Source organism: Microcaecilia unicolor, chromosome 3 (assembly GCF_901765095.1).
Source record: "Microcaecilia unicolor chromosome 3, aMicUni1.1, whole genome shotgun sequence".
NCBI classification, from domain to species: Eukaryota; Metazoa; Chordata; class Amphibia; order Gymnophiona; family Siphonopidae; genus Microcaecilia; species Microcaecilia unicolor.
Window position 1 is genome coordinate 234,506,504 of NC_044033.1, and position 270,094 is coordinate 234,776,597.

The window sequence follows — 270,094 nt, forward strand, 5'->3', positions numbered from 1 at the left end:
TGGGCCCAGGGTGCAAGGAAGGGAGATACTGAGAGTGATGTGGGCAGTGGGAGAGAAGAAGGAGGGAAGAGAGGTTGTACATGGGGATGGATGAGAGGGAGGGATAGATATACACTAGAGGGGAAAGAGAAAAAGAGGGAGATTGTGGATCCAGGGACAGAAGGGAGTGAGGGAGAAATGCTGGACAAATGGAAGGAGGGAAGAGAGAGAGGAAGAAATGCTGGACCACAGGGAAGGGGGGGCTGGAAGATGCTGGGGTGTGTGTGTGTGGAAGGGACAGGGAGATATTAGGCTAAAGGGTGGGGAGGGGAGAAAGGGAGCAGGCATGCTGGGCTAGAAGGTTGGAGGGAAGAAGATGCTGTAAATGGTGGAACTATTTGGGAGAGGCCAAAGGAGAGGGTAGTAGTAGTAGTAGGTGGGAAGGAAACAAATGAGAGGATGATAGTGATGGGAGGGGGGCAGAAATGTGGTAATGGAGAGTTGATTAAAGATGAAAGGAAATGGAAGGTTGGAGGAAGGACTGAGAAGAGGAATGGGGCAGCTAGTGGGTGAGAGAAGGAAATGGAATTTGATAGCTGAAAACTAAAAAGGAGAAGGATGAGGACGAGGGTGAAATTTAAGTGAACAGAGAGGCAGTAAAGAAACAAAACAGAGGAAAGAGCTAAAATAGAAATAATGTGTCAAAGGTAGGTGAAGTGAAGGAATGGAATAAGACAGGAGAGAAAAGACAAATGGACAGCAAGCAGTTGAAGGAGAATTAGCAGAAAGGCAGGAAAAGAGGAAACTGGAACCAGCATGATGGAACAGTAAAATGACCAGACAACAAAGGTACAAAAAAGTATTTTATTTTGAATCTATTAAATGGAATATCAAATGGAAAGAAGACACTGGGACCAAAGCGAATAGAAAAACTAAATGATCAGAAAACAAAGGTAGAAAAAAGTATTTTATTCAGAATTTATTAATTGGAATATGTCAGCTTTTTGAAATGTGCATCTGTAAAATTTTGCATGTAAGTTTCAGTTTTTCTGGTATTGCTGCATGCTGAGTCTGACTTATTGAGTTAACTTTCCAGTTCAGTATTTTGCCTTCATATTTTTTGCTTTCTAGTTCCTTGTGTCATGTCTGTTGTGTCATGTGTTTTTCACGAGGTAGTGTATTGGTGTTTTAGAGCCTGGTGTAATTACAGTTCTGCCTTTTCACGCATAAGGTTGCAGCTCGTCCTGTCCTTGGAATTAGTGCTGTTATGGTTTAGTAAGGTTATGAGTGTGTTTTTGCACAAGTTTGTGTATAGTGTATTGCAGTGGAGAGATTGTGTGTTGGCTTTACTGAGGTGGCACCAAAACATCAGAAAGGGTGTAGAGCCTAAATCATGACACACTACCTCTTGAAGGATCTACATATAGAGCTTATGCATTTCTAAGGTCAACACTGGCATGGTATGGGAAAGGGGGTGGGGAAATACTACTGGAGAGGAAGAGGGAGTGCTGGGTAAGGAGGAAAGAAAGAAGGGAGAAAGAGCTGGCTTGATATCTCATACATATTCATTATGGTTATTCCCAAAAAAAGCCAGCTCTTTTTCCCTTCTTTCCTTCCTTCCTCCATATTAGCATATTCATTTGCATATATATATATATATATATATATATATATATATATATATATATATATATATATATATATATGCAAATGGTATGCTAATATGCTCTGCCCCATCCTTTGCACCCCCAAATGAAACAGTCAAACTATGCCTATGCACTGTTGGATTGTTGGAAAGTTGGAAGGAGAGGAACAACATAAAATTAAAGAAACAGCATGGTGAGAAACAAGACGCTTATGACTTTGGTACTGAAAATTGGGTTGTTTCAGTTCTTCCTACCATCTTGAACGAGTTTGCACCTCGTGACATTTTCAATGCTGATGAAAACGGTCACTACTGGCGAGCGATTCCTGATGGAACACTTGCATTCAAACATGCCAAAACTACTGGAGGTAAAACGTCGAAGGACCGACTGACGATCCTCCTTTGCTGCAATATGGATGGGAGTGAGAAGTTGGAACCCCTCGTCATTGGAAACAGCAAACAGCCCCGTTGCTTCAAGAAAGTTAAGCGACTTCCTGTGTCATACGAGGCTAACGCAAATTCATGGATGACTGGGGAAATTTGGAAGCAGTGGCTAAAGAAGTTAGACACTAGAATGCGGGCACAAAAGCGTCATATTTTGTTGCTTTGTGATAATTGTGCTGCACACAGGGATGATGTCAGGCTGTCTAACGTCAAGGTGGTCTTCCTGCCACCAAACACTACCTCTCTGATCCAACCTATGGATCAGGGCATAATAGTCAATTTCAAACAACATTATCGGGCTCTTGAGCTACATCATCTGATGAGCATTATGGATGACCAGACTGGCAAGGATAAAAGTGCTGTTGAACTGGCTCGTAATCTATCACTGTTGGATTCCCTACATATGCAGAAAGAAGCCTGGAATTGTGTTACATAGGCAACATTGTGAACTGCTACAAGTGGGCAAGCTTTGTTAAGGATGTGGAGAGGGACGAAACAGATGCAGCTGTTGCAAATGCGTCAGATGAACAGGCTATTGACATCCCAGCCGGTGTTACTGAAGAGGAGTTTCATCGCTACGTAGCTGTTGATTACGATCTACAAACAGCTGACGATAGCACTAATGTCGAGATATGCGCCTACACGCAGGCAACAACGGCTGATGATGAAACAGATGATGAAATGAACAGCGAGGCACATGCTGATGAAATTCAACAACCTCCTCCTGTCACTTTTGCAAGAGCGCTGGAGAGACTCAACACCGTGCGGGCCTATCTGGAGGCCACTGGATGTCAGTGCTATGACAGTTTTTACCATCTGGCTGATGTAGTCTATGGAACTCACAGACCCAATAGTGTACAGAGGACTATAATTGATTACTTCTCTTCTTTGGGTCACAACGGTTAAGTGCATGCTCCGGTTAACTGCATGTATTTCTTTGGTCCCAGACCCTTGCACTTAAGCGGATTGCACTTTATTTACTCCTAATTCTATAAATTTGAGCACACAAATTTTTCGACTAGCACACAAAATTGCACGTACAAGTTAATAATAATAATACAATTTTATATCTAACCCACTGTATCTAGGACAGTCTAAGCAGAGTACAAAATTACAAACTTAATAAAATAATACAATACAACAATAAAAAACAAAAGAAACATTACAAAATCATTCAGCACAATATATAATACAAATTAACGTAAAACTACAACAACAGCAGGGCTTTGCATCTCATATAGCTAAAAATCAATCACTTAATTTAATTGTTTAAGTGGGTGCTAATTGACTTTAACTGCCAATAATGACACTTAAGTGGCACCAATTTGCAGTTACGTGCTTAACTGTGCTTAGGTGCTGTTATAAACTTAGGACCTCATATTCAAAGTGATTTAATCAGGCAGGAGAGACTCCTGCCTGGTTAAACCATTCCTGGCTGTCTCAGTGAAGATATTAAGTGGCACATAACCAGACAGTAAGTATCAGTATAGACTGTCCTGGTGCTGTGCTGGGGAGGTCCGTGGGTGAAACTTGGGTGGAGCGTGTGAGAAGCCGGGACCTAACCAGTTAACAGCCATATTCAGACCACTAAGTGGTTAGGTAAATGACCAAGGTTAGGACAACAAAAAGGCTATCTTAACTTTAACCACAAAGCTAAGGAGGCACTGGTATGAATATTGATCAGTGTCCAATTAGCTTCCAGATTCTGGCAGCTAGCTGTATCACTAGAGGTCGTGGCAGCCATTTTATACTGGCTGCCATGATGGGCATGAATAAGATATATACAGGTAGGCCCAGGGAGGGTTCTATATGGGTGGAGAATGGGCAGGGGGCCTCAGGCTGCCCTAAGATATGTGTGGGGTGGGAGAGAAGGAAATTGGGGGCACAGGGAGGGAGGAGATTTGGAGGAACAAAGAGCACCTTATGCGGATCCTGGCTGATATTCAGCTGGGACCTGCATAAGATCCAGTGTAGCTAAATCTGCCTGCAGCAGTCAGCATTTTAAAAACTCTGACCACCGGGGGCTGAATGTTGGCTAGCTAGTGCCTAAATTTAATAGCGTGTAACTGCAAAGGGGATGTTAATATGGGAGGGGCCAGGGGTGTGTCAGAGGCATGTCAGGCACTTACATATAAAGTTTATAGAGTACCGTCAGTTATGCGCACAACTGACAGTATTTAGGTGGGAGAATTTACACCAGCCTTTGGCAAGGCGTAAATGCTTGCACCTAAAGCTAGGCGTGCAAATATCAACTTACGCTAATATTTTATAATGGCTTCCGTGTCCACCTTTGCCATTCTAGAATATTTGCTTAATGCTCAATTATTTTCACTTTTGGTGCCCTTTCTTGAATCTACCTCTTAACGTGTGGTTAGCGCATGGTAACAGGCTACTGCACAAACATGCTAAGGGGTTGTGTGATAGTTTGCCTGTTCCAACATATTAAACTGCATATTATTGTATTTTTCTGAATTTTTGTCTGGGAAGGCTTGGTAAAGGCAGTGAGTGGACATGGCAGTTGGCCAGCTAGTGTGTTATACTTAGAGCCCACCAACTGGTTAATGCTGAGTTAACACTGGAGCACAGGAAGCACTAAGTGGTCCTGCGTTAATGTCCTGCAGGTATCACACATTAATGGTTACATTAAAACATGACCTGTAGTCAAAAATCAAGAGAACACCCCCAAGAGTTGCTGTGTTAAATCTGGCCTTAGCATGAGGTAAACTCTTGCATTACAATGTGTTAAGCCCCAATTTTAGTGCACTTTAGTAAAAAGGGCCCTTAGGCTCTCAAACATATCCACATCTACACTGTGTAAAAGTATGCACTGTCTTGCCACTGCCATGTTAGGAGTCACTGACCAGGAAAAGGATCTAGGAGTCATCGTTGATGATACGTTAAAACCATCTGGTCAGTGTGCTGCGGCAGCAAATAAAGCAAATAGAATGTTAGGCATTATTAGGAAAGGAATGGAAAATAAAAACAAGGATGATATAATGCCTTTGTATCGCTCCATGGTTCGACCGCACCTTGAATACTGTGTGCAATTCTGGTCACCGCATCTCAAAAAAGATACTGTGGAATTAGAAAAGGTACAGAGAAGGGGACTGAAAATTATAAAGGGGATGGGATGACTTCCCTATGAGGAAAAGCTGAAATGGCTTGGGCTCTTCAGATTGGAGAAAAGATAGCTGAGGGGCAATACGATAGAGGTATATAAAATACTGAGTGAAGTGGAACAGGTAGACATGAATCACATGTTTACTGTTTCCAAAAATACTAGGTCTAGGGGGCACGCAATGAAGCTACAAAGTAGTAAATTTAAAACGAATCGGAAAATATATTTCTTCACTCAACATGTAATTAAACTCGAGAATTCGTTGCCAGATAATGTGGTAAAAGTAGTTAACGAGGTTTAAAAAAAGGTTTGGATAGCTTCCTAAAAGAAAAGTCCATAAGCCATTATTAAAATGAACTTGGGGAAATCCACTGTTTATTTCTGGGATAAGCAGTGCAAAATGTATTGTACAATTTTGGGATCTTGCCAGGTACTTGTGACCTGGATTGGCCACTGTTAAAAACAGGATACTGTGCTTGATAGACCTTCAGTCTGTCCCAGTATGGCATCACTTATGTACTTTACATGTGGACTCATTTTATAAGATAGTCTTTTGCAAGCAAAAATTCTATCTTAAAAAATTACTCTTTTTGAAGCTGACTGTCACTGTTGGAGAGGGTGGTTGATGCCTGGAACGCCTTCCTGAGGGAGGTGGTGGAGAAAAAAAACAGTGACAGAATTCAAAAAGACATGGGATGAACACAGAAGATCTCTAATTAGAAAATGAATGGTATAAAAACCCAAAACCTAAATGGTTGCATGTGTGTATGCATGTTAAGTGATGCTTAGGTGATGACAGCGGCTGAGAAGAACCATGGCTGGTGCTGGGCAAGCTTATATGGTCTGCACTGCAGACAGATTTGGATAGGCTGGAGTGGGCTTTGACGACAACTTGAGGAATTGGAACCTAAGGACCAGGTCGGGCAAACGTCTACGGTCTATGTCCCAGAAATGTCAAAGAGAGACAATGATCAAGTATTTTATATCACATTCATTGTTGGTTTAATGATGACTTGATAATGAGTGTGACTGTTGAGTAGACTGGTTGAACCGTTCAGGTCTTTATCTGCCATCATCTACTATGTTGCAATATACATATAGCCACCAGTGGTGAATGCATTTCACACATATTCAATGTCAGTGCATATTTGTATATCCAGACGACATTCAGCACGATTTAACTGGCCAGGCGCCGTTCCTGGCCAGTTAAATAGCACTTAACCAGCTAAGCGCTAATATTCAGTGCAAGATAGTCGGTTTATCTCCGCTGAATTTGGTTTAACTCCTGACACCTAAATTAAGTACATATCGTGTATATTCTATAACAATGCGCATAGATTTTAGGCATGCACATGACATGCCTATTCCACACCCATGGTCATGCTCCCTTTTCAACTATGTGCCTTAGAATTTACATGCATTACATTACAGAATATAGTAAGGGGCCCTTTTGCTAAGCTGCATGGAGGGCCATAATCGAACGGGGCTGGCCATCTATATGGGCGGCCATCTCTAAGGCCGGCCCCGTAAAGAGGTGTCCAGACCGTATTATTGAAACAAGATGGCCGGCCATCTTTTGTTTCGATAATACGGTTGGGGCCGGCCAAATCTCAACATTTGGCCGGATTTGAGATGGCCAGCCTCAGTTTTCTCCGATAATGGAAACCGAAGCCAGCCATCTCAAACCCGGCCAAATGCAAGCTATTTGGTCATGGGAGGAGCCAGAATTTGTAGTGCACTGGTCCCCCTGACATGCCAGGACACCAACCAGGCACCATAGGGGGCACTGCAGAGGACTTCAGAAATTGCTCCCAGGTACATAGCTCCCTTCCCTTGGGTGGTGAGCCCCCCAAATCCCCCCCCCAAATCCACTCCCCACAACTGTACACCACTACCATAGCCCTTATGGGTGTAGAGGGGCACCTACATGTGAGTACAGTGGGTTTCGGGTGGGTGTTGGAGGGCTTCCATTTACCACCACAAGTGTAACAGGTGGGGGGGGATGGGCCTACTACTACTACTACTATTTAGCATTTCTATAGTGCTACAAAGCGTACACAGCGCTGCACAAACATAGAAGAAAGACAGTCCCTGCTGAAAGAGCTTACAATCTAATAGACAAAAAATAAAGCAAGCAAATCAATTAATGTGTAGAGGAAAGAGGAGAGGAGGGTAGGTGGGAGCGAATGGTTACAAGTCAAAAGCAATGTTAAAGAGGTGGGCTTTCAATCTAGATTTAAAAATGGTCAAGGATGGGGCAAGACGTAGGGGCTCAGGAAGTCTATTCCAGGTTTAGGGTGCAGCGAGACAGAAGGAGCGAAGTCTGGAGTTGGCAGTAGTGGAGAAGGGAACAGATAAGAAGGATTTATCCATGGAACGGAGTGCACGGGAAGGGGTGTAGGGAAGGACGAGTGTGGAGAGATACTGGGGAGCAGCAGAGTGAGTACATTTATAGGTTAGTAGAAGAAGTTTGAACAGGATGCAAAAACGGATAGGGAGCCAGTGAAGCGACTTGAGGAGAGGGGTAGTATGAGTAGAGCGACCATGGCGGAAGATGAGACGAGCAGCAGAGTTTTGAACCGACTGGAGAGGGAAGAGGTGACTAAGTGGGAGGCCAGCAAGAAGCAGATTGCAGTAGTTCAATGAGAAGTGACAAGGGTGTGGATGAGGGTTTTGGTAGAGTACTCGGAAAGAAAGGGGTGGATTTTACGGATGTTGTAAAGAAAGAAACGACAGGTCTTGGCAATCTGCTGGATCTGAGTAGAGAAGGAGAGAGAATAGTCAAAGATGACCCCAAGGTTTCGAGCTGAGGAGAAAGGGAGAATGAGAGAGCAATCAACAGAAATAGAAAACGGGGGGAGCGGGGAGGTGGGTTTGGGAGGAAAAATGAGAAGCTCGGTTTTGGTCATATTTAATTTCAGGTGGCGTTGAGACATCCAGACAGCAATGTCAGACAAGCACGCTGAAACTTTGGTCTGGATGCAAGGTGAGATATCAGGGGTAGAAAGGTAGATTTGGGAGTCATCAGCATAGAGATGGTAGAAAAAGCCATGGGATGAGATTAATGAACCAAGGGAAGAAGTGTAGATAGAAAAGAGGAGGAGACCAAGAACAGAACCCTGAGGTACGCTGACAGGCAGAGGGATAGAAGTAGAAGAGGATTCACCAGAGTGAATACTGAAGGTGCGGAGGGAGAGGTAGGAAGAGAACCAGGAAAGGACAGAGCTCGGGAATCCAAGTGAGGACAGGGTATCGAGGAGTATGCTGTGATCGACAGTGTCAAAAGCAGCGGAAAGATCAAGAAGAATGAGGATGGAATAGAGACCTCTGGATTTAGCCAGTAATAGGTCATTGGAGACTTTAGTAAGCGCAGTTTCGGTTAAGTGGAGAGGGCGAAAACCAGATTGTAGTGGGTCAACAATAGCATGTGAGGAGAGAAAATCAAGGCAGCGGTGGTGGACAGCACGCTCAAGTAATTTGGAGAGAAAAGGGAGGAGGGAGATGGGTCGGTAATTAGAGGGACAAGTAGGGTCAAGTGAAGGCTTCTTAAGGAGAGGTGTGACCACAGCATGTTTAAAGGCAGTAGGGACAGTCGCAGTGGAAAGTGAGAGGTTGAGAATGTAACAGATAAAAGGAATAAGAGCAGGAGAGATGGCATTAAGAAGGTGGGTGGGAATGGGATCAGAGGAACAGGTGGTACATTTTGAGGAAGAAAGGAGAAGTGTAGTTTCCTCAATAGTAACTTCAGGAAAGGAGGAAAGGGAATGAGGGGAAGGAGAGAGAGGGGAACGGACTAGTGGAGGGAGAGGTGGCGAGGTAGAGAATGCAAGGTTTATCTTTTGAACCTTGTCGTGAAAGAATTCAGCAAGGGTCTGAGGAGATAATGAAGGGGGAGTTGGGGGAGGGGGCACCTTGAGGAGAGAGTTCAATGTGGTGAAGAAGAGTTGAGAGTTAGAGCCAAGAGAGTTAGTCAGTTGGATATAATAATCCTGTTTGGCGCGTGAAAGAGCAGATTGGAAAGAGGTCAGCATGAACTTAAAGTGTAAGAAATCAGCAAGGGCCCGAGATTTCCGCCAGAGGCGTTCGGCGGAGCGGGTACAGGAACGTAGGTAGCGGATATTAGAAGTCAGCCAAGGTTTGGGTTTTGTACGCCTTATAGGGCGGGTCATCAAAGGTGCAAGAGTGTCTAAGGCAGAGGATAGAATATTGTTGTAAGAGGAAACAGCCTCGTTGACAGACGTGGATGGTGCCACAGTAGAGAGGAGGTTTGAAACATGGGAGGATAGAGATGAAGGGTCAATATCATGAAGATTCCTAGCTAGATTAGATATGGTCGGACGGGACTGGGAGGGAGGAGATTTAAGTGTGAAAGTTATAAGGTGGTGATCAGAGAGGCCTGGGACCGCTTGCCTGAAGTGCACTGCAGTACCCCCTAAAACTGCTCCAGGGACCTGCATACTGCTGTCAGGGAGCTGGATATGGCTGGCAAAAAATGTTTAAAAAATTTTTTGTTAGGGTGGGAGGGGGTTGGTGACCACTGGGGGAGTATGGGGAGGTCATCCCTGATTCCCACCAGTGGTCATCTGGTGAGTTAGGACACTTTTTCGAGACTTGGACCTAAAAATAAATGGACCAAGTAAAGTCGGTCAAATGCTCGTCAGGGCTGCGACGGACTGCAGTTGAGGGCGGCCAAAATCTGCTTTCAATTATGCCGATTTTGCCGGACTTCAGAGATGGCCGGCCATCTCCCGATTTGTGTCGGAAGATGGCCGGCCTTCTCTTTTGAAAATAAGCAGGATAGGCACCTATGCGCACCCACTGCACGTCAATTTGGCGTTACCACCCGGCTACCGCGTGGCCCTTGCGGTAATTTCATTTTTTACGTGCGTCTGCTATGTGTGCCAGAAAACAATTTTTATTGTCTGGCGCACGGCAGAAACCAGATGGTAATCATCATTCTATGTGCGTAGTCGATTACCGCATGGTTAACGCATGAGACCTTACTGCTAAGTCAATGGCTAGCGGTAAGGTTTCAGATCCAAAATTGACACGTGCTAGTTTTTATTTTGCCACATATCCATTTTTGGCAAAAAATTTTAAAAGGCCTTTTTTACAGGTGCGCTGAAAAATGGATCTGCACATGGCCAAAACAAGCGCCTACACTAGCGCAGCCCATTTTTTGATATCTATATATATAAAAGGCAAGACCAACGTTCTATGAAGCCTCCAGCCGGAAGTGTGAAGCGCCAGAGATATCCGGTTTCCCCATGAGTGAAGGAAAACAGCACAGCACGAAATCCCTCTCTCTGTAACAGTGAAGGACTCAGAGGGGGGAGGGGAGAGAGATGCCCTCACTCTCTCTGTAACACAAACACAGAACAGCAGGAAACTTAACACTGAAGGACTGGACTCCAAGGGGGGAGGGGGAGGGAGAGAGAGAGAGAGGGCAGAGGGCAGGGACACACACTCCCACATGCACACTCTGAAGAAAACCTTGCTAGCCCCCCGTTTCATTTGCATCAGAAACGGGGCTTTTTTACTAGTACCTTAATAAAAGAGCCCCTTAGTCAACTGTGTATGTAAACTCTAATTAATGTCAATTAGTGTCAATAATTGCTTGTAAAGTAGCAATTATTAGCGCTGATTGACTTGTTAATTAATTAAATTGCATACGCAAATCTGGAATACGACTGAATTTGCGTGTACAACTTAAGTCTTGCTATATAGAATCCGGGGATACTGGCTAACCAGCTATATCACACAATATAACCGGCTAACCATGAATATTCAGCGCTTCGCCGGCTAAGGTTAATGGCCAAAGTGTATCACCTAAATAACAGTCCTGTCTTTGGCTACTATAAGCTTAATTGGCCAGTGCTGGATATTAACTTGACCGGTTAAGTTTAAACCAGCCAAAAGAATGAATATGCCCTGCCAGTCACCGGAAAGAGTCCGGCATTGAATACCCGGGTTCAGCGCCAATTGCGGGACTTAGCCAGCCTGCCTCCTGCAGGCTGAATATTGGCCAGGTGTTTTTTAAAATACTGTAACTGGTGTTTCAAATAATGTGATCACTGCTGGCTGTAAACATTCACAATATTCCTGCTGCTTGCACTGGGAAAAGAACGTGTGTCTCTGTAGCTGCTCTAAAAGAGAGCTGGCAGATATTAGGCAGGCAAGGAAGTCATTGCTTTGCCTAATATTCCAAAGGCAATTTTTGAATGGTTCTAAAGTTTTATTTAGCCACTGTGGTAGAACCAGCCAACATCAGGCAAATATTTTCTGGCAAGATTATGTGAATTTACTGTCAAAACCTGCCTCAAAGTAACCAGGTGGAATTACTGAGGCAATTAACATGAAGGAAATTCTGAGGGGGGAGGGGGCAGGCAAGGAACAAACTGGGGCAATAACCAGAGGTATAGGACAATTCCGGAGAAATATGCAGAACGGGAAAAGCAAGATCTGTTTGTTTAATTCATAATAAACAAATCTAAAGCAGGGAAACACAGTGGAATTCAGGGTGACCCTGAAAAGCTAAAATTAAAGTTGCTGAATAGTCAGCATGAAACTCCAGCCTGCATATTGTCAAAAGGATTATTTTTACTGCAAATCAATAATAATTGATAAAGGGTATAATCAGTATGCTGTGTAATTAAAGCAAAGTCCAGAGAGTGAGAACTAATTAATAACTTTTTTTCTGCCTGAGCACACCTGATGTTTTGTTTTGTTTTCCCTTTTCTTCCCCCCCCCCCCCCCCCTCTGTGACTTGTTCTCTGCAGCTCCAGGTGACAATCACTTGGCCAGGGGTCAATCGCTCTCTTTGTTGCTTGTCTACTAGTTTCCATCTGCGGCATTACACATGTGACACACCCTCACATACAGAGCCTATGTGGTGACTGTTATCTAAGGAATATTCAAGTTGCAGTTAGGTGAAGACAAAAGACAATTTTCAACATCATTAACCAAGATACACAGGCCTCCTTGAAAACTGACCCTATTGACAGCCCGATGCTAGAGGTCATTAGCGCCAGACTAGTGTCCCCATTAACCAGTGCACAGTGCTCTAAGGCCCTAGCATGGGAAACAATGAGTTTGGTAAAGATCAGAGCAAATAGCATACTAATATAGTCAAAAGGATGTAAATAAGAAGGTTAGGGATCTTCAGCTGGCGTTAGGGTGTCTAAAGAGGCGTAGAAGAATTTTAAGGCTTGAACCAGTTTTAAAATCCACAACACAGCTTCATTTTTAAACTTGTTCTTGTATTTTATTCCCTCCCTCCCCAAATTCCACCTCTTCACCGCTCCGTTACCCAATTAAGGGGTCCTTTTACTAAGGTGTGCTGAAAAGTGACCTGTGCTAGTGTAGGTAGTGTTTTGGATGTGCGCAGATCCATTTTTCAACGCACCTGTAAAAAAAGCCCTTTTCGAGGGGGGGGGGGGGGGAAATGGACGTGCGGCAAAATGAAAATTGGAGTGCGTCCATTTTGGGTCTGAGACCTTACTACTACTACTACTACTACTACTATTTAGCATTTCTATAGCGCTACAAGGCGTACGCAGCGCTGCACAAACATAGAAGAAAGACAATCCCTGCTCAAAGAGCTTACAATCTAATAGTAAAAAAATAAATAAAGTAAGCAAATCAAATCAATTAATGTGAACGGGAAGGAAGAGAGGAGGGTAGGTGGAGGCGAGTGGTTACAAGTGGTTAAGAGTCAAAAGCAATGTTAAAGAGGTGGGCTTTCAGTCTAGAGTTAAAGGTGGCCAAGGATGGGGCAAGACGTAGGGGCTCAGGAAGTTTATTCCAGGCGTAGGGTGCAGCGAGACAGAAGGCGCGAAGTCTGGAGTTGGCAGTAGTGGAGAAGGGAACAGATAAGAAGGATTTATCCATGGAGCGGAGTGCACGGGAAGGGGTGTAGGGAAGGACGAGTGTGGAGAGATACTGGGGAGCAGCAGAGTGAGTACATTTATAGGTTAGTAGAAGAAGTTTGAACAGGATGCGAAAACGGATAGGGAGCCAGTGAAGGGTCTTGAGGAGAGGGGTAGTATGAGTAAAGCGACCCTGGCGAGACGAGACCGCTACCCATTTACTTAGCACTGAAGTCTCGCACGTTAACTGGGCAGGAATGGTCAATGTGTATTCAAATGCCAATTACCACCCACACGCCAGAAAATAAAATTATTTTCCAGCGCGCGCAGTGGATACATGTAAAAAATGAAATTACCGCCCAGGTCATGCGGTAGCCTGGTGGCATTTCCAAATTGACGTGCGTTGGCCATACGTAGGTGCCTAAACAGCTTAGTAAAAGGGCCCCTAAGATAACGCAAAGTAATTTTTTTTGATAATTCTTAAATTGGGTTTTTCATCAAATAATGCTGAGCTTCTTGTACAAACCAGTGGCATAGCTACGTGGGGCCTGGGGGGCCTGGACCCCCGTAGATTTGGCCCTGGACCCCCCTGCTGACGACCCTCTCGACCCCCCTCCCACCGCCAACCCGCCGTTGCCTACCTTTGCTGGCGGGGACCCCAACCCCCGCCAGCCGAGGTCCTCTTCTTCCCGCTGATCTGCAAGGCTTCATTCTATGAGTCTGACATCCTGCATGTACAATGTGCAGGATGTCAGAAACAGAAGGAAGCCTTTGCGGGAAGAAGGGGACCTCGGCTGGTGGGGGTTGGGATCCCCCGCCAGCAAAGGCAGGTGACGGCGGGTTGGCAGCAGGAGGGGGGTCAAGAGGGTCGTCGGCAGGGAGGGGGCAAAGTTGTTGGTGGTGGCAGTGGCGGGGTCGGCAATGGCGGGGGGGGGGGGGCTAAAATGTGCCCCCTCACCGAGGGCTCTGGACCCCCCTCCCACCGAAGTCTGGCTACGTCCCTGGTACAAACGTCTGCTGTACTGCCTCTTCCCCCTGACCATTCAGGGCTCCCTGCTCCACAGTTTGATTGTGCATGAGAGTCGGTTCAAAACTCTGCTGCCCGTCTCATCTTCCGCCAGGGTCGCTTTACTCATACTACCCCTCTCCTCAAGACCCTTCACTGGCTCCCTATCCGTTTTCGCATCCTGTTCAAACTTCTTCTACTAACCTATAAATGTACTCACTCTGCTGCTCCCCAGTATCTCTCCACACTCGTCCTTCCCTACACCCCTTCCCGTGCACTCCGCTCCATGGATAAATCCTTCTTATCTGTTCCCTTCTCCACTACTGCCAACTCCAGACTTCGCGCCTTCTGTCTCGCTGCACCCTACGCCTGGAATAAACTTCTTGAGCCCCTACGTCTTGCCCCATCCTTGGCCACCTTTAAATCTAGACTGAAAGCCCACCTCTTTAACATTGCTTTTGACTCGTAACCACTTGTAACCACTCGCCTCCACCTACCCTCTTCCTTCCCGTTCACATTAATTGATTTGATTTGCTTACTTTATTTATTTTTTGTCTATTAGATTGTAAGCTCTTTGAGCAGGGACTGTCTTTCTTCTATGTTTGTGCAGCGCTGCGTATGCCTTGTAGCGCTATAGAAATGCTAAATAGTAGTAGTAGTAGTGTGCAGCTCTTGTGCACATACCCAGGCCCGGCACCCCGACAAAATAGCCCTGACAAAATATCTCCGATATAACAGCCTTGTAACAAAGTAGCCTTTAACAAATCAGCCCCTAACAAAATATCCCTTGACAAAATGGCCTCTCCCACAAAATAACCCTTGACAAAATAGCCCCCTAGAAAAATAACAAATCACTGAAAAAGATGATAAACTACAAGTGAAATCTTCACTGATAAAGTATTAGTTAAGAGTTCTAACATAGTCTGTTTATCTTAACAAAGGCATTTACCCAAAAAGACTGTGTTGGAACTCTCAACCTAAAACTAGTCTTATCATTATTACCTATAAAATTAGTATTAAAAACTTGAGCTCAAAGACTTCAGCAGACTTCCTCTATTCGAGAAAGACTTATCACCAGCCAAACCCAAAACTTTTATCTACTGCTACTTTCTGTTACCGCATGGGCAGGGTGTGGCAGAGACAAGCCTGACACAAGATATCTGGGGTTGACTGATGATCAGTTTTCCTCGAATACGGGGATCCTTTACAAGTAAATTTGGGCAGATCCTCTTGCAGTGTGCTGCAAGGTAAGTTCTCGCCATCTGGTACTGTTCAGGTTACTTTGTCAGAGGCCATATTCTGGGCAGCCTGATAGGGCCCTTTTGTCGGGGGGGGGGGGGCTAATTTGTCAGGGGCTATATTGTGGGCAGGCTGTTTTGACAGTGGCCATTTTGTCAGGGGCTATTATGTTGGGAGCTTTTTTGTTGGGGCTATTTTGTGTGGGGGCTTTTTTATTGGAACAATTTTGTTGAGGCTAATTTGACAGGATACCCCAAAGCACAATCCTCCCCTTTAACTTCCTAATGATCAACACTAAGGCCCTCATAATCAAAAGCCCTGTACTGTTCCAAACAGCGCTCTAAAAATAACTCCCTTACAAGGTCTGTAGCCCTGCCCAGCGCATCCCAGGATGCAATGGGCAGGGCTGGGCGCCGCCATTTTGCGGCGGCGTCGACTGGAAGAGGAGGGAGGCAGGCTGCGTCCCTCCTCCAACTAAAGATAGGGGGGACGGGAGGGGGGTTGTCACTACTACTATTAGTACTACTTCTACTTATCCTCACGGACCACCAGGGATTGGAAGGACAACGCTGGGGGGGGGGGGAGTTGGGGACCTCCAGCCCCCCCCCCCCCGGTCGCTGGGTGGGAGACTGGGAGAGGGTTTGGCCAGCGGCGGCCAGTTGACATTTTCTGGGGGTTGGGGGAGCTGGAGACCCACCGGATCTCCAGCCCTCCCTGAACATGGGGGGGTGGGATCGTCAGGGGGACAGGAGGTCCACCGGACCTCCAGCCCCCTGTTTGCGTTTGCTTTGGGGGGAACGGGGGCCTGCCAGCATGCAACTGCATGCTGGACAGGGCTTACCATTCCTCCCCAATGATCGGCAAACTCTAACGCCAGCTCGGAGCTGGTGTTGACTTTGCTGCGGCCAGCGACCCAATCTTTGGCGCGCTGGATGCTGATCATTGGGGATGAATGCGTTAAGCGCTGATTAGCATGCATTTGCAAGCTACTTGCGCTAAGAGCCCTGTTTAGCATGCATTTGCATGCTACTTGCGCTATGAGCCCTCGAGTGCGTTGTTTCACGCGCTCGAGGGCTCTGATCATGGGTCGGCAGCAAACTCCGGAGCTAGTATGGCATTAACAGCCTCTAGCGCCAGAGTTTGCTTTTGATCATGAGGGCCTAACAATGCATAGATGGTTTGCATACTATTAGTGCTGAGCATTAGGAAGTTTTTTTCAGCGCTGTTCTGGTGCTATTTTCTGTTGCTATTCTGTACTATGCCAGAGTTTTGATCATCGGGCCTTGAATGAGGCTAAAAAGGTATGAAACACAAACTTTTAAACAAATTGAGGGGACGTGTTCTCAGAGAAGGAGGGAGGCTTAGACTTGCCACATAATTCAGCTCAGCCCCGGCAAGCTGAGAAGCTGACACTCAAAGTTATGCACTGAAGTCGTGCTCAGATGGGTCCACAACAGAACAGTAACACAAAAGGTAAAATTATGTATCATACCTGATAATTTTCTTTCCATTAATCATAGCTGATCAATCCATAGACTGGTGGGTTGTGTCCATCTACCTGCAGGTGGAGATAGAGAGCAAACTTTTGCCTCCCTATATGTGGTCATGTGCTGCCGGAAACTCCTCAGTATGTCGATATCAAAGCTCCATCCGCAGGACTCAGCACTTAGAGAATTACACCCACGAAGGGACACTCTGCCCAGCTCACCACCGCCGAAACGGGGGAGGGGAATTAACCCAGCTCATCCCCACACAAGTGGGGGAGGGGAATCCGTCCAGCTCATCCCCGCGGAGCGGGGGAGGGACACCACCCCGCCGATGTGGGGGGATCTGGCTTATCCTGCAACCGCAACCGCGGGAGGAGCTGACTGACCCGAACACCGCCGAAGCGGGAGGGGTACAAAGCTGCCCTACAGCCGCACGAAGCGGGAGGGAGTGCCGGCAGAAATTTAAGTCTCAATCCAGCCCCGTAAAACGGAGGGGAGAGGAATGCAGCAGCTCACTGTAACACAAACTCGTCTCAACTCTTGAAGAATCCAAGTGAAAAAACTTGAACACGAAGTCTTCCTGAAGTAACTGAAGACTAAACTTGAACCTGAAATGCAACCAGAATATAAACAGTACAGATATCTGGGAGGGGCTATGGATTGATCAGCTATGATTAATGGAAAGAAAATTATCAGGTATGATACATAATTTTACCTTCCATATCATCATGCTGATCAATCCATAGACTGGTGGGATGTACCGAAGCAGTACTCACCCAGGGCGGGACATTGAAATCCCTGACCTCAACACTTAAGCTCCAAACCGGGCCTCCGCCCGTGCCGCCACAGTCAAGCGGTAATGCTTGGAGAATGTATGGGCCGATGCCCAAGTTGCCGCCTTGCATATCTCTTCCAAGGAGACGGACCCGGCCTCTGCCATCGAGGCCGCCTGAGCTCTAGTGGAGTGAGCCTTCAGCTGTATAGGCGGCACCTTCCCCGCGGCCACATAAGCCGCTGCAATGGCTTCCTTGACCCATCTTGCCACTGTAGGCTTAGCAGCCTGCAGACCCTTACGAGGACCTGCAAACAGGACAAACAGATGATCCGATTTCCGGAAATCATTGGTCACTTCCAAGTATCTGATGATGACTCGTCTCACATCCAGATATTTAAGAGCAGAGTACTCCTCTGGGTAGTCCTCCCTACGAAAGGAAGGGAGACAGAGCTGCTGATTCACATGGAAGCGAGAAACAATCTTGGGCAGGAAGGAAGGCACTGTGCGAATAGACACTCCTGCCTCAGTGAACTGCAGAAAGGGCTCTCGACATGAGAGTGCCTGGAGCTCGGAAACTCTTCTGGCTAAAGTGATAGCCACCAAAAAGACTGCTTTCAACGTCAGGTCTTTCAGAGATGCCCTCGACAAGGGTTCAAAAGGCGGCTTCTGTAATGCCCTTAGCACCAGGTTGAGATTCCACGCAGGCACCACTGAGTGCAGAGGAGGGCGCAGGTGATTAACTCCCTTGAGAAAACGCACCACATCTGGCTGCGAAGCCAGGGAAGCACCCTTCAGATGGCCCCTGAAGCAAGCCAGGGCCGCAACCTGGACTTTAAGGGAACTGAGCGACAGGCCTTTCTCCAGACCTTCTTGCAGGAATGCCAACACTGAAGAATTTGGAGCAGTGAATGGAGAAACTGAGCCTGCTTCACACCACGCTGCAAAGGTACGCCAAACCCTGGCGTAAGCAGTAGAAGTAGAGCGCTTCCTCGCTCTCAGCATAGTGGCGATGACCTTGTCTGAGAAGCCCTTCTTCCTCAGACGCTGCCGCTCAATAGCCAGGCCGTAAGACCAAAGGGGGAGGGATCCTCCATCACCACGGGACCCTGATGCAACAGGCCCTGCTCCACTGGCAGCCGCAGAGGATGGTCCACTGAGAGCCTGATCAAGTCCGCATACCAGGGACGTCTGGGCCAGTCTGGACCCACCAGGATTATCCGGCCCGGATGCTTTGCCACCCGGTCTAGCACCCTGCCCAACATGGGCCAGGGCGGGAACACATAGAGAAGCTCTTGTGTCGGCCACTGTTGGAGAAGAGCATCTACTCCCAGGGATCGAGGGTCCCGTCCTCTGCTGAAAAAGCGCGGCACTTGGCAATTGGCCGATGACGCCATCAGATCTAGGCTCGGCTGGCCCCAGCGCTTCGTGATGCCCAAGAACGCCTGAGCAGAGAGCTGCCACTCTCCGGGCTCCAAGGTATGGCGACTGAGAAAGTCCGCCTTGACATTCATGACTCCGGCAATGTGGGCCGCTGACAGCTGTTCCAGGTTCGCTTCCGCCCACTGGCAGAGATTCATGGCCTCCTTGGCTAGAGGGGCGCTCTTGGTACCTCCCTGGCGGTTGACATAGGCCACAGCCATGGCATTGTCCGACAGGACCCGTACTGGCTTCAACGCCAGTACCGGGATGAACTCCAACAGCGCCAACCGAATGGCTCTGAGTTCCAGGAGGTTGATAGACCACTTTGCCTCTGCAGGAGACCAGAGCCCCTGCGCTGTCCTTCCCAAGCAGTGAGCTCCCCAGCCCGTCAAAGAGGCGTCTGTCGTGACGACAATCTACTCCGGGGTCACCAGAGGCATTCCTGCAGACAACTTGTCTGTCTGCGTCCACCAGCTCAGCGCCTTGCGCACTGCTGGGTCCAAGGGAAGGCGCACAGCATAATCCTCCGACACCGGAGTCCAGCGCTGCAGCAGAGAGTGTTGTAGTGGTCTCATATGAGCCCTGGCCCAGGGCACTACTTCCATCGTGGCCGTCATAGAGCCCAACAGCTGCACATAGTCCCAAGCCTGAAGAGGAGAGGCTACTAGAAACTGGTCCACCTGAGCCTGAAGCTTGACAATCCGATTGTCTGGCAGGAACACTCTGCCCACTTGGGTGTCGAATCGAACTCCCAGATACTCCAGGGACTGAGTCGGGCGCAGCTGGCTTTTCTCCCAGTTGATGATCCATCCCAGGGAGCTCAAAAGAGCAACCACCCGGTTCACAGCTTTGCCGCACTCTGCATAAGAGGGGGCTCGGATCAACCAGTCGTCCAGATAAGGATGGACTTGTACTCCTTCCTTCCTCAGGAAGGCCGCGATGACCACCATTACTTTGGAGAAGGTCTGCGGAGCAGTAGCCAACCCGAACGGGAGGGCTCTGAACTGGAAGTGTCGGCCCAGGACTGCAAAACGCAGATAGCGTTGATGAGGAGGCCAGATGGGAATATGCAAGTACGCTTCCTTGATGTCCAAGGATGCCAGGAACTCTCCTGCCTTCACTGCCGCTATAACAGAGCGGAGGGTCTCCATGCGAAAGTGCCGAACTTTCAAGGCCCGATTGACCCCTTTGAGGTTGAGGATAGGCCGTACAGAACCTCCTTTCTTTGGTACCACAAAGTAAAAGGAGTAACGTCCCTTGCCAAGCTGATTTTCTGGCACCGGAACGACCGCCCCCAGGCGGATCAGATTTTCCAAGGTCTGCTGCACTGCCACAGCTTTGACCGGAGACTTGCAGGGAGAGAGTACAAACCCGTCTTTTAAGGGTCGGCAGAACTCTAGCTTGTAGCCGTCTCTGATGACTTCCAGCACCCAAGCGTCTGAATTTATTGTGGTCCACTCGCCCAGAAACGAGGACAGCCGCCCTCCAATCTGCACTGGGGCGTGGACCAAGGTCCCGTCATTGGGTACGAGACCCTGGGGGAGGACCGGAGGGAGCACCTCCGGGACGGCGGTCTCTGCTTGGGGGAGAAGTTCCTCTTGAAGGAAGAGGGGGCAGAGGAGCCCGACCTGCCCGGGCGGTACCGACGGGCTTCCTGAAACCGTCCTCTGGAGGTACCAGGGCGAGTACTAGCCCGAGCCCTGACCTCTGGTAACTTCTTAGACGTGCCGAGATCGGTCACGATTATGTCCAGCTCGACCCCAAAAAGCAGCTTGCCTTTAAAAGGCAATCTAGCCAGGCGGGATTTAGAGGCGTGGTCAGCAGACCAATGCTTCAGCCAAAGCCACCGCCGCGCAGAGACTGTCTGAGCCATGCCTTTAGCTGAGGCCCTCAATACATCATACAGCAAGTCTGCCAAATAGGCTAAGCCCGATTCCAGGGCCGGCCAATCAGCCCTCAAGGAATGATCCGAGGGGGAAGCCCGCTGCACCATAGTCAGGCACGCCCTGGCCACATAGGAGCCGCAAACTGAGGCCTGTAAACTTAAAGCAGCCTCCTCAAAGGACGACCTTAAGGCCGCCTCCAATCTTCTGTCTTGGGCGTTCTTTAGGGCCGTGCCACCTTCCACTGGCAACGCCGTTTTCTTAGTCACCGCAGTAATTAAAGAATCCACGGTAGGCCACAGAAAGGCCTCACGTTCACTTTCAGGCAAAGGATAGAGGCGGGACATAGCCCTAGCCACTTTAAGGCTCGCTTCCGGGACATCCCATTGAGCCGAAATTAAGGTGTGCATGGCATCATGCACGTGGAAGGTTCTAGGCGGGCGTTTCGTCCCCAGCATAATGGCAGAGCCAACAGGGGCTGAGGGAGAGACGTCCTCTGGAGAGGAAATCTTCAAAATGCCCATGGCCTGCACTAACAGGTTGGGCAAATCCTCTGAGCTAAAGAGCCGCGCTGCAGAGGGGTCATCCGCTCCATCCGAGCGGGGATCTGTCTCCTCCACGGAATCCGCAAAGGACCGTTGGGAGAACTCAGATACGCTGCCCTCATCTACATCGGAGGAGACAAAGTCCTCCAAGGCCTGGGAATCAACCCGAGGGCGTTTACCTCTGGGAACCTCAACCTCTTTACCAGACGAGGGAGCAGGGGCAGCGTTTTGCATAAGGAAGGCCTGATGCAGCAGCAAAACAAACTCGGGGGAGAAACCCCCCAGACTGTGCACTTCCGCAGCCTGGGCAACAGCCCTAGACGCACCCTCAACCGGCACTCGCAAGAGCGGGGGAGAGACATGCTGCGCATCCAAAATGGCGTCCGGCGCGACACTCCGCGAAGGAGCCACGCGGGAAGAGCGGCGCTTAACTTTAGCCGCTTTGGTGCCGTCGCCCAAATTAAGGGCGTTCATGGCATTAATGTCTCCAACCTCAAGGGCGGCCCAAGAAGAAGCCGTCTGAGCCGCGTGGCCGGCCAAGATGGTGGAGGCGAGGAGCGGGGGATGGGCGTTTATGGCGGGAAAAACCGCCACGCCGGATGAAGGACCGGGACATTCATCGGTCACGAAACTGTCACCCAACAAGGGCGAATCAGGCTTTAAGACCCCCGCATCCCCTCTAGAAGCGCTCAAGCGATCCGGGGAGCGACTCTTTGCGCCCTCGCCCTCCGACGCCATAAACCACATGGAGAAACAATCGGGGAACCCCCTGCCCGCTATAAAAAGGTAAAAATTACCTGCTTTCCGCTCCGAGCTGTAACGACCTGGTGTCCCAGTGAGTAGCTGCAATAAACGTTTAAATAAACGTCGAAATAAACGCCTTTAAGGACGTTCAAAATTTTTTTTTTTTTTAACGGAGCCAGCGGGAGGGGGGAGAAAAGGAGGGACCTGGCGCCACCAGGTTTGCACTTGCTCAAAAGAGCCCTCAACCCCAGGCACTCAACAAAACCTAAGAATTAGGCTTGGAGGCCTAGCCAGAGCTGCTGCTGTGTGTGACCACCACCTGCTGAGATAGAGAACATACTGAGGAGTTTCCGGCAGCACATGACCACATATAGGGAGGCAAAAGTTTGCTCTCTATCTCCACCTGCTGGTAGATGGACACAACCCACCAGTCTATGGATTGATCAGCATGATGATATGGAACATCATTTCAGCGATGATCAAAGTGATGATTTTAAATGTTATGAGTGGTTAAGTGGCGCTATTACACAGGAAGTGGAGAGAGGAATGGGCTTGACACATACGCACAAAGGTTTTGCAGTAAGCGCAACTGTTGTGTGCATGCCCAGACAAAAACAGAAGTAGCAGCACATTTGGGAGCTTTTTCTTCAGCACCCAAGTATGAGCCTCACAAATATTACTAGAACATGGAATTTTTGCAAGGCTCGTATTTAGGCGGATGCGTACTTTTACTTTTGGTTCTGCTCTGACACATGCACATGTTTGTTCCTTCCTGTCTGGCTTTTAAAAAAAGCAGGAGCCTCCTTCCGCTTGTAAAAGAAGACAGAACCTGCAGTTCAATGTGAAAAATTGGCAAGAAATCCTCTCCTAAGAACCATCTATTCTGACCGTGACCTGGCAATACATTTGCAGCGTTATGGGCCATCATTTCTTTCTGTGCATTGCAGTGCTTTCATCTGTTCATTGCAAAGGAATACTAATTGACCTCATTACCATCCATTTTTAATACATTTCGATACAATTTGCAGCCATCTTTACTGCGTAAGTTAACACCAACACACAAACCCTCCAAGCATTTGGCACACAATGACGGGTGTGCAAAACCAGGTGTTAACTGCATGTTAATGCTGGTGGTAGTTTTGAGCATTGGCCCCTGAGTCAGTCCTGGTTATGTCTCATTGCATAGATAGACTGGCATTCCTAGTTTTCTTAGAGAAACTGCAATTGCATGCCTGGGCATAGGAGCCGACTCTGTGGGTGCTGAGCACCCCCAATATTGAGAAACTTGCCTGTATGTGTCCAGGGAGGGGTTATTTCCATTTGGCTTAGCACCCCCAATAATTTTGAAAAGTTGGCTCCTACATGCCTGGGAATCCAAGAGAAGCAGAACTTGCTTCAGCTTCTGTCAAAGTAACGTTGAGTCAGACAACACATCTTAGCAGATGTGGTTAAGTGGCTCTTTGGGACAACCTGGACAGTCAGATCTTCAGGATAACTGCAATAGAGTAGGCATGAGATATATTTGTGGGGTCATCCTTGGCAGGAGATTTGGAGAAGAGGGGTTGGGGTTAATCAGAACTGCTCTCATCCTTTAAAATTTTGCCCAATTACAAACAAATCTCAAGCTCTGCACCATCTTTCATACACTCACTGAAACTCTGGAGCATCTTGCTTGTATATTTTTCCTTCATCCATTTCTTGAACTCTTCAGTCATTTGAGTATTTCTCCTATTTCTAAATTCTCTTGGCTTTCACCATGATCTCCTTCCCCATGTGACTTTTCTCCTTATTAGTCTTAATTTAGTGTAAATTTTAAGGGGTTTTGACATTAGTGTCAGAACTTTTAGTACAAGAACAGTGCTGGGCAAACTTCTATGGTCAGTGCCCTGAGAATGGCAAGGACAAATCAAACTTGGTAAAGCATCACATATCATGTAAATTGAGTTTATCTTGTTGGGCAGACTGGATGGACCATACAGGTCTTTATCTGCCGTCATTTACTATGTTACTTTTGGGCTCATTTTCAAAAGAGGACGTCCATCTTTCGACATAGATCGGAAGATGGACGTCCTTCTCCCAGGGACGTCCAAATCGGTATAATCAAAACCCGATTTAGGACGTCTCCAACTGCACTCCATCGCAAGGATAGCCAAAGTTCAAGGGGGCGTGTCGGAGGCATAGCAAAGGCAGGACTTGGGTGTGCCTAACACTTGGACGTCTTTGACCCATAATAGAAAAAAACAAGGACATCCCTAATGAACACTTGGACGTTTTCACCCAAACCTGTTTTTCTTATGACTAAGGCTTTTTCTCTCATGTCGCGCATGCTCAGTTTCAAAACCCATCATGTGCGGCATGAGGTGAAAAGCAGCCGCTATATATATATATATATAGAGAGAGAGAGAGAGAGAGAGAGAGGCTGGTAAGTAATGAGGTCAATGCGAAAAAGGTTATAAGAAAGATGTCAAATCTATCTCAGTATTCAGACCATTGAGTACAAGAGTGTTTAAGGTATATATCAAACGTTGCTCCTCACACAAGAGTTTGATATCAATATTGCCACCAAGCCATGTTAGTTGTATTTTCGTTATTACAAAAACCTTTATGTCATCAACTTGTCACTAAAGGTGACACTGAGGGACATAATCGAACGTGGCGCCCAAGTTTTCCTGGGGCTGTCCTCGCAGGACAGCTCCGTAAAGGGGCAGGGAAACCCATATTATCGAAACAAGAGGGGCGTCCATCTTTCGTTTCAATAACACGGTCGGGGATGGCCAAATCTCAAAATATTCTTGTTTTCTTCATTCATTTTTTATCAACATGAAAAAACACACGTAACCACAAATTGACACAAGTTGTGAAACTCTGGTTTTGAAAGGCCGGCAAACAAATGGGGTTAGTATCTTAAAATAGTAATAAACTTAGGTATATGCATTGTAAGATATATACATGTAATGTAAGTCATACTTTCGGTTATGTGTGTGATATCACATATATAACTAACGTTATGCATAATGAAATATATAGATACTCAGTAAGTGTTTTGACCATTTATTGTCAGACAGCATCTTCTACAGTGTGCCAAAAAATACTATGATTTTCTAAAACTGGCTTGCAAAAGTCACACATGTAACCAGAGAATGCGCCAGACATATATAAGGCAATTTATATTGATATTTAGGTCGACCTTAGAGATGGTCGTTCTTAGGTTTGTAAGCTCTTTGAGCAGGGACTGTCTTTCTTCTATGTTTGTGCAGTGCTGCGTACGCCTTGTAGCGCTATAGAAATGCTAAATAGTAGTAGCAGTAGTAGGTTGTCCTTAGAGATGATCATGCCCGGTTTTCGGCGATAATGGAAACTGAGGACGCCCATCTCAGAAATGACCAAATCCAAGCCATTTGGTCATGGGAGGAGCCATCATTCGTAGTGCACTGGTCCCCCTCACATGCCAGGACACCAACCAGGCATCCCCTAGGGGGTACTGCAGTGGACTTCAGAAATTGCTCCCAGGTGCATAGCTCCCTTACCTTGTGTGCTGAGCCCCCCAACCCCCCCCAAATAAAAAAAACCCACTCCTCACAACTGTACACCACTTCCATAGCCCTAAGGGGTGAAGGGGGCACCTAAATGTGGGTACAGGGGTTTCTGATGGGTTTTGAAGGGCTCACATTTACCACCACAAGTGTAACAAGTGGGGGGGGGGGATGGGCCTGGGTCCACCTGCCTGAAGTGCACTGCACCCACTAAAACTGCTCCAGGGACCTGCATACTGCTGTCATGGAGTTGGGTATGACATTTGAGGCTGGCAAAAAAAAAAAGTTAAGTTTTTTTTAGGGTGGGAGGGGGCTAGTGACCACTGGGGGAGTAAGGGGAGGTCATCCCCGATTCCCTCCGGTGGCCATCTGGTCAGTTCGGGCACCTTTTGAGGCTTGGTTGCAAGAAAAAATGGACCAAGTCGGCCAAGTGCTCGTCAGGGACGCCCTTCTTTTTTCCATTATCGGCCGAGGATGTCCATCTCCTAAGCACGCCCCAGTTCTGCCTTTGCTACATTGCTGACATGCCCCCATGAACTGTGGTCGTCCCCACGACGGAAAGCAGTTGAGGGTGCCCAAAATCGGCTTTCGATTAATGCCGATTTGGGCGACCCTGAGAGGACGCCCATCTCCCGATTCGTGTCGGAAGATGGGCGCCTTTCTCTTTTGAAAATAAGCCTGACTCTGTATCTTTCTCCCTTTCCAAATTCTGTGCTCAATTATTCCAGTTTTTATTGCCCTTTTTGTTTTGCCCACAAAGATCAGCTTACTTGGGCAAGTAATGATGTTTAAAGCTATTACAGACATTTATAATAATATGTCATCATTTTTGTCTGCCACAGAAAAGTTTTTTTCAGAAGGTGAAGTTATACATCTTATGAAATTTTCTTGAGGCTGTTTTAGTGTGGTTCACATATTTGATGATCTCTTTATGAGGCTATAACAGCAATTTATAACAAGATGTTTTTACTTTCTGTTTCCATTATTGTAAAATTTCTGTTTTATAAAAAGGTATTGTGTGATAAGTATGAGACTGTCCTATACGGGGTAGGCCACTAGAGGGCGCTAGTAGGAGAATAGGTGGAGGTCGCTAGGACCGGGGAGAGCCCTGGGGTGGCTACAGGTGCAGGTGGTTATGGGCTGGGTCCCGTTTAGCTATTAACCACTTTATACCCCACCTGAGTGTGAAAGGAAGAGAAGTGAGCTGGCAGCAGGAGAAGAGAGATCCCCCTGGAAGATACTGGTTAACCCTATGGACTTGTGGAGGACTGTGTGTCCAAAGGAGATCAGCAGGCTGAAAATCCTGGGGTAAGAAGTCTCTAAAGCATTAGTGTTTGACTGTGTGTCCTCAGTACTTATAGGAACTGTGTGTTCAGTGAAAGGACTGTGTGCCCAAAGAAGAAAGGACTGTGTGTCCAGAACTGTGTGTTCAAAGAGGGGACTGTGTGTCCAAAGAAGAAAGGACTGTGTGTACAGAACTGTGTGTTCAAAGGGAGGACTGTGTGTCCAAAGTACTGAAAGAAGCAGGCTGCAAAGCCTGGGGTTAAAAGTCCCCAAAGTATTGAAGGTAGTACTGAGCCCATGTATCTGTGTGGGGAGGCTCAGTGTGAAGATCTATGAAAGCATAAAGTATTAAGCTAGAAGAAGTGTGCCCAGGGGCTGGAATAAAGAGTTGCCTGAGAAATATGCCGTTGGTGAGACCTGTTTAATTTGCTTAGTGGGAACCAGGTCACCCTGAGCGAGAAGGGGTAGCACACTAATTTGCATATGATTTGAATATTGAGAACCAGGTTACCCTGAGTGAGAAGGGGGATATCACAAATGTTACATATTTGATTATAGGTCTTATTTTTATGTGACCTTTTTGTGTCTCTTAAATAATAGGCCTTTTAAAACCTAAATCTTATATTTTTATACCTGGTTTTGTATTGTCAATAGGAGACTTTCTCTGATGATCTTTCTCAAAATATGTATGATATGACTAAATTTTAGGTAGCAACCTCCCCCCCCCCTTTTTATTTTACATATTTTATCTTTATGTATGTTTTAAATGTTCTATATTGTGTGTATATATATATATATATATATATAAATATATATGTTTGTTTTTTATTTGGATGCATTTTTTGTATTTTGCAGGCCAGTGGAGCTCAAACATGGGTCGTGTCGGGTCTCCTATGTTGTTCTTGAAGATTACTGAAATAAAAGAATTTTTTGGACACCATCTGTGAGAGGTTTTCCTTCTTTCCTGTACTGTTTTATTTTTTTTTTGCCTCGTTCATCCCATTCGTGGAAGTTTCTTCCTTCTGTTTGTGCTTGGGATCTCTGCCAGCTCAGGTATTCATTGAACTTTGGGGTCATGGGGAGGGGTACGGATCATGCGTGAACACATTTTTTTATTGTTCCACTTTAATACAATTGCCTTATATATGTCTGGCGCATTCTCTAGTTACATGTGTGACTTTTGCAAGCCAGTTTTAGAAAATCATAGTATTTTTTGGCACACTGTAGAAGATGCTGTCTGCAATAAACGGTCAAAACACTTACTGAGTATCTATATATTTCATTATGCATAACGTTAGTTATATATGTGATATCACACACATAACCGAAAGTTACGTGTATGACTTACATTACATGTATATATCTTACAATGCATATACCTAAGTTTATTACTATTTTAAGATACTAACCCCATTTGTTTGCCGGTCTTTCAAAACCAGAGTTTCAGAACTTGTGTCAATTTGTGGTTACGTGTGTTTTTTCATGTTGATAAAAAGTGAATGAAGAAAACAAGATATTAAAAAGCTTTAAAATAGTAATAATTTTATACATGTTTACTTGTTGTACCATGTTGTGATCATAACGTTTCAGGAGCTGTGACACATTTTTGAACCTCAGACTAGTGGGAGAATTGGGAAACAGAAATGACAGCAATCTATGCAACGTCAGTTTTTTAAACAACAGAACCACTTTGTGGAGAATGTGCCTCCTAATGAAGTTTGCACAGTTTAATTGGTGTTTGATACATATTTTATATCTAATTTAATAAAATGTTGTCATTGACTCAGGGAGGGAGAGCCCTTGGGATGTGCAGGCAATTTTCCAGGGCCTGATACAGTACTGGGCAAAGAGTCAGGCAAACAAGGCACAGACAAGAGTCAAGGCAGGCGAGGCTGGAACCGGAGGCTGAACCTAATAACCTAACGGTCTTTTTCAAGACCCATTTCTATTCTAATTTCCTAGTTTTATGTTTTGGAGATTGTTATATGAAAAAGTCCTGAGGCAGGCCTGTGGCCAAAACACAGTACTGTGTCGAGTTTTCTGTCAATAAACAGTATATAAACATCTGAAGAGTCCTCGTTTATCTCTGGACTGCTAGGTCTACTTCTCCACTCCTTGATTTTTTCTATGCAAAAGGATGAGGCAGGGCATGGGGCGCCCCTAATGAAGGAGCCAACGCTGGCCCTTAGGAAGCAGCAGCATCCAGGGAACCCCCACGAGCAGCGAATGACCACAGAAGGACTGAGGGAGAGAATCAGATGCCCACTGCCTGCCATAGGTGGGTCAAGTCATGGCAGGTCATGACCACAGTCATTACCAATGAATTCTCTGCAACTATTTTGCTGATCCTTCTTTCTGCAGGTTGGCAGACAATGATAAACTTGGGCCCAGCCCCACCCACTTTAGCCTCCCAAACAGTTGAGCCATCTCCGATCACCTATGCATTTAATGAAAGCAGATGGGGATTCCAGCAGTCAGTCCCTCTCATACCTTTGACTTTATGGACTCTCCTGGGCTGCTTCATAACTTTCTGGTTGGTTGTTAGTGAATGGCTGGTATCTGATTAGCTGTGAGGGATCTGGGTTTTAATTTCTTGCTAAGTGGGAGAAGAACTTATCTTAATGTGATACTGGATGTCAATCTCTAAATCTGGTTATTGATATCTTGGGTTTCAGAGCTGACTTGAATATATCTGAATGGGGAGAAGAAAAAGACTTATGGCCCTGTTTACTAAGGTGCGTTAGTGTTTTTAGAACACATAAACTTAGCGCACACATTAACCATGTAGGCGCCTAAAGGGATATTATAGACACGTTCGTGGTTAACATGTATTCATGGTTAATGAGCATTAAAAACGTTAATGTGCCTATAACGCTGCTTAGTAAACAGGGTCCTTAGTCCCAGCAGGTCTGATTCCTCACCCAAGGCTCCTGATTTTTGGAGATTAAGGTCAGACACATGGGATAACCTTTAAGTACTGAGGAACAGGTGAGGTTTAGAAGTTAGTGAGGAGGATAGGGATATAACCAGTAAGGCTGCAGCTCTGCAGCTCTTGGTCCGACCTTAATCTAAGGCTGTGTGGTTTCTATGCTTGCCTCCCTCTATCTGTACAGATCTAGTGGACAAGAAAACATTCCTAGGCAAAAAAAGAAAGCTACTGTAACCAGGGGTTATTTTTTTTTAATTTTTACCTTGGGGTGGGGGTTTCCCCAGTAGATAGATGAAGCCTCGATGGTGTGGTGGCATTTTGGGGCATCAGGTCTGGTTTGTGAGCCACAGCATCTTGTTTTCATGGAGGGCTGCAGCAGGAAAGGCCCCGACATTGCCTGGGGCTGGTCTGGGAGTCTGTCATGCATTATGCGTGATATCATTGCACATATGTGGTGGAGATGTCATGCGGCAATGCAGACACAGCCCATGCAAACAGGTGATGGACTGTGTCAGTATTACCACACTGCAAGCCGCTAATGTGGCTTAGTAAACAGCTTTTTTTCTTTAAATCAAACTCCTTACTCTAGGTTTTAGATTAACTTGGGTAACATCTCTCTCTTGGAGTCCAGCAAATTTTTCTATATAATATAAGCCAGCAATTAAATTGCCGATTTCTCCAACTCTGAGTCCTTCTCCTGCAATTCTTCCTCCTCTTCAGTTTACTTCTGTCCCTGTCCCTAATTTAACATGCTATCTTATATTTCTGGGGCTCCTTTCTCCATCTCTACCTCAGCTATTATCATTTATTGGTTTTATATACAGCTTCTAGTTGCCAAGAAATTCAAAGCAGTTTACAGTTCAAGTAAAATCCTTAAAATTAGAAAAGGAACTCCATAAAAATGATAGGAAAGAGATCACACACCCAAAACAGAAACCTTTTCTGTTGCTGCCTCCAAATGCTGTGGGAGTCATTTCATGTCATTAAACTGCAGCTTTTCTTTTGGAAGAATTATCATATTTAGAACGTTTAAATGGTTTATGTCCCATGTGACAATTACACAACAAGATGATGAAATGTCCCCCAAAAAACCTAGGAATAAACACACACAAACTGGAGTGAGGAATACCTTAATTATTACCCTACTTTGAACATATACAAATCAAATACATACGCACCCAAATCAAAGCACTTTATCTATGGCAGTGGAGGAAAAAGATCTCAGTAGTGATATAAACCCTGAATATCACTAGCCTAACACACCTTACAGCCCTGTGGAAGTTCCAAATTGCCATGTGGTAGGCTTGCCGCACTGTAGTTAGAGGGCCCCTTTATGCATTTGCAAATGGACTTTTTGAAAGAATGTAGCTGGGCTTCACTTCTGAAACATCCATCACATTTAGAACAGCAAATGATTTATTGTATGAGTAATTTCATGCCATTTCAGCTCAATGTTGCTTTTAAAATATTAATGGCACGAAAGAACATTTAAAATGTTTCTCTTTTCTATGATTCATTATATGCTCTTCTATGATTCATTATATACCATTTGCATCTCGGCCTTGCTTTTGAAACATTTATCACAAGAGTTTCTCTTCCGTATGAGTCGTTTTGTGCTTTTTTCAAATAGGCCTTGCTTTTGATACATTTATCACAGTTTGAAAAGTTAAATGTTTTTTTCCTGTATGAATTCTTGCATGCTGTGTTAAAGCCGACCTTCTGAAACATTTATCACATTCTGAGCATTTAAATGGTTTCTCTATGTGAATCCTTTTGTGCTTTTTCATCTCAACCTTCTAGAACACATTGCATTCTAAACACTTAAAGGGTTTCTCTCCTGTAAGAGTGTTTTGATGAAGACTTAGCTGAGCCTTCTTTCTGAAACATCTTTCACATTCTGAACATTTAAATGGGTTGCCTCCGGTATGAATCCTTTCATGAAATTTCAGATTTGATGTGCTTCTGAATATTTATTTCTCACCTGTATGGGTCATTCGATGAAGTTTAAGGTTGATTTTCCTTCTAAAACAATTATCACGTTCTGAACAATAATGGTTTTGCTCATGTATGAATAGTTTTGTGCTTTTTCAGCCTAACCTTCCTGCTGAAACATTTATCACATTCTGAACATTTAAATGGTTTCTCTCCTGTATGTGTCCTTTCATGTTGTGTCAGATCATGCTTGGCTCTGAAAAATCTATCACATTCTGAACATTTAAATGGTTTCTCTTTTGTATGAGTCAATTGGTGAAAATCAAGGGTGTGCTTCCTTCTGAAACATTTATCACATTCTGAACATTTAAATGGTTTCTCTCCAGTATGAGTCCATCGGTGAAGATCAAGGTTGTACTTCCTTCTGAAACATTTATCACATTCTGAACATTTAAATGGCTTCTCTCCTGTATGAGAGCTTCTATGGATTTTCAGGTTGGACTTGCTTATAAAACATTTATCACATTCTGAACATTTAAACAGTTTCTCTCCTGTGTGAGTTGTGTCGTGAATTTTCAGATATGCCTTGCTTCTAAAATGTTTATCACATTTTGAGCATTTAAATGGTTTCTCTCCTGTATGAATCATTTCATGCCTTGTCAATTTACCCTTCATTATGAAACATTTATCACATTCTGAACATTTAAACGGTTTCTCTCCTGTATGAGTTGTTTTGTGAAATTTGAGACCATTTTTGCTTCTGAAATATTTATCACATTCTGAGCATTTAAACGGTTTCTCTCCTGTATGAGTTGTTTTGTGAAATTTGAGACCATTTTTGCTTCTGAAATATTTATCACATTCTGAGCATTTAAATGGTTTCCCTTCTGTATGAATCTTTTCATGCTTTTTCAGATTACTGAATCCAGTGAAACATTTCTCACATTCTGAACATTTATATGGTTTCTCTCCTGTATGAATTCTTTGGTGAAGTTCTAGGTGGTCCCTCCTCCTGAAACATTTATCACATTCTGAACATTTAAATGGTTTCTCTCCTGTATCAATCCTTTCGTGCTGTGTCAGATTACCGTTCCTTGCGAAACATTTATCACATTCTGAACAGTTAAATGGTTTATGTCCTGTGTGACCTATTTTATGCCTTTGAAGGCTCTTTTTTTGACTGAAACTTTTATCACAATTAGAATATTTAAATGTTTTCTTTTTTGTGGGAGTGATTTCATGCAATTGCAGATAGCCTCTGTTTTTGAAACATTTATCACATTCAGAACTTTTAGTTTTGAGTATACCTTGACAATTATGAACGTCAGTCCTTAGCCTGCTTATGTGGTGATCAAAAGAATTTGAGTCGGTGGTAAATGCTTCACAAATATCTGCACTTTTAAAATCTCCCTCACCTTTCAGTCTTCCAGATTGTACAAGTTTGGGGCAATAACTGCAGTTTCTCTTTGGTCTGTCTAATCTTTCTCCTTTCTGGGCTACTGCTTTCACACTGTTTGATGTTATGCTACTGATACCTTCCTCAGAGTCAGCTGAAGGATCTGCGCTGTCTCTGGAGAAGCCGTTGTTTTTCCATTTCTCTTTCTGCTGCTCATCGCACATTCTCATTCTTTCACTATCATTCTTAAATCCATCATCTGTTGATAAACATAAGAGTAAGATCCTTAATTTTACAGCCATGGAAAATGACATACTTAAGGCAGGAAGCCGAAAGGGGTAGGAGGAAGGAGGCTGCACTCTTACCTCAGAAAACCCAACGTGGCATCTGGGATAGAGGTAGAACTGGCAAGGGTGGGGGGGGGGGACAAAGAAAGGAGGGGCTTGGGGGATGGGCTTAAATGAAAAAAAAAAAGTTATGCGGGTACCAGCCCAGTATTCAGTAGTTCATATCCTCTGTGAGCCAGCTGGCAATCGCATAACCCTGGGCTCCTCCCAAATGCCCCCTGTACCGCCTCTGCGCTGCCCTCTTTTTCTGTGAACCGTGAGAGGCAATATTCAGGGGTATAGCCTGCTTTAGTGTCAATGAATATTGGGGGTTGGGTGGCCCCAGGGGATTTAAGTGGGCAGAATTCTCCCCTGCCTGCTTAAATTGCTTTGAATATCAAACCTTAGGTATTCACAGTTACAAACTCACACCCCACATAAATGTTTTGAATGAGATATCCTGAAATATGTGTGTAAATTCTGCCTATACAATATTGTGAAACTATCCTCTTAACTTACATAGGGAGAAATTTGGTCTTCCCTCATTTTTAAAATTGTTATACAGTCATATATTTTATTGTTATACTATACTACTTTATTCTAATGCTATGTATTTGATGTTATCATAACTCTTGTAAGCCACATAGAAAACACTAGCCTCAAATTGAGCCTATAAATGCCCTGTGCAGATTCCCTTTAAGCCAATATCTGAATAACAAAAGTTAGATGAGTGGCCCCTCAAGCCTTCCATCATATTCCTCAGATTCAAGTCACCAAGAATAAAAACAGTTCGTGTCACTTTTTTTTCCACAAACTTTCCAGGTCATTTTTGATTTCTGCTGCCAACCTGCATGTGCCCAGTAGACCATTTTCTGTAATAAAATCACTGTGTACAGAGCAAACAACCTTGGGTTGGTTCCGAACTGCTCTGGAGGAACTAAAAAAGAAAAGAAACCTAGGATCACATGCCTCCTTCATTAGCATTCAGTGGCAAGTACCATAGCAATGACCTTCACAAGGGTGGGACAGCCATACCCACGATCCACACTCTATCCAATACAGCATCCTATCTTGCCTGCAAATCCAAACTACAATGCCTCAAAAAAAACATATAACAAAGCCCAGACAAATGCCTTACAAATATCTAGAGGTTCCACTAGACCACTTTCTGTACAGGCAGTTATATATTCTGAGTGATACCTTTATTTTAAGTTATATACTTGGGTAGTATGTAGTTATTTGATATGATAAGAGATAAGGTTTTCTCCATTTTTATGGTTTCACTTAAGTACACTGATCTATATCATATAAGGTAGACCAAGTATTATTATATTGTGTGTCACTTTCATTATGTTGTAACACTGTATTCTGTATGTAACTCCCACTCCTTAATTTACAATATACATTTCTCCAAACTTGAGTGATTTCTTCTACTAATTTAGTGACCTCAGCTGTGCACATTGCCAGTTAACTATCATAGCAATGAACTTGCACACACTTCGTCATCGGCTCACTATAATGCCTAATTCTTTCATATATGTTTTTTAAGACTTTCAATACTTTTCTATTAACTTTATATTTAGATACTCATCTTCTTTTTACATATATCGGACCCAGGGGTTGTTGTTACTGTCCGCCATGCATGTTTCGCCCATCCCTAGGGCGGTCTCAAGGACTGACCCCTTTTGCCATCTTAGCGTCAGCTCTGCTTAGATAATTGCTGTCCCTCCGAGTTCCAGGGTCCCTCCCACTCTGTGTTCCACAGGATCCCTTCCCCTCCCACAGGGTCCCGCCTTCCGAGTTCCACAGGGTCCCCCACCCTCCCAGTTCCAAGGTCCCCCTCCCTCCCAGTTCCAGAGGGTCCCCTCTCCCTCCCTCCCTTCCCCCCTCCCAGTTCCAGGGTCGTCATCCCTCCCTTCCTTCCTTCCTTCGAGTTCCAGGCCCCCTCCCTCTGAATTTTAAAAGTCATCTCTTGATTTACCTCATCGGGGACGGGTTACGGCGCCCGGCAGCAGTGATGAAATGCGTGCAGGCTCGGCCCTTCTCTCTCTCTCTCTCAGCTCTGGTTCTGCCCTTGCGGAAACAGGAAATGAAGGCAGGACCAGAGCTGAGGGAGAAGGGCCGAGCCTGCATGCATTTCATCGCTGCTGCCAGCCGCCGTAACCTGCCCCCTTCGAGGTAAGTCAAGAGATGACTTTTAAAATTCGGAGGGAGGGAGGGGGCCTGGAACTTGAAGGAAGGGAGGGAGGGACGACGACCCTGGAACTCGGAGGGAGGGAACGAACTACTTCCGGTGGGTGGAATATTGGAGTTGCTCAAGCACCCACAGCACCCACGGAGTTGGCGCCTATGTCAGGTGGACCAGTGCACTAGAAATGCTGGCTCCTCCCACGTCCAAATGGCTTACATTTGGACGTTTTTGACTTGGACGTCTTTGGTTTCAAAAATCACCGAAACTCAAGGACGTCCAAATCTAGGGACGTCCTTAGTATTTTCAAAACGAAAGATGGGCGTCCATCTTTTTTCGAAAATATGCTTTTCCCTGCCTCCGGATTTGGACATTTTACAAAGATGTCCAAATCCCAACTTAGACGTTTCTTTCAAAAATGCCCCTCAATGTCACTCATTTACTAAGCTTAGATGCCTGACTGTAGTCTAGCATATTTATCGCGATTAAGTCAATGTACTGTTGTTTGATTAGCTAGTGTATCAAGCTGCTCAGCTCCTTCTTAGAACTGAACTCCTTGAAGGGAAATTATAGGAGCAAAACAAGTAATATGAAGCAAAATGTACAGCATTGTATGTTTCTATATGGCAAAATATATAGGATATATGATACATTGTACCATTTAGCATCAACAACCTGACTTTAATATGCAGACCCAGGGGTAGATGCACTAAACTTAATGAGCCAACAATGTGGTTTTCAAACTGGTTCTAGCCAATTCAACGAGCAAGTAGTAAACTGTGACATGCACAAAAGGGTTCTCTGAGCCATTTTCCTATCACGGTAGCAACTAACGAAAACGGAATGCAAATGAGCTAACTACTATAGTAATGTGGACGCGTTGCAATGCACTACCGTTTCCGACGCATGCACAAAAGCAATACAAACCCTTTACCGCGATATATTGAACGAGTGCTGAGGCTGCTGGTAAGTCCAGAGCTGTCATAAGCATGTCATAACACGTCCATGTAGTGCATGCATAAGCCTCCGACGTGCTATATAGGCGTGAGTACGCGCGTATGCACATTTGTCGGAGAAGTCATGGCTGCACGTGGGAGAAAGCCCAACTTCTCCGACATGGATGTGCTGTGGCTGGCACAGCTTTTTGTAACAAACGAGAAGCGTTTATTCCCCCGACCGGGAAAGAGGCGAGACATTAACAGAATGGATAAGGGATGGGAAGTGCTGCAACGTCTGTTTAACAGGCGTTCTTCCTACCATAAATCTGTAAGTATTACCAACATATTATACAAGGACGTTCATAATGTGCATGTAAAAAAAGGTATTTGACTAATGACCATTAGCAGAATTGGGGGTGCGTACTCGCCCTCAATTTTTCCTATAGAGCAAGTGTACTGCCAGCATATATGAACGGTCGTAATGTGCATGTAAAAAAAAAGGTATTTTCTAGAAGGTGGGTTGGAGCTAATGAGCATTAGTGGAATTGGGGGTGCGTGTAAAAAAAAAAAAAAAAAGACAGTACATCATTGCTTTTTTTATACATATTTCTTTTGACCTGATATGACACCCCTTCTTCTTGTTTTGCAGGTGGAAGAGCTGAAGAAACGTGCACGCGCGTTGAAGAAGGACCACATGGAATGGCTGTTAGAGGCCTCTGTTTGGCATTCTGTTAGGCGCTGATAGCAAATTGTTGTGTTCCTGCAGGGGATGCCGGATATGGATCTAAAACATGGCTACTGATCCCGCTCACAATGCCCCGGTCGGAGGCAGAGAAGTGCTACGAGTCATACATCTCGACTAGATGTACTATTGAGCGGACTTTCGGGGTACTAAAGAGCCGGTTTCGATGCTTGCACATTTCCTGTGGATCCCAGCAATATTCCCCTGATAAGGTGGTGGATATAGTGACTGTGTGCTGCATGCTGCATAACATCGCACTGAAGCATCACCTAGAGATCGAGATAGTAGTGCCTCCAGAAGTGGACATAACCCCCTTGGACAGTGTATCCGATGTAACCAGGGGAAATGCCGTGCACCAGCAGCTGATCCGGGAGTACTTTTCCAGAGTTCCACAGCCTGTGTAGTCAGCTACCACTTGTGCATTACTGTATCATATATATGAGTTACCGAGGTAGAAACAAGAAGGCATATATGCATAGCGTTCTTTAAACCACAGCTAATATTTAATTCATTAGACAAGACCATCTGTACGAATACTTGAAATGTTCATTTATTAATATCACACAAATAAAAAATTGTTAGGAAACCCTTCTGAGGAGTACAATTATGTACAAAAAATGCATTAATAAACAGACAGGTGTTTCACTTGCACCATCACACAGGATCTTGCTGCTTCACTGCGCCTTTAAAACAGAAAAAAATAACTTGTAAATTCTGAACGCATGTATCAGTGCATGTTGTTAGGGGGTGGGGTGGGGGCTGTGTCATACCACAGCTGGTAACTGGGGCTACGAGGAAACAAAATAAAAACAACTTTTACTAGTGTACTAGTGACACAAGGGAGGGAGTGAGGAGACCGCGAACCCAGCAAATAGGAGGGAAAATAAGGGATACAAATGTAACAAACAAATAAATAAATAAGTACATTTGCCAACAATACTTTCTATTGAGAGAGGGGCTGCCACACAGGGGGAGAGACAGGAGGGTGTCCTGTGGTCCTGCCTGTGATTAAAAATACAAAGAAAGGGTGAAATTTCAAAAAGTGTGCATGAAAAAATATCAACTATCAAGAGAGGTGCTGGGACACAATTACGTGAGATACTTACTCGGAAGAGCACGGACGGAAGACCAGGAAAAGAAAGTGGGGGGTTGGCTTGTCGTCCAGGCTGTAAGAAAAAAAAATGTGAGGTTTCAGTACATCTGGAGGGATAGTGACGAGGCCGTACACCCTGCCTGTGAGGATTGAAAAACAAGTCTGAACACAATAAGCACCTGAGATACTATACTTACTTGGAAGAGCAGGGCTGGGAGTCCATGAAGAGACAGAGGTGGGTTGGCTTGTTATCCAGGCTGTAAGGAAAAAAAAAAAGGTTAAAAGTGCACACATATGTGTGTGTTTGGTGGCTAGGAAACTATATGGTAGCCACGGGAGATACTTACAGAGAGAAGTGCTGGGACACGAGAGTAGGGGAAGAAAAGAACACATGCATTAGACGAACACATAATGACAAAAGGGATAGAGAATATGTGTTTTTAGATACATATACGGAATAGATAAAGAGAATATACCATTTACAGTGCGGGAACTGACGGCGGGGTCATCCCACGGTACCTCACGCCTCAGCTCCCTGATCTCCTGCTGGAGATCCAGAAAGTACATCCTCATCTGCTGTTGCTCTGCGAAATGCCTTTCGGCTTGCTGCTGTAGTTCGTGGGAATTCCTTTTCAGTATCTCACACAGGTCGCTCAAATGGCTGTTGGTCTTCTTCAACTCACGCATCAATGCATTGCCCACCAAATTCAGCTGCTTGCACTGTGCATCAGACATAAGGCGCACCTGCTCATATATGGCATCTGTTGAATGCTGGACACGCCCAGCCACTTCTTTAAGCAGTGTGTTGATACCCTCATTCCACTTGGCCTGCATCTCCCACAGCTGGCGCCGATCTTCATGTTCCTCTGTAGGGGGTGCAGGAGGACAGTCATTGCATGACTCAACAGCAGAAGATACAGGGGTGAAATCGACATCGCGGCGGGGGACATCTACGAGCTGGAGGGTCACGGTTTCTTCGGGCTCCCCATCCTCTCCTCCCTGTGTAGGCGTTAGTAAGCATAGACCTTAAAATAGAAAGACTACAAATTATACACACACACACACACACAAACACCGCCAATGTCCTATTGTAACTTCATGACACCTCAGTACTCACGTGCTTCTTGTTCATCTTGACTGCAACATGGTGCTGCAGGCTCTGGCACCCCTGTGGAAGTGCCCGCAACTGGATGGCCACCTACCAAAGAAAAAAAAAAAAAAAAGAGACCAGCCGGTTAACAAACAGTTGCTGAGCCCACTGCTACTGGTCCCTTCCAGCACCCCCACAGCACATCACATTACTCACCACCTTCTCTGTCCTCAGTTGTGGGACCTGGGGTCGCACCTGGCAATCTGGTGTCATATTCCAGATGTTCACCTACAAAGACAAACACAAACGAGTTTGACCCAAACCCGCCCTTGACCAAACTTCTTACCGCCACCCCATTGTCTGCAATACGCTAAACAAACTTACCTTCCATATCACCAATGGCCTTCTCCGACATGTTGACACCACCACACAGGCCGACTACCTGCTCACGGCCAAGGGTGGGCAACACAGCCTTCTCCAGGGGAGTCAGCTCCAAGGCACATCGAGGGCCACCCCCTGTACCCTTTCCATGCTTCCACTTCTTCCGTGCCTTGGCTTTGACGAGACCCCTGAAATCTTGCCAACGATGCTTACACTGCTCCACAGTGCGCCTCTGCACACCAACAGCACTCACATCCTCCGCAATCTTCCTCCATATTTGTTTTTTTTGGCCAAGCGAGAACCTGGACTTTTTAAAAACCTGATCAAACTCTTCGCATACACGATGCACCAAAACTTCAAGCTCGTCGTCTGTGAATTCTGGTGCATGCTTGCGCTTACCATTGACATCATGGCCCACACTTTCAAGCACTTTTTCCTCATCCTCCTCCCGTCGGGGCACATTATCTTCCATTGCTTCCAGAAAAATAAAATGGAGATCTTAACATCTGGAAAATGCACACTTATCACCCTGCCATAAGCTCATCTCTCTGCATGAAACATCTCACTTACAAATGAAAACTTGAAAGCACAAAGGAAAAAACAACGTGGCACACACCACACACCTTAAATAAAATAAAATGGAGAAGTTAACATCAGGAAAATGCAAGAAGAAGCACAATTACCACCCATTCATAAGCTCATCTCTCTGCATGAAACGACTCACTTACCTATGAACACGCGCAAGCACCTAACGGAAAATCGAGCCCGGAGTCAAGCAATGAGGCAGACACCACACGCCAGTAGCAGTTGTGGTCATAAACTCACTCATACGCCTATAAGCTCCGCTTACGAGTCACGTGTATTTTACACGCCCCGGACGCACGTCTATGATGTGCGACATGCGTACAACAGCTACAGTGATACCGTGTGTTTAGCGAATGACTATTGTGCGCATGCGTTTCCTACACCGCTAGTGGGGATTTCACCAGATTAGCGATACTTTCATGCATCCACCTTTTTAATACCGCGCCGAACATTTGCAAGTTGTTTTTTTAGTGCATCCATCGTTTTTTATAAATCGGTAAGTTTACTACGTGACTTTTACTTTTTTGGTTCTTCTACGTTTTGTTGATGCATCTGCCCCCCAGACTTTTCATCTCTAAGGTATGCTATTTGATGAAGCCTGACCTTGCATACAGACAAAGACTGCTGACAATGTACTAGAATAACAAAGTTGTTAAGAGAATCAACGTCATGGCTAGAACAGCTAAGACTCTTGAAATTACCCTTGCAGCCAGAGAGATGCTGTGGCTGGCAAAACCCTGGCCCTTTGTCAAGGTTCCCCCCTTAATGTGGTGTCAGTAAGGCAATCATGTGACCCCTGAAGTCACAACAATGGGGATAACAATATTATCAGGCTTATTTTCGAAAGAGAAGGGCGCCCATCTTTCGACACAAATCGGGAGATGGGCATCCTTCTCCCAGGGTCGCCCAAATCGGCATAATCAAAAGCCGATTTTGGGCGCCCTCAACTGCTATTCATCGCAGGGACGACCAAAGTTCCTGGGGGTGTGTTGGAAGCATAGCGAAGGCGGCACTGGGGCGTGCTTAACACATAGGCATCCTCGGCCGATAATGGAAAAAAGAAGGGCGTCCCTGACGAACACTTGGCCGACTTTACTTGGTCCATTTTTTCTTGCGACCAAGCCTCAAAAAGGTGCCCAAACTGACCAGATGACCACCGGAGGGAATGTCACTAACCCCCTCCCACCCTAAAAAAAAAAAAAAAACTTTAAAAATATTTTTTGCAGCCTCTATGCCAGCCTCAAATGTCATACCCAACTCCATGACAGTAGTATGCAGGTCCCTGGAGCAGTTTTAGTGGGTGCAGTGCACTTCAGGCAGGCGGGCCCAGGCCCATCCCCCCCCCTACACTTGTGGTAGTAAATGTGAGCCCTTCAAAACCCACTGTACCCACATGTAGGTGCTCCCCTTCACCCCTTAGGGCTATGGTACTGCTGTACAGTTGTGGGGAGTGGGTTTTTTTTGGGGGGGGTTGGGGGGCTCAGCACAAGGTAAGGGAGCTATGCACCTAGAAGCAATTTCTGAAGTCCACTGCAGTGCCCCCTAGGGTGCCAGGTTGGAGTCCTGGCATGTCAGGGGGACCAGTGCACTACGAATGCTGACTCCTCCCACGACCAAAGAGCTTGCATTTGGCCGTTTCTGAGATGGGCGTCCTCAGTTTCCATTATCGCCGAAAACCGGGGACGGCCATCTCTAAGGTCGACCTAAATGTTGAGATTTGGGCGTCCCCGACCGTATTATCGAAATGAAAGATGGACGCCCATCTTGCTTCAATAATATGGGTTTCCCCGCCCCTTTGCCCAGACGTCCTGCGAGGACGTCCTCAGGAAAACTTGGGAACCCTGTTCGATTATGCCCCTTCTATGTGTGCGTCACCCTCAAGGCCAGAGTGTGTGTCATTAGTACACCTGTAACCTGTGATTTCTGTAAACAAAAAAAAAAAGGGGGTTTTATCAGAGACAAGGACTGCTATGTTGGTATTCCATCTGAGGAGCAGACTCTGTGTTGGACCTGACTTATCATCTGAGGACCACTCTGCCATCTAGAGGTCTGCATCAGATTATATATTTGCCATATATCTTTGCATGCATGTTGGGGGTTCAGAGTGACACTTTTACTTTGGAGTCTAGCTAGGGATTTATGTGTGTTTACTCTGAGCTATTTTGTGAAAAGACCTACACCCCAAAAGAGTGCTATCTGTATTCTGCCTACAGATTTACTAACCCGACTTGGTGACATCGGGTCAAAGTGGGAGACCAGCTGCTGGAGGAGGAAGGAGGTGGCGGTTGTAGTCTTTGGCAAAATGCTAACATTGGATTTTTATTGGTGACATGCTCTGGATTGCCAATATTGGCAGTAGTGGATATTTACTTGTTTGTGAATGTGTCTGTATGTAAGGGGGTAGGAAAAGACATGAATGAGAACAGTTGGATGAATGCTGAGGGGAGTTTATAGTGTAATTGAAAGTATGGGGTGTGTAAGCTGGGGTGATATTAGTGCCAAGGCAGCCTTGTTGTACTCATGGGAAGTCAAGTAAGAGGAGTACGAGGGTATGGTTGAGATGGGGGATAAGGGTGATGGGGGGAAAGAGGGGAATTTCAATACTTGGAGGGAAGGGGAGGAGACGGTGATTCGTAGGAGGAGCTGTGTTGAGGAAGAAGGATAGACAGCGGGCACTCCTGCATTTCTGGGAATATTCTCAATATGCATAGGTGGGGGCAGTTTGCATTAGTTCATAGGGCTTTAAATGAGTATTAAAATAGCCACTCTCAATATTAAAAGTTTGAATTCCCCCCCCCCCCCCGCCCAAATGGCAATTGTTGGTAAAAGAAATGAATCTACTTAAAAGTACAGAAATGTTTTATGCAGGAAACACATTTTATGAAAACACATGAATAACTGCTAATTACTAAAGAATTCTTGGGAATTTGTATGCATCCAAAAGGTTTGAAAAGAGAAAAAAAAAAGGGGGGGGGGGCTGGCTATTATTTTTTTACCTCAGGAGTCTCAGCGATTATGGGGAAAGAATACTAGGATGAGAGGAGTATGTGGGTAATTTGGGTGGGCACAATTCATGGAGTTCAAATGACACTGGTGACTGTTTATGCACTAAATTTAGGGCAAGAAACGTTTTTGGAAGTATTGCTGGAGAAGATACTAAAAGTTAGGGAGGGGATCCTATTAATTGGAGGGGATTTTAATTTAGTAAACAACCCAACCTGGGATAGATCGGGAGGTAGGAGAGATGGTCACAAAAAGGATAGAAGAATTTTGCAGAAATATTTCACCACTCAAGGCTTAGTGGATATCTGGAGGGTGTGCCATGGGGAAGAATAAAACATGGGCTTATTTGCAACCTCTGAGACATATGAATAAGTTTGTACCTGGGTGTGACAACAGCTTGTTTCAAAGATGGGAAAGATATGGTCTTCTCTATTTTGGTCAATTTATAGAAGATGGCCAAATTCTACATTTTGGAATGCTACAAGACTGCTACCAACTGGCAGCTAGAGACGTATTCCTTTACCTTCAAGTTAAACATTTCACTCAGGTAGAACAACTAATAGCAGGGGGTGGAAGCCTTAAGTTGGCTTTTGATATTTTAGTGGGTCAACAAGTTTTGTTTATGGGCTTCTCAGCACCTTAGATAAATGGAAGGCTGTCTACAGGGGGGGGGGGGCATGGAAGAGGGAGCTAAATAGAGAGTTTTCTGAGGAGTAATGGAAAAATATCTCATTGCAATCTTATAAATCATCATATGCACCTCTGATTATTGATAACGGTCTAAAGATACTGGTGAGATGGCATTACTCTCCATCTAGATTGCAGGCCATTATGAGGAAAGAGGATGGTATATGTTGGAGAGGGCCAGAAAGGAACATATACTCACATTTATTTATTTATTTATTTATTTTATTGCATTTGTATCCCACATTTTCCCACCTATTTGCGGGCTCAGTGTGGCTTACAATACGTTGTGAAAGTAGAAATACAATTGGTCATAATATGATTATGGGTGCGTTGTGAAGAGTTGTGTGAAGATAAGGTCAAAGTCAAAATATCATCTAAGAATAAAGCAATGGAATGTGACAATGGGAAAATGATAGGGCGATGGGACAATAACGAAAGGACTTTAGGGTGTAACAGTTTTGTCTGTGAGTGTGGTTTTGAGTGTGGTGACAGTATGGGGAAGAGAATTCAGAAGAGAGTGAATTGGTGTTTTTCTATAGTGTGTGAGAATTCATTTGTTTTGGTCCTTGCAAAGAGATGAGTCTTCAATAGTTTGCGGAAGTCGGTTAGTTCGTAGGTCGTCTTCAGGCTGCGTGGTAGTGTGTTCCAGAACTGCGTGCTCATATGGGAGAAGGTTGATGCATGCAGTGCTTTGTATTTTATGCCTTTGCACTTAGGGAAGTGGAGGTTGAGGAAGGTTCTGGATGATCTTTTGGCGTTTCTAGGTGGCAGGTCTATTAAGTCAGACATGTATGTAGGGGCTTCACCATGAATGATTTTGTGGACTAATGTGCATACTTTAAAGGTGATACGTTCCTTGAGTGGGAACCAGTGAAGTTTCTTGCGTAAGGGTTTTGCACTTTCGTATTTTGGTTTTCCGAAAATGAGTCTGGCTGCTGTGTTCTGGGCTGTTTGAAGTTTTCTCAGTATTTGTTCTTTGCATCCTGCGTATAGTGAGTTGCAGTAATCCAGATGACTGAGTACAAGTGATTGCACTAGGCTGCGGAAGACATCTGGTGGGAATGTCCTGAGGTCTAGAAATTATGGAAGGAGATATCTGTATATGGGCAACAGTTACTCAAGACTCATATACCGTGAAAGAAGTCAAGAGACAGATACGTCTGGTGAAAGCGCAAGCGGAAGAACAAATGGCTAGAAAAGTAAGGAGGGGTGACAAAAATTTCTTCAGGTATATTAGTGAAAGGAGGAAGACTAAAAAGGGAATTGTGAGACTGAAAGATTCTGCGAACCGCTATGTAGATAATGATGAAGAAAAAGCAAATTTGCTAGATACTTTTGTTCTGTTTTCACAGAAGAAAATCCTGGAGAAGGACCACGATTGACTGGCAAAAGTACATATGAGAATGGAGTGGATATAGCACCGTTCACAGAAGAGAGTGTGCACGAACAACTTGAAAATCTAAAGGTGGACAAAGCCATGGGACCATACGGGATCCACCCCAGGATACTGAGCGAGCTCAGAGAGGTTCTGGTGGGTCCTCTTAAAGATGGGAAAATTAGGTTCTTACCTTGGTAATTTTCTTTCCTTTAGTCATAGCAGATGAAGCCATTACGTATGGGTTATGTCCATCAACCAGCAGGGGAGATAGAGAGCACTCAAACTCTCACAGTGCCCTCTTGGCCAGCTAGCTCCACTGCCTCTTCAGTACTTGAAGCTTCCAAAGCAGTATGGCAAACCGCAATGGGAATCACAAGAGCTTTCCTCACAGCGAATGATGGCCCATCACAAGGGCATGAACTCATAAAGGAGGGAATGCACATCCTCCTAGAGGGAATAAACTCATCCTCCTTATTGTATAAGTGGAGGGGAACACCCGCGCCTCCTGGAGGGAATCACACATCCTCCCAACACACTGGAGGTAATAAACTCATCCTCCTATTTATAGAACTGGAGGGGAACACACGCGCCTCCTGGAGAGAATCAACACATCCTCCAAAAAAAAACATGCTGGAGGGAATGAACACATTCTCCTAAATTTAAACTGAACATGAATCCTGAAGATTGTTTTCCAACTTTCTCCCAAGGAAGGAACTTCAGGAAATTAGGAACAGAACCTGAAAAACAGATTCACAGCATACAGACAATCATACAGGGAGGGCTCATGGCTTCATCTGCTATGACTAAAGGAAAGAAAATTACCAAGGTAAGAACCTAATTTTCCCTTCCTTGTCATCAAGCAGATGAAGCCATTACGTATGGGATGTAACAAAGCAATCCCTAGATAGGGTGGGAACAAGCCACACCACGCGCTAGCACTTGTGCACCAAAACGCGCATCCCTCCTGGCAGCCACATCCAGCCTGTAATGTCGGGCAAAGGAGAACTTAGAGCCCATGTTGCTGCACTGCATATCTCTTGAAGAGAGAGTGCTCCAGTTTCAGCCCAAGAGGAAGAAATCGCTCTAGTAGAATGCGCCTTAAAGGCTACAGGCGGAACCCTGCCGGCCAGCAGATAAGCTGAAAAGATAGTTTCTTTGAGCCAGCGGGCAATAGTGGCTTTAGACGCTGGAGACCCTCTGCGAGAACCGGATAGCAAAACAAACAGATGATCAGAAGTCCTGAAAGAGTTAGTAACTCGCAGATACTGCAGCAGAGTCCTGCGCACATCCAAAAGGTGCAGCTGCCCAAAAGATTCTGGAAACTCTTCCTCTGAAAAAGAGGGCAAGAAAATAGGCTGGTTTAGGTGAAAGGCTGACACCACCTTAGGCATAAAGGAAGGCACGGTCCGAACCGTGACTCCGGACTCTGAAAATTGCAGAAATGGGTCTCTACAGGACAGCGCCTGGAGCTCTGACACCCGTCTCGCCGAGGTAATGGCCACCAGAAAAACGGCCTTCAGTGTCAAATCTTTCTCCGATGCTCGCTGAAGCGGCTCAAAAGGAGATGCCTGCAGGGTTTTCAAAACTAGCCCCAGGTTCCAAGCTGGACAGGGTGCTCGCACTGGAGGTCGGAGCCGAAGCACCCCTCTAAGAAACCGTGCCACATCTGGGTGAGCAGCCAAAGACACGCCTTCCACCTTACCACGAAGGGAGGCCAACGCTGCCACCTGCACCCGCAGGGAATTATAGGCCAAGCCTTTTTGTACACCTTCCTGCAAAAAGTCCAGAATCGGCGAGACAGGAGCCCGCATTGGCGCAATGGCTCTGGAAGCACACCAAGACTCAAACAGGCACCAAATCCTGGCATAAGCCACGGAAGTGGACCGCTTGCGGGCTTGCAGGAGAGTGGAAATAACTTTATTGGAATAACCTTTATCCCTCAATTGCGCCCTCTCAATAGCCATGCCGTAAGACCAAAGCGGCTGGCGTCCTCCATGGCTACCGGTCCCTGAGTCAACAGGTTCGGTACCAGAGGTAACGGCAGAGGAGCCTCCAGGAGCATCTGTCGGAGGTCTGCATACCAAGGTCTCCTTGGCCAATCCGGGGCGATGAGGACCACTTCTCCTGGGTGCAGCCGAATCCGCAAGAGCAGGCGCCCTATCAAGGGCCATGGGGGAAACACATAAAGTAGACCCGGAGGCCAGGGTTGAGCCGAGGCATCCAACCCCGCCGAGCGAGGATCTCTCCGTCTGCTGAAGAAGCATGGGACTTTGGTATTGGCACTTGTCGCCATTAGATCCATTACGGGCTTGCCCCATTTGGCACAGATCTGCAGGAAAACTTCGTCTGCCAGATTCCATTCTGCTGGATCGATCTGATGCCTGCTCAGATAATCGGCCTGCACATTGCTCTGATCTGCAATATGAGCTACCGACAGACACTGAAGATGCAGCTCGGCCCAGTGGCAAATCAGTTCGGCCTGCGCGGCTAGTGCTCTGCACCTTGTTCCGCCTTGTCGATTTATATAGGCCACCGTTGTCGTGTTGTCTGACATCACTCTGACAGCCAATCCTTCCAGGGTCACTTGAAAGGCCAAAAGCGCCTGAAACACCGCTTTCAACTCTAGGCGGTTGATGGACCACTCCGACTCCTCGGGTGTCCATAGACCCTGGGCATGCTTCCCCTGGCAGTGTGCGCCCCAGCCCTTCAGGCTGGCATCTGTTACCACCAGGCACCAAACGGGGAGCGTCAGCGGCATTCCTCGCCGCAGCATGCTGTCCGAGAGCCACCACTCCATGCTGAGTCGGGCCGCAGGGAGCCAAGTAAGTCTGCATTGGTAATCCTGAGAAAAAGGAGACCATCTCCGGAGTAGGGAATACTGTAGAGGTCTCAGGTGCGCTCTTGCCCAGGGTACCACTTCCATCGTGGCTGTCATCGATCCCAGCAGCTGGACAATGTCCCAAGCTCGCGGGCGGGGCATCCTCAGGAGCAGACGGACCTGATTCTGAAGCTTGCACCGCCTTAGCTCGGGTAGGAACACATAGCCTGAGACTGTGTCGAACCTGGCCCCCCAAAAACTCTAGAGATTGTGAAGGGGACAGGTGACTTTTGGCCATATTGACGACCCAGCCTAGAGACCACTCTGGCTGTAGCTTGTAAGCTCTCTGTTGCAGAGTCTGCTCTGATGAGCCAGTCGTCTAGGTACGGGTGAACCCTGATACCTTCTCGCCTGAGAAAAGCAGCTACTACCACCATTACCTTCGAAAAGGTTCGGGGAGCTGTGGCAAAGCCAAAAGGCAAGGCCCTGAACTGGAAATGTTTTACCAACACCGCAAACCTCAGAAACTTCTGGTGCGGGGGCCAAATCGGTATGTGCAAGTAAGCTTCTTTCAGGTCCAGAGACGTGAGAAACTCTCCTGGCTGAACCGCCGCAATGACGGAGCGCAGGGATTCCATGTGGAAATGCCGCACTCTCAGGGACTTGTTCACTTCTTTTAAGTCCAGAATAGGGCGAAAGGACCCACCTTTTCGCGGCACCACAAAGTAGATGGAGTATCGGCCGCAGCCGTGCTCGGCGGGAGGCACCGGGGTCACTGCCCCTAACTGAATCAGACCTTGTAAAGTCTCCTCCACCGCCGCCCGTTTGACGGCAGAACCGTATTGGGACTCCACAAACACGTCTCTTACTGGGGCGTTGAATTCTATTCTGTATCCATCTCTGATCAGGTCCAGAACTCACTGATCTGAGGAAATCTTGGCCCACTCCTCGACAAAGAGGGAAAGCCGTCCTCCGATGACAGGCATCGAGGAGAGGGCCGGCGCACCATCATTGAGAGGGTCGCCCCTGAACTCCTGGTCTTGAGCCACCGGCTGCGGGACGCTTGTCCGAGCGAAAGGAGTTCCTCTGCTGACCACGGGCACGTGAAGTGAACCCAGCAGAACGCCCCGGGCGGTACCTTCTAGCTTCACGGAAGCGAGGTCTGTACGAGGAGTGGACCGCCTGGCCCTTAGAGGAAGGCCTCTGCCTATCTTCGGGCAAGCGCTGGGGTTTTGGATCACCCAGGCCTTTCACAATTTTTTCCAACTCCTCACCAAATAGGAGAAGTCCTTGAAAAGGCAACTTCACCAACCTTTGCTTAGAGGCCATGTCCGCTGCCCAGTGTCGTAGCCACAGACGACAGCGAGCCGCCACTGCTACTGCCATTTGTTTAGCCGAAGCTCTGACAAGGTCATAAAGGGCATCAGCCAGAAAGGACAAGGCCACCTCCATCCGCGGAGCCACATCCAAGAAGGGCTCCGCTCCATCTCCGGGCTAAGCCACTGCCTGTTGCAGCCAAGCTAGGCAGGCTCTAACAGCATAACAGCTGCATGCAGACGCCCGAACAGTGAGACCTGCAATTTCAAAGGACCGTTTCAATGCTGTTTCCAGCCTACGGTCTTGAGCATCCTTCAGGGCAACACCTCCTTCAACAGGGAGGGTAGTTCTCTTTGTCACAGCAGTGACTAGGGGATCCACTGTAGGCATCTGAAAACGAGCCATATGTCCCTCACGCAGAGGGTATAACTGCCCCATAGCCCTGGAAACTCTCAAAGGTCCCTCGGGATCAGCCCACTGAGCCGAAACAAGCTCTAGGATGGAGTCATGCAAAGGGAAGGCCCGAGCAGCTTTCTTGGTACTAGCCATCCTGGGATTACCCGAGGAGGCCATGCCACTGTCAGGATCTTCAATCGAGAGGGCCTGCAGGGTATCTGAAATAAGCGCTGGCAGCTCATCACGGTGGAAAATCCTCACCACGGAGGGATCATCCAGATCCTGTGGTAAATCCGCACATGACTCTGGTTCCTCAGACCAAGAACGTCTGTCAGAGTTCTCCGAATCCTCACACCCCGACCACGGGGGGGAAAAAGGTGCACCACAATCTGAAGGGGAATTAACCCTTCTACGCTTATCTTTAGGCCAAGCATCCGGGAAAAAAGCCTCACTGGGCAGTCCCAGGCCAGAATCCATCGGGGGGGGGGGGGGGGGGGGGCAATCAGAGGAGCCTCAGGCGACCCTTGAGGAAGGGCTCTTTTCATCATGTATGCTTTATGCAGCAAAAGCACAAAATCCGGGGAGAAAATCTCACCCTGGGCACCCAAATCCTGGCCGGTGCTAGCCACTCCTGAAATAACCTCATCTCGAGGTGCCCCACCCAGCTCAGGTCTCTCCGTGTCCACGGAGGCCGCGCCATGTGGTGTAAGCAAAATGGCGCCCGCTGCCAGCTCAGAGCGGGAAGAAACATCGCTCGCCATGCTCGGGCTGGCTCCTACGCCAGTACAGCACAATTTACAGAGCCCTGCTGCTGATTTGCGCTTGCCACAAGTGGAACAGCGCTTTACATTGTCCGCAGCCATCGCCGAAAAACGGCGGTAAAATCCAAGATGGCGGTTTCGCGCCAAAATCGCCCCGATCGCGGGCCCACCCCGGAGGAGTTGGAAAATACTCTTACCTCAAAGGATCTAGTGTACAACTACGATCCTGCTGAAAATCAGGTCAAAAACCTCTGTTCCAGCGTCTCTGCGTTTAAAAACGCGATGCGACTTTTTTTTTTTTTTTAAGCTGTGAGGAAAGCAGAGGTATTGAAGACTCCGGAGGCTCAGATGAGTGGGAAAGGCAGGGAAAGGGCGAACCTATATGCCTGCATCTACTGTTGGTGGGTAAGGACAGGGAAAGCAAGGCAATATGTCCACATCCACAGAGGTATGGGTAAGGCAGGGAAAGGGCTAACCTATGTGCCTTTAAAGTGAGGCTGCTATAGCCTCCAACACCCTGGTTAACAACTGGCAAGCCAGGAACCACCTCCCGGCAGATTTTTCTGGAGCTCGAACAAGCTGCAACCACCCTGCTAGGGGAGATAGAGAATACTGAAGAGGCAGTGGAGCTAGCTGGCCAAGAGGGCACTGTGAGAGTTTGAGTGCTCCTATCTCCCCTGCTGGTTGATGGACATAACCCATACGTAATGGCTTCATCTGCTTGATGACAAGGAATTGTTTAATAAATCCTTGGAGACGGGAGAGGTTCCGTGGGACTGGAGAACAGCGGACGTGGTCCCTCTTCACAAAAGTGGTGATAGGGAAGAAGCTGGAAACTACAGGCTGGTAAGCCTCACTTCGGTTATTGGAAAAGTAATGGAAGCGATGCTGAAAGAAAGAATAGTGAATTTCCTGGAAGCGAATAAGCTGCAAGATCCGAGACAATATGGATTTACCAAAGGTAAATCGTGCCAAACGAATCTCATTGAATTCTTTGACTGGGTGACCGGAGAATTGAATCATGGATGTGCTATAGATGTAATCTACTTAGATTTCAGCAAAGCTTTTGACACGGTTCCCCACAGGAGGCTCTTGAATAAACTTGACAGGCTGAAGATAGGTCCCGATGTGGTGAACTGGATTAGGAACTGGTTGACGGACAGATGCCAGAGGGTGGTGGTAAATGGAATTTGCTCGGATGAAGGAAAGGTGAGCAGTGGAGTGCATCAGGGATCGGTGCTCTGGGGCCGATTCTGTTCAATATATTTGTGAGTGACATTGCCGAAGGGTTAGAAGGTAATGTTTGCCTTTTTGCGGATGATACTAAGATTTGTAACAGAGTGGACACCCAGAAGGGAGTGGAAAACATGAAAAAGGATCTGCTAGAAGAATGGTCTAAGTTTTGCAATTAAAATTCAATGCGAAGAAATGCAAAGTGATGCACTTAGGGAGTACAAATCCACAGGAGACGTATGTGTTAGGCGGTGAGAGTCTGATATGTACAGACGGGGAGAGGGATCATGGGGTGATAGTATCTGAGGATCTGAAGTAGAGAGCTGCACGGCTTCCGTCCCCGCGGGAATCCCGCGGAACCCGTGGGATTCCCGCAGGGACGGAGGCTGTTCCTGCGGGGTTCCCGCGGGGATGGAAGCAGTTCTGCGGGGTTCCCGCGGGGATGGAGGCAGTTCCTGCGGGCTTCCTGTGGAAGTGTAAGCTGCACCTGCACCAGCCTCTCATCTACCGAATACCAATTTATTTGAGTGCTGTCTCCTCCTCCTCTTCTTCCTTGCTTTAACAGCATAAATGTGGAAAGTCTTCCATTAAGGAGGTGGTAGAGTCACAAATGATGACGGAATTCAAAAAGGCGTGGGATGAACACAGAGGATCTCTAATTAGAAAATGGAAGTTATATAAAAGCTAACCTTAAATGGCTGCATGTGTGTGGATATGTCAAGTGACACTTAGATGGCGACTCTGGCTGTGATGAACTAGAGCTGATACCTGGCAGACTTGTATGTTCTGTGTCTCTCATACATGGCAATCTGGTGTAGGATGGGCTGGAAAGGGCTTAGACAGCAACTTCAGTGGCTGGAACATGAGGACAGTGCTGGACAGACTTTTACGGTCTGTGTCCCACAAATGAGAACATGAATAGGCTGGAGTGGGCTTCGATGGCAACTCCAGCAGTTGGAACATAAGGATGGGGCCAGATAGACTTCTGTGGTCTTTGTTCCAGAAACACGAAAGAAAGACCATAATCAAGTATATAATATCACACTCGTTGATTTAATGATGAATTGATCATGAGTGTGACTATTGGGCAGAGTGGATGGACCGTTCAGGTCTATTTGCTGTCACTTACTATGTTACTATTAATCCTCTTTGCTCCCAGGCTGGTGCACAGACCTCAGCTCTGACACAGGCACGAGAATCAGATGTCACCTGACCTACTGGCGCGTGCATGTGGCGGCCTCTCAGCACACACTGCCAGTGAATCAGAGACAAATCTTACATGTGCGCACCAGAGTGTTCCAAGTTCCAACTTCCGGTCCGTCCTTGCCTACAGTGCTGTGGCTCAAATCCGGAAAGGGAGCTGACTGGAACTTTCTTTTATGTACTATTAAATTCTTACGGGGATGGGTGGGGATGGGTTAGATTCTTGCGGGGACGGGTGGGGACGGATTGGGATGGTTTAAATTTTTGCGGGGATGGGTGGGGACGGGTAAGATTCCAGCGGGGATGGGTGGGGACGGGTAAGATTCCAGCAGGGACGGGCGGGGATGGGTAGGATTTCTGTCCTCGTGCAACTCTCTAATCTGAAGGCAACGAAACAGTGTGACAAGGCGGTGGCCGTAGCTAGAAAGTTGCTAGGCTGTATAGAGAGAGGTGTGACCAGCAGAAGAAAGGAAGTGTTGATGCCCCTGTATAAGTTGTTGGTGAGGCTCCACCTGGAGTATTGTGTTCAGTTTTGGAGGCCGTATCTTGCTAAGGATGTAAAAAGAATTGAAGCGGTGCAAAGAAAAGCTACAAAAATGGTATGGGATTTGCATTACAAGAAGTATGAGGAGAGACTTGCTGACCTGAACATGTATACCCTCGAGGAAAGGAGAAACATGAGTGATATGATACAGATGTTCAAATATTTGAAAGGTATTAATCCGCAAACGAACCTTTTCCGGAGATGGGAAGACGGTAGAACTAGAGGACATGAAATGAGATTGAAGGGGGGCAGACTCAAGAAAAATGTCAGAAAGTATTTTTTCACGGACAGTGTGGTGGAGATGAAAATGGTAACGGAATTCAAAAATGCGTGGGAAAAACATAAAGGAATCCTGTTCAGAAGTAATGGATCCTCAGAAGCTTAGCGGAGATTGGGTGGCAGAGCCGGTGGTGGGAGACGAGGATAGTGGTTGGGAGGCGGGGCTTGTACTGGGCAGACTTCTATGGTCTGTGCCCTGAAAATGGCAGATACAAATCAAGGTCAGGTATACACATAAAGTAGCACATATGAGTTTATCTTGTTGGGCAGACTGGATGGACCGTACAGGTCTTTCTCTGCCGTCATCTACTATGTGTACTAGAGAAAATGCCCTACTAAGTGGGAGAGTGGAAGGGATAACGGGAGCTATGGATAAATTAATGCTTTTGGTTTTTACAGCAGGCAGACTGCTGATTACCTCACATTGGCATACACGGGACATGCCAACTATAGGGATGGTTAAAAAGAGATTATGTATTATATGTAAACAATATAGACTGACTGCCTTAAAATGTAGTAAATGGAAATATTATCAAGAAAAGTTGGGAAGATTTCTTCAGCTGGAAGGACATTCTGTGAGTTTTTGGAGGGAACTGGGGGGAAGGGCGAAAGGGATGGAGAGGTCTATTTTTAGTTTTTCATTATTGGGGGTGGTAATTCATTATCTAACAAAATGTACACTTGTTCTTGTTTCTTTTAACTGATGCTGTCCTACACTTTCATAGTACTGTTAATAATTTGCTTGAAAATTAATATAAAGTTACAAAAAAAGAAAACGGTGAGACTGCCTCAGGAGGCTGCAACCACCATTTTGGAATTGGGAATGGCATCATTATGATAAACTGCATTATGTACTGTGATCTGCATTAATCTATCAGCAATACAAAAGGTCCATGACTAAGTCAAACTGCACCATGTTCATCAGTCATGTTCCTCCACAACAGTGCAGAAGCCTCTCCACCTCCAGCATCCCTTTCAACAGTACAGATTTCTCAACCCCAACACACTCTAGGGTGAAGGGTTTTGAAGACCAGATCCCACCTCTGGGATACCCACCTCTATCACTGCCTCCTTCATCATAATGGCCAATTTAATCTGTCCAAAGTAGGGAAATTGACAGTGGGAGGCGAAGAGAAGATGACAGCCTTTTATCCTACCTGCACTGAATTCCTGAATGGTCCCAGCTGACTTTAGTAAAAATGTGCAGGAGGATAAGAATATAAGAATAGCCATACTGGGTCAGACCAATGCCAATTCCAGCAGTAGCCAATCCAGGTCCCAAGTACCTGGCAGAAACCCAATTAGTAGAACCATTCGATGCTACCAATTCCAGGGCAAGCAGTGGCTTTCCCCATATCCTTCTCAATAACAGGCTATGGACATTTCTTTCAGATACTTGTCCAAACCTTTGTAAAACCCAGATACACTAACTGCCGTTACCACATCTTCCAGCAATGAGTTTCAGAGCTTTGAGCGAAAAAGTATTTCCTATTAGTTTTAAAAGTATTTTCATGCAATTTCATTGAGTGTCCCTTGGTCTTTGTACTTTTTGAATAAGTGAAAAAATCAATTCACCTTCACCCACTCCACATCACTCAGGATTTCGTAGACCTTAATCATATCTCCCCTCAGTAGTCTGTCTCTTTTCCAAGCTGAAGAGTCCTAACCTCTTTAGCCTTTCCTCGTATGGGAGCAGTTCCATCTCCTCTACCATTTTGGTTGCTCTTCTTTGAACCTTCTAACTCCACTATATCTTTTTTGAGATATGGTGACCAGAACTGAACAGAATACTCAAGGTGAGATCACTCCATGGACCAATACAGAGGCATTTTAATACTTTTGGTCTTAATTTTGCATCCCTCTCCTAATAATTACTAGCATCCTATTTGCATTTTTTCAGAAGATTTCAGTGTATTGTCTACAATGACACCTAGGTTTTATTCTTGAGTGCTGACTCCTAAAGTGGATCCTAGCATCAGATAACTATGATTCGGATTCTTCTTCCCAATACGCATCACTTTGCATTTGTCTACATTGAATTTCATCTGTGCAGTCTTCTAGTTTCCTAAGGTCTTCCTGCAATTTTTCACAAGCCACAAGTGTTTTGACAACTTTGAATAGTTTCCTATCATCTGCATATTTAATCACCTCACTTACTTGTTACAGAAGGGTGAGTGTGTTCAGACATCTCTGACTCAGGATGATCCATGAAGTGGAGATCTTCCTCTTGTTTAATGCTCAGTGAGAACACAGATGTTACAACTGGAAGGCCTGCGAGGAGAAAACACATTTACAAGGATCCACCAAGGATCTGATAATACTAAATTAGGAAACTGATTTGAAGTGTCCAAATGTTTGATGCTAATGACTCGACTCCTGTAATCTAAAAATGCAAAGCTGATTAAATCCAAAACATTTACTTACTGTTGGTGGAGTCATTTGAGTTTTCTTTTCCCTCCCACTCAGATTTTTGAGTGAAATATTTCTCATCTTCATTTTTAATCTTGAATATAACATTAGGATTAACTATTGAATAACCTGTCAATAAGAAGTGGAAAAAGTACATTTAAATTGTATTTGTAGATTCCCTCAGGAGGTTCCATCTGCTTCATGTTTTGATGTGTGCATGGAGGTCTATATATATGTGTGTGTATTAATCTTGAGGTTTGTGTATTTGTCTGACAATGCTTAGAGAGAAGATTATATCATCAAGGTTTTCTGGTACAGATAATTCTCTTCGTAGCCACCCCAGGTGGAGACATTGCAGGTGCCAATCTTCTGGTTACCATTTGGAGAGGGTATGTGTTATACAATATAGTTGACTAGTGTGCAGCTGATACGTCATGACCTTATGCAGAAGTCTCAGAAGAACTCTGAGAGGTAAATCCTCTCTCCGGTCTTCTGTATAGAAATGGGAGAGAGAATTCAGCTGGTGTTGTGTGAAGCCTTTAGTTTAAGGTATCATTTTATCTTAAAACAGAGAGCAGCATCTTTGGCAGATCCTGTAGCAGTGGTGTCTTCACAGGCTCCTACTGAATCTGGTTTGGCATCAGAAGCCAGGGTCTAAATTTCAGGTGTCCATGGCATCTAGTTCCTGTGATTTTTACACCACTGATTCCATAATATGTTTCTCTATCATCTACCACATAAGCACATTTACCTCGTGAGATGAGGATGTCATGAATCTCCTTGATGACCTTCTTGTACAGCTCCTTCTGCCCTTCTCCCAGAATGTCCCAGTCCACTTCCAAGAAATAAGCAGCAACATCCTTGAATGTGATCAATGCCTAGAACAGCAAACAGGACACCCTACATCATTATTTTTTAAATTTAATTTTATGAAATATACACCCACCTATCAACATACTTCTAGACGGTTTACAATAAACATATGTAATAGTTCACATAAATAGAAAAAATTAAAAAGCGGGTACCAAAAACATAGGAGAGTGTAGGAGGGAAGTCCTGGAAGCCAAATTTAGGCTCTTAGATAGAAAACTGAAAACTAAAAGAACCAGAGTAACACTATCAGAAATACTCCTTGTTTGACGTCCAGCAACCAAGAGATTTCCAGAGCTCCAGAGTTTGGGTGAGACAATGATACAGGGAAAAAGGGTGTAGATTTGTTAGGAACTGGACAATATTCTGGGGAAGGGGAAGCATGTTCCAAAGAGATGTGCTGAACCTTAACCAGGGCAGAATCAAATGTTTAAAAGGAGATACAACAACTTTTAAACTACAACTTGGGGGAAAGATGACAGTCGCTCAGGGATTGGGATTAGGTATCTTTAAAGGATACTATCAGATCAGGGAAGTAAGGGCATCCTGATAGGGAAGTTGCAACAAAGGCAGAAGTAGGTCAGATGCCTTCAAGAGAAGAACAGATGGAGCGAAGAGACTGCTAACTATCCCTGTCAACTACTAAGGGGAAGGGAAAGGGAAATGGGACTTGATATACCACCTTTCTGAGGTTTTTGCAACTACATTCAAAGCGGTTTACATATATTCAGGTACTTATTTTGTACTGGGACAATGGAGGGTTAAGTGACTTGCCCAGAGTCACAAGGAACTGCACTGGGAATCAAACTCAGTTCCCCAGGATCAAAGTCCACTGCACTAACCACTAGGCTACTATCCAGTACAGACAAAAACCACACTTTGAAATGTCTGTACACAAATCCTAGAAGCTTGAAAAATAAGATGGGAGAGAGAGAGAGAAAGTATACTGCACTTAGGGGTCCTTTTATTATGCCTCAGTAGGCTACTGTGTGCCATTTCCGGGTGGAGTGGCAGGGGCACACCCAGCGGTAATTGGGAAGCGCCTTGCACTGCCTGGTTACCTTGGTAAAAGGCTCCCTAAATGAAAAAGTATTTATAATGGCAATCTCAGAGATCTGTGGAAGGAAGATAACCAAATGGAACACTGTGATATCAAGGTACAAATTATATCACCATGACAGGGTGGATTAAACTGGAGGGTGGTAGCACAATATGTTAAAGAGGATTGCAAAGTGGATAGAGAGAGGTCAGAAAGAGCGAGAGATACAGGGAAAATGATAAAACGTGATAAAAGATGAGCGACAGTAGATGTTAAAGAAGATAAAGGGAAGAGAAAGAACGACATGGGATAATGGTGGGGAAGAAAAGAAAATGAACTGACAATGAAAAGAGAAAGGTAAAAATATTTAAAAAGATAGAACAAACACATTATCTACACAACAAAGATTAGAGGTTGTGATTATAAAACCTCATTCTCACTATCCCCTGTCCAGAGATCTTTCTTATAGGAAAAGTTTGCATTACCTCATTACTAGCTTTAATCGAAGCTTCTTCACATGCTTCAGGCAGTTCCTCACACGTGCCTGTGGTGGTCAGATTTCCTCTTTCCTTACATTCCTGAGGCTCGGTCCTGAATCCAACTTGCTCAAACCGGATTAAAATGTCAGGTTTGACACTGTAGAAGCCTATTATAAGAAAAAGAAAGCATTATAAGATTTTTTTTAAGTTACCACAGAGCCAATAAGTGCTCAGAATTTTGCTGTTTTCATAGGCACCTCCACTGGTACAGAACCAAAAAAAGAGGGGTACTGCTGTACTGATCATCATCAGAAATACCCTGATATTTTCATACTGTGACAGAGCAACAGCTCTGTTGTAGATATCTGTCATCAGGAGGGGTTTTTGGTTTTGTTTTTGACACAGGCTGTTCTCCATCTAGTTTCTGTAGATCAGAAATCAGATTCTGCTGAACACCAACAATTGGAAAACTGTTAAATCATTATAGGGTAGAAATTTAACTTGAGGCAGTCTGCGGTTTTTTGCTGCTTATAACTACGGGCTGAATTAACCCCCAATAGTCAAGTCCAGGCTATGTCCAGACATCAGTTGTGAATATACAGGTAAGTGTGTTACACAGAAGTTAATAGGCCACCGGCCAATATTCAGTCCAGCGCCCAGTAATCTCAGAAGATAAAGTTAGAACAGCCTTTTTGTTATCCCTATCAGTGGCCGCTTAGTGAACTATCAGTGTTAACCAGTGAAGTGCTGGATCTGCCCAAGCTCCACCCTCATACTCTCCGGTTAATACACTGTCAGTCAGAGGGATATTCAGTGATCAACACTACAGGAATAAGGTGCAGTGTGGCTAGTGTACTAATAAGGTAACAAAATGTATTTTTTAAAAGGAGAAAAATCCCTCAGAAACCTATCAGACCGAAACTCCTAGGTTTACAACGGATATGATGAAAGCTGTTGTCTAGTTTCTATCACGGGGATTTGTGTCTCTCCTTATTTTTTATATTAAATTTTAAGTGTTCAATGCTGTGGCTCAAAATAATTGGCATTTACATAGCGACCTGAATCTTGGTAAACAGGCTTGTCAAAAGCGCCAGTAGAAATAAAGCAACACTTAAGCCCAATGGTTTGTAAGTAGTAGTTGTTATTGAAGACAAAAAATTTTTCTTTAATAGCTAGTCTGGCTAATTTCATCAAGAACTCTGTTGGAATAAAATGTGGTCTTTCTCTAGAATCTAGGACTCCTCTAATTACTCTCAGTGCATATTCTTGTGGGATTGAGGTATACAATGAATTGACATCCAATGTAACCAGAATATATTTGTTTTCTTCCCAATCGATGTTGTCAAGTTTATTAAGAAAATGAGTGGTGTCTTTGATATATGAAAATCCTTTCTGAACTTCCGGTCTCAGAAAAGTTAAAGAGGATTGCAATGAACATAGATAATGGTTCTAATACTGATTGTCTTGATGAAAGGATAGGTCTTCCAGGTGGTTTTTCTATGTTCTTGTGTATTTTGGGGAGAAAATATATCATTGGAGTGACTGGATTGTATCTGTCTAAAAATGTTTTATCCTTTGTTGTGATGTACCCTTCTTGTAATCCCTTATTGGTAATAGACCTAATTTGTGATTGGAGGCGTTTGGTAGGATTAAGAGATAATTTTCTATATGAGTCTTTATTGTCAAGTTGTCTTAATCCTTTTTTTTTTTTTTTGTTACATTTGTACCCCGCGCTTTCCCACTCATGGCAGGCTTGTATGTAATCTTCCACATTCTGTATGACTATTGCACCGCCCTTGTCTGCCTTTTTGATGACAATATTAGGGTCTTTTTTAAAATTCTGTAACAACTCATATTCAGACTTGCTTAAATTATATTATTGTCTTTGAGTCTGAAACTTTTCCTTCATAGTTTCAATGTCTTTCAGAAGGATGTCTCTAAACGTGCTTAATGCAGGATCCAATTGGCCAGCCGGTTTCCATGTAGATTTAGGTCTGAATATAGTTCTATCATATGATGCAGTTCCTGGGCCAAAAAACATGCGCAGTTGTAATTTTCTTATGAATTTTTCTACGTCCACATTAAATTGGAAATCATCAAAGATTAGAGAGGGAACATATGAGAGCCCTTTAGACAGTAGTTTCTCTTCTTCAATGGTAATATGCTTTTGAGATAGACTGACTACCACTGATTGGGTGTTCTTTGAGACCTCGTCCAAGGTCTGTTCCATTGGGCATTTCTTCCTCTTCTGTTCCCCCTTCCTCTGTTTCTTGTGCCTAAAAAACGTTTGTTTTTTCTGTTGTCCGATGAATCTCCGCTACTGCTTGAGGAGGATGAATCACTCGCACTGGCAATTGGGTTTGGCATTTGTTGGTCACTAATATCTTTCTGATCCATCCAAAAATACACTTTGTTGCTTGAATAATCTCTCTCATCTCTTGCAAACTTCTTCATCTTTGATTTTTTTGATTGATTCCTTGAATTTGTCAATGTTTTCTTTCAATTCTTGATGTTTTTTATTGAATTCCTCGAGTGTACTGCTTCTTTGAATGACCATAATGTTATTGTCCAGTTCTTCAAGTGTTAGCTAATATTTTGCTTTTTTCTATAATGAGTAACATGAGGTCAAAGGAACATTTGTTCAAAATTTTGTTCCATTTCTCAATGAAAATGTCGTCATCTAGGAAATTTTGTGGTGCTTTGTTGATGCGCAGCCCTCTTGGAATTCTTTCTTTCTTGCAGTATTCAATGAGAATACCGCTGTTCAATTCAATTTTGGCAATATTTTTGTTTTTGATGAAGATATTAGACCAATCATTGGTTTCAGTAGGTCCATGCGATTCTATTTCGAACTCAGAGGGGGTATTTAGAAACTCATTTGCTTGTTGTAAGGAAAAACTGAACATAGTGTTCCAGCTACTGCTTGCCATACTGCAAAAAATGTGATCAACACTACAGGAGTAAGGTGCAGTGTGGCTAGTGTGCCAAATTTCTAAAATTACTATGGAAACCAAAAAGTTCATAGATGTATTGAACAAACAGGAATTTTCTTTAACCCATTTTCCAACTGTAGATCTGACCACATGGTTTATGTCATCCAGTGTCCATGCCATAAATTGTATGTTGGCATGACAACAAGAGCATTTAAAACAAGAATGTTAGAGCATAGATCTAACATTGCCAGACAAAACATTAAAGAACCAATGGTGGAACATTGTATCATTTTCAAGCATAAATTTGAAGAACTCAGATGTTGCATTATTGATAGGATACATGGGAATTTAAGAGGGGGCAACAGAAAAATAATGTTACAAAGCAGAGAAGCCAAATGGACTCATAAATTAAAATCATTAGAACCATTAGGTCTAAACAATAAAATTGATTGGCATGCGTTTTACTAAATTATCAGCCAATTTCAAGTACTATGCCTTTATTTGCAACCATTTTTTGATCAGCTGATTAAAATGAACTATTTATAGAACAAACTCAGCGTGTGACGTGTCAGTGCCACTTTTTCTTGAGAAATGCAACTTGAACGTATGTGCACCAGCACTTTGAAATTCATCCAGTTTCAATTGTATTTATTTTATGCTGACTGAATCTTACTTATCTCTTCCCAGAAAATTGCATGTAGACACCAGTCCCTGAGGAAGCCACGTCAAGGTGAAACGGTGGCGCCGTTGGACTTATGCTGCTTTATTTCTACTAGCGCTTTTGACAAGCCTGTTTACCAAGATTCAGGTCGCTATGTAAATGCTAATTATTTTGAGCCACAGCATTGAGCACTTAAAATTTAATATAAAAAATAAGGAGACACACAAATCCCCATGATAGAAACTAGACAACAGCTTTCTATTTTTGAGGCCCTTAAGTTATGGAACGATCTCCCAGGATATATTTCTCATCAGGAGTTTAAACTTTTACTCAACTTATTTTGGCACCTGATTTGAGTCGGGTGGCTTGTTCTGGTGCCTGATATTATCTAGTTTGCAGTCCGATAGTTGCTTGGCATGAAAAGGTTCTTTCCTGTTAAAAATGTTGGCGTTCTTTTCTATATTAATTATTTTATTTGTAAACCGCTTTCATCACAAGTACCTGGCAGAAACCAAGTTAGTAGCACCATTCCATGCTACCAATCCCAGGGCAAGCAGTGGCTTCCCCCATGTCCATCTCAATAACAGGCTATGGACGTTTCCTCCAGAAACTTGTCCAAACCTTTTTTTTAAACCAGATATGCTAACCGCCATCAACACATCCTCCAGCAATGAGTTTCAGAGCTTAATTATTCTTTGAATGAAAAAGTGTTTCCTCCTATTAGTTTTAAAAGTATTTCCATGCAATTTCATTGAGTGTCCCCTGGTCTTTGTACTTCTTGAATGAATGAGAAATCAATTCACCTTCACCTGCTCCACAACACTCAGGATTTTGTAGACTTTAATCATATGATAGACCCGGCATAGCAACATTGTTCTTAAGACCTGTTGCAAGTTTTAGCCCTCTGCACCTTTCCATCAAGCTCCCCTCAGGAATAAGAGCATAACCATGCCCTGGTCTGACATACAAATTGACTGGGTAGGACTGGTAGTTTGGTCCTCCTGTGGAAATTAATACATGCTTACTGTCATGTCTACATTCACTAAGTGGCTTGAGAGTTTACCTGCTCCCAACTGCACCACTGAAACAACAGCTACTCTTCTCATCAACCATGTGTTTAGTTGATGAGGTCTACCAATGCACGTAGACTCCAATCACTGGTAAGGTAATTCAGCACATGTGGAAAGTTCTAGGTGTTGGAAATAGGTATCATATTGCTTATCATCTTCAGTCTTCAGGTAAGGTGGAAAGATTAAGCAAAACCGTTATAAGCATACTCAAAAAATATGTTTCCACCTCTGGTACAGACTAGGATATGAAGGGAAAATTAGGTTCTTACCTTGATAATTTTCTTTCCTTTAGTCACAGCAGATGAATCCATTAACTGATGGGTTGTATCCGCCTACCAGCAGGTGGAGATAGAGAACACTGAAAGCAAATGGTGTTCCTGGACGCCCAACCCCCACTGCCTCCAGTATATGAAATTTCCAATGCAGAGTGAATAAGAAAGGCAAAATAACATAAACTTTCCTCACAAAGAACAAACGCCCCAGAACAGGAGCAATAACCAAACAAAGGAGGGACGTTATCAACCTCCTGCAATAAAAAAAAGCATGCAGAAACTCTGATAGCTTGTCTTCAAGTACTCCTGATGAGGCACAATGTCTGTATGCAACACCTGTACAAAAACTAAAGTCAGACAGGGAGGGATCATGGATTCATCTGCTGTGACTAGAGGAAAGAAAATTATCAAGGTAAGAACCTAATTTTCCCTTCCTTGTCATCAACAGCAGATGAATACATTAACTGATGGGATGTATCAAAGCATTCTCTAAGTAGGGTGGGAACAGGCAACTCCACGAGCAAGCACTTGCGCTCCAAAATGCGCATCCTGCCGCGCTGCCACATCCAGCCTGTAATGCCGCACAAAAGAGAGCTGAGAAGCCCAGGTAGCCGCATGACAGATCTCTTGAAGAGAAAAAACACTCGTTCAACCCACGAAGAGGACATTGCTCTTGTAGAGTGTGCTTTAAACGCTTCAGGTGGCAACCGCCCTGAAAACAGATAAGCAGAAAAAATGAGTTCCTTAAGCCAGCGGGCTATATTGGCCTTAGAAGCCGGAGACCCCCGTCGGGGACCTGCCAACAGAACAAATAAATGATCAGAATTTCTAAATTCATTTGACATCTGCAGATGCTGCCACAGAGCCCTGCGGACATCCAAAAGGCGCAATTGCCCAAAGGAGTCCAGAAACTCTTCCTTACAAAAGGAAGGAAGAAAAATGGGCTGGTTCAGGTGAAAAGCTGAAACCATCTTAGGCAGAAAGAAAGGCACTGTACGAACAGTTACCCCGGATTCCGAGAACTGTAGAAAAGGATCCCGACAGGAAAGAGCCTGAAGCTCAGACACTCTTCTTGCCGATGTCATTGCCACTAAAACAACTGTCTTGAGAGTCAGATCCTTCTGAGAAGCCCGTTTAAGAGGCTCAATCGGAGATCGCTGGAGCGCCTTCAACACGAGCCCCGAGTTCCAAGCCGGACAGGGCGACCGCAAAGGAGGACAGAGACAAAGTGCTCCTCTGAGAAATCGGACAATATCCGGATGAGCAGCAAGGGACAAGCCAGAGACTTTCCCCCAGAAGCAGGCCAACGCTGCCACTTGAATTCAAAGGGAATTGTAGGACAGGCCGTTTTGTAGCCCGTCCTGCAAAAAGTCCAGCAAAAGCGAGACTGTCGCCAGAGTCGGCGTGATAGACTTTGGAGTACACCACGCCTCAAAAGTGTGCCAGATCCGAGCATAAGTCACAGAGGTAGACCGCGAGCAAGCCTGCATGAGCGTGGCAATAACCTTATTAGAATAGCCCTTGTCCCTCAACTGCGCCCTCTCAAGAGCCAGGCCATAAGACCAAAGCGGCAAGGATCTTCCATAGTCACCGGACCCTGAACTAACAAGTTCGGAACCCGAGGCAAAGGAAGAGGCGCATCCAACAGCATCCGCTGGAGATCCGCGTACCACGGACGCCTTGGCCAATCTGGGGCGATGAGAATCACCGATCCTCGGTGCAGGCGAATCCGAAGTAGTACTTGCCCTATCAAGGGCCAAGGAGGGAACACATACAGGAGGCCCGAGGGCCAAGGTTGAGCCAGGGCATCCAACCCCGCCGAGCGAGGATCTCTCCTTCTGCTGAAAAAGCGAGGGACTTTGGCGTTTACGCTTGACGCCATGAGGTCCAAGCCTGGAGTCCCCCATTTGGCACAAATCTGAAGAAAAACTTCTTCTGCCAGTTCCCATTCCGCCGGATAGATTTGATGTCTGCTGAGGAAATCGGCTTGTACGTTGCTCTGACCGGCTATGTGAGCCATGGACAGAAGCTCTAGGTGGCACTCAGCCCAGTTGCAGATCTGAGACGCCTCCGCAGCAAGGGCCCTGCACTGAGTGCCGCCCTGATGATTGATGTAGGCCCCTGCTGGCGTATTGTCCGACAGAACTCGGTCAGGAAGACCCTTCAGCGTCCTGCGGAAGGCCAGAAGAGCCTGGAATATCGCTCTCAGTTTCAAGTGATTGATGGATCATCCTGCTTCCGCGGTGGACCACAGACCCTGAGCATAGCGTCCCCAGCAATGAGCTCCCCAGTCCGAAAGGCTGGCATCCGTTATCACCAGACACCAAAAAGGAAGAGTCAGTGACATCCCCTGCCGCAGCACGCTGTCGGAAAGCCACCAATCCATACTGCACTGGGCCACAGGAAGCCACCCTAGTTTGCGTTGGTATTCTTGGGAAATCAGAGGCCATTGCTGAAGCAGAGCAAGCTGCAGCAGTCTCATGTGAGCTCTCACCCAGGGAACCACCTCTATGGTGGCCGTCATCGATCCCAGGAGCTGAACAAAGTCCCAAGTTCGAGGGCGAGGCATCCGCAGGCGGACCTGATTCTGAAGCTTGAGACGCCTGTTGTCAGGAAGAAAACTGAACCCCGAAGCCGTGTTGAACCGGACCCCCAAATACTCGAGAGACTGAGAGGGAGGTCAGGTGACTTTTGGGCATATTGACTACCCAGCCCAGAGTCTAAAGAACTGAAACAACTCTGGTTGTGGCAAGTCGGCTTTCGTCTGCCGAATCCGCTCTGATGAGCCAGTCATCGAGATAAGGGTGAACTCTGATACCCTCTCACCGGAGAAAGGCAGCCACCACTACCATCACCTTGGAAAAAGTCCAAGGGACCGTTGCCAGGCCAAATGGCAAGACGCGAAACTGGAAATGTTGGCTCAATACTGCAAACAGGAGAAACTGCTGATGCGGCGGCCAGATGGGAATATGCAAATACGCTTCCTTGGGGTCCAGAGACGTGAGAAACTCTCCTGGCTGTACCGCCACAATGACAGAGCGCAGGGTTTCCATGCGGAAGTGTTGCACTCCTAAGGCCTCGTTGACTCTGCGTAAGTCAGGATAGTTCTGAATGGCCTGCCTTTTCGAGGCACCACAAAATAGATGGAGTAGCGACCGCAGACGCATTCGGCGGGAGGAACCGGAACCACTGCTCCGAGCTTCAGCAACACTTGCAAGGTCTCGCTTACCACCGCCCACTTGACGGCAGTGACGCATCGGGACTCCAAAAACGCGTCTCCCACCGGGCCAGCGAATTCTAGTCGGTAACCTTCTCTGATCAGGTCCAGGACCCACTGATCCGAAGTAATCTTGGTCCACTCCTCGAGAAAGAAGGAGAGACGACCCTTTACTGCGGGAACCGACGAGTGGACCGGCACCCCATCATTGTGGAGGATGCCCCTGAACTCCTGGACGTTGCCCAGACGCCGCAGTGTGTTTGTCCGAACAAAAGGAGTTCCTCTGCTGGAAACAGGTACGTTGAACAAGCCCCGCAGAGCGCCCCGGGTGATACCTGCGAGCCTCGCGAAAACGTGGCCTGGAAGAGGAGGGAAAAGAAGGTCTTTTGGAAGAAGGCCTCGGCCTATCCTCAGGCAACCGTTGGGACTTAGAGTCCTCTAGGTCCTTAACAATCTTCTCCAAATCCTCCCCAAATAAAAGAAGACCCTGAAAGGGTAACCTCGCAAGCCTTTGTTTAGAGGCCATGTCAGCCGCCCAATGCCGGAGCCAAAGAAGGTGGCGGGCTGTAACTGCCACCGACATCTGCTTAGCCGAAGCTCTGACCAGATCATAAAGGGCATCAGCCAAAAAAGACAGGGCAGATTCCTATGCAACCAGGAAAGGCAGGCCCGGGTTGCATAGGAACTGCAAATAGCCGCCCGTAAGGAAAGGTCTGAGATATCAAAGGACCGCTTCAGTGCGGATTCTAGCCGCCGGTCCTGCATATCTTTCAAAGCGACCCCTCCCTCCACCGGGAGAGTAGTCTTTTTAGTCACAGCCGTGACTAATGCATCCACTTTAGGCATCCCAAAGAGTGCCAACTGATTTTCACTCAGAGGGTAAAGGTGACACATGGCCCTGGCCACCTTCAAGAGACCATCAGGGTCAGATCATTGAGCTGAAATAAGCTCTTGGATGGAAGCATGCACGGGAAAAGCCCGAGACGGCTTCTTAGTACTAGCCATCCTAGGATTAATAGAAGCGGCAGCGCCCTCGTCAGGATCTTCAATTCAAAGAGCCTGTAAGGCATCAGAAATGAGAGCTGGCAGTTCGTCACGGTGGAAAATCCGAACTACTTTAGGGTCATCCAAATCCTGTGGCAAGCAGCCACCCTCGTCTGGATCATCAGTCCATGAGGACCTGCCAGACCCCTAAGACTCCCCGAAACTAGAACATGGGGGAGAACAGGGTAAAAAGTCCCCCTCAGACGGGGCATTCACTCGTCTACGCTTAGCGTCAGCCAAAAGCTCGGGGGAAGAAATAAAGGAATTGTCAGGAGCCTCAGGCAGTGCTCTATTTAACATAAAATTCTTATGCATCAGCAGCACAAATTCAGGGGAGAAAAATTCACCCTGTACATCCGCCCCCACATTGGGGGAAGTGGAGGCAATAGCTCCTCTAGAAACCTCGAAACAATGTGTCCCCCTGTGCTCAGACTACTCCGCAACCGCGAGGGTCGAATCACGAGGTGCCTCCAAGATGGCGCCCGCTGCCAACTCTGTTGGGCGGGAAGAATCACCACCCGCCATGCTCGTGCCAGCATTAGTATCTAGGCAGCATGTGCTGCAAAGCCCCGCTGCTGATCTGCGTTTCCCACAGTGGGAGCAGCGCTTAACCCCTTCAGCAGCCATCAAATATAGAAAACAAAATGGCGCATTCGCGCCAAAACTTACCCCGCACGGAGCGCTGTCTGCGGGAACCTCCCCGGAGGAGCTGGGCACAACTCTCACCTCAGAAGACCAAGTCAAACGAGCTTCGGTCAAGCTGCACCGAACCAGGAGCTCTGGAGAAAGCCTCTCTCTCTTTTTTTTTTTTTTACTGTGAGGAAAGTTAGAGGCAGGCAACCACAGAGGAACTATGGGGGGAGGGGGAATGGGGTAAGGCAGGGACATGGAAAACCAAGTATGCCTTTAAAGTGGGCACCACCAGCCACAACACCCCTGCTCTACTGGCAAAGCACAGGAGCCACCCCAGGCAGAAATCCAGGAGCTGAGAAAGCGACCACACCTGCTGGGAGATAGAGATATACTGAAGGCAGTGGGGGTTGGGCATCCAGGAACACCATGTGCTTTCACTGTTCTCTATCTCCATCTGCTGGTAGGCGGATACAACCCATTAGTTAATGGATTCATCTGCTGTTGGTGACAAGGAAGCTACCATTGGTGTTAGTGGCTATCAGGTCCACACCTCACCGTTTCACAGGACTGTCACAGTTTGAAATGATAACAGGTAAGGAAATGACCCTGCCTATCCACTTACTGTACTGAACATAGGATGTCAATCTTACCAGCGCCACCACTGTGTATGAATATATCAATCATTTACACCAACACGTGGCCATCTGCTGAATGCCTGCATCAGGTCATATAAATACCATGTATTAATGCTTCATACGCAAGTAACACAACTAATCACCCACTAAGTTCAAAAATGAGTGTACGTGAAAACTCTTATGTGAACACTCTATATGTCTTCTTATAAAGAAGGAAAAGCCTCAAGGAGCTCCAGACCATAAAGGCGATCAAAATAATCGCCAGTAGCCGCTAGACCTTTATGGTCAGGGGCTCCTTGAGGCTTTTCCTTCAAGACATATAGAGTGTTCACATAAGAGTTTTCACGTACACTCATTTTTGAATTTAGTGGGTGATTAGTTGTGTTACTTGAGTTTGAGTTTTGTGATTCCACTTCCATTTTTTTGGGTTATAAAGTTGATGCTTTATACGTGCTGTGAGGGTTAGAGCAGCTGACTGAATTATAAGTCTATCCAGGGTGATGTGCATTTACTCTGAGCTTTTTCTATGATAAGACTTTCATTGCCTTTATTCTTGCAATGTTCATATTATCTCTGCTGCTGTTGTAAATAAATAAGCACTCTATTTTCATAATACTTGGTTTTGGAGTTAGTTCTTTTATTATTAGGGCATTGTGGGCTTGGATCTAGTGCTGGAACGTGGTAGAGTCCCATTCTTCTGCAACTTCTACTAAGTGTTAGGTTTCCCAATAATACCCCAAAATGTTATCTGTATATGCTCTACAACTGGGCTAGGAAAATGTATGCATGGAGGTATGTCCTGACAAAGACAGTGCTGATGACATGAGGGAACATCAGGTACAGCAGAGGGGGCTTAATTGTTTGTTGTGTCACAGGGAACTTTACAGTATCAAAGAGGGGAAAATAGAAGCAAGTAGGCAGAGTGGCAGTACAGCTGAAGCTGGATTCCCAGAAAGTTGAGGTAACCTGCACAAAGGGGTCCTAGGTACAGCCTAACAGACCAGATATGACTGTATCAGACTTTCAAGAATGCTGGAGTCGTCCGTACAGAGTTTCCCTGATTGTAACACTGACTTAACAAGAACAAAAGATCCAAACAGGAAGACAAGAAGATTTGAAATAACCTGCCAGAGAGGGTGACAGAGAGGAAAAGAATATGGGACAGATACAGAGAGTGGTGAAAGAAGAAGGCTGAGGGGTTAGATTAAGGACATTGAGGTAGTCTGCACTGGTCTGCATTTTATGTGATCACCTACCCAAAATGGTAGAGAACTGATGCAGAAGACAACAAGGCCTTGTAGAAGGCATCTTATAATTTCTATTCTCCTCCTGCTCTACAATTAGCCCCTTCCCACAATAAATGTTAACTCCCTAATAGGGACTCTCTCTTACATATCTGTGGACAGCGCTGTGTACGTCTAGTTCTGCTGTAGAAATGTTAAGCAGTAGTAATAGCAGTAGTAGCGCTGCTGATCAATCACACACCCCAACAATATCTGTTTTACAGAGAGGATAACAGTTTATCATCTCACCAGCTCTGAATTCCTAAATAATCCCAGCTGAATTTATTAAGATGTGCAGGAGAAGAGAAGTTTTATACTAACTTGTTACAGGAGGGTGAGTCTGTTCAGACACCTCTGATTTGGGACAATCCATCAAGGAGAGATCTTCCTCTTGTTTAACACTCAGTGAGAACACAGACGTTACAATCGGAAGGCCTGTTAAGAGAAAACACATCTAGAAGGATTTAACCAAGAATTTTAAGTCTCCAAATGTCTGGAGACATTGATCTGACAATTCAGAGCCCTTAAACCCAAAACATCTACTTACTCTTCAAGGGATCATTTGGGTTTTCTTTTCCATCCCACTCAAAATGTTGAGTGAAATATTTCACATCTTCCTTTTTTATCGTAAATATAGCACCAGGATTAACAATTGAATAACCTATAAGTAAGTAGAAAAATGGCATTTAAATATATATGTAGAACCCCTGGGAAATTTCCATCTGTTTCCTGTTCTGAACAAGCAGCGTTTTGTGCCGGGATCCATGCCTAATTTTAGGTGTGAATATTTACACCTACTGAAACCTAGTCTAAATTAGGCATGGATCTCTGTTATTCTGTAACACTGTGTACAAAAATGTAATATATGGTAACATATATTAAATGTTTTTTTTCCTGGGGCTCTGGGGGGGCTTTTCCAGGGTTTAGGTGAATGTTGCTAGCTGGAAAAGGTTTAAAGTTTAGTTTGGGAATTTTTAATGGCGTTAGCTGAAGAAAGTGTGAGATGTTTCTTAAATATGATTTTATTTTTCAAGAAATAAACCATGATTAGGTGGGGATTGTACTTTACAATGTTCCTTTCTGTTTTGGGTACAAGTCAGGTTAAAATTGACTTTGAAATTCTCTGTATAGGAAGTTTTGCATTTACGTCTATGGGGGAGGGAGATTCTAAACAGATCAGAAGAAAAAAAAAACAGTCTTTAGCTGACAAGCTGATTGGTTGAGTGATGTCAGGTGTTCCTCTAGTGGGGGGGGGGGGGGGGTGAGTTGCCAGGGAGACTAGGTGAGGAGAAAAGAAAAGCTGGCTGAACATGGAGAGTGAGACAGAGAAACGTATGCTGAGTGTATGAAAAGTAAGAATTAAGGCATGGATTTTATGAGTTTAAAGTGAAATGTGACTTGGAAAAGGGTACTTGGATAGTAAAAGTGAGTGAAAATGAGATGATTTGAGCTGAGAAGTGAGTACTTAAATGAACCAGACTGCCTTTTCCATGGTTTTGTTTCTGAATACATGTGAGGTAAACTGATGTTCTGGGTGAGAAAGCAGTACTAATGAGGCAGTCTGAACAAAGAAATTATATTAATTGTTAATTTGGTGTTTAAATTCTATTTCAACTTTTCAGTCCTGTAAAGTAATGGAGGAATGTCATCTGGTTTAGATTACTTAGAAATCTAGCGTTTGCTGGGCTAAAGGTTAGAAAGGTTAGAGAGAGAAACTTTCTTTGACCCCTTGTGAGTGATGGAGGTTAAGGCTAGTTCATAGATATTATTTTACCACATATGGATACCATTATGAGCCAGACATACTGTAGTTTAAAAAGATTAGTTTAATGCTAGTTAGAAGGAAATAATTCTAGATATAGATATTCCTGATGTTTAGATTTGTCTTATAAGGAATACTGATTTCTGCTTATTCTAAAATATGTTTTATTCTGTGTAATTAATAAGTTCTCTTTCTCTATGTAGAATACCTTTTTAAATCCAGTGTTACATATTTGCCTGACTGTTTAAAGTGAGCCTTTGTCTGCTGTTTAAAGAGGTCAACGTCTGGTTTGAATTATCTACGGTCCTAGCTAGTTTTGTGAAGAAAGCTAATAGGTGAAAGAGGTCAGGACTAGTCAACTCTCTTCTCCTTGATTAATTATAGGTAAATATAGGACTGGTTCTGAAAGTAATAACTGATATGTATGCCATTAAGCAAGACTGGCCCTTGACCCCTTAATGAATGCCAGAACCCAGTTAGTATGAAGTTAGCTGGAAATCTGGGAATTTAATCATAATAAAATGCAAGAGTTCTGGTGCCCCATTGTCTAATGTGAGGGGCCCCAGGTCATAGGTCAGTTTGAGGAATATCAAACCTATGCAACTGATATTTTTAAAGTAATGTATAGAGATGATTGGTTGAGACAGGGTAATCAATCTATTCTTTACCATCTGGAGAGTAAGGGGGGCTAGAGGGGGATAGAACTGTATATAACTGGGAGCAGAGGCAGCTTACGTTGGAAAAGACAGAAGAAGGAGAGAGAGGACAGACAAGAGATGCAGGATCCAGAGAGAGCTGAAGAAGAGACTTAGTGCTGATGTCCTACTTTGTTTGCTGGCAAATAAAGAAGATTTCTCCCTCATTCTAGTGTGTGCTGTTTGACTCCTGAAGTACCACAGATTCTGCTAACAATAGTGGTAATTCCTGCAACAATTCTTGGTGGCAGCGGTGGGATCCCGGACCCTGCATCAATTTCTGGCACCCAACTGACTGAGGAACATTAGCCGGGTATGTATTCTGTATTCTGTATTGTAATCCTAGCTAGGAAACTGTAAACCAGCCCCTCAAAAATTGAGGGAAGGGGAGTCTGATCAACTCTCAGCGAAGGCCTTAGTAGCTTCTAGTCTAGTGGAGATTAGTAGCGAAACCGCCAGAGCTTATCTGTATCTGAGAAATCTGAAATTGTTGGGTGGGATTTTTTGTGCAGAATGTGTGTGATGCCTGGATGTTAAATGAGTGTGGACTTCTTATAGCTGCGTTTCCAGTTAACGATACTATGATCATGATAAATGCAAAAAAAGTAAAAAATATAAAAAGTGAACAATATCGGCATCTATAAACATGACGCTGTGCCAAAAGAGATGATGACGTCACTACCCTCGGTATGAATAAAAGGCGAGGCGGATTTAAAATTGAACAAGATGCAAAAATATATATATATTAGAACTGTGGGGACAATTGAGGATATGTGGGTATAAGACATACTATGAGCTATTACTACCGGAGTTATTTACATCATATGTCCCTGTGACTTACTCTATGTAGGGAAAACTAAGAGAGCCATAAAAACAAGAATTATAGAACATAGGAGTTGCCTCACAAGGCAGGTACACAGCGCCCCCCTTGTTACACAACAGCGTCATGTTTATAGATGCCGATATTGTTCACTTTTTATATTTTTTACTTTTTTTGCATTTATCATGATCATAGTATCGTTTAATGTAACTCATAAGTTTATATGCATCAGCACCTCCGTCAGCATGCTGTTCGGTTTATCATTCAACCGCACATCTGCAAGGGTCTATATATATGGCATATAGGTGATTTCCCTTATATCACGTTGTGTTCTTATTGTAGTTTAATGTGTGACTTTATAGGTCCTTTTCAGTATACGCCACACTTTTTTCATTTTAATTTGATTTTGATTGTCATCTCTATATTTCATCACTACTTTTAGTGTCATTTTTAAAGTAATATTAGGCATTTTTTCTGGGTTTGTTTTTTGTTTTGTTTTATCAATGTTTATTTGTCAGGCATTTATACAGCCTCCGGCATTCGCCGTATTGCAATTTTTTGGCGGATTGCCACAGTCCTGCCTTATTCCTATTCTCATTTTTCAAAACATTTTCTATTTTTGATTTTTCATTCTTACAAGCATGTGTTCACCATCATTATGTTTTATTGTTTATCATTTCATGCATTAATTTGTTTTGAGATCCCTGTCCATACTTCTGTTCCCTGCTCTCATTATTATTATTCTATTTTTTGTATTCTGTCATACATGATTGAATGGACAGTATGTATTTATTCATTTCATTGCTTTACATATTTATTATAGATATCGTTTTTAGCAATTTTAGTGCTATTTCTTTATTTGACCTACGAGGCACTTTTCTCTACAGATATACTAGGTATGTTCTTTATTTTGATATTATATAATGCTGTGTATTGTATTTTATTTCCTGTCCTCATTATCTCTGCGTGGATAAGTTTATCCTCTTACCGATTTTCTCATGGATTTATATTTATATTTCCATATTCCTTTTAGAATTCACTTTTCATTCTGATGTTTTAATGGTTAAAATACATAAATTAGTTTATGTGCATGTTTATGTTTTTATTTATGTTTTCAAGTATATTTGTATTTTTATGCATTTCTATGTATATTATTTTATAGACCCCTGACGCAGGCCGCACGGCCGAAACACGTCACGTGTCGGGTCAATTCTGCTACTGTTAATAAAGACCTTGTTCAGGAAGACACTCATTGTGAGAGGACTTTTTTGGATCCACTGTGTGTTTTGCCAAGTGTAGTTTTTCTCCTGCATTACCGCTTTCCCTGGCAGTTTGATCCCTAGAGGGCGCCCTGTTCTCCTAGCTGGGCTGAATGAACGGGGATGATGCCGGCTGAAAGACCCACTATCCCCTTTCCCTCACACCAGCCCTCCAGAGTGCTCACACTGTAGAATAGGCTGATCCTCCACACACCGCCAAAGACACTAAGGTCCTCTCAAGGACCACACTCTCTCCAAAAGACATTACAGAATGTGATACCCGCAAGCGAGCCTTCTCCGGAATAGCCCCCACACTCTGGAATGCATTGCCTGAAAGGCTCCACTTAACACAAGACTACTTCTACTTCAGGAAGCAGATGAAAGCTTGGCTCTTCAACCAATCCTTTAATGGAAGAACTAACTTGTTAGTCTCACTCACACACACAAGGAGTGACTCGGACTGCACATACTGTAGCAGGACATGTTTATCCACTTCTACCCTAGCTGAGATAATATTTAACCAGCTCTCTGACCTCATTGTGCAACTTTCTTTAAATCAGTCGCCTTACTTTCTAACTCTTCCTAGTTTCTTACCTATCTATATGTTCCATCTTTGCTTTACCCTTCACTATCAATTAAAATGTTCTATTACATATTGTGTTGACATTATAAGAACTATACTATGCCATATTTGAATATTTTTACTGCTGTAATTGTCTATTTCTCATGTTTGATATATTCTTACTGTACACCGCCTTGAGTGAATTCCTTCAAAATGGCGGTAAATAAATCCTAATAAATAAATAAATAAAAATGATAGAGAAGGCATATTTACCTTTTAATGGGAGGATGTCATGAATCTCCTTGACGACCTTCTTATACAGCTCCTTCTGCCATTCTACCAGAATGTCCCAGTCTGCTTCCAAGAAATAAGCAGCAACATCCTTGAATGCGACCAATGCCTGGAACAGCGGACAAGACACAGTCAGTCACAGTTTCATTATCATGTTTGTGTATATTTTATTTGTTATATGATCTCTGTCAGGAAGATCAGATCCCCAGCACAATATATTATGAAGTATATAGTACAAGTTCTGTCCCCTTAACTCTCCAATATTCTGAACTTCCTGGTCCTGAAAGAAACACTGGAAATCTCTATCTGTGCTGTGTTCCTCCTTCTTAACTTACTAAAATTACCTGCAGTTCCAGTCAGTGACCTGCGGGGTCACTGTAGAGTGGGGGAGGCCAAGCTGGCGATGTCATCAGCACTGAGCACCAGTGTTGCCAGGTGGGCGGTTTTACCGGCCAAATGGGCGGTTTTCCGCGACCCGCCGCGGGAAATTTTTGCCCGCGGCGGGTTGCGGTTTTTTGGGCTGTTTTTGGGCTTCAGGGCGGTTTTTTCGGCCGCGGGGGGGGGGGGGGGGGGGGGGCGGGGTTAGTGATGTTTTTGGGCGGGGTTAGTGACGTTTTGGGCGGGGTTAGTGACGTGGGAGGCGGGGCCGGTGATGGCGGGGGCGGGGCCGGTGACGGCGGGGTTGATGACGGCGGGGGCGGGGGGTGATGACGCGGGGGTGGGGGTGTCAGGGGCGGGGTTTGTGTTTGGGCGGGTTTTGGGCTGTTTTTTGGGCTGGATTGGGCTGGCAAAAAATTTTCCACCTGGCAACCCTGCTGAGCACTTCTTAAACTGGCTTCTGCTTGTGCTCAGTGTTCTGGCAATTTTCCTTGATGGGGCCCAGGCCTGCCTGGACTCTGCTAGGTCCTACTACTGTTTCTTTGCTAGGCCGTGGCCTGAAGCTTTGCCTACAGCTTTCTCCTTAAGCTGTGTTCCAGTGGAAGTCTACCTCTAAGCCTGGTAGTCCTGAGAGGTAAAGCTTTGCTCCAGCTTTCACCTTATGCTGTGTTCCTGTGAAGCCTGCTTTCAAACTTGGTAGTCCTGAGGAGCTCTGCCTTCAGCTTTCACGTTTGCTTGGGTCCAGTGAAGCCTGCGGCCAAGCCTGTGAGTCCACAGCCTCCCGTGCCTCTGCTGAAATTCCAGTCGCCCACCGTGAGTCCTTGGTCGTTGTATGCAGCGAGTGGCTTTGTGCTGTGCTTGGGACTGTGTGGGCTGGATGACGGGGAGTGCTGCAGGTGCAGCGGCTGAGGCCACTTCTCGAGGTATCTCTGGACGAGGGAGTGGTGCCTGAAGTGTGGAGGGGTCCACGTGGGCTTATCCTGGCCCTTGGGTGCTGTACAGGGCCGTTGAGTCTTCTGCCTTGGGAGCATCGGCTCAGGTTTGGCTTCTTCACCTGGCTTGCCTTGGGAGCGTCGACTCGGGCTTTCTTGCTTGCCTTGGGAGCATTCTGCTCGGGTGCCTCAGTGACTGTTTGCTTGTCTTAGGTAACTGTAAGACAAATCCCTTCTTCATGCATATGATCTCCTTGAACGGAGGAAAAAGCCTCAACAGACTCCTTAATTCAGCTATCCAGCTTTCAAATTCATGGAGTTCTCACTGTCATCATCGGCAAAAAAACCCTCTTTTTATAGTGTGTTACTCTGTCTAACTTCCGTAATTATATAAACCAGCACTTATCTTGTTCTGTTGCTGTGTTCATATTGCTGCCACTTCGTGTTGTTTCTCCACGGCACACCCTTGGCAGCACACTGTATCACAGAGGGGCACGATTTTGAAGATCTCCGTTGTGTTGTGTTACAACAGGTAGAATTCAACACCAGAGGTGGAGATAGAAAACGGGTGGGTTAAACAAGAGGATAGAATGGGTTCATTTTTTCTGAACTAACGAGATGACATCAGATAGGCACGTATAAAAGAAGAACAGGAAGTAAGCAGTTACTTCCAGAGAGGAGACCAGACTGCAGTGAAGTGAGGATTGTGGATCCTATCAGACGCTCAAACAGGGGAAGTAGGTGCTTGTCTTAGGTGACATCCCCAGTCTTCTTTGAGCGGAGTGACCCACTGTTGCCTCTACCTGTGGTGCAGGTCCTTATGAGAGTCTTTCTTTTCCCTTTGTTTTGCTTCTACTCCACTCTGGTTTTGAGTGAGCTTGCCACGGTTGTTCAGCAGCTCCTCTGAGTTTGCTGGCAGAATGAACCCTTTCCTTAACCACTAGCGGTGTTACCTCTGTCAGCCAAGTATTGCCTGTTAGTCTTTGACCCGCTAGGGTGGGCCTTTTGCCTAGTGTATTGCTTTTGCTAGTGTGTTGTGTTGTGTTCTACTGTATGCCATATGTTTGCATTGCTCTGCTAGTATTGAGAGGTGCAGCTAGGCTGCTTGTGTTTGATTTCCCCATACAGCTAGGCTGTTCTACTTTACCTTATTTTATGCTTTATGTTTGCCTTGCTTCAGCTTGGTTAGACTTCCTTTCTGTGTCATTTGACTACCTTTTTAGTCTTGTGTTTTTGCTACTAATAAAGCTGCCTCAGTTCAACTCCACTTGTGGTCCAGTCCAGTTCTTGGGAGTACTCTGAACTCTGAGAGGACTCAGTCTACCCAGAGGTGGTTGAGTGATTCTGACGTGGCCACCTCTGGGCCAAGGGCTCACAAACGTCACAGGTGGGAGGTAAAGAGGCTGGTGGGTTAGTGCAGGGAGGTTGGAGAAAGAACAGGAGACGGCATGACATCACAAGCGCTGAAGCTGGCTTCTCCCAGCAGCCGCCATATTGTACACACAAAACAAAGCAAAAATGCTATAAGCTGCTGTATTCATGTTGTCGTTGTTCATTATTATTTTATCTCAGTTGTATTTAGAAACATGCCGGCTTGTGCAGTAAACAGATGTCACAATGGAATGACTTTTCATTGCTTAGAGTAGTAATTTGTCCTAAATTGCTATCATTGTGTCATTTGGAGGGGCTGTATAGGGACACCCTAGCAGGCATTGTATTGGTGCAGAGATTTTTTCACCTAGTAAAGGGCCACTAAAACAGACATCATGTTATGAGAATCAGATGCTCAACATTCAGAGTTTCTTACTTTTTAAGTACTAAGGTGAAACCTGAGAGCATTTATCATCTTCTTTCCTATCTTTAGAACAAAAGAGAAAGATGTTACGTGGGAACTTGCTCCTTTTGTTTTGTGGAATGCAGTGGCATATTATAAAAATGTACCTCATTTTTTTTATTACTACTGTTTAAAAGAGAGGTATTAAATAATGAGGGAAGAGCTTAATGCAGAAGTTCTGATTGGATTTATTTTTTTAAATCTTTATCTCCAGCTGTGTTTTAGTATATACTACTACAACTACTATTTTTCATTTCTATAGCACTACAAGGCATACGCAGCGCTGTACACCATACACAAAAAGACAGTCCCTGCTCAAAGAGCTTACAATCTAGATAGATGTGTCCTAGGAATAAGCAGCAATAGAAGAGTTGGAGCTGAATGACATTTATATTTTGCAGAAGGTAATGCATAGCTTGATAGGATGCCCTTGTTGTCACAACAAAGTAAATCATTTCTTAGCTATTTTGGCGGGTGGAAATAGTTGGGTGGCCTTATAGAAAGGGAGGGGAGAGTGAAAGGGAAAGAGTTCTTGGGGTATGTTTCTCTGTAAAGGTTTATATTGTACCATGCTGGATGGTTCTCTGGTTTTTCTTGTTCTGTATGAGGCTTATTTACCAATAATCATCAAAGAATATAGAGAATGAGAGAGGCCCAATGCTTTTCAAATACACTTTCAATATAGACGCTAGTACTTATGAATCTCCCAATACACGGAACTCAGGGAAATGTCAAACTACGAGAGGAAAAAGCCTCAGGACCCCTATCACCTGCTTGTTATTATTTCTGAGAGTGGTGGGAATTTACAGGGTTCTTTAGTCATGTGGATACCATAACGTGACATATAAATGCGAAAGGACTTACTACTACTACTATTTAGCATTTCTATAGCGCTACAAGGCATACGCAGCGCTGCACAAACATAGAAGAAAGACAGTCCCTGCTCAAAGAGCTTACAATCTAATAGACAAAAAATAAATAAAGTAAGCAAATCAAATCAATTAATGTGAATGGGAAGGAAGAGAGGAGGGTAGGTGGAGGCGAGTGGTTACGAGTCAAAAGCAATGTTAAAGAGGTGGGCTTTCAGTCTAGATTTAAAGGTGGCCAAGGATGGTGCAAGACGTAGGGGCTCAGGAAGTTTATTCCAGGCGTAGGGTGCAGCGAGACAGAAGGCGCGAAGTCTGGAGTTGGCAGTAGTGGAGAAGGGAACAGATAAGAAGGATTTATCCATGGAGCGGAGTGCACGGGAAGGGGTGTAGGGATGGACGAGTGTGGAGAGATACTGGGGAGCAGCAGAGTGAGTACATTTATAGGTTAACTTTCAATCCAGTGTGCGGTTAAGAAACATACAGCTGCAAGGGCGCTTTTCCTCAAAGCACTTCCTTGGGCTGTGCCTTTCACTCTCCCTGTCCAGTCCACTGACACTGTTCTCCCCCCCCCCCCCCCCCAGTGGCTCTGGAGTTCTACTGCAGTCTAGTAATGGGACGGTGTAAAAGCCAGATCTGCGGGATCCTCGGGATCCTCCGGATCTAAGTACTACCTTAAAGCGCTCCTGCGCTCCTTTGTTTTGACGGCGGTTATTTGTTTTGACGGCCGCACCGATCACCAGCGGAAATACGAGTTGGATCCGGTTTTTACACCGTCCCCCTTTGGATCCGGTTTTGGATCCGGTTTTTACAACGGACTCCGCACCGATCACCAGCGGAAATACGAGTTGGATCCGGTTTTTACACCGTCCCCCTTTGGATCCGGTTTTGGATCCGGTTTTTACAACGGACTGAGCACAGTCTTCCTTGGACTTACGTTGTGCTAATTTTTATTCATTGTTCTATATCATACAGATGGCAGATTTCAGTGAGAATATTCTTTTTCCTGATCGGTTCATCTTAAGTGGCTGTAATCTGCCTTGTAAAGCCTGGTGTTCATAAAGACGATGGAATATATAGACATTAAATTGAAGTAGAATTAAACTCTCCTTTTAATGAGTTTCATCTGTTTTGTAGAAGTTTGCCTTTTACATACACAAATGGATTATTATGTTTTGGAACATGTTTCAGGAGCAAGTGGTTTTATAACTCCAAATAAAAATAAATTTTTTGTTTCATGCAGATCTTTTTCATTTAAACATAACTAAATGGGCAAATAGCCCTAAATGCAGTCCACTGCTTTCCTTATATTTTCTTCTTGTGATGTCTTATACTGTGCCAAAATTAAAAACTGTTATCTCCTTGAGGTTACATGAGGGGACATGAGATAAGTATATCTGGTCCACAGGAGACAGTATGACTATAAAATTGAAGCCAGTCCCCCAACAGCAGCCATCTCCGTTTGTCAAAAACTATAGCAAATTAGATTTGCAGTTATTTGTGCCTTCCTATCCAAGATGACCAGGATCTGGCAGTATGCGGGCTTGCCAATCAAAAATACACCAAGATCTTGATGCATGCCAGCCCTCTGAACCCAAGTACACCAAGATCATGGTGTATTTCGCCCTCCTGGGCGAAATAAACCGGGATCCTGGTCCCTGTGGCCCCTGACATTGCAAAATACACCAGGATCTAGCCCTGTGCGGCCCTGCACATTAAAAATACACCAGGATCTAGAGTAATGCTGTCCATCTGAACCCAAATACACCCAGATCCCGGTCTTTTTCGCCCTCCTGGGCGAAATAAACCTGGATCCTGGTCCCTGTGGCCCCTGACATTGCAAAATACACCATGATCTGGCCCTGTGCGGCCCTGCACATTAAAAATACACCAGGATCTAGAGGTAAGCTGTCCATCTGAACCCAAATACACCCAGATCCCGGTCTTTTTCGCCCTCCTGGGCGAAATAAACCTGGATCCTGGTCCCTGTGGCCCCTGACATTGCAAAATACACCATGATCTGGCCCTGTGCGGCCCTGCACATTAAAAATACACCAGGATCTAGAGGTAAGCTGTCCATCTGAACCCAAATACACCCAGATCCCGGTCTTTTTCGCCCTCCTGGGCGAAATAAATCGGGATCCTGGTCCCTGTGGCCCCTGACATTGCAAAATACACCAGGATCTGGCCCTGTGCGGCCCTGCACATTAAAAATACACCAGGATCTAGAGTAATGCTGTCCATCTGAACCCAAATACACCCAGATCCCGGTCTTTTTCGCCCTCCTGGGCGAAATAAACCAGGATCCTGGTCCCTGTGGCCCCTGACATTGCAAAATACACCATGATCTGGCCCTGTGCGGCCCTGCACATTAAAAATACACCAGGATCTAGAGTAATGCTGTCCATCTGAACCCAAATACACCCAGATCCCGGTCTTTTTCGCCCTCCTGGGCGAAATAAACCGGGATCCTGGTCCCTGTGGCCCCTGACATTGCAAAATACACCATGATCTGGCCCTGTGCAGCCCTGCACATTAAAAATACACCAGGATCTAGAGTAATGCAGTCCATCTGAACCCAAATACACCCAGATCCCGGTCTTTTTCGCCCTCCTGGGCGAAATAAACCTGGATCCTGGTCCCTGTGGCCCCTGACATTGCAAAATACACCAGGATCTAGCCCTGTGCGGCCCTGCACATTAAAAATACACCAGGATCTAGAGTAATGCTGTCCATCTGAACCCAAATACACCCAGATCCCGGTCTTTTTCGCCCTCCTGGGCGAAATAAACCGGGATCCTGGTCCCTGTGGCCCCTGACATTGCAAAATACACCATGATCTGGCCCTGTGCGGCCCTGCACATTAAAAATACACCAGGATCTAGAGTAATGCTGTCCATCTGAACCCAAATACACCCAGATCCCGGTCTTTTTCGCCCTCCTGGGCGAAATAAACCGGGATCCTGGTCCCTGTGGCCCCTGACATTGCAAAATACACCATGATCTGGCCCTGTGCAGCCCTGCACATTAAAAATACACCAGGATCTAGAGTAATGCTGTCCATCTGAACTCAAATACACCCAGATCCCGGTCTTTTTCGCCCTCCTGGGCGAAATAAACCTGGATCCTGGTCCCTGTGGCCCCTGACATTGCAAAATACACCAGGATCTAGCCCTGTGCGGCCCTGCACATTAAAAATACACCAGGATCTAGAGTAATGCTGTCCATCTGAACCCAAATACACCCAGATCCCGGTCTTTTTCGCCCTCCTGGGCGAAATAAACCTGGATCCTGGTCCCTGTGGCCCCTGACATTGCAAAATACACCATGATCTGGCCCTGTGCGGCCCTGCACATTAAAAATACACCAGGATCTAGAGTAATGCTGTCCATCTGAACCCAAATACACCCAGATCCCGGTCTTTTTCGCCCTCCTGGGCGAAATAAACCTGGATCCTGGTCCCTGTGGCCCCTGACATTGCAAAATACACCATGATCTGGCCCTGTGCGGCCCTGCACATTAAAAATACACCAGGATCTAGAGGTAAGCTGTCCATCTGAACCCAAATACACCCAGATCCCGGTCTTTTTCGCCCTCCTGGGCGAAATAAACCTGGATCCTGGTCCCTGTGGCCCCTGACATTGCAAAATACACCATGATCTGGCCCTGTGCGGCCCTGCACATTAAAAATACACCAGGATCTAGAGTAATGCTGTCCATCTGAACCCAAATACACCCAGATCCCGGTCTTTTTCGCCCTCCTGGGCGAAATAAACCGGGATCCTGGTCCCTGTGGCCCCTGACATTGCAAAATACACCATGATCTGGCCCTGTGCGGCCCTGCACATTAAAAATACACCAGGATCTAGAGGTAAGCTGTCCATCTGAACCCAAATACACCCAGATCCCGGTCTTTTTCGCCCTCCTGGGCGAAATAAACCTGGATCCTGGTCCCTGTGGCCCCTGACATTGCAAAATACACCATGATCTGGCCCTGTGCGGCCCTGCACATTAAAAATACACCAGGATCTAGAGTAATGCTGTCCATCTGAACCCAAATACACCCAGATCCCGGTCTTTTTCGCCCTCCTGGGCGAAATAAACCGGGATCCTGGTGCCTGTGGCCCCTGACATTGCAAAATACACCATGATCTGGCCCTGTGCAGCCCTGCACATTAAAAATACACCAGGATCTAGAGTAATGCTGTCCATCTGAACCCAAATACACCCAGATCCCGGTCTTTTTCGCCCTCCTGGGCGAAATAAACCTGGATCCTGGTCCCTGTGGCCCCTGACATTGCAAAATACACCAGGATCTAGCCCTGTGCGGCCCTGCACATTAAAAATACACCAGGATCTTGATGCATGCCGGCCCTCTGAACCCAAGTACACCAAGATCATGGTGTATTTCGGCCTCCTGCGCGAAATAAACAAGGATTCTGATAATATTCATTATTGTGTTAAATTAGAAGCTGCTTAACATCTTATTTTTAAAATTATAGGGGTCTTAGTCTGCAAAGGGAACCTTGTGGTCTTAAATGTTAATATATCATTGCTTTTTGATAATTTTAAAGTTGGGTCCATTAAGTCATATCACAAGCTGTTTTCTTCACGCCCTTTGGCTGTTACAGTTGTACTCTAAATAAGATATTTGCAAACATGAATTTGAGCATGTATTGAGGTTTTCAAAATTTGGGGGGTCATTTTACTAAGGCGTGGCAAAAAGTGGGCACCGCCGGCACAGGCAGTTCCTTGTGACTCTGGGCAAGTCACTTAATCCTCCATTGCCCCGGGTACAAATAAGTACCTGTATATAATATGTAAGCCGAATTGAGCCTGCCATGAGTGGGAAAGCGCGGGGTCTAAATGTAATAAAAAAAATAATTTGTGATCAGAAGCAGTGGCGTAGCTACGTGGGGCCTGAGGGGGCCCGGGCCCCCGCAGATTCGCCTCTGGCCCCCTGGCGACGACCCCCCTCCCACCACCAAGCCTCCCCCACCATCGCCGCCAGCCCCGCTACCGCATGATTTACCTTGATTGCTGGCGGGGATGCCCAAACCCCGCCAGCCAAGAGTGTTGTTCAGCGCTGGAGTTAGTAAACTCCGGCACCTTCATTCAAGAAAGTTCGTCTGAAGGATCAGCTGGTTTTGACACCTTACGTCCTGCACCGTGCATGTAGCCCCGTGCAGGACGTAAATGCGTCAAAACCAGCTGATCCTTCAGACGAACTTCCTTGAATGAAGGCGCCGGAGTTTACTAACTCCAGCGCTGAAGAACACTCTTGGCTGGCGGGGTTTGGGCAGCCCCGCCAGCAAACAAGGTACTTCATGGGGCGGACGGCAGCCGAGGGTTGGTAGCGGGAGGGGGGGGGGGAGTTTAAGAGTGTCGGCGCGATCGAGCGGGGGAAGGGGGGGTTGCCGGAGGGGTGGAGGCGGCTTAACAGTGACCCCCCATCTCGGGCTCTGGCCCCCCCTCCTGGCAAGGTCTGGCTACGCCCCTGATCAGAAGGGCTAAATTACAATGGATAACTATAAGCATTGGTTTCATGCAAGTACCTCTCACCCTTCCCTACTTCCTCTGGCCAGGTAATTGAATGAGTCATACCATGCACTGTTTATAATTAGTGTGTTCAAGGAACCTATGTGGAGATTAGCAGGCTGCATCACTAATTACTATGTGAAGGGGGGCATGCAGGGTAACTGACAGGAGAGGGGCAAGATCCAGTGGTCAGGAAATGCAAGACAAATAAGAAACAGATATTGTGATAAAAAAGAAAACCTTACATATTTGTGTTTTAAACATTGATATATTCAATATAGATGACACTGAAGTATGAAAATGTAAACATTGAATAATAACAAATTATGAAGAAACAAATTATAGTGCTCATGGTGGAAAACATGATGGGGTTTTTGAAAATACATGAAAGGAAAAAAAAGAGGTTCTTTCAGTTCTGTGACACAAAGCTCACACCAGTACTGATTAAATCTGGTGCCGGCTTATCTCCAATGCCTTTCCCATCAGGCCAAGTTTCAGAATGGGGGTTTGAATTTTACTGATTTAAAAGGGTGCACTAGTGCTTCAGAAATCTGTCTGTAGAGGACTTTGTAGGATAGAGATACTATTGCATTGCACATGTTTAATAGGTTCACTAAACTACATTGATTTATTTGAACATTTATTGGAAGTTGTTCAAATCGCTTGTACTTTGCAGGACCCCAACTACATCCATTGTGAACACTGCAAACAGTTTGGTAATTGATTTTAGCAGTTTCTTCAGAAAGGTAAGTTATTCCACATTACTATTAGATATGCATATCTGACCTGTGGTTCTGTGTTCTGAATCCATTTACCAGCCATTAGAAATTTAATCAACATGATATTAATATTGTTTTATGACTTTTCCAATATGGCACATGTTTGTTTATCACCATTACAGCTCTGCCGGCAGAGTGGAAAACATTGTAAATAAAATATATCTAACCTTTTTTTCTCAGAGCATTAGTACTTTAAAGATTACACTGCTTGCTTTGTGATTTTAAGGATGGGTGCAATGATAATAATCACTAATATGAACTGGGATGAAAGTGTAACCTATTTTACATTTTAATGCAATGCATTTTAAATTGTTGAAGATAGAAGAAGATTTCAGTCTATCAATCAATTTTCTTTCTTGTTGTGGAAGGTGACAGGTTTTCACATTTTATTCTTGTGGTTGTGAAAAATTAATTCCTACACATAATTCATGCTGCACATACAGAACAACATGTTACAACTGTTAAAAACAAATTTTAAAAAATGTATGCATACTTTAGCATTATTATACAATACTACACATTGTAGCAGTAACCAACCCAACTCCTCCACACCTCCATACAATCTTTTTGTGTAAGGATTCTATTCGGGATCACCTGCATGTTTCTTTCTTGTGAGAAATCTAATTGGTGCTTGGATTGTTTCTTTCTTTCTTTTTATTTCTTGAACACAGATTACTCCATGTAGAAGATTTAGGATAACATTTTAACAATTTCATTATGGAATGATGAATTACTCTTTTAAGCTGTTGTTCTGTACTGTGAGACATTTCTTTTATTAGATACTTCTGTAAAAGAATTATTTTCCTGTGGAGTAGGGATATATAAATTGTGTTTCATTAGCACACAAACATGAAATTAATGTTATGTATGTTGTATTGCTTGTGTACAGAAAATACTTTTTTTTCCCTAAAGCATTGTATGTTTTTTATGTAATAATTCTGCTAGTGCTAAAGCACAAATGAATTTAATACCATTGTTATATTGGAGAAGCAGTATTGAACCATCACTGTCTATTCTATGGTTTTTATCTGTCTTCATGTGACAAGGTAAAATTATGTATAATCATACCTGATAATTTTCTTTCCATTAATCATAGCTGATCAATCCATAGACTGGTGGGTTGTGTCCATCTACCAGCAGGTGGAGATAGAGAGCAAACTTTTGCCTCCCTATATGTGGTCATGTGCTGCCGGAAACTCCTCAGTATGTCGATATCAAAGCTCCATCCGCAGGACTCAGCACTTAGAGAATTACACCCACGAAGGGACACTCTGCCCAGCTCACCACCGCCGAAACGGGGGAGGGGAATTAACCCAGCTCATCCCCACACAAGTGGGGGAGGGGAATCCGTCCAGCTCATCCCCGCGGAGCGGGGGAGGGACACCACACCCGCCGATGCGGGGGGATCTGGCTTATCCTGCAACCGCAACCGCGGGAGGAGCTGACTGACCCTAACACCGCCGAAGCGGGAGGGGTACAAAGCTGCCCTACAGCCGCACGAAGCGGGAGGGAGTGCCGGCAGAATTTATGTCTCAATCCAGCCCCGTAAAACGGAGGGGAGAGGAATGCAGCAGCTCACTGTAACACAAACTCGTCTCAACTCTTGAAGAATCCAAGTGAAAGAACTTGAACACGAAGTCTTTCTGAAATAACTGAAGACTAAACTTGAACCTGAAATGCAACCAGAATAAAAACAGAACAGATATCTGGGAGGGGCTATGGATTGATCAGCTATGATTAATGGAAAGAAAATTATCAGGTATGATTATACATAATTTTACCTTCCATATCATCAAGCTGATCAATCCATAGACTGGTGGGATGTACCGAAGCAGTACTCACCCAGGGCGGGACATTGAAATCCCTGACCTCAACACTGAAGCTCCAAACCGGGCCTCCGCCCGTGCAGCCACAGTCAAACGGTAATGCTTGGAGAATGTATGAGCCGAAGCCCAAGTTGCCGCCTTGCATATCTCTTCCAAGGAGACGGAACCGGCCTCTGCCATCGAGGCCGCCTGAGCTCTTGTAGAGTGAGCCTTCAGCTGGATAGGCGGCACCTTCCCCGCGGCCACATAAGCCGCTGCAATGGCTTCCTTGACCCATCTTGCCACTGTAGGCTTAGCAGCCTGCAGACCCCTACGAGGACCTGAATACAGGACAAACAGATGATCCGATTTCCGGAAATCATTGGTCACTTCCAAGTATCTGATGATGACTCGTCTCACATCCAGATATTTAAGAGCAGAGTACTCCTCTGGGTAGTCCTCCCTACGAAAGGAAGGGAGACATAGCTGCTGATTCACATGGAAGCGAGAAACAATCTTGGGCAGGAAGGAAGGCACTGTGCGAATAGTCACTCCTGCCTCAGTGAACTGTAGAAAAGGCTCTCGACATGAGAGCGCCTGGAGCTCGGAAACTCTTCTGGCTGAAGTGATAGCCACCAAAAAGACTGCTTTCAACGTCAGGTCTTTCAGAGATGCCCTCGACAAGGGTTCAAAAGGCGGCTTCTGCAATGCTCTTAGTACCAGGTTGAGATTCCACGCAGGCACCACTGAGTGCAGAGGAGGGCGCAGGTGATTAACTCCCTTGAGAAAGCGCACCACATCTGGCTGCGAAGCCAGGGAAGCACCCTTCAGGCGGCCCCTGAAGCAAGCCAGAGCCGCTACCTGGACTTTAAGGGAACTGAGCGACAGGCCTTTCTCCAGACCTTCTTGCAGGAACGCCAACACTGAAGAAATTGAAGCAGTGAAGGGAGAAAGAGAGCCTGCTTCACACCACGCTGCAAAGATACGCCAAACCCTGGCGTAAGCAGTAGAAGTAGAGCGTTTCCTCGCTCTCAGCATAGTGGCGATGACCTTGTCTGAGAAGCCCTTCTTCCTCAGACGCTGCCGCTCAATAGCCAGGCCGTAAGACCAAAGGGGGAGGGATCCTCCATCACCACGGGACCCTGATGTAACAGGCCCTGCTCCACTGGCAGCCGCAGAGGATCGTCGACTGAGAGCCTGATCAAGTCCGCATACCAGGGACGCCTGGGCCAATCCGGACCCACCAGGATTATCCGGCCGGGATGCTTTGCCACCCGGTCTAGTACCCTGCCCAACATGGGCCAGGGCGGGAACACATAGAGAAGCTCTTGTGTCGGCCATTGTTGGAGAAGAGCATCTACTCCCAGGGATCGAGGGTCCCGTCCTCTGCTGAAGAAGCGCGGCACTTGGCAATTGGCCGATGACGCCATCAGATCTAGGCTCGGCTGGCCCCAGCGCTTCGTGATGTCCAAGAACGCCTGAGCAGATAGCTGCCACTCTCCGGGCTCCAAGGTATGGCGACTGAGAAAGTCCGCCTTGACATTCATGACTCCGGCAATGTGGGCCGCTGACAGCTGTTCCAGGTTCGCTTCCGCCCACTGGCATAGACTCATAGCCTCCTTGGCTAGAGGGGCGCTCTTGGTACCTCCCTGGCGGTTGACATAGGCCACAGCCGTGGCATTGTCCGACAGGACCCGTACAGGCTTCAACACCAGTACCGGGATGAACTCCAAAAGCGCCAACCGAATGGCTCTGAGTTCCAGGAGGTTGATAGACCACTTTACCTCTGCAGGAGACCAGAGCCCCTGCGCTGTCCTTCCCAAGCAGTGGGCTCCCCAGCCCGATAACGAGGCGTCCGTCGTGACGACAATCCACTCTGGGGACACCAGAGGCATTCCCGCAGACAACTTGTCTGTCTGCATCCACCAGCTCAGCGCCTTGCGCACTGCTGGATCCAAGGGAAGACGCACCGCATAATCCTCCGACATCGGAGTCCAGCGCTGCAGCAGAGAGTGTTGTAGTGGTCTCATATGAGCCCTGGCCCAGGGCACTACTTCCATCGTGGCCGTCATAGAGCCCAACAGCTGCACATAGTCCCAAGCCCGAAGAGGAGAGGCTACTAGGAACTGGTCCACCTGAGCCTGAAGCTTGACAATCCGATTGTCTGGCAGGAACACTCTGCCCACTTGGGTGTCGAATCGAACTCCCAGATACTCCAGGGACTGAGTCGGGCGCAGCTGGCTCTTCTCCCAGTTGATGATCCATCCCAGGGAGCTCAAAAGAGCAACTACCCGGTCCACAGCTCTGCCGCACTCTGCATAAGAGGGGGCTCGGATCAACCAGTCGTCCAGATAAGGATGGACCTGTACTCCTTCCTTTCGCAGGAAGGCCGCTATGACCACCATTACCTTGGAAAAGGTCCGCGGAGCAGTAGCCAACCCGAACGGGAGGGCTCTGAACTGGAAGTGTCGGCCCAGGACTGCAAAACGCAGAAAGCGTTGATGAGGAGGCCAGATGGGAATATGCAGGTACGCTTCCTTGATGTCCAAGGATGCCAGGTACTCCCCTGCCTTCACTGCCGCTATAACAGAGCGGAGAGTCTCCATGCGAAAGTGCCGCACTTTCAAGGCCCGATTGACCCCTTTGAGGTCGAGGATAGGCCGGACAGAACCTCCTTTCTTTGGTACCACAAAGTAAATGGAGTAACGCCCCTTGCCAAGCTGACTTTCTGGCACCGGAACGACCGCACCCAGGCGGATCAGATTGTCCAAAGTCTGCTGCACTGCCACAGCTTTGACCGGAGACTTGCAGGGAGAGAGTACAAACCCGTCTCTTAAGGGTCGGCAGAACTCTAGCTTGTAGCCGTCTCTGATGACTTCCAGCACCCAAGCGTCTGAAGTTATTGTGGTCCACTCGCCCAGAAACGAGGACAGCCGTCCTCCAATCTGCACTGGGGCGTGGACCAATACCCCGTCATTGGGTACGAGACCCTGGGGGAGGACCGGAGGGAGCACCTCCGGGACGGCGGTCTCTGCGAAAGGAATGCTGCTTGGGGGAGAACTTCCTCTTAAAGGAAGAAGGGGCAGAAGCACCCGACCTGCCCGGGCGGTACCGACGGGCTTCCTGAAACCGTCCTCTGGAGGTACCGGGACGAGCACTAGCCCGAGCCCTGACCTCCGGTAACTTCTTGCCCTTAGACGTGCCGAGATCAGTCACGATTTTGTCCAGCTCGACCCCAAAGAGCAGCTTGCCTTTAAAAGGCAATCTAGCCAGGCGGGATTTTGAGGCGTGGTCAGCAGACCAATGTTTCAGCCAAAGCCACCGCCGCGCAGAGACAGTCTGAGCCATGCCTTTAGCTGAGGCTCTCAAGACATCATACAGCAAGTCTGCCAAATAGGCCAGGCCCGATTCCAGGGCTGGCCAATCATCCCTCAAGGAATGATCCGAGGGGAAAGCCCGCTGCACCATAGTCAGGCACGCCCTGGCCACATAGGAGCCGCAAACTGAGGCCTGCAAACTTAAAGCAGCCGCCTCAAAGGACGACCTTAAGGCCGCCTCCAATCTCCTGTCTTGGGCGTCCTTTAGGGCCGTGCCACCTTCCACCGGCAATGCCGTTTTCTTAGTCACCGCAGTGATTAAAGAATCCACGGTAGGCCACAGAAAGGCCTCACGTTCACTCACAGCCAAAGGATAGAGGCGGGACATAGCCCTAGCCACTTTAAGGCTCGCTTCTGGGACATCCCATTGAGCCGAAATTAAGGTGTGCATGGCATCATGCACGTGGAAGGTTCTAGGCGGGCGCTTCGTCCCCAGCATAATGGCAGAGCCAACAGGGGCTGAGGGAAAGACGTCCTCCGGAGAGGATATCTTCAAAGTGTCCATGGCCTGTAACAACAGGTTGGGCAAATCCTCCGGGTGAAAAAGCCGCGCTGCAGAGGGGTCATCCGCTCCATCCGAGCGGGGATCCGTCTCCTCCAAGGAATCCGCAAAGGACCGTTGGGAGACCCCAGACACGCTGCCCTCATCTACATCGGAGGAGACAAATTCCTCCAAGGCCTGGGAATCAACCCGAGGGCGTTTACCTCTGGGAACCTCAACCTCTTTACCAGAGGAGGGAGCGGGGGCAGCGTTGTGCATGAGGAAGGCCCGATGCAGCAGCAAAACAAATTCGGGGGAGAAACCCCCCAGACTGTGCACTTCCGCAGCCTGGGCAACAGCCCTAGGCGCTCTCTCAACCGGCGCTCGCAACAGCGGGGGAGAGACATGCTGCGCATCCAAAATGGCGTCCGGCGCGAAACTCCGTGAAGGAGCCGCGCGGGAAGAACGGCTCTTAACTTTAGCCGCTTCTGTGCCGTCGCCCAAATTAAGGGCGTTCATGGCATTAATGTCTCCAACCTCAAGGGCGGCCCAAGAAGAAGCCGTCCGAGCCGCGTGGCCGGCCAAGATGGCGGAGGCGAGGAGCGGGGGATGGGCGTTTATGGCGGGAAAAACCGCCACGCCGGAGGAAGGACCGGGACATGCATCGGTCGCGAAACTGTCACCCACCAAGGGCGAATCCGGCTTGAAGACCCCCGCATCCCCTCTAGAAGCGCTCGAGCGACCCGGGGAGCGACCCTTTGCGCCCTCGCCCTCCGACGCCATGTGCCACGAGGAGAAGAATCGGGGAACCCCCGCCCGCTATAAAAAGGTAAAATTACCTGCTGTCCGCTCCGAGTCGTAACGACCTGGTGTCTCAGTGAGTAGCTGCAATAGACGCTTAAATAAACGTCGAAATAAACGCCTTTAAGGCCGTTCAAAATTTTTTTTTTTTTTTTTTTTTTAACGGAGCCAGCGGGAGGGGGGAGAAAAGGAGGGACCTGGCACCACCAGGTTTGCACTTGCTCAAAAGAGCCCTCAACCCCAGGCACTCAACAAAACCTAAAAATTAGGCTTGGAGGCCTAGCCAGAGCTGCTGCTGATGTGTGACCACCACCTGCTGAGATAGAGAACATACTGAGGAGTTTCCGGCAGCACATGACCACATATAGGGAGGCAAAAGTTTGCTCTCTATCTCCACCTGCTGGTAGATGGACACAACCCACCAGTCTATGGATTGATCAGCTTGATGATATGGAACCACAATTTCTTAGTAGGACATAGTATTGTTCTATTCCTTCACACTAATCTCTCTGCAGTGATATAGGGTGTGCATCAGTGCAATGATGTTATTAAAACTGTCCCTGTGAAACAGCTAACATTGTTCATATTTCTCTCATTTCCAATTCTGTCTCTGTTCTCCACCAATAAGGTCTGTACTCCCCGTGAACTCTGTTTGCAGGGTAAATATCTCCTGTCGTCCACCTTCTCCTCCACTGCAAACTCCAGGCTCCGTTCCTTCCATCTCGCTGCTCCCTATGCGTGGAATACACTCCCTGAGCTGGTATGTCAGGCTCAGTCTCTGGCTGTCTTCAAATCTGGGCTTAAAGCCCATCTCTTTGCTACTGCTTTCCACTCCTAACCATGACTCTCTTACTCAGTATCCTCACTTATCACCACCCCCAGTACTGCAATTTCCCTTTTCCCCACCTCTGGCTGTATGTTCATCTGTCCAATTTAGATTGTAAGCTCTGTTGAGCAGGCACTGTCTTTCTTCAATGTTTGTGCAGCGCTGCGTACACTTTGTAGCACTATATAAATGCTAAATAGTATTAGTAGTAGTAGTAATTATGTGCTACATTGCCTTTGTCCTGTTTGTGGTTTTAATTGTTTGTTGTCTTTTTTTTTTGGTTGATTTCTGTGTCTACTTATCAATGTTTGAATGCTTCTTATGGTGTCTTCCTTATTTGTTTGAAGCACTACACTGCCCCAAGGTTTAATATTAGCAAGAGAAATGCTTCCTTATAGCTCTGGTAATGTTTCTACACTTACTGCAAGATATTGTTCTAACTGTGTACAAAATTAAAACATTATTTTTGCATCAGCAAACGGATGTGCATGTTGCAATAAGGGGTTGGATTTTGTAAGTGTGCTATTGTATTAATGCACATAGGTAATAAAATAGCTCCCAGCATGTTAATTATTCATAATATGCGGTAATGTGTTATCATATTTTCATAAATCTACTGCTTGTTTTCAAAAATTCCATCTTTCCTAGGTGTAAATGTTTAACCTTTGTATTATTCAGCTGCTATGATTCATGAATGCAGAAGTTCAGAGTGACTTGTTAGTATTTTCAAATGTATTTTTTTAATGATTGTATAAAAGTAAAGAGGTAGAAGGAAACAATTATCTTGAGTACTGTTTTAATAATAATGGTTTTTAATTTATAAATTTATAGCACTTTACAATGATACATCTAACCAACATGTCACAAACAGGGACAGATAACAGGTTCAGGTTTCACTATTTTGATAACAGTGCAGTAGTTCTTCACAACAGAAAGGAGGTAGACTTCCTGCTCCAGCACATTCTCATTACCCTGTTAATGTTCATTATCAAGCAAACATTTTTCTGTAAAGGGATAGAACCACCTTGCAACGTTTTTTTTTTTTCTCAGAAGGGCTGCAGTATTGATAGCCTTTACAATACAGTCTTTGGCCTGTCTCCCACCGTGTTTCTCTTTACAAGGGTTGCAATCATCTGTATCCATCATTCCTCCCCCCCCCCCCCAGAAGGTTCCTGTGCCCCTGTATCCAGCACTTACCCACCCCATAGACGGCTACTATCCCCCTGGATGCAGCACTGGTTTCCCCACAGAACAGTTGCATCTATCTTGATCCAGCACTGTTTTCTCTCAATAGGGCTGAAACCACCTTGAGAATGCAATATTGTGTTCCTTAGTGTGCATATCCCCTGTAACCAGTACAGTTGTCACATAGAAGTTATGTTCCAACAGTGTTTTTCCCCCTCACCACCCCATCTTTGTTCAACCCATATTCCACCCCCACTGCAGGACAGATTTATTCCCTTTGATCAAGTTCTTGTTTCCCCCAGGGGAGCTCCATGCACCTGGATCCAGAATTGTTTTATTCCAGGAGGATTAAGCCCTTCTGGGTGTAATGAATGCTGCATGCACGTGGCTGCAGCACTTCTAAAGAGAATCAGTGCTGTGAGGATGCAGTCCTTCTAAAGGGAATCGTTACCTGATCCCGCAGTTAGCAGCTATTAAAAAAACATTTTTTGGTGCTGCATTCAGGTGCGTTCATCCCTTCTGAGAGAAAACAGTTCAGTTCCTAGGTGGTTCCATATCTTTTCAGAACAATGTTTGGTGGATACATTACTTTACAGGTTTAAGAGAATGAGTGCTGGACTTGCCAGTGAATGTACTAAAGGAGGTTGGCTTTGCGGGGTTTAAAAAGTGACAGGACGGCTTCTTAGAGGAAAAGTCCTTAGACCATTATTACGATTACTTTGGAACATCCACTGCTTTTTTCTGTGATAAGCAGCATAAAATGTGTTTAGCTTTTTTAGGATCTTGCAAGGTATTTTTTACCTGAATTGGCAACTGTTGGAAACAGGTAGCAAGGCTTTATGGATCTTTGGTGAGTCCCAGTGTTGTAATACTTATGTACTTATGGCTCCCTCCCTTCTTTCTTTCAAAAAGTACATGCCAGTGCCGGTTTCAGGCACACTGTGGCAAAAAGCATAAAGTAAGGAGGGGTCTCCTCCACCCCCAATCTCAACCGCCACCACTGCTCAGACATAAGAAAACTTTAATGATTTATTCACACACAAATCACATATATGCTTTCCTCAAATGCAGAACATGGGATCTGAAATTACAAATATGAGAAACAAAATCCAAACACGGCAAGTCCCGCAACACTGAAGAAATAAAAACATTTATGCACTTCCTTTTTGTACTGTACACAAATCGCAGCATCATAAGGGGGGGGGGCTGTGTTTCCACCAATTTCTGCTCTGATCCCCCAAAATACAGACATAACCCTTGCTGTGTGGCTTTCAAGGATCCCCAAGCCGTGCCAGCTGAAGACCACCTCCTATGATCTGGCAACTAGAGCCTTACAAGTTCTGCAGCTTTGGACTGTGTCCTCCAGCTGCTGCTGCCGCCATTCATGTCACCCCTGTGCATGCTAAATTAACTGTCTGTTACACTGGAGCCCTGAGTGGGAGAAGTCAAGCATGGAAGGCATGAGTACATCTCACACAAGAGGATGATCTTGTGTAGGTGTGGGAAGGAGCTGAGGACCTCCATATACAAAGGAAGGACAGTGCTGTAAGATTTCTTATAGCACAAAACATTAAGAACATTCACCACCCTCTGCAACTGACCCATGGGCGTGGATTGGGGGGCGAGGGGGCATTGCCCCCCCAAACGCTGGGCTGGCGGAATGCTGCAGGCAGCTGCATAGGCGTAGTTTGACTGTTTCATTTGGGGGGGGCAAAGGATGGGGCGGAGCATAGTAGCATAGGCCCTGCCCCATTAGCATAGGCCCCGCCCCATATGCTAATGTGGAGGAAGGAAGGGAAAAAGAGCTTGCTTTTTTGGGGAATAACCATAATGAATATGTATGAGATATCAAGCCAGCTCTTTCTCCCTTCCTTCCTTCTTTCATCCTTACCCAGCACTCCCTCTTCATCTCCAGTAGTATTTCCCCACTCCCTTTCCCATACCATACCAGTGTTGACCTTAGAAATGCATAGGCTCTATATGTAGATCCTTCAAGAGGTAGTGTGTCATGATTTAGGCTCTACACCCTTTCTGATGTTTTGGTGCCATCTCAATAAGGCCAACACACAATCTCTCCACTGCAAAATGCTATACACAAACTTGTGCAAAAACACACTCATATCATTACTAAACCATAACAGCACTAATTCCAAGGACAGGACGAGCTACAACCTTATGCGTGAAAAGGCAGAACTGTAATTACAACAGGCAGGCTCTAAAACACCAATACACTACCTCTTGAAAAAAAGCAAAACAAAAAGGGCTGCAAATACTACACGCTAGCAGAATATTGCACCTTGATCGCACATGAAAAACACATGACACAAGGAACTAGAAATCAAAAAATATGAAGGCAAAATACTGCAAAGTTAACTCAAGACGTCAGACTCAGCATGCAGCAATACCATAAAAATTTAAATTTACATACAAAATATCACAGATGCACATTTCAAAAAGCTGACATATTCCAATTAATAAATTGTGAATAAAATACTTTTTTCTACCTTTGTTGTCTGATTGTTTAGTTTTTCTATTTGCTTTGGTCACAGTGTCTTCTGTTTTATGCAGTGTCTTCTTTCCAGTAGGCTTCCCTCTGCTCCCCACCCCTCCCAGTCCCATCCATCTTCTGCTCCTTCCCTCTGCTCCCCACCCCTCCCAGTCCCATCCATCTCCTGCTCCTTTCCTCTGCTCACCATCCCTCCGTCCCATCCACCTCCTGCTCCTTCCCTCTGCAGCCCTCCACGAGGTCCAGGATCGTGACTCTCTCTGTTTGCCCCCTCTCTTCCTCCCTCCCTCCCTCCAGCGCAGCAGTCTTCAGCCTTGTTTCTGTGCATAGGCGCATAGGCGGGAACAGGAACTTGAAGAGAAGGCTTCGGGGCACAGCCGAAGGCAGTGTGTATACATCGCTACCGCTGTTAGGAGGCGCACAGAAAGGCTGAAAAAGACTGCTGCTGCCTGCACCGGAGGGAGGGAGGAAGAGAGGGGGCAAACAGACACGCTGGTTTCCATCCGTTTTTGCTTCCCTGCCCTCTTTGTCTGCGTCCCGCCTTCCTCTGATGTCATTTCCTTTCGGGCCATTGGGTCATTGTCGTGCTGGAAGACCCAGCCACGACCCATTTTTAAGGCCCTGGCGGAGGGAAGGAGGTTGTCACTCAGAATTGTACGGTACATGGCCCCATCCATTCTCCCATTGATGCGGTGAAGTAGTCCTGTGCCCTTAGCAGAGAAACACCCCCAAAACATAACATTTCCACCTCCATGCTTGACAGTGGGGACGGTGTTCTTTGGGTCATAGGCAGCATTTCTCTTCCTCCAAACACGGCGAGTTGAGTTCATGCCAAAGAGCTCAATTTTTGTCTCATCTGACCACAGCACCTTCTCCCAATCACTCTCGGCATCATCCAGGTGTTCACTGGCAAACTTCAGACGGGCCGTCACATGTGCCTTCCGGAGCAGGGGGACCTTGCGGGCACTGCAGGATTGCAATCCGTTATGTCGTAATGTGTTACCAATGGTTTTCGTGGTGACAGTGGTCCCAGCTGCCTTGAGATCATTGACAAGTTTCCCCCTTGTAGTTGTAGGCTGATTTCTAACCTTCCTCATGATCAAGGATACCCCACGAGGTGAGATTTTGCGTGGAGCCCCAGATCTTTGTCGATTGACAGTCATTTTGTACTTCTTCCATTTTCTTACTATGGCACCAACAGTTGTCTCCTTCTCGCCCAGCGTCTTACTGATGGTTTTGTAGCCCATTCCAGCCTTGTGCAGGTGTATGATCTTGTCCCTGACATCCTTAGACAGCTCCTTGCTCTTGGCCATTTTGTAGAGGTTAGAGTCTGACTGATTCACTGAGTCTGTGGACAGGTGTCTTTCATACAGGTGACCATTGCCGACAGCTGTCTGTCATGCAGGTAACGAGTTGATTTGGAGCATCTACCTGGTCTGTAGGGGCCAGATCTCTTACTGGTTGGTGGGGGATCAAATACTTATTTCCCTCTGCAGAATGCAAATAAATTCATATACTTTCCACAATGTGATTTTCCGGATTTAATTTGTGATGTGCTATCTCTCACTGTTACCAATAACCTACCCTTCAATTATGGGCTGCTCATGTCTTTGTCAGTGGGCAAACTTACAAAATCAGCAAGGGATCAAATACTTATTTCCCCCACTGTATATATTACAGTGCGCTGCACTGTGGAGCACCGATATACCAACTATTGGGAAACTGGTACAAACTGCACTGTTACACATTCCTACACAGACAGTACATGCTACCATAATCCTTCACCTCAGTCACACATGCAGAACATGGACAGACCCTCATATATATAAACATAAGAGTTTCCATACTGTGTCAGACCAATGGGCCATGTAGCCCAGTATCCTGTTGCCAACAGTGGCCAATGCAGGTCAGAATCACCTTGCAGAAACCGAAATTTTGACCACATTCCACTCTACCAATCTAATACAGAATAGGGAGCCACAACCAAAAAAAAATTAATGAAATACAGGCCACCCACCCCCACCACTCAGTCCAAGGCACCCAGACTGTACGAACAGTGCAAGACTGGTAAAAAAAAAGAGACAGAAATGCTTTTTCTCCTGTAAGTTTTAGAAAGCAGGTACATCTGAATCTTTACAAAGTATTAAATAAAAATTTCTACCTTTGTTGTCTGGGAATTTGGCTGGTCCCATTTTTTTTTTTTTTTACATGTCCCATGAGTCAGTCTTACAAATTCTTTCCCAGGTTGGCCTTTCCATTTCTTCTTGTCTTCTTCATTTCATTCTCTAAATCTGTTTGGCACATATCTTGCATTTTACGTCCAGAGTATTAAATAGCTGTGTATAGAGCTGCCATGCGTCCCAGTTCCAGAAGGGAGATTTTTCAACCAGTCCTACAGTAAACTTGCATCCCAAATCCATATGTGATTTGCAGTCCCTGATTCTACCCATCAAAATCTGGGCTGCAGTACATCCAAAATGACTTAACAAAATGCACGCGGACCCCTCTACTGTTGTTTGAACAATGTATTTTCTCATGTGCTTTGGTCCCAATGTTTCTTTTCTGTTTCTTCTGCCTTTACAGGGTCTTTTGCCCATCTGACATTTCTTTTGTGTCCAAGTGCACTATCCGTCTTTCCTCTGCACGAATATTGGTCCTGTCCAGCATCTACCTTCTGTGTCCCTTGTCTGTATCCTACCTCCAAGTTCAGCATCTGCCATTTCTGTGTACCCATCCACCCACCCCTTTTGAGCACAAGCCTACCTGGTCTCCTCATCTCCCCCTTATCTAGCATCTGCCATCCTGTTGTCCCCTTTTATAGCATTGCCCTTTCTCCCCATCTTCCCCCTTTTTCCAACACTACCACAGTATTACTCCCTTTTTCAAGCATTAACTTTTTGTCCCCATCTCACCCCTTGTTCACCATTGTCCCCATATCTCCATTCCCCCTTTCAGTCATGCCCCTCTGTGTGCCTATCTCCTCCTCCCCTTTTCAGTATTGCCCCTCTGTGTCCCTATCCCCCTCCTTTTCAGTAGAGCCCATATCTCACTGGGATCTGCAGCTCAATAGCATGTGTCAAATGTCTTAATCCTTGTTTTTGTGATTATATGTTATCATTGACCACAACAACCTCCTCCTGCCTTGGATATAGATTTTAAAATCCCTTTTATGTTTGGTTTTCATTATATTTTCTTTATGAATGTCATGCAATCTCACATGTCATTCCACATTTGCGAAGCAACTAGCAGTTCCGTTCACTTCATACCTACTGTTGTTTACTTATCTGTACAAGGTGCGCAGGTCCCAACAAGAAGTTGTTTCACTGTCACTTTCTCAGGGGACTCGAGCAAGGAACATTTGTAAACGTTTCTGTGATACTGTGCTGTAGATTTGTTCTAACACTAGATTAAGTCCCCTGAAAAAGTGAATGACATGTAAAATTTAATGACATTCATACACATATTTGAGACATGCTATTTAGTAGCATATCCCAGTGATTTATTAGACCGCTTATCCTCCTATTTCGATAAAGACATTTACGCACAAGAGTACAGTTACAAACAGTATATTGTCACACTTACTCTGTTTGATGCACATGGACTCCAACAGACTTTTGTGACATGCACATTACATGACAGACAAAAGAAATGAATGTGAAGTCCCACTGTGTAGTTACGGTAACATCAGATGTATTACATGACTATGAAACATATAAATTGCGAGTGACCATACTCACCCGCAAATGCGCACTACAGACTTCACTCTCTGTCCCGCCCCTGTGTCAATACGTGATGACAGGGGTGTAACAGAGAGGGAAACTGCGCGAAGTGGAGGGAGGGAACCGCCGAGGTCGCTACCGCTCGCCCCTGAGGTTGCCGCTACCGCTCCCACCACCCTCAGTCGCTGACCCCCCTCCATCCGGCACAGGCCCTCTCTTCGCTATTGAACTTATAGTGCCGAAAACGCAGCAGGCAGATCAGCTGAGCTCCCATCGGTCTTCCTTCCCTGCCTGTGTCCCGCCCTCGCCGACGTTACGTCACACGAGGGCGGGACACAGGCAGAGAAGGAAGGCCGACGGGAGCTCAGCTGATCTGCTTGCTGCAGTTTTGGCGCTGTAAGTTCAGTGGTGAACAGAGGGCCCGGGTGGAGGGGGGGGGGAACTGGTAGCGGTGACCTGGGGGGGAGGGAGGGGAGGGCAGGAGAAATGCTGGACATGAGAGATATGAGGAAGGGGCCTTGGAGCTGGGAGGGAATGGGGCCTTGTAGCTGGGAGGGAGGGCAGGGGGCCTTGGAGCTGGCAGGGAAGGAGGGAGGGCAGGGAGCCTTGTAGCAACGAGGGTAGGGGGAGGGTGCCTTGCAGCGGCGAGGGGAGGAGGGCCTTGGAAAACCCACATAACAATACTCACCCATTTTAATGGGCTTAACGGCTAGTTAAACATAGTGCAGCAGAAGTAGAAGTTTTAGAACATAATGTGGTGTACATGAACGTTACTAAAATAAACATAAATGCATTCTAATTTACAGGGAGCATACACCTTAAACACTGTTCTGTTTTCATACAGGAAGGGTTCTAACTCCTGAATTGAGATGGCAGTGTATGCTAACAAGAACACTATGTACTCAATAGAAGAAGCCATCCATCTACTGAAGAATGCAAACATAAGAAAGGCTGTTAGAAAAGCAGCAACAAATGCAAAAGCAGGAGAGGCATTTCTTTTCACATATTCTGGCGAAGAGGAAAAAAAGGATGATTGGCGGGCCGACGGCTATGCGTGGTTCCATGGTGGTCTCCGTCGTTGGCCTAAAAAAGACCCAGTGCTGAGAAAAACATATCACAGAATCAGAACAGGGAACGGTAATTTCCATCGATACAGTTACCAGCTTCTCGACCCTGGAAGTACAGAGATACTCGTCCATTACCTTGGAGAACAACCAACGGAAAAATCCATGAGTCATGGAAACAGAGTGAGGAACATGGACAGAGAGCATATAAGATCAGCACCGTCACTTCTCAAAAGAATAAGAAAGGAGACAGGTAAACCCATGTCTGTGTACCGTAGGATATGTAACGAAGGCACCATGGAAGACATTGTAGGTACACTTCCAAGAGATGTGGAACAAGTTAAAAACCAGCAAAACAATAAACGAAGAAAAGCACGTCTTACACAAGATGACATGTACAGTGTTTTCGAATACTGTGATCTTCTTGGACAGTTTGTCTGGTCCTACACTGTTCATCCCGATGTCTTACTAATGATGGGTGACAGGAAAATGGCCACACTGTTTCAGGACCTAACACGATCTGTGAAAGACAAACCAATACTCCTGTCATACGACACAACGTTTAATCTTGGTGATTACTACCTTTCTTCCATTGTGTTCCAACATGAAATGTTTCAGGAATCTCCAGTAATACCATTGTGCTTCATGTTACACAGCAATAAAAAATTCCTTACCCACTGGGCATTTCTGAACGGTTTCAGAATAATTTGTCATAGAATTCAAAAAGAGAACGTAATATTTGTATCTGACAGGGAGACCGCCATACAAAAAGCTATTGATCATGTATTTCCTACATTTAAAAGAGTCATTTGTTGGAACCACATACGCCAGGATGTAAAAGTATGGACAAAAAAGCACTGCAGAACAAATTTAGAAATAAAGTTCTACGTAGATGAGATCATGGAACTCCTGAAGTGCAATTCTAAAGAGATCTTCTATGAGAAACTGAGCTTAAAACGTAGGAATTGGAGTACATCATTCGTACAATACTTTGAGCAAGAATTGCATCACAGTATAATCTGTCATGCGGTGTCCTGGATATTGAAAGAAAACGGTATTGTAGACTATGTGAAAGGGATAACGACTAATATTTCAGAAAGTTTCAACTCTATATTGAAACGCGTAGTGGAACAACAAGAGATACAGATGGAGTGCATGGTAATGTTTTTGTACCATCTACAAAACTTCTATATACGAGAAATCATTCGTGGGCAGTGCCACCTGGGAAATTATCATCTAAAAGACATTTATAGGTCACATAGTAAAGATAAAGAACAAGTTAAACTCCCGAAAGAATACTGTACCCCTGAGGATGTAGAAAAATTTATCAGTTTGCATTCAGATTCCAACACATCAAAATCGAAGATGGAACCAACACCATCTGCTTGCAATATTGCAGAGGGACGAGCATTAATTAAACGGCAGAGCATTGTTCTTGTACCCTCTTTGGGAATATTTGTTGTACAGGGACACGGTGGGGATTACTACAATGTAAGGCTATTCCCAGAACAGAAGTGCTCTTGCAACTCCACTAGAACATGCCTTCACATTCTAGGTGCAAGGGAAGCAGTTGGTATGCTTCCTCCAAAGGTAGGCACTAAAACTATCAACCTTACAACACTGGCTAGAAACAAAAGGGGAAAGGCTCGTTCTGGAAGAAAATTCCCACGTAAAAAAGATACCTATACAATCATCCAGCAAAATGATTCTATAGTTCCCTCCAAAGATTTTTTACATGAATATGAAGAAGAGGAATATATTTTGGACCCCTGTGTTGGTAAAACGAATATAACGGCAACCAGAGAAGTAAATAAAAAAGAAGACTTTCTGGAAAATGAAACCAATATTCTCCATGAAGGTAAGAAAAAATCTATGAACATTGAAGACTTAACAACACACAGGAATCTGGAGTACAATGAATCTGTTCCCACGATGACGCACACGGAACAGCAGACAGAAATAGAGCCTCTGATCACCCCAAAGCCGTGGATGAACATAAATGAAACTTTTCCACACTTGGACTCCAAGGCAAAAATACGTATAGGTGGATACATAATTGACCACAGAGATTTAACATCGTTGAAAGACAGTAATTGGCTAACAGACACTGTAATTGACGGCTTTATTACAACAAGAGCAATAAAAATAAGCGAATTTGAAGTAAATGCAAGCATTTATACATTCAGTACCCATTTTATGTTGTACCTAAAGCACCAAAAATATAGAGAAAGATTCATTGAAAAGCAGTTGAACAAATATAAAGTGCTTGAGCATGACATGTGGCTTATGCCAGTTAATATTGACCGTAACCACTGGGTGCTTGTGCTGGTTATCTTTAAGCATAAGAACATACTGTATCTAGATTCGATGCACAATGTGAAGGAAGATACTGTTAGTGATATCATGGCATTTATTATGTCACTTTATAAAATGTCAGGCAGGAAAACACCAAACATAGATGAATGGAATTGCTATGCACCCATGGATATACCAAGGCAGGACAACGGTTTTGACTGTGGTGTTTTTGTTTGTGTCCTCGCACACATAATCATTATAGGAGAACAATTTGACTTCTGTCAGAATGATATGAAATCAGTACGTACATGGATATTAAATGAATTACAAAATTTCAATGGACAATCCCTTATGGGTGATCATAAAAAGTATACACCAGGAACGAAGGCGGAGGACAAGAATGAAAAGCCATGTATCCCACATTTGAAAATAACACGACGTCACCCTCCACAAAGTACAAGCACCTTGACATACTGCAGTGTACTGGTGAAAACACTGATAGAAGGAACCAACGAAAACTGCTATGCAAAAGATGCATGCATCAGACCAGTAGCTGACAATATGGTGTTATGTGAAGGTGATTGCCTCGACTGGTATCACTACAGTTGTGTGGGAATACAAGAAGAGATTCGAGATGCAATATACCTATGTCCAAAGTGTCGGGGTTGATTTAGAACCATATAGCAATATTCCTGTCATCATTTAATCATTGAAGTCCGTATTGATAAAGCCATAGAATTCTAATTTGGAAATTGCAGCCTCTTCAGCTTTCCTGCATCAGAGTCCAGTGTGGGAGAGCCCTGTGTCATAGCCTGGTGAGTTGCACTTTGATTGAATGTCCCAGAGGGGCGATGGATAGAAGCAGGGTCTTTGCCGGGTCTCGGTAAGCGAGGCAGGTCGCTCATCCTTGATTCCCTCCTGTTGCAGCCTCTTCATCTTTCCTGCGTCACAGTCCATCGTGGGAGAGACCAGTGTTCCTGCAGCGGAGTTTCCAGTATTCCTGCAGTATATCGTCCAAGGCCTCAAGAGCCCGGTGAGTACTGTTGTTGGAGGGGGTGGAGGGGGGGGGGGCGGGAGAGGCTGAGTGTGGGTAACCCGACTGACCATCGGGTGAGGCAGAAATCGTTTTATGCCCTCCTGTTTCCTTTTCAGTCCAAGTTCCTGTGCCTGGCTGCGTGGAACGGGTCAGAGAGGGTGCCTTTGCCTGTCCGTGTGAAACGAGTCAGGGGGGGTTCCTATGCCTGGCTGCGTCAATCGAGTCAGAAGGGGTTCTTGCGCCTTGCCACGCCACTCAGTGTTCCCGTTACACCTGGCTGTGTCATAGCCTGGTGAGTTGCACTTTGATTGAATGTCCCAGAGGGGCGATGGATAGAAGCAGGGTCTTTGCCGGGTCTCGGTAAGCGAGGCAGGTCGCTCATCCTTGATTCCCTCCTGTTGCAGCCTCTTCATCTTTCCTGCGTCACAGTCCATCGTGGGAGAGACCAGTGTTCCTGCAGCGGAGTTTCCAGTATTCCTGCAGTATATCGTCCAAGGCCTCAAGAGCCCGGTGAGTACTGTTGTTGGAGGGGGTGGGGGGGGGGGGGGGCGGGAGAGGCTGGGTGTGGGTAACCCGACTGACCATCGGGTGAGGCAGAAATCGTTTTATGCCCTCCTGTTTCCTTTTCAGTCCAAGTTCCTGTGCCTGGCTGCGTGGAACGGGTCAGAGAGGGTGCCTTTGCCTGTCCGTGTGAAACGAGTCAGGGGGGGTTCCTATGCCTGGCTGCGTCAATCGAGTCAGAAGGGGTTCTTGCGCCTTGCCACGCCACTCAGTGTTCCCGTTACACCTGGCTGTGTCATAGCCTGGTGAGTTGCACTTTGATTGAATGTCCCAGAGGGGCGATGGATAGAAGCAGGGTCTTTGCCGGGTCTCGGTAAGCGAGGCAGGTCGCTCATCCTTGATTCCCTCCTGTTGCAGCCTCTTCATCTTTCCTGCGTCACAGTCCATCGTGGGAGAGCCCAGTGTTCCTGCAGCGGAGTTTCCAGTATTCCTGCAGTATATCGTCCAAGGCCTCAAGAGCCCGGTGAGTACTGTTGTTGGAGGGGGTGGAGGGGGGGGGGCGGGAGAGGCTGGGTGTGGGTAACCCGACTGACCATCGGGTGAGGCAGAAATCGTTTTATGCCCTCCTGTTTCCTTTTCAGTCCAAGTTCCTGTGCCTGGCTGCGTGGAACGGGTCAGAGAGGGTGCCTTTGCCTGTCCGTGTGAAACGAGTCAGGGGGGGTTCCTATGCCTGGCTGCGTCAATCGAGTCAGAAGGGGTTCTTGCGCCTTGCCACGCCACTCAGTGTTCCCGTTACACCTGGCTGTGTCATAGCCTGGTGAGTTGCACTTTGATTGAATGTCCCAGAGGGGCGATGGATAGAAGCAGGGTCTTTGCCGGGTCTCGGTAAGCGAGGCAGGTCGCTCATCCTTGATTCCCTCCTGTTGCAGCCTCTTCATCTTTCCTGCGTCACAGTCCATCGTGGGAGAGACCAGTGTTCCTGCAGCGGAGTTTCCAGTATTCCTGCAGTATATCGTCCAAGGCCTCAAGAGCCCGGTGAGTACTGTTGTTGGAGGGGGTGGGGGGGGGGGGGCGGGAGAGGCTGGGTGTGGGTAACCCGACTGACCATCGGGTGAGGCAGAAATCGTTTTATGCCCTCCTGTTTCCTTTTCAGTCCAAGTTCCTGTGCCTGGCTGCGTGGAACGGGTCAGAGAGGGTGCCTTTGCCTGTCCGTGTGAAACGAGTCAGGGGGGGTTCCTATGCCTGGCTGCATCAATCGAGTCAGAAGGGGTTCTTGCGCCTTGCCACGCCACTCAGTGTTCCCGTTACACCTGGCTGTGTCATAGCCTGGTGAGTTGCACTTTGCTTGAATGTCCCAGAGGGGCGATGGATAGAAGCAGGGTCTTTGCCGGGTCTCTGTAAGCGAGGCAGGTCGCTCATCCTTTGATTCCCTCCTGTTGCAGCCTCTTCATCTTTCCTGCGTCACAGTCCATCGTGGGAGAGACCAGTGTTCCTGCAGCATATCGTCCAAGGCCTCAAGAGCCCGGTGAGTACTGTTGTTGGAGGGGGTGGAGGGGGGGGGGGGAGGCTGGGTGTGGGTAACCCGACTGACCATTGGGTGAGGCAGAAATCCTTTTATTCTCTCTTGTTTCTTTTTCAGTCCGAGTTCCTGTGCCTAGCTGCCTGTGCTTCGGTGTTCAGTGTTCCTGTGCCTGCCTCGGGACGGGAGTTCAGCATTCCTGTCTGTCCAAATTCCATTTTCATCTGTTTCAGTGTTCTTGTAACTGTTCTGAGGCAGCCTGGACAAAGAAATCATATTTCTTAATTCTGTTTAAAGTTTGCTTCAGTCCTGTAAAGTGGAAGAATGCCATCTGGTTTAGATTGCTCAAAAGTCTAGCTTTTGCTAGACTAGAGGTTAGAAAGGTTAGAGAGAAATGAAACTTTCTTTTTCCTGTTTTGAGTGATGGATTGTTCATAGGTATTATTTACCACACATTCTCAGTAAGGCATACTGCAGTTTTAAAAGAGTAGGCTGAATGCTGTTTAGATATTCTAGGTGATTTAGATTTTGTCTTATAAGGAATTCTGATTTCTGCTTATTCTAAAATATGTTTTATTCTGTTTAATTAATAAGTTCTATTTCTATGTAGAATATCTTTTAAATCCAGTATCTGATTTTCAAGTGAGCTTTGTCTGCAGTTTAAGAGGTCATCATCTGGTTTGAATTATCCACAGTCCTAGCTAGGTGAAAGAGGTCAGGGAAACTCCTTGATGAATAGCTAAGTGTAGGACTGGTCTTCTGAAAGTAATAACAAACCATGTCTGTGTGCCATTAAGTAAGATTGGCCACTCAATGAACCTAAGTTATGAAGTTGACTGGGAATATGAGAATTTAATAAAATGCAAGAGATAGGTGCCACATTGTCTAGTTTGAGAGGCCCCAGGTCATAGGTCAGTTTAGGAAATATCTCAAACCTATGTAACTGATATTTTGGAGTAAATGTATAGAGATAATTAGTTCAAGACAGGGTAATCAATCTATTCTTTACCATCTGGTGAGAAAGGGGGGCCAGAAGGGCTTAGGACCCTATATAAAGGAGAGCAGAAGCAGCTTACGTTAGAGAAGAGAAGGAGCTGAGACGAGAGAGACAAGACACAGAGAGCTGAAGAACAGAGCTAGAGCTGATGTTCTACTTTGTTTGCTGGCAAATACAGAAGATTTTTCTCTCATTCTGGTGTGTGGTGTTTGACTCCTGAAGTACCACAGATTCTGCTAACAATAGTGGTAATTCCTGCAACAGTTCCATCCTAATCTTTTTCTCTTTCACTTTTAGTGTTTCTGTGCCTGTTCCTGCCTTGGTGACGGTGATCCTCTTCTTGTCCCTGGGCCTGCCTTGGTGTTCCTGTTCCTGTTTCTGTTCCTATTCCTGGGCAGGAGCAGTTACACTGGGGCAGTTCCAGGAACAGGAACACTGGGGCAGACCTCTGTGTGTACCCTGTTCCTGGGCCTTCCTCAGTGTTCTGTTCCTGGCCTGGGCCTACCTCAGTCAGCATTGCAGCTTCTGTTTTCAGGTGCTCTGCTTCTGTTTTCAGAGGCTCTGCTTCTGTTTTTTTTCAGGTGCTCTGTTCCTGCCTCAGTCGGCATCCTGTTCCTGTTGCCTCAGCATTTCCTGTCAGGATCTTGATACTTTAGCTAAGTTCTTCCTTAAATTAATTTTAAAATCTACTCAAATAAAAATGTTATTTGAAAATTATATACATATACTATATATTCTCAAACCAATCAAGCATAAGCATTTTCAAAATACCACTCATAGTTTTACACAAAGTATTTAGAATACTTTGACCTAGTTACTGCGACAGAATCTGCAGGCATCCATTTATGCTAATGAAAAGTTGGTGTAAATCCTTGCATGTACATTTATGCGCAGTGGTCCTTATTATATAACTATGTACATACATTTGGTAAAGGCCATAAACATACCACTTTTTCCCTGTGTGCATACATTTTGCTTGTGTACCTTAAAATTTTGGCTCAGTACATTACAGAATACACTTCCCAATCTCACTCATACATTGTAATTTTTCACAAGTGCTAATTATTGATTATTAGGAGCTGTTAGCAATGCTGATTGGTTTTTAAAGCCAATACAGTTTTGCGCACTGTTATAAAATACGCCTAGTTTTATGCATGTAAACACACATTCATCTATGCGCAGTACATACTGTATAATCTGGGGGATAACATAAACATGGCCCTAAGACCTGTACCTCTGTGTCTCTGCAACTGCAGGATATGAAACACATGTATAACAACAGTACAAAGGAATAAATTGTGAAATTCAAATGCAACATGTTATTTTGCAAATAGTATAAATAGTACATTTGTGGAACAATTTGGTATAAACTGTGTTGTTTGTTTTTCCTTGTTTTAGACTGCTTTGGGTCCTGCTGGTTTGTACATCTACTGTGTGGAATTTTGGAAGATGGAAATAAGAAAATAAAAATGTAATTTTTAATGTACTCTGTGGAAGTTGTTAACTTTTTCAATGTGATGGATGCCTGTTCTGGTGTCTGCACACAATAAACTTTGAATAACTGCCTATACTTATGGCTATGATTTCTGAACATGTGGTATGATTAAAGGATAAACTTTTAAATGCACAGCTCGGTATATATGCTAATCTCAACTTTATTAAATATTACAGACATATCCATCTATTTGCTCCCATTATTCTATCTCACTCTATTCTCAAATATAACACACATTGAAACTGAGTTTGCTTGGTAAAATGTGAGATCAAATATAAAAACATAAAAAAAAACCAAAACAAACACTTTATCCTGCACCTTTTAAGGCACTGCCTATCCACCTGGATGGTGATGGCACAATTGAAAACAAGTTTGGTCACATCCAGCTGGTTGGTGATGGCACAATTGAAAACAATTTTGAAGACTAACTCAAAAACCTGTTTCTTAGCTGAGCCCTAGTATTAACACTTTGAAAATGCAATCATACCTTGTCTCTATGGTTATGTTCCACTAATTTGTTAAACGATGAACTGGCTATCTTGAAAGGATTATACAACCTTTGGATGCGTGACTAGGGACACAAACATACACTTATTTATTCAATATCACAATTCCTCCTGTACAGCCACATAACAACCTTTTAGGGTGGATAGTGTTCACAATTATCGAACAGATAGAAATAAGAGATTTCTGTTTTGGCACACTATAAGTCATAACAAGAACAAAACATAAGAAAAACGATGGCCTGCATTAGGGGATTCTAGCCTAGAAATAGAATGATCCATTTGTATATCTAAAATGTCAACGTCTACATGACAGATTAGATGAAGATGTGATTCCATGTGCCCCAATTAATGGAGAGTTTTTTTAATAGAAATGCTAAATAGTAGTAGTAGTAGTATTCCATCTTTATAACACCAGGCTTCCCAAGGCAGATTACAATAACAGTTGAACCAATCAGGAAACAGGATCACAATTACATTTTACCATCTGTATCCAACTGGATTAGATTTACAGATGGACCACGCATAACCAGTCCGTTATTTCTACAAATCTTTTCCTACTGTTGTCAATTGCTCAGTAGCAATTGCTCAGTCTATTGCAAACAAGCTCCGCCTACTGGCTTTAGTGGTCTACGAACCCGTGTCCTGTTTTAACCTCCGAGAAAAAAGATCCTGCTAGGTCACGCCCTCTAGTCAGGCCCACTGCGATGTGACGTATGGGGGCTCGGCCCTTTTGCCATGCCCCCTATGACGTCACGTTACCGTCCTCCGGCGAGGAACCAGTCACATTTACGATAGTACGGGGGCTCGCCCCGCCCCTTTTAAGGTGGACGAGATTGTGCGCAAATGGGAGGGTCAGGGAGAATAATGATTAATGTCCTGAGTGAAATACCATACAGAGAGAAAACAAAAAAAAACATTAGGAGGTTACATGTAAAATGTTCATATCTATACGACTACCAAAAGAAAAATGACGTTTTAAAATGTTGGCGATCGAATCCGGGAAGATCCTGAGGATCCCGCTGTATCCGGCTTTTACACCGTCCCGTCTAGTAATCCCCAATATAATGGAGGAACACACTAGAGGTAGTGCAGAATATACATTTCTAATAAAAATAAAATCTTATATTGGAGTTATTTTCTAATTTTCTGTGTGTTTTAAGTTTACTGTAAACTTCTTTGATCTTAAGCGAAAGTGGACCTACTGCTTCATTCCAACACAGACAAATAAGGAGAGAGAGATGAGAAAGCTGGAAGGGCTGCACTTTTGTTTAGCTGAGCAGTATATTAACTCCCCTGTTTACTAAAGCTTAGCTAAAGTTATCTGCAGCAGGGCTTATTTTATTCCTATGGGCCCTACTGCAGATAACTCCAGCTAAGCTTTAGTAAACAACCCCCTAAATGTTTTAATAAACATAAACTAGACCTACTGCTTCTTTCCAACACAGACAAACAAGGAGAGAGAAGAGAGCTGGAAAAGCTGTGCACAGAAATGTTTTCCTTTTAGTGTTGGAGCCAATCCTGTGTACAAAAGGAGAAAGAATTTCTTACCTGATCAGAAACCAGGGCAGACATTTTCCTACTGTTTTTGCTGCTACTAGGGTGGATTCAGGCTGGAGATTTCCCTTTTTCTGGACAGATGAATAAAACAGGAAGAGATTGAGCTGAACCCAGGTCTCCGGGAAAAAGTCTCTTCTCTCTCCCTCTGCAGATCTGAGATTGGGTCTTGTAGGGATTTCCAGACCCCAAAAACAGAAAGTTTCTGCTTTTGTCCTGAGTCTTTTCCCTGAGTCTTTTCCCTCTTTGCACAAGCTCCCTTACAGACACTAGACAAAGAAAAGCAGCAAAGCATTCTCACAGAGCTCCAGCTCCTCCCTGGCTCCCTTCCCCTTCCTCTGAGCTCCTAGTCCCCACTCCTCCCCCTTCCCTCTTCTCCCTTTGCTGAGGTCATTATGAGATTTCCCACCTACTTAAGGTGGAATTGTGTAAAAAGCAGATAACAGATCAGAGGAATGATTTAGTCCTCTGGCATCTCTGACCTTGTGATTCTTGAGACCTGAATCTTTCTGAAAATTCTGGACTTCTTACTAGTATTACATTTAGTGTTTATTTGGGCACTTCAGTGATTTTTTTTTTGTGTGTATGTGCAAAGTGCTTCATGAAATTGCAGTAAGACAGCAAATGCAGTGCAGTGATTGGAAGGTAAATGACCTCAGCTTCTGGATCTGTGTTTAACTCCTGGTTGTAAGGAGGGTTAAAATAGTGTTGCCAGATCTACTACTACTACAAATCATTTCTATAGCGCTACCAGTCGTAATACATAGGGTTACCGTATGTCCGGATTTACCTGGACATGTCCTCTTTTTGAAGACATGGCTGAGCATCTGGACGAGTTTTGCCAGCCAACCTGTGTCTGGATTTGCGGATGAACAAGCAGGCTGGCGGGTGAGTGGACGGTTAGGCGGACCACAGGGTGTCCTCCCCTCCCCTATCTTAGTGTGGTGTCCTGGTGGTCTAGTGACCTCTTTGGGGCAGGACAGAGACCCCTCTTTCCTGCCCAGCACTGCTTTAGACCTCTGTTGCTCCCAGTGCCGATTCAAAATGGCTGCTGACAGTTCAAGCGACGGCCAAACCAGAGACCCTGGCCGGAAGCCCTGCTGTATCTGCTCCTCCCAGCCTCCAAGGGAGGCCCAGTGCTGGAGTTTTCTCTCTTCTTCTGTCGGGACGCGATCACCCAGGTTCCATCAGGAGTAGGAGAGAGAGAGAGAGACCCTGGCACCGGACCCCAAAATTTGCCCCCCCCGCCCCCCTCTTGGCAGCCATGGTCTACAGCCGCGCCAGGCAGGAAAGAAGGGCCTGAAGTTCTGGAAGGAGCCCAAGCCCAAAGTGTGTGTGTGTGTGTGGGGGGGGGGGGGGGGGACAGGCCCCCAAGGCCCCCTGTGGCTACACCCTTGGAGCAAATATGATGGAAAAATAAAATGTCTGGACAACAAACGGTAGAAAAAGTGTTTCATTTTAAATTTATTAACTAGAATATGTTAACATCGCAAATTGTTATGCTGTTAACAAAATTCTAAGTTTTATGTTAAACTGTACCTGCTGTACATTGCCTTGGGTGAATCTCTTCATAAAGATGGCTAATAAATCCCAATCAATCAATCAATAAATATTTTGTGTGTGTTCGGTGATATAGCCAGACAGCTATTTTTGGGGGGGGAGGGGCCTAGAGCCCAAAGAGTGTTGTCACCTCCACCTTCCTCCCAGTGTACCCCCACACAAATGCAAAATATTAATACCTAAGCTTGCGGGGATCCCAGTCTAGCAGCCAGCCACCCCTCCCCCCCCCCCCCCCCCCCCCCCCCACACACACATGCTCGATTTTCATGCATGCATGAGTATGGGCTGAGAAGAGGGGGCAACAGCTTAGGAATACTGCTGCTAGCTGCAGAGTTTGGAGAGTTCTTAGGATGTAGGGGTTGCCAGATAGGCCAGAAGGTAGCCTGCTTGAAATGCCTGGGCTTTATCTCCTGGGCTTGATGCCACATTCAGTTCCAACCATAGTGCCCTTCCTCCCAAGCCGAGCAGCAGTAGTTCACCGCTGCTGAAACTGTCAGCGTCACGACAAGGAAGTGTAGTAGATGCTGTTCTGTGTGATGCTCCAATTCATCCAGCAGCTGCGATGGAGGTGGCGGTTGTAACATCTTTAACCCCTCCAGGAGAGATGGTGCCAGCATCAACTTCTATGGGGGAGGATTCAAGAACCACTCGAGAAATGACCGAGTGAGTTTCTTAAGTTTTATTTATTTATTTATTGCATTTGTATCCCACATTTTCCCACCTCTTTGCAGGCTCAATGTGGCTTACAATACATCATGAATAGTGACAACATGAGAAAACATACAATTAGTAATACAGAAGGATCTTTGGTAACATGATAATAAAACACGATAGTAGATTAACAAGCAAATAATGTAAGACTGTTCTGCTATATATATATATAGGAGATCATATTTATTGATCTTTGTGGTATGCCTTATTAAAGAGATGGGTCTTCAGTATTTTGTGGAAGTTATTTAGTTCAAAGGTCGTTTTTAGGTTACACGGCAACGCGTTCCAGAACTGTGTGCTCAGGTAGGAAAAGGTTGATGCATTCGTTAGTTTGTATTTTAGGCCTTTACAGTTAGGGAAGTGAAGGTTGAGGAATGTGCGGGCTGATTTTTTAGCGTTCCTGGGTGGTAAGTCTATCAGGTCTGACATGTAGGCTGGGGCGTCTCCGTGAATGATGTTGTGAACTAGGGTGCATATTTTGAACGTGATGCGTTCTTTAAGTGGGAGCCAGTGTAGCTTTTCTCGTAGGGGTCTAGCACTTTCATATTTTGTTTTGACGAATATAAGTCTAGCTGCAGTGTTCTGGGCTGTTTGAAGTTTCTTGATTATTTGCTCTTTGCAGCCAGCATAGAGTGCGTTGCAGTAATCTAGATGGCTAAGTACCAGTGATTGTACCAGGCCACGGGACAGTCCTGGGAAACAAAGGTCTTATTCTTTTTAGTTTCCATATTGAGTGGAGCATCTTCTTGGTTGTGTTTTTCGCATGGTTTTCAAATGTTAGGTGTCTGTCAATGGTAACTCCAATAATTTTTAGGGTGTCTGAGATTGGAAGTTTCAGTTTTGGTGTGTTAATGGTGGTGAATTTGTTCGTGTTATGTGGAGAGGTGAGTATTAGGCATTGGGTTTTTTCTGCATTGAGTTTCAGCTGAAATGCATCTGCCCATGAGTGCATGATATGTAGACTTTGGTTGATGTCAATGGAGATTTCCTTTATATTTTGTTTAAATGGGATGTAGATCGTTACGTCGTCTGCGTATATGTATGGATTAAGATTTTGGTTCGATAGTAGTTTGGCCAAGGGCATCATCATTAAGTTGAATAGGGTCGGTGAGAGGGTGGAGCCCTGTGGAACTCCGCATTCAGGTGTCCATGTGGCTGATGTAGTCGAATTAGATGTCACTTGGTATGATTGTGTGGTTAGGAATCCCTTGAACCAATTGAGGAAGTTGCCTCCAATTCCGAAGTACTCGAGGATGTGTGTTAGTATTCCATGATTCACCATATCAAAGGCACTGGACATGTCAAATTGTAGAAGTAGTATGTTCTTGCCAGTTGCGATCGTTTGTTTGAATTTTGTCATTAGAGTAACTAGTACTGTTTCAGTACTGTGGTTAAATTGAAATCCTGACTGGGAATCGTGTAGTATTGAGAATTTGTTTAAATAGTTTGTAAGTTGTTTGGTTACCATCCCTTCTGTTATTTTGGTTATTAAGGGAATGGATGCTACTGGCCTATAGTTGGTTAGTTCACTAGCACTTTTCTTTGCGTCTTTGGGTATGGGGGTGAGTAGGATGTTTCCTTTCTCCTTCAGGAAGAGTCGATTTTGTAACATATAATTCAAGTGGTTCGTAAGATCTGTTGTGAATTGTTGAGGGGCAGATGCCATTAAGTTGTTTGGGCATATATCTAATTTGCAATGAGATTTGGCAAATCTTTTGAGCGTTTGGGAGATGTGGTCCTCCTGTAATATCTCGAAGTTGGTCCAGGTTCTGTCTGCTGGGTATATACCAGGGTCTGAGTCTAGACAGTCGAGGAGTTTGGCGTAGTCGATGGAACTGACAGGTATTTTAAGTCGTAATTGTACGATTTTCTCATTGAAATATTTCGCGAGATTGTCTGCTCCTGGTGCATCTTTGTTATTGGTTGTGACTGGCGTGATGTCTAATAGCTTGTTCACGAGTTGGAAGAGTTTATGTGAGTCCTTGTAGTTTGGTCCAATTTCAGTTTTGTAATATAATCTTTTGATTTATCTTATGGTATATTTATATTTTCTTTGAAGTTGTTTCTAGGCGTTAAGTGTAGGGTCGTCTTTCTTTTTATTCCACGCTCGTTCTAGTCTCCTAATTTGTGTTTTTAGTTTTTTCAGTTCTTCATTGAACCATGGTGTTGAGCTCTTTCTGTGTGAGGTTCTGGTTTGAATTGGGGCAATATTATCTAATATTGATCTTCATCTATCGTCCCATTCAAGGAGGAATTGGTTTGTGTCTGCCTTTATTGTCCATCCGTTGTGGTATATCTGTTGCCAGAATGTTATCGGGTCTATTTTTCCTCTTGTGAAGTAGGTTCTACGTTCTTGTTTGTTATTTGAGTCTTTCGTTCGCCATTGGAGGGAGATGTATGCTTTATAGTGGTCTGACCACGGTGCTGGTGTCCATTTTGTAACTATTAGTATAAGGTTGGAGTTGGGATCGAATTTGTGTGAGATAATGTCTAGTGTGTGTCCTTTAATGTGAGTTGGTTGCTTGTTGTGTCCATGTAGATCCCATAGTTGTAGGAACTCTTTACATTCTTGGGTGTTTGTTGAGGTAAGATCTTCAAGGTGTAAATTGATATCTCCGATTATGATTAGGTTTGAGGTGGAGACACAAGTGTTTGAAATGAAGTCCATGAAGTGTGTTTGGGCATCTTGCCAGTTGCCTGGCGGTCTGTAGAGTATGATTGCATTGAGGTGTTCTTGCAGATTTGGGTGATTGATTCTAACCGAGGCGATTTCGAGTTGTGGCAGAATGGATTCAGCTGTGGTTGTGATGGTGAACTCGGATTTGTATATTATGGCTATTCCTCTTCCTCTTTTCCTGTTTCTTCTCCAGTGGGTTATCTTGTACCCTGGTGGGCATAGATCTAAGATTATGGGGTCTTTAAGGTCGTGGATCCAGGTTTCAGTGATGAATAGGAGGTTGAGATTGTCTGTAGTGATCCAGTCTGTTATGATCTCTGTTTTATTTACTACTAATCTGGCGTTTACATATCCCATATGGATTGAATAATAAGGTTTGGTTTTTTACATAGATGTGTCTATTTTTATTAATTGCCTGTTTTCTTGGTATCTGGTTTTGTTGTGTCCTTTATTTCCTTTCTGTTGGTTATTTCCGTATGTATTTGTTTTTCCTTTTTGTTGGTTGTTATTCCTTTGGTCTGGTGAGTTGTGAATGGGTTGTCTATAGGGCTTGTAGGCTGTGGATAGATTGTTGTTTATGCTGGGAGTGGTCCATACATGATAAATTAGGGGTAGGAAGTAAATTATCATGAGCAGTTTGTTGGTGTTCATGTTGGCTGTGATTCGTGACGTTTGGTTGTGCCTAGGGTATTAGTGAGTGTGAGTTTGTATAAACATCAAGCAGTGTTAGCATTAGGTATTGTCAACAACAGCAGTGTTATCATTAAGCAATGAGTATATGTAGTTTTAGGCAGTGACCACACTTAGCAGTTTTAACATCAAGCGGTAGCAGCATTAAACGGTATCATCGTCGGGCAGTGACAACGTCAAGCAGTATCAACATTACGCTATATCAATATTAAGCAATGTCAAGGTCGATCAGTTTCAACATTAAATAGTTAAGTCTGTAAGGTATGTGAGCATTTAAAGGAAGTCTTTCAGGATGTTACAAGGTATATATAAAGCATTTAAAGTCTGTACAGCATTTACGCATTTAAAGGAAGTCTTTCAACATGTTGTGAAGCATATAAAGCATTTAGAACGTATGGTGGAAACTTTTAAATCATTTAAGCAGTGTCAGTGTCAAGCATTATCAACGTCGAGCAGCATATCAGTATTGAGCAGTGTCAACATCAATCAATATCAACATTAAATAATTAAAGCTTGTAAAGCATTTAAGCATTTAAAGGAAGTTGTTCAACATGTTGTAAGGTATGTATAAAGTTTTTAGAGTCTGTGGAGTAGTTAAGCATTTAAAGGAAGTCTTAACATGTTGTAAAGCATATGAAACATTTGAGGTGTGTGGTGGAAATTTTTAAAGCATTTAAAGAAGGTCTTACAGCATACTACAGAGCGACTCTTGGTCATCTCTCCTCTCGTCCTGGTCACATGCGGGGTGTTACCATTGGCCTGCAGTGTCCGATCGATGGTCCGCGTTGTTCTCCTGGGTTGTGTTAGGCTGTTCGCAATGTCGATTCACCTGGGAGGATTGCTGGGCTTGTTATGCTTTGTTCGGTCAGGGAATGGTGCTGAGTTGCTCTCAGTAGCCTCCACGTGGGTTGCCACGTGGTCGGATCTTGGGCTTTTGAGGTGCTGAGTTCGGTTATTTTTCGCGAATCACCGCCCGGTTCTCAGTCTCAGGCTGCTCGTTCCGCCAGTCCGCTGGGTAATACGGGTTGACTCGTTTTCGGCGGTGGCTGGTTATAGGGCCGTTAATTGGGTGAGTTTGTCTGAAGTTAGGATCCGATTGGGTGTTCGGAAGCAGCAGCTCTCTGATCCTCTCCGGTCTGGATTCGTCTTTCGGTCAATGTGACTAGGTTAGTCTAGGCGTTATGGGTACTATGGGCAGGTCGGGCCCTCTAGTCCTCGTATATCTCTTCGGGTCCCTTCTGGGCCGTTCTGCAGTTCATGATCACCAGCCTCCGCTTCACCCTGGTCTCCGGGGTTTTGTGCCCAGCTATGTGTTGTGGCTAGCGCGTTCATCTCCCAAATTTTGTGGGGCTCTGCGAACTTGCCTCGAGGCGACTGCAGCTTCTTCTCCGGTCCATTCCGGATCGGGTCCCCCAGATCTGCGAGGCTTGCCTCGAGGCAACTGCGGCTTCTCCTCCGATCCGTTCCGGATCGGGTCCCCCAGATCTGTGAGGCCGAGGTCTGAGTAGGTTGGATTTTTATTTTTTTTTGTTACATTTGTACCCCGCGCTTTCCCACTCATGGCAGGCTCAATGCGGTGGGCAATGGAGGGTTAAGTGACTTGCCCAGAGTCACAAGGAGCTGCCTGTGCCTGAAGTGGGAATCAAACTCAGTTCCTCAGTTCCCCAGGACCAAAGTCCACCACCCTAACCACTAGGCCACTCCTCCACGTGTGAGGGTTTCTCCGCTCTTCGCTCTGGCGCGTTTCCAGGTCGTTCCTGCCGAGGAGCACGCCGGCGATGTGAGAGTCCTCAGGATCGGCGAAACCGTTTGTGGATCGTTTGTTCTTCCACCGTGAGAGGGTTCCGTGTCCCGGGTTCTCGTGGGGTGCATACTACGACAGTGAGGCAGTGGGGAGCGCTGGAAAACCGATCTTCGGACCGGTTCTCAGCGGAGCTCCTCACCTTGCGTCCTCTTAGTCGGCCATCTTATTTTACAGGTACGGATACCACAAATGACTTCTTTTCAATGTGCAACGCCGTGTGAGGTAATCAGAAGGCCCAAGAAGCGCTGATTAAAGATCTTGGAAACCTAAGGAATAAATCTGAATCTTTTGAGAATTATATTAGGTCTAATAACCTGCATTTTCTAAATTTTCCTCAGATAGGAACTGTGACGTCTAGAGAATGCCCAGGAGATACCTGAAAGAGGTTTTGGGGGTTCCTGAAGAATCCTTACCCTCTTTCTCTCAAATATTTGCCTTCTACTTCTTCAGAGAGACCTGACAATGTTGACCAAACTGAGCTTCCTCTTGATGTGTCTGCTGTGCTGGAGTTATCAGATGAAGAGCTGGCAATGGCTTCTACATTAGTGGTGTAGCATGATATGAGTTTTGTCAGAATTATTGATTTTGCTGGATCAGATACCAATATAAAAATACAGCTTTAAAGACTTGTTGGGACAGAATCAGATAAACTGGTCTGGCTTTCATTTTACTTCCCCCTTCCAGCTAGTCTAAAGTTAACCAAATACAGTGAAGCTCCACCAAGTCTCAGACAAAGACAGACTGAAAAGCCCATCAACACCTATCCAAAGAATAAAGACTCTGAAGGTGGACAGTAATCACAGAGACTGGAGTTAACCAAAGACAGTGAAACTCCACCTATTACTCAGACTGAAAAGCCCATCTATCAGACAAAAGAAGCCCAATTACTCTCAGACAATGGACCGGCAGATGTCCAGATGATGTCATTAAACATGGGACCAGTTACCATGCCCCATCTCAAAACTAGATGAAACCAGTTTTCAGCTATCCCTGAGTTTTCATTGGATCAAGTACACCCCTTCTGACTTCAGCCTAGGGTCCAGCAAGAAAATATAAAAAGACTGGAAAATGCCCAGCTGAGCTCTCTCTCTTGGGACCTGCTGCTTTTGGGACCTGCTTCTCTCTGCTGAACTTCACACACACCCTGACAAGAATTCTCCAGGCAACAACCACAACTTTGCAAGAAAAGACTTCTTCAGCAGAGAGGATTCCTTCTTCACTCCAACCAGCTACCAACTTCTATCAAATTGAGTTACGATATCCAGCATAATTTATAATTCAGACTTTTTATCTTGTAAGCACAATTCCACTTGTGATTTTTAAAAACTACCTTTCTCTGGTAACATTATTACATTACCTGTACTGGAAATACACCTTTTTAAAGTTAAATATATGGTCTTTATGTTCTGAGCACATGTCTCTAAACTTTGCAGTGCAGGTTAATGTAATTTAACAAATATAATATTTAATTCCCCCTCTTTCTTGCATATTCTTATTTTATTACCTTATAGGTAATTGGTGGAGAATAGACTAATATATTATTATTTTCACATTTTAGTGGCTACTGTTGTGTTATCTCCTGATAAGAACTGGCTACTTAAAATGTCCTTTAAAAATAAGGATGTCTGGGGGGAGTGTCAAGATGGCGGCACACTGCTGATCGTGGCTGAGCTCTCTTGCTGGTTGCTCTGAATTAATAGTTTTTCCTCAATCCTGATGCCTCATACTAAATGCAAAGGGACGGTTAAGGCTGGTTCCTCGATAGCCAGAACCTCCTCTCAACAGCAGCAATTAATTGAAAGGTTCGCCACGAGAACCCCCCGCCCAAAACACTGGGAGGAGGAGACCCTGGAGACTTGGGGCTGGATGTCACTCTCTCTCCCCAGCTCTCAACCCACTGCCTCTCCCCGAAGGTTGCTTGTCTCAACGGAGGCCTCCCGAATTGGAATGCATTGAGGGTAGGCCTCTGGATCGAGGTATTGAGAAGGTGAGTCCCGATGGAGGTTTGAGGCCTGTTTGTGTCTCAACTGAGCGCGTTGCACCAACAAAAAAGCCAGAGACGGTAACATTGGAGAGCATATGGGAAGCTCTCCAACAATTGGATACTACAGTGGCCAAATCTATGGCTGAAGTTTCAGCTTTAGTGAGTACTGTTGATATTCTATCTAATTTCATAGAAGGCATTAAGACAGAATTTAATTCTCAAGTGATTACAATCAAAGAAGATGTTAAGAAGTTACAAGATTTTTCAGCTATAATGATAAAAGACAAAATGATATTGCATTGAAAAGTTGAGCAGATTGAGAATTACAACCGCAGATTAAATCTTCATTTTTTGAACTTTCCAAATCCCCGGGTGTTACCCCTTTGGAAGGCATTCAAGAAATATTTGCTTGAAATTTACCCCGGAAACTATTCCTCCGATAAATCGGATATATTATATACCAAATAAAAGAGTCTCAGAGGAATCCTTGGAAATGATTCAGCAAGAAAATAAGAAAGATTTATTGAATACTAGTAAAAAAAGGGCCGTTTCTGTTTTATAGGAAACGGGCGCTAGCAAGGTTTGCTTTTCTTTTTGTTTTTACCCATATAGTTTCATCCCCCTCTCTTAGTTCCAAGTTGATGCCCTCTCTCCCTCATGTATGACTGACTGTCTGAATGAGTGACAGGGTGTGTTTGTGTGGGGCAGAGTATGTGTCTGTGTGTGTGCATGAACCCCTCCTTCTGTCAGTGGTGCATGTTCCTCCCCCTCTCTTAGGTCCAAGTTGATGCCCTCTCTCCCTCATGTGTGACTGACAGTGTAAGGTTATTTTGAATGAAGTCCCCCCCCCCCCCTCCCTTGAATGACATAATAAACTGTATGACACTTACCCAGATCAGTTTGAGGGTTTGGAGTAGTAGTTAAATATTTGTCTTCTTTCAGTTGTGTCTCATGCACCTGTCTCATAGCTGCATCACTTCTCTGTGCTGTCATTGCAGGCTATTCAGTGCTTTTTGACAGTTCTGTAGCTGTTCGTCATTGTTTTGTGATGCACCTTGTGCAGGGTGTCAGTCTTCTCAGCGTTTTTTTTTTTTAATCCGGTACTTTTCTCTGCCCGATTGGTTTCGTGTTGTTGGTAGTAGTGCAGCTGTTTTTTTTTTATTGGCGCTGTAGGTTCGGGACGGTGACTCGTCAGTATGGTGAACTTTTTTTTTTTAAGGAGTAAGGCTGGTTCGTGACGGCGCTGTTTTTTTTTTTTTTTGCTGGCTGGAGAACGTCAGCTGTTTCTTTTATCAGCGCTGCAATTTTTGCTGAGGAGTATAGATTTTGGACGGTGCTCCTTCGGCAGGTTTTTTTTTGTGTGAGCGCTCAGCTGTTTCTTTTCTTGGGACGGCGCCCCGTCGGCAGGATTGTTTTCTGAGAGCGTTCAACTGTTTCTTTTCTTTGGACGGCGCTGCAGGTTTTGTCGAGGAGTACTGCAGTTTTGGGACGGCGCTCCATCGGCAGTTTTTTTTTGACAGCGGTTACTGTGCGCGGGAGGCTGGCAGACAGGCTCGAGCCTTGTTGTATTGTTATCGTTCGCCAGGGTTGCCAGGTAGAAATTTTTTTTCCAGCCCAATCCGGGCCAGAAACCAGCCCAAAACCCGCCCAAACACAAACCCCGCCCCTGACACCCCCACCCCCGCGTCACCGGCCCCGCCCCGCCGTCACCGGCCCCGCCTCCCACGTCATCGGGCCCGCCTCCCCGTCATCAGCCCCACCTCCCACGTCATCGGGCCCGCCTCCCCGTCATCAGCCCCGCCTCCCCGTCATCGGCCCCGCCTCCCACGTCATCGGCCCCGCCTCCCACGTCATCGGCCCCACCCAAAACGTCACTAACCCCGCCCAAAAACGTCACTAACCCCGCCCCCCGCGGCCGAAAAAAATCAAAAAGCCGCCCAAAAAGCCGCCCGGAAGCCTAAAAAACCGCCCAAAAAACCGCAACCCGCCGCGGGCAAAAATTTCCCGCGGCGGGGCGCGGAAAACCGCCCAATTGGGCGGTAAAACCGCCCACCTGGCAACACTGTCGTTCGCGTGACACTCAGCTGTCTTGGTGGTGCGAGGGGGGGGGAGTATCGCTGGACATGGGTGGCTGGAAGGGGGCAGGGGGAGGGGAGGGTCGCAGCGCGGGTGGTTGGGAGGTAGTGTCAAGCGATTCCTAGGCAGGGGGAGGAGTAGGGAAACACGTGTTCTCACTGATGGGTGACGTCCACGGCAGCCCCTCCAATCGGAAACTTCACTAGCAAAGTCCTTTGCTAGCCCTCGCGCGCCCGCGCGCACCGCGCATGCGCGGCCATCTTCCCGCCCGAAACCGGCTCGAGCCGGCCAGTCCAGTATGTAGCAAGACAATACACTTCAAGGGAAGACACAACTCCAAAGGGGAGGCGGGCGGGTTTGTGAGAACAATCAGCCTGCTGTCCTCGGAGAATACCTTCTACAGGTATGTAGCATTCGCTTTCTCCGAGGACAAGCAGGCTGCTTGTTCTCACTGATGGGGTATCCCTAGCCCCCAGGCTCACTCAAAACAATAACATTGGTCAATTGGGCCTCGCAACGGCGAGGACATAACTGAGATTGACCTAAAAAAATTTACCAACTAACTGAGAGTGTAGCCTGGAACAGAACAAACAGGGCCCTCGGGGGGTGGAGTTGGATCCTAAAGCCCAAACAGGTTCTGAAGAACTGACTGCCCGAACCGACTGTCGCGTCGGGTATCCTGCTGCAGGCAGTAATGAGATGTGAATGTGTGGACAGATGACCACGTCGCAGCTTTGCAAATTTCTTCAATGGAGGCTGACTTCAAGTGGGCTACCGACGCAGCCATGGCTCTAACATTATGAGCCGTGACATGACCCTCAAGAGCCAGCCCCGCCTGGGCGTAAGTGAAGGAAATGCAATCTGCTAGCCAATTGGATATGGTGCGTTTCCCTACAGCCACTCCCCTCCTATTGGGGTCAAAAGAAACAAACAATTGGGCGGACTGTCTGGTGGGCTGTGTCCGCTCCAGGTAGAAGGCCAATGCTCTCTTGCAGTCCAATGTGTGCAGCTGACGTTCAGCAGGGCAGGAATGAGGACGGGGAAAAAATGTTGGCAAGACAATTGACTGGTTCAGATGGAACTCCGACACGACCTTTGGCAGAAACTTAGGGTGAGTGCGGAGGACTACTCTGTTGTGATGAAATTTGGTGTAAGGGGCCTGGGCTACCAGGGCCTGAAGCTCACTGACTCTACGAGCCGAAGTAACTGCCACCAAGAAAATGACCTTCCAGGTCAAGTACTTCGGATGGCAGGAATTCAGTGGCTCAAAAGGAGGTTTCATCAGCTGGGTGAGAACGACATTGAGATCCCATGACACTGTAGGAGGCTTGACAGGGGGCTTTGACAAAAGCAAACCTCTCATGAAGCGAACAACTAAAGGCTGTCCTGAGATCGGCTTACCTTCCACTTGGTAATGGTATGCACTGATTGCACTAAGGTGAACCCTTACGGAGTTGGTCTTGAGACCAGACTCAGACAAGTGCAGAAGGTATTCAAGCAGGGTCTGTGTAGGACAAGAGCGAGGATCTAGGGCCTTGCTGTCACACCAGACGGCAAACCTCCTCCAATGAAAGAAGTAACTTCTCTTAGTGGAGTCTTTCCTGGAAGCAAGCAAGATGCGGGAGACACCCTCTGGCAGACCCAAAGAGGCAAAGTCTACGCCCTCAACATCCAGGCCGTGAGAGCCAGGGACTGGAGGTTGGGATGCAGAAGAGCCCCGTCGTCCTGCGTGATGAGGGTCGGAAAACACTCCAATCTCCACGGTTCTTCGGAGGATAACTCCAGAAGAAGAGGGAACCAGATCTGACGCGGCCAAAAGGGAGCAATCAGAATCATGGTGCCTCGGTCTTGCTTGAGTTTCAACAAAGTCTTCCCCACCAGAGGTATGGGAGGATAAGCATACAGCAGACCTTCCCCCCAATCCAGGAGGAAGGCATCCGACGCCAGTCTGCCGTGGGCCTGAAGCCTGGAACAGAACTGAGGGACCTTGTGGTTCACTTGAGATGCGAAGAGATCCACCAGGGGGGTGCCCCACGCCTGGAAGATCTGTCGCACCACACGGGAATTGAGCGACCACTCGTGAGGTTGCATAATCCTGCTCAACCTGTCGGCCAGACTGTTGTTTACGCCTGCCAGATATGTGGCTTGGAGCACCATGCCCTGACGGCGAGCCCAGAGCCACATGCTGACGGCTTCCTGACACAGGGGGCGAGATCCGGTGCCCCCCTGCTTGTTGACATAGTACATGGCAACCTGATTGTCTGTCTGAATTTGGATAATTTGGTGGGACAGCCGATCTCTGAAAGCCTTCAGAGCGTTCCAGATCGCTCGCAACTCCAGAAGATTGATCTGTAGATCGCGTTCTTGGAGGGACCAACTTCCTTGGGTGTGAAGCACATCGACATGAGCTCCCCATCCCAGGAGAGACGCATCCGTGGTCAGCACTTTTTGTGGCTGAGGAATTTGGAAGGGACGTCCCAGAGTCAAATTGGAGCAAATCGTCCACCAAAACAGGGATTCGAGAAAACTCGTGGACAGGTGGATCACGTCCTCTAGACCCCCAGCGGCCTGATACCACTGGGAGGCTAGGGTCCATTGAGCAGATCTCATGTGAAGGCGGGCCATGGGAGTCACATGAACTGTGGAGGCCATGTGGCCCAGCAATCTCAACATCTGCCGAGCTGTGATCTGCTGGGACGTTCGCACCCGCGAGACGAGGGACAACAAGTTGTTGGCTCTCGTCTCTGGGAGATAGGCGCGAGCCGTCCGAGAATCCAGCAGGGCTCCGATGAATTCGAGTTTCTGCACTGGGAGAAGATGGGACTTTGGGTAATTTATCACAAACCCCAGTAGCTCCAGGAGGCGAATAGTCATCTGCATGGACTGCAGGGCTCCTGCCTCGGATGTGTTCTTCACCAGCCAATCGTCGAGATATGGGAACACGTGCACCCCCAGCCTGCGAAGCGCCGCTGCTACCACAGCTAGGCACTTTGTGAACACCCTGGGTGCAGAGGCGAGCCCAAAGGGTAGCACACAGTACTGGAAGTGGCGTGTGCCCAGCTGAAATCGCAGATACTGTCTGTGAGCTGGCAGTATCGGGATGTGTGTGTAGGCATCCTTCAAGTCCAGAGAGCATAGCCAATCGTTTTGCTGAATCATGGGGAGAAGGGTGCCCAGGGAAAGCATCCTGAACTTTTCTTTTACGAGATACTTGTTCAGGGCCCTTAGGTCTAGGATGGGACGCATCCCCCCCTGTTTTCTTTTCCACAAGGAAGTACCTGGAATAGAATCCCAGCCCTTCTTGCCCGGATGGCACGGGCTCGACCGCATTGGCGCTGAGAAGGGCGGAGAGTTCCTCTGCAAGTACCTGCTTGTGCTGGAAGCTGTAAGACTGAGCTCCCGGTGGACAATTTGGAGGTTTTGAGGCCAAATTGAGGGTGTATCCTTGCCGGACTATTTGGAGAACCCACTGATCGGAGGTTATGAGAGGCCACCTTTGGTGAAAAGCTTTCAACCTCCCCCCTACTGGCAGGTCGCCCGGCACTGACACTTTGATGTCGGCTATGCTCTGCTGGAGCCAGTCAAAAGCTCGCCCCTTGCTTTTGCTGGGGAGCCGCGGGGCCTTGCTGAGGCGCACGCTGCTGACGAGAGCGAGCGCGCTGGGGCTTAGCCTGGGCCGCAGGCTGTCGGGAAGGAGGATTGTACCTACGCTTGCCAGAAGTATAGGGAACAGTCTTCCTTCCCCCGAAAAATCGTCTACCTGTAGAGGTAGAAGCTGAAGGCTGCCGGCGGGCGAATTTGTCGAATGCGGTGTCCCGCTGGTGGAGAGACTCTACCACCTGTTCGACCTTTTCGCCAAAAATGTTATCCGCACGGCAAGGCGAGTCCGCAATCCGCTGCTGGATTCTATTCTCCAGGTCGGCGGCACGCAGCCATGAGAGCCTGCGCATCACCACACCTTGAGCAGCGGCCCTGGACGCAACATCAAAAGTGTCATAAACTCCTCTGGCCAGGAATTTTCTGCACGCCTTCAGCTGCCTGACCACCTCCTGAAAAGGCTTGGCTTGCTCAGGGGGAAGAGCATCAACCAAGCCCGCCAACTGCCGCACATTGTTCCGCATGTGGATGCTCGTGTAGAGCTGGTAAGACTGGATCTTGGACACGAGCATAGAGGAATGGTAGGCCTTCCTCCCAAAGGAGTCTAAGGTTCTAGAGTCTTTGCCCGGGGGCGCCGAAGCATGCTCTCTAGAACTCTTCGCCTTCTTTAGGGCCAGATCCACAACTCCAGAGTCGTGAGGCAACTGGGTGCGCATCAGCTCTGGGTCCCCATGGATCCGGTACTGGGACTCGATCTTCTTGGGGATGTGGGGATTAGTTAAAGGCTTGGTCCAGTTCGCCAGCAATGTCTTTTTGAGGACATGATGCAGGGGAACAGTGGACGCTTCCTTAGGTGGAGAAGGATAGTCCAGGAGCTCAAACATTTCAGCCCTGGGCTCGTCCTCCACAACCACCGGGAAGGGGATGGCCGTAGACATCTCCCGGACAAAGGAAGCAAAAGACAGACTCTCGGGAGGAGAAAGCTGTCTTTCAGGAGAGGGAGTGGGATCAGAAGGAAGACCCTCAGACTCCTCGTCAGAGAAATATCTGGGATCTTCTTCTTCTTCCCACGAGGCCTCACCCTCGGTGTCAGACACAAGTTCACGGACCTGCGTCTGCAACCGGGCCCGGCTCGACTCCGTGGAGCCACGTCCACGATGGGGGCGTCGAGAGGTAGACTCCCTCGCCCGCATCGGCGAAGCTCCCTCCGCCGACGTAGTCGGGGAGCCCTCCTGGGAGGTGGCCGCAGTCGGCACCGCACGCGGTACCGACGTCGGGGACCTCACCCCGGGCGATGGGCCAGCCGGCGCCACGCTCGACGGTACCGGAGGCGCAAGCACCGCCGGTACCGGAGGGGTAGGGCGCAACAGCTCCCCCAGAATCTCTGGGAGAACGGCCCGGAGGCTCTCGTTCAGAGCGGCTGCAGAGAAAGGCATGGAGGTCGATGCAGGCGTCGACGTCAGTACCTGTTCCGGGCGTGGAGGCTGTTCCGGGCTGTCCAGAGCGGAGCGCATCGACACCTCCTGAACAGAGGGTGAGCGGTCCTCTCGGTGCCGATGCCTGCTGGGTGCCGACTCCCTCGGCGACCCAGAGCTCTCGGTGCCGACGCGGGGAGGGGACCGGTGTCGATGCTTCTTCGACTTCTTCCGAAGCATGTCACCGGAGCTCCCCGGCACCGACGAGGAGGACGTCAAATCCACCCGTCGCTTCCTCGGGGCCGAGACCGACGAGGGTCGATCTCGGGGGGGCTGTACCGCAGGAGCCCTCAGGGTAGGAGGAGACCCACCCGAGGGCTCACCGCCACCAGCAGGGGAATGGACAGCCCTCACCTGCACTCCACCCGATGCACCACCGTCCGACGACATCAGCAGACGAGGTCCTGGTACCACCGACGTCGATGCAGCTATCCGATGTCTCGGCGCCGATGCAGAGGCCCGATGCCTCGATGCACTCGATGCAAGGGCGGCCGAGGAAGATGGTCTGGACGCTGACGACGTCGATGCACTCGAAGATCCCGGTGCCGATGCCGACGAAGAGCCCGAGAACAACACGTTCCACTGGGCTAGTCTCGCTACCTGAGTCCGCCTTTGAAGCAGGGAACACAGACTGCAGTTCTGAGGGCGGTGCTCGGCCCCCAGACACTGAAGACACGCCGAGTGTCGATCAGTGAGCGAGATAACCCGGGCGCACTGGGTGCACTTCTTGAAGCCGCTGGAAGGCTTCGATGTCATGGGCGGAAAAATCACGCCGGCGAAATCAAAAGCCGAAATGGCGAAAATTGAAGCACCAAAATTTAGAGGGAGAAAAATCTCGACCGAGGCCAAAAAGAGGCCTACCCCGACGACGAAAGAAAACTTACCGGGGCAAAAAGCTGGAAGTACGGGGAGGATTGACACGAAACCCGGTGGAGGGTTTCCGGAACACTTCCCGACTTTAGAAAAGCTTTTCCTAAGAGAAAAACACGCTCAAAAACAATTTGGACGCGCAAGGTCAACTTTCCGGGGCCCGACACGGCGAAACACGACCGTACCGAGTGCGGACAAAAGAAGACTGGCCGGCTCGAGCCGGTTTCGGGCGGGAAGACGGCCGCGCATGCGCGGTGCGCGCGGGCGCGCGAGGGCTAGCAAAGGACTTTGCTAGTGAAGTTTCCGATTGGAGGGGCTGCCGTGGACGTCACCCATCAGTGAGAACAAGCAGCCTGCTTGTCCTCGGAGAAACACGTGTTTCCCTACTCCTCCCCCTGCCTGAGTCGTTGTTTGCTGCTGGCTGGGTCGGAGGAGTATCTCCCACCATTGTACACTCGCTGCAGCCGATTCGCTGCTCTCTGCTTCGCAGCTCCTCCCCTCTCCCTGATGTCACTTATCTACTCCATCTAACTGTGGCCGGAAACCACGGTTCCAGGCACCCTCAGAACGTTGAGGGTGAGAATTATTATATAGGATATAGAGTAGTTACTTACCTGTAACAGGTGTTCTCCGAAGACAGCAGGCTGCATATTCTCACAAGTGGGTGACGCCACGTCGGCCCCGGAGGATTTTAAAGCAAAATCTAAAAATCTCTTCTACGGCGTTCCGTCGCGCGAGCGATCGCACTGCGCATGTGCGCACACCTCTTCCCGCTCGCTGTGCGGACACGCCCCTCAGTTAAATCCAAAAGATGGAGGAGACAACTCCAAAAGGGGAGGTGGGAGGGTTTGTGAGAATATGCAGCCTTCTGTCTTCGGAGAACACCTGTTACAGGTAAGTAACTACTCTTTCTCCAAAGACAAGCAGGCTGATATTCTCACAAGTGGGGTATCCCTAGCTTCCAGGCTTACACAACACAACAAACAGTGGTCAACTGAGTCTCGCAACGGCGAGGCCAGAATAAAAATTGACCTGAAAAGAGGAAACATCTAAATGAGTGTAGCCTGGAACAGAACAAAAATGGGCCTAGGAGGGTTGGAGTTGGATTCTAAACCCCAAAGAAGTTCTGCAGCCCCGACTGCCCAAACCGACTGACGCGTCGGCTATCCTGCTGAAGGCAGTAGTGAGATGTGAATGTGTGGGCTGATGACCACGCCGCAGCTTTGCAGATCTCTTCAATAGTGACTGATCTTAGATGAGCCACCGACTCAGCCATGGCTCTAATTTTGTGAGCCGTGACATGGCCCTCTAGAGTCAGTCCAGCTTGGACAAAAATGAAGGAGATGCAATCTGCTAGCCAAGAAGAAATGATGCGGTTTCCGACAGCAACTGGCATTAAAAGAAATAAACAACTGGGCGGACCGTCCGAGGGAGCTCGTCTGCTCCACGCAAAAAGTGCGCAGCTTGCTTTCGCCAGGGCTTGTAAGATGAGGGAGAAAGAATGTTGGCAAGACAATTGACTGGATCACCTGGTACTCTGATACCAGTGCCAGTATGAACTTTGTCTGCATGCGGAGAACTACTCTGTTAAGATGAGAAGTAAGGTAAGGCGCTTGAGCTACTAGAGTCTGAAGCTCATCGACCTTACGAGTTGAAGGAACAGCCACTAAGGAAAACGACCTTCCAGGTCCAATACTTCAGGTGGCAGGAATCCAGTGGCCCGAATTGAGCTCGCAGCAGCTGGATGAAAACGACATTGAGACCCCAAGATACTGGATAAGGAGTGATAGGGGCTCTGACCGAAGCATAAGAGCCAACTGTCAAAATTATTGGGGGTGCTAAGCCCAACAGAAATAATCCCCTCTAGACACATACAAGGAATTCTCCCAATATTGGGGGAGAAATAAACCTCTCATGAAGTGGACAGCTAAAGGCTGACCTTTTACACGTTGATGATAAGCTCTTATTGCACGAAGATGAATACTGACAGAGTTGGTCTTGAGACCAGACTCAGAGAGGTGTAGAAAGAACTCAAGCAAGGTCTGTATAAGACAAGAGGCAGGATCTAGGGCCTTGCTGTCACACCAGACGGCAAACCTCTTCCATGAAAAAGAATAACACCTTTTTGTGAAATCTTTTCTGGAAGCAAGCAAGAGTCGGGAGACACTCTCTGGAAAACTCAACGAAACCCACACTCTCAACATCCAGACCGTGCGAGCCAGAGATTGGAGGTTGGGATGTAGAAGTGCCCCCTCGTTCTGCGTAATGAGAGCTGGAAAACATTCCAACTCCAGAAGAAGAGGGAATCCTATCTGACGCAGCTAGAAAGGAGCAATCAGAATCATGGCTCCACAATCTTGCTTGAGAATCAGCAAAGTCTTTTCCACCAGATGTATGGGAGGATACGCATACAGAAAAACCTGTCCCCAAAAGAAGGAGAAAGGCATCCGATGATAGCCTGCCATGAACCTGCAGCCTGGAACAGAACTGAGGGACTTTGCGATTGGACTAAGTAGCAAAAAGATCCACTGAGGGGGTATCTCACTTCTGGAAGATCTTTCGAACTATAGGCATGCTCAACAACCATGACTGTAGCATTATCCTGCTCAGCCTGTCGGCCAGACTGCTGTTTACGCCAATTAGATAAGTGGCTTGGAGAAAACATGCCACGTTGGCGAGCCCACCGCTACATCTGCATGGCATCCCGACTCAGAGGGCAAGATCCAGTACTCCTTTGTTATCGAGTACATCACAACCCGATTGTTTGGTTGAATTAAAATAATTTGGTTGGATAGCCAGGAGGGATGCAACCTTCGTCAGCAGCTTTTGACTGAGTAAGGTGAACGGGACGCCTCAGAACCAAAATGGAGAGAATTAACCACCTCTGAGGGGAATTCCGAAGACTGGCGAACAGTTGGGTTACATCCTCTAGATACCCTAAACTTGATACCATTGGGAAGCTAGGATGCACTGAGCGGATGTCATGTGCAAAAGTGCCATGGGAGTTACGTGAACTGTGGAAGCCATATGTCTAGAAGTCTCAATATTTACTGCGCTGTAATCTGTTGAGACGGGCAATCATCATGTTAAGGGAACACATGCACTCCCAGTCCATGAAGATACGCTGCAACAACAGCCAGGCACTAGGAAAAACATACTCTGGACGCAAAGAGAGTATAAGTATCCTGTAAGTCCAGAGAGCATAACCAATCGTTTTCCTGAAGTATGGGAAGAAGGATACCCAGGGAAAGCATCCTGAACCAAAATCTGTTTAGGCCCCTTATGTCTATGATGGGACGCAACCCACAAGGAAGGACCTGGAATAGAATCTCAACCCTTTTTGCCCTGGTGGAACGGGCTCGACTGCATTGGCGCTGAGAAAGGCAGAGAGTTCCTCTGCAAGTACTCACTTTTGATGGAAGCTAAAGGATTAAGCTCCCAATGAACAATGTGGAGGGTTTGATTCCAGATTGAGAATGTATCCTAACCGGACTATTTGAAAAAACCCACCGGTTGGAGGATAAAAGAAGTCACCTTTGGTGGAGAAAATTTAAACTTCCCCCCCCCCCCCCCCCCCCGACAGGCAGATTGGCCGGTACGGACATTTTTTTTTTTTTAATAGTGGCTATGCTGAATTGGAGCCAGTCAAAAACCCCTCTCTGGTTCCTGCGGAATAGCTGCAGGGGCCTGATTAGGTGCACGCCGCTGACTAGAACGAGCGTGCTGAGGCATAGCCTGAACCGGTTGTCGAGAAGGGGGAGTATACGTACGACCCCTTAAGGCACAAGGAAAACTACTCTTCTCTTTAAAGAACTTCCGAGATGAGGAAGTGTATGCACAGCATATCTACAATTTTCTGCTGAGTCTCCTCCTTCAGGTGAGAGGCACACAGTCATGAGAGTCTGCACATCACTGTACCTAGAGCAGAAATCTAGGTGTTACATTACAAGTGTCGAAAATGCCCTTGGACAGGAACCTGCGACACACCGTGTGCTACCTGACCACTTGGTGAAAAGGTTTAGCCTACTCCGGTGGGAATGCTCGTAAAGATCTGGCAGGACTTGATTTTGGACACGATCATGCCAGCCTGGTACGCCATTCTCCAAAAGAGGCTAAGGATGTATGCTCTGGCCCCGGGGGCACCGAAGCAAGTTCTTAGAACTCCTATCTGTTCTGAGTGGCAGAAGACTCAGGTGAAGATGGTAGTCCAGGACCTCGAGCATCTGGGCATTGGGCTGATTCACAATCTCCATTGTAATGTGTCAAGACAAATAGAAGATCTAGAGGATTCTCAGCAGAGAAAACCCCATGACCTTCATGTTCATCAGATGAACCATCATTGAACTGAGCTAAATACTCAAACAGAGCAGCTCAGGTCCAAACGCGTCCGATATGGAGGCGCGGTAAGTTCTACGACGGGGTCGAGAAGTTGCCCCAGTAGGCTGCGAACACCCATACCAGAGGCAGCATCGGTGAAGGAGACCAGGTGAAAAGCTAGATGCCGCAGGAGGCGGTAGCACCCATGGTATCCAATGGTACCCATGGTCCCGAAGCAAGGGAATCGAAACCAGACTGCCAGATGACTTCCATAACAGAGATGTGACCGATGGTACCGATAGTACCCATGGCACCGACGGTACCGATGATACACATGGTACCAATGACCCCCGGTACCAATAGTACCCATGGTACTTGGTACCGATGATAGTCATGATATCTGGTATCGATGGTACCCATGATACCTGGTACCGATGGTACCCATGACATGTGGTACCGATGGTACCCATGATATCCGGCACCAACAGCACCGACGGTACCGATGGTACATATGGCACCGACGGTGCTCATGACACCTGGTACCAATGGCACCCATGGCACTGATGGTACCTGGTCATGATATCTGGTATCGATGGTACTCATGTACCGACGGTATCCATGATACCTGATACCCATGGTATCCATGGTACCGACGATACCTGATACCGATGGTACCCATGGTACCGATGGTACTCATGATACTCGGTACCGATGGCGATGATACCTGGTACCGATGGTCGATGGTGCCCATGATACCTGGTGCCGATGGTGCCCATGATACCTGGTACCAACGGCACCCATGGCCCCGATGACACTCGGTACCGACGGTACCCATGGTACCGATGAAACCCGGTGCCGACGGGACCCATGGTACCGATGACACCCGGCACCGACGGGACCCCTGGCACCGACCATGGTACCAATGTTCCTGGTACCGATACTCCTCGGTACCGACGCACCAATGATATTCGGCACCGACGGTACCCATGGTACCGATGATACTCGGTACCGACGGCACCCATGGTACCGATGATACTCGGTACCGACGGTACCCATGACACCCGGTACCGATGGTATCCACGGCACCGATGATACCCGGTACCGATGGCACCGTTGATACCTGGTACCGGTGTATCGACGTCCAATGCCAGGATACCTCCATAACAGAGGGAGCAAAGCTCTGGGCACCGATGGTACCGACACCCGCTGATGCGCCCGAATGACCTGCCAAGCAGGAGGCGCCGAGGCAGGTGGAGACCTACTCGATGCATAACTATACCCAGCGTGCATCGGTCTCTGTCGGACTCCAGAATTGATCTCCTTTGGGCATCCCTGGCAAGTAGCATACGTCTCGTCTTTGAGACACTACTTGCGCTTCTCAGGGAGATGATCCGGCCCAAGACACATCCGCCGATGCGCCTGAATGACCTGCAGAGCAGGAGACGCCGAGGCGGGTGGAGACTCACTTCAAAGGTTACACCACTGATATTGTGTCACCAGGTTGCCCATTCAGTGGCTGACCAGGGTTGCACCTGCTTAGGTTCCTGCTTTTCTCCTGTGACATACACCTTCACCACTTGTGAGCTTAAAGACAGTGGTGTGCTGAAGCAGGCTCTCACAGCTCTCGAGAGCCATTTGTTAAGTTTTAATAAATGGATCCTAAAATGTGGGCTTGTTTTATTTGCTGGCGAGAGAGAGCCCACAGATAACAATATACCAGCACTTTTATAAAAAAAAAGAAAAAGAAAAGCTTATATGCTTTGTTTTCATTTCAGGCACAGCCCCTTGTGACTCTGGCAATTACTTAACTTTTCCTTGCCCCAGATACAAAAAGTACCTGTATATATAAGCCACAATGAGCCTGCCATGAAAAAGTACAAATGAAAAAATAAAAAAAGAGATTTTACTCCGAGGACCTGAAGAAAACACGAAGCACTAACGAACTCCGTGTCTCCTCAGACGCGGAAAAAGAAAAACTGAGGGGCGTGTCCGCACAGCGAGCGGGAAGAGGTGTGCGCACATGCGCAGTGCGATCGCTCGCGCGACGGAACGCCGTAGAAGAGATTTTTAGATTTTGCTTTAAAATCCTCCGGGGCCGACGTGGCGTCACCCACTTGTGAGAATATCAGCCTGCTTGTCTTTGGAGAACTGAATTATTAGAAGCATCGTTGTCTGAAGATTCTGAAAGAGTGATTTTATTGGTCTCATTTGTATTCGAGCAAGACTTGGAAGCAGTGAAGCATTTATCCCTTCAAAATCTACAAAATTTGTTCCATGGTAAAAAGATTTGGATGTTTCCTGATGTTACAAAACAAACACAAGAAAGGAGGAAGGCTTTTTTGGCTCTAAGAACGGAAACTTTGGCAATAGGGGCATCTTTCTATCTTAACTATCCATGTAAATGTGTAGGTAAATATATTGGGTTAAAATATGTATTTTTTTCTTCTAGAACAATTACGTACCTTTATAGATTTAAAAAGGGTGACCACAGGTAATATCCAATAGTGGAGATTATGTAATGGCTAAGGTGGGGATATAGAGGGGCATAATCGAACGCGGGCGTCCCTCTAAGGGTGCCCATCTCCGAGGACGTTCCAGCGAAGGGGCAGAGCCAACCGTATTAGCGAAAAAGATGGGTGCCCATCTTTTGTTTCGATAATATGGTTGGTGCCAGCCAAATGTCAGAGATGGCTGGGTTTGAAATGGGCGGTATCGGTTTTCAGCGATAATGGAAACCGAAGCCGGCCATCTCAAAAACGAATAACTCCAAGGCATTTGGTCGTGGGAGGGGCCAGGATTCGTAGTGCACTGGTCCCCCTCACATGCCAGGACACCAACTGGGCACCCTAGGGGGCACTTTAAAAAAAAAAAAAAAAAAACATTAAAATACCTCCCAGGTGCATAGCTCCCTTCTCTTGGGTGCTGAGCCCCCCAAATCCCCCCAAAACCCACTCCCCACAACTCTACACCACTACCATAGCACTTATGGGTGAAGGGGGCACCTACATGTGGGTACAGTGGGTTTTGGGGGGTTTGGGGGGCTCCCATTTACCACCACAAGTGTAACAGGTGGGGGGGGGGATGGGCCTGGGTCCACCTGCCTGAAGTGCACTGCACCCACTAAAACCTGCTCCAGGGACCTGCATACTGCTGTCATGGAGCTGGGTATGACATGTGAGGCTGGCTTAAAGGCTGGAAAAAAAGTTTTTTAAGTTCTTTTTTTTTTTTTTGGTGGGAGGGGGTTAGTGACCACTGGGGGAGTCAGGGGAGGTCATCTCTGATTCCCTCCGGTGGTCATCTGGGCAGTTGGGGCACTTTTTTGGGACTTGGACCTAAAAAAAAAAGGATCCAGAAAAAACGACATAAATTCTCGCTACAGGCGCCCTTCTTTTTTCCATTATGGCCTTAAACCGCCTATCTGTTAACCACTCCCATGCCTGCCCCTGTCCCGTCTTCGCTACTGTGCCGATACGCCACCTGTGAGCTTTGTTCGTCTCCGCGACAGAGTGCAGTTGAAAGCTCCCAAAATCGGCTTTCGATTATACCAATTTGGGCACCCTCAGGAGATGGGAGCCCATCTCCTTTCAAAAATGAGCTGGATCATGTGTTAAGCATTTTTGAAATTATTTCTTTAAGCTTGTCTCCTGAGTTTTTTCATGTACACATCCCCCCATAGGTGGTCTAAAGAGGAATAATAATTCTTTTCTTTCCTTTTGTGAAATATGTTGGTTTATATAATTTACTTTTCCGCTTTTCTTGTTCAAGTATTTGATTTGTAAGAATAGTTTGTATAATAATAAATAAATAAATAAATACATAATAATAATAAAAAAATAAGGACTCCTTTTTAGGCCTTAAGGTACGAATGTTTCCAGATGTTTCCAGGGACACTGAAAAGAGGCGAAGACAGTTTTTATTGCTGAAACCAGGTGGGATCCAAGTTGGTGCCACCTTTTTTCTTACATATCCCTGTAAATGTGTGATCAGGTACAAATCTACGAAATTTGTTTTCTTTGAACCTTCTCATCTTTCGGCCATAGTGGCAAAGCGTATAGAGCCAGATTCTCTATGTATGGCACCCAAAAATCCAAGTGGAACTAAGCGTATTCTGTAAAATTTAGGCGCAGTTCATAGAATATGCTTAGTTGATGCCGTAGTGCCTAAATCTACACGCTCCCATTTACGCCGGTAAAAACCTGGTGTAAATCAGTGCGTGTAAATTTAGGCGCACTGACCCATATTCTGTAATTACACACAGAACTTTTTGAGCGCCCACAAAACACCCGTAACCACGCTCCTTTTAAACTACGGGTGTTTAGTTTGAACTGTGCGCTTTACAATTTAGGTGCAGTCTATAGAATCCGCAATAGCGATTTCTGCGCATAAATTGGGATAATTGCCAATTAGTACTCATTATTGCATGTTAAGTGCTGTTAAAAACGCTGACTGGCTTATTATCCCAATTAAGTTACGCATTTATTCCACGTAGAAATCTAGACGCCATATATAGAATCTGCTCCTTAGTGGGTAGCCGGCTTGCTTCTTAATAAGGCCCCCTTTTACTGCAGCTGGTAAAAGGGAAGTCTTGCTTTCCTACAGGAAATGGCTGGGCAGCAAGTAAAGCACTTGCCAAGCGGCCATTTTGGGGGGTGGGTTAAGGAGGACTATGAAATTCTCAAGGAAATAATATGAATAAATGAAGCAAACATTCACACAGGGGTCTCGTTAATGACAACCATAAAATGTGAACTTCAGCCATTGTCTGTGAATATAAGGGGGACATCAGACCATCTGGTGAACATTTATTTATGTGACCGATTCGTGCGATGTTCTGTAGGTACCTTCAAAATGCTATTCTTTAGAGGCAGTGTTTAAAGACTGCTAAAGTAATGTACACACTGTAATAAAAACATTTCAGACCAATGGATGATAAGTACTAAAACTTTTCCTGATGTAGATTCTTTCATTTGAAACAGAGAACTATACTGGAATGGACAGCGGCAATTGAAATGGACAATTTACTGAACCTTATTTTATTTTATTTATTTTGCAAGATGTGCAGGGACATTTTCGATATGACATCTAAATCTGATTCTGGACATTTTGCGAAAAACATCCCAAAATCCAGTAGTGAACATGGCCGTCTTCAAACCAGAAAAACGTCTAACTTTTTTTTTTCGAAAATGGTCATGTGCTAGATGTTTTTGTGCTCAGTGCTTCAATCTTTTTGGACCATTTTTGGGGGGAAAAAGCCAAGGGAAAAACACACAAAAGAAGTCATTGGGATGTATGGGGAGGCCAGCACTCTTAATAGACTAGCCACATAGACATCCCAGCAGAGCAATGAGCCACCCCTAGGGGGCACTGCAATGGACGTCACATAAAAGTCTGTAGGGGCAAAACCCCTGCCTATAATTATGATGAGAGCTTGGTAACAACCTAAGCACCTGAAACTGCTAGTCGTGCCTAATAAAGCATGACCTATTTCTCAATTCTATCAAGGATCAAGAGAAAAACAGGATTGCTTTTGAACTACTTACCCAGTGCAGTCACCTGACCACATTCCTGCACAGTGACATGCACTCCAGGCTAGGCTAACCCAGCCACTTCGACACCTGGGCATGGAATGAAGGTCACATACGTCACAAACTCATTTTGAGCTTGAGACCCAGGAATTGCAATTTTCTGATAAATAGAGGAGAAATAAAGCCTCAGAATCGCCACCCCGCCAGTCCGTTTTACGGGCTATAAGGCTAGAGCTCGGCGTACCATCATGTGGCTTAAAAAAAAAACTCCACATATAATTTCTTCATAAATTTGCACAATTGTTTTTCAACCAATTTAAACTGTGTAATGCGTGTGTCCACTATTTTCTATAACTATGTACTGTATTTCATCAATTCTCAGATACAAAATGTAGCTATTTTTCTCTAAAGTAGCTCTTTACAACAAACAAACGGAGTGGATAAGAGTGGATAAGTTGATGTAGTCATTCAAAATGTCCATCTATTCGCGACCCCTCTCACAGTTGACCCGACAGGGAGCCCCCGTTTCGCGAATGCTGCATCAGGGGTACTTTCCAAAATGTTTATATTCCAAAATGGCATTCATTTCCAACTCATAGAATAGATGGACATTTTGAATGACTACATCAAGCTAAGTGTTCATAAGGAGCGACTCTTATCCACTCCGTTTGTTTGTTGTAAAGAGCTACTTTAGAGAAAAAGAGCTACATTTTGTATCTGAGAATTGATGAAATACAGTACATAGTTATAGAAAATAGTGGACACACGCATTACACAGTTTAAATTGGTTGAAAAACGATTGTGCAAATTTATGAAGAAATTATATGTGGAGTTTTTTTTAAAGCCACATGATGGTCTGCCGAGCTCTAGCCTTATAGCCCGTAAAACGGACTGGCGGGATGGCGATTCTGAGGCTTTTTTTCTCCACTATTTATTCTTACATTAGACTTAGATGTAGATACACATGTTTGAGTAGTGTTATCTATACAATACTGTCTGGGCGGGTGAGTTACACAGGACGTGTGATCCTGTGGATAGAGTTTCAGTAAGATTTTCAGCAAGAGTGTGTTACTTATATATACTGTCAGCTATCACATTTGCTTATTCCCGATCTGACAAAGAAGGGCAACCTTCAAAAGCTAATCAAGAAATGTATTAAGTTATGTCCAATAAAACAGGTGTCGTCTTATTTTTCTTTTCCATGTTTTATTTTGTTTGATTTCTATTGATAATCCACAATAGGACACTACATCCTATCCCATGACTCGCCAATTTCCTCTGGAGATTTTCATGAGGTACTTTGTCAAACGCCTTTTAAAAATCCAGATACACAATATCGACTGGCTTACCTTTATTCAAATGTTTGTTCACCCCTTCACAGAAATGTAATAGATTGGTGAGGAAAGATTTCCCTTCACTAAATCCATGTTGGCTTTGTCTCATTAATCCATGCTTTTGAATATGCTCTGTAATTTTGTTCTTTATAATAGTCTCTACCATTTTGCCCGGCACCGACGTAAGACTCACCGGTCTATAATTTCCCAGTTCCCCTCTGGAACCTTTTATAATATCAGTGTTACAAGGGCTACCCTCCAATCTTCTGATACCACATTCAATTTTAAAGATAAATTACATATTACTAACAATAGTTCCACCAGTTCATTTAACACACTTTATCTACGGTAAAGAAGGAAAAAGATCTCAGGAGCGGTAGACGTTCTGAAGATCAATGGCTTAACACACCTTACAGACCAGCGGCAGTTCCGAATTGCCAAGCAGCAAGCCTGCAATAGGCTTGCTGCACTTCAGTAAAATGGTCCCTTTATACATTTACAAATGGGTCTTTTAGACTATTTAAACCATTTTTCTATCCAGTGAGACCCTTTAGGCCATTGCAGCTGGGCTTCACTTCTAAAACATTTAGAACATTTAACTGTTTTCTCTCTTGTATGACTCATTATATACCATTTACATCTCGGCCTTTGTAACCAGCAGGGACTAGCCCACCGCACACTCACTGTGAGGTTTAACCTCTTCACAACACATGGGGAAGTCTTACCCAAAACATTCTCACACATCCAGCTGTCAACTTCAGCAAGATTCTCTTTATTTTTCTTATTTCAAGCAGCAGACAAAAATCATAAGCAAGGGCAGAGTGCAAGCAGCTACTGAAACATAAAAGAGAAAGCTCAGCTAGGGAAGATAAGACTGCCATAAGTACATAAGTACATAAGTAGTGCCATACTGGGAAAGACCAAAGGTCCATCTAGCCCAGCATCCTGTCACCGACAGTGGCCAATCCAGGTCAAGGGCACCTGGCACGCTCCTCAAACGTAAAAACATTCCAGACAAGTTATACCTAAAAATGTGGAATTTTTCCAAGTCCATTTAATAGCGGTCTATGGACTTGTCCTTTAGGAATCTATCTAACCCCTTTTTAAACTCCGTCAAGCTAACCGCCCGTACCACGTTCTCCGGCAATGAATTCCAGAGTCTAATTACACGTTGGGTGAAGAAAAATTTTCTCCGATTCGTTTTAAATTTACCACACTGTAGCTTCAACTCATGCCCTCTAGTCCTAGTATTTTTGGATAGCGTGAACAGTCGCTTCACATCCACCCGATCCATTCCACTCATTATTTTATACACTTCTATCATATCACCCCTCAGCCGTCTCTTCTCCAAGCTAAAAAGCCCTAGCCTTCTCAGCCTCTCTTCATAGGAAAGTCGTCCCATCCCCACTATCATTTTCGTCGCCCTTCGCTGTACCTTTTCCAATTCTACTATATCTTTTTTGAGATACGGAGACCAGTACTGAACACAATACTCCAGGTGCGGTCGCACCATGGAGCGATACAACGGCATTATAACATCCGCACACCTGGACTCCATACCCTTCCTAATAACACCCAACATTCTATTCGCTTTCCTAGCCGCAGCAGCACACTGAGCAGAAGGTTCAGCGTATCATCGACGACGACACCCAGATCCCTTTCTTGATCCGTAACTCCTAACGCGGAACCTTGCAAGACGTAGCTATAATTCAGGTTCCTCTTACCCACATGCATCACTTTGCACTTGTCAACATTGAACTTCATCTGCCACTTGCACGCCCAATCTCCCAGTCTCGCAAGGTCCTCCTGTAATCGTTCACATTCCTCCTGCGACTTGATGACCCTGAATAATTTTGCGTCATCGGCGAATTTAATTACCTCACTAGTTATTCCCATCTCTAGGTCATTTATAAATACATTAAAAAGCAACGGACCCAGCACAGACCCCTGCGGGACCCCACTAACTACCCTCCTCCACTGAGAATACTGGCCATGCAATCCTACTCTCTGCTTCCTATCTTTCAACCAGTTCTTAATCCATAATAATACCCTACCTCCGATTCCATGACTCTGCAATTTCTTCAGGAGTCTTTCGTGCGGCACTTTGTCAAACGCCTTCTGAAAATCCAGATATACAATATCAACCGGCTCCCCATTGTCCACATGTTTGCTTACCCCCTCAAAAAAATGCATTAGATTGGTGAGGCATGACTTCCCTTCACTAAATCCGTGCTGACTTTGTCTCATCAGTCCATGTTTTTGTATATGCTCTGCAATTTTATTCTTAATAATAGCCTCCACCATCTTGCCCGGCACTGACGTCAGACTCACCGGTCTATAATTTCCCGGATCTCCTCTGGAACCCTTCTTAAAAATCGGAGTAACATTGGCTACCCTCCAGTCTTCCGGTACTACACTCGATTTTAGGGACAGATTGCATATTTCTAACAGTAGCTCCGCAAGTTCATTTTTTAGTTCTATTAATACTCTGGGATGAATACCATCAGGTCCCGGTGATTTACTACTCTTCAGCTTGCTGAACTGACCCATTACATCCTCCAAGGTTACAGAGAATTCGTTTAGTTTCTCCGACTCCCCCGCTTCAAATATTCTTTCCGGCACCGGTGTCCCCCCCAAATCCTCCTCGGTGAAGACCGAAGCAAAGAATTCATTTAATTTCTCCGCTACGGCTTTGTCCTCCCTGATCGCCCCTTTAACACCATTTTCGTCCAGCGGCCCAACCGACTCTTTGGCCGGTTTCCTGCTTTTAATGTATCTAAAAAAATTTTACTATGTATTTTTGCTTCCAACGCTAATTTCTTCTCAAAGTCCTTTTTTGCCCTCCTTATCTCCGCTTTGCATTTGGCTTGGCATTCCTTATGATCTATCCTGTTACTTTCAGTTGGTTCTCTTCTCCACTTTCTGAAGGATTGTTTTTTGGCTCTAATGACTTCCTTTATCTTACTGTTTAGCCACGCCGGCTGACGTTTAGTCTTTTTTCCCTTTTTTCTAATACGTGGAATATATTTGTCCTGAACCTCCAGGATGGTGTTTTTAAACAGCATCCACGCCTGACGCAAGTTTTTTACTCTGCGAGCTGCTCCTTTCAGTCTTTTTTTCACCATTTTTCTCATTTTGTCGTAATCACCTTTTCTATAGTTAAACGCTAGCGTACTTGATTTCCTAGTTTCACTTCCTTCAATGCCAATATCGAAACCGATCATATTATGATCACTGTTATCAAGCGGCCCTCGTACCGTTACCCCCTGCACTAGATCATGAGCACCACTAAGGACTAAGTCTAGTATTTTTCCTTCTCTTGTCGGCTCCTGAACTAGCTGTTCCATGAAGCTGTCCTTGATTTCATCAAGAAATCTTATGTCCCTTGCGTGTACAGATGTTACATTAACCCAGTCTATATGCGGGTAATTGAAATCCCCCATTATTATTGTGTTGCCCAGTTTGTTTGCGTCCTTGATTTCCTTTAACATTTCCGCATCCGTCTGTTCGTCCTGGCCAGGCGGACGGTAGTACACTCCTATCACTATCCTTTTCCCCTTTGCACATGGAATTTCAATCCACAGTGATTCCAAGGAGTGTTTTGTTTCCTGCAGAATTTTCAATCTATTTGATTCAAGGCTCTCGTTAATATACAATGCTACCCCTCCACCAATCCGATTCACCCTATCACTACGATATAATTTGTACCCCGGTATGACAGTGTCCCACTGGTTATCCTCCTTCCACCAGGTCTCAGAGATGCCTATTATATCTAATTTTTCATTTAGTGCAATATATTCTAACTCCCCTATCTTATTTCTTAGGCTCCTGGCATTCGCATATAGACATTTCAAACTATGTTTGTTGTTCCTAAGTACATCATGCTTAGTACTTGACAGTATTAATTGGCAATCTTTTGTCTGATTTTTATTGTTATTTAAGGATACCCGATCTACTACAATCTCTTTTGCAACCTCACTATCAGGATACTCTATCTTCCCTGTTATGGTGATATCTTTGAAAGATACCTTATCCCGAACCATGCTCTTTTGAGCGACTGTCGGCCTTCCCCCCATTTCTAGTTTAAAAGCTGCTCTATCTCCTTCTTAAACGCCGATGCCAGCAGCCTGGTCCCACTCTGGTTAAGATGGAGCCCATCCTTTCGGAATAGGCTCCCCCTTCCCCAGAATGTTGCCCAGTTCCTAACAAATCTAAAGCCCTCCTCCCTGCACCATCGTCTCATCCACGCATTGAGACTCTGGAGCTCTGCCTGTCTCTTGGGCCCTGCGCGTGGCACAGGTAGCATTTCAGAAAATGCTACCCTGGAGGATCTGGATTTCAGCTTTCTACCTAAGAGCCTAAATTTTGCTTCCAGAACCTCTCTCCCACATTTTCCTATGTCATTAGTACCCACATGTACCAAGACAGCCGTCTCCTCCCCAGCACTATATAAAATCCTATCTAGGTGACGCGTGAGGTCCGCCACCTTCGCACCAGGCAGGCAAGTCACCAGGCGATCCTCACGTCCACCAGCCACCCAGCTATCTATATGCCTAATGATCGAATCACCAAGTACAACAGCTGTCCTAACCTTTCCCTCCCGGGCAACATTTGGAGATATATCCTCGGTGCGAAAGGATAGTACATCCCCTGGTGGGCAGGTCCTGGCTACAGGAGTACTTCCTACTTCACCAGGGTGATGCTCTCCTTCTAGGAGACCTCCCTCCTCCAAGGTAGCACAGGGGCTACCTGACTGGAGGTGGGACTTCTCTACAACATCCCTGTAGGTCTCCTCTATGTACCTCTCTGTCTCCCTCAGCTCCATCAAGTCTGCTACTCTAGCCTCAAACTAAGGGTGGATCCCCCTTTTATAGGTCTTCTATCTGTCCTCTCCTTCTCATTTCCCTATTTGTCTTTTTCACCTATCCTCTCTCACCAACTTTCCATCCCTCCCATATTCCATAACCATCTTTCCCATCTTCTAACTTTTTCTGTGTCATGTCCAGCTACAGTTTTTTCTCTATATTCCTAACATTGCAGAGACAGTTTGCTCCTGGTACCTTCCTTATCTGCTTAGAAGCAGTGGTAATAATGAACAGAATAAATGTTAAAGTACATAATCTCCATACAGGCTTCCCTTAATAGAATTCAAATATGTAATTCCCTTTCCAGAAGAGCTTATGTTTAAATCGTTTTTATTGATGGTATGAAACAATACATTCAAACAGTCTTCCACTAAGCCAACACCTACCATCATTTTATATATATATCCTTTCCCTACTCTATCTGACCCCTTCCCTCCCCTTCCCTATTCTCCCCTCCCGTCCCTCTAACCCATCTCTTACTCCCTCAGTTATTAACATTCATGGTGTACAACAATGACACATAATTACATATTCAGTAATAGGCTTCTTTCCTCTGAGGGCATTGTGTCAAGGAATGGGCTCCATCTGACTATGAATAAATCAAGCTCTGTGCGAGGCCTTTCCTTACATGCTAGTCTCTCCAACCTCATCAAAAGTATCATTTGAGTTCTCCATATCTGAATCGATGGCCCTTTTACCTCCAACCAGTCTGATAAGATAGATTTCTTTGCTATCATGATGGCTTTTTTCACAAATTCAGAATAACCTTTAGGTCTCGGCCTGCTGAGCTGTGGTTTACCAAATAATAGTAAGGGCGAATATGTCCATCTTGTCTTCCATAGTTTCGTTATTTGCCTAACTAGGCTAGTCCAGAACTGCACAACTCGGGGACAGCTCCAGAACATATGCCCCAGAGTTGCTCCAACCTCTCCACACTTGGGGCAAGCCCCATCCGGAGATAAACCCATGTGGAAAGCCCTTCGCGGTGGAATATAAAGTCGGAGGGCAAACCTGTATTGAGTCTCCCAGTACGCGGCCCAATTAGTTGTTTGTTTTAATGTCAATACATGCTCCTTAAACATGCTAGGAGTTACCTGCACCGATAGTTCCTTACTCCAGTCTCTAGCATACTTAGCATAGTCCAGTTCCGACTTGGTGTCTTTTATATGCCTGTGATGGTATGATAATGGTACTTTCTGCTGCGAGTTTAAGGACAAAGCTGTGGGAAGTTCCTCTTGAATGTCCTCTGCAAGTGCTTCCCAGGGCAAATTGGTCACATAGTGTTTTAGTTGCCAGTAGTGAAACTGGTCCTTAGGTCCTAGAAGTTTTAGGCCTTGTAACTGCCCATAAGATTGTAGTCTCCCATTTTCCGTAAGTATGGGTTGTAAATACGTGACTCCTTGTTTTGTCCATCTAGTGAATATAGACTATAGGGTACCTGGTGGGAATTCAGGGTTTCCTCCTATTGGCAAAAGTGGAGTCACTTTGTAAGAACAATGATGCAATTTACATAGCCACCTCCAGGTCTTTTGGGCAGTAGGCAAGATGTGAGATATCTCCAATGTTGGTGATATTTTGCATTGTAATCCATGGAGTAAACTGCTGAAATGGTATGGGTTGCACAACTCCAGTTCAATTGTTGTTGCTGAAAAATCTGTAGAGCTTCTAAACCAGTCATTTAAATGTCTCATAGCACAGGCTATGGTTAATGATCTGATGTTCAACAGTCCTAATCCTCCATACTCTCTTGGGGAGCTTACCATGTCCAAAGATAACCTGGGTTTCTTCCCTCTCCACAGAAATTTTGTCAGGGCAATAGTCAACTTTTTTTCATCTATACCTTTCAAGTATATTGGTAACATTTGAAATACATATAACCAACATGGTATTACCATCATGTTGTATAAAACTATGCGTCCTAACAGTGTTATGGCCCTTGCCATCGTGCCAGCTTTGTTATCGTTTCTGACAATAACCTGGGGACATTAGAGTCATATAATTTAGACAGATCTTGTGGTATATGTACCCCTAAATATTTGATTATAGCCCTGCGGTTTCAACTGTAGGTCATTGGCCACCCATGACTCCACCCCCTGAGGGAACACCTGCATAATATTAGATTTCTGTAAATTTACCTTGAAACCTGAGAGGCCTCCAAAGGTAGCTATGCATTGTATTAACTTGGAGACTGACGTTTCGGGTCGTGTTGTCACTATCAAAAGATCATCTGCAAAGGCCATCACCTTAACATTGTCCCCTCCCACCTCCACCCCGGGAATATCTGGTTCCCTAACTAGGGTCCTCAACAGAGGTTCGATCGCCAATAGGAACAGCGCAGGGGAGAGGGGGCATCCCTGCCTGGTTCCTCGTGCTATGGGGAATTGTGGTGTGCGAGCTCCATTCACCAGCACTGCAGCTGTCGGGTGAGTATATAAGGCCTGAATCGCCCGTTGTACCCATCCCCGAATCCCAAGGAAATAAAGTACCTCAAACAAGTAATCCCAGTCTACAGAGTCAAAAGCCTTCTCGGCATCTAAGCTAACTAGCACTGACTGAGTCTTTGAATGTTGGCAGTGTCCCATTGCTAGTAGTAGTCGCCTCACATTAACTACTGATTGTCGGTTGCGAACAAACCCTACCTGGGCTGAGTTTATTAAGCGGGGAAGATATGTATGGAGTCTATTAGAGAGCAATTTGGCCAAGATTTTAACATCGTTTATTAAGGAGATTGGCCTGTAGGAGTCCGCTTGTGTATCTGGTCTCCCTGGTTTTAAAAGTAGGGTTATGAGTGCCTCGTTCGCATGTGTTGGGAACTCTTGCTGACGCATCACCTCTTCAAAATAGTCCTGAAGGGCTCCTGTTACCATGGGTCCCAGGATTTTATAAAACTCACTTGTATAGCCATCAGGGCCAGGAGCTGAGTGTAGGGGCAAAGATTTAATAATTTCTTGCAGCTCTTTCCCTGACATAGGGATTTCTAAGGCCCTTGCCTCCTCACTCGTCAGTTGTTCCATACCTGCTTTTCGGAGGTAGTTATGAATGGCTTCTGTATCTGGTGGGAGTCCCTGCTTATACATTGAGCTAAAGAACTCTTGGAAAACCTGTGCTATGTTCTCTCTTTTATGTTGTATCTCTCCCTTTCTGTTCCTTACCGCTGTTATTACACGGGGCCTCCCTTGTGCTTGACCAAGCTCGCCAGTAGTGTCCCTGTTCTGTTTCCAAACCTCTGGAGTTTGTATTTCCTAAATATTAATGTCTTGGTAGCTCTCTCCTGAAGCATGGTGTTTAATGCTATTTGGGCAGTTTGCATTTGTTCTTTATGTTAGGTGCTAGGAGTTTGGATAAATCTACGCTTCGCTTTTTGGAGCTTTTTCTCCAGATTGACTATGGCCCCCGTTAGTCTGCGTTCTCGTCTTGCTGTGTATGCAATAATGTTGCCTCGTATAACTGCTTTTGCTGCTGGCCAGAAAATAGCAGGGCGGTCCTTATATTCTGAGTTAAGTTCTGCAAACTCTGCCCATTTCCCTTGCACATAACTTTGAAAGTCTCTGTTCGAGGTTAGATAGGACGGGAACCGCCATCCCACAGCACCGTGACCTTTCTCTGTTACTTTCAGGTCTACCCACACCATCGCGTGATCTGTTACCTCTTCTGGTCCTATTTCCACTACCTCCACTTGAGAGAATATTTTCTTGTCTATTAGAATGTAATCTATTCTAGAAAAAGTGCCATGCGCTCTTGACAAATGTGTATATTCCCGCTCTTCTGGATGTAGTGTCCGCCATGTATCTACAATATGGAGCTCTTGCATGAAATGATGCAGAGCTCTGGCGCCAGTTCCCCCCCCGCGCTGCACGTCTAGGCGTTGAGCAATCTAGCGTTGGGTCCGCTACTAGGTTAAAGTCACCCAAAACTAACAATGGGAGGGATCTATAAAGTATGCATGTTTGTATTATCTGATCATAGAAGGCCTTATTATACAAGTTCGGTCCATATACCGCCACTACCAAATATTCTTTGTGATGTAACCATAATCGGATAATTATGAATCCCCCCTGTGGGTCACTGGTTACTAATTGGGATTTAGCCACTAGGCCTTTGCGAATTAAAATCGCTACTCCTCGTTTTCTTCCCTCAGCTGATGTAGCATGCACTTCTCCCACCCAGCCTCGCTTTAGTTTTTGGTGTTCCTCTGGGGTTAATCGCGTTTCTTGTAGGCAGGCTACATCTGCTTTATGCCGCTTTAAAGCTGCCAGGATCTTAGTCCTTTTTATTGGGGACGTGATGCCTCCCACGTTCCACGTCAGGAACCTAGTTGACGCAGCCTTAGGGATGTTTTGGGATCAAGTGTCTAACTGTTAGGTTCTTTCTTTTTAATTTAGCCCCCGGTGCCCAGCTCACCGTGGCCACTCTCCCCTTCCCATCGCTAGATTCCGTGCATTCTTGCTGTCTCAATAGTCCTACAATCCCTTTTTTATTTTTGTATGACCTATATCTATCTTCCACAATGGGTCCACATTCCTTAAACTTCGCCATGTGTGCCTTGCATTTTATCCTCTTTCTCCCTTCCCTACTTCCCCCCTTCTCCCCTCTCCTTCCTTCCCTCCCTTCCATTCCCTGCCCGCCCAACCCTCCATACTTCCCTTCCATTAACCCCTCACTCTCCTTCCCGGACAGCGGTTGGGGGAGTGTAGATCTAATGATGGTGAGCTGCCCCCCCCACCTTGAACCATATCTTAGGGAACGAAACCTCTACGTGTATATAACTTATCTGCACATATTATTAGTTGAAATCAAACCTACATGAACAACATATATAAACCAGAATTTTAGTGAACTTAACTCAATGTCCTGCATTTTAGATGCGCTCCCTTTCAGCAGAAGCGCCCGTTTCAAATGCAGGCTCTGTTGGTTTGTCTACCACGTGCTCTGAATCCTCAGCCTTGTTCTGAGTCCATGGAGTTATCATATTTTAGTCCTTGTTGTGCTTCTTGTGGCGTTGCAAAAGTTCTCCACATGCCGTCAATTTGCACCTTTAGTAGCGCTGGGTATAGCAGCATAAATCGTTGTTTGTCAGTTACCAAACGTCAGCAGATAGGCCCAAAGCCCCGCCGCCTCTCTTGCACTGCTATGGAATAGTCTTGGAATACTTTTATGGGTGAGCCTTCAAAGGTCAATGTGGCCCACTTCGATCGGGCCCCTCTCAAGATTTCTTCTTTATGCACAAAATTGTGTACCTTTACAATTACAGCCCTTGGCCTTGTTCCTGTATTGTTCCGCTTCCCCAATCGGTGCACGCGCTCCAGGCACAACGGCCCTACACTATCAGAGAGTGCGAATTCTGACTTGAGCCAGCGCTCGAGCTGAAAGGAGAGGGAGCGGTCCGGAACCGACTCAGGTACTCCAATTATTCGGAGGTTCGACCTCCTAGATCGATTTTCCAGATCGTCAATATGCTGAGTAAGAGCTCCAAGCTCGCGTTGCAGGTCTTTTATCTCGGACGCCTTAGCTGACTCAATTTCTGAAATCTTCAATTTCAGAAACTCGCACTTCTAATTCCCCGGTCCTTCGGGTCGTTTCATCCAAGCGCGTTTCCATTCCCGCTATTTGTTCGGAAAGCTTAGAAAACTGCGGTGCCAGGGCAGATTGTACTGCTTCTGTTAGTTGAGACAGCTGTGCTGGGGTAAATGCTGGAACACCGTCTGGCTTCGGGCTCACCGCCATCTTGTTCTCTCCCTGCCCGCGTTGTTTTTCGGCCTCTTTCTTTGCCGTCCTGGTCGACATCACCCTCTGTTCGCGCACTACAAAGTGGTCCATAAACTTTGTTGCTGAGTAGTGCCCAGGATTCGTTCGTTCCCGAATTTTGTTGTTTCTAGTGGATTTAAGGGGGGGGCTAACCCAGGAGAAAGCCAAGACACGTCTGCTCTCTCTCTCAGTCCATCACGTGATCCTCCAGAAGAGCTTATAATGTTACCATTTTTACAATGCTTAAAGTGCACTGAACTCCTGCACACCCTCTCCTGCACTGCCACACAGTTCACACATGATCCTTGTTCTTAAGCATGTCTGCTTTAAACTATGTGATAGGCTTGCAAAATCCCTCTGTTCGGTTCTTCCTCTCTCTGACAATAACACCTCGCTTTTGAAACATCTATAACATCCTGAATATTTATATAATTTGTTTACTGTATGATTTGTTGCAGGCCGAGTCAGATCACCATTCCCTCTGAAACATTATCACATTCTAAACATTTAAATGCTTTGTAGCGCTATAAAAATGCTAAATAGTAGTAGTAGTAGTTTTCTCTCCTGCATGAATCTTTTCATGCTATTTCAGTTGGGTCTTAGTTTTCGTGAATTTTCAACTTGGCCTTCCTTCTAAAACGTTTATCACATTTGGAACATTTATGGTTTCTCTCCCATATGAATCATTTGGTGCTATTTCAGTTGGGTCTTGCATCTGAAACATTTATCACACTCTGAACATTTAAATGGCTTCTCTCCCGTATGAGTGCTTTTGTGAAGGTTCACCTCACCCTTGCTTCTGAAACATTTTAAACATTGTGAACATTTAAATGGGTTGTCTCCTGTATGTTTTCGTGATGTTTCACCTCACTCTTGCTTCTCAAAAATATATCACAGTCTAAACACTTAAATGGTTTCTCTACCGTATGAGACCTTTTGTGCCATGCCAGGTTGCCCTTGCTTCTGAAACATTTATCATATTCAGAGCATTTAAACGGTTTCTCTCCTATATGAATCTTTTCACGCCCTCATTAATCCATGCTTTTGAATATGCTCTGTAATTTTGTTCTTTATAATAGTCTCTACCATTTTGCCCGATACTGACGTAAGACTCACCGGTCTATAATTTTCCATACCCCCTCTGGAACCTCTTTTAAATATCAGTGTTACAAGGGCTACCCTCCAATCTTATGATACCACACTCAATTTTAAAGATAAATTACATATTACTAACAATAGTGCCACCAGTTCATTCAACTCACTTTATCTACGGTAATGGAGGAAAAAGATCTCAGGAGCGGTAGACGTTCTGAAGATCAGTGGCTTAACACACCTTACAGACCAGCGATAGTTCCGAATTGCCAAGCATCAAGCCTGCAATAGGCTTGCTGCACTTCAGTAAAATGGTCCCTTCATACATTTACTAAAGGGTCTTTTAGACTACTTAAACCATTTTTCTATCTGGTGAGACCCTTTAGGCCATTGCAGCTGGGCTTCACTTAAACATTTAGAACATTTAACTGGTTTCTCTCTTGTATGACTCATTATATACCATTTGCATCTCGGCCTTTGTAACCAGCAGGGACTAGCCCACCGTACACTCACCGTGAGGTTTTACCTCTTCACAACACATCTGTGATGGGGAAGTCTTACCCAAAACATTCTCACACATCCAGCTGTCAAATTCAGCAAGATTCTCTTCAACCAGCAGACAAAAATCATAAGCAAGGGCAGCGTGCAACCAGCTACTGAAACATAAAAGAGAAGATCAGGAGGGGAGCTCAGCCAGGGAAGATAAGGCTCCCCTCGAGCTAAGGGTGGATCCCCCTTTTATAGGTCTTATATCTCTCTATCTGTCCTCTCCTCATTTGCCTGTCTTTTTCACCTATCCTGTCTCACTTAGTTTCCATCCCTCTCATATTCCATAACCATCTTTCCCATCGTCTAACTTGTTTCTGTATCATGTTCAGCTTTTTCTCTAAATTCCTAACATTGCAGAGACAGTTTGCTCCTGGTACCGTCCTTATCTGCTTAGAAGCAGTGGTAATAATGAACAGAATAAATGTTAAAGTACATATCGCCATACAGGCTTCCCGTAATGGAATTCATATATGTAAGGCTAATATAATTCATATTTTTTTACTGCTGAAATTGTCTTAAGACATGGAGGAGTAGCCTAGTGGTTAGTGAAACAGACTTTGATCCTGGAGAACTGGGTTCAATTCCCACTGCAGCTACTTGTGACTCCGGACAAGTCAACCCTCCAATGCCCCAGATACAAATAAGTGCCTGTATATAGTATGTAAACCGGTTTGAATGTAGTTGCAAAAACCAGAGAAAGGTGGTATATCAAGTTCCATTCCCTTTCCCTAAACTATGTGACAGGCCTCCACAATCCCTCTGTTCAGTTCTTCCTCTCTGACAGTAATACCCTGTTTTTGAAACAGTTATAACATCTTGACTATTTAAATGGTTTGTCTACTGTGATTTGTTGGAGGCCGAGTCAGATCGCTCTACTACTACTACTATTTATCATTTCTATTGCGCTACAAGGCATACGCAGCCCCCTGGAACATTACATTCTGAACAGTTAAATGGTTTCTCTCCTATATGAATCCTTTCGTGCCGTTTCCATTTGGCTCTTCCATTTGAAACATCACATTCTGAACAGTTAAATGGTTTCTCTCCTGTATGAATCCTTTCGTGTTGTTTCATTTGGTACTTCCATTTGAAACATTGATCACATTCTGAACAGTTAAATGGCTTCTCTCCTGTATGAGTCATTTTGTGACTGTCTAAGTTTGTCCTGGTTCTGAAACATTTATCACATTCTGAACAGTTAAATGGTTTCTCTCCTGTATGAGTCATTTCATGATATTTCAGATTCTTTTTGCAGCTAAAGCATTTATCACATTCTGAACACTTAAATGGTTTCTCTCCTGTATGAATCATTTTGTGATGTTTCACCTCAGCCTTGGTTCTGAAACATTTATCACATTCTGAACAGTTAAATGGTTTCTCTCCTGTATGAGTCATTTCATGATATTTCAGATTCTTTTTGCAGCTAAAGCATTTATCACATTCTGAACACTTAAATGGTTTCTCTCCTGTATGAATCCTTTGGTGATGTTTCACCTCAGCCTTGGATCTAAAACATTTATCACATTCCAAACATGTAAATGGTTTCTCTCCTGTATGAATCCTTTTGTGTAGTTCTAACTCAGCCTTGGTTCTGAAACATTTATCACATTCTGAACAGTTAAATGGTTTCTCTCCTGTATGAATCCTTTGGTGTTGTTTTAACTCTGTCTTGGTTCTGAAACATTTATCACATTCTGAACAGTTAAATGGTTTCTCTCCTGTATGAATCATTTCATGACATTTCAGATTATTTTTGCAGCTAAAGCATTTATCACATTCTGAACACTTAAATGGTTTCTCTCCTGTATGAATCCTTTGGTGATGTTTCACCTCAGCCTTGGATCTAAAACATTTATCACATTCCAAACATGTAAATGGTTTCTCTCCTGTATGAATCCTTTTGTGTAGTTCTAACTCAGCCTTGGTTCTGAAACATTTATCACATTCTGAACAGTTAAATGGTTTCTCTCCTGTATGAATCCTTTGGTGGTGTTTCACCAGAGCCTTGGTTCTGAAACATTTATCACATTCTGAACACTTAAATGGTTTCTCTCCTGTATGAATCCTTTCGTGTTGTTTCATTTGGTACTTCCATTTGAAACATTGATCACATTCTGAACATTGAAATGGTTTCTCTCCTGTATGAGTCATTTCATGATATTTCAGATTCTTTTTGCAGCTAAAGCATTTATCACATTCTGAACACTTAAATGGTTTCTCTCCTGTATGAATCCTTTGGTGATGTTTCACCTCAGCCTTGGTTCTGAAACATTTATCACATTCTGAACACTTAAATGGTTTCTCTCCTGTATGAATCCTTTGGTGATGTTTCACCTCAGCCTTGGTTCTGAAACATTTATCACATTCTGAACACTTAAATGGTTTCTCTCCTGTATGAATCCTTTTGTGCCGTCTCAGATCCCCCTTCAAACTAAAGGATTTATCACATTCTGAACATTGAAATGGTTTCTCTCCTGTATGAATCCTTTCATGATATTTCAGATTCTGTACTTGCATCTAAAGCATTTATCACATTCTGAACACTTAAATGGTTTCTCTCCTGTATGAATCCTTTCATGTTGTTTCATTTGGTACTTCCATTTGAAACATTGATCACATTCTGAACATTGAAATGGTTTCTCTCCTGTATGAATCCTCTTGTGGCATTCCAGGCTTACCTTGGCTTTGAAATATTTATCACATTCTAAACATTTAAATGGTTTCTGTTCCATGTGACCTATTTTATGCAGTTGTAGGGTTCTTTTCTCATTGAAACATTTATCACATTCAGAACGTTTACATGGTTTTTCACAGTTTCCAGATGGGTTACTTTTGTGCATACCTTGACAGTCATGAACTTCAGTCCTAAGCCTGCTTATGTGGTGCTCAATAAAATTGCAGTCTGTAGTAAAGGTTTCCCAAACATCAGCACTTTTAAAATCTCTATCATCTTTGAGTTTTCCAGGTTGTAAAAGTCCTGGGAAACAGCTACAGTTTCTCTTTTGTCTCTCTAATCTTTCTCCTTTCTGGGCTGCTGCTTTCTCATTGGTTGGTATTATGCTACTGATATGTCCTTCAGAGTCTGCTGAAGGATCTGTGCTGTCTCTGGAGGAGTGTTTGTGTTTCCATTCCTCTTTCTGCTGCTCATTGCACATTCTCACTCTTTCACTCTCATTCCCAAATCCATCATCTGTTGGATAAAAAATAAGAGTATGAGCCTTAATTCTACAGCTAGGGAAAAATGACATACTTAAGGCGGGCAGGAGCAAGGAGAATGTGCTCCAACCCCAGAAAATCCACTGGAGCACCCGGGGGGGGGGGGGGGGGGGGGGGGGGGAAGAGAGAAAGAAAGGATGGAGCTTAGTCAGGGAGGGGGGGGGGGGGTCAAATTAAAAAAAAGAAAATTGTTATGTGGGTGTCAGCTCGATATTCGGTAGTTCATGTCCTATGTGAGCCAGCCAGCACCCACATAAACCTGGGCTCCTCCTATATGCAAAAAAAAAACCACACGACCCACCCACATGGAGAAGTAAGGCCACGAGTAGAAGATTTCACCACAACCACGGCAACAAGTTAAAGACCTTACCGCTGACACCCACCAGAAAGGAGACAATTATCGGCACTCCGGTAAAGGCGGTGGGTCAACCAGGGCGCGACTGAGGCGATACTGACGAGACCACCAAAGAGTCCAAAATCTCTCAGGACCGGATGAACATAGGCTCACGCACAGGTCAACGCGCTCCTACCTGTTGGCTAGAGACCGGCGGCTGTAGCAACATAGGCGAGGCTCACGGTTCATCAGTGTATATTATCATCATAGCTAAGAGCCTTTGATTCAAGGCCTGACTTTTGGTTCAGGATTTAAAATGATAGAAAACCTTACAGGCCCATGACTCTAACCTGAACTTCAGTGTGACTGCAGAACTCATGATCTGTTGCAAAACTCACATGCAGCAGAATGAGGAATGGGCGTAGGTGGAAAAACAGAGTAACATCGCTTAGCAACATGGTGGTCACAGATGTTTTAGTGAAAAACAGAACAAGATAACTCCTCAGGAAGATGACTTAGTCTTCCAGGAACAGCTGGTCTATTATTAGCTTTTCCAGTAAATACTAACCACATTATTATAATAGCCAATCAGTGTTAACTATAATATTAGCATATATCCAATAAATGGGATTATTGTCAGATTACCTATATCCTGAATGGACATATAAAAATGAATGTACTTCCTACTTCAATAGAGAGAGACAGTCACAGCCAATACCTTTGTGCAAGCAGGGCTGCTCTCCCATGAGAAACCAATCAATTGTAATAAATCCTATTGCTTTCTCATAAGTAGTTTTGAGTCTTTTATATCTGCAAATTGGCTTTAGCTGGTAATTCGGGGTGAGGGCGAAAAAGACCCTAAATAAAACATTAGAGACTCAAGACACAGAAAAAACATATGTGTAGCTGTTGTACTGTACTCCCATAAGCAATTGATTGTACATATACTTGGAGAATAATAAATAAAAGTATTTGATTGTGTATATATTCTTTGGAGTCTCAGATATAGCAGTACTTTTGTATAGCAATGTTCTGTACTCCCAGTGAGATATCACTGATCTGCTAATTGTACAAATACTTGGTAAGAAATAAGGTATCTAATTAAACTCCTGATGCAGCCTTGGGTGATTTATTTCTTCCTAGGTATTGGTGGGTGAACCACCATATTGGGAGGGATAAATACACCCTAAATAATTCATGAGCTCCGCGCCGGGAAAGTGCAATGAGACAGAGGTGAACACTACTATCCCATGGACAGAAGCGCTGGATCCTAAGAGCCATACACCAAACTCAGGGGTCCAACGAGTCTGAACAACCCAAGCAGCGTACCAACGAGGCTCACAGCTCATCAGCACCACACCCGGTTCAGGCATTACGAGACAGAAGTGAATGCGACGATCTCCTAGGCGAAAGCGCCGAACACCTAAAGCTAAACGCTTCACTCCGGGTCCTGACTACCCTGAACCACCCAAGAAACGCACTGGTCACCCCAAGTTAAGACAGACCAAAACGGGAACAACTGTAATATCACCCAACACAACAGCTGATAACTAATCCAGCGGTAGGCAAAGGATTCCTGAGGTTGCAGCACAAACATTCCAGCTAAAGAGACTAACAATAATAATCATCTGACAGAACAGGTGGCAAGAAAACTAACGGCAGGACCCAAGATACCTGAACTGCAGTTCAAACAGATCAGCTGAAGAGGCAGACAACTAAAGTAGCACAACACAGCTCAACTGACCAATTTCCGTAAACTACTGAAAACCTCTCTCTTCGACAAGACATATCACAAAAATCAACATGTGTAACTGTACAATCTCTAAAACTTCCAGAATTGTCTTATAATGTCTTTTGCTTTAACACTGTCATGTATTTCACCACCATGTAACACATAACCCGCTGTAAAACCACATGTATATTCTCTTCTATTTCCAGTTCACATGATGAATTGTAAGCCACATTGAGCCTGCAAAGAGGTGGGATAATGTGGGATACAAATGCAATAAAATAAATAAATAAATAAATAAATAAATAAAATAAACTAAAAGGGGTCCACACAGCCACACACCCCCTAACCCAAAGAAAACAACTGAGAACAAAGACAGCAAAGTACAAAAAAACAAGACCTCAATATAGCCATACAGAAACAAAAACAAAAGCATTCACAAAGCCAAACACACACACACTCCAGTAAATAACAAACAAACAAAAAAAAACTGACTAGACACAAGAGGAAGTCTCTAGGCATCTCACCAACGGATCTAGGAAGCACACCCGCCTCCTAAAACCGGGACCACACCACGCACCCACCCAACAGAACACAACTCAAATCAAACAACACAACGAAAAAGATAACAAAATGAATACCTTAAAACTGCTCTTAACTATCTACTCCCTAACACTGATCCACACAACACCAACCACCCCTCTTGCAGAAAGCAACGATACCCATAATATATAATCACCAAAGATCAATCAGACAGAACACACTTCACCATATAACAACTCAAACAAAGGAAAAACACCAACCTGCAGACAAAAATTACAAAAGGCAAATAAGGGCCCAAACAAAAATCAACAAATAAACGACAACTAATACTACTACAAATCATTTCTATAGCGCTACCAGTTGTACGCAGCGCTTTACAATTTAACATGAAGAAAAGACAGTCCCTGTTCAAAAGTCCACACAATATCAAACGCAGAAGAATCATTCCAAACAATCCAAGTGGGCTACGCCAACGCCAGATCTGCAGTAAACAAAACAGCAATACTAACAGACTGGATCACAGCGGAAGACCTCGATCTACTTTTCATCAATGAAACTTGGATTCATGATCAAAAGGACCCCATAATCCTAGACCTGTGCCCTCCAGGTTACAAAATTATACACTGGAGCAGAAAGGAAAAGAGAGGTGGAGGCACTGCTCTAATCTATCGGTCCCACTTTACCACTGAAACCACTGCTGCGTCCATAACACCACAACTTGAAATTGCCTCAATCAGGATACATAACAAAACCCTTCACGACCATCTGAATTGCACCTTATTCTACAGACCCCCAGGTAATTGGAACAAAGACCAGACTAATTTCATGGACTTCGTTTCTAACACATGTGCAACTAACCCCAACGTACTAGTATTAGGAGACATCAACCTTAACCTAGAAGACCCAAACTCAACCAGCACACGGGAATGTAAGGAATTCCTCAACTTATGGGACCTTAAATGGCCTCAAATGCAAGCAACCCATGTAAAAGGACACACACTCGACCTACTCACACAAATTCTCACCAGACCAGAACTTAGCCATAACAGATCTTAAATGAATAGAAACACCTTGAACTGATCATTACAAATTAAACTTATCCCTACACCAAATTCAATAACGCACATCCCACAGCACCAGAGGTCAAATAGACACAAAATCATTCTGGCAATCGATATACAACAATGAATGGTCAGCACAAACAAACTCCACACATTACCTCGCGGAATGGGAAAAAAGATGCATATGTATACTAGATGACATAGCACCACTACGAACAGAAACATCACGAAAACACAACACAACCCCATGGTTCAACAACGAACTGAAAAAGCTAAAGATCCAGGAAACTAGAACGTGCATGGAGAAAAAATAAAAACGAACATACACTAACCACGTGGAAACAATCACAAAGAAAATACAACTATGCGATAAGAGAGACCAAAAGACTATACTACAAAACTCAAATAGGGACAGATTACAAAGACATGAACAAGTTATACAAACTTTTGGACAAACTCATAGACACTAACTCGGTCACTACATCGAATACAGACATTCCATCTGTGGACGAACTTGCTAAGCACTTCAAAGAAAAAATTGTCAATCTACGCAGCACACTATCTCAGAAAAACACCGACCTTGAAAGCTTTCCTTAATGAGCTGGACCCAAACCCAGGAGAATACCAGGCTGACCGAACTTGGTTAAACTTCACCAACCTCACTGTCGATGCAGTTGCCCAGGCGGTCAGCAGGTTCTCCACCACCCATTGCAAACTCGATACCTGTCTCAACTATCTAATGAAATCAGCCCCAGACCGTTTCATAGTAGACCTCACATCCCATCTAAACTACATGCTTCAACAAGGACTCTTCCCTAAGGAAAAAGGCAATATCTTACTCACACCGATACCTAAAGACACCAAGAAAAAACAAACTAAATCACTAACTACCGGCCAGTAGCATCCATCCCGCTGACAACAAAACTGATGAAAAGCATGGTTGCCAAACAACTTACAGAATACATAGACAAATTCTCCATACTCCATGAATCGCAGTCTGGCTTCCGACCCCTCCACAGTACAGAAACAGTACTAATCACTCTCCTAGCCAAATTCAAACAGGAAATAGCAATAGGCAAAAACATCCTCCTCCTCCAATTCGACATGTCTAGTGCATTCGATATGGTAGACCATAATATACTAATAAGATTACTAGATAAGCTCGGGATTGGAGGCAACATACTTAACTGGATCAAGAGTTTCCTAACTACAAGAACATATCAAGTAAAGTCAAACATCTCATCACCATGGAAAGCAGACTGCGAAGTACAAGGATCACCCCTCTCACCCATCCTCTTCAACCTAATGATGACCCCACTAGACAAGTCCTTATCCAACCAAGGCTTTAACCCTTTTCTATATGCAGACGATGTCACAATATACATACCTTTCAAATCTAAAACATCAGAAATCACCGACATCAAGATCAGCTTGAGCATCATGGACTCCTGGGCAATGGCATTCAAACTAAAACTCAATAAAGAAAAAACACACTGTCTCATTCTCTCATCCCAACACAGCGCTGCCCACCCTACAACTATTAATACCCCAGACTATTCCCTCCCCATCTCAGACAGCCTGAAAATCCTCAGCATTACCATTGACCACAACCTAACACTAGAGAGCCAAGCCACAACCACAATAAAGAAAATGTTTCACACAACGTGGAAACTCAAACGTGTGAAACAATTCTTCCCGAATGGAATATTTCAGAACATGATACAATTAATGGTACTAAGCCACGCTGACTACTGCAACAGAATATACACGGGATGCAAAGAACAGATCCTAAAGAAACTGCAGACTGCTCATAACACGGCAGCTAGGCTTATCTTTGGTAAAACACGATTTGATAGTGTGAAACCCCTCCGCGAAAAAACTACACTGGCTTTCAATCAAAGAACGAATTGCTTTCAAAATCTGCTCACTGGTTCATAAAATAATCCACGGTCTAGCTCCGGGATACATGATCAACCTGATCGACCTACCAACAAGAAACACATCCAAATCAGCAAGAACATACCTAAATCTTCACTTCCCAAGATGTAAAGGTCTCAAATACAAATCAACATATGCGTCCAGTTTTTCCTACATTAGCACACAACAGTAAAACACATTACCAAAAGCCTTGAAAAATATGAATGACCACCTAAACTTGCAGAAAAACCTAAAAACTCACCTGTTCAAAAAGGCATACCCAACCGATCCAACTTAAATGACCGATCTCTGCAACACAACATAACTAAATAACAGTACAGACTGGACACATATCTTCCGTTGCACGATCCCAATGCGGTTGCGCCACATTAACTCTATCGAACTACTTAACCACAACATCACCTTGTATTTGTCTACACTGGAGTCCGCAAGTGCTCCGGAACTAGGTAAGCCACATTGAGCCTACAAATAGGTGGGAAAATGTGGGATACAAATGTAACAAATAAATAAATATGCCTCCCCGTCATAACCTCCCCTTATTTTGTGAGTGATCACGGGCAATATTCAGGGTACCGGTACTACCTGCTTTAATGCCACTGAACATTGGGGGTCAGGCAGCCCCAGGGGATTCTTCAGAATACGGCCTAGTAAATATGAAGGGTACAGATTTACAGGCATGAAGATATTAAATATATTTCTCTTACTGTGGATTAAACAAAACACAAAAACGTTCCCCTGCACTTCTCAGGCCAAAGCAAGCGTATGATACATACCTGTAGCAGGTGTTCTCCGAGGACAGCAGGCTGATTGTTCTCACGACTGGGTTGACGTCCACGGCAGCCCCCAGCAACCGGAAGAAAACTTTGCGGGCGGTCCCGCACGCAGGGCACGCCCACCGCGCATGCGCGGCAGTCTTCCCGCCCACGCGCGACCGTTCCCGCTCAGTTGAATGACAAGCAAAGGAATGAGTAAAACGCAACTCTAAAGGGGAGGAGGGAGGGTAGGTGAGAACAATCAGCCTGCTGTCCTCGGAGAACACCTGCTACAGGTATGTATCATTCGCTTTCTCCGAGGACAAGCAGGCTGCTTGTTCTCACGACTGGGGTATCCCTAGCTCTCAGGCTCACTCAAAACAAGAACCCAGGTCAATTAAACCTCGCAACGGCGAGGGCATAACAGAAATTGACCTACGAAGAACAACTAACAGAGTGCAGCCTGAACAGAATAAATCGGGTCCTGGAGGGTGGAGTTGGATTCAAACCCCAAACAGATTCTGCAGCACCGACTGCCCGAACCGACTGTCGCGTCGGGTATCCTGCTGGAGGCAGTAATGTGATGTGAATGTGTGGACCGAAGACCACGTCGCAGCCTTGCAAATCTCCTCAATAGTGGTTGACTTCAAGTGGGCTCTAACACTATGAGCCGTGACATGACCCTCAAGAGGCAGCCCAGCCTGGGCGTAAGTGAAGGAAATGCAATCTGCTAGCCAATTGGAGATGGTGCGTTTCCCGACAGCGACCCCCTTCCTATTGGGGTCGAAAGAAATAAACAATTGGGCGGACTGTCTGTGGGGCTGTGTCCGCTCCAGATAGAAGGCCAACGCTCGCTTGCAGTCCAATGTGTGCAACTGACGTTCAGCAGGGCGGGTATGCGGTCTGGGAAAGAACGTTGGCAAGACAATTGGCTGGTTAAGATGGAACTCTGACACCACCTTTGGCAGGAACTTAGGGTGAGTGCAGAGTACTACTCTGTTATGATGAAATTTGGTATAAGGAGCATGAGCTACCAGGGCTTGAAGCTCACTGACTTTACAAGCTGAAGTAACTGCCACCAAGAAAATGACCTTCCAGGTCAAGTACTTCAGATGGCAAGAATTCAGTGGCTCAAAAGGAGGCTTCATCAGCTGGGTGAGGACGACGTTGAGATCCCATGACACTGCAGGAGGCTTGACAGGGGGCCTTGACAAAAGCAAGCCTCTCATGAAATCGAACGACTAAAGGCTCTCCAGAGATGGCTTTACCCTCTACACGATAATGGTAAGCACTAATCGCACTAAGGTGATTCCTTACTGAGTTGGTCTTGAGACCAGACTCTGATAAGTGCAGAAGGTATTCAAGCAGGTTCTGTGCAGGACAAGAACGAGGTTCTAGGGCCTTGCTCTCACACCAAACGACAAACCTCCTCCACTTGAAAAAGTAACTCTTTTTAGTGGAATCTTTTCTAGAGGCAAGCAAGACACGGGAGACACCCTCAGACAAACCCAACGAAGCAAAATCTACGCCCTCAACATCCAGGCCGTGAGAGCCAGAGACTGAAGGTTGGGGTGCAGAAGCGCTCCGTCGTTCTGCGAAATGAGAGTCGGAAAACACGCCAATCTCCACGGTTCTTTGGAGGACAACTCCAGAAGTAGAGGGAACCAGATCTGACGGGGCCAAAAAGGTGCTATCAGAATCATGGTGTCGTGGTCTTGCTTGAGCTTCAGCAAGGTCTTCCCCACCAAAGGTATGGGAGGATAAGCATACAGGAGGCCGTTCCCCCAATGGAGGAGAAAGGCATCCGACGCCAGTCTGCTGTGCACCTGTAGTCTGGAACAGAACAGAGGCAGCTTGTGGTTGGTCTGAGAGGTAAAAAGGTCCACCGAGGGGGTGCCCCACTCTCGGACGATCTTGCGTACCACTCTGGAATGGAGCGACCACTCGTGCGGTTGCATGACTCTGCTCAGCCTGTCGGCCAGACTGTTGTTTACGCCTGCCAGGTATGTGGCTTGGAGAAGCATGCCAAACTGGCAAGCCCAACGCCACATCCTGACGGCTTCCTGACACAGGGGGCGAGATCCGGTGCCCCCCTGCTTGTTGATGTAATACATTGCAACCTGATTGTCTATCCGAATTTGGATGATTTGGTAGGACAGCCGATCCCTGAAGGCCTTCAGTGCGTTCCAGACCGCTCGGAGCTCCAGGAGGTTGATCTGAAGATCTTGTTCCTGGAGGGACCACACACCCTGGGTGTGGAGCCCATCGACATGAGCTCCCCACCCCAGGCGAGATGCATCCATCGTCAGCACCTTCGTGGGCTGCGGAATTTGGAATGGACGTCCCAGGGTCAAATTGGTCCGAATCGTCCACCAGTGCAGCGAATTGCGGCAACTGACGGACAGGTGGATGACATCTTCTAGATTCCCGGTGGCTTGGCACCACTGGGAAGCTAGGGTCCATTGAGCAGATCTCATGTGAAGGCGAGCCATGGGAGTCACATGAACCGTAGAGGCCATATGGCCAAGGAGTCTCAACATCTGCCGAGCTGTGACCAGCTGAGACGCTCTGGTCTGGGAAGCGAGGGACAGGAGATTCTGCGCCCTCGCTTCAGGAAGAAAGGCCTGAGCCGTCTGAGAATTCAGCAGAGCTCCTATGAATTCCAGAGATTGGACTGGCTGGAGATGGGACTTCAGGTAATTTATCACAAACCCTAGCAGCTCCAGAAGGTGAATAGTGCACTGCATGGACCGAAGAGCTCCTGCCTCTGAGGTGCTCTTGACCAGCCAATCGTCGAGATACGGGAACACGTGCACCCCCAGCTTGCGTAGATACGCCGCAACCACCACGAGACACTTTGTGAACATCCGTGGTGCAGAGGCGAGCCGAAAGGGCAGCACACAATACTGAAAGTGCCATGTCCTCAGACGGAATCGGAGATACTGTCTGTGAGCTGGCAGTATCGGGATGTGAGTGTAAGCGTCATTTAAATCCAGGGAACATAGCCAATCGTCTTTCTGAATCATGGGTAGAAGGGTGCCCAAGGAAAGCATCCTGAACTTTTCTCGGACCAGATATTTGTTCAGGCCTCTCAGGTCTAGGATGGGGCGCATCCCCCCTGTTTTCTTTTCCACAAGGAAGTACCTGGAATAGAATCCCTGCCCTTCCTGCCCGGGTGGCACGGGCTCGACCGCATTGGCGCTGAGAAGGGCGGAGAGTTCCTCTGCAAGTACCTGCTTGTGATGGGAGCTGAAGGATTGGGCTCCCGGTGGGCAACTTGGCGGAGTGGAGACCAAATTCAGGGTGTATCCGCACCGCACTATTTGGAGAACCCACTGGTCGGAGGTTATAAGAGGCCACCTTTGGTGAAAAACTTTCAACCTCCCCCCGACTGGCAGGTCGTCCGGTACGGATACTTTGATGGCAGCTATGTTCCCATGGATCCAGTCAAAAGCCCGTCCCCTGCTTTTGCTGTGGAGGCGCAGGGGGCTGCTTAGGCACACGCTGTTGACAGGAACGAGCGCGCTGGGACTGTCCCTGTGCCTGCGGAGGCCTTCGGGCCGGCTGGGTGTACCTACGCTTGCTGTAGGCATAGGGTGCAGCCTGCAGGGCCCGGGAAAAACGTACACCTGCTGAGGTGGATGCTGAAGCCGCCCGGTGGGAGAGCTTGTCGAGAGCGGTTTCCCGCTGGTGTAGTTGGTCCACCAACTGCTCGACCTTCTCGCCGAAAATGTTATCCCCCCGGCAAGGGACATCCGCCAGCTGCTGCTGGGTGCGGTTGTCCAGGTCAGAGGCACGCAGCCATGAGAGTCTGCGCATCACTATACCTTGGGCTGCAGCTCGAGATGCCACATCACAGGTGTCATAGATACCCCTGGACAGGAACTTTCTGCACGCCTTCAGCTGCCTGACCACCTCCTGAAAAGGCCTGGACTGCTCCGGAGGGAGCTTGTCGACCAGGTCCGCCAGTTGCCTCACATTGTTCCGCATGTGGATGCTCGTGTAGAGCTGGTATGATTGGATGCGGGTCACGAGCATGGAAGATTGGTAGGCCTTCCTCCCAAACGAGTCCAGAGTGCGAGACTCCCGCCCAGGGGGCGCCGAGGCGGTATCCCTTGAACTCCGTGCCCTCTTGAGAGCAGAGTCCATGACCGCCGAGTCATGAGGCAATTGAGGCCATATCAATTCTGGGTCTGAGTGGATCCTGTATTGGGACTCCGCTTTCTTGGGAATGGTGGGATTAGATAGTGGCTTCAACCAGTTCCGAAGCAGTGTCTCCTTAAGGACATTGTGCAACGGCACCGTGGAAGACTCTCTAGGTGGTGATGTATAGTCGAGGACTTCGAGCATCTCCGCCCTCGGCTCATCCACAGTGACCACGGGGAAGAGGATGCAGATGGACATATCCCTGACAAAAGAGGCAAAGGAGAGGCTCTCAGGAGGCGAGAGCTTCCTCTCCGGTGAAGGAGTGGGGTCAGAGGGAAGGCCCACAGACTCCTCTGAGGAGAAATATCTGGGGTCCTCCTCCCCCCCACGAGACCTCCTCCTCGGTGTCGGACATGAGCTCTCTCAGCTCAGACCTCAACCGGGCCCATCTCGACTGCGAGGAACCACGTCCTCAATTATGGCGTTGAGCGGTAGACTCCCGCGCCGGCAGGGACGAAGCTCCCTCCATAGACGTCGACTCCACCTGCGTGGCGGTCGACACCGGTGCCGCAAGCGGCGTCGGAGGCTTCAGCATCGGGCCAGAGCCCACCGGCGCCTCCATCAACGGCGCATCAGCCCTTCCAGGATCCCGGGAAGGATGGCTCGGAGGCACTCGTCAAGGCCCGCTGTCAGGAAAGGCAGAGGGGCCGGTGTTGGTGCCGGAAGCTGCTCGGGTCCAGGAGACGGTACCGAGGTACCCACGGACTGACGCAGCGACACCTCTTCGACCGAGGGGGAATGCTCCTCCCGGCACTGCCGCTTCCTGGGCGTCGAGTCATCCCTCGAAGTACCGGAGCTGGCAGTCCCGTGCGCCGTGGTGCTTCTTGGCTTTCTTTCGATGCCCGTCATCAGCGCTCGGCGGAAGAGACGAGGAGGAGGTGGAGCCCCCCGGCCTCGAGGTATTGGATCCGACAGGGTTCGGTCCCGATGGCCCTGAGCAAAGGGAGTGGCCGGGGCAGACTGCCCGCGCGGCCGCTCACCCCCGCCGTCACCGGCAGGCCGGCGGGCCAAAGGTACCTGTACTCCTGGGGTCGGTGCCAGAGTTGGCGCCGACTTCGTCTACATCGGTACCGAAGACCCGGCCGTCGACACCGATGCCGTAGAGGTCGACGTCGAAGGGCCAGCGTAAGTTCCAAAAAGACGGTCCCGTAGAACTTGCCTCGCCACCTGTGTCCGCTTCCTTAAACCGAGACACAAGGTGCACGTCTTGGAATTATGCTCCGGGCCGAGGCACTGGAGACACCAAGCGTGAGTATCGGTCTGCGAGATCTGCCGGCCGCACCGACCACACTTTTTGAATCCGCTCGGGACCTTCGAGGACATCGACAGAAAAATCGCGTCGGCGAAGTAAAAAATCGTCGATGGTGGCGGTGAAAAGCACACCCGAAAAAGAAAAAACGACCGCATGGCCACAAGGCCGCGACGCCGCACCCTAGCGGCTAAAAACGACGAGGAAAACTTCTCTTTTTTGGGGGGAAAAATAACACGCAAACGCGTACTTCGAAAAGAGAAAAACCGCGGCTAGGCCGCAATCCGGTTTCCGGGGTTGACTAAGAGAGAGACGGGAACACGTCTCTCTCCAGCACGGAATAGAAAAGAACTGAGTGGGAACGGTCGCGCACAGGTGGGAAGACGGCCGCGCATGCGCGGTGGGCGTGCCCTGCGTGTGGGACCGCCCGCAAAGTTTTCTTCCGGTTGCTGGGGACTGCCGTGGACGTTAACCCAGTCATGAGAACAAGCAGCCTGCTTGTCCTCGGAGAAATTAAATTACCTTAGAAGAACCCCCCCCCCCCCCCCCTCAGAGGAACTCTGCTACAGTATAATTATGTCCATGACTATGTTTGATGAAAGAGGGAAACAGCTGGGGAGAAAGAAGCAGGTGGCCAGTGTTTCCATCAGTGCTATATTATGGCTGGAGGATTATGGAGGGAACAGGGCAGGTGAAGAGACCTAGGTGCCTTAAGGCAAGAGAGAAAAGATGGAACAGTAAAACCAACTGGTTCCTGAGAACATCAACTTTTCCTCAGAACCATGACCCCCTTACCTTCTATAACTGCGATAAGAAGTTCTAACAAGAACGGGCCCAATAGGGACGCAGGAAATGCATCTTTTATGTGCCTTCTCAATCAAAAATAAAATGACATTTTACAGAACCAACTTCTTTGAATTCTAAGCTAAGAGAACTTGTATATAAGTCTCTTGTAAGGAAGGGGCAAGAAGATCACTGACCATCTCTCACTTGTTGGTCTCACCTAACAATGAGATATAGGTGTTCCTCCTGCTGTTCTCCCTTTTGCTTGTGTAGCCCAATTATCCTGCGTTATTTCTGCTACAAAATAGTTTCATATTTTTTCAAACTTTGGCAAGAACAAAACATTACTAATGTGATAAGATTCTTTTTGTTTGTAGTTTTCTTTTTGTCATTTACCAGGCCAGTGGTTCCAAGAAAGACAGTTGGGGTAATCCGGGTTTTGGCTCCAACTGAGACCCAAACAGGATTTAAGTGGGCAGGAGTCTCTCTGCATGGCAGGGGGGCAAAGAATGAGAAGACACTGCAGAGAGAGAGAGAGAGAGAGGCTGCATGGCAAGGGAGACAGAGTGAAGAGGGTGCATGGCAGGGGGCACAAAGAAAGAGAGAAAGAGGAAGCTGAATGGCAGACAGAAAATGAAGAGGCTGAATAGCAGGGGGAACACAGAGAGAGAGAGAGAGAGAGAGAGAGAGAGAGAGAGAGAGAGAGAGAGAGAGAGAGAGAGAGTAAAGATGAAAAATGGCAGGGGACACAGAAGGAGAAATTAGACCTTACCTGCTAATTTGCTTTCCTTTAATCCCTCCGGACCGGCCCAGGATTAGACTGATGGGTTGTGCATGCCTACCAGCAGGTGGAGACTGAGAAAAAACTCTGACTCTAGAGAGCCAATGAGAGCCCTGGTCATGTGTCCCTAGCCTCAGTATTTGAATAACAAAGCAGAAAGGTAAAGAAACACCCTATATTCTGTGCTGTAGGGGTATTTCCCTGTGATCTAGCCTAAGCTGGTCTTGGCCTATACAAGCCTATGACATCTTGGTATAATAAGATGGCTGCTGCAACATCTCTGTGTCAGCAAGATCCAGCTTCAGCTTGTGGAAAATCACTGACAGGCTTGCTAAAGCCAAGGACAGTCTGTGTTCTAAACACCCCCTTCTATCACCCTGAGAATGGAGTAGGGAGGCAGACATGGCTCCAGAAGTTACCATTCTCCAAGGTCACAAAACAAAGAACTCTTCTTGCCCATGTACTGAACTGGACAAGATCATGATTGGTTCCTACCGTCACCTGACCGAGAGGTACGGGGAAAGCGGGAACAGAAGTAAGTTAGTGAGTCGGAGACCCTTGGAAGGGGGGCAACTGGTAAGAGGACCTGAGAAATCCAGCAAGGCTCGGGGGAGCCAGAGACTTTGTATGATACCAACCTCGTGACCTGCATCCTGGTGCAAATACCTGTGGCAGAGATATTGGCTCTGATAACCAAAGGAGTGACGGGAACCTACGCTGATAAAGACCTGCACTACATAAGACACAGACAGCTAAACTAGCGTCTGGGGAGATTCTGCTCCGGTCTTATCTGAAGCAGTCATCAGGACAGCGTGGTAAGATCACAGTGATATATTTCCTGGTCTGGGGTTAGGCAGTGGTTTTATCTAAGTACGACTGGTTTATGTCAGCTCTTGGTCAGGGACAGCAGCTAATGTGTATTTTGCATAAGATATGATAAGTTTCATAAGGATTATTAGGTTATCATTTGTACTGTTCTAATCATTACCGTACATAGTCTCAGGATAATCAGAGTGTAGTTTAGACAATATATTTTCGGTAGTGCTCATATCAGTAAGGGATATTTTTATTGCATAAGCTAGCGCAGAGTATTTCTATTTTCTTATCCATAATAAAGCTAATATATATCTATCTATCAGCTGTGTCTTTCTTTTTCACTCTACACACCAAAACACCTGGAGAGGTGCCAGAAGCAAGATTCCTGTATCTCACCCTAGACAGAGCTAGTGAGTCTGTTAGGCAGACTTATGCATCAGGGAATCTTGGTATAAGTAATCTGTGGGTACCTGTTGCCCTAGGTATTATTTATCTCACCCTACAAATGGGAGCTCGTGGCGGGATCTCAAAAAGCTGAGGAAAGAATCCGTTTGTTTTTTTTCTGTAGAAAGAAAGAAATCCTAGCTGTATAGTTCTGAACTTTAAATTTCTCTGTCTGTGTGTGCACTGGAAAGTGTCTGTCAACCGTGCTAGACACTGGTAGTCATAAATCTGCTGCTTCTGCCAGCTTTACGACCTAGCAGTGAGATAAGGTTTTTTTTTTCAGTACTAGTTGTGTTACTTGCTAGCAGCTTTCAGTTCTTCAGTATGACGTCACCTAGCAATATGCTCTCCGCGCTAGAAGTCACTGCTTTTGAAGTTTTAATTAGTGCAAGACAGTCTAATAAGGCAGTACCGGAGTATTCTATAAACTCTCTGTTGAAATTGTTTAGGAAAAACTCGCCTGAAAGTCACAAGGCATATGATTTTGTATTGCATTCAGTGTTGAAGGTTAAAAATAGATTGACTGTGGCAGCACTAGTGGAGCTCGGCTGTACCCTACTAGCTAAGAACGAAAGTGCAGATTGTAGTACCTTTGACCTTCAAACTGAACTCCAGCAGCTGCGTGATGAAGTTAATGCTCTGAAAACAGAACGATTGGATTTACAATTGAGGTTAGAGAGCATCACTTCTCAGGCAACGGCTGGAGGAGGGGAGGGTGCTTCAGGTCCACAGGGAAATGTTCCATGTTCCACTTGTGCAGTGTTGAAAGAAAAGTGTGCAGCCCTAGAGAAAGATAAAGAGCATTGGGAACAGACTGCCCAGTCCTTAGAGAATGATATGAGGCAGAAAAACGATTTCCTTGCTTCTAAATCATATCAATTGGAGGAGATGATGCAGACTTTAAGTTTGCGAAAGAAAGAAGCTGATCACTTTCACTCCCGGCAAGAGCAAGTGAGAGAAACATATGAGGATAGGATTACTGCCTTGAGTAGGGAGTTGAAACAAAAAAAAGGGAGTGTCAGCTCTGCCCGGCAGGCTTGGCACAAGGCAGAAGAAGGATGGGTGGAGTTATGGGAGAAGAATAATATGCTTTCACTACAGTTGTCACAGGCTCGGCAGGACAGAGAGATGTGTGTAAAGGCATTAACCCAGTATAGGACAGAACTAGATACGGTCCAGCAGGAGGTATATGACTCTATGGAAGAGTCTACTGCTACACCCATGGAGTCACAGAATAGGGCTGACTCTAGGTCGCACAGTCCTATGCTAGAACAGTTCAAACTGCCTGAATGGTCCCCGAGAAATGAAGTAGAGCTGGAGCCTAACCCTTGTCAGTTGACAGCCCCACCCCGGTACAGTAGCCTAGTTCCTGAGACCTTCGACAGCATGCAGGAGCCTAGGCTCCGCCCAGTGAGGCCACAGAACACTGTGCAAATTGATGATGTTAACAGGACAGTTGCACCTAGGCCCCGCCCAGGAAGGTCGCAGCTTATTGCGACACCTGAGGAGGGCACCGGTACAATTGGGCCTACGCTCCGCCCAGGAAGGGCGCAGCTCACGGCACCTCTTGATGACATCAGCAGCACCACAGCACCACTGTTTAAGTCCCCTACTGGAGAGCAGCGGAACTCCACTCAGAGACACAAAGTCATTCCTTTATCTAGGGACCAGTATTCACAAGTAATGAAAACACTTCAGGCGATGATTACACCTTTTAAAGAGTCTTCTGAGGTGACAATCTACGCACATCTGGATAGCGTGCATGACCTTTTCAATTTCTTACAGGTTCAGGCCGACTCAGATAAAAGAGCTTTACTGCAGTGGACGTTTGCGACTGAGTGCCAAACGTATTTAAAGGCAATTTTGGCTGAGAGTAATGATCTCTCCATCGTGGAACAAGCGTTGAAAAAGCGGTATGGACTGTTTGCGGACCCCACCGAGGCCAAAAGGGCAGCATATAATATGCGCTGCGGGCCGAATGAGAGTCCACATGAATGGTCCTATCGCCTGAGGCGCGCATTTTTCGATGGGGGGGCGGACCCAGAGGCCAAAGAGCTTGAGTTTGGGAAATTTAGGAATCTTTTTGTGAAAGGTCTGCCCAATCAAGTGAAAATGTCTCTAGCAGGAAAGAAAAGTGAACCTTTTTCCCTTCTGCTAAAGCGGGCGGAGGAGCTTTTTGATATGTGTCGCGAGCAGCCTGATGCGGCGACCACCCAAGTAGTTCCTAAGAATCGCAGCAAAGTGGCTCCACCTAGCGTTTATGCTGTTACATCCACGCTTTCTCTGGAAAACAAGATGTCAAGTCCTTCTACACCCGCCCGGGTTGGCAATACCCAATCTTACCAGCAAAAGGGCACCACGCCTCCGACTGCACCGGAGGGCCAACAACAGGACCCGAAAAGGAAGCGTTTTAACAAGAGACAGTGGGCAGCGGAAAAGATCCGGACCCAACAAGCACAGATTGAGCAACTGCTGGCGCAACTTCAACTAACAAATCCTGCAGCCGCACCCCACCCATCCTCGTCACCGAACAAAGGAGGCAACTTTCAGAAGCCCAAAGAGAAATCTTCCAGGCCGATTACAGGGCCTAGGCCGAGTGTCAAGTCCGTTGAATTACTGGAAGATCCGGTTTCTTGTGAGGCAGACCTGGCATGACTAGACTCGGACCCTCCTTCACCAACCATCATGTCCACAGTTCAGGTGAATGCTTTGTCGTCCAACAGTGAGGAGTCCTCCGTGACCGATGCTGATGCCCAGCCCTCTAACCCGAAAGGGCCTCTCTTACAGGACTCGAATGAGGAAAACAGGTATTTTCTTGGTAAACTTATTCCTAAAGGGTACAGATATACCTTAGCTCTGTTGATTCAACAGAAATTTTCCTGTCAGGGTCTACTGGATACCGCCTCAGAGGTGACGTTGATCACCCAGGGCATGTTTCAGAAACTTGAGGCTTTTCTGGGGGGAGGTGGGGAGGCGCTGCGTGTCACCCCGTGTGACTTGTCACTGGTGGCCTATGGCAATCAAAGCATCGGTACTATGGGACGGGTTTGGCTTTCCTTGCAGTTCGGCGAGTTGTTTGTCAAACACCCTGCTATCATTACTACTGGTGCTGGTGAAGAATTCTTAATTGGGAACGATCTTCTGAAGAGATTGCAGACTGATCTGGATTATCGCCATGAAGTCATCTGGGCCCAAGTTGCAAGTCCCCTCCCGTATGGGAAAGTAAAGCATATGAGCAGAGTCAGTGGTTCCAGCTCCTTGGGGCTTAGGGATTCCCCAATTCTAATGAATTTCCAGAAGTCAGAGGACCCTCACACCTGGGAGCTCCAGTTGTGTGGTGCACCAGGAGGGGGATGAACAGCGTGGTGAAGTTATCCGATAGCTGACATTGTTCTCCAGGATGACAATTTGGAAATTGTTTTGAATGACTCGACTCCTACCGGTGACTTCCCAGATGCTGCTACCGAGATAGCCCACGAGGCCTCTGTTTCCACTTCCAGTCCACACTCGCCGCATCCTCGCAAGTTGACGGACATTCAACAGAAGGATGATGCTTACACCATTCCTGTCCAGATAGCTGACATCCAAACACTTCAGTCCACATAGCTGTTGCCTAGTGACGTTTCCTTCATCAGCGACACTCTGTTTTATTGTCTTCGCAAGTCTGTGCAACTTCACTTTAGTAAGTGTTCGCCCACTTCTGTGCAGGTACCTGGACAAGGTGCCAAGATGCTCGTGGGAATGTGTAGCCTTCCTTTGACTGTGGGACAGAAGTTGTTCACCCACCACTTCTCTGTTGTGAGAGGCCTACCACAGCCCTTATATCTGGGCTCCGATTGCCTTGTGCGACTGGGAGTTTATGTGGATCTGGTGAACCTGGTCTTGTGGAGTAGACTTGATGGCAGCCCAGTGGAATCTGAAGTAAGCTTGAAGTCTGTTAGCTTGAAGTCCATACCCCAGGTCTGTGAAGTAGTCTGTGATACAAATGTGACCATTCCAACTAGAGTGAGGGACTTTTCCATCAAGCTCCGTCTTGCCCAGGGACAGCGTCTGTTGGACAAAGTGGTGTTCTTCAACCCTCATGCTCATTTTCGTGACCTAGGGCTGTCCACCGGTGTTCTGCCATGGTTAGAGGTAATTGGTGAAACTTTTCACCTGTTAGTCACCAATCCACAGTTTGATGAAGTGGAAGTGTCTGCAGGAGACCCTTTTGGATTTCTAGTGGGAGACTCTTTTCCTGATGTCGAGGTAAGTTTGCCCATTGTTGGCAGGCTGCCTTCCTCTTGGAACACCTGCCAGGGGGGGGGGAGACACCTGAATGTCTGTTCACCTCTCCCAGAGGCCTCATCTCGCTGGAGTTTGTTTGGCCATATGATGCAACGGGTTCGCAAGTGCAGATGGAAGACGACTACTTGATTTTGTCCAGAAAGATGTCTTTACCCCAGAAGTCTAGAATGGTGAATGCGGTTGAAACTTCATCTCTGCAGGAGGACATTGAAGAGCAGGTGGAAATTCCAACCAACCAGCCTCTCTCAGAGTTTGACGCTATGGTGAAAGACCAAGTGGAACAGGCTGATGCTTGTGCTACTGACACAGAGAAGATGCAGTTGACTGAGTTGCTGTACAAATACAAGGAACTTTTTGCTGTGGACTCATATGACTGTGGCCTTACAGACCTACACGTCACCAAAGTGCCTACGGAACCAAGTAGTAAGCCTGTCTTTGTGCGCCAGTATAAGATCCCATTAGCTTCCTATGAGTCCGTGCAAGAGATTCTCAATACCTTGGAGGCCAGGGGCATCATTAGGCAATGCAACAGCACATACAACTCCCCTCTGTGGCCCATCTTGAAAAAGAACAACAGCTGGAGAATTGCCCTGGACTACCGTCAGCTGAATAAGCGAGTACCGCTGTCCAGGTGGCCAATGGCTCCACTGGATCAGAGTCTTGCTACCATCAAAGGGGCTAAGTATTTCACCAGCCTAGACTTAGCATCGGGGTTTTGGACCGTACCGGTACATCCACATGACCAGTATAAACTGGCCTTCACGTTTGGGAAGAAACAGTATACGTGGAACAGAACTCCCTTTGGTTTTCTCAACTCCCCAGCTGAATTCAACATCTTCCTACACAAAGCACTTCCAGATGCTGAAGGTCGAGGGACTGTGGTCTATGTGGATGATATTCTGATCAAAAGCCCTACTTTTCAAGATCACTTGGCAGAGATTGAGCATGTTTTCACACAGTTGACAGATGCTGGAGCTAAATTGACCCTAGCCAAAGGACAATGGTGCAAGAAATCTCTGAATTACCTAGGGTATGAAATTTCTGCTGATGGTCTGCGACCTCAGAAGAAGCGAGTACAGGCCTTACAACAGCTGAAACATCCCACCAATCTCACAGAACTTCGTTCCTTTCTGGGAATATGCAATTATTCCAGACAGTTCATAGACGACTATGCGGAGATCACCCGACCCTTGGTCAAGCTATTGAAGAAAGATACACCCTGGACGTGGGGTCCAGAGCAGGAATCTGCTATGCAGGAGCTGAAGGATCAGCTTAGCTGCTTTCCATGCCTCGCGTACCCTGAGGGGGGTCGTGAATTCTACGTTGACCTGGGATACTCCAATCACTCCATGAGTGCTGTCCTGTATCAGAAATATGACTCTGATAAGCAGGTTGTGGCCTATGCTAGCAAAGGCCTATCGGATGTGGAAAAGAAGTATTCTGACTGTGAGAAATCCTTGTGGACCACGGTATGGGCTCTGCAACATTTCCGGAGTTACAGTACATCCAAGGGGAGAAGCTAATCGTAGAAACTTGTCATCAAATCGTTAGTTTCCTGGGTAGCGACCGAATCAAATCTGGTCGGGTGTCCAACAGTAGGATAGTCTCCTGGACATTGGCTCTTCAAGGATGGCCTTTAGAGGTAAGGTATGCCCAGAAACATCGTAATGTAGTAGCCCAAGGTATGGCTGAGCTGCATGACTGTGCAGGACATGATTCCCTTGCAGGTATTTCTGAAACAGAGGTTCCCGAGCAGGAGAAAGAACCTCATCGGCACCATCTGTATGATGAGAAGATCTGTGAAACCTTGCCTAAGGTCTATGTGGATGGATGCGCCTACCGCCGTGACACAGACCATGAGTTGGTCGCAGGTGTGGGAGTGGTATGGAACCCAAACCTTCCTGAAGAGACTTTGAAGCATAGCTTGGGTTCACAAACGAACCAGTATGCTGAGATAGTGGCAGCCTTGGTGGCGGTACAGTCTGCAGTTCAGAAAGGAATTAGGGAATTGGTCATATGCACCGACTCAGATTATGTGAGGCAGAATTTTGTCTCTCATTTACCCAGTTGGAAGCAAAACAACATGCTAAACTCGAAAGGAAAACCGGTACATCATGGAAATTTGATTCTGGCCCTGGATCAACTGGTACAGGACCATGACATGACCATCTATTGGAAGAAGGTAAAGGGTCATGCAAAGGTTGACAGTCCTGACAAGATAGGGAATGATCTGGCAGATCTACTCGCGAAGGAAGGTGCGCTCACAGGAGAACTATGGCGGTTCTCAGAACCTGATACCTTGGCAGTTCATGCTGTCACCCGACGGCAAACGAAACAGCTCTGTGAGACTCCAGTGTTCCAGTGGAGCAGTGAAGTCCCATCCTTTGATCTTGTCACAGCTCAGAAAGCAGATCCAGTAGTTGGAAGATTTTATGAGTACATCTGGAATCCACAAGAACATCCGTTGACAGAAGAGGAGTGTCAAGCTGAGGAACTGAGGGTACTCTACACCTCCAGAGAGAAGTTCCAGATCCACCAGGACCTGCTTATTCGGACGAGTAAGCATGGCATTGAGCAATGGGTTGTGCCTCAGACATATCGTGGCATCATGTTGCAACATGCTCATGATGAACCATGTGCAGGACATGAGACCTTGAAGCAAGTGGCTTATTGGCCCCATATGCGTCAGAATGTGATCCTGTATACTCGAGGTTGTCTGACCTGTTGTCGTTTCCAGCCATCTTCACCATCCCATCGGGCACCCCTCAGGAAGAAGGGTATTGCTATGCCCTGGTCAGATATCCAGATTGATTGGGTTGGACCTGTGGTTCGATCCACCCGAGGCAACAAGTACATGCTTACTGTCACCTGCATGTTCACCAAGTGGGTGGAGTGCCTACCTGCACCTAATTGCACCGCCGAGACTACGGCTACCTTACTACTGAATCATGTGTTCAGCCGGTGGGGTTTGCCCATGCGAGTGGACTCAGACCAAGGATCTCAGTTTACCGCAGAGGTGATCCAACACATGTGGAAGATGCTAGGCGTGAAGAGTAAACTGCACATTGCCTACCGACCTCAGTCCTCAGGACAAGTGGAAAGAGCTAATCGGACCATCATCACCATTTTGAAGAAGTATGTGTCATCCTCAGGTAAGGATTGGGACATGAAGTTACCATTGATCCTCATGGCCATACATGCCACACCCCATCGGTCTACAGGAGTGTCACCTTTTGAGATGATGACAGGTAGGGAAATGATGTTACCAATTCATTTGCTTTACAGGACTAATGATGTGAACTTGTCCAGTGCTACTTCCTCTCATGAGTATGTCACACATTTGCGTCAACATTTGCAAAGTGCCTTTGCCCAGAAGAACTTGGAAAGTAGCGCTAGAGGTAGGAAAGCCTACTATGATCAAGGGACTACCTCCAAAGAGTACCAAATTGGCAACAAGGTATTCTATTTCAATTTTGCCAGAAACAAGGTTAAAGAAAAGAAGTTTCTACCCAGTTGGCATGGTCCTTTCCCTATAGTGCAAAAAGCTTCACCTGTGGCTTACCAAATTCGCCTCAGGAAAAATTCTCAAGGTGAAGATAACCTTAAATGGGTCCACATCAATCAGTTGAGACCATGTCATCCCAGTCATTTGGTTCCAGATACATGCATTGTTGAAATGACACAAACTAACCATGAAGCAGAATAGCTTCGTCTTCTTTTGTTTTTCAGCTACAAAGAAAAAAACAAAACCTTGAAGATTCGGTGCCGTTGCCTAACAGATTGATCCTGTTTCCGTTCCTGATGTTGTTCTTCAAGATGTTCCTGACGCCCTGCTTCCTAATCCATTGGTGGTTTTCAACATCCCTTCCCCTTGTTCCTCATGATTTCCATGGTTTAGTCATGACTGTTGGAGTTTTTCTTTGCCTGAAAAAAATCATTCTTCTTGTTGTGAGGGGGGGGGGGGGGGGGGGGGAATTTGTTTGGTTTTATTTTTATTTCAACCGATCCAGTATTCCTGAAAGTGAAGTTTTGGATGTGTTTGTTTGTTTTTGGGACATTTCATTGACTTTCTTTTTGAACTGTGTCCAATGATTATGTTTGAAGACTTTCTTCATTATCATCATTACGTGGACCATTTTGTTCCTGTTTGATGTCTGCTTGATGTGAGACGTTGTCCATTTACACCTCATCATTCATCACGGTCCACCCTATTGACTATGGTTTGGACATTTTGTCATTTTACAGTCTAAAGACTCTCATACCATTGACTTTGTTAGACTTTGTGGAGGTCAACCATGAGTAATTCTCCACGATACAACAGTTAGAGGCTTATTTTCAAAGCACTTAGCCTCCCAAAGTTCCACAGAAACCTATGGAACTTAGCCTCCCAAAGTGCTTTGAAAATATGCCTCTATCAGGCTCATTTTCAAAGCACTTAGCCTCCCAAAGTTCCATAGAAACCTATGGAACTTAGCCTCCCAAAGTGCTTTGAAAATATGCCTCTTTGTCTACTATCATCTTAAGTACTAATTTGCTTATGCTTTGCCATGCATTTTATAGTATGATAATTGATTTTTGATTATGTTTTCATGTGTTAGGACATAACAGCTAACACCCTATGATTTGTTCTAGTATCAGTGATTTGCTATTTAGCATTTTTTTTGTATACTTTTGAACATTGCTATGATTTCATCAAGTATTTGAATTATTTGCTTCCAGTTATCATTAACAGAGTGTTAGTTTTGAGTTACTGACATTTACAGTTCTTAATTTTTGGTCCCGACCATGAGTCTTGATGTCAACCCGTCTAGCTATATTATTAGTTAGGTTGGAGAAGGCTTTTACTCCTTTGTAGTAAATTCCATCTCCAAGGGGGGGGGGAATCTGTAGGGGTATTTCCCTGTGATCTAGCCTAAGCTGGTCTTGGCCTATACAAGCCTATGACATCTTGGTATAATAAGATGGCTGCTGCAACATCTCTGTGTCAGCAAGATCCAGCTTCAGCTTGTGGAAAATCACTGACAGGCTTGCTAAAGCCAAGGACAGTCTGTGTTCTAAACACCCCCTTCTATCACCCTGAGAATGGAGTAGGGAGGCAGACATGGCTCCAGAAGTTACCATTCTCCAAGGTCACAAAACAAAGAACTCTTCTTGCCCATGTACTGAACTGGACAAGATCATGATTGGTTCCTACCGTCACCTGACCGAGAGGTACGGGGAAAGCGGGAACAGAAGTTAGTGAGTCGGAGACCCTTGGAAGGGGGGCAACTGGTAAGAGGACCTGAGAAATCCAGCAAGGCTCGGGGGAGCCAGAGACTTTGTATGATACCAACCTCGTGACCTGCATCCTGGTGCAAATACCTGTGGCAGAGATATTGGCTCTGATAACCAAAGGAGTGACGGGAACCTACGCTGATAAAGACCTGCACTACATAAGACACAGACAGCTAAAATAGCGTCTGGGGAGATTCTGCTCCGGTCTTATCTGAAGCAGTCATCAGGACAGCGTGGTAAGATCACAGTGATATATTTCCTGGTCTGGGGTTAGGCAGTGGTTTTATCTAAGTACGACTGGTTTATGTCAGCTCTTGGTCAGGGACAGCAGCTAATGTGTATTTTGCATAAGATATGATAAGTTTCATAAGGATTATTAGGTTATCATTTGTACTGTTCTAATCATTACCGTACATAGTCTCAGGATAATCAGAGTGTAGTTTAGACAATATATTTTCGGTAGTGCTCATATCAGTAAGGGATATTTTTATTGCATAAGCTAGCGCAGAGTATTTCTATTTTCTTATCCATAATAAAGCTAATATATATCTATCTATCAGCTGTGTCTTTCTTTTTCACTCTACACACCAAAACACCTGGAGAGGTGCCAGAAGCAAGATTCCTGTATCTCACCCTAGACAGAGCTAGTGAGTCTGTTAGGCAGACTTATGCATCAGGGAATCTTGGTATAAGTAATCTGTGGGTACCTGTTGCCCTAGGTATTATTTATCTCACCCTACAGTGCCCCGTGGAATTCAAGTAGCCAGAAAGCACAACAGAAAGGTACGCAAACAACGGCTTAGCCGTGAAACAGGGCTCACCAGCAAACTCTTCCTCAGAGCAGCGGTATGACCTCTCCATAGACCTATGCACAGGCCAATTATGTACAGTTTTATATATTTGTTTAACTTGCCGAACATTAAGTAGCTCTTTAACTGTTTAACTTGCAGAACAGCTCTGTATTGAATATCTGTGCACAGTAACTTTGAACATAGACTGAAAAATATAAGACGGGAGGGACCTGGGCTGGTCCGGAGGGATTAAAGGAAAGCAAATTAGCAGGTAAGGTCTAATTTCTCCTACCTTAACATCCCTCCGGACCGGCCCAGGATTGGACTGATGGGATGTAACAAAGCAGTAGTCCTACGGGAGGGACCCCAGCAAGCCCGCTGTGAGAACCCGTGACGCAAAGACCGCCTCCTGGCGACACAGAACATCAAGCCTGTAATGCTTAGAAAAAGAATGCAGAGAAGACCAAGTCGCCGCCTTACAAATCTCCGCCGGAGGCACCAAGAAACACTCCACCCACGAGGCTGCCTGCCCCCGCGTAGAATGAGCTTTAACCACCCGCCAACAGATAAGCTGAAGCTATCATCTCCTTAATCCACCGAGATAATGTGGGCTTAGAAGCGGACAAGCCCTTCCGGTGACCAGCAAAGAGAAGAAAAAAAACGGTCCAAGCGCCGGAAGTCCTCAGTAACCGCGAGATATCGCTTAAGTACTCTCTTAACATCCAAAGTACGCAACTTCCGCTGCTCCTGCATTCCTGAAGCCGATCCCAGAACAGGAAGAAAAAACGACTGGGACAGATGAAAACGAGAGAGCACCTTAGGTAAAAAGGAAGGAACTGGACGAAGGACCACTCGCTCTTTAGAAAACTCCAAAAATGGAGACCTGCAGGAAAAGGTTTGCAGCTCCGAGACCCTCTGTGCTGAAGCAATAGCCACCGGAAACACTGTCTTAAGCGTCAAATCCTTTAAAGAACAAGCTAGCAATGGCTCAAACGGAGGGCCCGTCAGAGCCGAAAGTACCAGATTAAGATCCCAAGAGGGAAAGACCGATCTGACCGGTGGACGCAGAAGACTAACCCCTTTTAAGAAACGGGCTACATCGGGAAGACTAGCCAAAGACTTACCCCGAATCCGACCTCTGAAGCAGGAAAGAGCTGCCGCCTGCATCTAAAGGAAAGAAAGAGACAGCCCTTTATCAAAACCTCGTTGTAGGAAATCTAACATCTGAGCCACGGAAACCCGAAAAGGAGCAATCCCAGCATCCACACACCAAGCCTCAAAAATTCTCCAGGTGCGAATACAGCTTAGAGAGGTGGAACGACGACGAGACCGAAGCATGGTGGAGATCACTGGAGCTGAAAAACCCCTCTTAGCTAAACGAGCTCGTTCAAGAGCCAAGCCATAAGACAAAACCGAGCCGGGTCTGGATGCGGAACCGGCCCTTGTACCAGCAAGGTCTTGTGTACCGGAAGACGAAGATCAGACGCCACCCTCAGACGCTGAAGATCCGCGTACCAAGGACGTTGAGGCCAGTCCGGAGCCACCAGAATTACTGGCCCCCTCCCCGTGCTCCTCAATCCTCTGTAGGAGACGACCTAATAGGGGCCATGGAGGAAACGCGTAAAGAAGATCGGAGGGCCACTGCTGTAAGAGGGCATCCACCCCTACCGCTCTTGCATCTCTTTGACGACTGAAGAAGCGAGGAACCTATGAGTGGAGACTGGAGGCGAAAAGATCAAGAACTGGGGTGCCCCAGCGCTCCACTATCAACTGAAACGCACGATTGCTGAGAGTCCATTCCCCTGGATCGAGAGTGTGGCAACTGAGAAAGTCTGCTTGAACGTTCTCTACTCCTGATACATGCGAGGCTGATATGGCCGTGAGGTGAGTCTCCGCCCACGCCATGAGACTTTCCGCCTCCCGACACAAGAGACGACACCTCGTTCCCCCCTGGCCGTTGATATAGGCCACTGCCGAGGCGTTGTCCGAGAGAACTCGCACCGCTTTGCCCACCAGGAGATGGCCGAAGTGCTGCAGAGCCAACCGAATCGCCCTGGTCTCTAAAATGTTGATGGACTGAGTCGCTTCCAGAGGAGACCAGAGACCCTGGGTCCACCTATCTAGACAATGAGCTCCCCAGCCGCGAAGACTGGCATCTGTTGTTAAGGCTACCCATCGAGGAGACTCCAGTGACATTCCTGCGGTGAGATTCTTCATCCATAGCCACCAGACTAGAGAGCTGCGTTCCTGGTTGCGCAGAGGCAGCTTCATCAGCAGAGAATCCCTCTGAGTGGACCAACGGGACAGAAGAGACCAATGAAGAGACCTCATGTGAGCCCTGGCCCAGGGAACTACCTCTATAGTGGCCGCCATGGAACCGAGAACCTGGAGATAATCTTGAGCACACGGAACCTTCTGGTGAAGAAAACCGAGTATCTGAGACCGGAGCTTTAGAATCCTGGCCTGCAGGAGAAAAACTTGACCCTGCGCTGTGTCGAAAGTGACTCCCAAATACTCCAGAGACTACGATGGAACCAAGCGACTCTTGGCTACATTCACCACCCAACCTAGGGACTGCAAGAACGCCATCACCCGTTCTGTGACGTGACAACTCTCCTGATACGACTGCTCTGTCAACCAGTCGTTGAGGTAGGGATGAATGAGGATCCCCTCTTTCCTGAGAGCCGCTGCCACCACGACTATAACTTTGGTAAATGTGCGAGGGGCAGTTGCGAGACCGAAGGGCAGAGCGCGAAACTGGTAATGGCGCCCTAGAATCACAAAGCGTAAAAATCTGCGATGAGCCGGATGAATAGGAATATGCAATTAAGCCTCTGTCAGATCTAAAGCTGTTAAATACTCTCCTTTGCGAACTGCCACGATGACTGACCGAAGGGTCTCCATACGAAAACTTGTGACTCAGAGCGCGATTGACTGCTTTGAGATCCAAAATAGGACGAAAGGAACCTTCCTTCTTGGGAACCACAAAGTAAATGGAATACCGGCCTTGCCTGTACTCATAAGGAGGGACTGGGCAAATGGCTTGAAGATCTAAGACCCTCTGTAGAGTCTCCCGAACTGCCCCCGCTTTGAGACGAGAGCGACAGGGGGACTCCAGAAAGGCGTCTGAAATAGGCCTTGCAAATTCTAAGGCATAACCGTCTCGAATAATTTCTAAGACCCACTGATCTGAAGTAATGTGGGCCCACCTATGATAGAACTGAGAAAGCCGAGCCCCTACAGGAACCAGAGGAGAGGCCCTCGCACCTTCATTGGGAAGCACGCAACGGGGAACGAAAGCCCGCGCCTGAGAGTCTACCTCCTCTGCGGTAACCCCGAAAGGACTGAGTCCTGTTGAAAAAACGAGACCTCTGATTCTGAGGACTCCGATCCGTTTGAAATCTATGGAAAGAGCGCATTCTACCACGCCCAAACAAAGCACCCCGACTGGACAGATGAGGCCTATCTTCCGGGAGGCGAGGAACTTTAGAATCTCCTAGGGAATGAACCAATTTATCTAAGTCTTCACCAAACAAGAAGGAACCCCTAAAAGGGAATCAACTTAGACTTGGAGGCCGCATTCGCCGACCAACCTTTCAACCAAAGAGAATGGCGAGCTGCGACACCCAAGGCCAAGGACTTAGAAGATGCTCGCAACAGATCATAAAGGGCGTCGGCTAGAAAAGCAGAGCCCATCTCAATCTTGGCGACTTCTACATCTATAGCCTCAAGATCATCTGAAGATCTATCCAGGACTCTCTCTGCCCAACGAAAGCAGGCTCTAGCCACCGAAGAACCACAAATGGCCGCCTGTACCGCCAAAGCCGAAACATCAAAACTATTCTTTAGAAGAGAATCCAGCCGCCTGTCCTGAACATCCCGCAGTGCCGTTCCTCCATCTACGGGGACCGTGTTACATTTAGTAATGGCTGAAACCACCGCATCAACCACCGAAAGCTTAAAAAGAGCTCTATCAGCCTCCGGTACTGGATAAAGGCGATTCATAGACCTGGTTGGCCGAAAAGCAGCATCCGGTACCTCCCATTGAGCTTTAATAACATCCCAAATATCCTGATTTTTATTTATTTATTTATTTGTTACATTTGTATCCCACATTTTCCCACCTCTTTGCAGGCTCAATGTGGCTTACAATATATCATGGATAGTGGAAATATATAAGAAAATAGACATTTAGTATTGCAGGAGGATCATGGGTAACATTAAAATGATTAAACATGATAGTAGTATAGCAATCAGATATTATAAGACAATTCTGGATGTATATGGGGAGTTCACATTTGTTGCTCTTTGTGGTATACCTTGTTAAAGAGATGGGTCTTCAGTAGTTTGCGGAAGTTAGTTAGTTCGTAGATCGTTTTTAAGTTGTGCAGCAGCGCGTTCCAGAATTGTGTGCTCAGGTATGAAAAGGTTGATGCATGCGTCAGTTTGTATTTTAGACCTTTACAGTTGGGGAAGTGAAGATTTAGGAATGTGTGGGAAGATTTTTTAGCATTCCTGGATGGTAGATCTATCAGGTCTGACATATAGGCTGAGGCATCTCCGTGGATGATTTTATGTACTAGGGAGCATATTTTGAGCGTGATGCGTTCTTTAAGTGGGAGCCAGTGTAACTCTTCTCATAAGGGTTTAGCACTTTCATATTTTGTTTTACCGAATATTAAGTCTGATGCATGGGGAAAGTTCTAGCGGAAGCTCTAGAACCTTTAACCAACAAAGCAACCTTACGAACTTCCGTAACTGGAAGTTGATCCTCAAAATGCAAAGCAGTGGAGACCATAGAAATGAGCTCCTGCAAATCATCCTTATGGAATACTCTGGCCACTGAGGGATCTTCCCCTTGGGACAAAGGCACAGCGTCAGGATCTAAAGAGGAAGGGTCCTGCCACTCATGCTGATCCAGCCCTTCCTCCTCCTATAAAAAGGGCATTTCTTGATCCTGATCCGATAAAGCATCCAATTCCAAATCACATTCTCTAGGCCTCTTAGCAGAAGGGACAGATCTGACAGGTTCCCCTGACACCCCAGGTGCTGGACTAACCTTCTGCATCAGAAAGGCCTGGTACATCTGCAGGACAAACTCAGGGGGAAACCCCCCTGCCTGAGTGGCTGCAGAATGTACCAGAGCCCCTGTGTCCGAATCATCTAAATTCGCTGCCTTGCGAGGAACCGACGGGTCAGACAAAGCTGAATTCAAAATGGCCGCCGTTCACGGCAAGTTCGCGGTGCCGGCATCCGGGGGCGCGCCTGAGGCCTCAGAACTAGAAGCAGGGGCCTGGGACGGCGAAGCAGGAACGAGCGCTGAAGCTGTCCCTGAAACCGGCGGAGGAAGAGGACCCGAGGAAACCGAGCGCTGTGCAAAATTTACAAGCACCGGAGGCATTAACCCCCGACGCTGAAAGACAGCACACCTCTTTAGCTTCTCCAACATAGCGGATGGAGGCGTGCATGCGCGCGCTAGCGCCTCCGCGGTTCGCACCTTTTTTTTTCCAATAATAATGGCCCGATCTGCCGACTATGAACAACTTATACCCCAGAAAAAAAAACGAATGCTCTTGGGAGGAAGAAAGAAATAGACTCTGACCAGCACAAATTGTCTGTTTCCTTTTTTTTTTGTAACAGCTGATCAAGGAAAGAAAACCCACACAGAAACAACTAAACGGAGCTGCCTGCTCGTTAGGTCAGTGGGGAAAGAACTTCCTCTTGTTTCTTTATTTATTTTTAAATAATAATGCTGGCTGCCTCTCCCAAAGGCAAAAACACCTTTGTACTGAAAGGGTAGCCCTTCCCTTTTTTTGTTTTTAATCTTTTGAACAGAAGGGAGATGGGGAGGAGGGACCCGGGGCACCCGAGTGTAACACCCCAGAGGCTGAAAGCTAAAAGCTTAACCTGGGAAAAAGCCTCTATCAGAATTCCCCCGGCACAGAAGAAACAATAAGCAGAGAAAAGATCTAGATAGCAAACAGACAGAGACTAATGGGCTCACGTCCTACCTGCTGGGAGAAGGAAAAAATACTGAGGCTAGGGACACATGACCAGGGCTCTCATTGGCTCTCTAGAGTCAGAGTTTTTTGTCAGTCTCCACCTGCTGGTAGGGGTGCACAGCCCATCAGTCCAATCCTGGGCCGGTCCGGAGGGATGCTAAGGAAAGAGAGAAGGCTACATAGCAGGGGGCACAGAAAGAGAAAGAGAGGAAAAGGTGCATTGCAAGGGACACAAGGAGAAGAGACAGAGAGAAGAGTCTACAGGGCAGGGGGAACAGAGAGAGAATGAGGGAGAGAAGAGGCTACATTGCATGGGACAAAGAGAGAAAGAGAGAGAGACAGAAGAGGCTGGATGGCAATGGGTATATATATATAGAGAAGCAGCAGCTTTACTGCAGGGAGCAGAAACAGAGAGAGAGAGAAAGAACACTGCATAGTAAAAGACAGAGAGAGAGAATGAGTGAAGAGGCTGCACTGCAACGGGCACAGGGAGGTTGAGAAGAGGTAGGGTGGGAATGCAGATGAAAGAAGGGGAGAAACGGGACGGGGGAGAATGGGGATACAGAAGGCAAATACTAAACATGGGAATAGGGACAGGGACACAGGGGAAATGATGGTGGAAAGAAAAAAGTCAAATAGACACGAGATACTGGAAAGCAGAAAATGGATGGAATTGTTGTGGGGGGGAGGAAGGAAGTTGCAGAAATGGATGGGGTGGGGGAGGAGCAGGAGGCAGATGGGGCTAGGGGTAGAGGGGAGGGGAACAGAGCAGGAGATAGGACTAGGGTGTATGGGTGGGGAAGGGAACAGAGCAGAAGATGGATGGGACTGGGGGAAGGAGCAGTAGGTGGACGGGGCTAGAGGGTATAGGTAGAGAGGGAGGGGAACAGACTAAAAGTGATGGGCAGACCCTTCAGGTGGCCGAACTGATTTTGATAAAATGGGGGAATATCTGAAGAAGGAGCTAACGGCATGGGTATGAATTGAAGAAGCGGAAGCGCAGTGGTCCAAACTGAAAACTGCTATAAATATGACAACCGACCTTTACACAAGGAAAGTAAACAAAACCAAGGCAAACAGGAAGCCTATGTGGTTCTCCAAACAAATGGCTGAAAAAATAAGAGCAAAAGAGGCTTTGTTCAAGAAATACAAAAGAACGCAACGAGAGGATCACGGAAAAGATTATCGGATTAAACTCAAAGAAGCGAAGAAGGAAATACAGCTAGCGAAAGCACAGGTGAAAGAAAAATGGCTAAAGGTGTAAAGAGAGGTGTGAAAAGACTTTTTTTTTTTAGATATAGTTGGGAAAGGAGAATAGGAATGGAATTGCAAAACTCACAGACGCTGAGAATAGCTATGTGGAGAGTGATACGGATAAGGTGAATGTGCTAAGCAAATGGTGAAATTAGGCCTTATCTGCTAATTTTCTTTCCTCTAGACCCTCCAGACTGGTCAAGGTGCTTGGGTTATGCACTGGGAGACTGAGAACACCAAACTCTGAACACTATAAGTAACCTGTGCAGAACCCCAACTAGTCAGTATACTGATAACAAAGCAGAGAAAGGACAAAAGAACCTCTCACAGAACCCATATATGGAAACTCTTCTCAAAACCAACTGTGCTTCTGCAGATCGAATGCAAACTAGCGCTCCGAACTGCCCCAGTCTAGCACCAGAAACCTGACGACTGACAGACAGATAACGTATCAAACAAAGTACTTTGCAGCCACAGCAAAAATCTGGCCTCAAACAAAGGCAGAAATATCAATGAAGACTGAATACTGAAAATAGGGTGGGTTCTTGACTGGTCTGGAGGGTCTACAGAAAAGAAAATTAGCAGGTAAGGCCTAATTTCACTTTCCTCAGCGACCCTCCAGACCGGTCAAGATGCTTGGGAAGTACTAAAGCAGTATGCAACTAAGGGCAGGTCCCCCAAAGACCAGAGGTCACAACTGATTCAAGCCAGCATCTTCTCTTGCCTGAACGTCAAGCCTATAGTGCTTCACAAAGGAATGAAGAGAAGACCAGCCAACTGCCCTACAAATGACCGGCGGAGGAATCAAACTGCTTTCCGCCCAGGAGGAAGCTACTCCCCGAGTGGAGTGTGCCTTAAGTACCAATGGGACATCATGACCTTTCAGCAAGTAGGCTGAGGTTATTGCCTCCTTCAACAATCTGGCAATCATTGCCTTTGAAGCGGCCACTCCCTTCTTAAGTCCTCCAAACAAGATGAACAACCTATCCGAGGCCCGAAAATCCTGATTCCTTTTCAAGTACACATGCAATGCTCGACGGACATCCAGCTTAGAAAGACATTGAGTCAAGTCTCCTGAATGATCACTGAAGGACCGGCAAAGAAATCACCTGGTTCACATGAAAGTCTGCAACCACTTTAGGCAAAAAGGATGGCACCGGCTTCAGCGAAACCTTCTCCTTGGAAAAGGCCAAAAAAGGCGCTCTACACGACAAAAGCCTGTAGTTCCAAAACCCTTTACCCAGACGCAATGGCCACCAGAAATACTGTCTTCAGAATAAGATTCTTGCAACTGAACGTCTCCAACGGGTTTAAAGGGAGATCCCACAAAAGCCTCCAGAACAAGATTTAAATCAAATGGAGGAACCAACGGACACCTAGGCGGACAAATCAGCTTAACGCCCTGCAGAAAACGAACCACATCCGGAGAAGAAGCTAAGGACACCCCCTGAACCTTACCTATGAAACAGGCCAACGCTGCCACCTGTACTTTCAACAATGACAGAGCAAGACCCCTTTCCAAACCATCCTGCTAAAACACCAACACTTCCGGGATAGAGGCGCACAAAGGGCGTAAATCCACATCCTGGAACCAACCTTCAAAAATCCGCCACACACGGACATAGGCTAAAGAAGTGGACCGTTTACGCGACCGTAACATAGTGTCAATGAATCTGGAAGAAAAACCTTTCTTCCTCAACCTGTTCCTCTCAAGAGTCAAGCTGCAAGCGAGAACAGAGAGGGGTCAGGCATCACTATCTGACCCTGTAACAACAGTACCGACTCCACTAACGGGCGTGGACCCTTCACCGCCAGATGCACTAGATCTCCGTACCACAGCCAACATGGCCAATGTGGCGCCACTAGGATTACCAGGCCAGAGTGTCGATCGATTCACTGCAATACCCAACCCACAATCGGCCATGGGGGAAACACAGAAAGCAACTCCTAAGAAAGCTACGGAAGTACCAAAGCGTCGATTCTTTCGGACTGGGGTCCCTCTGCCGACTGAAATTTCTCCCCTGGGCAGCTAGCATGCTCAAACACATTCAAGAGGTCCAAAACCCGTTTACAAGGACCACTATGAAGCTATGGTTCAAGACACACCCCATTTATTGAAGAATAAGACATGAGACATATGAATAAGTATGTACCCGAGCATGTTTCAAAGATGGGAAAGACATGGTCTTCTCTATTTTGGTCAATTTATAGGAGATGACCAAATTCTACATTTTGGAATGTTACAAGTTCATTATCAACTGGTAGCTAGAGATATTATTCCTTTACCTTCAAGATAAACATTTCAGTCAGGTAGAACCATAGCAAGAGGTGGAGGCCTTAAATCAGCTTTTGAAACTTTAGTGGGTGAACAAGTTGGTAGGGGTTATATATCTTTTGTTTATCAGCTGCTCAACACCTTCGATAAATGGAAGGGTAGCCAACGGGGGGCATGGGAGAGGGATCTAGAGAGTTAGCTGAGGAGGAATGGAGAAATGTCTCAATGTGATCTCAAATTGTCAAATGCAGCTCAGATTATTGAGAACAGTCTTAAGGTACTGGTGAGATGGCATTACTCTCTATCTAGACTGAAAGCCATTATGAGGAAAGGGGATGGTTTATGTTGGAGAGGGTGTAGTCGGAGGGCAACATATACTCACGTCTGGTGGGAATGTCCTAAGGTCCAGAAATTATGGAAGGAGGTATTTGCATATGGGCAATAGTTACTCGAGACTCATATACCGAGTATTATGGAAAATGCTCTACTAAGTGGGAGAGTGGAAGGGATAACAGGAGTTATGGATAAATTAATGCTATTGGTCTTTTACAGCAACTCGACTGTTTATTGCCTCACATTGGCATATACGGGCCATGCCAAAACAGACTGTATATTATATGCAAACGTTATAGACTGACTACCTTAAAATCTAATAAATGCAAATATCAAATGTGGGGCGATTCCTCCAGTTGGAAGGACAATCTGAGTTTTGGAGAGGGGAGTAAGGGGAAGGGGAGAGATAAGGGATGGGGAGGATCTATTTTTAGTTTTTCATTATTGGGAGTGGCACTTTGTTGTGTAACAAAACGTACACTTATTCTTAATTTTTTTCTGTTAAGCGATGCTGTCAGTTATTTTGCTAGAAAATTAATAAACAAAGTTAGAAATGGCAGTCGCAACTTCCCGTGGCAGCCTCGTGAGACTGTTGCAGGAGACTGTGGCCGTCATTTTGGAACTGGGAATGACATCATTACGATAAACTGCATTATATACTGTGATTTGCACATTAACCTATCAGCAACACAAAATGTCCATGACTAAGTCAAACTGAACCATGTTCATCAGACATGTCCCTCCACAACAATGCTGAAGCCTCTCCACCTCCAGCAGCCCTTTCAACAGTACAGATTTCTGAACCCCAAAACACTCTAGGATGAAGGGTTTTGCAGACCTGATCCCACCCCTGGGATACCCACCTCTATCCGTGCCTCCTCCATTTCCACAGGAAGTTTAATCTGTCCAAAGTAGGGAAATAGACAGTGGAAGGAGAAGAGGAGAAGACAGACTTTTATTCCGCCAGCGCTGAATTCCCGAATGGTCTCGGCTGACCTTACTAAAGATGTGCAAGAGGAATTTTAGACTTACTTGTTACAGAAGGGTAAGTCTGTTCAGACACCTGTGATTCAGGATTTTCCATGAAGGGCAGATCTTCCTCTTGCTTAATACTCAGTGATAACACAGATGTTACAACTGGAAGGTCTGTGATGAGAAAACAAATTTACAAGGATTCAACAAGTATCTGAAAATACTAAATCAGGAAACATGTCCAAATGTTTGATGTTAATGACCAATCTCCCGTGATCTAAAAATGCAAAGCTCATTAAATCCAAAACATTTACTTACAGTTGGTGGAGTCATTTAGATTTTCTTTTCCCTCCCACTCAAATTGTTGAGTGAAATATTTCTCATCTTCCTTTTTAATCTTGAATATAACATCCGGATTAACAATTGAATAGCCTGTTGATAAGAAGTAGGAAAATTACTTTGAAATTGTATTTATAGAATCCCTCAGGAGGTTCCCTCCGCTTCACGTTTTGATGGAGCAGTGTGTGATGTGTGCACGGAGGTGTGTGTATAGATATCTTAAGACATATGTATTTGTGTGAGAAAACTTGGAGAGAAGAGGCAGCAGTGGCCTGACACTTGATTAAGACATAGAGGTTTTCTGGTACAGAAATTTCTCTTCATAGCTCTCCTAGGTGGAGGCATTGAAGGTGCCAATCTTCTGGTTACCATTTGGAGGGGTTGCATGTTGTACATTATATTTGACTAGAGTGCAGCTGATATGTGATGATCTTATACAGAAGTCTCAGATGAAATCTTACAGCACAGAGCAGCATCTTTTGCAGATCTGTAGCAGTGAGGTCTTTCAGAGGCTCCTATTGCATATGGGATAGCATCAGAAGCCAGGATCTAAATTTCAGGTGCACATGGTATCTAGTTACAAAAAGTAAGGAGATTGCATTTTGCTACAGCGAATGGTTGTCAGCAACGTTCCAGGGATCAGGATCACTGCACGCTTCCTTCTGTGGTTTCGGCGGCGGTCTCTCTGCTCCACGTGCCACAGTGGTTGCTTTGGTCGTGTCCGCTCCGGAGATGGCTGCAGACTGCAGCAGTGGCGACCATAGAGACGACAGTTCGAGTGGACAGGAGGGAAGAGGCTGGTTTAAATCTTTTTTGAAAGATAGGAAGTTCTGTGTGTTCGAAGGAACAGAAAAATCGGAGTCTCTCTGTTTGACAGGTGTTCCACCAGGCTCCTGTCTTTCAGCGGTGTTATTTAATCTTTTTCTTTTACCTTTATGTACATTGTTGAGATGTTTGGGGGTGTAATACAAGTTGAATGCTGATGACATACAGTTTGTACTGCCTGTCGAGAACTCGTTTGAAGATACTTTTGTTAAATTGAGATTTTACCTTTCAAAAATATTGCAATGGATGGAAGGAAATCGTTTGAACATTTCAAAAACTCAGATACTTTTCCTCTCTGGTACAAAAGGGGTAAATTGTCCTAAGATTTTTAACATTGACTCTGCTAATATCCCTATTGTCCATCAGATGGAAAAATTAGTCCTTACCTGAGGAGGCCAAATGGGAATATGAAGGCAAGCCTCCTTGAGATCGAGGGCGGTCAAAAACTCTCTTGGCTGAACCACTGCAATAACGGAGTGGAGGGCTTCCATGCGGAAGTGACGTACTTGGAGCGCCTTGTTTACCTTTTTGAGATCCAAGACTGGCCAGTGCGAGCCTACCTTTATGGGAACCACAAAGTATATGGAATAACGGCCCTGCCCAAGCTCTAACTGCGGAACCAGCCGAACCGCCCCGAGTTGAAGTTGTCCAAGGTTTGTCGGATTACTACTACTACTACTTATCATTTCTATAGCTCTACTAGATGTACGCAGTGATGTACACTTGAACATGAAGAGACAGTCCCTGCTCGACAGAGCTTACAATCTAATTAGGACAAACAGGACAAACAAGAGATAAGGGAATTTTAAAGTGAGGATGATAAAATAAGGGTTCTGAACAAGGTTAGAAGTTAAAAGCAGCATCAAAAAGGTGGGCTTTTAGCTGAGATTTGAAGACGGTCAGAGATGGAGCTTGACATACCGGCTCAGGAAGTCTATTATAGGCATAAGGTGCAGCAAGATAAAAGGAACGGAGTCTGGAGTTAGCAGTGGAGGAGAAGGGTGCAGATAAGAGAGATTTACCCAGTGAATGCAGTTCCCTGGGAGGAATGTAGGGAGAGATGAGAGTGGAGAGGTACTGAGGAGCTGCAGAGTGAATGCACTTATAGGTCAATAAGAGGAGTTTGAACTGTATGCGGAAACGGATAGGAAGCCAGTGAAGTGACTTGAGGAGAGGGCTAATATGAGCATAACGACACTGGCAGAATATTAGTTATGCAGCAGAATTTTGAACAGATTGAAGAGGAGAGAGATGGCTAAGTGGGAGACCTGTGAGAAGCAAGTTGCAATAGTCTAAGTGAGAGGTGATAAGAGTGTGAATGAGGTTCTGGTGTTACACGAAAAGGTTACAGTTCTTAATATGATATTTAAGAACAGGTGCTTCAGCTTTTAATGAATGTAAGTCTTTATTCTGCAGATGTGCTGGTGTCTGTTGTCTGAGGTAGCCAGCAAATCGTTTAGCAAGCAAATGGCCTCTTGTTTATGATTTCCTCTGAGTCCTATTGTCTTCAATAGCTGGATTCACACCTCTCCAGCCTTTCTGTCTTTTGGTGTTTTTGATCTCTTGTTCTTCGGAGATGTCTTGATGAGCCTTCAAGTACCCACCCAGCCAAGCTTTGGTTATCAGTCCTTGAGGTGGGAGGGGGAGAGGAAGTTTAAAACCTTTTGAAACAGTCCCTGTATTTGTTTTTGAATAGCCTTTTGTTCCAGAGGGAGGAAGGGTGGGGGGGAGATGAAAGCCAGGCTAGTTGATCTGCTTCTGTCTCAATAAGTCTTTAAAGCTGTATTTTTATATTGGTATCTGATCCAGCAAAATCAATAATTCTGCTACACATTTCAAAAATTCTGACAATTAAACTCATACCATTACACTGGTAGTGTGCTCAGAAAGGAAAGGGCGAATTTTGGTGATATTATAGAGAAAGAAATGACAGGTTTTAGCAGTCTGTTGAATATGTGCCGAGAAGGAGAGGGAGGAGTCGAAGATGACCCCAAGGTTACGAGCTGATGAGACAGGAAGGATGAGAGTGTTATCCACATAAATAGAGAATGGGGGAGGAGGAGCGGTTGGTTTAGGGGGAAAGATAAGAAGCTCAGTCTTGGTCATGTTTAGTTTCAGATGGCGCTGAGACGTCCGGGCAGCAATGTCAGACAGGCAGGCTGATACTTTGGCCTGGATTTCGGCTGAGATTTCTGGTGTGGAGAGGTAGATCTGGGAGTCATCAGCGAGTACCAAGGGAAGAAGTATAGATGGAGAAAAGAAGAGGTCCCAGGACAGATCCCTGAGGTACACCAACTGACAGTGGGATAGAAGTAGAAGAGGACCCACTAGAGTATACACTAAAGGTACACTGGGAGAGGTAAGAAGAAATCCAGGAAAGAACAGACCCCTGAAATCCAAGTGAGGACAGTGTATCAAGGAGCAGGCTGTGATCAACAGTGTCAAAAGCAGCAGACAGATCGAGAAGGATGAGGATAGAATAGAGACCTTTGGATCTGGCCAGGAACAGATCATTGGAGACTTTAGCAAGCGCTGTTTCAGTTGAATGAAGGGGGCGAAAGCCAGATTGAAGTTGATCAAGAATAGCTTGAAATGAAAGAAAGTCAAGGCAATGGCGGTGAACAGCACGTTTCAAGTATCTTGGATAGGAAAGGGAGGAGGGAGATGGGGGCGATAGTTGGAAGGACAGGTAGGGTCCAATGAAGGCTTTTTAAGGAGTGGTATGACTTTGGCATGTTTGAAGGCATCAGGAACAGTCGCAGTGGACAGTGAAAGATTGAGGATATGACAGATAAACGGGATGACAGTAGGAGAGATAGTGTTAAGTAGATGGGTGGGAATAGGATCAGAGGAACAGGTAGTTAGTTTCGAGGAGGAAAGAAGATGTGTAGTTTACTCTTCAGTGATTTCAGAAAAGGAAGAAAAGGAGGCAGGGGTTGGAGGGTTGAGAGAGTGGACTAAGGGAAGGAGAGGTGTAGGTGACCTGGTTGAGAATTCAAGTTTAATCTTGTGAACCTTATCATGAAAGAACTCAGCCAGAGTCTGGGGGGAAAGTGAAGGGGGGGGGGGGGGGTTGGAGGTGAAGGCACTTTGAGGAGAGAGTTCAATGTGGCAAAGAGAAGACGAGGGTTTGAGCAAAGAGAATTTGTCAACTGGATGTAATAGTTCTGTTTGGGTGACTTGCATGGGGACTCGAGAAAGCAATCTGACAGAAGATGAGCAAACTCCAGTTTGAAACCATTTCGGATGACCTCCAAGACTCATTCGTCGGAAGTTACCCTGGCCCATTCCCCCAGGAAGAGGGACAAACGGCCCCCTATAACCGGCAGGGGATGGACCAGGGCCCCATCATTGGGAAGCTCTTGCCGCTGGCTGAGCTCGCGAGCCTGAGGCGGGAGGATGTCGGTCTTCACGAAAGGGTTGGGGCTTCGGAAAGAAACGAGGCTTTTGGAATGCACCAACCCAGCCTGGCAAATAACACCTAGTGTCTCTAAAGCGAGACCGCGGAACAATAGGCCTCAAGGATCTAGGCTTATCTTCTGGAAGCCGCTGACCCTTGGAGACCCCCAGGTCTTTCATGATGTTTGCCAATTCCTCTCCGAATAACAACTTCCCCCAGAAGGGCAATTTTACCAGGCGGGATTTAGACACCACATCTGCTGCCCAATGTCGCAGCCATATCCAATGGCGGAAGCCCTCAGAAGATCATAAAGCAAATCTGCCTAGTAAATGAGGCCGGACTCCGGAGCCGGTAAAAAATTAACCAGCTCTTCTGTTGAGGACGCTTTCTGGACCCACAACAGGCATGCCCGAGCTGCATAGGATCCACACACTGATGCTTGCAGACAAAGGACTGCCACTTCGAAAAATAACTTCAGTGAAGATTCCAGCTTCCTATCCTGAGGATCCTTAGGGGCTGTGCCACCCTCCACTGGAAGAGTGGTCTTCTTGGTAACCGTCGTAATTAACGAATCCACCGCTGGGAGTGGGTAAAGCCGTCCCATAGCCCGTGACACCTTGAGGCCACTATCAGGTGTGTCCCATTGAGCTCAAATAAGAATTTTCATGGCCTCATGAATATGAAAAGACCTAGAATGGCACTTAGTGCCAAACATTATGGAAGGAGAAGGATGAGGAGACACCGCCGACAAGTCTGGAGAAAAAAATATTCAAAATTTCTAATGCCCAGATAATCAAAACAGGAAGTTCCTCCCTCTGGAACAAACGTGCTGCAGTAGGGCCAACCCCCTTCTCTGGCTGATATGAGTCTTCCATGAATTCCTCGGATCCAGAGGAAGAACCCCCAGGACAGTGATCTTCCTCCCCATCTGAAACCTCCTCCAACTCCATAAACTCCAATCTAGGCCGCTTGGTCAAAAAAGATTGAGAGAAGGCAAGGTGGGGGTGGGGGTCAGCCTGAGAGGGCAAAGAAGAGGCTAATGGACCCCCAGCGTGCTTTAAAAGCAAGGCCTTGTGCATTAGCACAACAAATTCTGGCGAAAACGGCTCAGGTACAGAGGCACTCACCGCGTCTGAAGTGCCTGAAAGCTCTTCACAGCCCGAAGAGGGAGCTGCCGAAAAACTGTCCAGCGCCATGCTGTCCGAGCGCAGGAACACTGAATAAAATGGCGCCCGCCAGCACGCACATCACTACGGGCCTGTAGCTTCCTGCTAAACTAGCACCTGATGCTGACCCGCCGTCAGCCTTGCCCGGAGGAGTTAAAGCGCGCTCCGTATCTAACGCGGTTCGGCGCAAACAAGACTCGCATTCCCCCGACGCTGCTCTCCGGCTCTCACACCGGGAACAGCGTTTCGCAGCCTATAAAGGCACCGACATAATGCAGAACGCCGAAGCATGGTCCCTCTCCCTCCCCCTCACCGAACTACTGTTCTAGAGAGAAGTCCTCCACAGCACAGAAAAACACTCAGCTTAACTCAAGGCTGGTTTTTTATTAAGGAGGCAGGAGAGACAGCCAGCTGGATTCTAGTAACAGACACCAGCAGTGGGGGGGAGGGGGGGGTTGGGTGGAGAGAAGGAAAGACCTGGCATCATCAGGTGTGCACCCCACATGCCCAGTTCGGGCCTCAACCCCAGTCCAGGCTCAACCAGATCCTCAGAGAGTACTAGGAGCCAGATCCACCCACAGCTGCACAGATATGACCATCCACCTGCTAGATAGAGAGAATACTGAGGTGTTGTTGGCTGCACATGACCACATATAGCAAGCCTCTGGTGTTCTCTCTATCTCCACCTGCTGGTAGGGGGACATAACTCACAAGTCTCTAGATTGATCTGCGGGATGCTATGGAATAGAAATTTGGGGGTGCAACTTGACACTACATTATCTATGAAAAACCAGGTTGGAAACATAATAGCAAAGGTATTTTATAAATTAAGAATTGTACGGTGTATTAGATCACTGGTTTTTGTCGAAACTTTTCGTAAAATTGTTCAGTCTGTAGTTTGTCCACTGTTAGGTTACTGTAATGGTTTGCTAATGGGGATTACCGGTAACACGCTAAAGGCACTACACGTAGAAGTAGCTCAGAACGCTATAGCCCTAATGATTAAAGGAGGCTCTCGTTATGATCATGTTACTCCAATTTTGAAATCACTGCATTGGCTCCCTGTAAAATTTCGCATTGAATTTAAAATTTCATTGCTAGTTTTCAAAATATCGAATGGTAATATTTCACCAACTCTTAGTGCCACTCTAAGATATTATCGACCTACTGGCTCTCTAACATCATCTCAGAAACAGCTACTTGACATGCCTTCATCAGGTTTATTTAGAAGAATGTAGATCGTCCATTCTCTACATCAAAGGTCCGAAATTATGGAATGCTTTACCCATTGAACTTCATTCAATACAAAATGTGGACTAGTTTAAATAAGCATTGAAAACTCACTTATTTCTTCAAGCTTTTCGTTCCCCTGATGTATAAATTATTTTAATACCATATAAATTTTAATCTGCTGTATGTTTGAATTGTAGAGTTTTTTGTATAGGTTGTTGTATAATGAAATAACTTTTATTGCTTTGTTTTTTTATAATTTGTATGTGATTTGTTCCCCGCTTAGACTTTTAAAGATATAGCGGGTTATAAATAAAGTTTTATTATTATTATTATGATGATGCACTTGTGTGGTAGATGACAGAGAAACATATTTACCTCGTGACATGAGGATGTCATGAATCTCCTTGATGACCTTCTTGTACAGCTCTTTCTGCCTTTCTCCCAGTATGTCCCAGTCCACGTCCAAGAAATAACCAGTGACATCCTTGAATGTGACCAATGCCTAGAACAGCAAACAGGACACCCTATGTCAGAGTTTCATTTTATTTCTTTAAACATACACCTATCAACATAATTCTAGATGGTTTACAAGAAACATATGTAATAGTTCACATATAAAGAAACAATAACAGAAACAAAAGATCTTTCAAAATAAAAATGGGAAAGTAGAAGAGAATAGCCAAGTCTTTATCTTTTTTCAAAACATCAAATAATGCTACACATACCGCAACTTCAAGAGTAAACTGTTCAAGTTGTGTACGTCATAATAAAAACACACACTGTGTCATGGAAGTTTTATAACCCACAGCACTGCCAAGAAGAACGAAGGTTTCCACAAGGAAGACGTTTAAGTTATGTGCGACATTTTACTGGTGTCCAATGAGACTCTCTCAGAATGGAAGAACTACGCGTTAAATGGGAAAAGCTATAAACTAGATGCTGCATATGTAAATGCCTAGAATACTAACATTTCAGCGTGTATGTGTCCTGGTACCTGCATAACTGCTAGCAGGGAGCCTAAGCGCTATTGTTGCGTTCTCGAGGGCCTTGGCATTCTGTCAGGTCCTCGCAGCAGGACTGGAGTTCGTGAGCCCTTGGGCCACTGCCAAGGAGCGGCAGCGGCAGGCAAGACCATCTTGGGACTGGAAACACAGAAGAGCAGTACTGGAACTCTGGACTGGAGTAGTACAAGGCAGGCAACTAGAACAGATGAGACAGGAACAGCTTCACCTGCACCTAGCCACCGTTCCTCCGGAGTTGAGCTCCGAAGTGCAGGCGGCCGGTAGGACTTGCAGGATAAAGCAGGAACTGAAGATCCAGAGGACCCACCCTGGGTCTGGGATACACGAGGGCGACAGGGCACGGAACTAGACTCAGACAGTGTGCTGCTGCACAGCCACTAGCAAGACCCAGAAGACAGACCAAGGAACACAAGGCGTACAGAAGCTAGCAGGAGCAAGGACTAGGGCAGCAACACACTAGGCAGAACAGGGATCCGGGAATACCCACAGGGTAAACCCTCTAGCTAGGTGGAGACAGGATACAGGAATAATCACCCAGGAAAACATACTAGCCAGACAGATACAGGATTCAGGATATACCCTCAGGATATACAAGCAGGGTAGGCACACAGGCTAGGCAAGGCAGGGTTCAGGGTAAAGAGAGCAAACCAGGAATAACAGGCCAAGGATCTTGGGCAGGCAGCACAGCAAACAGAGTAATCAGGAAGAACAGGCCAAGGGTCTGAAGCCACAGCCGTTCCACACACTGACTGGGGAACTCACAAAGGCTGAGGCTTCGCATACAAACAGAGAACAAACCCAGACAAAAGCTTCACCCCAACCCAGGGTAAGCCAGGAACATAGGCTTCACCCCAACACAGGGTAAGCCTGGAGCAGAGGCTTCACCCCAAACACAGGGTAAGCCTGGAGCAGAGACTTCACCCCAAACACAGGGTAAGCCTGGAGCAGAGGCTTCACCCCAAACACAGGGTAAGCCAGGAAGGACCCACAGTCCACAGACAGACAGTGGCAGGGAAGACCCCCCATGGAAGGACAACAGAGACACAGACACAGAAAGAAACTGGGCTAGAACCCAGAGAGAGGCTAAGCAGTAGTGCAGCAGACACTTTACTAACCTGACCTGGCCTAAGAGCATAACACTTATGCAAAGGCCCTGACTTCAAGCACCGCACTTCCTTATGAAGGCTCTCACAGATGAGTCACCAGCAGTAGGACAGAAGCAGGAAGTACACTGACCCCAAAGAGAGGCTTGACACACATAGGAAGTGAGCCCACAGGAAAGACAAGCAGGAGCCATCTTGGAAGCTGGCACAGAGCCGGTGGCAGCCATCTTAGATGCTGGCTCCCTAGAGAGACATAGCCAAACACAGGTGAGGTCTAGTGAAGCAATCAGATTCATGCTGGAAGCAGCCAGCATACCAGGACAGAGAAAAGACGAACACAAACACAGACAGAAGCCAGCAGAGCTGCTGACCCCCAGAAAGAAGGTAAGGCTGAGGGTGGTCACGGCCACAGACGTGACAGCTATTCTGCAAATACCAAATTACATAGCGTGTACTTGCAAGGGATCAACACAGCAACAGACAGGACTAAGCATGTGACTTATAGAAAATCTCATCTAGGTGTCTGCACTTACGCCAGCTCTATGGCTGGTAACATTGAGCATCTAAATGTGAGTCGTGCCGATCTCAGGTTAAGCCAGTATTGTATAACGGATCCCAGTCACTTAGAATCTGTTTTGGAAAGGGATCCTACTGCTCTATGTCAGGCAAACCTAAATATACAATATTACAATAATCAAATTTAAGTAAAAATCAGCAATTCAGTCAACATAAAAAATCATCTGACATACTAAAGATGAAGCAGCAAAGTAAAAAAAAAAAATACATAACAAAACCTGTGGCCAAAATATCAGCAGAGTCTAGAACTATTCCTAGATAACAGATTTGATTCTGAATTGGAATAGGTTCAAGAAAGGAGGGTAAAGACAAAAATGCAGAGAAGAGCACAGCTGATCAGTAGGTACCACCATCATCTCAGTCTTTTAGGCCATTCTGACCACACTGTGCTGAAATCTCGCTAAAATGCTCAACTATCTGTGACTGATGAGAACCAGGAGACTTAGAAAAAAGTGCAGTTGATAATAAAAAAAACTGACAAACAATATTCTGTCACAAAAGATCACATAAAGAGGACAAATAGATGTCAAATAATATAGAAGAAAACACAGAACCCCCCGAGACCCCCCCCCCCCCCCAATACTAAACCACTGTGATTGGCATTGAATATCCAGTTTATTTTTAGCTAGTTTCGACTTAACTGGCCGATATTCAGTGCTGACCAGTTTAGTTGAAACCTGTCAAAGATATTCCAGCTATTCACGTGGCCAAATATGGCTGCCAGAAAGCTATATAAATTAATATCCCAATAAATAAATATTGTGCGAAATAACCAACTACTACTACTAATAATAATAGCATTTATATAGCGCTACCAGACGCACGCAGCGCTGAACATTTGACATAGAGAGACAGTCCCTGCTCAAAGAGCTTACAATCTAGGTAAGAAAGACAGACAAGACATTACAGGCAAGGGGGTGGAGGAGTGGCCTAGTGGTTAGGGTGGTGGACTTTGGTCCTGGGGAACTGAGGAACTGAGTTTGATTCCCACCTCAGGCACAGGCAGCTCCTTGTGACTCTGGGCAAGTCACTTAACCCTCCATTGCCCCATGTAAGCCGCATTGAGCCTGCCATGAGTGGGAAAGCGCGGGGTACAAATGTAACAAAAAAAAAAAAATTACAGGGTAAAGAGGAGCAGGGGAGGAGGAGGGCAAATGAGTAGCGGCTAGCTGCTAACTTTCAGCAAGTCATGGCCGGCCACGTCCCACTGAAAATTTACAGATAGCCGGTTATTGGGCATTTATCTGGCCAGGTGCTGATCCTGGCCAGTTCAATGCTTTTGAGTGTCAGGGGGAGAGAGTCTAAGTGTGTGAGTGAGTGTATTGTTGCTATTACCAGTCTTAAATCTGTTCAGGAAGGACAGAGATGGCAGAAAAGGGGGAGATTTGTCACCACAGGCTATGTTCGTCAGCAAATGATTCACCCTATACAACAATTAATTTGCAGTTCAGTGAGAAAAACACAACATAAAAGCATAAAATATACCAAATAATCTTAATGCCCTTATATTACTTTAGGTATTCGTACTCTCTTAGCATGTTTGAATAACTAAACAATTCACCAATATTGAGATGCAGGCAGCAATCTAGCAGTAAGATGTGGCACTTAATTCAAAAGACTGGATAACACCCATGTTTGCTTATCTCCCAGCTGGTGAGAGTTCACATGTGTGTACTCAGTGCAAAGAGCTCCTGGTTCTTAAAGAATGAGGCTGATTTGTCAAGGCTAGAGTACCAGATTTGGAAGCACTGAAGCAGACACAGAGGTATATAGAGGAGACCAAACATGGACATAGTAGAGAAGTCCCATCTCTAGTTTAGCAGCCTCTGTACTATCTTGGTAGCGAGATCATCTAAAAAGGAAAACATCACTTTGGTGAGGCAGAAATGATCCAATAGCCAGGATCTTGCACTGAGGATATGTCTTCAGGAGCTTCTGCTAGGGAGGGAAGGGAAAGGATGGCGTGAAGGAGTGAAGGAAGCAGATCTCACACATCACCTAGATAAGATTTTAAACAGTGATGGGGAGGAGCCAGCTGTCTTGGTACCTGTGGGTACCAAAAACATAGAAAAGTGTGTGAGGGAAGTCCTGGAAGTCAAATTTAGATAGAAAGCTGAAATCCAGAAGCTCCACAGTAACATTCTCAGAAATATTCCCTGTTCAACATGCAGGACCCAAGAGATAGGCAGAGCTCCAGAGTTTCAATGTGTGGGTGAAACAATGGTACAGGGAAGGATTTAGATGTGGGGAAGGGGAAGCATGTTCCAAAAAGATGCTGCACCTTAACCAGGGCAAAATCAGGCTGTTTAAAAGGAGATACAACAACTTTTAAACTAGAATATGGGGGAAAGGAAAGCTGACAATTGCTCAGGAGCAGATGGACTGAGATTAGTTATCTTTAAAGGATACTATCAGAACAGGGAAGTAAGGGCACCTCGATAGGGAAATTGAAACAAAGGCAGAGGTAAACCAGATGCCTTCAAGGGAAGAGCAGATGGAAAGTGAACACTGCTAACTATCCCTGTCAACTACTAAGCAAGTTGTAAATACAGTACGGACAAAAAACACACTTTGAAATGTCTGCATACAAATCCTAGAAGCCTGAAAAATAAGACGGGAGAGTTAGAGTATATTGCACTTAGGGCCCTTTTATTATGCCACGGTAAGGCTACTGGGGCAATGGCGTATGGCAATCTGGCTCTATCGTCGGGCACACCATTTCCAGGCCAGATTATTTTTTGGGGGTGGAGCAGCGAGGGCAGTAGTAAAAGAAGGTCTCAGCACATGGCAAACCAGTGCGCTGATATCACCACAGGGCTCCTGATCTGTGGAAGGAAGATAACCAATGGAACACTCTGATAGCAGGGTCCAAATTATATCATCGTGACAGTGGATTAAACTGGATGGTGGTAGAACTATATATTAAAGAGCAAATTGGGTGAAACAGGATAAAAATTAAGCAGGAAACAGATTGCAAAGTGGATAGAGAGAAGTCATAAATAGTGAGAGATAGAGGGAAGATTATAACAATTCATAAAGGATGAAAGACAATCCAGCTTATAATCGAACGAGAAAAACGCCCAAGTTCCGACCTAAATCGGGAGATGGACGTTTATCTCACAAAAAAGAATAAAGCGGTATAATCGAAAGCCGAACTTGGACGCTTTCAACTGCACTCCGTCGCGGATGCGGACAAAGTTGACGGGGGCGTGTCGGAGGCGTAGTGAAGGCGGAACTGGGGCGTGGTTATCACCCGAACAGAGATGGGCGCCTTTCGGCGATAATGGAAAATAAGAATGCGTTTGTAGCTAGAATTTAGGGCACTTTTCCTGGACCCTGTTTTTTCACGAATAAGGCCCCAAAAAGTGCCCTAAATGACCAGATTACCACCAGAGGGAATCGGGGATGACCTCCCCTGACTCCCCCAGTGGTCACTAACCCCCTCCCACCAGAAAAAAATGATGTTTCACAACTTTTTATTTTCACCCTCAAATGTCATACCCTCCTCCCAGGCAGCAGTATGCAGGTCCCTGGAGCAGTTGTTAAGGGGTGCAGTGGACGTCAGGCAGGTGGACCCAGGCCCATCCCCCCCTACCTGTTACAATTGTGCTGCTTAATGCTTAGTCGTCCAACCCCCCCAAACCCACTGTACCCACATGTAGGTGCCCCCCTTCACCCCTTAGGGCTATAGTAATGGTGTAGACTTGTGGGCAGTGGGTTTTGAGGGGGATTTGGGGGGCTCAACACACAAGGGAAGGGTGTTATGCACCTGGGAGCTCTTTTACCTTTTTTCTTGTTTTTGTAAAAGTGCCCCCTAGGGTGCCCGGTTGGTGTCCTGGCATGTGAGGGGGACCAGTGCACTACGAATCCTGGCCCCTCCCACGAACAAATGCCTTGGATTTATTCGTTTTTGAGCTGGGCGCTTTCATTTTCCGTTATCGCTGAAAAGCAAAAACGCCCAGCTCACACATTGTCGAATAAAACATGGGTGTCTATTTTTTTTCGAAAATACGGTTCGGTCCGCCCCTTCACGGACCCGTTCTCGGAGATAAACGCCCATGGAGATAGACGCTTTCGTTCGATTATGCCCCTCAATAGGTACTAAAGAAGATGAAGGAAAGAGAGAGAAACATGGGTTAGGCAGGGGGAGAATAAGAGACAGAAGAAATGAAAAAAATAAAATAAAGAACACAAATCAAAGACGAAAAGTAAAAATAAAAAAAATAGAACACAATGAGGGGCATTTTCGAAAGGGACGACCAAGTTTTTATTTGGACATCCTCGCAAAACGTCCCCATCCAGGGGTGGGGAAATCCATATTTTGGAAACAAGATGGACGTCCATTTTTTGTTTCGATAATACAGTCAGGGACGTCCAAATCCAGAAATTTGGTCGTCCCTAGACTTGGTCGTTTCTGATTTTCAGATATTTTCGAAACCAAGAACGTCCATCTCAGAAATGACCAAATGCAAGCCATTTGGTCATGGGAGGAGCCAGCATTGGTAGTGCACTGGTCCCCCTGACATGCCAGGACACCAACCTCGCACCCTAGGGGGCACTGCAGTAGACTTCATAAATTGCTCCCAGGTACATAGCTCCCTTACCTTGTATGCTGAGTCCGCCAAACCTCCCCCCCCAAAACCCACTCCCCCCAACTGTACACCACTACCATAGCCCTAGATGTGGGTATAGTGGGTTTGTTGTGGTGGGTTTTGGAGGTCTCGTTTCCTCCACAAACGTAAAAGGTGGGGGGAGGGGGGCTGGGTCTGCCTGTCTGATGCACTGCACCCACTAAAACTGCTCCAGGGACCTGCATACTGCTGTGATGGATCTGAGTATGACATCTGAGGCTGGAATAGAGGCTGGCAGGACATATTTTGAAAGATGTTTTTTGAGGGTGGGAGGGGGTTAGTGACCACTGGGGAAGTAAGAGGAGGTCATCTGGCCACTTCAGGCACCTTTTTGTGCCTTGGTCGTAAGAAAAACACAACCAGGTAAAGTCGTCCAAGTGTTCGTCAGGGACGCCCAAGTCCTGCCTTCGCTACGCCTCCGACACGCCCCCTTGAACTTTGGACGTCCTTGCGATGGAAAGCAGTTGAAGACGTCCTAAATCGAGCTTCGATTATACCGATTTGGATGTCCTTGGGAGAAGGACGTCCATCTTCCGATTTATGTTGAAAGATGGACGTCCTTCTCTTTCGAAAATGAGACTGATTATCTACACAACAAGAGTTAGAAGTCAGAAGCTGTGATTATAACACCTCATTCTCACTATCCCTGGTCCAGAGGAGGCATCTTTCTTATAGGAAAAGTTTGTATCACCTTATTACTAGCTTTAATCGAAGCTTTTTCACATGCTTCAGGCAGTTCCTCACATCTGCCTGTGGTGATCCGATTTCCTGTTTCCTCAGATCCCTGAGGCTCAGTCTTGAATTCCTCTTGCTCAAATCGGATTAAAATGTCAGGCTTGACATTGTGGGAACCTATTATAGGAAAAAAGACAGCAAAATATGTTTGTTTTTTTAACGATACCACAGAATTATTCACAGGCACCTCCAAGGGTACTGCTGTACTGATCATCAACAGAAATATATTCTAGAAATACCCCGATATTTTCATACTGTGGTGAGCAACTCCTTTCTCAACAGCTACTATCAGCTGCATTATCCACACTAGTACTGCATAAATATAATGGAAATGTCTGTCATCACGAGGTTTTTTTTTTTACAGTTTTCCATCTAATCTAATTTCTATATAAATCAGATTTGTTGGACAATGACAATTGGAAAACTGGTAAATCATTCTGAGGTAGTTATTCAGCTGGAGGCAGTCAGGGGCAGGGCCGTGCTGACACGGTAAGTGAGGTAAGCAACGCAGGGGGGCGCCGACCTCTAGAGGGCGCCACTCACTTGCAAAATCTTTTACCTGAAGTTGTGATTCTCCTCTCTCCCCTGCCCTTCCCGCGCATCAGAAAGTGAAGGTAGCCCAGCAGTGCTGAGACAGACACGCTGCTCTGCTAAAGCTGCTTCAAAGAGTACAACCAGCAGCTATTTATGGCTTTGGTGTGTGAACAACTTTCATTCAGGGTGAGCTGGAACAACATTCAAATTAAAGAGAACAGGTTTGGAGGCAGGTGTGCAAGTGAGACTGGGGAGAAATAAAAAATAAATAGTGTAATTGTTATCTGTAAGTGGTTCAAAGTTTTTGTTTTTTGAGCTTGTACACTGAGAGGAGGGCATGACTGCAATGATGTGTACATAATTATCATAGCTACAGCTAAAATCCATTTAATTGGCTGAGCTTCAAAGAGGAAGTTTACCTGACGTATAGTGTAGAATAGCTGGTAAGTAAAAATCTGCTTTTTTTGTGTGTTTGTTTTTATATAAAACATTCTGCTTGGATAGGGAGAGTTTGTGATATTTGAAAATACATTTTGCTTTAATGAAATTGCTAAACTTTAGAGTCAGAGACTTATCAATGAGGGATACATACAGTGGAAAGGAAGCCCTGGAAACAGAGTTAAGAGGACAGATACCAGCAACAGAATCAGATACTAGGCCAGCATGATCAGAAAAAGAAAGTCACCAGCCAACAAAGGTAGAAAAAAATCGTTTTATTTTCATTTTAGTGTTTGGAATATGTCCACTTTGAGAATTTACATCTGCTATCTTATTTTGCAATGTATAGCAGTCTCCAAGAGACTGGGCTCCCAGTGAGCCAGGGAGGTCAGACTGTGTAAATGAGATGAAGAGACCCCCCCCCCACTGTAGCAAAGACAGGAACATGCATAATCAAAGCTTAGGTCTCTGCAGTTACAAGGGCTGGCCATTCCTAATTATGCTAATAGTTTTTAATAGGCTAAGTCCCACTGAAAAGCCTCTGTATAAAGGCAGTGCTTTCTCTGGAGAGCAGTGTTAAGAAACAGCAGGAATTGTGTTTATAAACTGCTTTCCTGTGTAAGCTAATTTACAGTTTTCTAGTATATGCTTGACATTGAAGGATGTGGTAGACCCTTTTGTCAGGTCTGGCTGGGCCTGTAGTTTTCACTCTAAAGGAAAGACAGGTAGCAATGGAGAAACATCTAATGAAGAAGCGAGACGGGGGGGGGGGGGGGGGCACCAACTGATAGTCTGCAGGGGGGCACCAGAGACCCTTGGCACGGCCCTGGTCAGGGGTTTTAGCCACTTACAACCATAGGCTGAATTAAGCCCAGATAATTAACACCAGGCCATGTCCAGACACCAGGATTGAATATACAGGTAAGTGTGGTTAATAGGACAGTGCCCGGTAATCTCGGCACATAAAGTTAGGACAGCAGGGGGGATATTCAGTGACACTATCCAGTTAAGGGCCACTGAATATCTGGGAATGACCAGCTCAGCGTGGTTTAACTGGGCAGGAGTCTCTCCTGACCAGTTAATAAACCCTTTTTAAAACTGGGCCTTAAGATTCTGTAAGACAGAGTGGGAGAGGTCTTCAGCCCCAGTTTTTTTCCCCTCTAAATCCCTATGCATCTCCTTCCTTCTCCCACCCCTCCATCCATGTCCACCATTTCTCCTCTCTTTCCTCCCCTCCACATGCATCTCTTTCCTCTTTCTTCCTCTCCATCCATGTCTAGCATTTCTCCTCTCTTCCCTCCCTCCATTCAGGTTCAGCATTTTTCCTCTCCCCCTCCCCTCCATGTCCACCATTTCTCCTCTCTCCTCCCCCTGCTCTTCATCCATGTGCAACACTTCTCCTGTCTCCTCTTCCCTCCCCTTCAACTATTCTCGTTTGTTCTACAATTAGCCCTTCTCACAATAAATGTTAAGTCCTTAATCTCTTATTGATTTGTCTTGAATAGATTCTAAGCTTTGTCTCTTATGTGCCTCTGTACAATACTGTGTACGTCTAGTAGCGTTATAGAAATGATAAGTAGTACTACTAGTAGTAGTATTAACGCTGCTGCTCAATCACACACCCCAGCAGTACCTGCTTTACAGAGAGGAAAATGGCTTCTTATCCCACCAGTTCTGAATTCCTAAATAATCCCGGCTAACTTTAGTAAGAGGTGCAGGAGGAATTTTATACTTACTCGTTACAGGAGGATAAGTCTGTTCAGATGTCTCCGATTTAGGAGGATTCATCAAGGGGAGATCTTCATCTTCTTGTTTAACACTGAGTGAGACCACAGATGTTATAATTGGAAGGCCTGTTAAGAGAAAACACACTAGAAGGATTCACCAAGGATATGATAATACTAAACTAGGAAATGGACTTTAAGTCTCCAAATGTCTGGAGGCTTTGATGTGAAAATTCAGAGTCCTTCAAATCCAAAACATCTACTTACTCTTCATGGGATCATCTGGGTTTTCTTTTCCCTCCCATTCAAAGTGGTGCATTAAACATTTTTCATCTTCCTTTTTTATCTTGAATATAACATCAGGATTAACAATTGAATAACCTGTAAATATGTAGGAAAATTTAATTTATACGTAGAAGCCCTGGGGAGGTTCAATCTGTTTCCTGTTCTGAACAAGCACTGCACAAAAGTGTGTGTGTGTGTGTGTGTGTGTGTACACACAGGACTAAGTTCTGTATATGGTGCCAAAAATATGATGCTGATAAAAACTAGAGCTAATCCCTATTCTAATAACGGTTCTCAGAGTTAGGCGTTGTTTATAGAATAGTGTTTTGCACAGGGATCCGCAACCAATTTTGAGCATGAGGATTTACACCCACTGAAACTTGGTTTATATTCTTACATAGAAGTTGTAGTTCTCAGCAAGAGGGGTCAAATTTTTGTTATACGGAAAAGGGAGACAGACTGTAGCTGGTCTTGCATGAAGCCTCCAGTTTAAGGTAAACATTTTTTTCTTACAGCACAGAGCAGCATCTTTTGCATCAGAAGCCAGGTCTCAACTTCAGGTGCCCACGGGACCTGGGACTTTTCCAGCTCTGATAAAATAACAGCACCCATTCCATTAATGTGCCTGTGTGGTAGATGATAAAAAAAAGACATATTTACCTCGTGAGATGAGGATATCATGAATCTCCTTGATGACCTTCTTGTACAGCTCCTTCTGCCATTCTCCCAGAATTTCCCATTCCACTTCCAAGAAATAAGCAGAAACATCCTTGAACAAGGCCTGGAAAAGCAAACAGGACAACGTCAGTCACAGTTTCATTATAATGTTTATCTTGTTGGGTAGACTGGATGGACCGTGCAGGTCTTTATCTGCCATCATCTACTATGTTACTATGTTTCTGTAACAGACTTTGATATATGACCTCAGTCAGTAAAATCAGAGCTCCAGTACATTATAGTATGAAGTATATAGTACGAGTTCTGTCCCCTTAAATCTCCATTACTTTGAACAGACTTCCTGGTCCTTACACTGGAAATCTCTCATGTTGACTGATGCAGCAGTTGGAAGGAGGCAGCAACAACTGAAGATGTGGGAGATAAAGAGGCTGGTGGGTTAGTGTAAGAAGGTTGGAGAAAGAACAGGAGATGATATGACGTCACAAAGCTGAAACCGGTTTCCCCCAGTAGCCGTCATATTGGTACACCCAAAACAAAGTAAACAAAACTTAAAACTTTAATTAGGGGGTGATGGCTTACCTGAGGCAATAGTGTGAGGTGGAGCTGCCCTCTCCCGCTGTTAGCTTGCAGAGGGAGGAGCCTTCCTGTGAGGGAGAGTCAGTGCTGACTCCAACAGGCACCCTATTGGACACCCACAGATATCGAGAGTCCTGTTGCCTTGAAAAGAGTTGCACCACAGGTGAGGCCGCAGGGCACGTCAAAAGGGGCGTGCCGTAAGGTGCATACCCTGCCCCTTGGGAGTTTTGACTCTATAGTATAATTCTCAAAGGGGAAGCGTAAAGTGAAGCCGAAGACATCGACTCCAAGTGTCCCGGGTCCTTTCTTCTGGACCATCAATTAATCAGGTATTCTTTCCCCTTGGAGCTTTTTGAGCTCTCCGGAGCAGATCCCACCTCTCCCTCCCTTTTCCTGTCAGATAGGGGTTTCCCAGGTGGTGCCCCTTCCTCAGGCTGGAGGTTCAGTTGCAAGAAGCAGTTTCATCGTTAACTTTTGTCAAATTACCAACAGCTATTCAGGCACCTACCCCAATTCACTAGCCTTCAGCTATTGAGGATCAGCAGGAAATGACGTTAAGAGATTTGTGGGATTCAATTCAACGTATGGAGTGTATGTTCAAGTCTACTGTTTCTCAGACTGCAGTTTTTCTCAAGTGGCGGTATATAAATTGGAGAATGTAGATTCTAATACGCAATGTTTAGATAAGAGTGTAATGTTGAGAAGCAAATATATTTATTAGGAAAGGAAAAAGAAAATGTTATAATGCCCGTGACTCTGGGCAAGGCACTTAACTCTCCATTGCCCCTGGTACAAATAAGTACCTGAATATACTATGTAAACCGCTTTGAATGTAGTTGCAAAAACCTTTGCATCACTCCATAGTGCGACCGCACCTTGAATACTGTGTGCAATTCTGGTCACCACATCTCAAAAAAGATACAGTGGAATTAGAAAAGCTACCGAGAAAGGTGATGAAAAAGATAATAGGGATGGGACTACTCCCCTATGAGGAAAGGCTAAACTGGCTAAGGCTCTTCAGCTTGGAGAAGAGGCAGCTGAGGGGCGATATGACAGAGGTCAATAAAATAATGAGTGAAATGGAACGGGTGGACGTGAATCACTTGTTTACTCTTTCTAGAAATACTACGACTAGGGGACACACAATGAAGCTATTAAGTAGTAAATTTAAAACAAATGGGAGAAAATATTTCTTCCTCAATGTGTAATTAAACTCTGGAATTCATTGAAAGAAAATGTGGTAAAAGCAGTTAGCTTAGCAAGGTTTTAAAAAAAGGTTTGGATAACTTCCTAAAAAGTCCATAAGCCATTATTAAGATGGACTTGGGGAAAATCTACTGCTTATTTCTAAGATAAGCAGCATAAAATCTATTTTACTGTTTTGGGATCTTGCCAGGTATTTGTAACCTGGCTTAGGTACTGCTGGAAAACAGGACACTGGGCATCATGAACCTTCAGTCTGTCCCAGTCTGGCAGCATTCATGTGCACTTCCCCCGCTCCCTTCCATCCATATGCATTTTCCCCTCTGCCTTCTCTTCTACATACACTTTCCTTCTATCCATGTGCAGAATTGTCTCCAACCCCATTCCCTTCCTTCCATGTGCATTTCCTCTCACCTCTTTCTTTTCCTTCATGTGGATCCCTCACTTCACTTCCCTTTCATCCATATGCAGAATCTTCCCCTCTCCCTTCCATCGATGTGCAGTTTCTCGCCCTCCCCTGTTCCCCCCTAGGGGTCCCACATGCCTTCCTACCACCCACTGCTCCCCTCCTCACAGGCCTACAGATTTGCAGCATTGGCAGGTAGGGTCGGCAGTCTTGCTCTCTGCAGCTGGCCTGAAGCTTTCCCTCTGCTGCCTCCTTCCCACATGGAAACAGAGGGAAGGACCCTGGGGCTGGCTGTAAACAGCATTGATCTTTTGCTTAGCTAAGCTGAATATTGTTTTAATAAACATATAAACTAGACCTACTGCTTCACTCGACACAAGACAAATAAGGAGAGAGAAGAGAAAGCTGGAAAAGCAGCACAGAAATATTTTCCTTTTAGTGCTGGAACCCTGTGTGCAAGAGGAGAGAGACAATAAATTTCTTACCTTATCAGGAACCAGGGTAGACATTTCCCTGCTGTTTCCCCTCTGAATTCTGCAGCTGCTGGGATGGATTCAGGCAAATAAAACAGGTTGATTTTGAGCTGATTCCAGGTCTCAGATAAATTCTCTCTGCAGATCTGAGAATGGGTCTTGCAGAGATTTCCAGACCCCAGAGACAGTTTTTGCTTTTGTTCGGAGTCTTTTTTCCCTCTTTGCAGCTCTTGTCTTGCAGACACTAGACAAAGAAAGGACAGAGCATATTCAGAGCTCCTCCTCCTGGTGTGGTCAAGGAAGTTTGATTTATAGCAGCTGGCATGATGTCACAAGGCTGAAGCCACTTCACCCAAGGAGGTTTTCATACTGCCAAATGCAGCCACCGCCATCTTGGCACACCCAAAACAATGTACTTGATAGGATGACAATCTCTGTCTACTGACTTCAAGTCAGATAATGGGTCATATATGCTTCTTGTGTGAGGTCTTTCTGAGATTTCCTACCTCCCGAGTCCTCAAAGTGTACATAAGTACATAAGTACATGAGTAGTGCCATACTGGGAAAGACCAAAGGTCCATCTAGCCCAGCATCCTGTCACCGACATTGGCAATCCAGGTCAAGGGCACCTGGCACGCTCCCCAAACGTAAAAACATTCCAGACAAGTTATACCTAAAAATGCGGAATTTTTCCAAGTCCATTTAATAGCGGTCTATGGACTTGTCCTTTAGGAATCTATCTAACCCCTTTTTAAACTCCGTCAAGCTAACCGCCCGTACCACGTTCTCCGGCAACGAATTCCAGAGTCTAATTACACGTTGGGTGAAGAAAACTTTTCTACGATTCGTTTTAAATTTACCACACTGTAGCTTCAACTCATGCCCTCTAGTCCTAGTATTTTTGGATAGCGTGAACAGTCGCTTCACATCCACCCGATCCATTCCACTCATTATTTTATACACTTCTATCATATCTCCCCTCAGCCATCTCTTCTCCAAGCTAAAAAGCCCTAGCCTTCTCAGCCTCTCTTCATAGGAAAGTCGTCCCATCCCCACTATCATTTTCGTCGCCCTTCGCTGTACCTTTTCCAATTCTACTATATCTTTTTTGAGATACGGAGACCAGTACTGAACACAATACTCCAGGTGCGGTCGCACCATGGAGCGATACAACGGCATTATAACATCCGCACACCTGGACTCCATACCCTTCCTAATAACACCCAACATTCTATTCGCTTTCCTAGCCGCAGCAGCACACTGAGCAGAAGGTTTCAGCGTATCATCGACGACGACACCCAGATCCCTTTCTTGATCCGTAACTCCTAACGCGGAACCTTGCAAGACGTAGCTATAATTCGGGTTCCTCTTACCCACATGCATCACTTTGCACTTGTCAACATTGAACTTCATCTGCCACTTGCACGCCCAATCTCCCAGTCTCGCAAGGTCCTCGTGTAATCGTTCACATTCCTCCTGCGACTTGACGACCCTGAATAATTTTGTGTCATCGGCGAATTTAATTACCTCACTAGTTATTCCCATCTCTAGGTCATTTATAAATACATTAAAAAGCAACGGACCCAGCATCATCTGTGTAGAAAGTAGATAACAGGCAGTGGGTCATACAGGGAGAACACACCAGGGAAGTGATTTAGGACCTAAGGCACAGAAGTCCCAGGAAAGAGACGCTTCCTATTTCCAACTCAGTCAAAATTACTGAGGTGGAAATAGCCAGTGATTCACAAAAGAAATCGCATGCAAATGAGCTGCATGAACTTTTATTGTGCAGCTGGGGTACAGAAAATGCAGTGCTTTTTATGTAGAAAAAAAGGTGCTGCTACTCACTATGGGGGGGGGGGGGGGGGGGCGTCACCACATATGGCTCCATCCATATGATAACCACACCCACATTAGCCACACCCCTTATACCAGCTATGGTGCATATAAACAGACATCATCATTGAAAATATTATAGTGGTATAGGAGAAAAAAAATAACGTGATTTCTTTCATTAGAAATAATCTCTGTAAGCTGCTACAGCTCCAGTATGCCCAGTGCAAAATAAGACAGCAGATGTAAATTCTCAAATTGGACATATTTCAAACACTAAAATGAAAATAAAATGATTTTTTCTACCTTTGTTGTCTGGTGACTTTGTTTTTCTATCCATATTGGTCCCAGTCTCTGATTCTGCTGCTCTCTATCTGTTCCCTTAACTCTGTTTCCAGAGCTTCCTTTCCATTTATTTCTTTACTTTCCTCCTTTCTTCTTCATTTCTTGCCATACATCCATAAGTAAAAGCTGTGTCCTCCTCCATGGAATTGACTGGAGGAGGTATAACGTGGATCCAGCTTTTGCCTATTTTCTCCTCTCTTCCCTTTCCCTCATCTCCATCCATGTGCATCTTCTTTTTTCTTTCCACCCCTCCACCCATGTCCAACACTTCTCCTCTCTCCCCTGCCTTCCCCTCCCATCTATGTCCAGCGATTCTCCTCTCTCCCCTCCCCTCCCATCCATGTCCAGCAATTCTCCTCTCTTCCATGTCCTCCCCTCCCAGTCCAGCGATTCTCCTCTCTCCCCTGCCCTCCCCTCCCATGATGTCCAGCGATTCTCCTCTCACCCCTGCCCTCCCCTCCCATCGATGTCCAGCAATTCTGCTCTCTCCCGTCTTCCCCTCCCATTCATGTCCAGCGATTCTCCTCTCTGCCCTCCCCTCCCCTCCCATGATGTCCAGTGAAGCTCTATCGAGCAGGGACTGTCTCTCCACGTTCAAGTGTAAAGCGCTGCGTACGTCCGGTAGCGCTATACAAATGATAAGTAGTAGTAGATTCTCCTCTCTCCCCTGCCCTCCCCTCCCCTCCCATCCATGTCCAGCAATTCTCCTCTCTCCCCTGCCCTCCCCTCCCATGATATCCAGTGATTCTCCTCTCACCCCTGCCCTCCCCTCCCATGATGTACTACTACTACTACTACTTAACATTTCTAAAGCGCTACTAGGGTTACACAGCACTGTACAATTTAACATGGAAGGACGGTCCCTGCTCGAAGAGCTTACAATCTAAAAAGACAAATGTACAGTTAATCAGATAGGTCAGACAGATTGGGGCAACCTATATGTTCGAAAGGTTAGGTTCCGAATGCAGCATTGAAGAGGTGAGCTTTAAGCAAGGATTTGAAGATGGGTAGGGAGGGGGCTTGGCGTAGGGATTCAGGAAGACTGTTCCAGGCATAGGGTGAGGCAAGGGAAAATGAGCGGAGCCTGGAATTGGCAATGGTGGAGAAGGGTACTGAGAGGAGGGATTTGTCATGTGAGCGGAGGTTACGGGCAGGAACGTAGGGGGAGATGAGGGTAGAGAGGTAGGGTGGAGCAGCAGAGTGAGTGCATTTGTAAGTAAGGAGGAGAAGCTTGAATTGGATGCGGTATCTGATCGGAAGCCAGTAAAGCGACTTGAGGAGAGGGGTGATATGAGTATATCGGTTCTGGCGGAATATGAGACGTGCGGCAGAGTTCTCAATGGATTGAAGGGGGGATAGATGGCTGAGTGGGAGGCCAGTGAGGAGCAAGTTGCAGTAGTTGAGACGAGAGGTAATGAGAATGTGGACGAGAGTTCGGGTGGTGTGCTCAGAGAGGAAAGGGCGAATTTTGTTGATGTTGAAAAGGAAGAAGTGACAGGTTTTGGCAGGCTGCTGGATATGCGCAGAGAAGGAGAGGGAGGAGTCGAAGATGACCCCGAGGTTACGGGCAGATGAGACGGGAAGGATGAGGGTGCCATCAACTGAGATAGAGAGTGATGGAAGAGGAGAAGTGGGCTTAGGTGGAAAGACGAGGAGCTCGGTCTTGGACATGTTCAGCTTCAGGTGGCGGTTTGACATCCAGGCAGCAATGTCGGATAGGCAGGCCGATACCTTGGCCTGGGTCTTTGCGGTGATGTCTGGTGTGGAGAGATAGAGCTGGGTATCATCAGCGTAAAGATGATACTGGAAGCCATGAGATGAGATCAGTGAGCCTAGGGAAGAGGTGTAGATAGAGAAGAGAAGGGGTCCAAGAACCGATCCCTGGGGAACTCCAACAGATAGCGGGATGGGAGTGGAGGAAGATCCATGAGAGTGCACTCTGAATGTGCGGTGGGAGAGATAGGAGGAGAACCAGGAGAGCACAGAGCCCTGGAACCCAAATGAGGCCAGTGTGGCAAGAAGTAAATCGTGATTGACAGTGTCAAAAGCGGCAGAAAGATCGAGGAGGATGAGGATGGAGTAGTGGCCTCTGGATTTGGCCAGGAGCAGGTCATTGCAGACTTTAGAGAGTGCTGTTTCTGTCGAGTGGAGAGGGTGGAAACCGGATTGGAGTGGGTCGAGGATGGCATGAGAGGAGAGAAAATCAAGACAGCGGCTGTGAACGGCGCGCTCAAGGAAGGGTAGGAGAGGAAGGGTAGGAGAGAGATGGGGCGATAGTTGGAGGGGCAGGTAGGGTCGAGTGATGGTTTTTTGAGGAGAGGTGTGACTACGGCGTGCTTGAAGGTGTCATGGACAGTTGCAGTGGAGAGAGAGAGGTTAAGGATGCGACAGATGGAGGGGTTGACAGTATGGGCGATGGTGTTAAGTAGGTTGGTGGGGATGGGATCAGAGGAACAGGTGGTGCATTTCGAGGAGGAAAGAAGGCGGGAGGTTTCATCCTCGGTGATCTCAGGAAAGGAGGAGAAGGAGGCCTGGGTTGGTTGGTTGAGGGAGAGGGTTAATGGGTGAAGAGGGGGGGGGGGGGGGGTGATGGCTTGGTAGTGAATTCAAGGTTGATCTTTTGCACTTTGTCATGGAAGTAATCAGTCAGTGATTGAGGAGAGAGTGAGGGGGGAGTGGGAACGGGGGGCACCTTGAGGAGAGAGTTAAGGGTGGCGAAGAGACGACGAGGGTTGTAGCTGAGAGAATTGGTTAATTGGGTGTAATAGTCCTGTTTTGCAAGGAATAGGGAGGAGTGGAAGGAGGATAGCATGAATTTATAGTGAAGGAAGTCTGAATGAGTACGAGATTTCCTCCAGAGGCGTTCGGCAGATCGTGCGCAGGAGCGAAGGTGACGGATGCAAGGGGTCAGCCAGGGTTGGGGATTGGTACGCTTTGTGGGACAGGAGATGGATGGTGCGAGGGTGTCCAGAGTAGAGGAGAGAGCGGCATTGTAAGTCTCGGAGGACATGATGGATGGGAGGAGATTAGAGATACTAGCGGATAAGGTGAGGGGGTCAATGGCCTGGAGATTCCTGGAGGTGGTGGTTAAGGTTGGGTGGGGCAGAGGGGGGGGGGTGAAGAAGTGTGAATGTGATCAGGTGGTGATCGGAGAGAGGAAGAACTGAAGCTTGGAAGTTGGAGGGTGAGCCGGATGAGGAAAGGACAAGGTCAAGACAATGGCCGTCACGGTGAGTAGGGGTGGTAGAGCACATCTGGAGGTTGAAGGAGGAAGTTAGGGTGAGGAACTTAGAAGCGTGAGGGTCGGATGGGTCATCAACATGTATATTGAAGTCTCCGAGAATGAGAGATGGAGATGAGGGTTTGAGAAAGACAGAGAGCCAGGCATCGAAGTCGGTAATGTCCAGCGATTCTCCTATCTCCCCTGCCCTCCCCTCCCATCCATGACCAGTGATTCTCCTCTCTTCCCTGCCCTCCCCTCCCATTTCAGCAATTCTCCTCTGTCCCCTGCCCTCCCCTCCCATGATGTCCAGCAATTCTCCTCTCTCCCCTGCCCTCCCCTTCCATCAAGCAACTTCTCTCTCTCCTTCACCCCCCCTGCTAGCCAGCATCTTCATTTACTTTGTCTCTCTCTCTCTCCTCCCCCCCCCAGCTAGAATTTCCTCTCTTGTACCCATCTCCCCCATCCAGTATCTCCATTGCACCCCTCCCGTTGCACTTATCCCATCCCATCTCTCTCTCCCCCTTTTTTTGCCCCCCCTCCCGGCGCCCCCCCCCCCCCCCCCCCGCGAGTCCTGCACTTCCTTTCAGTCCTGCATCCGCAATCTTTCCCGGACCCCACTTCCCCTCCCATCCTGTCTTATCCCATCTCTTTCTGCCCCTTTCATCCACCCACCCTGAGCACAATATCCCTCCCGTTGCACTTTGCTTGCACTGCAAGTCTGCGCTAATAAACAAGCATGGCAGAGGCGCGGGACCATGGCGGGACCATGCCGCTACTGCTTCCTGTGCCAACCCGGAAGTTAACCTCATAGGAGGCAAGAACGGCCTCACGAGACTTCAACTCTCGGCGGCCATTTTGAATCCCCAGCCGAGACCGAGATGGATGAAAGGCAAGGCAGCGCTCTGGGCAGAAAAGAGGGGGTCTCTTTCCTGCCCCGAAGAGGTCACTAGACCACCAGGGCAGATAGTAAGTAAGGGAAGGGGAGGGGAGACCCACGGCATCGCCCGCCTGCACGCCCACATGCACGCACGTTTGTCCAGAAATCTGGACAAACGTGCATGCAGGCAAAACCCGCCGGACGCCCTGGACATGCCCTCAAAAAGAGGACATGTCCGGGGAAATCCGGACGAATGATAACCCTACACATGGAGCCAGAAGAAGCCGGAGCCATCTGCTCCTGAGCTTCCAAAACAGGACACCTGGGCACAGTGGTGTGCTGGTAAATGTTTAACAACAGGCTCTCTCCCCAGTCCCCCTCTGCGTCCCCCCCCCCCAAATTGCAGAGCTGGCCTCTGCCTGGTTGCTTTGATTCAATCTTGCTTTATAGCCATGCCTGATACTACTAAATTGCCTTTGATTTTACCTGCTTGCTTTTGAGTTTGCCTTATAACCTGCTTGACTTTGCAAATTACACAGACTGCCCTGGACATCCAAATTGTGCACTGGAGAGTGCGATCCAATTGTCTGAATATAAGGAGATACAGGGCCCCTGCCGGCTTGCTTTTGATTTGATTTTGCTTTATAGCCTTGCATTACTTTGCAAATACTTTTGATCCTGCCTGCTTGCTTTTGATTTGCTTTTTACCTTGCTTGACTCTACAAATTACCTTTGATTTGACAATAGACCTGATAAGAACTGCCACCACTGTTGCTAGGACGCATATGACCTGTCTGCTCTGCCTGCTCACTTTCGATTTGCTTTATCGCCTTGATTTGATCTAGCAAAATTGCCTTTACCTGCTAGCTTTTGCTCTGCTTCTGCAATTCTGCAACACTGCCTACAAACACACACCAAAAGCCTCTCACATTGTTCTGCTTCTAAGCCTAACTCCATCCGCCTACCCTATATACAGTAAGCACCTGCACTACAACTGAATGATACCCTTACTACTTAAATCACTAACCCAAAGGTCTAATTACGCTAACACCTTGTTGAATTAATTACTGCTATGGACCACCTGTTCTAAACACCGCAATACCTGCTGACATAATCACTGTCCTGAACCAATTGTTAAGACAGTCGATGCACTACAGATATCACCGACACCGCCCAACACATCCACGAACACTGTCCACAAATAACTGACATCACCAACAACACCCAACACTCCTACGAATACCATCCACAAAGCCAACATGAATACCAACAAACTACTGATAATAATCTACCTCACTCCCATAATCTACCACGCATGGACCTCCCCTAACATCAATAACAACCCAACCACAATCCACCAACTCTATGCACAAACAATCAACAACCCACCAGACCAAAAATACAACAAGCAACCTAAAGGAAAAAACTCCACATATGAACCTCACCAACAGAAAGAAAAAAAGAAAAACAACAACGACAAATTCAACCACCGAGATAACAAACAACTAATAAAAATAAATACATCTAACCTCCCTACAGAACCATACCGCTTCATCCGAATAGGATACATCAATGCAAGATCAGCAGTAAGTAATTCAATAGACATACTAGACTGGATTACCACAGAGAATTTAGACTTTCTGTTTATCACTGAAACATGGTTCCATGGTCCCACAGACCCCGCCATCAAAGAGACAGGCCCACCAGAATACAAAATCACCCATTGGGCAAGAACTGGAAAAAGAGGCGGCGGAATAGCCATAATTTACAAATCTGAGTTTACCATAACTACCACTGGCAAATCCACCTCACCACAACTCGAGATCGCCTCAACAAGAATCACTCATACAAACCTACAAGGACACCTCAACACTATACTATTCTACAGGCCACCAGGAAAATGGAAAGACTCCTAAACGCAACTCACAGACTTCATCTCCAATACATGTGTCTCTGCCTCAAACATCCTCATAATAGGAGATATCAACCTACACCTTGAGGACAACTCCTCAACAGGCACACAAGAATGCAAAGACAAAACTCTGGGATCTACACGCACCTAATAATTAACCAACACACGAAAAAGGACACACACTGGACATCATTACACACAAATTCGACCCAGACCTAACCCTCCTACTTACTTAGACACAAGATGGGCACCCACACCATGGACAGACCACCACAAAGCGATGATCTCCCTCCACTGGTGAAAAATACACAGAAACGCAATTAACAAACATGAACGAACAACATACACCACGAGAGGAAAAATAGACCCCACAACATTCTGGCAACAGGTCTACCGAAGCGAATGGTCAACAAATACAGATACCATCCAATTCCTCCAAGAATGGGACGACATATATGTAGGACAACATTAGACACAATCGCCCCAATCCAAACTAGAACATCACACAGGAAAAAAACAAATTCATGGTTCACCGAAGAACTGAAAAAACTCAAAACACAAGTCAGAAAACTAGAACGCACATGGAATAAAAAGAAAGACGAACACACACTGAATGCCTGGAAATCACTCTGGAGGAAATACAAATATACCATTAAACAGACTAAAAGACTACACTACAAAACAATGATTGGACCAAACTACAAAGACACACACAAACTCTTCTATCTCGTAAACAAACTGCTAGACACCACACCAGTAACAACCAACAGCAAAGATACACCAGGGGTCGATGACCTCGCGAAATACTTCAAGGAAAAAATCATACAACTACGGCTCAAAATACCCACCAGCCCCATGGAATACACAACACTCCTAAATTGTCTTGACCCAGAAGAAGGAATATACCCAGCAGACAGGATCTGGACCGAATTCGAACTATTATCAGAAGACCTCATCTCTAAAACGCTCAAGAGATTCGTCAAATCCCAATGCAAACTAGATATCTGCCCAAACAACCTAATGAAATCAGCTCCTCAACAATTCATAATAGACCTAACTAACCACATGAATTTCATGCTACAAAATGGACTTTTCCCAAAAGAAAATGGAAACATTCTACTCACCCCAATACCCAAAGACACAAAGAAAAACACAAGCGAAATAACAAACTACAGACCAGTAGCATCTATACCACTAATAACTAAAATAACCGAAGGGATGGTCACCAAACAACTCACAACCTACCTCAACAAGTTCTCCATACTACATGACTCCCAATCAGGATTCCGGTCAAATCATAGCACAGAAACAGTGTTAATTACCCTAATGACCAAATTCAAACAAATGATTGCAACCGGCACCAATATACTCCTACTACAATTTGACATGTCAAGTGCCTTTGATATGGTAGACCACGAAATCCTATTACACATTCTCAAATACTTTGGCATTGGAGGTAATGTTCTAAACTGGTTCAAGGGGTTCTTAACCTCACGTTCATGTCAAGTCACATCAAACTCAACTACGTCAGCTGCATGGACACCTGATTGTGGAGTACCGCAAGGATCCCCCCTCTCACCAACTATTTTCAATCTAATGATGACCCCCCCTAGCAAAACTTTTATCTAACCATAACCTTAATCCACATATATATGCCGATGATGTAACAATATATATACCATTCAAAAAAGACATCAATGAAATCTCTAACGAAATCAGCCAAAGTCTACACATCATGAATACCTGGGCAGATGCTTTCCGACTGAAACTGAATACAGAAAAAACTAAATGCCTCATACTTGCCTCCCAATACAACACAAATAAATTTACCGCCATCAATACACCTAAACTAAATCTGCCAATCTCAGAAACCTTAAAAATCCTTGGAGTCACTATCGACTGCCACCTAACTCTCGAGACTCATGCGAACAACATAACAAAAAAAATGTTCTACTCCATGTGGAAACTGAAAAGAATTAGACCATTCTTTCCAAGATCTGTCTTCCGCAGTCTAGTGCAATCACTCGTACTCAGTCACCTGGACTATTGCAACTCATTATACGCAGGATGCAAGAAACAAATACTGAAGAAACTTCAAACAGCCCAGAATACAGCAGCCAGACTCATCTTCGGAAAACCAAAATACGAAAGTGCAAAACCCTTACGGGAGAAACTACACTGGCTACCACTCAAGGAACGCATCACTTTTAAAGTATGCACCTTAGTCCACAAAATCATTCACGGTGAAGCCCCTGCATACATGTCCGACCTAATTGACCTGCCACCCAGAAACGCTAAAAGATCGTCCCGAACCTTCCTCAATCTCCATTTCCCTAAGTGCAAAGGCATAAAATACAAAGTACTGCACGGATCGACTTTCACATACATGAGCACACAATTCTGGAATACACTACCACGCAGCCTGAAAATGACTTACGAACTGACCGACTTCCGCAAACTACTAAAGACTTATCTCTTCGAGAAAATCTATGGCAAGGATCAAAACACATAAAGCACATACAATCTCATAGACACGCACCAATACACTCTCTGAACCTCTACTCCCGCGCTCTCACCGCTCTTAAACCCTACCCACAGATAAAATTGTCAGACCTCCCTGTTCCCTCGATGATGCTTTGCCCCCTCTCAACTCACCACTGTTTTATTCCACTGTTCTATCTCCAAGAATATCCTGAATTTACTCTGCCTTATTTAATTCTTCACAATGTAACCCATAATTGTACTGCAACCAATTGCACTTCTATCTTTTACAATGTATTGTAAGCCACACTGAGCCCGCAAATAGGTGGGAAAATGTGGGATACAAATGCAAATAAATAAAATAAATAAATAAATAGCCGGGGAGAGAGCCTGGGGGGGGGGGGGGGTGGCAACAGTGGCATAGGAAGGGGGAGCGGTGGGGCGGTCCGCCCCGGGTGCACATCGCTGGGGGGTGTCGGCGCCTCGCTGGTTCCTTGCTCTCTCTGCCCCGGAACAGGTTACTTCCTGTTCCGGGGCAGAGAGAGCAAGGAACCAGCGAGGCGCTGACACCCCCCAGCGGCATGCACTCGGCGGATTGGCTCTCCCACCCGCCCCTCACCGCCTTCCAGGTATGTTCTCGCGGGGGGGGGGGGGGGGGGTTGCGCAACGGAGGGGGGAGGGTGCGCAGTGGTGACCCGCCCCGGGTGTCAGCTGCCCTCGCGACGCCACTGAATAGTAGAGATGGGAAATGTTTAGTTCCAATATTTTTATTGTGTTTTATAAATCATAACAAATGGCTAAAATAAAGCAATTAGCCAGCTTAACAAGTTAACAGTAACAAGCATCAGCATACATATTCAAGTTAGGGCAAGTCCGGGATTATTTCGATAACAGATCATAATCATAAGTCACAGGAGTAATGCATAATTTCAATTCTGACAAAGGTTATTACGTAGTGGGTTTAGTAAAGGAGACCATATTTTGTTGTACTTAACAAGTGAGTTATGTTTTTCAGCCGCAGCATATCCATATTTAGCTAAAATACACACAGAATTCCACCATGATAAATAAGTTACTTTGTCAAGATCTTTCCAACAAAAGAAAAGTGTTCTAAGGGCTTGATGTAACATTAAATCCAGTAAGTGTGCTTGATATTTGTCTATTGATGATTGTAACATTAGTGATCCACATATAACTATATTATATGATAAAACATCTTGAATATTCAAGGTGGAAGATATTGAGGGGCATAACTGAACGAAAACGTCTATCTCCATGGGCGTTTATCTCCGAGAACGGGTCCGTGAAGGGGCGGACTGAACCGTATTTTCGAAAAAAATAGACGTCCATGTTTTATTCGACAATTTGTGAGCTGGGCATTTTTGTTTTTCAGCGATAATGGAAAATGAATGCGCCCAGCTCAAAAACGAATAAATCCAAGGCATTTGTTCGTGGGAGGGGCCAGGATTCGTAGTGCACTGTCCCCCCTCACATGCCAGGACATCAACCGGGCACCCTAGGGGGCACTTTTACAAAAACAAAAAAAAGGTAAAACAGCTCCCAGGTGCATAGCACCCTTCCCTTGTGTGTTGAGCCCCCCAAATCCCCCTCAAAACCCACTGCCCACAAGTCTACAACATTACTAGAGCCCTAAGGGGTGAAGGGGGGCACCTACATGTGGGTACAGTGGGTTTGGGGGGTTGGACGACTAATAAGCATTAAGCAGCACAATTGTAACAGGTAGGGGAGGGATGGGCCTGGGTCCACCTGCCTGAAGTCCACTGCACCCCCTAATAACTGCTCCAGTGACCTGCATACTGCTGCCAGGGAGGTGGGTATGACATTTGAGGGTGAAAATAAACAGTTGTGAAACGGCATATTTTGTGGTGGGAGGGGGGTTTGTGACCACTGGGGGAGTCAGGGGAGGTCATCCCCGATTCCCTCCAGTGGTTATCTGGTCATTTAGGGCACTTTTTGGGGCCTTATTCGTGGAAAAACAGGGTCCGGGAAAAGTGCCCTAAATTCTTTCTAAAAACGCATATTTTTTTCCATTATTGGCGAAAGGCGCCCATCTCTGATCGGCCGATAACCACGCCCCAGTTCCGCCTTCACCACGCCTTCGACACGCCCCCGTCAACTTTGTACGCTTCCGCGATGGAGTGCAGTTGAAAACGTCCAAGTTCGGCTTTCGATTATACCGCGTTATTCGTTTTTGGGAGATAAACGCCTATCTCCCGATTTAGGTCGCAATATAGGCGTTTTTGTCTTTCGATTATAAGCTGGATTGTGTCCCATACAGAATTCCAATATTCTTGAATATATGGGCAAGAATAGAAGATATGTTTAAGATTTCCAACATCTTTTTCAAAGGTCCAGCATTTATTCGCACTGTTTTTTTGTTTTATTGTGTTCAATTTGGCGAGTTTAGCAGGAGTCCATAGGGCTCTGTGTGCTAAGTAGAACATAGATTGTGAAATGGACGCTGATTTGGTGGTATGAGTAATTTTAAACCAAAATTTTTCCCAAGTTTTTTCATCTAGTTGGGCATTTAGATCGCATTTCCATGATTGCATGGTATTAGTAGGTTCTTTGAATTTAGCTAACTGTAGTATTTTGTACCATTTAGATGCGACTTTTTTGGAAGTCATAAAAGACTTGCAAAGTTGCCAACAAGAAGGGTAATCAGTAGTTAATTTTTTTATATCTACGGAGTTAGTTGCACAGTGTTTGAGTTGAACCCATTTATAGTATTGAGAACTTTTAAGACCATATTTTATACTTATTTGGGCAAAAGGTAGCCAAGAATTATCTTTTATAACATCATTGAGAGTCCATATACCAGATTTTTTCCAAGTATTCCAATTTATGCAACAATTGTTAATTTTGAATTTTGGATTGTTCCAAATTGGGATGTACATAGTATGTGTTATGGGATGTGTGACAACTGAATCAAGTTCATTAAAAACAGTTCTAAGAGTTTTAAACAAAACATTAGAAGAAACATTAGTCTTTTGAGACCAAGGGAAGAAATGTGTGGGTGTGTCTGGTTGTTTTAGCATTTCAATCTGGAACCATGATGAGGTGTTGAGTTGTTCCTTATCATACATAAATGCTGAGTTTTGCTTTAGGAGAAAAGATATGTGATAATCATAGAAACTAGGAAAATTGACACCACCTTTTAGTGGACAGGCCTTCAATTTTTTAACTGAAATTCTAGGTGTTTTATTATTCCATAAAAATTGTACTAATTTAGCTTCAACCTTCTTATATGTTGTTGGATTTAGTAACATAGGTAGCATGCTAAGACTGTAGTTAATTTTTGGCACTATCATCATTTTTATGGTTTTTAGTCTACCCCACCAATTAAGCCTTAATGGTGACCATTTTTGGGGTTAGTAATTCAGTAATTTTAATTATATTTTCAGAGTTATATTTAATAGTGTCCTCAATAGTGGGGCCAAATAAAACTCCCAAATACTTAATTTGATTATCATTCCATTGAAAATTATATTGTTGAATAATATGTTTCAGATGAACACAATTTATGGGCAAAAGTTCTGTTTTTGTGGTATTTAATTTATTATTGGATATTTTGGCATATTTAGATATTAAACACAGTATGTGAGGAATTGATGTAGGAGAGGTGAATAGTAGGACATCATCTGCATACGCAGCTAATTTAATGTTTTGTTGACCAATTTTAACGCCACTGATAAGGGGATGTTGACGAATCGCTGTTAATAATGGTTCAAGGGCTAGATTAAATAATAATGGAGATAAGGGACAACCCTGTCTAGTGCCCCTTGTTGGTGTAAAAGGCTTAGAAATTACATCATTAATTTGAATAAATGTAGTTGGGGAGGTATACAGGACTTTAATTATATTGATTGATTGTGCAGATAAACCATACCATTGTAGTACTTTGAACAAATATGGCCATTCTACATGATCAAATGCTTTTTCAGCATCTAATCCTATTGCAACCAAAGGATCTGATGTTTCTTGACCATGCATTAGTATGTTAGAGAAGGTTCTTGTGTTATCTGAGGAGGATCTCCCATTCATAAAACCCGTTTGATCCGGATGTATGATTTTAGGTAGGAAAAGTTGTAATCTCTCGGCAACAATTTTAGCAAATATCTTGGCATCCAAGTTTATTAAAGGTAATGGTCTATAGTTTTGCACAGAACTGGGATCTTTATCAGGTTTCAATAGCACAATAATATTGGCTTCAGTAAAAGTGCCTTTTATATTACCAGTTTCTATCATGTAATTGTAATAATCACATAAAATTGAGGATAATATAGACTTAAAGGCTGAATAGAATTCAATTGGTAAACCATCTGGTCTGGGAGCCTTTTTTGTCGCCATGTTTAGGATAGCTATATTAATCTCGTCTATTGTGATTTTTTTAGAAAACATCTTATTGTCTTCTTCTGTGATAGTTTGATGTTCTAGTTTCCCCAAAAAATCATGTTAAAAAGAAACAAGACCTCTCTTTCTTCTCATCTCTCCCCATGATTAGTACCAGAGATTTGTACCTGCACCACCAGCTCTGGCGCCTCCCCCTGGTTTGGCTGTAACACAAGAGAAAATGTGTCAGAGAGAGAGAGAAGCAAACACTGCGCAGTCTGTACAATCCTCAAATGGAGCAAACGTCTTGTCAATGTTCTGCCTCCTCAGTGGCGTTCTTTGGTCGGTTACCACTCAGGGCGGTTTGCCGCTGTGCATCCCCCCTCCTTCGTGTGCAGCATTGTCCATCCCCACCCCCAGGTGCAGCACTATACCCCCCCAGGTGCAGCGTCCCCCCCAGCACATCACCTCCAAGCCCCCCCGGGCGCATTCTTCTTACCTGCTGGTGTGCTGGGAGCAGCCGCGTGGCGGTCAGCTCCGCAGGTTCCCTGCTCCCTCTGCCCAGGAACAGGAAGTAACAGCAGAGGAAGCAGGGAACTGACAGAGCTGACAGGTGCACAGTTGCTCCCTGCATTCCTCCTGCAGGGTGCACCCGGGGCGGACCGTACCCATCGCCCCACCCTCGTTACGCCACTGTTCCTCCTGCAAACACCTCACTGGGATCAAGGTTCAGAACTGGGAACTGACTCGCATAAAACTACTACTACTACTATTACTACTTATCACTTCTATAGCGCTACAAGGCATACGCAGCATTGTACACCATAAATGAAAAGACAGTCCCTGCTCAAAGAGCTCACAATCTAAATAGGACAGGCAAACATACAGAACAACTAAGAGGTAAGGGAATTAAAGAGGTGGGGATAAAAGGGTACAGGGCAAGTGAGTAGTGGTTAGGAGTCAAAAGCAGCATTAAAGAGGTGGGCTTTTAGCCTGGATTTGAAAACGGCCAAAGACGGGGCTAGACGTACAGGCTCGGGAAGACTATTCCAGGCGTGAGGTGCAGTGAGATAAAAGGAACGGAGTCTGGAATTAGCAGTAGAGGAGAAGGGGACAGACAAGAGAGATTTATCCACAGAACGGAGTACCCGAGGGGGGGCGTAGGGAGAGACAAAAGTGGAGAGGTACTGGGGAGCGGTAGAGTGAATGCACTTATAGGTCAGTGCTGGTATTTTTGTCATTTACTCATGTCAGTGGCTACCTATGTGTGTAAGTGACCTCGTACAACACGGACGGAAGTGAAAGTTTGCATATCATTTCATGGCATGTACAGGGGCGGAGAATGGGCTGAACATGCAAGCAGGCATGTAGATTATCAGGAAGCCTATATGGTTCGCCAGTAAATATAATACTTGATCACCACTTGATCACCTTTTTGGGCGTCCTTTTTCCCCCCCAAATAATATAAACTTCCTTTTTGGGTGTCCTTCACTCAGCTGAGAGACCCGGAAGTCTCTGAGCCAATCACAACGCGTTTAGCTCAGCTAAACGCGCTGTGATTGGCTCAGAGACTTCCGGGTCTCTCAGCTGAGTGAAGCACTGCCAAAAAAGACATTTTTATTATTGCAAGGGGGGAAGGCGGTCAAAATGGGCACCCATCCAAAAAAAAAAAGTTCCATTTTGGCCGCCTTCCCCCCCTTGCAATAATAAAAACGTCTTTTTTGGCAGTGCTTCACTCAGCTGAGAGACCTGGATGTCTCTGAGCCAATCACAGTGCGTTTTATTATTGCCGGGGGGAATGACGGGCAAAATGGATGGTTTTTTGATTGGGGGGCGGTGAGGAGACCGGGGCTGCAAGAAGCTCTCATTTCAATGCAAGGGTGAGAGGGAAGCGAAGGCAATCTCGGGAGGGGGCGGCGATATCGGATGTCCTTGGCATGCGCAGAGTAGCCAGCATAACGCTTGGCTGCTCTGCGCATGCTCGACCGGCTGACTGGCCGAATGTTTAACGACAGAATAGAGAATGCAAGTGAGCTACAATGAGCAGCTCATTTGCATTCCTATTCCTTGATGCATGCCCATTCCTTACCGATTCGCTAAAGGAATCGGTAAGGAAAGGGCTTTAACGAGTGTTTAGTGCATCTTGCCCACAGTCACAGGTTTAAATCACTTGGCACAGATTAAAACACAGTTCCAATGAAAACACCTTTAAGAAAATTCCAGCATAAAAAGATTAAATCAGTAGCACAGATATTCAAAACACAATTCTCTAAAATCCCTTTAAGACCATACCAGCATAAAAATATAAAATCACAGTGCAATATAGGCAATAGGATAGAGACAGATAAGGAACTTATAGAGGTCAGACCCTCTGCAAGTGAAAGGACAGGGTTTTTTTTTGTTTGTTTTTTTGTGTTAATAGGATAGAATAAGAAGGGGGTGAAATAGGATAAAGGAGTCAATAGTTTATCAGGAAGATATTAAGAGCAGGACACAGGTAACCTCAGTTACCAATCAAACCAAGTCTGAAAATGCCTAGCCCAGCTCTCAGCTCACAAGGGTCACAGTGCACAGCCTTTTCCCACTTCATAAACATTGTAAAGCAGTACATTTGTAGTTAATGTTTTCATTTAGGAAGGCTTTGAAATTTTAATTGTTAGTGAATCATTTGAGGGGGAGGGGCAGATTTTATTTTTAATGTTATTCTTGGGCTTCTTGTTTTGATTATGTTAATGGAATGTTTTTAAAAATATTTTGTATTATTTGTACTGTTTTATAAGGACATTTTTCTGCATATTGTTTTATTTTATATCTATGCTAATTTAGTACTGATAATGTTTATGTGTAAACTACTTTAATGTGTTAGTGGTAAGTAGGATATTAAGTTAATACATCAAATCAAATCAACATGTCACTTCTGTTTATATGAAATAAACTAGAGAATTGTGAAGCACTAAATTAAAATTTAATTGAATGATTTGTTGCTTTTACCTCAGAATGCTCCTCCTTTCCATTTCTCTCTTCTACCTCTGGTTCCTCTTCTTTTCTTTCTACTACTTCAGTTTCCTTTGTTCACAATGTTTTCCTCTTCCTGCTCTGTGTCTGTTTCCTCAATTGATGTTTCCTTCCTGTTCTCTTTGGTGAATTCTTCCTCTTCTTTTCTTCCACTTACCTGCTCATTCTCCTCTGTCTTCGTGGTCTCCTCTTCAGTTTCTGTCTTCAGTACAGCCTCTTTTGCTGCCTCAAATACCTCTTCCTCTTCTTCATATGTTACTGGCAGTCTTGCTGGTCTTCGAAGTCTTCTTTTTAATATCCTTCTTCTCGTCGTAAGGTTGTCGTGGAAAGTCCACTAACCTCTCTCTTGCTATCTGAAGCTTTTTTATGGCCTTCTTTTCTCTTCAGAGGTTGTCTCCTGTTCTGTTCCCACACTTTGAACTCTTCTGTCTAAGAGAAAATCAGATAGTGGTTTGACATTGTGGTAATATTATTAGTTGAAATGTTCCTCTGGTTCTTCATAACTTTCAGTCATCTCTCCTTAACAAGTACAGCCCCTTTCTGGATTAAAAACTACCCATTTATGGCTCGTAATAATACTCTGCCCAATATTCAGCCTGCGGTGGTATCCGCAGGCTGAACTGACCCCGGATAGTCAATACTGGGGCATTTGTCTCAGCAGATGCCCAGAAGTTAATCGGGCACTCGCCGACACCGGTCTGAATAAAGTTAGCAAAGCCTCTGGTGCTCTTCCTTGACTTTCTAATACAGCAGCAGCACTTCCCCTCCACCCCCACCCCCATTAGTAACCAGTTATTAGTTCTTGTCTTTTGATACCTATGGTTGTTCCATGCAGTCACCTTTCTTTTCTGTATGCTACACATTGACTTTTTTTTTAATTGTTTGTTTTTTTACTAGTGTTGTATACTGCTGTAGTATTGGTTTCCTAATAGTGGTCTATTACACAAACAAATGAATAAAAAAAGAGTAAGTTCAGAGATAAAACAAAAAATCATTGGTAATTATTCAAAATAACACACAAAATCCACGTGACATACAAATCTCGTAAGAACATAACAGTAGTCATACTGGGTCAGCCCACTAAGCCCAGTATCCTGTTTTCCAAACAGTGGCCAAGCCAGGTCACAAGTTCCTGACAGAAACCCAAATTGTGGCAACATTCCATGTAGAACCCCAAAGAATGCAGGATTCTGAAATCCTAAAGAGTGACAAGATTCCATGCAGAATCTCAAAGAGTAGTAACATTCCATACTACCAATCCCGGGGCAAGCAGTTTCTTTCCATGTCTGTCTCAATAGGAGACTATAGACTTTTCCTCCAGGAATTTGTCCAAACCTTTTTTAAACCCAGATATGATAACTGTTGTTACCACATCCTCCAACAAAGTTCTTCCAGAACTTAACTATTCATTGAGTAAATAACTATTTCCTCTTATTTGTTTTAAAAGTATTTCCATGTAACCAGGGGCGTAGCTAGGTGGGGCCACGGGGGCATGGGCCCCCACAGATTAAGCCCTGGCCCCCTCTATTTTGGACCCCTCATGCCGCCAACCCCCCCAACCACCGCCCCTCCCCCGCTGCCACCAGGTACCGTTGCTGGCAGGGGTCCCCAACCCCCGCCAGCAGAAGTCTTCTTCAGTACCGTTCGACTCCGGTGCCATCGCTGATGAACTGTTTCTGACTCCTGACATCCTGCGTGCACGTCCTGCATGGGGCTACATACAGGACGTGCACACAAGACGTCGGGAGTCAGAAACAGATCATCAGCAAAGGCGCCGAAGTTGACCAGCGCTGAAGAAGACTTCGGCTTGCGAGGGCTGGGGACCCTCGCCATGCAACGGTACCTAGCGGCATTGGCAGGGAGGGTCGGCGGCAGGAGGGGGTCCAAAGTGGCGGGGGGGGGGTCGGCGGCTGGGGGAGGTGGGCTAAACTGTGCCCCCCACCTCAGGCTCTGGACCCCCCTCCCGCCGAGGTCTGGCTACGCCCCTGCATGTAATTTCTTCGAGTGTCCCTTAGTCTTTGTAATTTTGGAAAGAGTAAAAAATCAATTTACTTCTACTCGTTCTACACCTCTCAGGATTTTGTAAATCTTAATCATATCCTCATCCATCTCTTTTCCAAGCTGAAGAGCCCTAACCTCTTTAGCCTTTACTCATACGAGAGGAGTTCCATCATCTTTATAATTTTGGTTGCTCTTCTTTGAAGCGTTTCTAATTCCGCTATATCTTTTTTGAGATACAGCAAGCAGCACTTACTCAAGGTGCGATCGCACCATGGAGTGATACAAAGGCATTATAGTATTTTCGGTCTTATTCACCATCCCTTTCCTATTAATTCCTAGCACCCTGTTTGCTTTTTTGGCTGCCATCACCCACTGAGCAGAAGATTTAAGTGTATTATCTACAATGACACCCAGATCTTTTTCTTGAGTGCTGACCCCCAAGGTGGACCCTAGCATCAGGTAACTGTGATTCAGATTATTTTTTCCAATGTGCATCACCTTGCATTGTCCACATTAAATTTCATTTGCTACTACTACTACTAATTAGCATTTCTAAAGCGCTACTAGGGTTACGCAGCGCTGTACAATTTAACATGGAAGGACAGTCCCTGCTCAAGGAGCTTACAATCTAAAAGACAGGTGTACAATCTAAAGCTTACGATCTAAAAGATAGATGTACAATCTAAAGATAATCTAAACAATCTAAAGACAAGTGTACAGTGTAGAGTCCGTCTGATAGGGCATACTATATTTCACGAAAGGTTAGGTGCCGAAAGCAGCCTTGAAGAGGTGAGTTTTAAGCAGAGATTTGAAGATGGGTAGGGAGGGAGCTTGGCGTAGGGGTTGAGGAAGATTGTTCAATTGCCATTTGGACGCACAGTCTTCCAATTTCCTAAGGTCTTCCTGCAATATTTCACAGTCTACATGTGTTTTAACAACCTTGAATAGTTTTGTATCATCTGCAGATTTAATCATCTCACTTGTTGTTTGTTCCAATTTCCATATCATTTATAAATATGCTAAATAGTGCCGATCCCAATACAGATTCATGCGGTATTCCACTGTTCACTCTCCTTCATTGAGAGAAATGACCATTTAACCCTACCCTCTGTTTTCTGCCCAATAACCAATTCCTGATCCACACCAGAACCTTGCCCCCTATCCCATGACTTTTAAATTTTCTCAGAAGTCTCTCATGAGCAACTTTATCAAAAGCTTTCTGAAAATCTAGATACACTACATCAACTGGCTCACCTTTATCCACATGCTTATTCATGCCTTCAAAGAAATGAAGCAAATTGGTGAGACAAGACTTCTCTCAGCTGAACCCATGCGGACTATCCAGCTTATAATCAAAAGTGATCGCCGGCCATTTCCCGACACAAATCGGGAGATGGCCGGTGATCTCGGAAAAGTGGCAAAATCGGTATAATCGAAAGCTGCGTTTTTGACAGCATCGCCGCTTTCCCGTCACCTCGCCGGCAAAATTCAAAGGGGCGTGTCGCTGGCTAAGCAAAGGCGGGACATGGGCAGGCGTGGGCATGGCTACCAGATGGCCAGCTTTCGCTGATAATGGAAAAAAAACCCGGCGATGAGCAGTATTTTGCCGGGTTTACTTGGTCCTTTTATTTTCACGACCAAGCCTCAAAAAGGTGCCCCAACTGACCAGATGACCACCGGAGGGAATGGGGGATGAACTCCCCATACTCCCCCAGTGATCATCAACCCCCTCCCACACTAAAAAAATAAAATTAAAAACCTTTTTTGCCAGCCTGTATGCCAGCCTCAAGTGATGTACACACCTCCATGATGGCAGAATGTGTTCTATCCTCCGACAGCCTTTCCGTGGTTGTGATGTGGCTCTCGGGTGAGTGTGACACCTTTTCTGTTAGGTGCACTGCAGAGTCACATCAGCAATGCATTGTGGTGGGTGTAGGGTACTGGGCTGTACTCCCATGGTGCTTTTCCCCCTGCTAACTGGGTCAGAGTGTACCCTGTTTTACTTCCGTTAGTCCATGAGGTAGTGGCCATGTTTGTAAGTCAGTTTTAGATCCCTTTCATGTGTTAGCCATGTTAGAGAACTTAGTTCTTACCTTGAATGTGGCTGAAAGAGGGCATTGTACACCATTCTGCCAGCTCTGACCTACTGCTAATCTCAGCACAACCTCTGATCTGCAGTTAAATGTGAGTAAACGTGCTTATTCAAATAAAGGACTTTTTCAAAGAGATTAGTGTCAAGGTGTCACCTGGTGTGGCAAGCTTATACAGCAGCAACAAGCCCTGTCCCTGGAGCACTTTTAGTGGGTACCGCAGTGCACTTAAGGCAGGCGGACCCAGACCCATCCCCCCCTACCTGTAACACTTGTGCTGGTAATGGGAGCCCTCCAAAACCCACTGTACCCACATGTCTAGGGTGCCCAGTTGGTGTCCTGGCATGTCAGGGGGACCAGTGCGCTACAAATGCTGGCTCCTTCCACGACCAAATGGCTTGGATTTCACCGGGTTGGAGATCGCCTTTAATTTTTTTCCTTTATTGCTGAAAAACAAACCCGGCCATCTCAAACCCGGCAAAATCCACGCCATTTGGCCAGGCTAAACCGTATTTTCGAAAAAAAAAATGGCCGGCCATCTTTTTCGATAATACGGTTCCGGCCAACTGTAGCACCGCCACCACAATAGATCGCCGGCGACCTATTTGGCCGGCGATGTTCGATTATGCCCCTCCACGTCCCATTAAACCATGTTTCTCTATGTATTCCGTAATTTTATTCATTATAATAGTTTCCACTATTTTGCTCAGCACTGATGTCAGGCTTATCGGCCTATAATTTCCCGGATCACCCCTAGAACACTTTTTAAAAATCTGCATCACATTGGCCACCCTCCAATCTTCAGGTACTACTGATGATTTTAATGACAGGTTACATATTAATAACAGCAGATCAGGAATTTCATGCTTGAGTTCTTGGATGTAAGCCATCTAGTCCAGGTGATTTACTACTCAATTTGTCAATTTGGCTCAGTACATCTTCCAGGTTCACCAAGATTTCTTTTAGTTCCTCTCTATCATCACCCTTGAAAACCACTTTGTTATGATTCTGCTGGATAGGCAGGGGAATGTTTGGGACTCACTCCTGATTGGCTTGTCAGGGGCTGAGCCAGCAGACATCAGAAGCCTGATCTATTTAAGCCTGCCTTTCCCCTGCAATCATTGCTTTGGCGTTGATTGCTCTGATTGCTTTGCTGAAGCCAGCCTGCACTTACATTCACATTGAAGTTTAGCCTTTCTCCTCATGCATGCTTATTCTGTGTGTGTGTGTGCTGGGTATTCCCAGCATGAGCCTGATTGCCTCACTCCCCACACTTGGAGGCAGATGCACTAAACGTTTTTCATCGTTAAATGAGCCCTCGGGGAAGAATTTCCGATCCTTTCCATGCACTAAAGCCTATTTTTCGACGGTAGTAGCAGCTAACGAAAACGGAATGGAGATGAGCAATTAGTGTGAAAACCCCATTGAAACGACATGCACTAACCTTTTCCGATTGCCTTTACGCAGGAAAAAGGCAGGAAAACTAACGAGAGGTCTGGACCTCTCGTTAGGACAGCTCCGTGGCAGGAAAAAGTGTTAAGTGAAAAAATAAACAAACTTTGAGCCAATCCCAGCGCATTAGCAGAGCTAAAAGCGCTGTGATTGGTCCAAAGGACCTCAGAAAACACATAAAAAAATAAAAATAAAAAAAGGATCGGGAGGGGGCAAGGGCGCTCATCAGGAGCGTCCTGTACGGACGGCCTTGCCCCCCCCCCCGCTGCTCCCCACTTTCCGCTGCTCCCCCCACCCCGAAAAAGCAAACTTGTAGAAGCCCCTGCCCCCCTCCCTTCCTCACTACTCTCAGCTCCGCCTCCCGACATCCTCCGTCTGTGCCCCGCCCCCTTTGGGGATCGTCGCCGCCATTCCCCTTCTCCATCGGGCCCCCCTCCCTCTTACCGGGCCCGTGCAGCGCCTCTCTCCTCTGTCCGAAGGCGCTGCACGGGCAAGAAGAACGCAGAATCAGCTGATGCCTGCCTTCGCGATAGAGCGTCTTTCTTCTCCTGGGCCCGCCCCTGTCTGACGTCAGTAACCTACGTAGGTTACTGACGTCAGACAGGGGAGGGCCCAGGAGGAGAAAGACGCTCTATCGATGCCATCGCGATCCTTTTTTTATTTTTATTTTTTTATGTGTTTTCTGAGGTCCTTTGGACCAATCACAGCGCTTTTAGCTCTGCTAATGCGCTGGGATTGGCTCAAAGTTTGTTTATTTTTTCACTTAACACTTTTTCCTGCCACGGAGCTGTCCTAACGAGAGGTCCAGACCGATGTGTATTGTGATTCTTTGATACATTGTACGTTTCACTACCGATCTCAGCATGTGTGACTTTTTTTTTTGGTGCATTTTTCGTTATTTTAAAATCGTTAGGGACTTTAACGATTTAGATTTTTTTACGTTTGGTTGCTGCATCTGCCTCTTAGTCCTTTCAGTTTGTTTGTTTAACTTTCTCACCCTCGGTGTTCCCTTTGTTGTGCTGAGCTTCTGCTCTGCTCCCTGTGGTTCTGCTTTCCCCTGTCCTTGTATTTTGCTCTTGTTTGTTTGTTTTAGTTCTCTTTGTTTGCTGTAGCTGTCTCCTGTGTTCGGGGTGCAGCGTGCCTTTGTTGGTCTGTGTGTGTTTAGGCAGCTTCCCCTGTTTTCTTATCTCTCCCCTTTCCCCCCTGTTCTGCGGAGTAGCACTGTTCTGTTTATTCCTTTAGCAGTTCCCTTTTCCCTTGGGGTGTTGTGGGGCCAGCTTTGTGTATTCCTTAGGTAGATCTCCCTTTCCCTTTGTATGCTGTATAGTCAGCCTAGTGTATTCCCTTGTGGGGGCTCCCTGTAACGTTGTATGCTGTAGGTACAGCCTACTTCCCTTGTGTGCTGAATGGTTCAGTCTAGTGTGTATTCCTTAGGTTGTTCTTCCTTTCCCTTTGTATGCTATATAGTCAGCCTAGAGGGGCATAATCGAATGTCGCAGGCCAAATAGATCGCCGGCAATCTATGTTGGCGGCGGCGCTACAGCTGGCCAGAACCGTATTATCGAAAAAGATGGCTGGGCATCTTTTTTGTCGATAATATGGTTTAGCCCGGCCAAATGCCGTGAAGTTCGCTGGGTTTAAGATGGCCGGGTTTGTTTTTCAGCGATAATGGAAAGTTATGTCGGCCATCTCAAACCCCGGCCAAATTCAAGGCATTTGGCCGTGGGAGGAGCCAGCATTTTTAGTGCACTGCCCCCCCTGACATGTCAGGACACCAACCAGCCACCCTAGGGGTCACTGCGGTGGACTTCAGAAAAGCCCCCACGTGCATAGCTTCCTTACTTTGGGAGTTGAACCCCCCAACCCACTACCCACAAATGTACTGCACCCACTAAAATTGCTCCAGGGACCTGCATTCAGCCTCTATGACTTATTGCTGCTGTATAACTTTGGCACACCAGTTCACACCTGAAGACTAATCTCTCTGAAAAAGTCCTTTTTTGAAATAACCACGTTTACTCACAGTTAACTGCAGATCAGAGGTTGTGCCCCACTGGCAAAGAGTGCCCTGGTACTAAGATTAGCAGTAGGTCAGAGCCGGCACAATGGTGTACAATGCCCTCTTTCAGCACCATTCAAGGTAAGAACTACGTTCTCTAACGTGGGTAACACAGGAAAGGGAACTAAAACTGGCTTACAAAAATGGCCACTACCTCATGGACTACAACAGGAAACAAAACAGGGCACACTCTGACCCAGTTAGCAGGAGGGAAATGCTCCTGTCCAGTCTCTTCTGTTGGTGAGCCCTTAGGTTCCCTAAGGCCCCGAAAGACCTCAGAGGACAGCCGTGCACCCCGAATCTTCACCCGCGGCGGCCGCCGTTCACCAAGGGTTGAGCCCCCAGCTGCAGGCGGCCAGCAGGACTGCTGGAACCGCGGGGTGACGGCTGGCCTGGCTGGTAGTCAGCAAACACAGTCTATGGATTGACGGCTAGCAAGGCCGGCCAGCAATCCATGGGAATCTCAGCTCAGTCTCTGGATGGCGGCTAGCAAGGGCGGCTAGCAATCCGTGAGGAGATTAGCACAGTCTCTGAATGGCGGCTAGCAAGGGCGGCTAGCTATCCGTGAGAAAGATTAGCACAGTCTCTGAATGGCGGCTAGCAAGGGCGGCTAGCAATCCGTGAGAAAGATTAGCACAGTCTCTGAATGGTGGCTAGCAATCCGTGAGGAGATTAGCACAGTCTCTGAATGGCGGCTAGCAAGGGCGGCTAGCAATCCGTGAGGAGATTAGCACAGTCTCTGAATGGCGGCTAGCAATCCGTGAGAAAGATTAGCACAGTCTCTGAATGGCGGCTAGCAAGGGCGGCTAGCAATCCGTGAGAAAGATTAGCACAGTCTCTGAATGGCGGCTAGCAAGGGCGGCTAGCAATCCGTGAGGAGATTAGCACAGTCTCTGAATGGCAGCTAGCAAGGGCGGCTAGCAAGGGCACACGAACCCACTGTGCCAGCTTCGGATACACAAACCGGAAGCGCCGATGTCTGCCAGCCCCAGAGTTAAATATCGCGCCTTCCCGCCTCCAACGGCGAGTCTCTCCAATCCGACCTTGGGAGTCGGCAGGGCCTCCAAGGCGGAGACTTCTCCTGGTCCTCCAATCGGGTGTGGGGAGGCGGAGCTCCAGAGTCCTCTGACTCCGGGGCGGAGAGGACATCGGCCCCGTGCTCTAGCGCCGCCATTTTGGGCGGCGCGGGTCTCTTCCCGGCTCTCTGTCCAGCGAGACCGGCGGTCGCCGTCGCCGGCAGCCGATCCTGACCCGGGCCGCCGGTCCCACGGCGGCGCCGGTCCCCCTGCAGAGGCCGGTCGGCCATCCTCCCGCGCCGTGGCCACTGACTCCCGCCCCCCCGCGGCGGGAGGGGAGCAGGTAGGCGCGTGAGACGCGACAGCACCATGGGAGTAGAGCCCAGTACCCTACACCCACCACAATGCATTGCTAATGTGATTCTGCAGGGCACCTAACAGAAAAGGTGTCACACTCACCCGAGAGCCACATCGCAACCAGGGAAAGGCTGTCGGAGGATACAACACATTCTGCTATCATGGAGGTGGGTATGGCATTTGAGGCTGGCATACAGGCTGGCAAAAAAGGTTTTTAGTTTTATTTTTTTAGCATGGGAGGGGGTTGGTGACCATTGGGGGAGTATAGGGAGGTCATCCCCCATTCCCTCCAGTGGTCATCTGGTCAGTTGGGGCACCTTTTTGAGGCTTGGTTGTGAAAATAAAAGGACCAAGTAAACGTGGCGAAATACTGCTTAACGCCGCTTTTTTTTTCCATTATCGACGAAAGCCGGCCATCTGGTAGCCATGCCCATGCCCGCCCATGTCCCGCCTTCGCTAATCTACCAACACGCCCCCTTGAACTTTCGCTGGCAAAGCAACGGGAAAGTGGCGATGCTGTCAAAAATGCCGCTTTCGATTATACCCATTTCGCCGCTTTTAAGAAATCGCTGGCCATCTCCCGATTTGTGTCGTAAGATGGCTGGCAATCACTTTCGATTATAAGCTGGCTAGTGTATTCCCTTGTGGGGACTCCCTGTATTGTTGTATGCTGTAGCTAACTGTATCTTTAACAAATATCAAACATCACAGCTACTTAGCTTGCTGCTCCAACCAGGGGCTCCCCAAAAGGCGTATACTTTTTTGACGGTGTTACTAGCTGGCCCGGTGCTTATCACAGTTTGGCAGCTGGCCCGGTGCTTATCACAGTTGGGCGTTGCAGGGAGCTCTTCCCCTGACGAAGCCTCAGCTAACTCTTGCCACAAAATTTAAATTTCTGTTGCCACAGAGAACTCTGGGCTCTGCCTCTGTTCTTCTCCTGAGCTCATCTGTCTCCGCTTCTTCCACTGAGTCCCCTCTTCCCTTCTTCTCTACCTGCCTCTGCTCTCATCTCCCTCCCGTCCCTCTACTGAGCCCTTTCCTCCTTTGCCCCTCTCTTTAGCCACTCTAACTCCTTTCCTCTCCTTTCCCTCAACCCTTCTATCTCCCCCTCCTTTCCATGACTCCTACTGTCTTCTCTCATCCTTCTCAAATCCCACAATCCTCCCCCTTCTGCCACCGCATCTCTTGTTATCCCTGTTTTTCCAAGTTACCCCTACCCTACCCATTCCTGTTCTTCTTTTAACCTCCACAAACTTCCTGTGATTGAGGGGAAGCCAATCATCACAGCATTTTTCAAAACAAAATAAGAATTCTTGGTCATATCTTACTGCCTCACTATCACTATGCACTGGGTTGGTTTGGTTTCTCATGATGTTTAAAACCAAACCTGTACATAATGACATTCAAGAGTAAGAAACCACCTCAGCAAAAACATTTAATTTCTAGAACAGTCTTCACTGCTCCCTGCTCTCTTCCTCTCTCTCCACCTCCTGGGCCATTTCTGGCCCAGGTCTCTCCTCCTGCTCTGGCTGCGTGGGCCTCCAGGCAGCCATCTTTTTCTCTGAAAGTGTTTTCTTTTTCTGAAATAGCTCACAGTAGTTCCTGCGTGTACAAGGCTCACAGTGTCTCCTGCTCGCTTAGACTCCTCAACACCCTCAGAAGCTGAGTGTGTCCAGCAGTAGCAGTTGTACTTCTCTGGCATTCTTTGCATTGTGGTGTGGTCTATGACTTCACACCGTTCCATGGAGCCTGTGCCATGGAAGATGCCTGTTTATTTCCAGTGTGGGTTGCCAGGGATGGAGTTATCTTTTGCTTCTCTGCCTAGAAGTTATAGCCAGGATGCAGAATTGAAGGTAAATGCTGGTTTTCTAGTAACAAGTATTCCGTAGCTGTGACGCATTGCGCGGTCTGTGAGGTCATCAGCCTGCATCCAAGTATGCTGAAGCAGTAAATTCTGACAGGAGAAAGAGTTACTCACAGGAGAAATGTTATTATCACTGTGGTGTTTACTCCCCAGAAAATGTTTTTGAGGAGAAAAAGATTTTCTGGTGTACCTTGGTATAAGGGGATAGTATGTAGAAGTTTGGAAGCAGCTCACACTACCCTCACAGCCAGGAAACTGTGGGGTCCCATAAAAGGGAACCAGTTTTGCTTCTCTCAGCCACTGGAAGTTATAGGAAGACTAGTTGCAGCTGTCTAAGGGAGGGAGGCATTGGCAGGAGACAGGAGTAAAATGCAAACAGTGATAGGTGTGTGCAGAGGAATCTCATGGAATTTTTTCCAACCCCTCTGCATATCTATCATTGTATGCTTATGTACGGAGTGGATGAGTAGCCTAATGGTTAGTGCAGCGGGCTTTGATCCTGGAGACCTTCGTTCAATTCCCATTGCAGCTCCTTGTGACCTTGGGCAAGTCCCTTAACCCTCCATTTCCCCAGGTACAAAAACTTAGATTGTGAGCCCTGGAGAAAGTAGCTGCACATAATCTGTACAGCACTGTGTACATCTAGTAGCGCTATAGAAATTTTTATTATTAGTAGTAGTATGTATATGTTGTTTCCATATGTGTGTTGTCTGAATGTGGATCTCTGAGCTGAAGTGGAGACATTCTATTGGTTTTGAAGAATAATAAAATTTGACTGTGTTATATCTAACCATTAGATGTTAGTGCCAATATTTTACAGAAAGAATTGTACATTTAAACCACTGGGTGCCACAATATCAAGGCAACATAACCTGTAGCAAGTTCCATAGTTCAGTCACTGGATTTCACCATAGAATTTGCAAGAGAGACAGTGAAATGCACATCTCTTAACATTCCAATCATGGAATACTTGGCTGATTCTGAAACCTTTATGGGATTAGCAGAAGAATTGTCTGTCAAATTTTGAAACCACACAAGCTCCTGTTTCAGGTGTAACCAAGGCATTATTCACATCAGAAGACAGGACCAGCCAAGTTTCTTCTACTGGTGTTATGGCTGCCTGTGTGTGATGTAATTTCCTGTGAAGGAGGTGAGGAGAGGAGTTAGAGGTTTGGGTTGGCCCTGCCAGTGCTTTTTTTTTTCTAAGATGATCTACAATACCATCTCATTTCCCCAGTATTTTAGTCACTTAGATATTAGTTTATAAAGACTTCCCCCTTTTCTGCTTCCCCTATCCTTCCTTAAGAGATGATATACCAACATAGCAATGTCCTCCTATTCATGGGTCTCCTTGAGCTGCATCTCCATGATAGTAAGAGTATCCAAGTTCACCGCCAGCATTAGGACTTGCAGATCTAGAATTTAATTTCTAAACTATAAGCATTTGTACTGAGAATTTTCCTACAATTTCTGTGGATCTACATACCTGTTCTCTGTCCTTCTCTACCCTCTTCCTCAAGAGCAGTCTAATGAAATTATTTTGCTTTCATGATTTTCTTACAGTCTTTCTTTGCTTTGTGGGTGTGTCAGCCTGAATCAATGGTCTATAATTTAAATACCTATCATTAACCCCTGCCCCCTTTGTAAATGGTAATGCCGACACAGCCCATTCAATTGGCATTACTGCACCGGCAACTGCTAGAGCGGCTTTGCAAAAGGTGGGGGGGGGGGGGGGGGGTAAATGATTTTAATTTCTCCAGAGACAGAGAACTAAGAAGAACGTAAGTTATGCCATCGCTGGGTCAGACCAAAGGTCCATCAAGCCCAGCATACTTCTTCCAATTTGATCTAACATCTGTTAGTTTCATGGAGTGTTCCCCTAGTCCAGGTAAAGTCTGAAGACATAAATAACCATCATTTTTATCTATTCTACTCCGCTCATGATTTTATAAACCTCTATCAAATAGTCATACTGGGTCAGACCAATAATGAGACCAGTATCTTGCTTCCAACAGAGGCCAATTCAGGTCACACATACCTGACAGAGTCCCAAATAGTAGCAACATTAATGCTACTGATCTCAGGGACAAGCAGAGGCTTTCCCCATGTCTATCTCAATAGCAGACTATGAACATTTCTTCCAGGAAATTGTTCAAACCTTTTTAAAGCCCAGACACACTAACCTCTGATAACACATCCTCTGCCAACGAGTTCCAGAGCTTAACTATTCATTGAGTAAAAACATATTTCCTCCTCTTCATTTTAAAAGTAGTACCATGTAACTTGTAATGTCAGGGCACAGACTGTAGAAGTCTGATCAGCACTGGCTTTGCTCCCCAGTTACTGGTGTTGCCATCTAATCACCACTAAGCTTCTTTGGATTTATTCCTTCTAAACAGGATTCCTTTGTGTTTATCCCACGCATTTTTGAATTCTGCTGTCATCTCCACCTCGCATAGTGAATAATACTTCCTGAAATTATTCCTGAGTCAACTCCCTTCAACCTCAATTCATGTCCTCTAGTTCTACCACCTTCTCATTTCTGGAAAAGGTTTGTTTGTAGATTAATACTTTTCAAATATCTGAATGTCTGTATCATATCACCCCTGCTTCTCTTTTCCTCCATGGTATACATGTTCAGGTCATCGAGTCTCTTCTCATACATCTTGCGATGCAAACTCCATACCATTTTCATCGCTTTTATCTGAACCGCCTCAAGTCTTTTTACATCCTTAGCAAGATACGGCCTCCGAAACTGAACACAATATTTCAAATGGGGCCTCACCAATGACTTGTACAGGGGCATCAACACCTCCTTTCTTCTGCTGGTTATACCCAGCTCTATGCAGTCTAGCATTCTTCTGGCTATGGACACCGCCTTGTCACATTGTTTTATCACCTTGAGATCCCCAGACACCATCACCCCAAGGTCCCTCTCCTGAGCCGAGCTTTACATGCACAACTTGCTAAGCGTATTGTGGAAAGTGATGCATGTAACATAGTAACATAGTAAATGACAGCAATAAAGACTTGAACGGTCCATCCAGTCTGCCCAATAAGATAAACTCATTTTACATGGTATGTGATACTGTATATGTATACCCAAATTTGATTTGTCCTTGCTATTCTTAGGGCACAGACCGTAGAAGTCTGCCCAGCACTGTTCTTGTACTAAAAGTTCTGAAGCTAACATCAAAGCCCCTTAAAATTTACACTCCAGTCCATCCATAACTATTCAGTCATGATCAGGGCGTAGACCGTAGAAGTCTGCCCAGCACCGGTTTTGCTTCCCAATTACCGGCATCACCACCTAATCTCCACTAAGATGCCGTGGATCCATTCCTTCTAAACAGGATTCCTTTGTGTTTATCCCACGCATGTTTGAATTCCATTACCGTTTTCATCTCCACCACCTCCCGCGGGAGGGCATTCCACATATCCACCACCCTTTCTATGAAAAAATACTTCCTGACATTATCCTGAGTCTGCCCCCCTTCAGCCTCAATTCATGTCCTCTATTTCTACCACCTTCCTGCCTCTGGAAAAGGTTTGTTTGCGGATTAATACCTTTCAAATATTTCAAATGTTTATATCATGTCACCCCTGTTTCTTCTTTCCTCCAAGGTATACATGTTCAGGTCAGCACGTCTCTCCTCGTAAGGTTTGCAACACAAATTCCATACCATTTTTATAGCTTTTCTTTGCACCACTTCCAGTCTTTTTACATCTTTAGCAAGATATGGCCTCCAAAACTAAACACAATACTCCAACACAATACTCCAAGTATTGTATATCAGCTGACTCACCATTTTCCACAAGATAATTCACAACTTCAAAGTCTATAATTTAGCAAGGTTGAACTTTCCTTTGCTGGCTTGTTAAAGTGAGATCATGTCAAGGGAAAGAAACGGAAGTATAGTACAATCAGGTGAAATTTCATTTATTGATAAATCTTTAAGAAATATAACATTCATCCATTACTCCCTGATTATGAAAACATGGAATCAGTTTTACAGATCAGGTGTTCAGACTGATTCAATTTGTGTATGCATTTTAATTGAATGATAAGCTAATTAGCACCAATAATTGACATATTAACAAGCAATTATTGACACTAATTAGAATTTAAATGTATGCATATAAATTTATGCACGTGATCCGCACCTACATTTTACACATGAGTCAAAAATGGGAGGGTCATGGACGGATCGGTGACGTTACTTTCAGTTGCACATGTAATTAAAAAAATGTAGGCATTAGAATTTGTACCACATTTCCCTTGGTGTAAATGGCCACACTTAAAGTTAGTCACCGAGGAGTTTTTTTTTTCCAGCACTAATTTTTTGGGCACTATATATAGAATTTAGTCCCCTAATAAATAAATAAATAAATAAATAAATAAATATAAGTACCAGATTCTAATGTCACAAACCAAATTATTTGCATTTTCCTATTTTGTATAGACTGTAAACCAAAGTGGTAATGCATAGAGATGGGCAGCCAGAAATTTTTGATTTTGTGTCATTTCCCATGTTATTTGGGGGAATGCTTGTATTTGGGGTGGGGGGGGGGTTGTCATGGGAGAAGGCACAAAACTTTTCTGGCTTCCTCCTGTGATGAACCCCTTCAGTGCCTCACCCATGATCCAAGCTCTCCCCTTGTGATCCAAGCTCTCCCCCCCCCCCCCCCCCCCCGGCCCACCTTACTTGTGTTCTAGCAGGGTTCATAAAGGCAGAAGCGATGCAGATCTGTTCTTCCCATGACTTCGGCTTCATCCAATATAGCACCCAAGTATCTCCATAGTCTTACAGTAGTGCTAGTACCATGAAATTTGGAAAAAAGGTCACTTGCCATGAGCTGGAGTGGATCAATATTGCTCCTGCCCCAATGGACTCTATTAGACCTCTAGGATGGTAGGCCTAAGACAGGGGTGTGCTTCAATCATGAGGGGCATTGGGTAGTGGGGCTGACATTTTCAATCCTTTCATTGGCAATCAAAATCCTGCCCATTTTGGCAGTGACAAGAAATGACTGAAGAAATGTTATTGATATTTTCTCTGTCCTTGTAAATGACTGCCCATCGCTATAATATATTATGGAGCTTTTCCACATGTGAAGGACTTTAATAATATTATGTGATCACATCTGCATGGAAAAAGAATGTACACGGAAGGAAGGTGCTTACTTTATGAGATCTGTGAATTGGTGTTTTCTGAAAATGAAGCGATTGTGTGTTGTCTGCAGAGATTTTATGAAATACTTGGAGTACACGGACATATTTAAATCTTTTTTTTTTTTGAGCTAGTGTAAATTTGTTTGTGGGTATTTGTGCATTTGTGTTGCTTTGTGTGGGTAATTGTGTAAGTATGTGAGTGAGACTAGTTCTGGAAAAAGCACACAGATGCCTTTGTTGTGTTTGTAAACAGGTTCATTATAGGTTCCTTTTTCCAACTTGAGCTTAGGTGTTGTAAAATCACTCCCCACATATATGATGTCCTTGATTAGTGTTATTACACAGATCTCCACACATTTCAGCTAGATTAATGTTTTTTCTGTCTGTTAATATAAATTGAATTTGTGTAAAAAAAAAACAGACAGCAGCAAGCTATATTTAATGTTAAATATACGGAACTAGAGCAGGTTTCCCATGAGAGTAAACTCTAGGAGAATGACACTATAAAGCTACTGTATCTTAGCAAGGAAGTTAGATTTAAAACCAGCAAATGGCTTTCATGACCTCCTCCTACTAGTACTACAACTATACATCACTTCTATAGCGCTACCAGTCGTACGCAGCGCTTTACAATTGAACATGAAGAAAGACAGTCCCTGCTCAAAAGAGCTTACAATCTAAATCCCCCCCCCCATTAATTTGATTTCTGTTTTTTTTTTTGCTTATATACCTATTTCTAGTGAGAAAATATGACTGGTTTTTATGTTTTCTTATTTCATGTTAGTGATTTAAAGATACATTTGTGTGGGATCAGGCCAACAAGTTAAGTGCCATCACTGAAGGTGTTTCACTGGATGAACTGTTTCAAAGTTTTGAAGATGCAAGCTCATTCTACTCTGTTCTTTTTAATACTTTTTCATGTCTTATGGAAGTTTGTGACAGTTTGTGTTCTTTAGGGCAGGATTTGATGATATCACCAGGATATCACAGGAACGGGGACATCATCAACGGAGGAATAGTAACTGTGTACAATTTGCATCTAACTCAACGGTTTTCCTTCACAGTTCCTCCCCCCCATCCTATATGGGTTCAAGACATGTTGTAAGTAATATTATTCAGCTCATTCCTCTCAGGGTTATGGCCGTGAATTTTACTGTGGGAGTTAATGACCTTAGTTGGACCTTCCAAAATTAACTAGGTTAGATTACTAGTTAGGATCTTATTGTCAATTAGAATTCCAAATTTAGGGGTCCTTTTACTAAGCAAGTAGGCGCTTATGCATGCCCAATGCGCGTCAATTCAGAGTTACCGCCCAGTGGCCCGAGCGGCAATTTCATTTTTGTAGCTGCGTCCGCTACATACACCGGAAAATAATTTTTATTTTCTGGCATGCAGCAGAAACCGGGCGGTAATTGTCATTAAGTCAACGGGCGGCGGTAAGGTCTCAGACCCAAAATGGACGCGCCAATTTTTATTTCGCCACACGTTTAGCAAAAATTTTTAAAAAGGCCTTTTTTACAGGCGCACTGAAAAATGGATCTGCACACACCCAAAACACGCACCTACACTAGCGCAGCCCATTTTTCAGCGTACCTTAGTAAAAGGACCCCTTAGATTCCTAAAATATTGGTGGCTATGGAGTAGAAAAAGAGCAAGGATGGAAATCAATGTACCGGTATTGAAAAGTACTTATCCATATAAAAGCATCTGTTATGTGGACAAGTGCTGCTGACTGAGATATTCAGCGGCATCATCTGTAAACTGTCTCCGAAGATCCTTACAGACCCCTCTGCATTGTGCAAATAGTGCCAGGGTGTCCTAAGTTATCAGGCTAGGAGATGATATTGCCACTATCTAGATAACTACTACTACTACTACTACTATTTAGCATTTCTATAGCGCTACAAGGCATACGCAGCGCTGCACAAACATAAAAAGTTCCAGTGCTGACCCCCTGATCTGGGTATTGAGCACCAGCCACAACAGTGGTGTTGAATAAGTGGATATTTTTTGACTGCAGCAGGTGGCATTAAAAAACAAACGCTGACTGCAGCAGTTGAATATTGGTCCATATGGGTTTAGCACTTGTTTTCAGCTGTAGGCAATTAATTTAGGCACCTTTTAATGGAATATTAATTGCAGTTTGGTGTCTGAATTTTAGGCTCCTAAATGTAGGAAACTTTGAACTGACAACAACCACCTACATTTCAACAAAAAAACATTTTTATGTAAATTGATGAGAAAAAACCCAGGTAAATTACTTTACAGTTGTGTGGTACCTCAATATTTTTGTTTGCAATTTCTTGGCAAGTTCATAAGTTCTGTCTTATAGAAATAGAAAGTATAAGCAGATGAAGATCTTTCATTCCATCCAGTCTGCACATTTATGTTGTGGCCAGTCACACTCACGCTGTGGTTTTCTCCTTCTTACACTAAGGTCACCTGCATGTTTGCTTTGCACCAGGGTTGTAATCTGACCACCTCGGTTATCCACCAGCCTATTTAAAACTTGTTTTCTACTCTAACTTCCTACAATGTTCTTATGCTCTTATCTCTGTTCCTACATCGCCAGTTCATGAGTTGACATGGAAAAACAGGGATACTCTACCCTCTCTAAGACGTGTGAAGTGGCGTGAGAGGCATCATGCAACACAGTTTGGTCTATCTATTTTCTGAGGATGATTCTTGTACAATGCTGAATCTTGAGGCTAATTCAAGACCACTGATAGTGGAATGACATATGATTTTGGACAGAAGAAATATGTTTCAATTAGATTTTCAGTTAGTATTCACGTATCTAAATCTTTTGTTGGGTGCTTATTTTATATGATCTGATATTGAATCTCATTACAGTTTTAACTCAAAGAACTACTACAACTTCCTGGCCTTTGTTTCTGCAGTGGAGGAGATTAACAACAGCTCAGAGCTCTTACCCAACCTCACGTTGGGATTCCATCTTTACGACTCTTACAGTCATCCGCTCCTAATACTTAAAGCTGCCATGAATATATTTTCACAAATGGACACACCAGTCATTAATTATAGCTGCAAAACATCTGGCACACTGGCTGCTATCATTGAAGGTCTTTCAGCTGAGGAATCAAATCTATTATCCAATGTGCTCTCTATATACAACTACCCACAAGTAAGGAGGCTTCTCCATTTTATTTTATTTCCTATTCTATAATATGTTTCTACAGACCATAATCTTTCATAACAGTGAATCCAAATTGCTATCTATAAACAAATGTTATAAACTGCCAAAACTAAAGGATGGCCATTGAAAGATGAAAAACAACAAAGCAGTGGAATCAAATGTATTTATTGGAACAATACCCGACGTGGCCACGTTTCGCCCTCAGGCTGCGTCAGGGGTATAAACTATTAAAAACAAACAAAACACAAGTATAAAAACATGTATAACCATACATATTAACAATGTCATAAGCATGATTCAACTAATAAAAGGCAATTATATAAAAAAGAGATTCAACATATATAAAACAATCCTTTAAGAGTTCTAAAAAAACATGTATAGACATACATGATATCATCTGTAAAACAAATATTTATAATTATCATTAAAATCATACATCACATAAAATATTTTATCAGAACATCTACAATTACTCATATCACATTTATAACTCTCAATAAAAAATGTTAAGATCATACAATTAGAATCAAAACATTTCAATGAAGAGGGGAAGAAATTTCTTTATACATACCTATCAAAAGTGTATGTAAATATATCATACACACTAGTAGTTCCAAAATCTAGTTCTACACAGATATAAAAACAAAAGATAAAAATATCATCAGACAAGAAGTATATCTAAATGTGCACAAAACCTTTAAAAGACTCTAGACATTCTAGTTTCTCCACTGATATTCTTAACACAAAACCAAAAAACCTCCTTAGAAATAAATAACCAGTCCACATTACTGCTAGAGGCAGGAAGCAGTTCACTAAATAAAAGACTTCTCACAAAAATATAACAACAGAGGAAGCACTGCAAGCACTCAATCTTCAAAACAACATCTAGTAGGTCTCCATCAGATCACAGCTAGACTCCCTACATATTCCAAAGATGTGCAAGATGAACAGAAATAAAGCAAACACTTACCCACTTATCTGCTACTTCCAACTAAACTGATATGCATTAGCATTACTAGCTTCTGAGACCCATGACTCATATAGCATCATCATAAGGTTAAAGGTCATCTCCAAGCACATTGCAAGTATCTTAAAGGGCCAGATAGCTATTTTACATTGGAGAGCCAGATTTTAAAATAAACAGTGCTTAATTGTGAAATGTTCATAAAGATTACAAAACTGATGATCTAAATCAATAAAAGCTTACAAATGGGTATAAACACAATGCTTTCAAAACCGAAAACTCTAGGAATAAGTAATGTCCACATTACTGCTAAGGCAGGTAACAGTTCACTGAATGAAAAATTTCTCACAAAAATGTAACAGCAGAGAGAGCACTGCAAGCACTCAATCTTTAAAAACAACATCTAGTACGTTTCAATGAGATCACAACTAGACTCCCTACATATTCCAAAGGTGTGCAAGATCAACAGAGATAAAGCAAACACTTACCCATTTATCTGCTACTTCCAACTGAACTGATATGTATTAGCATTACTAGCTTCTGTGAGACCCATGACTCATATAGCATCATCATGAGGTTAAAGGTCATCTCTAAGCACCTTGCAAGTATCTTAAAGGGCCAGATAGATATTTTACATTTGAGAGCCAGGTTTAAAATAAACAGTGTTTAATTGTAAAATGTTCATAAAAATGGTGATCTAAATTAATAAAAGCTTATCTAAACAAATGGCTTTATCATAGAAAAACCGAGTAGTCACTCTCTTGATTTAACCCATATGGTTTCACTGTATTAAATTTAAAAATAAGCCTCTGTTCTGCCTTTAACAGCAATTTGTTGACATCTCCACCTCTCCAATGTGTTTTGATTCTCAATAATACAAGAAATCTCAATTCTTCAAAGGAGTGCATAAAATCATGCATATGTTCTACCAGTGGTTTTTCAAACATCTTGTTTTTTATGGCACTCTTATGTTCTGCAATACGTTTGTTGAATATACGTACTGTTTTACCAATATATACAAGTCCACAAGGGCAAATAATTGCATAGACAACCTGAGATGTTTTACAATTCGAATATTGTTTTAGTTCAAATTTTTCTCCTGTCTTTGGATTTTCAAAAACTTTTGCTTTCAGATTTACTGTACAAAAACAACAATTCAAGCATGGGAAATGCCCCCAAACTGGATCTTTCCTTATAGGTACTGGTAATGCTGATGGTGCTAAGAAATCTTTTAAATTTCTATTTCTCTTAAATGCTATCATCAGTTGTTTCTCAGAAAAGCTCGGTATATTCTGAACAAGTGTCCAATGTTTTCTAAGTATTTTAATAATATCACGTGACACATGGTCAAAATAAAGGGTACACACAATTTTATCTGTATTCTTATCAGGAATATTATTTCTATGGAGGAGGTTACCTCTTTGATGTTCTTTTGTTTTTAGCATCCCTTCCTCTATGTATCTATGTGGATATCCCCTCTGTTTAAATCTATCAGCCATTACATGCATCTGTTTCTGAAAATCATTAGTATCTGAACATAATTTTTTAACTCTTAAAAACTGACTATATGGGAGGTTACGTTTCAACGGTTGGCTATGACAGCTATCATATTTCAAAAGTTTATTCCTGTCTGTTGATTTACGGTATATTGTAGTTTTAAAATTACCATGTTCAAATTGTATTTTTATATCCAGATATGGTATTTCTTTTCTATTAAAATACATTTGAAATTTCAAATTATTATCACGTGTATTCAACCATTCGTGAAACTCTCTCAGCTGTATTTCACTACCTTCCCATAACATCAGTATGTCATCTATGAATCTCCTCCATGTTAAAATGTATTTTCTCAAGGGACTAGTCTGTATATATTTCCTTTCAAAATTACCCATGAATAAGTTTGCCAACGATGGGGCTACCGTTGCCCCCATGGCTGTCCCTTTCACCTGTTGGTAGTAACATCCTTCAAATTTGAAAAAATTTTCTTTTAAAGCTATAGTAATTATTTGCATGATGAATTCTGTGGGTATTCTTCTATATGATTTCCTTTCAAGCAATGCTTCTTGAATTACTGCCAATGCTTCATCTTGTGGGATACTTGTGTAGAGAGACTCGACGTCAAATGTAACTAAAATAATATTGTTATGAACCGGACCCAATTCGTCCAAAATATTAATAATGTGCGTCGAGTCCCTCACATAAGATGGAATAGAGGGAATGAGGGGTCTAAGAAATGAATCCGTGAATACAGACAGTGGTTCTAAAAGAGAGCCAATGCCTGACACAATTGGTCTCCCTGGTGGATCTATAAGAGATTTATGTATTTTAGGCAATACATACAAAACAGGAGTACGTGGGTGATCAACTATTAAAAATCTCTTTCCTTTTTAGTTAAATAACCAGCTTGTTCCCCTAATGTAATAAGAGAGTCAATTTTTACTTTCAAGTCAGTAGTGGGATCCCTAAGTAGTGGTAGATAGAAACTCTTATCCTTCAACTGTCTCCTGATTTCATCTATATATTTCTCTTTATCCATCACCACTACTGCTCCCCCTTTGTCCGCTTGTTTTATCACAATACTATTATCATACCTCAGAGTGTCAATGGCTTTTCTTTCTTCTTTTGTTAGATTGAAAAATGGATTCTTCTTATTTTTCTCCAAAAGATCTAGATCTTTAAGTACCATTCTCTCAAAGGCTTGTATCATCGGATTTATCTGGACCGGGGGGACCCATACACTATTTCGTCTGACTATTGATTGTTCCATAACACAGCTTTCATTTTTAGAGAAGAAGTCCATAATGCGTAACTTCCTAGTTAGTTTAAAAAGATCAACTCTAGTATTCAGGGCATTATAGCATGGTGTTGGTACAAAAGATAGACCCCTATCTAAAACTGCCTGTTCATATTGACTCAAATTCCTTTTAGATAAATTAATAACATTACTAGTCTCCCATTTAGACGACCCTATCATATGCATATCATTATTCACTGTAACTATTGGTTTGTTTTTCATTTCCAATAGTCTTCTATAGGCCTCATGTGTGAATACATCTGGGGCCTGTTGTTGAACTGTCTGCTCGTTACTTGTCTGGTCATAGAGTTCCCCCTTCCTCTCCTTCCTCCCCTCCCTCTTCCTCTCCCAATATAGTAAGGTAGCTGAGCCCCCTGGTCTTTCCTTACTGTAGGTATATCTGTAATTGAGCCTTTCTTCCAAATCTTTCCCAACTGAAAAACCTGCTCAGATAGGTTTGTTCTCGGGGGTGTAGTTAATAGAGGTGCTGATGGATCGAAAACCTCCTCATCGTCGCTCCTTATCCTTTTAGATCTTCGTTCGGCAGTGGGGCTCTTATGTTCAACAACATCCCTCATTCTATCAGGAATAAAATTTTTACTTCTATTGTCATAATATCTCTGTTTATAATTACTCTGATGCCAGGGATAAATCTTCCCATATCTATAATCTAATTCATCTCTTTTATATTTATCAAACTTTACACTCTTCACATCTTTCTTAAAACTATCTAATTGTAATTTAAAATCTTCAAAAATGTCCTTAAAACATCTATCATTCTCCTTTAAATAAACCAATTCATTATCAAGAGCTTCTTTAATTTTTTCAGTCTTTTTGTTAGCCGTTTGGATGATAAGGATCATCAAATCCAGAGAACATTTATTAAGGATTGCTTCCCATTTCATTAGGAAATCTGCATCCTCAGTGTACATTTTTGGTTCTTTGCTCATTCTTAGTCCTCTGGGAATCATCTTATTCCGACAATATTCCAATAGAGTCAAAGAGTGTAGTTCAGTACGTACTAGTCTCTTATTTAATTTTATAGCTTCTTCCCAATGATTCATCTGGTCAAACTCAGTAGTACTTCTCTCAAAGAAAGGTTCCTTAGGCAAAAGATCTTGTAAATGGGCATCAGTAAAACTTAAGATGTTATGCCAAGGTGAATGGGACATCTTGCCTCACAGGTACAAAACAAAAAAAAACAAAAAGGCACACAACTGCTTACAAAACAGTAGATGAAAAACAACAAAGCAGTGGAATCAAATGTATTTATTGGAACAATACCCGACGTGGCCACGTTTCGCCCTCAGGCTGCGTCAGGGGTATAAACTATTAAAAACAAACAAAACACAAGTATAAAAACATGTATAACCATACATATTAACAATGTCATAAGCATGATTCAACTAATAAAAGGCAATTATATAAAAAAGAGATTCAACATATATAAAACAATCCTTTAAGAGTTCTAAAAAAACATGTATAGACATACATGATATCATCTGTAAAACAAATATTTATAATTATCATTAAAATCATACATCACATAAAATATTTTATCAGAACATCTACAATTACTCATATCACATTTATAACTCTCAATAAAAAATGTTAAGATCATACAATTAGAATCAAAACATTTCAATGAAGAGGGGAAGAAATTTCTTTATACATACCTATCAAAAGTGTATGTAAATATATCATACACACTAGTAGTTCCAAAATCTAGTTCTACACAGATATAAAAACAAAAGATAAAATATCATCAGACAAGAAGTATATCTAAATGTGCACAAAACCTTTAAAAGACTCTAGACATTCTAGTTTCTCCACTGATATTCTTAACACAAAACCAAAAAACCTCCTTAGAAATAAATAACCAGTCCACATTACTGCTAGAGGCAGGAAGCAGTTCACTAAATAAAAGACTTCTCACAAAAATATAACAACAGAGGAAGCACTGCAAGCACTCAATCTTCAAAACAACATCTAGTAGGTCTCCATCAGATCACAGCTAGACTCCCTACATATTCCAAAGATGTGCAAGATGAACAGAAATAAAGCAAACACTTACCCACTTATCTGCTACTTCCAACTAAACTGATATGCATTAGCATTACTAGCTTCTGAGACCCATGACTCATATAGCATCATCATAAGGTTAAAGGTCATCTCCAAGCACATTGCAAGTATCTTAAAGGGCCAGATAGCTATTTTACATTGGAGAGCCAGATTTTAAAATAAACAGTGCTTAATTGTGAAATGTTCATAAAGATTACAAAACTGATGATCTAAATCAATAAAAGCTTACAAATGGGTATAAACACAATGCTTTCAAAACCGAAAACTCTAGGAATAAGTAATGTCCACATTACTGCTACCTTACTATATTGGGAGAGGAAGAGGGAGGGGAGGAAGGAGAGGAAGGGGGAACTCTATGACCAGACAAGTAACGAGCAGACAGTTCAACAACAGGCCCCAGATGTATTCACACATGAGGCCTATAGAAGACTATTGGAAATGAAAAACAAACCAATAGTTACAGTGAATAATGATATGCATATGATAGGGTCGTCTAAATGGGAGACTAGTAATGTTATTAATTTATCTAAAAGGAATTTGAGTCAATATGAACAGGCAGTTTTAGATAGGGGTCTATCTTTTGTACCAACACCATGCTATAATGCCCTGAATACTAGAGTTGATCTTTTTAAACTAACTAGGAAGTTACGCATTATGGACTTCTTCTCTAAAAATGAAAGCTGTGTTATGGAACAATCAATAGTCAGACGAAATAGTGTATGGGTCCCCCCGGTCCAGATAAATCCGATGATACAAGCCTTTGAGAGAATGGTACTTAAAGATCTAGATCTTTTGGAGAAAAATAAGAAGAATCCATTTTTCAATCTAACAAAAGAAGAAAGAAAAGCCATTGACACTCTGAGGTATGATAATAGTATTGTGATAAAACAAGCGGACAAAGGGGGAGCAGTAGTGGTGATGGATAAAGAGAAATATATAGATGAAATCAGGAGACAGTTGAAGGATAAGAGTTTCTATCTACCACTACTTAGGGATCCCACTACTGACTTGAAAGTAAAAATTGACTCTCTTATTACATTAGGGGAACAAGCTGGTTATTTAACTAAAAAGGAAAGAGATTTTTTAATAGTTGATCACCCACGTACTCCTGTTTTGTATGTATTGCCTAAAATACATAAATCTCTTATAGATCCACCAGGGAGACCAATTGTGTCAGGCATTGGCTCTCTTTTAGAACCACTGTCTGTATTCACGGATTCATTTCTTAGACCCCTCATTCCCTCTATTCCATCTTATGTGAGGGACTCGACGCACATTATTAATATTTTGGACGAATTGGGTCCGGTTCATAACAATATTATTTTAGTTACATTTGACGTCGAGTCTCTCTACACAAGTATCCCACAAGATGAAGCATTGGCAGTAATTCAAGAAGCATTGCTTGAAAGGAAATCATATAGAAGAATACCCACAGAATTCATCATGCAAATAATTACTATAGCTTTAAAAGAAAATTTTTTCAAATTTGAAGGATGTTACTACCAACAGGTGAAAGGGACAGCCATGGGGGCAACGGTAGCCCCATCGTTGGCAAACTTATTCATGGGTAATTTTGAAAGGAAATATATACAGACTAGTCCCTTGAGAAAATACATTTTAACATGGAGGAGATTCATAGATGACATACTGATGTTATGGGAAGGTAGTGAAATACAGCTGAGAGAGTTTCACGAATGGTTGAATACACGTGATAATAATTTGAAATTTCAAATGTATTTTAATAGAAAAGAAATACCATATCTGGATATAAAAATACAATTTGAACATGGTAATTTTAAAACTACAATATACCGTAAATCAACAGACAGGAATAAACTTTTGAAATATGATAGCTGTCATAGCCAACCGTTGAAACGTAACCTCCCATATAGTCAGTTTTTAAGAGTTAAAAAATTATGTTCAGATACTAATGATTTTCAGAAACAGATGCATGTAATGGCTGATAGATTTAAACAGAGGGGATATCCACATAGATACATAGAGGAAGGGATGCTAAAAACAAAAGAACATCAAAGAGGTAACCTCCTCCATAGAAATAATATTCCTGATAAGAATACAGATAAAATTGTGTGTACCCTTTATTTTGACCATGTGTCACATGATATTATTAAAATACTTAGAAAACATTGGACACTTGTTCAGAATATACCGAGCTTTTCTGAGAAACAACTGATGATAGCATTTAAGAGAAATAGAAATTTAAAAGATTTCTTAGCACCATCAGCATTACCAGTACCTATAAGGAAAGATCCAGTTTGGGGGCATTTCCCATGCTTGAATTGTTGTTTTTGTACAGTAAATCTGAAAGCAAAAGTTTTTGAAAATCCAAAGACAGGAGAAAAATTTGAACTAAAACAATATTCGAATTGTAAAACATCTCAGGTTGTCTATGCAATTATTTGCCCTTGTGGACTTGTATATATTGGTAAAACAGTACGTATATTCAACAAACGTATTGCAGAACATAAGAGTGCCATAAAAAACAAGATGTTTGAAAAACCACTGGTAGAACATATGCATGATTTTATGCACTCCTTTGAAGAATTGAGATTTCTTGTATTATTGAGAATCAAAACACATTGGAGAGGTGGAGATGTCAACAAATTGCTGTTAAAGGCAGAACAGAGGCTTATTTTTAAATTTAATACAGTGAAACCATATGGGTTAAATCAAGAGAGTGACTACTCGGTTTTTCTATGATAAAGCCATTTGTTTAGATAAGCTTTTATTAATTTAGATCACCATTTTTATGAACATTTTACAATTAAACACTGTTTATTTTAAACCTGGCTCTCAAATGTAAAATATCTATCTGGCCCTTTAAGATACTTGCAATGTGCTTAGAGATGACCTTTAACCTCATGATGATGCTATATGAGTCATGGGTCTCACAGAAGCTAGTAATGCTAATACATATCAGTTCAGTTGGAAGTAGCAGATAAATGGGTAAGTGTTTGCTTTATCTCTGTTGATCTTGCACACCTTTGGAATATGTAGGGAGTCTAGTTGTGATCTCATTGAAACGTACTAGATGTTGTTTTTAAAGATTGAGTGCTTGCAGTGCTCTCTCTGCTGTTACATTTTTGTGAGAAATTTTTCATTCAGTGAACTGTTACCTGCCTTAGCAGTAATGTGGACATTACTTATTCCTAGAGTTTTCGGTTTTGAAAGCATTGTGTTTATACCCATTTGTAAGCTTTTATTGATTTAGATCATCAGTTTTGTAATCTTTATGAACATTTCACAATTAAGCACTGTTTATTTTAAAATCTGGCTCTCCAATGTAAAATAGCTATCTGGCCCTTTAAGATACTTGCAATGTGCTTGGAGATGACCTTTAACCTTATGATGATGCTATATGAGTCATGGGTCTCAGAAGCTAGTAATGCTAATGCATATCAGTTTAGTTGGAAGTAGCAGATAAGTGGGTAAGTGTTTGCTTTATTTCTGTTCATCTTGCACATCTTTGGAATATGTAGGGAGTCTAGCTGTGATCTGATGGAGACCTACTAGATGTTGTTTTGAAGATTGAGTGCTTGCAGTGCTTCCTCTGTTGTTATATTTTTGTGAGAAGTCTTTTATTTAGTGAACTGCTTCCTGCCTCTAGCAGTAATGTGGACTGGTTATTTATTTCTAAGGAGGTTTTTTGGTTTTGTGTTAAGAATATCAGTGGAGAAACTAGAATGTCTAGAGTCTTTTAAAGGTTTTGTGCACATTTAGATATACTTCTTGTCTGATGATATTTTTATCTTTTGTTTTTATATCTGTGTAGAACTAGATTTTGGAACTACTAGTGTGTATGATATATTTACATACACTTTTGATAGGTATGTATAAAGAAATTTCTTCCCCTCTTCATTGAAATGTTTTGATTCTAATTGTATGATCTTAACATTTTTTATTGAGAGTTATAAATGTGATATGAGTAATTGTAGATGTTCTGATAAAATATTTTATGTGATGTATGATTTTAATGATAATTATAAATATTTGTTTTACAGATGATATCATGTATGTCTATACATGTTTTTTTAGAACTCTTAAAGGATTGTTTTATATATGTTGAATCTCTTTTTTATATAATTGCCTTTTATTAGTTGAATCATGCTTATGACATTGTTAATATGTATGGTTATACATGTTTTTATACTTGTGTTTTGTTTGTTTTTAATAGTTTATACCCCTGACGCAGCCTGAGGGCGAAACGTGGCCACGTCGGGTATTGTTCCAATAAATACATTTGATTCCACTGCTTTGTTGTTTTTCATCTACTGTTTTGTAAGCAGTTGTGTGCCTTTTTGTTTTTTTTTTTGTTTTGGCCATTGAAAGATACATTTTCATGAGCACATCTACTTGCAAAGTCAAATGCATATGCTAAGTTTTCATCAATCAAACCTATGTTTGAACAGAAGAGGGCAAATTAAAAATAGTCTGTCAGCTACTACAGTCTGAAATAGCTCCAGATAGTCAGTACTAGTGACCCCTCATGGCCCAGCACTGAAGATCCAGGGCTATTTCTGCTCATGTTAGCATATAAAAACGCTGACTGCCATGAGCTGAATATCAACTGCAGTCAGTTTTAGGGTGTGTAAGGAATATGTATGTACCCTTATCTGCCTGTGTAACATAATCTTGAATGTTTATCTGGCTACATATAGCAGTGTGCTACTTAGTACTCTAGAGACACATGACGGGGAGTGCTCATGGTCAAGGTAAATGCATTGCATTTTTAACAGATTTCATGAGCTGGCATCATCTCACTTATAGGCAAAATTTTGTGCACATTATTTAGGCAACTAACCTGCTTATTTTCAAACGAGAAGGGTGTCCATCTTCAGACACAAATCGGGAGATGGCCGCCCTTCTCCTAATGGCGGCCAAGTCGATATAATCGAAAGCCGATTTTGGCTGCCTTCAACTGCGGGGTTAACAGATGGCCGGCCTCAGCTGATAATGGAAAAAAGAAGGCCGGCCCTGATGAGCATTCTGCCGACTTTACTTGGCCCATTTATTTTCAGGACCAAGCCTCAAAAAGGTGCCCAAACTGACCAGATAACCACCGGAGAGAATGAGGGATGACCTCCCCATACTCCCCCAGTGGTCACCAACCCCATCCCACTCAAAAAAAAAACTTTTTAAATATTTGTTGCCAGCCTCTATGCCAGCCTCAAATGTCATACCCAGCTCCATGACAGCAGTATGCAGGTCCCTGGAGCAGTTTTAGTGGGTGCAGTGCACTTCAGGCAGGCGGAACCAGGCCCATCCCCCCCCTACCTGTTACACTTGTGGTGGTAAATGGGAGCCCTCCAAGACCCACCCGAAACCCATTGTACCCACATCTAGTTGCCCCCTTCACCCATAAGGGCTATGGTATTGGTGTACAGTTGTGGGGAGTGGGTTTTGGGGGGGATTTGGGGGGCTCAGCACCCAAGGGAAGGGAGCTATGTACCTGGGAGCAATTAATGAAGTCTACTGCAGTGCCCCCTAGGGTGCCCGGTTGGTATCCTGGCATGTGAGGGGGGCCAGTGCACTACAAATGCTGGCTCCTCCCACGACCAAACGGCTTGGATTTGGCCGGATTTGAGATGGCCGGCCTCGGTTTCCATTATTGGCGAAAACCGATGCTTGCCATCTCTAAGGCTGGCCATCTCTGGGGTCGACACAGATGTTGAGATTTGGCCGGCCCCGTATTATCGAAATGAAAGATGGCCGCCCATCTTGTTTCGATAATACGGTCGGGGATGCCTCTTTACGGTGCCAGCCTTAGAGATGGCCGCCCTTATAGATGGGCGGCCCCTTCGATTATGGCCCTCAACGACACAAACTTTGTCCTTAATGATCTGTTTTTTCTTCTAGTGGCAGGTTGGTGGTCTTTCTGCTTGGCAAGTGGTTCTTGGGAGGGTAGGGAGAGAGGCCTGGCAGGCAGTGAAGGTGCGTTTCAGGCTGGAGAACCAGATGAGCCTTACAAAAGCAAAGTAATAGCCAGGGCTACTGAGAGACACAGCTGGGCCTGGGGCAGAACCAGACCGCCACATGCTGCCGCTCCTGCCAACCTGCCCCCTTACCCCTTACCTTCCTGTCTCTGCCTCCACGGGGGGGGGGGGGGGGGCTCAGGCCTCGTGCCGGCAAGCCACTTCCTGCCTGCCTGCTCCTATGGATTATCCTTGCTTGCTCCTGTCCATGCTGGGAGTCAGGACCCGGATGATTGCAATAACGTGATATCATGCTAATGCAATCATCTGGGTCCCGGGCGGCACACAGGAGCAGGAGAGGACAGATACAGAAGCAGGCAGGCAGGAAGAAGCTTGCCATCAATGGGCCCAGGTCCGCCTCCCCCCCCCCCTTGGAGGCCGGGCCCAGGGAATTTCCCCTCCCTCCCCCCCCAGTGGCCCTGGTAATAGCCAATCAACAGCTATTCAGGGCAGGTGTAGAGGAAAGGGATTGGAGTTTCCAGGTGATGTCAGATGCTGGCTTACATCTGATTGGTCCCAAACTTCTGGTCCCAGCTGTTTTTGGGAATGGAAGTTCAGGTCCAATCAGCTTCAAATCTCATCTGACATCGCTAGAAAAGCCTGTAGAAGGGGAAAAGCAGAGGGATGGAAAATACTTTTTAAAAAATGATCTCCAACTGTCTATTGATATAATACTCTCCTTTTGTATACACCATTCCAAATTCTGCACTCTTACGACAAGTTACTTTCTATTCCCCTCCATCAAGATCTCGCCTAGACTATATGAAGGGAAAGGCTTTTATCTTCCTTGTTCCGCATCTTTGGAATTTAATCCCACAAGAGAAACCTCCCATAAGTAACTTGAGGCTGATTTGAAGGCATATTATTTGCCTTGCTCTTTGATTGTGAGTATTACATTGTCCTTGTTTGAACCCATCTGTAGAGCTGGATTCCAGATACCTGGCTATTTCTTCCTTCTTTCTCTTGTCTTACGTTGCAAAACTTTCTTGTATGCACAAAGGGCAGGATAGCAGCAAATGATAAAATAGACATAAATATAAACAAAAACACAAAGATCAAGAAGCAAACTAAAGACCCACTGCTTCTTCATGCTGGCTGGATAAAGCTCCCCTTCCTCAGGGCTCAGCACACCTCTACTTCCACTTTTTGTCTTCTGCCTTACTTTATGGAATAATGGTATAAATGTGATCTGTATAGGCTACTGGGGAAACAGGATACTGGGTCCGATCATGGGATCATTTGTCTGACCCAGTATGGCAGTACTTACAAATGATTGTCAATATAACAGGGTGATTACTAATGTGCGATAAGGGAATAACTCACAACATTTGCTTCTTAAGGCACATTAAATGACAAAATCATGCATTAATTTAACATAATAACGTTGATTTATTGTAACATGTTACACAATGAGAATGAAAGCATGCAGTGAATGCAAAACACCTCATTATTATGCAAATCGAGTAACACAGCTTGTGTTGAATTTTGCAAGCAGTGTTATTTGTGGAAAAATAATATCAGCATTATTTTTGCACTTCTAGAGTATTGGGTCATTAATGTGGGGCCTAATGCTCCTAGGTGCCACCTTAAAAGGGCTGGTGCATATTAATATTTATGTACCTCCCCTTTTTCTCTTCCACCCCCACCTCACCAGCCTAGAGCAGTCTCTCAGCCCCCAAAGTCATCCCAACTCCCCAGAATACTCTCCCCTCCTCCCACAGTCATACTCCACTCCCCCAGAAAACAGCATTACCCTCCTGAACTTACTTCACAGAACCCCCACCGCCAAAGTAATCCCCCTAAACCCCTCAGGACCCACCAAGGAGTTTCCTGGTATCTAGCATCTAGGTTAGGAGCAATCCCCAGTTGTTCCTGCCCTCTTTCTCTCCAGGTTCAAAATGGTATCTGTTCACTCCTTCAGTAGCCTTATAGTACTGCTGCTAGGGTCAGGATAACAAATAAGGGCTTTTTGCATTTTGCTCCTAATTGGTAATTTAACCTCTAGAATTAGTACATTTTGAATCCAGAGCCTAATGGGGCAGAAGCAACTGGGATTACTCCTTCCCCAGCTGCTAGACAGCAGGGAACCCCCTGGTAGGCCAAGGAGATCTAAGAGGAGTTGAGAGGCTGACAGTGACTTCAGAGGGGTGAGGGGTCTGGGAATGTGATTTCAGGGGCTATTGGTTCTGGGAGATAGGTTGACAAAGGGCTTGTATTCTGTTTAGAAGAGAACATGGCTTCAGAAGGTGGGAATGACTTCAGAGAGTGACAGTCTGTTCTAGGGGGCTGAGAAGTCTTTATATGGGGCACCCTTTTAATGGGCACTATCCCCTTTAATATGGTACCAGAAGTACTGGACTGCACATTAATGACCCAATGCTCCAGGGCAGAAAAATAATACAGTTTGTGAAGTGAATCGTGATTACAAGTTGTATTCTGGAATCCTACAGTGAAATAAACTGTGGTAACAAGATATATAACCACAGCTTAGTAGCTAACTAGGAGTGGCCTAGTGGTTGGGGTGGTGGACTTTGGTCCGGGGGAACTGAGTTTGATTCCCACTTCAGGCACAGACAGCTCCTTGTGACTCTGGGCAAGTCACTTAACCCTCCGTTACCCCATGTAAGCCGCATTGAGCCTGCCATGAGTGGGAAAGCACAGGGTACAAATGTAATAAAAAAAAATATCTGGAAGACAATGATAATTTTGAATTAATTATATTTCATTACAGATCAGCTATACTTCTCAGAATCCTTTTATGAGTGATGTTGTTAAGTTTCCATATTTATACCAGACTATGCCCAACATTCTTGACATCAGTACTGGGATCGTGATATTGCTGAAGCATTTCAATTGGACCTGGGTTGGTATCATGGCACCTGATGATGACAGCAGCCTGAGGTTTGTCCAGGTCCTGAAAGAAAAGATTGAGCAGAATGGAGCCTGCATTGAATTCATAGAAATATTCAGTTACACCCATGCCTTACCACAAGAGAGAGTTGACAAAGTTAATGAGAATATTCATAAATCATCAACTAATGTGATAATTGGTTATTTTAATACAGAGTATACATGGAGTTTATATGGGAAGATGCAAATTCTTGAGATACCTGGCAAGGTCTGGATCACCATAGCTGACTGATTTTCCCTTAACCTATCCAACAGAATATAGTGTAAAGAATAACACTTTGCTATTCATAAGAGTAAAGAAAAATATTCCAAGCTTTTTAAAATTTATACATGAGGTAAATCCTAATAGGTTTCCTAATAATAATGTGATTAAAGATTGGTGGACTGGACTGTGTGACAGCCAGTGCCCCCAAAGCATCAAAAGATCCTGCAGTAAGGATGAAGATCGTACCTACATATTCCGCTGTGGCAATACCCAGTTTGCCAACAGTTATAACATTTACAATGCTGTCTATGCCCTGGCACATGCACTGAAAGAAATGCTTTTCTCTGGCTCTGGAAAAACCACCATATGGAACGGAGACCGACAGAGGTTATCAAATTATTTGCCATGGAAGGTAACATCATTTCATAAAGTAATCATTATATTCAGAAAAGAGAATTGGTGACAATTGGTTACTGGTAGAATGGAAAGTGAAGTTTAAAATTTTGTGTGTGGTCCACTGCACACTTTTTAACAATAGTCCATCTTATTTAAAAGATTTACTACTGTTTTATGTGCTGTCTAGTGTTGCATTGATCTCAAAATCGTTTCTTCAGATTCCAAGTGGAATCAAATATGTCAACATCTTCTCGTATATTTGGAATGAGACTCCTATGGAAATAAGAAAGATGGTATCTTTTGTTTCTTTTAAGAAATTGCTGAAGGCCTGGTGCTTTCAGATGTATTATCGCTCTTAATATTAAGCATCATTATTATTAAGTTTATTCTGATGAGTATTGAAGAAACATTTTGATTCTGATTAATTATATAGTTTATGATGTATTTTTGTGTATCAATATGTTTGAAGGGTGGTGCTAGGATGTGTAGTAACAAGTGTCTGGTTTGTTGCTGAAGGCGCTTCACCTCCAGCGTAAGGTACAGTGATGTTGATATACTGATCAGTAAAATATTTAGTGTGGTCACAGCACATAATGTACTCACCAGTGCCGAAAATTTGAAAGTTCCCCCCCTCCCCCACACACACATTTTTTGGAATAGGTGTTAAGACCATTTCTGCACAGTATGTTGGAAACATTGATTTAGCCAAGATGTCAGTACAGATAAGAAGGCATCACTCATGGAATCAAGTATGCTTGGCAAGGATCTAAACTACAATTAGTTTTCAAATAACTCTTAACTAACCTTTTGGTCTCTCCATTTGTTATTGGAGCAAAACATTTCCAGATTCAATCTGCTGGAATTTCATTCTTTGAAACCAAAGACTCACTCTCCTCTCCTCCAGATAGAATCAACTATTTACAAATAATTGCTAGTTTTTCCATAAAATAAGAAGTCAAAATTTCAGCTGAAAGAGTACCAGATTCTATATACAGCAACAGATCATTAGGATTTAAAAGAGTATCCAAAATATTATATAATTTCTGATAATTGTGAGAATTAGAGTCAATGAGCTGGGAATAAAAGAGAGGCTAATACAATACAAAAGAGATGAACCCAAATCAACATAAAGGATACACTATCATAGGAATCTTGGTTACCAAAACATCAAATATATATTAATGATTTTTTTAATATAATTTTTCAACTTTTGAAATTTAGTGTTCAGTACAGCTCTTAATCATGCTTCAAAAAAAATGGGGAAAAGGACCTCAGTAACCTTTTTTATGCAGATCATATAGTTTATCTTCTAGAACTTTAGGTTTCTTTTATCATTCATTGGTCCTTAAAAACCCCATTCATGGAGGAGTAGCCTAGTGGTTAGTGTAGTGGACCTGGATCCTAGGGGACTGGGTTCAATTCTCACAGCAGCTGCTTGTGACTCTGGGCAAGTCACTTAACCCTCCATTGCCCCAGGTACAAATAAGTACCTGTATAAATAGGCGGTCGGTGGCCCAACTGTTTGGGGAGGCTAAAGGGGGCGGGGTTAGGGTGGGGCCAGGGGTGGAGCTTAAATCCATAATTGTCTGATAACACAGAAAAAAAAAGAAAAAGTCACAATTAATACCTTTTATTAAATTTAGATATTAGATATGTATCATATGTCAAAGAATAAAGTGGTTGCTCAAAGCATATTGTAAGCACAATCGCTCAACTGCAAAACACTATGCACAACTTTGTGCAAAAACACACTCAGAACCTTACTGTACCATAAATATTACACTGGGCAGAACCTAATACACCAATATACCACCCCATACGGAAAATGCAGACCGTCAACAATATGAAACAAGGGATCATATCATCACAATTCTCATGTAGAGCCACAAAACACCCTAATTCATGTTTAATGTGGGATAAAATGCCATAAATAAGTAAATAAATATAAGCTTCTAATGTTGAGCACCTGATTCTCAAAGTGGACATATTCCAAACACTATAATGAAAATAAAATGATCTTTTCTACCTTTGTTGTCTGGTGACTTTTTCTGATCATGCTGGCCCAGTTCTGCTGCTATCTGTCTTCAGTGCAGGTCAGGAAGTCATCCTCAAATATCTCCCTGGCAACCCAAGACACCGCTAGCCAACCCCCCCTTGCTCTCCCAGCAGTAAGGTAAACAAACCATAAACCAATTTCTACAACTGGTTACACAAGGCTAGAGGGCTTTCACTGCAGCTCCTGCTGTGAGGATGAGGTAAATCAACAATTTAAACCCCTCAGAGCACAGCAGGGGAGGCTTAGCCTCTCCAAGCCTCTTATACCGGGCGCCTATGCCTGTATATACTATGTATTTGAATGTAGTTGTAAATGCCATAGAAAATATTTTAAATGTACTTTTTTTCAAAACTTTTCAAACTTCTGCAGTGCAAATTATAGAATGCTGAACCACTATGCAAAAAGAAAAAGACTTATCTTGTTCAGTCAAAAAAATCCCAATGGGGCCAGTTTCACCATTGTCATAGGCTTATTTGTCAGCATAGCAGAAAAAGTGCTGTTATACATAGCACTCATGCACCGGCATAGCCGCATCTCAGTTGACTCACGTGAGTGCATGAGTGCTGTGTATAACAGCACTTTTTCTGCTATGCTGACAAATAATGTTGGATGTTGCCCTTAATTTTAAGGTTCAGATCTCTTCTGTTGTTAAGTGTTGTTTCTATAAATTTAAATTGATCCAATCCATTTTGAGATTTATTTTATCAGCTTATACTACAGATATTAGTCCATGCGTCAGTCATTAGTAATTTAGATTACTGTAATGCCTATTTCAGGATATCAAAACTTCCGATATCTGACATCTTTAACTAATTCAATATGTGGCAATTAAACTTATCACCTGAGTAAAAAAGTATGAGCATGTTACATCTTTTACTCAAACAAGCACTCTGGTTACCTTGTCTCAGGGGCCATTTTACTAAGCTGCGTAGGTATGTACGCGCATCCAATGCATGTCAATTTTGAACTACTGCCCATCTACCGTGTGGCCCAGGCGGTAATTTCATTTTCTACGCGCACCCACTACATGTCCTGGAAAATTTCTGGCGCATGGCGCTAACCGGGCAGTAATCAGCATTGTACGCGCGCTGACAATTACTGCCTGGTTAACGCTTAGACTTTACTCCTAGGTCAGTGGGTGACAGTAAGGTCTCAGGCCCAAAATGGATCCGTGACAATTTTTATTTTGCTGCACGTCCATTTTTGGCTTTAAAAAAAAGGCCTCGTTTGCACATGCTCTGAAAAATGGACCTGCGCACGTCCAATACACGCGTCTACATCAGCGCAGGCCACTTTTCGGTGCACCTTACTAAAAGGACCTCTCAGTGCATTAGGTATAAAATACTTTTACTTGTTTATAAGATTCAACAGTCCAGCCATCTATTTTTTACAATGTTTATTGATTCCATATTCTCCTAACAGGACACTTAAAAAAGAAGAAGGTCATGGATTTAATATACCACCTTTCTGTGGGTACAAACAAAGCAGTTTATATTGAGCCAACAGCAATTACTGATGGTCCCCACGTTTAGGAATTATTAAATATGATTACATTTGAAATAACATTTTTAGTGTGGTTGGTTCTAGTTTGTGAAATGTTCTTCAGTCCACTTACGATTAGAACCTGCATTAACAAAGTTCAATCCAGCCTGAACACATTTCTTTTGTGACAGTTTTATGACATAGCAGTGCCACGGAACAGTTGGGGAGTCCAGTTTCTTTTCTATCCTATGAAGGATGGAGTTCCACATCGTAACCAGACTTTCTAATCACAAATGATCAGCATAATTAAAGGTCTCCATCAGGTCCTACAGACAGTTCGACCAAACCTCTCATCAGCTAATAAAGAGGATAAATTCTTGTCCCCATAGTGTAAAACTATCTGGGATTCATTCAACCAGATAACAGAGGAGGCTTTCCAAAAAACCTTGAATGACTTACAGCCGACATCCTGAGAGCTAGCAACAGAGGCCTTTTTGAAGGGGCTGAGATTGTTTATTCTTGTAGGTCAGCTGCCAAACGGCACTAAAAAGTAACCAAGAACAAGATGGAAAACTACTGTCCAGTGTCCAACATCCCTTTCCTGGCAAAATTTATAGAACAGTGTGCCTC

At 45.2% G+C, this 270,094-nt stretch overlaps 1 protein-coding gene and 1 pseudogene across 1 annotated transcript; both read right to left on the reverse strand.

Moving 5' to 3' along the window:
- Positions 1–31,012: 31,012 nt before the first annotated feature.
- Positions 31,013–213,626, reverse strand: LOC115466380 (zinc finger protein 675-like). The gene is made up of 10 exons (XM_030197577.1): positions 213,387–213,626; positions 210,699–210,819; positions 210,021–210,134; positions 209,766–209,882; positions 207,014–207,174; positions 199,366–199,492; positions 192,367–192,459; positions 56,613–56,633; positions 56,346–56,459; positions 31,013–33,485 (listed from the first exon to the last, which is right to left on the reverse strand). Exons 1-10 carry the CDS (start codon positions 213,408–213,410, stop codon positions 31,960–31,962), a joined length of 2,418 nt encoding a protein of 805 aa, XP_030053437.1. The 5' UTR covers positions 213,411–213,626; the 3' UTR covers positions 31,013–31,959.
- On the reverse strand, positions 152,156–160,857 carry LOC115467356 (annotated as a pseudogene).
- Positions 213,627–270,094: the final 56,468 nt, after the last annotated feature.

What these genes read in the sequence shown, in the direction of transcription:
- LOC115466380 (XM_030197577.1), bottom strand. Translation starts at nt 213,410, where the DNA reads ATGTCTACCCTGGTTCCTGATAAG. An exon ending in GACTTATCCTCCTGTAACGA is followed by an intron (nt 207,175 to 209,765) that starts GTAAGTATAAAA and finishes TTCCTATAATAG; the next exon opens with GTTCCCACAATGTCAAGCCT. An exon ending in TGAGTGGGAGGGAAAAGAAA is followed by an intron (nt 56,634 to 192,366) that starts ATCTAAATGACT and finishes AGGGAAAAGAAA; the next exon opens with ACTCAAATGACTCCACCAAC.